The following is a 288,358-nucleotide window of genomic DNA, read 5'->3' on the forward strand; positions in this document are numbered from 1 at the left end:
TGGGCAAGTCACTTAACCCTGTTTGTCTCAGTTTCCTCATCTGTAAAATGAGCTGGAGAAGGAAATGGCAAACCACTCCATCATCTTTATCAAGAAAACCCTAAATAGGGTCACTAAGAGTTGGATACAACTGAATGATAACAAGTCTGCATGTAAGAGGGCAATAAGCACATAAGTACTTTACTATATATGACTCTGACCTGTGGTGATGATCAGTGACTGGAACAGAAACGTCACCCTCTACACTGTGACCCTGATGTTCCTGATGCCACTCTTTGCTCACAGCTTCATGTGTTGACTTCCTATGAAACGCAAAGATTTAGCATCACCCACCACATGGACCAGATTGTTAGTATCTAGAAACTGTTCCTTCTGAAGTAGGGAAGAAAAGTCTGGAACTTCTGATCTTTGTTCTCCATATTCTATCACTCTTTCAGGGGGCTAGTTGTCATTTTTGCTATCTTTCTGTGGTTTTCTTTTTTCAACTTCCAATGCTGCCCCTGCCTGGCATTTTTCATCCCAGAGGTCAGAGTTGTATGATAATAGCCCTAATAACACTTAAGTGGTGGAAGATCCTTCAGAAGACCTTAGTGGTGAGGTTCACCACTAAGAAGACATCAAATATACTGGTTCACTGAAGAAGTCATGTCCTCCAAGGTAGCCTACACCACAATTCACAGCATTCTCTTCTATAATCATAGATGTTAGCTACCAGTGCACATTTTAAAATATTCCTTCCTGCTCATAATATGCCTAATTTCCTAACAAGATGCCTAGAATGTAATAGACACATTCCAACTCCATTAGGCTTAAGTTCTGCATTTGACAGATGGACTGAGAAGAACCAAATGGGAATACAATGGCAAATGCACGTAGACACATACAGAAAGCTTATTTCATCCAAGGCATTGATTTCATTGCCAGCTTTATTAAGAATAATTTATGAAAATACAGAAACAATTGTTTGAAAGTTTCAAGTAAGGAGATAGGAGGATAGAGAAAAGTTGACAGGCCTTACAAGTAATTATAGAGAGGGATTTTAAGATATGTTGGAAGGCCTAATGTTCTTCCTTCAAAAATAACTTCTGTTTACCTAGTGACATCTAGGTGGGACAGTACCTGGGGCCAGGAAGACCTGAGTTCCAGTCTAGCCTTATCCACTTACTGTGTGACATTGGGCCCTTAACCTCTGGTTTCCTGTTTTCTAAATTGTAAGATGAGGATAATAACGGTACCTACCTCCCAAGGTTGTATAAGCATCCAATGAGCTAATATTTATAAAGTGTCTGACACATAGTAGGCATTTCATCCATCTGATTTCTGAAGTTACACTATTCCAACTTTATTCCTTAATCAGGCATTTATATCTTCATGTGAATGAGCTTTATATCCTTTCAAAAAAATCAAGTTTTCGAAGGGCTAAGCGAGACCATGAAGGCACTGGGCAGTTGAGAAAGGAGTAGGGGGAGGATATTAGGAAAGAGGAAAAATAAAAAGGCACAGATAGAACATGGTGAGGGAACCATAGGCAAGCCTCCTACTTCACAATTTTGTTCAAGTTGGGCCCTAAGAAAATGAATGTTAATATAATGTGACCAGAGACTATAACCTCTGAGAAAATAGCTTTGTGATAAATATAAACTGGAAAGGTGTTAAGAGCAAACTAGGCAAGATAAGAAATGGGACAATTTATATATATATCTATATCTGTATATATGTGTGTGTGTGTCTATGTGTCTGTATGCATGTATATACATACATACACATGCGTGTTTGTGTTTATACGTATATGTGTGTATACATACATAAAGATACATATCTCGTCATCAATATATGTATGTATGTATATATGTGTATATATAGATACATATTTTCATGACTCAAAATGCTTAGTAAATGGTATTCTTCACATCTTTCTTTAATTATCATTTGTCCTTGTTCAGTCTTTTCAGTCACGTCCAGCTCTACATGATCCTGTTTGGGGTTTTCTTGGCAAAGATACTGGAATGGTTTGCTTTTTCCTTCTCTAGCTCATTTTACAGATGAGGAAACTGAGGCAAGCAAGTGACTTGCCCAAGGTCACATAGATAGTAATTCAAGTCTTGCTGACTCTAGGCCAGGTACTCTATCCACTGCACCATCTAGTTGCCCCATAGAATACTAGAAAAAATTCTTTTGACTTGATTTTTTCTCCCTTTCTCCAGCATAAAATTTTCCTATTTACTGATATTGAAAATCTCATTAATTCCCTGAGTAGGGAACAGTGAACTGGAATGAAGTAGCTAGTACATATTTATGTATGAGGAGGACACACTGATATAGAGGATTGGTTTTGGAGTGTGAAGTCTTAAGGTGCAAGTCTCTGCTATTTATTATCTCTGTGACTTAAGTAAAACTATTTTATTTTTTTGGAGGGGGGAAGACAGGGCAATTGGGGTTAAGTGACTTGCCCAAGGTCACACATCTAGTAAATGTGTCAAGTATCTGAGGCTGAATTTGAACTCAGGTGCTCCTGACTCCAAGGCCAGTGCGCTATTCACTGCACCACCTAGCTGCCCCCTTAGGTAAAATTATTTATCCTCTTTAGGCCTCAGTTTCTTTACAGCTAAAACAGGGGAAGGGTCAACAAACTAGATGATCTCTAAGGTATTTTCCCAGCTCTCAATTCTATGAATCTCTGTGTGGTCTTAGGCAAGTCACTTAATGCTATTCATTACTATCCCAATTCATCCATATTAAAGTTTCAAGGCCACATTTAGATGCATGTGTCAGTTCTGTTTTTAATGTCTATCTCCTGTAGGCTATACAGATTATTACCACCTCTCTAAGAGTATGGCAGTAAATGAGATGTTGATAAAAGTAGTTTGTGTTGGCAGTTTTTGAAGTATCCATTGGATTTAGACATACAGGGTAATGCCATAAACAAATAAAGGGAACATGGAACAGTTTGCCTGTTAGATCCATGGATAAGAGAAGAATTTATGAACAAACAAGAGAAAGAGAGTATTGTGAAATATAAAATGAATAATTTTGATTACATTAAATTAAAAAGGGTTTGCACAAACAAAATCAATGCAGCCAAGATTAAAAAGGCAGCTGAAAACTGGGGGGGAAGGAGGGGTTTACAGTTAGTTTCTCTCAAATATACCTCATTTTTCAAATACATAGAGAACTGAGTCAAATTTATAAGAATATGAGTCAATCCCCAGTTGACAACTGGTCAAAGGATATGAGCAGGAAGTTTTCAGATGAAGAAATCAAAGCTATCTATAGTCATATGAAAATATGCTTGCAACTGATTAGAGAAATGCAAATGTTAAAATTATATGAAATAAAAAAGAAACTGAGGAAAAAGTTACTGAGTCATCTATGATTTAATTTGCAAAGCTAGCATTCACATACCAAATCAAGTCACTTGGTTCCTCAGAAGTCAGAGACAAGAGTGATTTACAGAGCTGATTTTTGCAACAGAAAAGAGGAATTAAAAAAATGACAGAAATTTGTTTTGAACATAATTCAATCGGACAAGGCAAGTCACCTGACTAGCTAACTTCTCCCAGGCCTTCTCAATCCTACCCAGAAGTTCTTTCCTTGTAGATGGTGCCTTTTGTAAATTAAAAATTGTACTGGGAAAGAGGGACTTGTGGTCAGTAGTTCATGCTTCTCCGATCCTCCCCATCCTCCTCCTCCTGTCTCCCAAATCTTCCTTGCAAGATTCTATTACTCAACTAAAACTCTAGGTCAAGAGAAAAAAGGGGAGCTTATCCACTGAGACTGGAAAGAGGAATTTAGCTTCTGGCTAACCTTTCTCCAGCTGCCAGAAAGGGAAACTTAGCCTTTGGTCATCTCCTTTTCTTCTAGAAGGGAAATCCTAGCCTTTTGAAAAAACACATATAATCATATGATTATTTTATTATGTCTTATTTTAAATGATCTGCTACTAAATGATAAAGTCTTCTCAATCTATCTATTCACTAAATCTACAGGTAACCTACATTTAAGAGACTCTCTATGTTAGTCTGGCTTAGTTGTTAGGGCTTGCTTTTCCTAAAGAAGGGAGTCTAATTCTATGAGGAAACTAAAAATAAAAATATCAGTACTAATAGATTTCCTTTTTCACAAATTAAAACAATTCTGAGGTACCACCTGTATAGGTAATTAAGGTGGGACTTTTTATTTTACTGTTTTCTCTTTTGGAGCACTTATTTAATCAAGTATCCTTTATGAGCCTGGCCTTTGTTCTTTGATTAAATCGGGAGTCCTTGAAGACCTGCTTACCTCAAGGGAAAGCCTAGTTTACACGGGTTTGAGTCACATGTTTGTGATGCCCTTTGACCCTGAACAGGGTACATAAACTCAGAGGTTGGCATTTTGCCTTTGGGGCTGTCACTCACTGGAAGAGTGTTGGTGTGGAGACTCTGGGTAGCTGCTGGAGCCCCCTGCCCCCCCCCTTTGGAAAACCCAGATGTTGATGCTTCCCTGGTAACTATGGATTGCTATAGATAGACTGGTTTGTGTTGTTTGCTCTGTTGATATTGTCTCTGTTTGTAATTTCTATTTGTATTTGCTCTGAAGTTCAGGGTGCTGGCTTTTTCCTCTTGAACTAAGTGAATGATATATGTATGTTTGATTAAAGTGAGATTGTTAACCCCTTAAAGTTGCTTTCCTTAGCTTAGTAAAGCAGATCAAAAGAACCTGTGCTGGCAGCTCTTGTTGCTGGTCTTGTGGGGTCTTACACTCCTTCAGCAGCTGCTAGGCTAATTGTTGTTACACCATCTTGCATCTATCATAGTGGCTAATGTGACAGAAAAGGAAAATGACAAATATTGGAAGAGATGTGGGAAAATTGGGACACTAATGCACTATTGGTGAAGTTGTGAATTGATCCAACCATTCTGGAGAGCAATTTGGAACTATGCTCAAAAGGCTATCAAACTGTGCATACCCTTTGACACAGCATAAATCTATGTCCCAAATAATTTATTTTAAAAAAGGAAAAGGACCTATATGTACAAAAATATTTACAGCAGCTTTTTTTTTGCAGTGGCTAAGAATTGGAAACATCATTTGGGGAATGGTTGACCAAGTTGTGGTATATGATTGTGATGGAATACTATTTGTGCTATAAGAAATGACAAGCAGGATGGTTTCAGAAAAACCTGGAAAGACTTACATGAGTTGATGCAAAGTGAAGTGAGCAGAACCAGGAGAACACTGTACACAGTATTATATTATATAATGATCAACTGTGAATGACTGTGAGTTGCTATTCCTAGCACTATAGTGATCCAAGATACTTCTGAAAGACTTATGATGAAAAATGCTATCCACCCCCAGAGAAAGGACTGAAGGAGTCTGAATTCAGATCAAAGCATATTGGTTTTTACTTTCTTTATTTTTTTAAACTTTTTTTTGGTCTTTGTTTCCTTTTACATCATGACTAATATGGAAATATATTTTGCATGACCGAACATGTATAACCTATATCAAATTGCTTGCCTTTTCAATAATGGGAGAGGGGAGGAGAATTTGAAACTCAAAAATTTTTTTTAATGAATGTCAAAAATTGCTTTTACATGTAATTTAAAAAAAACTTAATAAACAAAAATACAAAAAAAGTATCAGTTGAGAGAAATGACCTGCTATGAACTGCTTCTCTCTGTGGAGTCAGGAAAAAGGTATATTTTATGTGTGATCTATGAGAAAGTATTAGGAATCTGGAGAAAACAAAGAGGTGATATGCAATTTCTTTCTTATGAAAACTGCTATAATATGTGATAAGCTTCATGCAGATAATTCCATGAAAAGCAGGTGCTGGTCATTTTCAGGTGACAGCTGAGAAAATGACTTAAGCTAAAATATTTCTTCCTTTAGAAATAGAGGGAAGGTCTTTGTGCTTTATCTATGGCCCTTGAAGATCTATGAAGAATTTGTGGAGAAGGCATAGGAAGAAGGTCAGGAGAAACTTCTGTCTTTTGGGAACCATTTTAGTTGTGGTGTTATAAAGAAATTTTATAAAGATGGTTTTATAATGAATTTATTGAAAGAGAAGTTGAAGAAATGCTTCCTGTGAATATTGAAGTGAAGACTAATCTTGAGGAGAAATAGCAAGAAGATTCTTTAACAGATTTAAGCAAAATGCCAAATGAATTACTGTTTTATTGAGGCTTTGAGTCTACTTGAGCTGTCACCCCATTTGTTAAATGACTTAAATATGTTAATTAATTTTAATATTTATTTATAGATAAATACTATTGGGTAAAAGAAGTTACATAATTAAAATAAGATAAATAATTAATACTTACTGTCTAGGGTAGGGAACTCAATAGAAAGAGATTACAAGTTTATTAATGAGAAACAAATTTTCATAAGATATACCTAAATCTCTACAGAACTTGGTGTTTAAAATTAAATATGTAGTAATAAGTAAACTGGCAGGCTGAGACTGAGGGATAACATACAAGTGATGTTGGTTATACTCCATTACTATGTCATGGTTGTTCAGCCATTTCAGTCATGTTCTACTCTTCATGACCCCATTTAGGGTTATCTTGCCAAAGATATTGGAGTGGCTTGACATTTCCTTCTCCAGGGGATTAAGACAAACAAAGGTTAAATGCCTTGCCCAACGTCACATAACTAATAAGTGTCTGAGGCCAGATTTGAACTCAGGAAAATGAGTCTTCCTGACTCCAGGCTTGGTGCTCTTGCACTATGGCACCCCCTAGCGGCCTTCCATTGCTATACAGCTTGGCTTATGTAGCTGTATGCCTTCCTATACCTGATATACATATAAGACTTCCTTATCCCCAACATACTCAGAGGAGGGGAGAGTACAATTGCTTTAGCAACTAGTAGGTCTACGTAGTGGTTAGATGTGAGGTCAATCACCCCAGATAACATAGAAGAGGGGAGGATAGAGGTTCCTTCCTCAAGCTGAGTAGTATTGGGGGGCTAGTGCCTTCTTGGATGTGAAGCATATTTCTGTTTCTATTTCTCTCTTTTTAGTATAGTCTGCAACCTCCTAATGGTTGTTGTTCTGAATATTAGTGCTATATGGAATACAAAACCACCCATCTGGGTTTTGCTTTGATTGTTTGCTGTTATTTAGCATCCACTCATTCTCCCACTTATGTAGTCTCAGCTCCCTGAGCACGTTAGAACATTTCTGAAAATGGTATTCAACTTATGCAGCTTATGTAGGAGGTTATCTAATATTTACATTAAATTCCATAAGCATTTTGGCCTTTTGGAGGGTGTTTTTGGGGAGACACTTAGGGAACAAAATCTTGGATATTTGTTTCTTGGATACAAGTACCTAAAGCTATATAATTTGTCTTCTCTTGATGCTTGTGGAGAATTTGGGTCAACATTAAGATGAGATCTGTGTATAGTGAAAGGGAGAGCATTTAAAACCTTACTGGCATTCTAGTCCAGATTATATCATGTTGAATGTTGAACAATTCTTAACCTGAAGTGCTTAACAATGGCTGGATTTAATTTCTGTAGTTGGAAATAAAATGTCAGATGTAGTGACAATCTTCTCGTGCATCTACTTTAGAACATCATGCCTGCTGATTTTCATTAAATGCAGTTTAGAAAAATAATAGCATGACTGTGTTAGTGCTGTTATTAAAAATAAACCATTGGTTCAGTTGATAAAATAGAACACTAACAGTTTGGGGAGGAAAGTAATTATTTCCTTAAAGACATTCTATGTTGCTCGAAGGAGAAAGGTGCTGAATAGAATTCCACTTGTAATTTACCATATTCTGTAAACTCGGCTGGTGGCGCTACGTAGTTGTTCCTTTCAGAGACATCAGTCACAGATTATGACTACAAGGGGTGCCAATGTTTAATCTCATTTTTGGAGGAAGTAATATTATTAGTTTTTTATGAATTTATGGTATTAGATTCAAAAGGTTAATATTAAGGGAGACAGCATTGTGCAGTGGAAAGAACACTGAAATTGGAGTCACAGAACCAGAGTTTGAATCTAAGCTCTGGCACTGACCTCTAGTCTGTCCTTGGACAAGATATTTAACCTCTGATCCTCAGTTTCCTCATCTGAAAAATGAGGGGGTTGGACTAGTTGACCTCTAAAATGAGATACTTTTCGGTCAGGCAAGCAGTCAATAAGTATTTATTAAGCACCTACTATGTGTCAGGCACTGTGTGAAGCATATGGGATATAAAAAAATATAAAGAATACTCTCTGCTCTTGAGGAGCTCACAATCGAATGGGGGAGAGAATATGCAAACAACTACATGCAAACAAGATATATACAGCATCAATAAAAGATAATCAACAAAGGCAAGGCACTGGAATTGAGGCAGAAAGACTTCCTGTAGAAGGTGGGATTTAACTTGGGACTTGAAGGAAGTCAGGAGGCAGAGATGAGGAGGGAGAATATTCCAGGCATGAGGGACAGCCAGTGAAAATTCCTAGAGGTGGGGGATGGCCTGTCTTACGACAGGAACAACAAGGATGCCAGTGTTACTAGATCAGAATACATGGAGGTGGGGAATGCGACATAAAGGTGTAAGAAGACTGGAAGGTGGGGCTGGTTATGAAGGGCTTTGAATGTTAGAGAATTTTATAATTGATCTTAGAGGTGATGGGGAGCTACTGGATTTTGTTTGAACTTTCAGCTCTATGTCTATGATTCCCCACAAATATTTATTCTTAACTCTTTAGAAAGGGTATTTATTAAATCATTTCAATGGTTTCCTTTCCAACTCACTGGTTTCCTGAATAACTTTTTGAGAAACTTAAAAATTAAAGAGAAATCTTTGCAACTATCCTATATAAGTGAATAAACTCAGAGTTATTAGTGAGTCAAACAACTCTCTCTTCTGTTGAGGTCTGTTTTCCATACACACACACAAACACACATACATACATACACACACACACATACACACACACATTTTTCTTTGTATAATTCCTCCAACTTAGAGTGCTATTTTGGGAAAGCTCCTCCAATATGAGGAAACACTTGACATTTGCTACAGCACCAACCTTTAGACCTAAACAATCCATATGACTTATTGTACTGGTGAATAACAAGGTCTAGGTCTGATCATCCATCTCCGGGCACTTGGTCTTATTGCTTCTTTGGTTCTTGATTCTTTGGCTACTGCAAGGCCAGAGGATCGTGGAATCATAGACTTAGAGTCAGAAGAGACCATGGTGGCCACCCTTCCCCTACTCTACTTCATTTTTTTTTTTTGCCATTTTTTTCCTTTATATTTTGAGCTTAACAAATACCAAGTAAAACGAGCATTTCCTTGTACATAGTGGAACAGAAGGAGATTAATACACACAAATCTACAAATCTTTATTGTAGAGCTTGCTTTTTTTTGAGTATATGATAAATTCAACATGAAACTTTCAAAGTTTTCCTGCTTATCTGTGATTCCCTCTGGCCTTCCTTGTATTCTCTTTCCATTTCAGGGGAGGGGGAAAGACCTACCCTTCCAAATAAAAAAAAGGAAACAATACCTTTCTAACAATTTTGTACAGTGAAGAAAATTGAGTAGCCACACTGGCCATATCCAAATGTACAAAAATATACGTCTCATTCTACATCTTGAGTTTATCACCTCTGAGAAGAGGTAAGTAGTAGTCTTTGTCATTGGTATTCTGCAATCATGATTAGTCATTGCTCTAATCAGAGTTCCTAAGCCTTTCAAAAATGTCTTTACAATATGTTTGTTGTACAAATTGTTCTACTGGGTCTGGTTCACTTCACTCTTTTGGTTCATATAAATCTTCCCAGATTTCTCCAAAATTGTCCCTTTTATCGTTTCTTATAGTAATATCCCATTGCATCTATATACTAGAATTGATTCAGTCACTTTCCACCTATAAGGTTTTGTTGTTCTTTTTTTTTCTCTTAAATTGGTGATGAAAAGAAGGGACATAAAATACTTATTAAATGAAAAATAAACTAAAATGAGAAAATAAATTGGAGAGAAAAACTACTTGTACATCAAAATCCTTTGACCAATTATCTATTGAGGAATAACTCTTATACATTTGAAACAGTTAAGGTTTTTACTTTTCTTTTGGAAATGAGATCTTTATCAGAGAAACTTGTTGAAAAGATTTTTCTCCAGTTAACTATTTCTCTTCTAATTTTAACTGTATTGTGTACAGTGTTTTACTTGTACACAACCTTTTTAATTTTTTTATAATCAAAATTGTATATTTTATCTTCTGTAGTCCTCTATATATCTCTTGTTTGCTCGCAAATTCTTTCCCTATCCATAGATTTGAAAGACAATTTATTCCTTGTTTCTCTGATTTGTTTACTATGTGGCCTATTTTCTCTAAGTCATACATCCATTTGGAGTTTACCTTGGCATATGGTTTGAAATGTTGGTCTATACCTTATTTCTGCGCATTGCTTTCCAGTAGTTTTTTGTTGAATAATGGTCTTTAGATGTATTGAACACTATGCCACTGTTTGCCTGCTTCTGCATGTCGTATACTTTATCAATTCCAATTATCGACCTCTCAATTTTGTTAGCCAATACTGAATAGTTTTGAATCAGGGTGGGGAACCTGTGGCCTCAAGGCCACATGTGGCCTTCTAGGTCTTTGGGTATGGCCTTTTGACTGAGTCCAAGTTTTAGAGAACAAATCATTTTATTAAGGGATTTTGTTCTGTGAACTTTGGATTCAGTCAAAGGGCCACACTTGAGGACCTAGAGGACCACATGTGGCCTTGAGGCTGCAGGTTCCCCACCATTGGGATGATTACTGTTCTGAAGTATGTCTGAGATCTGGTATACTAGGCCCACTTCCTTCCCACTTTGAAAAATTTATATTCTTGACCTTTTGTCCATAATGATTAATTTTGTTTTCATTTTTTTCTAGCTCTATACAGTAGTTCTTTGGAAGTGTGATTAGTATGGTACCAGAAAGGTAAATTAACTATTATTTCCATTTTTATTACATTATTTCAGCCTTTGCATGAAGAAAAAACTATTTCTCTACTTATTTAGATCAGTCTTTATTTTTGTAAAGATTGTTTTTAACTGTATTCATATAGTTCTTGTCTGTGTCTTGGTAGGCAGACTTCCAAATATTTGATACATTCTACAGTAATTTTGGATGGAATTTCTCTTTCTGTTTCTTTTTGCTAGGTTTTGTTAGCAATGCACAGGAATGTTGATATAGTCCTCTCTTTTTATAGATGATGAAACTAGGGCTTAGAGAAGTTAAGTCATACAGTTATTAATGTCAAAGGCAGGATCTGAATCCAAATCTTTCTGACTTCAAGTGCAGGACACTATCTAATAGACCATGCTGCTGCTACAAACATTAGTATTTGTCATTGGTTCTCTCTCTCTCTCTCTCTCTCTCTCTCTCTCTTACTCTCTCTGTCGCTCTCTGTCTCTCTCTCTCTCTCTCCCCTTGCGCCTTCAGCTGCTGTTGTTTTATATATGATCCTCAGAAAGTTGAAGTGACTTGGTCAAGGTCACACGAATAGCGAATAGCAAGACCAGAATCCAAATCCTGATCTGCTAATACGCAACTCTCTCCATGATACCATACAGCCACATAAATCATGGATAAGATCATAATTCAATTAATGGCATTAATTAGGATTAATTCAGCTCTCTCCTTGTTTCAGGTTGCGTTTGGGGTGGTAGGAGGATGGAAGGAAAGATGAAGAATATTTAGGTCAGTAGTTTGGGCAGTACATGTGGCAGTGGCAGTAAGAGGTACTAGTGAAATTTATCATGAGGGGACAAAATGAAGAGAAGTGAGGCTTCAGAGTGGTATTGGCCAAAAAGTGGTCCAAGGCTGGCATTCAGAAAGGATGACACCATTTCACTTCTGTATTTGTGGTTACTGGGCCTTCCTGCCATAGGAAATACTTCTCCATCAGTGTATATATGTCTTGGACAGATATTGCAAATAGGTAATGAATTGGGCCTAGAATTGAACAGGATGATAGGGACTAGATGGCTTGTGGAAAATTCTATGGTTTTTATTTGATTTTAATCCATTTTATAAAGGTATTATAATTTAATCCATTTCAGTGGTTAGAAAATGCTACAAGTAGTATAGTCAATCTATCGATCAACAAACTGTTATTAAGCTATGTGCCAGGCACCGTGCTAAGTGCTAGTGTGACAAAAAAGGCAAAAATAATCCTTGCCCCTCAAGGAACTTGTCCTAATGGGGTGTGTGTGGGAAAATGCAAACAAATATTCAATTCAGTTCAATAAACGTTTCTTACATGCCTATTATGAACCAGGCACTGTGCTAAGCACATATTTGTGTATAAGTATATGCAAAGCAAGCTATCTATAGCATACATTAAAATGATGAAGTATTACTTGGAATTAAGACTATATTGAGAATTTATGCCATATGACGCGAATAAATCCTAATATCCTTACTTGTCTACCATTTTTAAATAGGTTAAAAAAAGTTTTCAAGGAAAAATATCTCTAATGGAGTAAAATGATTATAGATAAGCATTGCATTACATCAAGTTTTTTACTTAAAGTGGAAAGTAGGAAGTATAATAGAGAAGGGAAATAGAAATAGGGAAGGCAAAAAATAAAGAAAAAAATATGGTCACTTAAGAATTTTTATTTTAAAAATATACAGAAGAGACTAGAAGGAAGACTTCAAAGAATCATAGTCAAGTAAAACAGCTTTGAAAATTACATGCTGAATTTATTATCTACATAACATTTTAAAAGAAAAGCCAGCTGTACAAGAGATGAGTAGTTTCATATACAATCCTCTTTTTCTGTCCTACTATGAATCTGGAAGTGTCTACTCTATTTGCTTTTTAACAGAATTAAAAAGACTTCAAAAATAAATTTCTCACTGTTGGTGGGATATGTCTACCTGAGTCTACTCAATACCTAAAACTCAAGATGTCCTAAACAAACTTCACCTTCTCTACCCCTAAAACTTCCCCTCTATCTAACATCTCCATTTATTTTACCAGCATGACCATTTTTCCCAGTCACTCAGGCTCAAAACCTCAGTCATCTTTAATCTCTCCCTCTCTCAGTATCACATAACTAAGGTTTAGCCAAGGGCCAACAATTCTAGCCTCACAACATCTGCCACATTGGATTCATCTCCCGTAAGAGCAAGCAAAGTTGGACTTTTTTACTGTTTTTTCTTTTGGAGTGCTTCTCAGCACGTAAGTGCCTTGGAGTGAATCTTGCCTTTGTAGGAAGGCTCACACCCTTTTACTAATTAGGTCACAAGAGGTGTGAAGCCCCAGGACCCTAAACAGGGTATATATGCTCTGAGGTTAGCGTTTTGTTTGGGGCTCTCACTCACTGGAAGAGTGTCGTGTGATTTGACCAGATGAGACTGGGTAGTTGTGATGGAGCCCCCTGGCTTTGAAAACCCAGATGTTGGTGCTTCTCTCTTTGGTAACTGTTTATGTATTGCTTGGACAGACAGCTAGAAGCCTGTCTGTCGATTTGTGTTATTTTGCTCTGTTTATCTGTTTGTGTTTTCTCTGAAGTTCAGGGTGATGACTTTTTCCCCTGAACTAAGTGAATAATATCTATCTATCTATCTATCTATATGTTTAATTAAATATAGATTGTTAACTCCTTAAAGTTGCTTTCCTTAGAAAAGCAGATCAAAAAACCTGTGCTAGTAGCCCTCCTGTGTGCTAGTGTGTTGGTCTTATACAGCCACAGTAGCAGCAAGCAGCATTGTTGTTACATCTCCCTGCTCACAGAGGCCACCATCCTTGTTCAAGCCTTCATCATCCTGCTCCTAGACTATTGTCATAGTCTTCTAACTATTCTCCCTGCTGTCTCTTCTCCTTCCAAAGCCACCCTTTAGGCTGGTAAACAAGTGACCTGGGTATTCAGTAGGTCCTTATCACCACCATAATACATATAAAGCAATATATACATGCCAGTTGTTTTATGATTACTTTCTTTCATTTTAAAATATCTTGGTTTTCTTGGAATCCTCTCCACTTCTTGTACCTGTGTGTTTATACCACACTCCCTCCACAGCTACGTGGCACTAATTCCTTTTTCCATAATTAGCCCTAACTAATACTTAAGTATTTATGTTTTTAATTTCTGTTTGTTTTGCCCACACACTAAATCATGGTTGTAGCCCAACAATGACTGCTTTGATCATTTCAGCTGCTAAGATACCTACCAGTTTTGGGGTTCCTTATTTAGAAAAATAGCAAAAATTTGGCAGCTGATTGTATTATTATTGTTATGGACATATCCTATGATTTCCAGCACTACCCTCCTACACACACACATGCGCGCGCGCACACACACACACACACACACACACACACTTTCACACATACACACATTCTATCCTACTATACATATATTTAGGAATAATTGAACTTGTATGTACAAAATTGCCTTGAGCTATTCTTTAAGTTAATTATCACTTCTTTTGGTACTGTGAATGACTGTTCAATGACACTGTCAGCAAGTGGAATGAACCAAATTACTTTAATTATGGAGTAATTGCACAGAGTGATGGTAATTAAATCTTGATCAGTTTAAGTGAGTGAATTAATTGCTCTAACTTGGAATGCACACCACAGCAAACGGAGTTGTTTTGTAGTTTAATTAACACTATCCACTAAATTCTTATCATATCTAAAATGCAGACAATTAATGAGTTTGATTCTCTTCTCACCTTAGCAGGAACTAGGACAGAATGCATGCTGAGAAAGGTAGCATAGCTGGGACTATGAGAGAAAACTTAATATTCTTGTCAGTTATGTAGATATATTGGTTGAAATCTCTACTTTGCCTTCCAGTGAAATGTGCAAATAGAAATATTTCCATATAATTAGCTTCTGGCCCCATTTCATTTCAATATTCACTGATCTGCAAAATAGTATACTTTTCCAAATTGGTTAATGTTTTAAACTTTTGTGACCAAACCTCCCTTGTTGGTACCCCTCTTTATCATGTTTCCTTTCTTAACCAGTATGGAAGTTTCAGACTTTCATTTGTTGGGAGTATGATTGAATTCTTTACATGATTTTGATATTCAACCATGTATCATCTAAATTAGATGTATTTTTACTTGAAGCTTCACGCTTCTTTTATTATATGTCATAATAATGATGATTGGAAATACTTTGTATTGCTTTTTCCTCCTCTCCTCCCTGGTCTCCTAGAACTTCTCACCTATATACTGTCTCCCTTATCTTTCTGAAGAAGATAATATTATCATCAGTTTACAGATGGAGTCATGGTGACTTGGGGAGACTGGGTGACCAGCTCCATGGGGAACTAAGACCGGCATTCTTGTCACTCAACTATTCTGCCTCCCTCTTGTATAAGGAATTCTTCACAGTCGCTCTAGTGTGGGTCAAGGTTATTACCACATTGAATAAATAAGAGAACTGAAGTATAGAAAGTTAAACTGATTTATTCAGTGATCTCACACAAAATCACATTAATAGGGGAAAACATATCATCTGAACTATAGTACCATAACATGGGTACAAAACTGGTTATTATTGACTTAGATCATGGAATAAAATGTAGGCACCATATTCAGGGGTAACAAGAGGCATTAGATAACAAAAGCAATGTTAAAAGGTAAGTAGAATTTGCCTCACTAGATGTATGAGGCTGTTATTTCCTACCCAAGCCTGTCTAATGAGTCATACTAGTATACTGCAGCCCTGAAGGGCCCAGACCTTACTTAGGTGATCCTGGGAACTTAGGAGATATCTGGATCATTCTACGTATCCCCCTTTTTGGTAAGAGTTTAGTTCAGGTTACAGACCAAACTATATTTCTAAGTCTGAATTCTTAGTACCATTCAATGCCGACTCAGTGTGCCTAATGTTTTTGGAACTAGGTTTGACTGGACACTATTCCAGACTCTTCTCCTTTCTGTTTCCAAGAGTGTATTAATATTGGTCTACATCAGCATGAACCTACACCCCAAAACTTCTAACCAATCTCAGATATGTAGCACAATTTACTCTATTTCTACTATTTATGCCAAAGTTAATACTGTGCAGGATAAGGGAGGGATCTATACTTACCATGTGGGCAGCTAGGTGGTGCAGTGAATAGAGCACTGGCCCTGAAGTCAGGAGGACCTGAGTTCAAATATGACCTCAGACACTTGACACACTTGCCAGCTGTGTGACTTTGGGCAAGTCACTTAACTCCAATTGCCCTGCCTTCCCCTACCGTCCAAAAAAAATTAAAAAAAAAGAAAAAGCCCAAAATGTCTAGAAAAAATATGAAATAACATTCAGTAAAGACAAATGCATGTTAATATACTTATGAAGGGAAACTACACAAATACAAGACGGGAAATTATAGGCTTCTTGAATATCAGCCTCCTTTTCCACTCACCCCTCTTCAGTATTTGAGAACTCTCAAAATTATCCTCTCTTACCTATATCCCAAGGAATTCTGTGAAAGTGATGAACCAGAGCTCCTGGAAGGTTTCTAGAGTAACACTGGCATTTTTTCAGGCTCTTCTGTGACTTGGGATACAAGGGAAGGAGTTTTCTAGAATAGAGATAAAGACCTGGAATCTTCCAAAGATCCACTTCCCTAAAAAGAATATGAAGAGCATTTAGCTAGCTGAGTTCCAAATTAGGAACATATAGAGAGAGCTGAGTAATACTAAATGAATGTACATTTGCTCTTTTTTTCTAACTTTGCAGAGTTTGAAACATCATTGAATTTGAGACTTAGGACATTATCTTTATGGCTCACACCCTCAACTGACTCCTAGGAGAAGGATCTGGGAACTCCACTTCTATATACCATAACTGAGATGAAGGAGGTCTATCCTAATATCAGTTTAATGCATAGTGTTTATTTTTCAAAGTGTTTTGCCTGTATAGAATCCTGGAGTTTATGCTTTAATTTGTGTCTGTTTCATTATCCTTAAGTCCTTCTTAAACATCATGCTTGGGGTTACAGTTTCAGGGTATTGAAAGATCAGTGAATGGTTATTCGAAACAATACAGCAAACATTTATGATATGACTATGTCTTGCTAGGCAATGGGGGAGTTACAAACTTTAGATAAAACAGGAAGCTTGCTCACAAGGATCTGATATTGGGATGAGAAACCAACACATACTCATTACAGGATAAGTATGTTAGAGAGTAAGTAACAAAAGAAAATTCTGTTTGAATTGTGTGTGTGGGGGTCATTATCAGGAGGAGTGGGGTGGTAGGGGGAAGAGGTGGATTTGAAGTTGGTTTTTAATGGATTAAATGGATTCCAAGCACAGAGAATAGCCAGAGAAGAGTGCAGAAGCATAAGATTTATTTTTATTTTATTTTTAGCAAAGGGAGGAATTTAGAGAATAGATTAGTTTGACTGGACTAGAGCAAGGAATACTATGAGATAAAGCTGGAAAGGTAACACAGCACAAGATTGTAATATCTTGAAAGCCAAGCAAAATAATTTGAATTTCACTTCATAGGCAACTGGAAACCAGTAAAGATTTTTGAGTACGGGAGTGACACAATCAGAGGCATATGAAGGATTATTCTATTACCTTGGAAGGGAGGAGAGTAGAGAGGTAGGTAGATCTGTTAGAAAGCTATTGCAATAGTCCCAGTAGGTGGCGATGAGGTTCTGTACTATGGTGGTGGGCTTAGATGCAAGAGACTTTTCAGAGGTAAAATGACAGAATTTAATAACTGATTGGTTATGAGAGGTGAGGGAGATGTTTCATCATAAAGTCTTGCCTGCCAAGTTCCACCCTAAGCAAGTAGAGTGTTTTAATGTGACTGGCTCCTAGATTCTCTAAGTTTCTACGTTGGTTGTACCCTTACAGCAACATTTCCCCATTTTAAAAGAAAAGGGTAAGCCTTATGTTCACTCTAATAGTAGGTTTGCCAAAGGAAAGAGACAGCTGGCCTTCGCACATCCCTGGGAGAACGACCCCATCATCACCTCCATAACAAGCTCAGCCTTCTTGAACCAAGGCCTCGAATTTCAAAACATTTTCCAGGATCAGAAGTCCCAGTTAGTAACTTAAGAAACTGAAAGTGGGTCGTGTCAACTAACTCTGCCCTGGACCTTTCAGGAACCCTGTCACTTTTTGTTTCAAGGAAGAGGATGAGTAAGCTGTTTTGGTAGAACTGAGGCAAACCCCTGGCAATTAGGGAGGGGAGAAGCAGGTGTGGGAAAGCCTTTTAAGCGGTCAGGTACCAGCCTGGCAGTTGGTGAATACAAGAGAGAGGTGACCAGCTTACTTTTTAGGACTACGATGCCAATTACATTGTCTCATTGCATCTTCTGCCAAGCAATCCACATAATTAGCATTTATTGAGACAGAAACAGATGCACAATGAAAACCCGAGAGAGAGAGAGAGAGAGAGAGAGAGAGAGAGAGAGAGAGAGAACAGTGTATGTAGCACAGTATTAAATACCATCTATTTGGGAAGAAACAAGTATTAATAAACAAAAAGGTTTCTCCTTTTTCTCCTTTTCTCCCTCTCTGGGGACACTTGGGGAGCTCCCTTTATTTTAGTCTTTTACAACATATTGGCATAAAGCTGCTTTTAGCAGAATGCTTCTTAACACTTGTACCTACTCCATTTAATATGAACATTTCAAGGGGCACAGATAGTTTCTAAAAACACAAAAGTTCATAAAATCGTGTTTCCTTCTTGTTTACTCAGTACCAGCTGCCATAAAGCAAACGTTAGCCTATTGGGCAGTCTGGCTTGTACCACACTATTTAAAAACAACAGCAATAACAAACTGATACTATCGGAAAGTATATTTGACCTTATGTTTTAGGAAGAAGTGGCTTTATTGTCCACAGAACATTTTAATGCACAGAGAGACATACTTTTATCCCTCTATTTATACAAGGCCCAATCAATTGACAGGATTAAGCCCTAAATAATCTGACATTAGTATTAAAACAAACATTTAAAGCATGAGTATCCATTATCCATGCATACTGGGACAATATGGATGGAGCTTTCTTCTTGGTGTTAAAACATATGCTGAGCAAAAAAAAAAAAAATGCATTAGCAGAAGCCACACAGATCTGTAGAATGAGATTGTCAGGGAGAACAGATTACAGCTTACATCACTTTTTCAGCGAGTAGCAGAAGAAAGATTGGATAGTCATTTTAAAACTGATTACAGAGACAGAGGATTAAATAGACTAACTTGTGACAGAGACTTTGCAACATTGTCTTTGCCTCTGCCTTTGATCGGTGGAGAACTGAAGGACATCTGTTAATGATGGATGGAATTGTACGCTCTTCCAAGGTTCAGCTCCTGAGAAATACTGTGACTGGCAATAGATAAGTCATGGGAAATTCTTCTTCTGGGCCCCTGAAGACCATGCATTAGACAGTGCAGCCACCAAGTGAATTTGAATTAACCTTTAGTATTGCCCCAGCTTTGACATGGAGTTACATGTATTCAAATTAATTTTCCTTAAAAAAAGTGGTACTTAGAAAAAAATATTGCCTTTTATGGTCAAGAGTCTAAAAGTGTTTTATACAGAACTACTTGAATTTTTCTAGTGTCTGAGATATCACTTGGGCATTTATTTGTTCATATTTACACACAAAACATTTATTGTAGAACTTAGAAAATGTAGACCACAGAACAACATAGAATGCATGGTTCTTGCTCTAAAGATGTTTATAATCTAGCTTGAGAAATTGTATACACACACATAAATACACATACATGTATATATGGAATTGTTTAAGTTATAATGTATTCATATGTATGTACATGTATACATATACATAATCAATAAATATACATTTGTTAAGTGTTAGACATTAATGTCCTAAACATTGGGGATACAAAAAGAGGTAAAAGACAGTCCCTGCCCTCAAGGACTTTATACTCTAATGGGGAAGACAACATGTAAGCAAATATATACAAAGCACACATAATAAATGTTATTCACATAATGACATAAAACTGATCATAGCATTGCCCTGGTCAGAAATCTTCAGTAGTTACACATTTTCTTGTAAGCAGTATTTGCTTTTTGGTCCAAACCTACGATTTCATCCATGGAGGTTTAACTCTGGCTTTCTAGACTCCTACTTAGAGAGCATTGTTATAATGAAATCAAACTCCAGAAATGGAGAATAGACTCTGCTCAAGAGTTGGCTGGCTTGGTGTTGCCTTTTGGAACTTAGCTCTAGAAAGGGGAAAGGGAGCTGGTAAGATTCCATCTGGCTTGGAGGAACATGAGTCTGGGTCAACCTCTGGGTTCCTTCTGGATGTCTGCTGCTTTGCTGTCCTCTCCCTGTAAGACTTTGGTGGACTGTTGTTGCAAGACAGAGCGTTCACAGTTGTGGGGTGCCAGCGAAATTACCAAGAGCTTAGAGTGTCAGCTGGCAAGACAGTACATCCACTGAGGCAGGACACTTTCCATTCCTCCATCTCTGTTCTGGGTAAGGGAGCAGCCCCCCATAAACTGCTCAATTCATCTCAGTCCTGTGAGGCAAATGGTAGTACAGTAGATAAAGTAGATAAAGGCTTGGTGTCAGGAAGAACTGAGTTCAAATACCATTGCAAACATTTACCAGTTGTGTGACCCTGGGCAGCTCACTGAAAATTCTGTTTGCCTCAGTTTCCTCAATTGTCAAGTGGGGATAATAATAGCACCTACCTCACAATATTGTTGTGAGGATCAAATGGGATATTTGTAAAAAGTGCCTGGCTTATAGTAGGTGCTTAATAAGTGCTTACTCCTTTTCCTTACCTGCTCCCTTCTGTGTTCCCCTCTAACTCCCCCATCCCTAGCCCAGCAAGAGGGAGTTTCCAATAAGTAGGAGAACTTTTAAGAAGAAAGCCATGCTCTATTTACCTCTAGATATAACTCAGATAACCTCAAGAGGCTGGTCAGCACCAGCTTTCTATGGGACTTTTATACTATAATATACAACAATCCTAGTACTAGATCTATCTGCATGCTGGACCTGCCCTCCATTCACACACCCTCCTCTCCCAGTGATATCATCCATGTATAATTGATATTGCATTTTTTTTATGGTATATTTGTTCCTTCTGCTCTGCTCACCTAGAATGTGCTTCTTCTCTTACCCTTTCACCACCTGTTTTTTTTTTTTAAATTTAAATTTATTTATTTAACATATTTGGTTTTCAGCATTGATTTGCACAACAGTTTGAATTACAAATTTTCTCCCCATTTCTACCCTCCCCCCACTCCAAGATGGCTTATATTCTGGTTGCCCTGTTCCCCAGTCAGCCCTCCCTTCTGTCACCCCCCTCCCCTCTCATCCCTTTTTCCCTTCCTTTCTTGTAGGGCAAGATAAATTTCTACGCCCCATTGCCTGTGTATCTTATTTTTTAGTTGCATGCAAAAACTTTTTTTTTGAACATCTGATTTTAAAACTTTGAGTTCCAAATTCTCTTCCCTCTTCCCTTCCTACCCACCCTCCCTAAGAAGTCGAGCAATTCAACCTAGGCCACACATGTATCATTATGTATAACCCTTCCAAAATACTCATGTTGTGAAAGGCTAACTGCATTTTGCTCCTTCCCAACCCATCCCGCTTTATTGAATTTTCTCTCTTGACCCTGTCCCCTTTCCAAAGTGTTTGTTTTGATTACCTCCACCCCCATCTGCCTTCCCCTCCATCATCCCTCCCCTTTTATTTATTTTTTATCTTCCTCCCTCTTCTTTCCTGTGGGGTAAGATACCAAACTGAGTATGTATGGTATTCCCCCTCAGGCCAAATTTGATGAGAGCAAGGTTCACTCATTCCCCCCTCACCTGCCCTCTCCCCTCCTACCACAGAACTGCTTCCTCTTGCCACCTTTATGTGAGATAATCCACCCCATTCTATCTCTCCCTATCTCCCTCTCTCAGTATGTTGCTCTCTCATCCCTTAATTTCATTTTATTTCTTTTAGATATCTTCCCTTCATCTTCAACTCACCCTGTGTCTGCTCTCTCTCTTTTACATATATATATATATATAAATATAAATATATATATATATATAAAACACACATATATATATACACATAATACACATACATACATATACACATAGATATATACATATATACACATTCACTTATATATATACATAAACATATATATATCTATATATATATCTATATCTATATCTATATATACATATTCCCTTCAACTACCCTAATACTGAGGTCTCATGAATCATACACATCATCTTTCCATGTAGGAATGTAAACAAAACAGTTCAACTTTAGTAAGTACCTTGCAATTTCCGTTTCTTGATTACCTTTTCATGCTTCTCTTGATTCTTGTGTTTGAAAGTCAAATTTTCTATTCAGTTCTGGTCTTTTCACTGAGAAAGCTTGAAAGTCCTCTATTTTATTGAAAATCCATATTTTGCCTTGGAACATGATACTCAGTTTTGCTGGGTAGGTGATTCTAGGTTTTAATCCTAGCTCCATTGACCTCCGGAATATCGCATTCCAAGCCCTTGGATCTCTTAATGTAGAAGCTGCCAGATCTTGGGTTATTCTGATTGGGTTTCCACAATACTCAAATTGTTTCTTTCTGGCTGCTTGCAGTATTTTCTCCTTGATCTGGGAGTTCTGGAATTTGGCGACAATATTCCTAGGAGATTTCTTTTTGGGATCTATTTGAGGAGGCGATCGATGGATTCTTTCAATTTCTATTTTGCCCTGTGGCTCTAGAATATCAGGGCAGTTCTCCTTGATAATTTCTTGAAAGATGGTATCTAGGCTCTTTTTTTGATCATGGCTTTCAGGTAGTCCAATAATTTTTAAATTATCTCTCCTGGATCTATTTTCCAGGTCAGTGGTTTTTCCAAGGAGATATTTCACATTGTCTTCCATTTTTTCATTCCTTTGGTTCTGTTTTATAATATCCTGATTTCTCATAAAGTCACTAGCTTCCACTTGCTCCAATCTAATTTTTAAAGTAGTATTTTCTTCAGTGGTCTTTTGGACCTCCTTTTCCATTTGGCTAATTCTGCCTTTCAAGGCGTTCTTCTCCTCATTGCCTTTTTTGGAGCTCTTTTGCCATTTGAGTTAGTCTGTTTTTTAAGGTGTTGTTTTCTTCAGTGTATTTTTCAGTATTTTTTTGGGTCTCCTTTAGCAAGTCATTGACTTGTTTTTCATGGTTTTCTCGCATCCTTCTCATTTCTCTTCCCAATTTTTCCTCTACTTCTCTAACTTGCTTTTCCAAATCCTTTTTGAGTTCTTCTATGGCCTGGGGCCAGTTCATGTTTTTCTTGGAGGCTTTTGTTGTAGGCTCTATGACTTTGTTGTCTTCTTTAGGCTGTATGTTTTGGTCTTCTTTGTCACCAAAGAAAGAATCCAAAGTCTGAGACTGAATCTGGGCGCCTGGCCATATTCCCAACCCACTAACTTGACCCTTGAGTTTTTCAGTGGGGTATGACTGCTTGTAGACTAAAGAGTTCTATGTTCCACGTTTGGGGGAGAGGTGCCAGCTCTGTCAGACCGGCACTACTCCTTCCCCAAGAACCCCCAGTCCAGACTGGGCTTAGATCTTCAGCAGGGTGTCACACTCCTGCTCTGATCCGCCACTTAATTCCTCCCACCAGGTGGGCCTGGAGCCGGAAGTAACAACAGCTGTAGCTGCCCCACCTCCGCTGCCCCCGGGGCTGGAAGCCGAACCGTGAACTCCTTCCACTCCCGCAGCTTTTTCCACTAACCTTCTCAGCAGTCTTTGGTGTTTGTGGGTCGAGGGATCTGGTAACTGCCGCAGCTCACATATTCAGGGCACTAGGGCCCCCTCCGCCCAGCTTCTGGTCTGGATGGTCCACGCCGCTCAGGCTGGGCTCTGCTCCACTCCGTTCCCAGCTCCCAGCTCCCAGCTCTGTGTGGAATAGACCTCACCCAGAGACCATCCAGGCTGTCCTGGGCTGGAGCCCTGCTTCCCTCTGCTGTTCTGTGGGTTCTGCCGTTCTAGAATTGGTTCAGAGCCATTTTTTATAGGTTTTTGGAGGGACTCGGGTACGGAGCTCACTCTAGTCCCTGCTTACCAGCCGCCATCTTCGATATTGCATTTCTTACCTTCACATTGGGTGAGGCAGGGGTGAGAGGAAGAGAATTTGAAACTCAAAAAAAATTTTTTTAAAGGTCCAAATAAATAAATAATAAATTTTTAAAAGGAAGAGAAAGAGAACCCAGAGAAAGAACTCTAACATATGGGGTGGACCCTCTTTGGAGGATTTAAGGAAAGGCATGAAGAAGAATTGTGTAGGATTAGAAGGCATGAATAGATTGCAACTTGTACTGTTGGCAAAGTATCTACGTAGAAGACATTAGAAGATCATAGATCATATGATTCTAGATTTAGAGCTAGAAGGGACCTAGGAGGTCACAGGCACATTAAATGAATAATTACATATATGTATATATATATGTATATATATATATATATATATATATATATAGATATATATGTATATATACACACCCACAAACACATGCACACACACATGTATGCTATTTGGATATTCATCAGTTTACCCATCTAACAATGTGAATCTATATGTATCTCCTTACTGTGATCTTAGGCAAATCACCTAACTTCTCCAAAACTCAGTTTCCTTATCTGGAAATGAAAGAGCAACATGAAATTGATTTCTAATTGATTGATAATCCTTAACTGAGCAGGCCCTCTGTTATGTGTTGGGGATTCAAAGGCAAGAATGAAATAGTACTTGTCCTTGAGGTGCTTGCAAACTAGTCAAGTCAGGGGAGAAAACACACATATACACATGCGTATACATCCATGTACATCCATGTATATGTATGTGTGGAGAGAGAGACAGAAAGAGAGAGACAGAGAGACAGAGAGAGACAGAGAGAGAGACAGAGAGAGAGAGAGAGAGAGAGAGAGAGAGAGAGAGAGAATGAGAGACAGAGATTTACAAAAAGGACACAAGATAATATTGGGATACAAGACATTGGGCACTAGTTACTGTGGAGGAGGAATCAGAAAAGACTAGTAGAAAAACTGAGATGGGAATTGTGATTTAAAGGAAGGCAGGAATCTCTAAGTTCCCCTCACATAATCTTATACAATTATATGAATACCTTGAATTAGAACTATAAATACTTACAAAACACACTTATTATATGATTAGTCTCTCTCGATTAGACAGCTAGTCTATTAGCTAGACTAAGCATATAGACACAGTGGATAGAGTAATTCTTATCTCTTTCCTTCTTTCCTGCTTTGTTGGTTCAACTGAGGAGGGCATACTCTGGATGGGGAGTGGATTCAAGGTCTTCCTATTTGTGAATACAGGCCCTATCTTTTGCCACTTTGCATTTGTTTATTCCACTCTCTGCTGAAGGGAATATAAAATGAGGATGCAACCTTGTGAGCTTCCACAGGTTGGGAGAGGAAACCACTGGAAGTTCTTGCAGCTAGAGTCCTTGACAGATTTTTTGGACAGCTGGGTCTGGTGAGGAGCAACCTGCTCAATGTAGCTGAGCAGCAGAGAGAAAGCAAGGACATTGATTGAGATGATTTAGCAAGTGCTTTAAGGTTGAGCCCACCTTCCCTAAGGACTGAGGTAGCATAGGTGAGAGTGTGCCTTCAGGTGCCTAGCACAGAGTAAATGCTCAATTGTTAGCTTATTGACTGACCGATCACCTCATCTCTCCTCCCAATTGTAAAACAACTCTTTCCGCTTAATTATCTGTACCATAACTTTTCTTCAGGTAGCATCTATTGCCTTTCTTTGCAAATGGAATTTCAGAAAGCTTTAGAAATTTAGCCACTTCTCAGGAGGGAGGAGGCATATCTGGGCATAGAGTCCAGAAGCCCCTTTCACAGGAAATATTTCTTCTGTTTTACCAAATAGCCTTCCTGAATATGTCAAGTTGTGGTTGAAATCCCCAACAGTTTAGTGGCTGAGGTACCCTGTGGATACTTTTAATAGAACTTTTAAAAAGCTTGGGGCTTTTATATTTTCAAAGCTTCATTCTTCTTCCCAAGATTGATAACTATTCTAATGGATAAGAAGAATCTATAGGGAAGGAATAGCCAAAGATTTTTGACATTCACTGGAACATGCAATTGGGCTTCTGCTGGAATTTCTACTGGACCAACTGGCTTAGAGCAGTCATCTCCAGAATGGGTGCTCCAGCATCCTGGGGAACTGTGGCAGAACCCCAATTATGGCACAATCAACAAATGAGGAGTGGGGTAAAAGTGAGGGAGGGAAAGAGGATTACATCACAACCTTCAGTTATGGTGCATTTCTCCAACATGACCAATCCAAGAGGGCTTTGCCCATTATGGTGCAACATTAGCCCACTTTACTCCCACCTTCTCCTCTTCACTGGTTTCCCATGATTGTGCATGCTTTTCCAACCTCTCTCCTCTTTTCTACCAGGCATTGGCTCCTCCAAGTGGTTAAAACCTAACTCCTGGCCTAGCATCTGCTGCAGGCCAAATTCATCTCTCCCACTCCCAGCATACTTATACTCTTATCTCCAGCTCTCATCCTGTCTGTGGCAGGTGCTCCTCTCCTGGTCAGCCTCTGTACCCTGTTAGGATGCTTGTTAGGAAAAGTGCCATCCCTGCCCTTTTGTTTTTATCGTGATATATAGTGTAGCACAGAATGAGCAGACATGAATTGGTTACACTCTTTACATTATTTTTCCCTCCAATCTCACCCTTTTTTTGGAATTCCCTCTTACTGTTAAAGGCACCTCCTTCAGCCTCCTAGTAACCCAGGTTCAAAACCTTGATGTCATGCTCAAGTCTCCATTTTCACTCACCTAAAATATTCAATCAGTTGTGAAATCTTGTCATTTCTATCTCCACAGAAGCTCTGACATCTGTTTCCTTCTTTGTATTTACACAGCCACTACCCTAGTTCAGGTCCTCATCACTGCTTGCCTGGATTATTTATTGCAATAGGTTCCTAATTGGTCTCCCTGCCTTAAGCCTCCCACTCTAATCCATCCTGTACACAGCTGCCAAAGTGATTTTCCTAAAGCATAGGTCTGACCATGTCAACCCCTTTTCAATAAATTCCAGTGGCTCCCTATTGACTCTAGGATAGCATACTATTTCATCTTTACCTCATCTTTTAAAAATTTCTAGTTTTGTATCAGTTTTATAATGTACCTAATTATAGTAGCACATATAAAGAAGTTTATACATAAATAAATACACATATATTGGTGGTGTGTATTCAAAAGTGTTTTTTTGGTTTGGTTTGGTTTTTTTTATTGATGGGGTACACAATTGAAAGTTTGGAGACCATTGGGTTAGTGCATGATGCTAAAGAGTTGTAAAGTGTTGTGAATCTAGGTCCCACATGGGCAACTTAGCTTCACCCTGAGCAAAAGTTCCTTGATGACAGATGGAAGTTCTTAACAGGACAGTCAGCATTTGGGGAATGTTATGCCATTGGTTGTAAGGCAACAGAGTTTGTGCTTCCAGTTTTTCCCACTTCCACTCCAGTTCGTTCTACATGAAGCAGTCAGATTAGTATTCCTAAAACAGTTTTGGACATGTCATTTACTTCCTCAGAAACTCAAAATTGTTTCTCATTGCCTTAAAAAGGCCTAACATCTTTAGCCTATTATTAAATTGTTTTTTACCGCAATTTGCCTTCAATAGGCCATTCTCATGTACTTTTCTCTTTGCCTAGCATGTTCTTCCTGTTGTTCTCTGCTTCTGTATACCATACATACCAAAATATTCATAACAAGACTTTTTATGGTAGCAAAGAGCAGAAAAGTGTCTGAGGCATGGCTAGAAAGAATTATGGAATGAGAATATAGGGAATATGTTTGTGCTTTAAGCCACAAATGAAGAATTCAGAGAAACATGGAAAGATTTATCTAAACTGAGATGGAGTGAAATAAAGCAAGAACAAGAGAACAACATATACAATTACTACAATAAAATAAATAAAATCACTAAAATACAGCTGAACTCAGATAAATTGTAACAACCAATCTCAGTCCCAGAGAAAAGATAATGAAACATACTTTTGTCTTCTACATCACTATGGTGTAGAAAATTGTAGATGAGCCACAGTTGCTGCATTGGTTTGTTTTACTTAACTGTTTTGACTTACAAGGGAGGGTTCAATGTATATGGGACATGGGAAGTAAAGTGCATTAAAAAATTATGTGTAAAAAGATCATTAATAATTTTTAAAGCTTATATTCTTTTTTTAAAAAATTTATTTAATTTATTTAATATATTTAGTTTTCAGCATTGATTTTCACAAGAGTTTGAATTACAAATTTTCTCCCCATTTCTACCCTCCCCCCCCACTCCAAGATAGCATATATTCTGGTTGTCCTGTTCCCCAGTCAGCCCTCCCTTCTGTCACCCCACTCCCCTCCCATCCCCTTTTCCCTTCCTTTCTTGTAGGGCAAGATAAATTTCTACGCCCCATTGCCTGTGTATCTTATTTCCTAGTTGCATGCAAAAACATTTTTTTTTTGTTTGTGAACATCTGTTTTTAAAACTTTGAGTTCCAAATTCTCTCCCTTCTTCCCTTCCCACCCACCCTCCCTAAGAAGTCAAGCAATTCAACACAGACCACATGCGTATCATTATGTAAAACCCTTCCACAACACTCATGTTATGAAAGACTAACTATATTTTGCTCCTTCCTAACCTATCCCCCTTTATTGAATTTTCTCCCTTGACCCTGTCCCTTTTCGAAAGTGTTTGTTTTTGATTACCTCCTCCTCCTACCTGCCCTCCCTTCTATCGTCCCCCCTTTTTTATCTTCTTCCTCCTTCTTTCCTGTGGGGTAAGATACCCAATTGAGGGTGTATGGTATTCCCTCCTCAGGTCAAATCTGATGAGAGCAAGATTCACTCATTCCCCTTCACCTGCCTCCTCTTCCCTTCCTACAGAACTGCTTTTTTCTTGCCACTTTTATGTGGGATAATTTACCCCATTCTATCTCTCCCTTTCTCCCTCTCTCAATATATTCCTCTCTCATCCCTTAATTTAATTTTATTTTTTTTAGATATCATCCCTTCATATTCAACTCACTCTGTGCCCTCTGTCTATATATATATATATATATATATATACATATATATACACACACACATACATATACACACACATATAATACACACATGCACACACACATATATGTATATATACACATACATATAAACATACATACACACGCACATATATATATAATACATACACATGCACACACACACACACACACACACACACACACACACACATATATATATATATGTATATATGCATATTCCCTTCAGCTACCCTAATACTGAGAAAGGTCTCATGAATCATGCACATCATCTTTCCATGAAGGAATGTAAACAATGTAAACAGTTCAACTTTAGTAAGTCCCTTGTAATTTCTTTTTCTTGTTCTTTTTCTTGATTACCTTTTCATGCTTCTCTTGATTCTTGTGTTTGAAAGTCAAATTTTCTATTTAGCTCTGGTCTTTTCACTGAGAAAGCTTGAAAGCCCTCTATTTTACTGAAAATCCATATTTTGCTTTGGAGCATGATACTCGGTTTTGCTGGGTAGGTGATTCTTGGTTTTAATTCTAGCTCCACTGACCTCCGGAATATTGTATTCCAAGCCCTTCGATCTCTTAATGTAGAAGCTGCTAGATCTTGTATTATTCTGATTGTGTTTCCACAATACTCAAATTGTTTCTTTCTGGCTGCTTGCAGTATTTTCTCCTTGATCTGGGAGCTCTGGCATTTGGTGACAATATTCCTAGGAGTTTTCTTTTGGGGATCTATTTGAGGAGGCAATGTGTGGATTCTTTTCAATTTCTATTTTACCCTGTGGCTCTAGAATATCAGGGCAGTTCTCCTTGATAATTTCTTGGATGATATCTAGGCTCATTTTTTGATCATGGCTTTCAGGTAGTCCAATAATTTTAAAATTATCTCTCCTGGATCTATTTTCCAGGTCAGTGGTTTTTCCAATGAGATATTTTACATTGTCCTTCACTTTTTTATTCCTTTGGTTCTGTTTTACAGTATCTTGATTACTCACAAAGTCACAAGCTTCCACTTGCTCCAATCTAATTTTTAACGTAGTGTTTTCTTCAGTGGTCTTTTGGACCTCCTTTTCCATTTGGCTAATTCTGCCTTTCAAGGCAATTCTTCTCCTCACTGGCTTTTTGGAGCTCTTTTGCCATTTGAGTTAGTCTATTTTTTAAGGTGTTGTTTTCTTCAGTATATTTTTCAGTATTTTTTTGGTTCTCCTTTAGCAAGTCATTGACTTGTTTTTCATGGTTTTCTCACATCATTCTCATTTCTCTTCCCAATTTTTCCTCTACTTCTCTAATTTGCTTTTCCAAATCCTTTTTGAGCTCTTCCATGGCCTGAGACCAGTTTGTGTTTTTCCTGGAGGCTTTTGATGTAGGTTCTTTGACTTTGTTGACTTCTTCTGGCTGTATGTTTTGGTCTTGTCACCAAAGAAAGATTTCAAAGTCTGAGACTGAATCTGAGTGCATTTTTGCTGCCTGGCCATGTTCCCAGCCAAGTTACTTGACCCTTGAGTTTTTTGTCGGGGTATGACTGCTTTCAGAGTAGAGAGTATTTTGTTCCAAGCTTGAGGGATGCGCTGTTGTTTTCAGAGCTATTGCAGCCAGCTCTGCCACACCAGCACTCCTCCTTCCCCAAGAACCCCCAACCCCGGACTGGACTCAGATCTTCAGCAGGCTCTGTACTCCTGCTTTGATCGCTACTTAATTACTCCCACCAGGTGGGCCTGGGGCTGGAAGCAACTGCAGCTGTCATTCTGTAGCTGCACCACCTCCACTGCCCCCGGGGCAGTGGCTGAACCATGAACTCCTATCACTCTGTCCCCCACAGCTTTTCCCACTAACCTTCTCTGTTGTCTTTGGTGTTTGTGGGTTGAGAAGTCTGGTAACTGCCACATCTCACTGATTCAGGGCGCTAGGGCCTGTTCCGCCTAGCTCCCAGTTTGGTAGGTCCTGCCACTGCCCATGCTGTGCTCCGCTCCCCTCTACTCCCCTCCACTCCCCGCTTGGTGCCCGGGAGACCTCACCCAGCGACCATCCAGGTTGTCCTGGGCTGGAGCCCTGATTCCTTCTGCTATTTTGTGGGTTCTGCCATTCTAGAATTTGTTCAGAGTCATTTTTTATAGATTTTTGGAGGGACTTGGCAGGGAGCTCATGCAAGTCCCTGCTTTCCAGCTGCCATCTGGATTCGCCCCTCTAAAACTTATATTCTAATCAGGGAAATTAACTGTAAGCATATGAAATTACTTTGGAGTAGTAATGGGGGTAAAACTAGTGTGATTATTTCATTTTAATACTTTATTTTTTCCAACTACATGTAAAACAATTTCTAACATTTCAAAAGAAATTGAGTTCCAAATTTTCTCCCTCCTTCCCTCTTCTCCTTCCTCACTGAGACGGCAAGCAATTTAATATGGGTTATATATGTGCAGTCATGCAAAACATATTTCCATATTAGTCATGTTGTGAAAGAAAACACAGACTAAAAACCACCAAGAAAAATAAAGCTAAAAACAAGTACCCTTTAATCTGTATTCAGACACCATCTTTCTCTGGAGGTGGATAGCATTTTTCATCATAAGTCTTTCCGAATTGTCTTGGATCATTGTATTGATGAGACTAGCTAAGTCATTTGCGGTTGATCTGATCATTGTACAATATTGCTGTTATTGTGTACAATGTTCTCCTGGTTCTGCTCACTTCACTTTGCATCAGTTCACGTAAGTCTCTCTAGGTTTTTCTGAAAGCATCCTGCTCATCATTTCTTATAGAACAATAGTATTCCATCACAATCATATTCCACAACTTGTTCAGTCATTCCTTAATAGATGGGTATCCTCTCAATTTTCAATTCTTTGCCACCCCAAAAGAGTGGCTATAAAAATTTTTTAATATATAGGTTCTTTTCTTTTCTTCTTAAAATCTCTTTGGGATAGAGACCTAGTAGTGGTGGTACTGCTGGATCAAAGAGGATGCACAGTTTGGTAGCCCTTTGGCCATAGTTCACAATTGTTCCCCACAATGATTGGACTAGTTCACAATTCTGTCAAAATTTTTTCACATCCCCTCCAGCATTTGTCATTTTCCTTTTCTGTCATGTTAGCCAATCTGATAGGTATGAGGTGATACCTCAGAGTTGTTTTAACTTGCATTTCTCCAATTATTAGTGATTTAGAGCATTTTTTCATGTGACTATAAATGGCTTTGATGTATTCATCTGAAAACTCCCTTTTCATATGCTTTGACCAGTTATCAATTGGGGAATGACTCCATTCTTTATATATTTCAAAAATGAGATGTTTATTGAAGAAACTTGCTATAAACTTTTTTCACAATTATGATTACTGTGTATTTTCCTCCATCCTATTTCCCTCTTTTATATCCTTTTATCTCCCTCCTTCCACCCTGTTCCTCTTCAAAAGTGTTTTGCTTCTGACTATTGGCTCCCCAATCTGCCCTCCCTTCTATCAGTACCTCCCCTCACCCTAATTTGCCCTGCCACTTCTCTTATCCTCTTCCTGTCCTACCTCCCTGTAAGATAGATTTCTATATCCAAATGAGTATGTATGTTATTCCCTCTTTGAGGCACTTCTTATGACAGTAAGGTTCAAACATTGTCTGCCCCTCTCCCCCTCACAATCTCCCCTTCCATTGTAAAAGTTCTTTTGTTCCTCTTTTATGTGAGATAATTTACCCCACAGATATCACCTCAACATAACTCATCCCCATGATCTCCATCTATGCATACTCCTAACTGCCCTAATAATGATAAAGTTCTTAGGATTACAAGTATCATCTTCCCATGTAGGAATGTAAAATTTTAACCTTATTGAATCCCTTATGTTTTCTCTTTCATTTTTACCTTTTTATACTTCTCTTGAGTCTTGTTCTTGGAAGTCAAATTTTCTATTCAGCTCTGGTCTCTCTCTCTCAGATACATACATACATATATATATATATATATATGTATACACACACATATATGCCTTTTTATATATGTGTCTTTATTTACACACACACACACACACACACACACACACACACACACACACACGTGTGTATATATCAGCAATGCTTGAAAATCTGTTTCATTAAACATCCATTTCTCCCCTGAAGGATTACACTCAGTTTTGCTGGGTAGGTGATTCTTAGTTATAATCCTAGCTTCTTTGCTTTTCAGAATATCATATGCCAAACCCTCTGATTCTTTAATGTAGAAGCTGCTAAATCTCGCATTATCCTGAGTATGGCTCCATGATACTTGAATTGTTTCTTTCTGGCTGCTTGTGATATTTTCTCCTTGACTTGGGAACTCTGGAATTTGGATATAATATTCCTGGAAATTTTCATTTTGGGATCTTTTCAGGAAGTGATTCATAGATTATTTCAATTTCTCTTTTACCCCCCTGGTTCTAGAATATCAGGTTAGTTTTCCTTGATAATTTCTTGAACTATGATGTCTAGGCTCTTTATTTGATCGTGGCTTTCAGGTAGTCCAATAATTCTTAAATGACCTCTTCTTGATTCCAATTCAATTATTTTTTCCAATGAGATACTCCACATTTTCTTCTATTTTTTATTCTTTTGATTTTGTATTACTGTTTCTTCAAGTCTCATGGAGACATTAACTTCCATTTGCTTAATTCTAATTTTTTTTGAGGGGGGAAGGCAGGGCAATTGGGATTAAGTGACTTGACCAAGGTCACGCAGCTAGTAAGTGTGTCAAGTGTCTGAGGCTGGATTTGAACTCGGGTTCTCCTGACTCTCACTGCACCACCTAGCTGCCCCTTAATTCTAATTTTTAAGGAATTATTTTCTTCAGTGAGCTTTTGTATTTCCTTTTCCATTTGGCTAATTGTACTTTTTAAGGAGTTCTTCTCTTCAGTGAATTTTTATACATCTTTTTCCTTTTGACCAATTTTGCTTATTAAGGCATTTTTCTCTTCAGTAAATTTTTTCATGCCTCTTTTACCATTGGACCTATTCTTTTTTGTTTTAAGGTGTTATTTTCTTCAGTATTTTTTTTGTGCCTTCTTTAACCAAGATGTTGACTCTTTTTTTCATTGTTGAGAGTATCACTCTCATTTCTTTTCCCTAATTTTTGCTCTACCTCTTTTATTTGATTTTTAAAAAATCTTTTTGAGCTCTTCTAGCAATTCTTTTGGGACCTGAGACCAATTCACATTTTTGAGGCTTTAGATATAGCAGTTTTGACTTTGTTGTCTTCTTCTGAGTTTGTGTTTTGATTTTCCCCATCACCATAGTAACTTTCTATGACTAGGTTCTTGTTTTGTTGTTTGCTTATTTCCCCAGTCTATTTCTTGACTTTTAACTTTATGTTAAAGCTGGGCTCTGTTCCTGGGGTAGAAGAGCCACTGATCTAAGCTTCAGGGTTTTTTGCTTCTGTTTTCAGAGCTAATTCTGGCAGCGTGTAGGTTTTCAGTTGTTGCAAGGTAGTATGGTCTAAGGAGAAGTGTGGTTACTGCTCTCCTGGCCTGTGCTCTGGTCTGTGAGTGACCACAAGCACTCTTTTCTGCCCCAGAACTGTGACCAGGATCTCTGCTCCCCTGTGACTGAATGCCTTTGTGTGCTGGTGCTCTTCCTCACCCTGGGACTGTGACCCAGACACATACATGGGATATGCAACAGAATCCCACACCCAGTGCCAGCAAAAGGTTCCTTGTAATCCCCTTCAAAGCAGTTGTCTGCTCTCCTTACCATCTATGGCAGGGATGGGGAACCTGCAGCCTCAAGGCCACATGTAACCCTTTAGGTCCTCAAGTGTGGCCATTTAAATGAATCCAAACTTCACAAGTGTGGGCCTAGAGGGTCACATGTGGCCTCAAGGCTGCAGGTTCCCCAACCTTGGTCTATGGCCTGAGAGCTCTGTAGGTCACCCCCAAAGCCTGCTGCTTGCCAGTATAGCCTGTACTCCACTATCACCCCAGTGAGACGGACCTTTCCTACCTACCTTCTATGTTGTTTTGGGCTGGAAAATTATTTCACCCTATCCTTTTGTTGGTTCTGCCACTCTAGAATTCATTTTGAGGTATTATTTTAAAGTTGTTTGAAGAGGAATTTGGGAGAGCTCAAGTGAGTCCCTGCCTTTACTCTGCTATCTTGGGGAGTGATTATTTTAAAAGAGAATGAACAACTATTTCAAAGGATGTAGCTCTTCATTTAGTTTCCCGTGAACCTATCTGTTGTCTTTGTTAAAATGTCTTCCTTTTAGTTGGATAAACTTGGAATTCTTGCATTTCCTAACACACACACACACACACACACAACTGAGATGTGGAGAAAAGGAATCTTTTTCACAACTAAATCTTTTGTAAGATTTCCTTTCATAGCCCCAGGTGCCATAGGACAGCTGCTCATATTTAGCTGTGTTCTGCACCAGCAGTTCTAGTATTTGGGAAGCTAAATTCATTTTCCCCCATAGCTTATAAAGGCCTGAGGGTAAAGAAGGTGAAGAAAATACATGTTAGAGAACTAAGTATTGGAAGCAGCAGTTACTCAACTGTTGTCTCTAGGCTCTTGTAGTACGAAAGGTTCCGTTTAACAAGGAAATCGTATAGACCTCACATAAGAATATGATTTTCACTTACTCAAATAATATAATATATTGAATGTTTGGATTTCTGATCTCTATTTTATCTAATCTTGCTCTGTTCTTTGTTTTAGTAATGAAAGAAAAAAAAGTCTTTTTACTGTTATTTAAATAATGTCAGACAAAAAAGTAAACATGAAAATAAAAGAACAAATATATACATATGTCAGTAAATGTTCTGCAGTTAAGGATATAGTGACTTTGAGGCAAACTAGTTTGTAAAAGTTGCACAATTATTTTACATAATATTTGCATTTGTGGTAAATTAATTGTGGTTTAAAATCTTGGGTTAGGAACATAATTAGACTGATTAGTGTCATAGGATAGAAATAAAAAGCAAAGTTTGTGACAATTGCCCATGATCAGCCCAGAAAGGCTCTTGTAGGAACATTTAAAACGTAAGCTTTTGTTCGGTCAATCTGCTGCTTTCAGGTCAGGTGCAACCTGTGGTGTGGCTGAAATATTTCAAACAGTCAATCACAAATGTGTCATTTGACCTGCTGTTCTTCCAAAGAGGTATGGAAAATGTGTTTCTTGCTGAGATAACCTGAAATCAAATAAACATAATCTCTTTAATTCATTCTAAATAGTTCCATATTTTAAGCCTAAATACAATAGAACACAAAGCTTCTAGCTTTAAAAAAAAAGTTTGTGTGTGTGTGTTGTTGTTTGTTTCCAGTTTGTGTTATTTTAAGAATATAATTTACAGTTAAAACCACGTGGACCACTTTCATTCTATGTAGACACAGAGGTGGTCATATTCCTCAAATGGGCTATTTCTGAGTAAGTGCAGTTAATATGTATGTATATATGTATAAAAATATGGGTGTAAGCATATAAACAATACACATATACATATGTATATATGTATGTTTGTATATATATGCATGCATACATACATGCATGCATATATATATCCACTCTGAGCAAGTACAGGTATATGTTACATATAATACATATTATCTTTGACTAAATGTATATATATAAATATACATATATAATATTTATGTATCTGTATATACACATATTATAATACATGATAGACAAGGGGATAGCTTTAAGTAAGGCTTATAGCTTGCTGAATAGTATTTTCTCATGCAAAACTGGTTCTGATCCTTCATTTTTATTTATTTGTAATAATGGTGTTCGTTTGAGTTTCTAATAACACCAACATGAGTGAACAAAATTTGCTTTAAGTATTACATGTATTACCCTCTTCTCTTTATCATCTTTAAACAGAATCTCTCTGAAGAGGAAATCTAAACATAGGTTTGATTTAAGAAAAAAAACGCAACCAAAAAACTTTACTAAGCCCCAGCTGGGTCTGGGGTCCAGGATGTTCTAAGATAATCATTCCTGTTTGTTTGTTCTTAGCATGGAACACTGCCTTGGATAATGGAAGAAGAAAATGGAGCATGATTTCTTCTGAGAGGAGAATGGTAAGGTTTGGAATGATCGTGCAATTTCTATTAAGGTACTATGCCATTAGGAGGCAAGCATAACCTTTTGCCCAAACAAGGAATCTATTTTGTTATGCGTGTTGCCCTAGCAAACCCAGTAACCTCAAATATTTGCTGTGTTTGATGGCCACTAGAGTATGCTCTAATGCCACACGTCTCAGATATAAAAAAAAATGAAAAATCTATTCAAAGAGCACTTTGAATTATACAGAAAGGTTTTTGAATCATAATACAAATAGACCTTATAGGACTTTTTAGGATTAGGTTGTTGCAACCAACCATGTTGGGTAAAGAGGAGACAAAGACAAGTCTTATCCAACATTTGGTGATAATATTTCAGGTGAACATACTGAATTCACCTTTTCAACTACAGTGGAATAGTGAGAAATATTTGGCCCCAGACAGCAATTGTAGAAAGGAGAATCTTTCACTTCATCAATGATAGGAGTGAACATATCTGACCCTCAAACATGCGGGGCAGAATTTAGTCCTATGGCAAGTGGAAGTTGAGGCCAATAGCAGGAACCATTTCTTTTAGTTTCACACTAACTTTTTTCTCTGTCTTTTGTTGTTTCTCCAGGTAATATTGTGAAGGACTGATTTTCAGCAATTAAGACCCTTCCTAAAGATTTCTAGAGTATTATGTATAAATGTTGTGTTTCATGGAGCCTCAGAAGTCTTCAATCCAATCTATGAACATTTTTTGTGGGATTAGCAGGGCCTGTGAGTAAGGTGTATTGTACATATCCCCAACAGAAGTCCATTCTCCCCCCAAAACTGTCCCCTCTTCTGAACTTCCCCATTACTGTCAAGGGTACCACCTTGCCTTCTCACTCTCATTCACCTCCCACAAATCTTAATTTATTGCCAGATCTTGTTTCTGACTTCACAGCATCCTTCACACACGTGCCTTTCTTGGCCACTCACACAGACATGACCCCTGTTCAGGACTTCATCACCTCTTGCCAGACTATTTCAATAACCTTCTAACTGGTTTTTCTGCCTCAGTTTCTCCCCACTCTCTAAAGCTGCCAAGGCGAATTTTAAAAAATAAAGTCTTGGTCTGACCATATCACCTACTTACTCAATGAGTTTTAGTGGTCTTCTATTATGTCCAGGATTAAACTCCTTTGTTGGGAATTTAGAAGTTTTATGTTACTTGGCTCCTTCCTGCTCTTCCAGATTACTTACACCTTATACCTGCAGGCACTCTGTGAACCAACTATAGTGGTCTACTTGCAGTTCCTCAAATGTAACACTCTCCACATCTTTGTACTGATTATCTCCGATGCTTAGCTCTTTACCTCTGCCACTTGGTTTCTCTGGCTTCCTTCAAAACCCAGCTTAAATCCCATATTATACAGGGGGATTTTCTAGTGCTCCTTCTCCAGTCTACCCTGAGCATCTAGTTCCTTTTCCTATTAGATTATCTGCCATCTATCTAATTGGATTATCTGCCATCTATCTAATGTACACATGTATATGCAAATAGATGTTTTATGTGCCAAGTTTTTACATGCCATCTCCCTATTAGAATATATGTTGTTTTTCATTGTATCTAGTACAAGTTTTACAGAACAAATCCTTTTATTAAGGAGATTTGTTCTGTGAAGTTTGGATTCAGTCAAAGGGCCACACTTGAGGACTTAGAGGGCCACACGTGGCCTCAAAGCTGAAGGTTCCCCACCCCTGGGACTCTAAGCCATCAACATGGCAATTTCAACAAAACTTAGGTTAGTGATGAAATTGCAAAAACCACTAAATTTAGAGTCGGGCTAGTTTGGGGTTCAATGGTGACATATGTTATGTCATGTTATGTTATGTTATGTTATGTTATGTTATGTTATGTTATGTTATGTTATATTATATCATACTATGACTTCATACTAATCAAATGACCTTTCTGGGTCTAATGTAGGATTAAATTACTTCCAAAGTCTCTGACAGGTCTAAGTCTATGATATAATGGTGCTAGCTATTAGACTGAATAAACTGATTACTTTGATTTTGGATGAATTAATCATTTGTGCGTGTTGACATGCCAAGAGAACCTCTCTTTTTTGGTTGGCAAGCACTCCTCATAGGCATAATACTATTTTTATATTTTCTCAAATAAATTTTAATTCTAACAAGACAAAGATATGGCAGTATTTAAGAGAAAAAAATTCTCAACATCATATTGAATGTATTTCCATGTAAACTCTATAGATTAATGAAAAAAATTCATTAAGCATTTACTATGTGCCAGGCCCTGTGCTAAGCATTAGGGATATAAAAATATGGAAGAAAGATACACTCTGACATTAGCTTACATTCTAATAGGGGAAAACAACATATTTAAGAATGTGGTGAACAAGGAAGGATGTTTTGGTCAGGGAAATCATGAAGAGTCCTAGGGCAATTGAGGGTAGCTAGGTGGCATAGTGGATAGAGCACTTGGCCTGGAGTCAGGAAGATTCTGAGTTCAAATCTGGTCCCGGACTCTTAATAGCCATGGGACCTTGGGCAAGTCACTTAACCCTGTTTCCTTCAGTTTCCTCACCTGTAAAATGAGCTGGAGAGGGAAATGGCAAACTACTCTACTATCTTTACCAAGAAAACCCCAAATGGGGTCATGAAGAGTCAGATATGATGAAACAACTGAACAAAGGGCAATTGATTGACATGTCATTACCATGAATGATAGTGTTTATTTGATGACTATTCTCAGAACTTGAGCTAGAAAAGGGGGAAGGGAGAGGTAAGCACATAGCAGCACTGGAAAGAGATGGCTAGAAAATGTCATGGTAAGCTGATACCAGGAAGTCAATGTGACAGCTTAGCAATCAGGTGGTGGGGCCTTCAGTTCCAGACAAGGGGAAGCTGGAAAGCAGGTGGCATGGCATGGAGAGGGCTAGAAAGTGGTGCTCATCTTATTTGTAAACCACTGTCTATACCCTAATAAAGACAATATTATTGTCCAGACTAATGGAAAAACACCATTCATACAGTGTAGCCAAATCCCACCATAACATTGTTAATTCCACTGAGACATAAATAGGAGGCTTGTGTCCCATTAGTGGTGACTCCTTTGAGCAATTGCTTTTGGAAGTGCTAATGAGGTGCTAATGAGTGTGAAATAACTTAGAATATGCAGGAAGAAGAGGAGTTGCAGCAAACCGTAGTTCCGAATGTTAGATTTGGCATCAAAGGTCCTAGGTTTGCATTTAGTTGTGCCATGTACATGTCATCTTGGGCAAGTTACTTCATCTCTCTAGGTCTCAGTTTCCTCATTTGTAAAATGAGGGAATTCAATTCATTTCAACTCAATGAGCACTTATTAACCCCCTAGTTTGTGCCGCCACTGTGCTAGGTGCTAGGGAAATTGTTCCTGAATTCAGGGAGTTTATATTCTAATGGGGAGATTCAATACATACACAGATAAATAAATGCAAAGTAATGTGGGAGGCAGGGCAAATGGAAGAAGAGGAGCTAGGGGATATTCCCAAAATGTGGGGATTTGTGTAGGAGGTGGTACTTGACTTGAGTCTTGAAATGAATTAGGGAATCCAAGGGGAGGGTAGCAGGGAGAGCATTTAAAGCATAGGATGATAGCTTAAGCAAAGACACAGAGAAGGAAGATAGAATTTTGCAAGGGACAGCAAGAAGGGCAGTTTGATTAGGATAGAAAATGTGTGAAGGGAATAATAGGAAATAAATCTGGAAAAGATAGGCTAGCAACAGATTTTTAAGTATTTCAAAAGTCAAAGAAAGGGGTTTGAATATGATCCTAGAGGCAAGTCACTGAACATGTTTGTGTGAAGGTATTACATGGTCAGGTCTCTGCTTTAGGAAAATCAGTTTGGTAGTTATGTGGAGAATGGGTAGATTAGAGGAGGGGAAGACTAGCCCTGGAAACAAATTTGGAAGATTTTGCAATTGTCCAGATAAAGATGATGAAGGCCTGAACTAGGCCATATGAGGGGAGAGGAAGGGATAATTGTGAAAGATTTGTGAAGGCAAATTGAACATAATTTGAAAGTGATTGAACCTGGGAGTGGTGGGAAGGGAGAATGAAGAGTTAAGGACAACTCCAAGGTTGCAAACATGGGTTCTGAAAGGACAATGGTGCCTTCAATAGCAATAGGGAAGGTAGAAGGAAGGTGAGTCTTGAGGAAAAGGTACAAGTTGTGCCATCACCATCAACTTCCTTAAAATATAAGTTCCCCATGGGCAGTGACTTTTTCATTTTGTCTCGGAAGCCCTCTGTGCCTAGCACCATGCCTTGCAAGTGTGAGCTTAATAAATGCATGTTGCATTGGTTTGTATTAGAAACTACCAGATAATCTAACTAGGGTGAGTTCTTATACTCTAACTCTGTCTCTGCTTAATATACTGTGGCCTCTAGCTTCCTTTCAGCAAAAGGTGCTTTTCCTGCTTTTTGCATCAAGTACAAAAAGTCATAGTTGTGGCCCTGGTGATAAGACACATACTGAAATAAGAGAAGGGGATAGATTTAGGAGATTTTGGATATATGGAACCTAGGAGTAGAAGTCAAAAATGGTTTTCAGGATATAAACATGCATAAATCAGAGAATGTTAGTGCCATGAATAGAGATCAGGAAGTGAGAAGAAGATGTAGCTTTATGGGTAAATATGTATAAGGAGAGGATTATCTCATTCACCTGGCAGTAAGATAGCTATTTCTGTACTGGAGATTGAAGCCAGATTGTAAGCGGCTAAGGAAAGAGTGAGAGGTAATAAATGAGAGGCAGTAAGTGTAGACTATTCATTCAAGAATTTTGAAAGTGAAAGTGAAATTGAGATAGGAAAACAGCCTATAGATGATAGTAGAGTTGTGTTACAATGTTTGCTACTTCTGATTCTAAATCAAAAAGTTTCGGGTTTTGATTTTGGGGTTCATGATTTATTTATTTATTTTGGAATAGAGGTTCTTAAAAATCCAACATAATGAATGTATAATGTCACAAAAACAGAAATTATTTTATTCTGAAAATGCATATAAATAACTTTTAAACTTCTATTCTATGATGTCTATTTTTCATACTGTTCATCATTTTATTCCACTTAATTTCCTTTCCAACCCTGAGTAGACGTAGAAAAGTTTTTATTCTATCAAATTTCATTCATTTACTTAGTCAGATTTAATAATATGTCTTACAGTGTTTCTCTGTCTTAACTTGAATGCTTACTTGAAAATATGCATCAATATTTCTGTTCCATTGTCTTTTCACCAATGGGACGTGAGTGTGTCTGTAATGTGCATTGTATACAGCATGCAAAGATACTCCCTGCCTGCTTCCTGTTGTCAAAAGGAGCTTTGGAGCAGGCTTCTGGCCATGATATGATTCAAGGCTAAAAGGCTCAAAGTTTGAGTTCCCCTAATTGGCTGCTGATACAATCAGCCTTTTCACTTTCCTTTCCAGGTTCTAATGATGCAGACTATTTCTGAGCTTCATTCAAGATTCCAGTGGGAAAGGGCTTGGCTGGCTCTGTTCCCCTTCCTTGATCTCCATAAGACTATGAGCATGTTGTGGAGAGCACATGTTCTTCCTGAGTCTGGGTTAGGGCTGCCTCTTTTGTGTTTCCTTTTCTGACTAGGTAACCAAAGTACAACCTTGAGATGGACATATCCAGGAGGTGACCTTGTGAGTTCAAAGGGTTAGGAGGTCTGCGAGTTCTGCCAATGTTATTCTCAGAGGATGAAAAAGGAAGTCATCCTCCAAGGATGCATCAGAGAGGATGGCAATAAACAAGAGGACTGATACAAGCCAATGAATCAGCAGATAAGTAATGGGAATGTTTGGATAATATGGTGCTCAGGTGAAATGTAAAATACCAAATTAGCAACCTTGGAAAAACCGCTTTATATCCTGATGAGATTAAAATATTAGCCTCCCACCACATTGTAATAGTAGTTGTAAATTTACTTAATCTTGTTAATGTCTGCAGTCTTTATTGTTTCACATTTCTTTTGTGTGTATGTGTAGGAATAAATTACCTCATAGCCAATTCATATTGTGTCTTCAATACCTCTTTTATTCTCTGTTTTTGGAGAACTCCTGGACTTCTGAGTCACCATTTAGTTTACTATAATTAAAATTGTCCCTGGGGTAGCCAGGGTGAGGCACTTAATGAGCCAATGTGCAGAAAAAAAAAGTGAGCTCTTTTTCTTCAGAGAACAAGCTTCCTAGGATTGAACCTGGTCCAAACTCCAAGTCTGGATAGAGAATAGAAAATGGGCAAGTGCCTCAGCCCCTGTGGTTAGATATGCATATGCATTTATGTACATTTATTACATATGTATTTTTTGATCTAGATATTTTATTTCATTAGTGTGGGGAATTCATACCACCACTCCCTCTATCCTTCCCCTATAGATAAAGAACATACAATTTATAGTCATACACACATACATACACAAAAATATATGTACACACATACATATATGTGTATATATACTTATACATAAATACATACATATATATTGTATGTATGCATAATGGATCCCAGAATATAAAACTAGAAAGGACCCTAGAGCTCATCTAGTCCAGTTTTCTAATTTTAGTGAGGAGAAAACTGAGACTCAGAGCTTATCACTTAATCTTTATATTTTGTCCCTGAAGGTTTTGGGCTGTTTAAAAAAAATCTTTATCAAAAAGACAAAATCTCTTTCTATGTATTGTGATGAATGGTTTAGATTATATCTTGCCTGGAAGCAACAGAATGCAAAAGATGATCTCTTTAGGACCTTTCCAGGGCTATTAATCTATAGCATCATGATTTTCTATTTCTTTCTCAATCTGATAGGAAATATTTCTGTCATGTCACTCCAATATACTTTACCTTAATGAATATTAATAACTATATTCTGATACAGTTCCTGAGATTAAAATGGAAAATGGTATTGACAGGTGGATGATTTGAATTGCAAAACTTCTCTATAGTCTGGGTCAATTTTCCAGGTACAAGGTCATTATAGAAATTTTGAAAATGGTAACATGGCTTGTTTTGACACGTTTTGTTTGTTTGTTTTCCTACTGACAGCTACATATTGGAATTGTGTTTTCGAGTTTCTGTCCACTACAGATGCTGTCTTTGCTTAATCCAAGGTAATATAGTAATAATATTGGCTGTTTTTAATTCTTCATTTTATTTTAATGCTTCTTCTTGTAGGACTTCAAAGTGTGTTACAGACAATGAAATATTAACTACCCTAACATATTGTACAACTGGGAAGTAGGATCATTAGTTTAGAACACAGGAACGGAGATCATTTAGTCCAAACCTATGATTTTAGAAATGAGAAAACTGAGACCTAGATAGGTTAAGGTCCATAAGATGATGTAGTAAGTAGCAAAGTTGGGATTTGAACCAAGTCCTCTTATTCCAAATACAACTGTAGGGTTAAATGTTTGTTTGTTTATGTAAGGGCAAGCAAAGTGGGACTTTTTACTGTTTTTCTTTTGGAGTGCCTCTCAACACTAAGGCAATCAAGTGCTTTTGATTGAGTCTTGCCTTTGTTTCTAGAAAGGCCCACACCCTTTTGCTAGAGGTGTGAAGCCCTTGGGGCCATGAAAAAGGGTATGTATACTCTGAGGTTAGCATTTTGTTGGGGGCTCACTCATTGGAAGAATGTTCCTGTGATTTCACCAGATGAGACTCTGGGTAGTTACTAAGGAGCCCCCAGCTTTGAAAACCCAGATGTTGGTGCATCTCTCTCTCTAGTAACTGTGTATGTATTGCTGTGGTCAGACAGATAGAAGCCTGTCTGTTGATTTGTGTTACTTTGCTCTGTTTGTAATTTCTGCTTGTAATTTCTGTTTGTGTTTTCTCTGAAGTTCAGGGTGCTGACTTTTTCACCTGAACTAAGTGGATGATACACACACACACACACACACACACACACACACACACACATATACGTATATATGTATATATACACATATATATATATATACACATGTTTAATTAAGCTTAGATTGTAAACCCCTTAAAGTTGCTTTCCTTAGAAAAGCAGATTGAAGAACTTGTGCTAGCAGTCCTCCTGTGTGCTGGTGTTATTGGCCTTATACACCCACAGCAGCTGCTAGCAACATTGTTATTACAATTTATCAAATATTTTTGGGGCAGCTAGGTGGTGCAGTGAATAGAGCACCAGCCCTGGAGTCAGGAAGATCTGAGTTCAAATCTGGCCTCAGACGATTGACACTTACTAGCTGTGTGACCTTGGGCAAGTCACTTAAACCCAATTGCCCTTCCCCCCTCCAAAAGAAAAAATTAGAGCCATAAAAAAAATATAAAAAAAAATATTTTTTATCCCTCCCATCTCTAAAACATACCACACACACACACACACACACACACCTTGTAACATGTAAACATAGTCAAGAAAAACAAATTCCTACATTGATCATATCCAAAAATGTGTGTTTCATTCTGCATATAAATCCATCACTTCCCTGCTATGAAATCATGGTCAGTCATTGTAATGCGAAGCAGGGTGGGACTTTTCGCTGTTTTTTGAGTGCTTCTCAGCACTAAGGCAATCCAGCACCACTGATTGAGTCTTGCCTTTGTTTCAATCAAGGGTCTTTGATTGAATCAAGAGTCTTTGATGACCTGCTTAAGTCACAAGACAGCCTAAGTTGCATGAGTTTGAGTCACATGACAGTGATACCCTCTGACCCTGAAAAAGGGTACATATACTCTGAGGTTGGCATTTTGCTTGGGCCTTTCACTCACAAGAAGTGTCATGTGATTTGACTAGATGAGACTCTGGGTAGCCTTCACGGAGCCCCCCAGCTTTGAAAACCCAGATGTTGGTGCCTCTCTCTGGTAACTATATATGTAATGTCCTGGCCAGACAGCTAGAGGCCTATCTGTTGATTTCTGTGTATTATTTGCTCTGTTTATATAATTTCAGTTTGTGTTTTTCCTGAAGTTCAGGGTGGTGACTTTTTCCCCCTGAACTAAGTGAATGATATATGTATGTTTAATTAAAGTGAGATTGTAAACCCCTTAATGTTGCTTTCCTTAGAAAAGCAGATCAAAGATCCTGTGCTAGTAGCCTTCCTATGTGCTGGTATTGTTGGTGTTATATAGTCACAGTAGTGGCAAGTAGCAGCATTGTTGTTATAGTCACCTGGAAGCATCAATCAATGCATTGATCAGTGTTCTTAGGTCTTTCAGAATTGTTCATTTTTACAATATTGCTGTTATAAATTGTTCTCTTGCGTACAAATCTTCCTAGTTATGAAACTATAGCATCTCTTTCTTCATTTCATATAGCATAACAGTATGTCATTATATCCCTATATCATAATTTGTTCAATCTTTCCTTAATGGGTGGGGACTACATTAGTTTCCAGCTATTACATTAAGTTCCATTTATTTCTTTTCTATTTTTATTGTTGTTTTAAGTAGAAATTGGTGTTGTATCTTGTCAAAAGCATTTCTGTCTGTTGATCTAAACATGATTTTTATTAGTCAGTTTTGCTTATAGTTTTCCTAACACTATACCAAACATGCAACTTTGTCATAATGTTTCATTTTTGTGATATGTTGCCACAGACTCTTGATAATATTTTATTTAAAAATTTTCTTCAATGTTTATTACGTATATTGATCTATTTTGATTCTCTTTAGTTTGGGTACCAAGGCTTTATTTGTATCATAGACAGTATTTGGTAGGATCCCTTCTTTTGTTACTTTTAAAAATAGTTATAAAACATCATAATTAATTGTTCTTTGAACATCTGATAGAATTCGTGTGAATCCATTTGGCTGTGGGTTTTTTTCCTTTGAGTTCATTTATTGATTATTCAATTTCTTTTTCTGTGATTGAGGTTTTTAATTCTCAATTTCTCATTTGGTTTTATTTCATACTGTTATATTTATTCCATTTACATTGCCAGTTTTATTAATGGATAGTTGAGCAAAAGTTTTTAATATTATTGTTTTTTCATTTGCTATGAATTCTTTTATTCATTTTTGACAGTGGTAATTTAGTATTCCTCTTTCAACCAAATTTTCATTGTTGTTAGTCGTTTCAGTCATGTATGACTCTTTGCAATTGTACTTGGGGTTTTCTTGGCAAAGATGCTAGAGTGGTTTGCCATTTCCTTCTTTAGCTCATTTTACAGATGAAAAAACTGAGGGAAACAAGGTGAAGTGACTTGCCCAGGGTCACACAGTTAAGTGTCTGAAGCCAGATTTGAACTCAGGAAGAGGAGTCTTACTGATGCCAGACCTGCCTCTCTATCCACTGTATTACCTAGCTGCCATTTTTGAGGTTAGTTGAAGCATAAAGGATTTTCCTCCAACTCCTCATTGTAACTGCTTGTTGACTTTCTTGTAAATGATATGGTATTGGATCCTATTTTCTAGCGTTTTCTTTCATTTTATGGTTGAGTTCATCCCATTCACATTGTATAATTCACTTCCTCCTATTATTTTTTCTCTTTCCTCCCTGTCCTGTCTTTAACTGGATTATGCTTCCTTAAATTTTTTTTTCTCCATGGTTGCTTTTTCTATTTTTTTTCTTTGATCCAGAAACTGATTTTGACAATAACATTTCTGAGAGTTTTGATTTTGAAATTTCTTTCAGATGATTAATAGGTTCTTTTTATTTTTACTATGCTCTCTTGTTCTAATATGTTTGCATAGTTTTCTTTCATGATTTCTTAAATTTTTTTCAACTAATATATTTTTCTCCTTTCAACCCTCCCTTAATCACTGAAAAGAAATACAGTACTCATTTTGCACATTAGTTCATCATCTGTGTATTAGCAAGACAATAAACACAGCATCAATGATAATTGGAAATATGTCTATGTAATTCTGTATTGCAAAGTATGAGAGACTCTCCAAATAGAAGGTAGAAGTAAAACATTTATTCAGACAGCAGAGGACCAAATCCAATAATCAAGCAACCAGCTCCCACAACCAGTAAGTCCACTTTATCATAACAGCAGGGAACTTAAAATATTATATCACAGCAAACTACCCCCTGCTGGGGCCTTCCCACAAATACACTCACAGCCACCATATGGCACAGCACATCTGCTCTTTCCCTCAGCTCTAACTGCTCTCTGTGTCTACACATTTCCTGTGACACACTTGCCTTTTCCTCTCAGCAAGTTCCTCCCACCACATGTGACTTAGGCTTCCAGTGATATAAGCAGGTCACATGGCCTATTAATGGATGGGAAAGACCTTCAAATCTAAATTGTCATTACAATCTGTTAAGTCATGAGATGGGCAGTACTCTTCATCTGCCCTTTGGAATTAGGAGTTTTTGAAACATGCTGTTGAGGCTTTTTTTGGTGGGGGGAGAGTGATGGGGAGGGGCAGGTTTCATGAATTTTTGAGCAATTCACTGTTTAAGATATCTCTCTTTGATCTATTTTTCAAATCAGTCGTTTTATGTGTTATCTTATTTTCCCAATTTTTTTCAGTATTTTTTTTTACTTTGCTTTAGAATTTATTATCTCATGGGGTCATTAATTTCCGTTTGTTTCATTCTGATTTTCAAGAAGTCTGTCACTTGAGTCACTTTTTGTATCTCTTGAACTAAACTATGTATTCTTTTTCTACTGCTATAGAAAATATAATTTAAGGGTTAAATATTTAATGAAAACAGTGATTCTCAACTTCTGTTTTTTTTAAAACATCCCTAATTCTTGAAACACATATTTCAGACTGCCATTACTTTTTCCATCTTTGAGTTGGTTTTCTCTTCTTTTTTTTTTTGCTTGTTACTTCGTGTCAAAAGGGATGGTTCATTATAAACTAGGGAGAGAAGGCTCACTATGGGGAGTTTGTCTCAGAAACTACTATGACGTACAGACAAAATGCATCAATAAAACATTTTAAGACCAAGCATAATCTTCTTTTATAGTTTTACTTTTTTTTTTTGGTTGTACGTATTTTTTTTTCCTGTACCCAGTGTGGTATATCACAATTGTATATCAATGGTATAATGGTATATCACTTCTGAGGTCCTTCCCAGCTGCCTAGTTCTCTATGATAGTCTATCATCAACTACTGCAAATACTGAGTTATGTACTCTTCCATGAATGTAATTCTCTTTGCTCACTTCTTTTTTAGTTGGGGATATGGGAAAATGTGTTTGTTGGCAAATGACCATCATTTTAGTTTCTTTATGGATTGTGTATTTCCATAGGCATTTAACACTGATAACAGAAAATTCATGGAAGAAAAGCTTGACTGATGTAATTATTGTGAATATTCTATTATAAAATTTGAGGCCTTTGTTGTGAAATCATAAATGTTTGCAGAATAACTTGGTGAGGGTCCTGTGTACACAACTAACCAGCATGTATTTTTCCTAGTTGAAAAACCACAAACCAAAAAAGCATGTGACCAGAGGTCAGGGGTATATATACACTTTTACCTCTCTAGCAAGGGTGATGGATCCTGGTATGCATACTAGCTTCCTGATGAGGGGCATGCACTGGCACTGTAGGATAAGGAATCATATCAGACAAACCAGAAGTTCAGAACCTTGTGAGTTGCTCAGAAAATGAAGATCCAAGGTGAATGTAAAGTATTTGTTCCCCAGTCCCACACAGTTGTCTACCTCTCAGCAGAGCACAATAGGTGATGTGTTGTTTCAGAGTGAAGCACTTGTTAATGCTCACTCATGAGTCATTTGTTTTTTTAAGCACTTATTTTATGGTAGAGAAAATATATAATTTAAAATAAAATATAAACTAAGCAAATTGATATTATCTGATATCTATTTTGTGCATTAAGGACCTTTTCTAAAAGGGATCCTTTTAATCCCTTTTAGGGGAAACATTAAGATGTATGAGGGGGAAAAAAGTGTGATTGCTCTCTTTAGGGTCAGACCATTACTAGAACTGAACATCGTTCATAAGACCAGAGCTCTCTGAATATCTACTCTGCTGGTAACATTTCAAAGTATTCCACAGACAATTAACACTTTGGAGATGTGTTTCTGTTTCCCTTACGAATAAAATTATTACTGGGGCAGCTAAGTGGCACAGTGGCTACAGAGCAGGTCCTGGAGTCAGGAAGACCTGAGTTTAAATACAGCCTCAGACACTTACTTAGCTGTATGACCCTGGGCAAGTCACTTAACCCCTGTTTGCCTCAGTTCCTCATCTGTAAAATGGCAACACACTGGAGAAGGAAATGGCAAGCCACTCCAATATCTTTGCCAAGAAAACCACAAATGGGGTCATGTAGAATAGAACACAACCGGACAACAACAACAAAAAAAAACCCAACAAAAAGTTATTCCTATATCTTAGATCATTTGGAACTTTTTTTTTTGGTGGGGGACAGGGTGTACCTTGATCTCCTTCAGGTATATCCAAGAGCAGAAACAGTGACCTATCTTTAATCATTCCAAATTGTTTTTTTCTGAATGACTGATACCAGTCACAGTTCCACCAACAACTGCTATCTTCCCACAGCCATTTAAGCATTATTTGTCTTTTATCATCTTTATCAATTTGGTGGTTGTAACATGTCCGAGTTTTTATTTGTAATTTGGAAAAAATTTACACAGTTATTGATCAATTCCTTTATTTTAGAGATGAACAGTATTGCTACTGTCAACTTATAGATGAAGAAATTGAATCCTTGTGAAGTTAAAGGACTCATTCAAGGTAATATAGCTTTACCATAGAAGAGCAAGAATCAGAGCTTAGGGTTCCTCATTTCTAGAGTGCAATGCTTTTTTAAAAGTATTTTTTTTTTCTCTAAAATATGAACTTTAACACCAATAAACTATAGAATAGCTAACCCCAATAAAATATAGAAAGAAGGGGAAAAATCATTACTGCATATGAATTGAGAACTTCTACCAGGTACATATAAGCTAGGGAGGAATATGCACCTCCTCCCTTCTCCTGCCCCAAGCTCAGCTAAGTAGTTATGCCTGTTGTGGTTTTAATGTGTTAACAAAGTGTAACACCCTGTGCTCCCTTTCTGAGAAGCAAACAAGGAACTCTCTTTGAGTCAAGAAGGGAACAATGAAATTGACCCAACAAATTAGCCATGCTAATAGTTAAGCCTTGGGCAAATTTCAGTTATGTAGTTTCAAAGGGGAACTAATGGACTATTAGGAGAAACTGTATCCAGCATGGAGCAGAGACACAAATACAGAGACAATCACTTACAAGGTAGAAAGTAGCACCAATGTGACCCTGGAAGCAGAGAAGATAGTTGGTCTATGGAGAGGCTTAGTTTCTAGGAACACTGCTCAGATAGTTGGTCTATGGAGAGGCTTAGTTTCTAGGAACACTGCTCAACAGTCCACCCAGCAGAGACACTAGACCTTAGAGATACTGCATTAGGACTCTACAAAGAAAGTATGAGATGCTATACTACCAAGAGTTGTGAGTTGCCTTAATCATACACATATCCTGAGCCCACTCATCCCACGGATGCTGTGTGTGTTAATAGGAGAATTTGCTTCCAGTTTATTGAAGGAAAGTTTTTATAAGTAGTTCTTGCTATGTCATCTGAAAAAAAATGCCTTGCTAAGAGCTGAGTCTACTGGTTTATGATTAATGGGAACTACACCAGTGGGGGCTCCTAAGCTCTAATTTTTATTAGCATCCATCCACATGGCACTTTAGAATCTGAGGTAGTAGCCACACCTCTGGCAAACCAATGCCAGAGTTTGGGTGCAAGGTGGGGTATAACCCAGAGAGGTGATACTTAGTGTTTTTTAAAGTGTATATTAAATTTGAAATAACAGTGACAAAATGACCTGTTTGTTGGTATGCCCTTCTGAACTTTTGGCTGCTCTCTTCCATGAATTTTTAAAAATATTTTATTGATTCTCTTTTCTTTCCTTCCTTTCTTCCTTTCTATCTCTACTATTACTCACCAACTCATGTTCCAAAACTTGCCCTCTTAACCAATAAGTCAATCAGAACAAATCAATGTATTGGCTATGACTATAAATGCATGTCTTATTTTGCATCTTAGTCCATCACCATTCTGCCAAGAGGAAGGAGCCAAGTTTCATTATCAATCTTTGACTCCATCATATGCATCACTTACGGCAAAATATATTCCACTATATTCCTATATTTTAATTTGTTCAGTCATTCCCCAACTGATAGGTTTCTACTTTGTGCCATTTTCCTCTTTTGTCATTTTTTTGAATTTTATCATTTTTATTTAATATTTCAGTTTTCAACACTGATTTCCATAAGATTTTGAGTTACAAATTTTCTCCCCATTTCACCCTCCCCCCTTTCCAAGATGGCATATATTCTGATTACCTCATTCCCCAGTCAGCCCTCCCTTCTGTCACACACTCCCTCCTCCATCCTTTTCCCCCTTACTTTCTTGCAGGGCAGGACAGATTTCTATTCCCCATTCCCTATATCTTATTTCCCAGCTGCATGCAAAAACAACTTTTTTTTTGAGCATCTGTTTTTAAACATTTGAGTTCCAAATTTTCTCCCCTCTTCCCTTCCCACCCACCCTCCCTAGGAAGGCAAGCAATTCAACATAGGTCACACAAGCATCATTATGTCAAACACTTCCACAATACTCATGTTGCGAAAGGCTAACTGTATTTCCTTCCATCCTATCTGGTCTCCCTTTATTTGATTTTCTCCCTTGACCCTGTCCCTTTTCAAAAGTGTTTGCTTTTGATTACCTCCTCCCCCAAACTGCCCTCCCTTCTATCATCCCCCCCTTTTTTTTATCCCCTTCCCCTTACTTTCCTGTGGAGTAAGATACCCAACTGGGTGTGTATGTTATTCCCTCCTCAACTCAAATCCGATGAGAGCAAGATTCACTCATTCCTCCTCACCTGCCCCCTTTTCACTTCCAACAGAACTGCTTTTTCTTGCCACTTTTATGTGAGATAATTTACCCCATTCTATTTTTCCCTTTCTCCCTCTCTCAGTATATTCCTCTCTCACTCCTTCATTTTATTTTTTGGATATCATCCCTTCATATTTAACTTACCCTGTGCCCTCTGTCTATAGATATGTATATCCCTTCAACTCCCCTGATACTGAGAAAGGTCTCATGAATTACACACATCATCTTTCCATGTAAGAATGTAAGCAAAACAGTTCAACTTTAGTAAGTCCTTTATGAATTCTCTTTCTTTTTCACCTTTTCATGCTTCTCTTGATTCTTGTATTTGAAAATCAAATTTTCTATTCAGCTCTGGTCTTTTCATAGAGAGAGCTTGAAAGTCCTCTATTTTATTGAAAATCTGTATTTTGCCTTGGAGCATTATACTCAGTTTTGCTGGGTAGGTGATTCTTGGTTTTAATCCTAGCTCCTTTGACCTCCAGAATAGCATATTCCAAAGCCCTTTGATCCCTTAATGTAGAAGCTGCTAGATCTTGTGTTACCCTGATTATGTTTCCACGATATTCAAATAGTTTCTTTCTGGCTACCTGTAGTATTTTCTCCTTGATCTAGGGGCTCTGGAATTTGGTGACAATATTCCTAGTTTTCTTTTTGGGATCTTTTTCAAGATGTGATCGGTAGATTCTTTCAATTTCTATTTTACACTCTGGCTCTAGAATATCAGGGCAATTTTCTTTGATAATTTCTTGAAAGAGGATGTCTAGGCTCTTTTTTTGATCATGGCTTTCAGGTAGTCCAATAATTTTTAAATTATCTCTCCTGGACCTATTCTCCAGGTCAGTGGTTTTTCCAATGAGATATTTCACATTGTCTTCCATTTTTTCATTCCTTTGGTTCTGTTTTATAATATCTTGATTTCTCACAAAGTCACTAGCTTCCACTTGCTCCAGTCTAATTTTTAAGGTGGTATTTTCTTCAGTGGTCTTTTGGACCTCCTTTTCCATTTGGCTAATTCTGCTTTTCAAGGTATTCTTCTCCTCATTGGCATTTTTGAAGCTCTTTTGACATTTGGGTTAGTCTATTCTTTAAGGTATTATTTTCTTCAGGATTTTCTTGGGTCTCCTTTAGCAAGTTGTTGACTTGTTTTTCATGGTTTTCTTGCATCACTCTCATTTCTCTTCCCAATTTTTCCTCTATTTCTCTTACTTGCTTTTCCAAATCCTTTTTGAACTCTTCCATGGCCTGAGATCAATTCATATTTTTCTTGGAGGCTTTTGATGTAGGCTCTTTGGCTTTGTTGACATCTTCTGGCTGTATGTTTTGGTCTTCTTTGTCACCAAAAAAGGAATCTAGAGTTTGAGTTTGAGTCTGAGTCTGAGTTTGAGTCTGAGTTCGTTTTCCCTGCCTGTTCATGTTCCCAGCCAACTACTTGACCCTTGAGTTTTTTTGTCAGGGTATGACTGCTTGTAGAGAGTACTTTGTCCCAAGCTGTAGGGTCCAAGCACTGCTGTTTTCAGAGCTACTTCTACTCCACTGTCACAGCAGCATTCCTCTTCCCCCAAGAACTGCCAACTAGGACCACAACGCAGATCCAAGCAGGGCACAGAAAGAGAAACTGCCTTTGTGACCACAAAGCGCTCCTTGCACTCCTGCTCTGATCTGTTGCTAGATTCCTCCCACTGTGTGAGCCAGGGACTCAGGAAGCAGCTGATGGTGGAGCTCTGGGCGCAGCCTCAGGAGCTTCATGCTGCTGCCACTGCCACCACTGCACTACCTCTGCCACCCCCAGGGATGGGGCCGGATGGCTCTAAACTCGATCCCGCAGTTTCCCACTAAACTGCTCTTTGGTGTTTGTGGGTTGAGAAGTCTGGTAACTGCCACAGCTCAATGATTCATGGCCCTAAAGCCTGTTCCAGTAGGCTGACTCCAGGTCTGGTCTGTCCTGGCGTGGCCCACGCTGGGCTGTGCTCCATTCCCAGCACCGTGCAACAGACCCTTCCCAGTGACCATCCAGGCTCTCCTGGGCTGAAGACCTGTTTCCTTCTGCTATTTTGTGGGTTCCGCAGCTCTAGAATTTGTTCAGAGCCATTTTTTACAGGTGTTTGGAGGGATCTGGGGGAGAGCTTAAGCCAAGTCCCTGCTTTCCAGCTTCCATCTTGCCTCTGCCCCCCCCTTTTGTCATTTTTGCTAATCTGATGGTTATGAAGTGAAATTTTGGGGCTATATGAATTTGAATTTCTCTCATAGAGATGTGGAGCATTTTTTTCATCCAGTTGTAGATAGCTGACATTTCTTTCTTTCCTTTATTATTTTAGAAAAATGCATCATTAATATTCTTCCATTACTTACCCATTAGGAAATGGCACTTATTTTTAATGTCTGCACCAGTTACCTAAGTATCTTGGACATCAGACATTTCAAAAATTATTTATTTATTTTTAGTTTTCAACATTCACTTCCACAAGATTTTGAGTTCCAAATTTTTTCTCCCCATCCCTCCCCTCGCCCCACCCCAGGGCTGTGTGCATTCTGATTATACCTTCCCCCAATCTGCCTTCCTTTCTATTCCCCTGTTCCCTACCCCCTTCTCTTATCTCCTTCCCCTTTGTTTTTCTCTAGGGTAAGCTAGATTTCTATAACATATTGCCTGTGTATCTTATTTCCCAGTTGCATGTAAAAACAATTTTTAACATTGTTTTTTAAAACTTTGAGTTCCAAATTCGCTCACTTCTTCCTTCCCCATCCACCTAGATTGAGAAGGCAAGCAATTTGATATAGGTTATATATCTACAGTCGTGCAAAATACTTGTATTGTGAAAGACTAACCATATTTCCCTCCATCCTATTGCACTTGTTTATTTTGTTCTCTCCTTTTACCCTGTCCCTCTTCAAAAGTGTTTGCTTCTGATTACCCCTCCCCCATTCTGCCCTCCCTTCTATCACCCTCCCTCCCCCTTATCCCTTTCCCTCTACTTTCCTGTAGGGTAAGACAAATATCTATACCTAATTGAGTGTGTATGTTATTCCCTCCTTAAGCCAAATCTGATGAGAATAAGGTTCATTCCCTCTTACCTCCTCCCTCTTCTCCTCCACCATAAGTTTTTTCTTGCCTCGTTGATGCGAGATAATTTACCCCATTCTAACTCTCCCTTTCTCCTTCTCCCAGTGCATTCCTCTCTCACCCTTTAATTTTATTTTTTAGATATCATTCCTTTATATTCAACTCACCCTGTGTCCTCTGTCTATACAAATTCCCTCCAACTACCCTAATAATGAGAATGGTCTCATGAGTTATAAATACCATCTTTCCAAGTAGAAATGTAAACAGTTCTAATATGGCCCTTATGATTTTTTTCTGCTTACCTTTTCATGCTTCTCTTGAGTCTTGTATTTGAAAGTCAACTTTCCTCTTTAGCTCTCTTTTCTTCCCAAGAATGAATTAAGTTCATCTATGTCATTGAATGTCAATTTCCACCCCTTCAGGGATGACACTCTGTTTTTCCGGGTAGTTGATTCTTGGTTTTAATCCTAGCTCCTTTGACCTCTGGAATATCATATTACAAACTGTCCAGTCCCTTAATGTAGAAGGTGCTAAATCCTGTGTTATCCTAATTGTGTTTCCACGACACTTGAATTCTTTCTTTCTGGCTGCTTGCAGTATTTTCTTCTTCACCTGGAAACTCTGGAATTTGGTTATGATATTCCTGGCACTTTTCCTTTTGGGATCTCATTCAGGAGGTGATCAGTGGATGCTTTCAATTTCTATTTTACCCCCTGGTTCTAGAATATCAGGGCAGTTTTCCTTGATAATTTCTTGAAAGATGATGTCTTGCCCCTTTTGATCATGGTCTTCGGACAGTACAATAATTTTGAAATTATCTCTCTTAGATCTATTTTCCAGGTCAGTTGTTTGTCCAATGAAATATTTCATATTATCTTCTATTTTTTCATTCTTTTGGTTTTGTTTTATAATTTCTTGATTTCTCATAGTCATTAGTTTTCATTTGCTCCATTCTACTTTTTAAGGAATTATTTTCTTCAGTGAGCTTTTGGACTTCCTTTTCTATTTGACCAATTCTCCTGTTCAAGGCATTCTTCTCCTCATTGGCTTTTTGGACCTCTTTTGCTATTTGGTCTGGTCCATTTTTTAAGGTGTTATTTTCTTCAGCATTCTTTTGGGTCTCCTTTAGCAAGCTGTTGACTCATTTTTCCTGATTTTTTTTGGAGGGGGAAGGCAGGGCAGTTGGAGTTAAGTGATTTGCCAAAGGTCACATAGCTAGTGTGTCATGTCTGAGGCCAGATTTGTACTCAGGTCCTCCTGACTCCAGGGGCGGTACTATACTCTCTTTGCTACCTAGCTGCCCCTTTCATGATTTTCTTGCAGCTCTCATTTCTCTTCCCATTTTGCCTCTACTTCTCTTACTTGATTTTCAAAATCCTTTTTGAGCTCTTCCATGGCCTGAGACCAATTCATATTTTTTTTTGGAGGCTCTAGATGTAGGAGCTTTGAGTTACCAAAGAAAGTTCCTATAGTCTGAGTCTTTTTCTGCTACTTGTTTATTTTCCCAGCCAATTATTTGACTTTTTAACTCTTTGTTAAGGTATGGCTCTGCTTCCAGTGTAGAGGGTGTACTGTCCCAAGCCTCATTTTGTGCAGCTATTTTCAGAGATATTTCTAGGGACATGTAAGTTTTCAGTTCTTCCAAGGTGGTATGATCTAAGGAGATGTGTTTACTCCTCTCCTGGCCTGTGCTCTGGCTTGTGAGCAACCACAAGACTCTTTTCTGCCCTAGAACTGTGAGGAGGGTTCCCTCTCCACTGCTGCCACAAGCTCTGTTATGCCAGTGCTCCTTCTTGCCCCAGGACTACCACCCAGGACTGTGGCCCACATCCAAGTATGGGCAAAGCAACAGAATCCTGCCTTGGTGCCAGCAAAAAGATCCCTGTAATCTTCTGATCAGTTTGATCTCCTTACAGTTTGTGGGCTGAGAGCTCCAGAAGCAGATACTGCCTCCACTACTGACATGCCACTGTGTTGGGGCTGTGTGTTGGGGCTGGAGTTGGACTGTGTTCTTCTCTCACCCAGGACAGACCTTTACTACTGACCTTCTAAGTTGTCTTTGGTGTTTGTGGGTTGAGAAAGTCTGGAAACTTCCACAGCTCCCTGAGATTCAGTCCCCTGAGGCTTGCTGGGGCCCAGTCTGTGCTGGTGTGGCTTGTGCTGGACTGCACTCCTCTTCCCAGCCAGGTGGAAGACCTGTTGACCTTCCACATTGTCTTGGGCTAGAAATTTGTTTCATTTTGTCTTTTTGTTGGTTCTGCTACTCTAGAATTTGTTTAGTCATTTTTTACAGGTATTTGGAGGGGTTGGGGGAGAGCTCAAGAGAGCCTCTGTTTTTACTCCAAAATCTTGGCTCTGCCCTGAATATTAGACCTTTGTATCAGAAATATTTACTACAGTTTTTTTCCTTGTTAATTTTTCCTTTCAACTGCATTGACATTTTGTGAGCAAAAGATTCAATTTTATGTAATAAAATTGTTCATTTTATCTTTTAGTAACATCTCTCTTCCTTGTTAAGAATTTTCCCTCATCATAGTGTTAAAGGTATCACCCTCTCTTCCAATATTTAAAAAAAAATTTTTTTTTATTTGCTGGGGTAAGGCAGGGCAATTGGGGTTAAGTGACTTGCCCAAGGTCACACAGCTAGTAAGTGTGTCAAGTGTCTGAGGCCAGATTTGAACTCAGGTCCTCCTGACTCCAGGGCTGGTACTCTACTCACTGTGCCACCTAATGCCCCTCTTCTCCAATATTTTTAATAACCACCTTTAATATTGAAGACATTATTTATTTGTCATTTGTTATAGTATATGGTGTGAAGTTTGATCTAAACCCAATTTCTGCCATATTATTTTCTAGTTTTCTTAACAGATTTGTCAAACAGAGAGTCAAATATTGGGGTATGCCCCAATCATTGGTGTTCTTGGGTTTTTCAAACATTATGCTACTATGCTGAATTTTTTCTGCATCTAGTTATTTTTAATATATTCCATTAATCAACTTTTCTATCTTTAACCAGTACAAAATAGCTTTGGCAATTTCTGCTTTATAGTGTAGTTTGAAATCTGATTGTGTTAATGTACCATTATTTCCACTACCCTTTCATAATACTTTTTTTTTTTGCATTTTTTCTTGAAATTCCTCCTGCTCCTTGTTAAGTTTGTCCCTGGTAATTTGACTGACAGCAAGAGGCCTCAGGATCCTTATTCCTGAAAACATTACAACTGTTTTAACTGCTATGACCACACCCCTAAATTGTATATGCAAAACTCTGTTCATATAACTGCTAATTTTCTAGGTGTAGCCCAAGGCCCCGGTGGCTCTGGGACCACTCATTACTTCCTAGATTTGGAGTGCTATTCAAATTCACAGCTCATAAATCCCCACACAAAAGTTACTCTTATTAGTAAGGTATATTCCAGACATATAAATCCGATACAATATTTACTTGAAACACGAAGCAAGGTAAATAACAAAGGAAGTTAATTAGATTAACTAATGTGTTGGACACCCATACTCAGGTGGCTGCCACCTCTCCAGAACCTTCCTAAGGTATCTAGTGATCACAGGTAATGCAATCCCCAGGTGTCCCAACTCTGTAAGAGGAAGACTCACTAAGTTTAAACTCATGACCTGGTGACTGAACACTAGAGAGTAATATCCACAAAGTTTTTGCTCAATCACATACTTCTCTGCCTCAGAGCATTGAGCAGACATAACCAGTGAGGACCCAGATATCAGGCCCTTGCCACCTAGTCACCCTAACTCAACTCAGGACCACAACCCAGAGGTACACCTACAGCATGAGGGAGGCAAGACTTTGTCCTAGACCCTAAATTTTAGAGGGCACTGACAGCATTTGTATTCCTCTTTAGTAAGAAGCATCTAGTTAGTAAGAAAGGATAGTTAAAATAGGAAGCAAGTTGAACTAAAATAGGAAGCAACACTACTGGGAATGGTTTTACCAGCAGTGTCCCAGGGTTTCTGTCTTCCCACCATAGGGCTAAGTGGTGTAATGGGCAAGATTACTGGACATGGAGTCAGGAAGACCTCAGTTCAAATACTGCCTCAGACACTGCAGTGAGGTCATGTATAAAATGGGGATAATAATGGCACCTACCTTTCAGGGCTGTTGTGAGGATCAAACGAAATGATATCTATACAGTGCATTGCAAATCAATCAACATTTATTAAGCATCTATTAGATACCAGGCATGTGCTAAGTGCTGGGGTTACAAAAGTAGGCAAAAAAGTCCTTGCCTTCAAGTAGTTTATAATCTAATCTAAGGGGGAGACAACAAACAAATATATACAAAGCAAGTTATACACAGAATAGGAAATAATTAATAGAGGGAAGGAACTAAAATTAAGAGGGGTTGTAAAAAATAGGATTTTAGGTGGGACTTAAAGGAAGCCAGAGAAATCAGTAATCAGAGTGGAGGGAGAGCATTCCAGGTATGGGGAACAGTCAGAGAAAATGCTAGGAGATGGAGATCTTGTTCATGAAAAGCCAAGTGGCCAGTGTCACTGGATTGAGGAGTAAGAAGAGTACATGCTGGGGAGTAAGGTGTAGTAAGGTGTGAGAAGACTCGAAAGGTAGAAGGGGGCTAGATTATAAAGGGCTTTGAATGCCAAACAGAAGCATTTTGTATTTGATCCTGGTGGGAGCCTCTGGAGTTTAGTGAGTGAGTGAGTGAGTGAGTGTGTGTGTGTGTGTGTGTGTGTGTATGGTGGGTGGGATTATCACATAGCATTAGACCTATGCTGAAAGAAGGATGGAATGGAGTGGGGAGTGACTTGAGGCAGGCTGACCCACTTTTTGGCTATTGAAAATAGACAAATCTTAAAGTGCTATAAACGCATGTGGTTATTATAGGGCCTTGTGTCTTGAGGTCCAAGGTCTCTTCTTGCACACTCCCACCCCTGTGCCACTCAAATGAATTTGTATTAAAAAGGTGACTGGAGAGTTGCCCTGGTACATTTTATTGCTTGTTCCTGGTGTTAGAATTGCTAATTATAGCTCCAAGCCTCACCCACCCAGGAGAGAAAATCAAATCAGCTTCTTAGCTGAGAGCTTGGTATAGTGCTATTTTTGCTTATTGGGAAAGATGTGATATTACTATGGCTTAGAAATTCTCTCATTTCTGTAAGAGTTGAATGCTCCCATCTCTTGTTAACCCATTCCCATCTACCTCAAGGGCTCCCATTCCCTCCTCCCCCATCTTTAAGTCCTTCTCTTTTTTCAATGTCTAACCCTAAAGCTATTTCCTACAAGAAACTTTCCCCATGTGACAGTTATCTCCCCCGTTAAGGATTTCTCCTTGCCCTTTGTGTACTTACCCATCTCCCCATATAATCCCCCTTCTGCACCTACCCCAACCCTCCCCAACCCCCCTTCCCCAGAGTCCTACGAGACCGTAAGCTCCTTAGGAGCTAGAACCATGTCACATCTTTGTATTCCAAGCACAGTACCTGGATTTTCTGAGTATTAAAGTGATACAAATAGCTCTACACATCAGGATTTTACAAATAGTAAATGGCCAATATTCAATAAAAGCATAATCGGTCAACATGATACTACAATTCTACCTCATATTTGAATAGAGAGGACATTGCATAACTCCTTTTCTTAGGCTAACTTTTCCAGCTATGCCTTTTAAAAGTAACTTGCAATTTCCTTAAATAAGATAATAACAAGCATTTACATTGCCCTTTAAGGTTTGCAAAGTGCTTTACATATTTTATCTCATTTGATCCTCACAACAACCTTATGAGATGGATTATTATTATCCTCATCTTACAGATGAAGAAGCTGGGGCTGAGAGAAATTAAAGGACTTCCTCAGGGTCACAATGCTAATAAGCATCGAAGTAGGATTCAAACTCAGATCCTCTTGACTCCACTCCCACAGTCTATCCACTGGGTCCCCTATATACAATAAAATTATTGAACCTTTCCTCTAATTATAGGGCAGGCTTTCTTTAAGAGTTAGAGAACCTTACTCTCCTCCGTTTCCTAGAAAAGCAAAGATGGATTTGGTTCAGTATGAATTAGTGCTTAAGTAATTTACATAATCTATGTGCTAGTATAAAGAAATGCATGGATAACACCTATATTTTTAATGATTAGCAGAGCTAAGCTGCTGCCTAAATAAGACTGGGACTATGGTAGTCTATGGCAGATGTATCTAAGTGAATGCAGAATTCCAGAGAACATCAAGGAGAGAAAAGAAGATTTTTCTTAAATAAGCAATGCAAAGAAATAGAAGAAAACAATAGAATGAGAAAGATGAGATATTGTCAAGAAAATAGAGGTGTCAAGGGAAAGTTTCATGCAAAAATGGGCATGAAAAAAACAAAAATGGGAGAGATTTAACAGAAGTGGAAGAAATTAAGAAGAGGTATCAAGAACGCACAAAAGAACTGCACAAGAAAAATCTTAACATCCCCTATAACTATGCGGGTGTAGTCACAGGTCTAGAGCCAGACATCCTGGAGAATGAAGTGAAGTGGGCCTTAGGCAGCACTGCTAACAGTAAGGCTAAAGGAGGTGACAGAATTCCAGGTGAGCTGTTTAAAACCTTAAAAGATGATGCTGTTAAAGTATTGTATTCAACATGACTGCAAATTTGGAAAATACAACAATGGCCACTGGATTAGAAAAGATGAGTTTACCTCTAATTCTAAAGAAGGGCAATGCCAAGGAATATTCAAATTACCAAACAATTGCACTCATTTTACATGCCAGCACGATTATACTTAAGATTCTGCAAGCCAGGCTTCGGCAGTAGGTGAACCGAGAATTACCAGAAGATCAGGCTGGTTTTCAAAGTGGCAAAGGGACAAGAGATCAAATTACCAACATTTGTTGGCATTATGGATTGGATTATGGGGAAGCAAGAAAGTTCTAGGAAAAAAAAAGCACCTACTTCTGTTTCATTGACTGCACTAAAGCCTTTGTCTATGTGTATCACAACAAAATCTGGAAAGTCCTCAAAGAGATGGGAGTACCAGATCATTTTGCCTCCCAAGGAACCTGCATGAAGGCCAAGAAGCAACAGTTAGACTGAACAAGGGACAACTGATTGGTATAATATTGGTTTAATAGGAGTAGGACAAAGCTGTGTTTACCTTATTTACTTAACTTATATGTAGAGTACATCATGCAAAATGCCACGCTGGATGAATCAAAAGTTGTAATTAAGGTTGAAAGAAGAAATAGCAACAATTTCAGATATGCAGATGATAACACTCTGATGGTAGAAAATGAGGAGGAATTAAGAAGCCTCTTGATGAGGGTGAAAGAGGAGAGTATAAAAGCTGGCTTGAAACTTAACATCTAAAACTAAGATCTTGGCAACTGGTCCTATCACTTCTGGGCAAATAGAGGGAGAAAAAATGGAAGCAGTATCAGATTTCATATTCTTGGACTTAAAGATCACTGCCATGAAATTAAAAGATGCTTCCTCCTTGGAAGGAAAGCTATGGTAAAGCTGGATAGAACTAAAAGGTCCATATAGTCAAAGCTTTGGTTTTTCAAGTAGCAATGTATGGCTGTGAGAGTTGGACTATATGGAAAGTACCACATGAGCACCACAAAACCAACACTTTTGGATTGTGGTGTGGGAGAACACTTTTAAGAGTCCTTTGGACAGCAAGGAGATCAAATTAGTCAAGGCTTAAAGAAATTAATTCAGGTTATTCACTGGAAGGTCAAACACTGAAGCTGAAACTTCAATACTTTGGCCACATAATGAGAAGACTGGGCTCACTGGAAAAGACACTGACGTTGGGAAAGATTGAAGGCAAAAGGAAAAGGGGATGGCAGAGGATGATATGGATAGATAGCATCATGGGAACAATGGATGTGAATTTGGATAGACTTTGAGAGATAGAAGGGCCTGGTGTGCATGGGATCCTGACGAGATGGACATAACTGAACAATTGAACAACACCGGCAGTCTGAGAAATCTCAGGTTTAAGGGTCATCTTTTAGGTCCCCAGGGCTAGTATGCAATGGACTTTCTGTGGAGGCATTTCCATGGCATCTCTGCTCTGCCCCCTTTCTTAAGCCCTCCATATCTGATGATATTCATGATGATAAGGCAATGAGATTCCTGCTGGCCAATCCCTGGTGTCTCCCTGCCTGAAACATTAGAGATAGGCAACCAACAGCAAATTCTTAAGTGAGATCTCATAATCTATAAAACTCCTGAATCTAACCCACAGCACTGAACTACCCTTAGGGAGGAGTAGAATGAAAGTATTCCCTTACTAAACTAGCAAGAGTGATGACAGTTCTGTGTAACTTGGGTATTGGGTATGGAGGATAGCCTTTGCAAAGTCATCAATATTTTTTTTTGTCCTATTTGGCGCTAATATCATCACACAAGCCTCAAGCTAACTTAGAATGTCTTTCTGCTGAAACATGGTTGTATCCGTCTCTCAGATTACTGAGATCCACGTGTATCTTCTGTCTTGAATCCTCGTTCCCTTGATGCACCCCCATCTTCCTACCCTCCCCATCCAGTACCAGCAGTGTCTCAAGTTAGTCCTTATGCCTATGCTTATTTAAAATGAATCTGTAATAATAAAAGCTAATAATCTTAAGCATTACTGACTAGGCTGCTTTGTTTGTGAATGAATGAAAAGACATTTTTTAAGTGCTTACTATATACAAAGCACTCAAAACAGTGGAACAGTGATCACAATGGAATTTTTGTCTCCTTCGAAGTAGTCTGAAGGGGCTCAAAACTACCCTTATCTTGGACACATCTACGTGAGCTTGAAATTTCTCAAGGAAATTGTTGGTGTCAACAGGATAGTGAATTGGAATCAATTTAAGGTAGTTCTAAGGATAATGCAAACAAGAAGGTAAGACCTATTGGGTGCATGCTTTGACCATCTAGGCAAGCCTATCCAGAAGTCTACAGAAGAACAGAGACAGTTGATGACAGCAAACATAACAAAAGTACTAGCCCTTCAATCTCAAAAGTGATTCTCCAAAACTTGACTTCGGTAATTCTATGCTACCTTAAGAATGGAATAAATGGATGAGACAGAAGCTTAGCAAAAGAAGAGGTATGTTCTTATAGCATGAATGGGATTGTGAGATGTACCTGAGGAGCAACCCACATACATGATTCTGGAAATGATATAGGAAAATCCCTTTGCCTATGATGGATAATGTCAGAGGCCAACTCAAAAAACATGCTGGTCAATGGCACGATCATAGAGTCCACCAGCAATATCCATCACCTATAGTGGTGTCACCAAGGAAGAGTGGAAAAAGATACAATTATGCATACGATACTGGACCTTGGGCAAAAGAACCAAAGTAGGATAGTACAGCATGCTTAGAGTTGGATATTCTGAACTGGCAGCCAGCAGTTCTCAGTATTGCACTTGTCCAGCGCCAGTGTAACAGATCAGGACTGATGTAGCCTGGTATAGTAGTTCAGGTTTGAGACTAGGAAGAAATCAGACACTCCTGAGACATTTAGCAGTTAACATGATGAGGTTTATTTAGCCATAGCACAGAAAGGACACTCAGAGAATAGAGGACCTGGTTAAGGCAAATGTGAACCCTCCTCATCTTCATTTAGAAACCCATCTGATAAGAAAGGCAAGGTGCTGTGACTAAAGCAGCTGCAGGGCACTCATTAAGTCTGTAGGGCACTGGTTTCACACGGACTGTTTTGTTTTCTGTCCCTAGGAAGCTGTATGAATGTCATTGTGCCTTGGAGTCCCAGCCCTCTGCACCAATAAAATCTCAGGGATGGTTTCATTGCCTTTTGGGGAAAGAATACTCCTCCCCCAAGGGGGACCATGGTAGATAATGCTTCTACCAAAGTTTACTACTACATGATTCCTGCAGTAGAAGATGAGCAAAAGATGGCTTACATCTACCCGGCTGGATTTCACCAGTTTGAGTACATACCCCAAGGCACCTTGGGGACACATATCACTTTCCAAAGATCGATAAAAGTAGCTGGAAACATGAACTACCTGCAAGTGCACCGTGATGACATCACTGTCTTTGGGAAAACCAGAGATAAGCATAAGGAAAGACTGATGAAAGTTAGATCAGCTAGCAAAATGACCTAAAATTTCCAATTAACAATTTCTAGTTTGCAAAGCAATAGGAATAGTGGCAAAAACAGTAACAGACAAGGTCCCAGGAGAAACAGCACCAATAGTCTTAGCTCCTTTCAGGCAAAACAGTCAGGCTGAAGATGAGGCTATATCCCAAGTCCCAAACAGGACAAAGCCCAGCATCTTAGGTCCTTTCAGGTATAGCCTCTGATAGTCCAGTTTAGATTGGGGAGCAACAGCAGTGTCAAGAGCAGCAGGGCAGAAAGTGGTGCAGGTAAAGATGAAGACACAGGATTCTAGAAAGTGCAGAGCAGAATAGATTAGCTCCCCCAGGAATGGACTCTGGTGGTCCAGTTTGGAGGCTGGAGCAAGAGTAGCAATAGGAACAGCCATGAGAGGAAAGGGCCAGGGTGAAGGTGAGAATGCATGGTCTCAGGGATAGCAGAACCAAATAACTTAGCTCCTCCTAGGCATGCTCTGAGGAGTTCCAGAGCTACGAACACATAGGGTAGTTGCAAACGTGGACGGGCAACAATCTTCTGATTTATATCTTGACAGGTGCCAAATTAACTGCTGCTCCCAGGGATAGGTAGCAACATAAGCCAACTATGAACTCAGCATACACTACTGACCAAAGAAGGCTTTGAAGACTCTGTCTGCCAGGCCACGTGACACTGAAGCTATGACGATACTTAAGAAGGGAATGCTGTAGGCAACACCTATGGAGTTGGACCTCAAGCAAATGTAGTACGGTTCAAAGTCTGGGACTTCCATTAGACAGCATGTCAGCAGCATATGTGACTTCACTTGTTTCGTCCAACTTTCTTTGCCTCAGTTGTCTGTATATGACTGGGGGCAAGAGCAGATGGTGGATAAGGGGCTGCAAGAAGTGATACAAGCCAAGAAGTTAAGCAGTAATGCCAGAGATCTCAAGTTCCAATCCTTCAAAGGGACTTTACTACTGAAAAATGGCAGAAGTTGGCACTGAACAACAGAGGATTGTATTGGACTGTGACAGATCCCCCACGTTACCCAGGAAACAGTGGGTGCCATCTACCACATATTGCTTTATGGTAGCAAAACCTTTACATGATATCTTTGGACATATGGATCAAGAGAGGAGTCTAGAGCTAAAAAGAAACAGATTTTACTGGCCCAAGATGGTTATAAATATCACCAAGTGTGACTTGTACTTTCTGTGTGCAAAGTACTATCAACTTTACAACATATTTGGAGCATATAAGCAGCATAAGGACCATGGATTCTGTGCTGGAAGGGACCTTAGAAACCATCTAGTTTGTCTTACACATTTGGAAGATGAGAAAACTGAGGTCCAGAGAGAGGAAGTGACTTGTCCAAGGTCACACAGGTCCCAAGGGGCAGAGCTGGGATTTAAAATCCAGGTCTTCCAATTACAAGTCCAGGACTCATCCCCATGCCATGATGATTCTGCAATTTGTCTAAATTAGGGATTTTTGTCTATGAAAAGACTCAGTAGGAACATAAAGCCATATTTTGGTGGTGATTGACCATTTCACAAGGTGTTCAGTGGCGTGCCCATCTAGGAACCAGAAAGCTTTGTTAGTATGTGCACTTCCTGCTAGGATCCATGGGGATCAAGGGAGATATTTTAAAAGCACACTATTCAAGGAGGTATTAGTTTTGCCTAGAAATAAAAAGATTAGAATTATACCCTACCACCTCAGGTTGATCCACAGCTTGAATATTTCAACCACCCCATGCTGAACATGTTAGGAGACTGAGATTGGAACACACATCTCAGTGGAATCACCAGGTGGCATTCCTAATACACACTGACAACTCCTCTGGGAATGAAGCTACAGGATTTATATTCTACCTACTGAGGTTTAGATAAGAACCACATCTAGCTTGGACTTGTGTTTTGGAGTTCTTGAAGCCCGAGAGACTGCAGACAATCACAATTAATATATTTCCTAGCAGAGAAGAAAGCTGGGAGAAGCTTATCATCTAGCTAACTTCAGACTAGAAGACCACTGACAGTAATACAGCAGGATGCTCAAGTTTGTTGTCAAGACTTTCAACAAAGACAGAGTTTTGCTAAGAAACTCAGTGTGTGTCATGGGACGTACAAGTTAGCAGAATAATAGGAAGCTACTTGCCTTATGGCTTGAGTTAAAAGAAATACCTGAGTTTAGGATTTCTAGAAAATTGGTACTCAGGAAAATGACCCAATCGTGAGCTTTATTGTTATGCAACACAGCAAGCTGGGAGGCAAAGCATATACCCACAACAGCAATATAAACACCCTCCTCCCTGTCATCCAGGCCCACAACCTAGGTGTCGTGTTTGAATCATCCTCTCTCACCTCCCATTTGTGGCCAGATCCTGTCAAATTTGCATCCATAACATTTCTTGTATAGGCCCTTATTTCTTCATGCATGGATTATTGTAATAGCCTGCTAGTTTACCTTCTTGTCTCAAGTATCTCCCCTTCTAGTCCACTTTCTACTCAGCTGTCAAATGAATTTTCCTACAGCATAGATAGGACCTGTATCACCTTTCCCCCATCCCTATACAATAAACTCTAGTGGCTCCCTATCACCTGCAGGATCAAATATATAACCCCTGTTTGGCACTCAAAGACCTTCAAAACCTAGCCTCCTCCTATCTTTCCAGTCTTCTTACACCTTGTTCTCCTCCATATACTCCTCCTTATACTCCCCCACTGTGATCCAGTGACCTGACCTTCTTGCTGTTCCTCTCAGAAGACCCTTCTTTTCCAGTCCAGGCATTTCCACTTTTTCCTATGCTTGAAATACCTTTCTTCTCATCTCTGCCTCCCTCAAGTCCCAGCTTAAATCCTACCATTTGTGAGAGGCTTTTCCTTATCCTCCTTAAAGCTAGTGCATGCTCCCTTACTGATTATCTCCAATTGATACTGCACATATCTTGTTTGTACATAGTTGTTTTCATGTTGTCTCCTCCATTAGACTATAAGCTCCTTGACAGCAAGAACTGGGTTTTTTTTTTTTTTGCCTTTCTTTGTTTTCTAGCACTTAGCAGAATGCCTGGCACATAGCAGGTGCTGAATAAATGCTTATTGACAGACTCACTGAAAATGGTCCACAGAATTCAAGTTCAGATTTAGGAATTTGAGACTACATTCTGATGACAACTATTATTAAATATATCATCAAACCAACTCAAGGAAAGGGGCAAAAAGTCAGCAAGTCAGAGGAGCACTAGTGTTAAGACTAACTTATAATGTTACAAAGGAATCTGGAAAAGGAGATACACACGTAGCCAGATGATAATGCTAATGTTTACCTATGTAATTTCTGCTCTGCCAGGCAATTTCACACGTTCATTGATTGATGTATTAATTACTCCATGTTTTAAGTACTCCTCTGTCTTATTATTTGGCTTATTGTATTTATTTGCTTCTGATAGTATGTATCATCTGTAGATATTTTGAGTATCAGCTATGCATAACTTTGGTGCTTATTTGAATATGTTACACATTTTGCATATATTGCTGTTTTGTAGGCCCATGAGTAGGCCTGTTCGGTTATTATGCCCATGTGCTTCTATTCTATGGATATACATTACTGCTGTGATGTGCAATGTCTAGTGCATGTATTATTGATGTATATTTGCTGTAAATGTACTCTGAGATCATACCCTGGGATGCTGAGTTAATCACTCCTAGTTTCTTAAGTGCTAATTTTATTCTGATGTAATTCCAGATGTGATGTGATTTGGCTGATTTTGCAAAGGACTACAAAATTTTTGAATCTAAGGGGAAATATAGCAGTCCACTGGAGACCATTGTTCAGTTTATCTACTGAGCCTCAAAAGCACTTAGCCCCTCCTATTCTTAAGAGGGTGAAGAGGAAGAGAATCTTTGTGGGAGGTGATGACATCAGAAAGCATCACTGCTTCTGCACCTGCTGTCATGACCATAAGTCCAGATGGAGAGAATGTGAAATTTTATGACAAAGACTATATCAAAGACTTATAGCCAAGCTATGTGGAAGCCAAGTGGAACTAATGCTGAATAGCTGTCTCCATCCCTGATGCAGAGAGCAAGGAGAGATGATAGAGAACTTTTCTGTCCCATCTGTTTCCTTTCTATTTTACTTTCTACTTCAAAGAAACTTGTTTCTCTAAACTAATGGGTTTGCTTAATGTATGACTTGTTTGTATGTGTCCTTGGAGGCAAAAGCTGCTAAATGGTGAGGTATCCAAAGGGAGAGATAGACAAAGCTGGAAGGTATCCTGGAAAAATATAGGGGATTCAAGTTAAACCGAAGGGAGATTTTATTGATTAAATTTTAATAGCTTTCTAAAGTAAAGAAAGACTAATTCAATCTGCACCAAAAGTAACCTTTGCATGAATAAGCCTGAATCTACAGCAAGCCAGGCAGGGAAAGGAAGACATAGCATCCCTTCCCACTGAAGGATGGCCTCAGGCACCTTTAATCCTCCCTCCCCTGGTTTAAGGAAATCCCTCCCCTACAGGGAATAACAGGACTAGAGAGAAAGTCAAGTTTGAAGAGTGAAGTTGGGAATGTGGGGCACTAGTCCACAAGAGGGTGGGGGCCAGAAATATTGCAATGGGATCTCCTCAGCCAACCTATCTGACCTGTTAGGCAGAGGGGAACTCTAATGATTGCCAGACTAGTAAAGTGCCTCAAGTTGCTTAAAAGTTAAAATACTCACTCCCATTTTAGATTACAATCTCCCTTGGATAGTGACCACTGTATATGATATCTAAACTTTTTATCTCCTTCCACATTTGGCATATATTACCTCTGTTAATTTTTTTTTTTTTTTTACTAAATCTATGGTTTCCTAAGTGTAGGGAGCTCTGGGTAAAAACTCTCTTACTTTTGCAGATTGCCAGCTGCTCTAAAATTTACGTTCTTAAAAGAGGTGCACGGGGCACTAAGAGGTTAAGTGATATTCTAGTTTGCACAGCTTGTAGGTCTTACAGGTAGGACTCAAATTAGATCTGCATGACTGAGATCATCTCTATCCACTACGCCACACTGACTTAATGTTTAATGAATAAAAATTCCTATAAAATGTAATTTTTTTATTTTGTTAAAAAAGTTGAGTACTAATTCCAGTCATAAACAGATGATCTGGAAACTCTTATAGTTCACCAAGTTGGTTCTATATTTTATGTTACTTTTATACTTTAAACTTAAGTGAAAAAAAATTGCTCACAAAGAGCAATTTCTAGCACAGCTCTATTTGCAAAAATAATGGCACTCATTTCCTTTACTAATTTTTCATGGTGCACAAGTAAATTCAAAATTGACAAATGGCTTTTCCTTATGTCTACTTCGAAATCTGACATATATATAAAGTATTTTACACCTTGAATTTTCCAGTGGATGGTGTTGGGCCTGGAGTCAGGAAGACCCGACTAAAATTCACACTTATTAGCTGCATGACCCTGTGCAAGACACTTAACTCAGTGTTTCCTCATCCGTAAACTAGGGATAACAATATCACCTACCTCGCACGGTTATTGTGAAGATCAAATGTCATCATAATTATAAAACACTTAGCACTGAGCCTGACACATAGTAAGATCTATATGCTATTTGTTTTATTATAAGCAACACATTATCACTAGTATTAGTAGGATATAAGCTCCTTGAGGGCAGAGACTGATTTTGCCTTTACAGCCCCAACTCAGGTTACAGGGCTGTGTGTTGTTTTTACACATAGGAGGCTCTTTACAAGTGTTTCTTAAATTGAACTGGATTATATATTGATCATTTGACCTTCACTTCCCGCCTCTAGGCCTCAGTTCCTTCATCTGTAAAATGAGCTACTTGGCACACCTGACCGTCTCTTTCCTGCTTTGAATTCTGGACTCTTAACGATAAACACTTCCTAAGGGCAGTTTCCCTTGGCGCGGGGGTGGGGTGGGGTGCGTCTTCTGGGTGTAATACCACCCCACACCACAGGGGGCGATGCGATCCTCCGCCTGTCTCCAGGCTCTGCAGCCTCCTCTTCCTCTCAAGAACTTACCATACCAGGGCACGGAAGAGGGGGGAGAGGATAGAGAAAGAAGCCGTAGAGGGGGCTGGCTCTATTCCTGCCAGAATATTTCCTTCCACGAGTTAATTCAGCCTTCTCTCCCGCCAGACTCTCCGCTTGTCCGCCCTTTACAGAGAAAGCGGGGGTAGCGTGTGAACGCGCCGTCGTGGCGATTGTCCTCTCTCTCCCTCCGTAGACAGGGAAAAGGATCTGGTCCTCTTAAGGGGAGGCCTCCACCTGGAAGCAGCCTCGGCAGCCGCTGCTCCGCCGGGTGGCCGGGTGTCGGGAGCGCGCTTTGGGACCCGGTCGCCGCGCCCCGCTCCGCCCCCGGCCGCTGCTCGCGCCGTCTACTTCGGCCGGCCTGCCCATGGGTCTCCATGGCGACGCCGGGCGGGGGGGCCGCCGCGCCGCCGTCGCCGTATTCGCCGCTGTGTTAGTCGTGTTCGTGCTCACGCTGCCCCCCTCATTGCCGGGAGGAGACTCGGGTAAAGTAAAAATCGGGCCATCCTTCCCAGTCCACCTCTCAGCCACTGCCCTTCCTTCTCTCCCCCTTCTCCCGAGGTGGGGTCATGGGGGCCACACCCCCGTGCCCAGCTTCCTCCCGGCGGCGCACGTGGAGTCCCAACTCGGGGCTGTCTGTAGAGGGGGGGAGGAGTGTCGTTCCCCTCCCCCTCGTTCTCCCCGCCCCTTTGTGGCCAGCCTCTTTCTGGAGAGAGGATAGAGCCACAGCCCTGAGGATTGGTTAGCTCTCTCCTCCTTGTTGCTCGGGGTCCCGCCCCCTTGTGGCCAGCCTCTTTCTAGAGAGCGGGTGGGGCTCCCATTCTGAGGATTGGAATCTCCCGGCTTACCCGCCTACCTCCCCACCCCCACCGGCTAGACGCCTAAAGACCATAAGGGCTTTTATCCCGGCAGCCACCATCTCTGTAGCCCTTTTCCCCAGCCCTGCTAGGCACGCAGAAAGCGCTTAATGAATTCTTGTTGACTGACTGTGTTCCTAGACAAGGGCTGCCATTTGACAAGCCCCTTCTCTATATCTTGGAACCTCTGTCTAAACGCTTGTCCTTTTCAGCCTCCAATTTCAAGAATGTTTAGCTCTTAGCTATTAAATTTCATTAAAGAAGACTTGGAATTTTTTAAGAACAAACATTTTCCCTTTTGTTGTAAAGAGCTTACTTCTTTAGAATCTTAATAAATCATCTTATGGATGATCCAGGTCAATTGCCCTATTTTTATAGATGAGGAAACTGAGAGAGGTAAGTGACTTGGCCAAGGTCACACAGTTAAAGTGTAGAGTCAGATTCATAGGCTCACAGATTTAGAGCAGGACAGGATCTCAGAGGCCATCTGTTGGCCCCTCCTGCTCTTTTTACAGATGAGGAAATCAGGCCCTTGGAGGTTAAGTGACTTGTCCCAGGTTACACAACCAGGAAGCGTTGCAAGTAGAACTGGAAACTAGGTCCTTTGAATCCAGGGTCAGGGAGTGTTCTCTCAAACACTGGACTAAGAGCTAACGGTTTTTCTCCCATCCACAAGTTACAATGTATCTTTAGCTTGCAGTCGTGTTAGGTGAAGATTTGATGATTGGGTGTAATAGCTCTAATAAAGCCCCAGTGGGGCAGTTCACAGCAAATATGTCTGCTTGATTAAATGTGTCCATATACAGCAACTTCATTCATCAAACTTATGCTAGGGTAATGCTGTCAGTTTGGGCAAGTTGAATAAACAGTACTTAATAATGGAGGGGGGGAAGGAAGGCAAGGCAATTGAGGTTAAGTGACTTGCCCAAGGTCACACAGCTAGTGTCTAGTGTCTAAGGCTGGATTTGAACTCGGGTCCTTCTGAGTACAGGGCTCTGTTCACTGCCCCACCTGGCTGCTCCTAGCATTGTTTCATTTTAAGGTACAGCATTATTACTTGTCTGTGAGTTTGCTTCAAGCAATTTTACATGAAAAGCTGGAATAATGTAATATTCAAGGAAGAGTGAATAGAATTGCAAAAGATAGTTTATCTTATTTAGAAATGAATTTTCTTGGCCTACTTTGCATCCTCACAGTTCTTGCAAAAAGAATTTATAGTTTTCTTATCTGAGCATCCCTCTCTTCTTCCCCTCCTCCTCATAGACATGTGAGGCGACATCTCTTTTAGGTGAGGGAAGTGTAATTCTTCCCAGAGGTAGTGTAAGTCTTTAGAAGGAAGACCTTATATGTTTTCCTTCCTTATGATGCTGTAATTTAAAGGCATTGTCAAATCATTGATTATATTGTACATAGATCTTGCTAATAGTGTTTTAAGGTAAGTATTTTGGCCATGCAAATACGTTGCCTTTCAGATGGGTGTCACTTTAAAACTTTTCTCATTTGAAATTAAGTTCATACTTTCATTAATTTTTTTTAATCTGGTAATGATAAAAACAATTTCTATTATATGTCAATATAGACTTTTATTTGATAACTTTTCCTCTTTTGCCTGTGTAGAATGGAATATTGTACTTCTTTTAGTGGAATGTGTGTATTTGTCTGCAAGTAATGTTCTTTCAAATAAATTTCACATCATAAAACCAATATAAAATACTAATTATCTTCCTTGGAGCGCCCTACAGATTGTCTTTTGTGTGCCGGCCAGAGACATCACATTATCATGTTTCTCATCTTCCAGTTGTTATGTAAAGCTGACTTTTAAAAAGTTCCAGGACTGGAATGGCACAAGTATTTGAAGTCTTCTGATCAAATTGTTGTGAAAAAAAAAAAAGGCTTCACTGCAGTCCAGTATTGTGGGGGACTAATGAATTTTTATAACTTTGTTAGTTAAGGGCAAGTGAACCTACTAAGATTTACATTAAAAGTATCTTCTGAGATTTTACTCCAACTTCCTATTCATTTGGGCTTGACTCCATAGGTTGGGAGAAAGTAGAGATTCTCTTAAGGAAGAGTACATCATATTTTATTACTACTTTCTCTCCTTCAGCACTAAATATAGATACTGCTTGTTGTCAAATGTGTAGTTTAATGCTTTGTACCTGAAGCAATTTATCCTTTTTCTCCACTCTAAGTTGTAGTTTAAAGGTCCTTAGTAGTTGGCAATGGAAATTTCATACATCCCAGATTCCTTGCTAATTTGAAGCACTCAAGTGAAGTAAAAGATAATATTGACTTTTTGGCAGGGAAAATAAAGAAAGGAGAAATTTAAAAAATTTTAAAAATTGCATTTTAAGTCACTTAGGAGCTACCATGCTGTCTTACACATTCACTTTTAAGTATTGACTTTAATTGTGAGTTTTTATGGCGTGTATGGTAATTTTAAAATATCGATCTGTAAGATCCTTTCCTCTATAATCCAGGGGATTTAGGTGAATATGTATTTCTATTATGACCTACAAAATTACTCAATTCAACAATTACAGAAATAAACAGATTAATGCTATCATTAAAAAAAATCACTACCTCCTGGAATGACATCTTGCATATACAGTGTTCTTACTTAATATTGAATCAAATGATAACAATGTATTAAATAATCTTGACCTTGCCATGAAATGTAACATCCACTTTTGTGCTAATTGCCTGATATTCCACTTCACTTTGAATTGTGTCAACTTAGTCCATTAAGAAAATTTTAGATTTCATTGTCTTTTTCCTTAAAGTTGTTATTAACATTAAGAAAATATTTGTGGTACACAAATAGTATCTGATTAGTCTTTAAGTTTTCTAAGTTGCTTTTAGGGATCTTGATGAGAAAAATTCAAAGACAAGCAATTGACCCATGTAGACCAACTTTGTCTCAAGAGCTTCAGAATGCCTCAGAGGTTATGGGTATTAAATAATTACTAATTGATTTTTGGATTTTGGATTGGATCTATGATATCATTGGCATAGAAAACTTCCAGTGAGTAATCTCTCCCTCCTAGTGTGGATCAGTGCCTGCTCTGCAAATTATAGTCTTAAAGAGTTGCCTGGGGCATTGAGAGGTTAAGTGACCTGCCCAGGGTCATTCAGTCGATATGTGTTAGTCACAAGACTTGAACCCAGATTTTCCCAACTGCAAGGCTAGCTTTCAACCTATTATGCCACTGTGCCTCAGTTACTAGTTTATGATAGACAAAAATCTAGTTATAGTTTTACCATCATTTTCTAGCCCTTTCTTAGCAGCAAGGTCAACCTTACATGCTTTTTCAGATCTTGAAATAACAATATGATAAGCATCCTTAGTCCTCTTAAAGTACAGAGTATTGAAATTGATGTAAATTTCCCAATGGTTTTATTTTACAAGAAATGATCAGAAATGCTGTTTAAAGTGATTGGATTCTTAAGAGTTGCATTTTTTCAATTTTTAAGGAGCAGTTACTTAGAAAGTAGGACTATGCCAACGATAGCCAATATAAAATAAATCATCTGTAGTAAAGGCTTATTCCCTTACCTCATCATGGCATGAAGATGACTCTGGATTCTTGATGGTGTCTGGCATAGACTGAACTGGGGTCAGAGAGGTTCATCACCAAGTTGGCTTCGAGGTGATGAACTTTTTGCCCACAGTGACTCTGAAAGATCATCTATTATAGAAGGTTTATGATCTTTAGATGGAGGGAGTGTTTACAATGTATTAACAAAAACACAGATCCTTGAAATGTCAAAGTAGTCTAAAAGTCAAAAGTAATCCAGTCCCCAAATATCTCAATTACTTGATTGCCTAATATTCCACTTAACTTTGAATTGTGTTAACTTGGTTTGGTGAAGACAAGATAGATATCAAAATTGAAGCTTACAGCAAGCATTGAATATGTTTTACAAATAATAAAATTATTTAAAGCACATCATATATGCTGTTGAGTATATAATTGCAGGCATATTTTACTTAGTATAGTCATATACATTTAAAGAACCAATGTAGGCAGTTCTGTACTAAATTCTTGAAGACTAATGCAGTGTTTGATAACAGTTTTGATACTATTCAGCAGTTCCTTAGATCAAAGCATTTGTATGTTTCAGGTTTTTAAAAAATAAAATCAAATAATTTAAGCATATTTAATAAAACTCACCTGTACTTTCACTGACCAATTAAAAAGTACCAAAGATATTTTGTGCAACAAGATCAGAGGGAGAAAATATTCTTAGAAAAATTTCATGCCGTTAAATCTCTACAGATTTATAGTTTTATCCAGTCAAATTAATGCAAAACCCCAATGCAAGCATTTGGATTTTGAAAACTTTGGAGGAGTGTCATTTTCTAATAGTAATTATTGGTTTTACATTATTTTTTCACAGGGGAGCTGATCACAGCCGCATATGAGCTTGGAGTAAGTATTAGTTTTATTGTTTAATCAATGCTCTCATTAACAGTTTTAGGAATTAAGAAAGTTTAATTAAGCATGGAGCAAAGTAGATTAATTTATTTTCAAACCACATTTTTTACTAACTTATAAGTACAGTATGTGACAATTTACTTTAAATTTGCAATCCAATTATACTAAATTATAAAGCAAAGGCTTTACTGTATATATAGTAGCTGTCTTATTATCAACCCAAATTTTGTATAAGCTGTGGAGAATAAAATAAATCGGGTTAACAGTTTTAATAAGTTTTATTATTTAATAAACTTTATTATGGTGCATGATCCCTTTAGGCAAGACCTTAGGACTGTCAGCATGGTGGTAATCCAGTATGAGTGTGGTCTTTCAACTTTCTAAGCAATAAAATATTTGGGAATCTCTTTTTTAATATAGCCTTTTGAGTGACCCTAATTTACTCTGAACCTAAGAAGCAAACTATTTAAGGATTGATAATGAAATATATCACCCTTCCTAAGTGATATACACTCTGCCTAACCAATTAAAGAAAATACTTGTTTATATTGGCATGAGAAGATGGTTACTGGGAAACTATTCAAAGATATGCCTTTTGGATTCTTATCTTGATAATTTAGTTGAGAAAGAAGTGGTTTTTAAGTTAATATCAGTGTAAATGTTTTGACTCAATGAAAACTTTGTGATTTGCTATTTTGTCCATAGGTTGCTCATCCTCCTGGTTACCCTTTGTTCACACTGTTGGCCAAACTGGCAATTGGTCTATTCCCTTTTGGTTCCATTGCCTACCGAGTAAATCTTCTCTGTGGCTTATTTGGAGCAGCTGCAGCATCATTACTTTTTTTCACAGTTTTCAGGTAAAGTAATTGATAAGTCAAAAGAATTAATTTTGAGTAATTGGAAAGGTACTTAAAGGCAGCATTTTTTTTTCATGAGATCTGAGTTACATGAACTAAAATATTTTATTCCCAAATGGTTTTTCTAACAAGTGATTTCATTTTGATAATTTCATCTTAGTGTCAGATAACTCCCTTTCAAACAGCTGCCCATTTGGGTTTGTTGCCTACAAAGAAGTGATAGTGTTATTCTGTCTCATTATCACATATCTCTTTTTAGGCAGAACTAATGATGTTTGTCATTTCTGAAAATGCAGATGGTCCTGTTGACAATATGAATTTCACCTTTTGTAAATGGTAAACATAATTTCATTACATACATTGTTGCTAGTAGGCAGCTGCTTTTCTATTACCAGAAAAGATCTCCAGTTAGATTATATTTCAGGTATTATAATGTCCCATTTATTTTTTTTTCAAAGAATAGAAAAATTATTGTCAATGTATGTTTAGGCATTTTTTACTGTTTCAAAGTAAATCAGAACCTTATTAGTTTTGCCCTTATGTTTGAAAGGCTATCTTATTTATAAAATGAAGCAGTTGGTTATTGATTTGTTATTTTTTTTCTTCAATTATCTTTGATATTGATGGACTTGAAACTCATAATCTTATTGTGATCTGAACTTCAGAGGATTATGGTGAAAAATAAATTTCAAATTCTTCTTGAAAAAGAAAATAATTTCTAAAAACACTGGTATGTTTCATGTTAAATAGCTTTTTAAAATATTTTTGTCTCTAGATAAAGGCGCATTCTTAAAATACAGAATATACACCTATTTGAAACTGATTTTTTTACATTGTCATTTTTGCTAAAGTCATAATTTGTTTCTGTGGTAAAGTTTTTAGCAAAATTTTGTTGTCTCCTTATTTTTTAAATGAATAATCTAGCTAACTCTGAAATCAGAAGGTAGGTGACCACTTGTCAGGTATGTGATTGTAGAAATTCTTTTCATGTATGGCTTGGATTAGAAGACTACAGAGGTCCCTGCAAATTCTATGAACTTACAACTTTTATTTTTTTATATTACCCCATTCATCTTCATATTTTTGTACTTTGTCATATAGTAAATTGTTATTTATGTTTTATATAATACCCTTGCATTTTATCCTTACATATATTAAAAGTTATTTCTAAATCTTAAAGGTCACATTAAAAAAAAAATTCTATTTGGATTGATTAGTGTTAAGAATCCTTTTCCACTCTTCCCTAAGTTGGTCAGAATAATCTTTATTATAACTGTTCCTACTGGGACTGCTATAATTAAGAATCTGTCAGTCTTTTCATTGAGAGGGACGCTGAATTTTCAGGATTTTAAAAAACCTGACGTAATCTCTCCTAGGTTAAAATTTAGAAATGCACATTTTTATATGTATACATTTTAAAATTACATTCTATGAAGAAAAATATGTTTAAAATTTGTTTATATTTCTTTTGGCACTTAATTGATATCTTAGAAAGCCATACAAATATTGATGTAAATATTGTCCATGCCAATATTGCATATTATCTACTAACATATGAATTACTAATGTCATTCAATATGAGCTCCATGACAACGGAACACCATATATAAAAGACAGCACTTTAAAATGTCTAAAATAGACTTAGAACATAGTTTTCTTTTGAAACAACATTCTTTTTAGAAAATGATCTGCATTATTATACTTGACAGTAAAGGTCATTATTCATGTTGTATTTTTCATGATGTATTTTTTTAAAGATCATCTTTAATTTGATATTGCTGTGTACATATTTGCACTTATTATTGTCTTTCATTTTAAATCTATGTTTTGAAGAGCTTTATCAGTACTCTCCTACAGTCTCTTAAAACATTTATTCATACTATAGTTCTACATATTTTAATATGAAAATGCCTCATTATTTTGAATACAAATAATTGACAAAGTCGTACACATCCTTTGGGAACAACACAGTTCAGTTGACAAATCTGTTTTGTCAAACAATAGACACCCTTCAGAAGGGAGCAAGCCATCTCTATGGTAATGGGACTAACAGTACCCTATTGATTGAGTGGAAGAAGACATTATACAATGTCAGTTGGGTTGTTACAATTTCATTTGTCGTGTGACCTGAACTTAACCTTTAAAACCTTTCTTCTGTGAACATAAACCCAACAGCAGGGCATAGTTTTTGTATAGCCATTACAGTGGAGGCTTTTTTGCAACCTGAGTATATAGTACACGTATTCCTTTAACAGATTTGCACTTCTGTTAAGCATTTGTTTGAGATATATTTCACTACTTTATTCATTTACATGTCAAATTGTCATTACATTTTGCTGTCAAATTCACTTTTGTGTCCCTTAATTTACAAAAAAATTATTTATGAGAACATTGCTGTACATGTAGGCTTAGTGCTAACTGGTGTGCAGTAAATTAATTCTTTTAACAGGTTTATGTTTTTCCCAGGTAATTGTTCACATGTCGTTCACTATATTTAACTCTTGGGGTGCATATAAAGACCTTTAGTTCCTTTTTAAACAAAGATTGTATTTTAAAAGCAAATTTCTATTTAAGTATATTGATGCAAAGAGCTCCAATTTTCAGTAAACAAGACTTTGAAAGAACAATTTACTCTATGTTTGATTACTATGTAATTTTTTGCTTTTTTTGCATCTCTTAAAAAACTCAAGCAACGTCATTAACAATGTATTTTAGTCAATTCTTAGAAACAGTTAGCAACATCAATTTAATATTAGCTGTGCTCTTATGTTGCATATGCATCAGGAAAATAGGATTGAATATTATGTTTTAGAAAATATTCTCAAGAAGTAACAACATTGTAATGTTCAATTATGTACATTTCTTATAATTGCCAATGTGTTACTCATGAATAGGAATACATTTGAGAATATTATAGGCATTCATAAGATTGTAAGTCTAGAGTTAGAAGGGATCTCAGAGGTTGTCTAGTTCAGTATTCTCATTTTACAAAAAAAAGGAAACTGAGGCCCAGTGAGGTTAGGTAATTTGCTCAAGGTCATGCCAGTAATAAGTCTCAGAAACAGGATAATAGACTTCATTAGTTTTAAATAACATACTCATTTGAGGTAATGCCTAATAGTGCTGCATATCATGTGGCGATATCTAGTAAAATCTTTATTGTTTTATTGTAGCTTCAAGGTTAAAGTAGCCATTGTGTTCAGTGACTGAAATTTGGTAGAATGATTCTTGAAGTATATGCTTTGAAATTCACAAAACCTGCTAACTTAAAGGAAAAAGTTCTCGTAATAATACAAACTAACGTGAACTTGATAAAAACATTATTATTGGTTATTTGAATTTTAAAATTATTTCCCTAGAAGTTATGAATTAGAGAAATTAAACAAAAAGTTTGGGTACCCATGAAGAATGAAAGATTTGTGGGTATCCACATACAACAATGGTTACCTTTCTTTTTTAGTGGAAATAGTTGGGTATATTTACAATCACTGTCAGTTAAACCTCCATACATCGTTAAGTTTCATAAGTATTATTACAGTACTCTGGTATAAGAGTGAGGTGTGTGACTATCAATGTGTATGTAAAAAAACATCATTCTTTATATTGGGCTTAAATCGCTTTTGGTCCTGGAGTCAGTCAGATTTTTGTTAGGACTTTTTGCTTCTTTTTCTGTGTTGTTAGTAAATACAAGATAGAGGAATGAGAAAGACATTGTCACTGGGCATCAGGATAGATAGAGACAACATCTCTTTTGAGAAATTAAAGCTGAGTTTATTTAAAATTATATTAAAGAGGATTCATTCAACACATTTATTGAGCATCTACTATAAAACTGAAAATGAGGTTCACCTTTCAATAGAAAAATCTATGCTAATTTTAAAAAATGTCAGAGATTTAATCATACCTACCATTATATTGTTAACCTGTAGGTATGGTCGCAAGACAAGATATTATGTGAAAGCGGATGGTTTGAAATGGTGAAACTGAAAAGATGATAAATACTAAATGGTATGCGCTTGCTGCATTCTAATTAGAACAAATGTATGAGCATTAAGCTTAGTGCAAGGTATGTCACACCTGTGTACTGTAACTGTGCTGGAACTGATAATATACTCAGCTTAAGATTGTTTACATCTAGCAAATTGTTCTGTGTCAGTGTTATTATTTATGGAAACCAGAGAAATTATTTTAAACATTTCATTGCTGTCAAATGATAATTTGATGAAACTTTTGTACATTGATCCAAATTATTATCATTACAGCTTTGACCATGATTCCACTCAGTAATGAATAGAAAATGTAAATTCCATACCTTAAAGAAAGTAGAATCTCCTGATTAAGGAATATTAGGATTTTCCATTTCAAATATTATTTTAGATTATTGCCATTGAGACTAATGTAGAGGTTTTCCTTATTTCACAAGTAGCTATGCATAAGTGACAAATAGTTACCAAGTTTTAGTAGTTGAAGAATGGAAAGTCCTGAAGCATTAATTTCCTTTTAGAAGAATATCTGCTGTGATCCCTAGCTAATTGATCATATATTTTTCTCATACTTGTAATAACATTGCATTGAATCAAACTGTTTAAGTACGTTAAAAGCTTGGTTCATTTGCATTTTTTTATAAAGCAGACATATTAGGCTCAAGTAGCAGTGCTTCATTGTTGAAGGAAAAAAGCAGGGCAAAAACTCTTTTTTTTTTTTAAGACTGTGGAGTCTATTCTGACAGCTAGTCAGAGTTAGAATTAGTTCAAGGAAATGTTAATAATGCACTGCCTAGCCTAATCCCTTTGATATCACCAGGTATCCTCCTGTTCATGGGTTAATTGCTTTAAAAGCGAAGGCAGTATTCTGAGCGGTGGGCCGCTTCACCTTTTCACAGCTGTTACCATTGAGTGACAACTAAATCCCATGTGTAAGATGAGGAAGAGCTCAATCTCCAATTGGGAGAAAATTTATGTAAACCGCAATCCCTTCAGAATGTTCGGAAGTCATAGACTTTCTTGATTTACTCTGCTTTTCCCAGAAAGCTCTATTGTTCACTTTCCTAAGTCCCATCAACCCTTTGTAGCAGAATATCACAGCAGCAGCAGATAGCTTGAAATATATAAATGCTATCATAGCTCTGATTAATAGCAGTGCTTATGAGTCAAGTCTGATAACAGTGCAGCTCTCCACTCAATTTCAGATACTGCTAATGGAATCTGTCTTCTTCAATTGTAATATGAGAAGGCCTAATTTGCTATGGAGCTTGGAGCTGTCACCAGTAGGGGATTGTGGGGTCAGATGGGAGCTGCCAGGTTTTTGCCCTGCAGCTTGTATCTCTCACTTTGAATAGAGCAGCCCCCTGCCTGCCAGTTAGCTGATAGGCCGCTATGGGGTTTATGCCACTATATACAATAGGAAAGGACTACATAGGCTGACTTTATAATTGTGAAGTGAGCTCATATTTCCACAGCTACTGTGCTGCATAATTTCTAATAAGTGGTTTTAACAAATGTCAGATTATGAAAAGTTTCCTCAATTACAAAAACTTATAAAACACTTAAATTGCTAAATCTGTTTCCTGCCGAGATTTTGCTACTGGAACTAGTCATCACTTATTATGGTTGCAATATTAAAGGCACATATTTCCTTAAAATTATAAATAAAATAGTAAGTTGGAATTAATATAACTTTTTTGCTCTTTAATGACAGTGAGTGAAACCATTTTAATGAATTGAAATAAATATGCTGATTACAACTTGAGTAATAAAGGTATTAACATTAAAGTATATGTAATTTAAAATCTATATTAATCCAAATGAAATTGCTTAATATTGCTAATGAAAAATACTTCACATCTTTCATTCTTTTTATTTTAATTTATCATTTTTGATTTTTGTTGAAATTATCTTGGTGTATTAATTTCTTAAAAATACGCATTTTGAAATTTTGGAACATATCCTTAGATTTTTAGCTTGCAAGTTACAAGGCTTTAGCTGTGATGATATGCCTTATTTTGTGCCTCTGGGAATAGTATGTTGGTGTGTACTTTTATCCAATTTTAGTGGTTGTTGTTGAATGCAAAATACACTGTCGAGTGAAAAATAGTCTAGACAGAAAAATGTGACAGCATTTTTTAGTCTTGGAATTTGTGTGTGTATACATACATACGTGTGTGTATGTGTGTGTGTGTATATATTTAAATTCCCAAAATGTGGGCCAATCTTGAATTGAAGAGTACAAAAAAGTCATTTGTAATTTGGGAAGTTGTTTTGGATTAGACTTTCATTACTGGTTTTGGATTTTTTGGTCATTGTTTCCTACTATGCTTCATGATTGGCATAAACTAAATAATTGTAAAATTGAACTTTTTTCCCTTAAATAGCATCTTTCAGGAAGAATATAGCAGGAGAAAACAATATTTTTGAGTTTTTGTTAAACTTGAATACAATCAATTCTATCTCCACAATAGCTGTGACATCTCTCCACTGTTTCCACTCATGTGGCCACCAGCCTACTTCAGACTCTATCATCTCTCACCTGGACTACTACAGTAACTTCCTAATTGATTTCTGGATCTTGAGTTTCTCAAATTTCTGATCTATGCTTTTTCACACAATCACCAAACTAATATTACTAATGCACAAATCTGCTTGGATCACTCGTATTCCAGGGCTCCCTATGTTTGTTGTTTTGTCGTTTTTCAGTGCTATCTGTCTTTTCATGACCCATTTTTGGGTTTTCTCTGCAAAGATACTAGAGTAGTTTTGCCATTGCCTTCTCCAGTTCATTTTACAGATTAGGAAACTGAAGCAAATAGTAGTAAGCGACTTGCCCAGAGTCACCCAGCTAGTAAGTATCCAAGGCCAGATTTGAACTCGTGAAGATGAATCTTCCTGATTCAAGCTCAGTCCTCTCTCCATTGTGCCACCTAGCTGCCCAGTTCCTTCTTACGAATAATACATAGACTCCTCAATGTAGCAGTTTAAAGCCTTTGCCATCTAGCTCCAACCTACTTTTCCAGGCTAATTAAATGTTACTTCCCTTGACAAGTTCTGTAGTCCATTAAAAGTGGCCTTCTTGCTGACCCTCAAACAGTGTTTCATCTGCTGTCACCCTGCCCTTGTACAGTTTGTGTGCTGTAACTACAATGCATTTCTTCCTCCCCAAGTGCTACCTCGACTAAGCTGTTGCTTCCAACATGAAGCCTTTCCTGTGCCTCCCTGCACTGAGATTACATTGTATTTATTTTATATATTTATTTTATTTGTTAACATGTTGTCTGTATGATAGAATGTTACACTCTTTTAGGGTAAGACTTATTTTTGTCTTTAAATTCCCAATACATAGTATAGAGACTGTCACAGAGGTTCTTAATAAGTGCTTGTTGAATAACTGATTAAATAGCTTTATGTTCATATTTAACCTTCACTTATACTGGACATTGTGTGATTAAATAATATGCTTATAGAAGTTCTTATTGGTTTCATTTTTCTGATTTTTTTCATTTTAACTTTTTATCTGATATTTAAAATAAAGAATAAGTTATTATATATATATTTTAAATATATAAGTTATATGTATTTTTTTTCTTTTAGTACTAGTAAATAAATCACTGGAGAGTTTTTTTTTTTGGGGGGGAGACCTTTCTTTTGTTTAACTCTAAGAGTTCCAAGCTGTTGAACGAAGTTTCTTTGGCAAGTAGATGTAACTGATAGGATTTGATTTCAAGAGATAGTAGAAGTCATTAGATACTTGTTGAATGAATGGATCAACCTCTGATGTAATCAGAAACTATTTGGTTTACTTGTAGTTTTAGCAATGCTGCATTCATTGCTTATTTAAAACTTTTTTAGACCTCATATTTAGCTGTAGACTCCACATTTGTATATACATATATATTTCAGAAATTTGAGAAACATTTATATATACATACATACATATATATATATATATATATATATATAGTTGGCTTTTATATAATTGGCATGTAATATTTTAGGGACAACAAGCCTTAAGACAGCTAGAAGTTGAAATAATTTTTGCCTTATCTCATAAAAAGATAGTGATTTGTATGAACCAATTATGAACATGACAAAAAAGAAAGATCTTTTTGATGCAGGGTAATTCTGTGCTGTAAATGGCTCCCAAGATTGAATGAAAAAAATTGTTTCCACAATTCAGCTATTAAGGAGATAGCTTGAAATTAGGTAGCAATTATGCATATAAGTTGGAAGGGTCCTAGATAGTATTGTTTGGTGAACAAGACCCAGAAATATAAGATTCATGATAGAATTACCAATTTATTGTTAATCATGTCCTAGTTTAGAGCATGATTTAGAAAGTTCCTTTCACTGCATGTTTTTTTTTTTTAAAGCTTAGCTTTAACAGAGCTTATTTATTTATTTGGTTTTTGGAGGGGGGGAGGCAGGGCAATTGAGGTTAAGTGACTTGCCCAAGGTCACACAGCTAGTAAGTGTGTCAAGTGTGTAAAGCCGGATTTGAACTCGGGTCCTCCTGACTCCAGGGCCGGTGCGCCATCTAGCTGCCCCCACTGCATGTTCTTAACCAGTACCAGTTTATGCCAGAGTTACCCTCTTTCCTCTCCTATCTCATATCTCGGACATCACCCCCGCTTTCTCTATGCTTGCTAAGGCCAACTCTTGATCCCATTCGCTGTTGTCTGCTCCAGCAGATTGGCCACCTCTACCAATATCCACCATCCATCATCTCTTCTCTCTCCCACAACCCTTTCTCTGTCTCTCACCCCCAACACCTTTCATCTCTTCTTATCTACTGATTCTTTCCCTGCTACCTACAAACTTGCTCACATCTTCTCCGTTTTTAAGAGATCTTACTATACCTGCCAGCTGGTGTCTCTTTTTACCTTCTTGGCTAAATTTGAATAAACCATTTACAATTAATACCTCCATATCTTCTCTCATTTTTCTAAACCCTCTGCAATTTGGCTTCTTCATTCAACTGAAACTGCTGTCTCCAAAGTTACTGCTGATCTCTCTTAATTGCCAGATTTAATGGCCTTTTTTCAATCTTCATCCTTTTGACCTTTTTGCAACATTTGGCATTGTTGAACACGTCCTCCTGATACATGTTTTCTTCTCTCTGCATTTTCTTGACTGCTCTTTCTTGATTCTGTTCCTACTTGTCTGACTATTTAACCTCTTTTGCTCGATTTTCATGCCACAGTGGATGTTCCCCAGGGCTCTGTCCTGCATTCTCTTCACTTTTCTCTCTATACTTTGTTTTGTGATCTCATCAGCTTTCCTGGGGTGCAGTGATCATATCAAAACATGTGATTCCAAGATCATTTTATCCAGCTCTATTCTCTCCTGAGCTCCAGTCCCATATTGGACATTTCCAACTGGTATCCCATAGGCATCCCAGACTCAAAATGTTCAATACAGCACTCATTATCTTTCCCCCTCCCCAACCCTCTCCTCTTCTTAACTTCTCTATTACTTTTAAGGGTACCACTATCCTTCTAGTTACTCAGGCCCACAACATTGGTATCGTTCTTGACTCCTTCATTCTCACTTACCTCACAAGTTCATTCAGTTGCCAACTCTTGTAATGGGCTTTGATCAAGTATAAACTCCTGTGTTTGGCCCCTATCTTTCTAGTTTTTTAACATATTACTCCCTTCTCCACACCATATGACCCAAATCCTACCGCCATACCTTTGCATTGCTTTGAATGAATTCCTCCCCTCTGCCTCTTAGATTCCCTAGCTTCCTTTAAGACTCAGTTCAAGCACTACTTCTTCCAGGAGACCTTTCCAGATCCTTATAACCATTAGTGCCTTCCCCTCTAAGGCTCCCTTCTTTCTATTCTGTATTTATCTTGCGTATACTGACTTATCTGTGTTGTGTCCTCCATTAGAATGAGAGCAAGGACCATATTGGGTTTTTCTTTGTATTCCCAGCCCTTAGTGCAGTTGTCGTCCAGTCATTCAGTCATGTCCAACTCTTCACGACCCCACATGGGGTTTTCTTGGCAAAGATGTTAGAGTGGTTTGCCATTTCCTTCCCCAGTGGATTAGGTAGACAGAGGTTAAGTGACCTGCCTAGGGTCACACAGAGAGGTTGAAACTGGATTTGAATTCAGGTCTTCCTGTCACCAGGTCCAGAATTTTATCCACTGAACCACACTGAGTACTAGTAATTCTTGCTAATTGACTAGTTAGAAGGTGATGGACTATTCACTACACAAGTACATTGTAGATTCCATTCACATTAGGTAGCAGTGCTGTTGGGAGTGGAGCCACATCTTTCCTTTTCCCTGGCACAGCAGTGAATAGAAATACTTTAATGAATTTTATGGGGAATGTCAGATATGTATTTAGAAAGACCTGTCAGATTTCTGTTATTTGCCTTCTGATTGACATCCTAACATGTGGCTATGGATGAAAAGAAAATACCTTGTAGTAGAAAGAAAAAGTCACATTATCAGTAGGAAGCCTTTGTTACTGGCATAAATTATAATGCCTTGATTTACCCATGTCAATACATGGACATTATTGGTAAAAAACCAAACTTGTCACCATCAGTATTCTTTTTAGAAATTTCATTCAAGGCCTTAAGGATTAAAGAGTCAGTCTCTCAATCCTAAAAAAACTAGTTCTTCCCAAGCTTTTCTTATCAAAGTAAGGATTTTCTGCTTTGTGGATAATCTTGGGAGAATTTTTAATACTGCAAGGCTACCTTTATAATACTTAGCATACTCCTGAAAATCTCCTTCACTGTCCAATCAGTGTATGTTCAGGAATTATAAATTTAAGCAATTTTATGTTAATTCAAGTAAATGATAATTATAAGATAAATAATCTACAAAAAACTTTTTCTACTAAAAATATGAAATTTAAATAAAAATAATTTCATCCTGTTACATCAAGCAGATAATTAAGATTAAAAATAGAAATCAACATATTACCATAATATATATAGCTCCATGAACTACTCTTAAGATAGGATAGAAAATTACGTGTTGTATCTGTTTTGCAGCATGTCAGTTGGCTAGTTTCCAAAAGCCAGGAAATATTTCTCATGAAAATAAAGCTCCCTCTTTTTAACAGATGACCACATTTTAATTACTGTGATAGTTCTGCAATTATTGTTTGGCAGTTGAAGTATTACTTGCTTGAAATTTTTCAAAAGTTTATTTAATGTTCAAATTATTCCTTTAATTTTAAGTAGCCACTTTAGTGGAATATATGTAGTTAAAGTAAATAACCTCTTATTTACTTATACTTTTAAAGTAATTGGTAACTAATGGACAATAAGAAAGAAATGACAGTTTTAAGTTGATTTGGCTTGATTGCTGAATGAAAACAATACATAGTAACAATACATAAATCTTGATACCACTTTTAATTATACGATTTTCATCTGGAAAAAAATATGATTTTTTTTTTCTAGAAAATACTGACCAGGTTCTAGTTCTCGTTTTTTAATAAAACTATTTAAACTTATCTGTACAGTGGGCTTTTATTTATTTAATAATTCTGGCTGCAAACAAGGCAATTTCATTTAAAACTCTTGCTTAGATAATGTTACTCAGTATATTTCTTTACAAAGAAAGATTATTTATAGAGTACAGAATCAGGCCAAGTACATAATTCATTTAACAAAATTGAAAGTACTAAGATTTATGAACATTGATTCATTCTTGCTATAATTTTACTGTTGTAGATAATATTTCTATTTTGTCTGTATTCAGCTTTGTATGCTGAATTATCTGGTTGCCTTTTAAAAATATAAAATAATAAAATAATTTGTCTTCCAACTTTTGAAACAAATATCTTGCAAGGTGAATTTATGTTCTAGAGCCATTTGCAAGGAGATCTTTTTGGTGCTGGTTATGAGGAACCTTGCATTAAGTGGGGATCCTGACTGGACTGGTCTACAGAATGTCAAGATCTCCTATGACTGATTTGAAAAGAAGGAAACAGGTGTTTATTAAGTGCTTACTGTGTGCCAGGCACTATGATAAGTGTAGAGGATAAAAAAAAAAACAAGCTGAAAAGAAATCCCATTTCTTCCCTCAACGATCTTACATTCAAATAAGGGAATACAACACACAAAAGGAAGCTGAACAGTGGTAGTGGCAGTGGTGCTGTGTGATGAAACCTTGCAGGAGGTCATCATTTTAAAGTCCAGAAGAGCAGGAACAGGGCCAGGAGAGAAATGAACAGAGACTGGTCTGGGTTCCTTCACAAAATGGAGGCTTCACAAGGAACTCCTGAATGGGGGAAGGGTGTATTTCATGGTGAGTAGGTGGCAGCTGCAGTGGTGGAATAATCTAGGATAAAGAGGCTTTAGGATTAGATTGCAGCGAGGCTGATTTGGAAGTCTGGAAAAAGTCAGGAACATGGTCAGAGGAAACTTAAGAGGGAGATTCCAAAAGTTACTGGCTATTCTATAGATTTAAAAGGAAATTCCCTCAATCTTCCCTTTAAAAAACACTTCTCAACAACCTTGCCTCATTCCATTTTTTATTACTACCCTTCATTTACTCTGTGATCCAGTCAAACTGGCATTCTTGCTCTTCCTCACACAGAGCACTTCACCTTCTGTCTCTGTGCCTTTGCAGTGGCTGTCCCTTATACCTACAATGCAATTCCTCCACGCTTTTCTCTTGGAATTTTGTGTCTTTTTAATGTACCTATATATATGCCCATGTTGTCTCTGTTAGAACGTAAGCTCCTTGAGTATTGTTCACTTTTGTGTTAGTATGTCCTGTGTTTTGCACTGGACCTGACATTGTTGGCGTATAATGTTTGTTGATCGATTGTTTAGATTAGCATTTAAAGCCTTCTCTATCCTTTCTGCTCATATTTAGTGACTGCTTTCATGAGCTCTATGTTACAGTCAGATTGGACAGTTCAATGAATTTGACTCCTTACCTTGGCACCTACCTTTGTACATTTGAGTACGATATCCCTTGTACCTTGAATGTACTCCTTCGTCATCTCTGCCACTTCAAGGCTTTGCTTAGGTGTCACTTCTTTTGTGAAGCCATCCCTTGTCCACTCCTTTTGTTGGTGTTCTCCTTATTGTTTTTTCTTATAATATGTTTATTCGTATATCCTTTATTCCCTATAGAATGTAACATCCTAGAGAGCAAGATTGTTCTTTGCCACCACAAAAAGAGCTGTTATGAATATTTTTGTATGTACAGATCGTTTCCCCTTTAATTTGATCTCTTTGGGATATAGACCTAGTGGAAGTTTTTGAGTCAAAAGCTACACACAGTTTGATAGCCCTTTGGGCATAATTCCAAATTGTTCTCCAGAATAGTGAACTAGTTTGCAACTCAACCAACAGTATACTAGTATCCCAGTTTTTCCGTATCTTCTCTAGCATTTATTGTTTTTCTTTTCTGTTATGTTAAGCCAGTCTGATAGATGTGAGGTTTTAATTTGAGTTGTTTTAATTTGTACTTCTCTAATCGATAATGCTTTAGAGCATTTTTTCGTGTGACTATTGATAGTTTTGATTTCATCTTCTGAAAATTGCCTTGTCACATCCTTTGACCATTTATCAACTGAGGAATGACTCTTTTTTTAAAAATCAGTTTGTCTCAGTTCCATGTATATTTGAGAAATGAGGCCTTTATCAGAGAAACTTATTGCAAAATTTTTCCGAGTTTCCTTTCTAATTTTGGCTGCATTTGTTTTGTTTGTGCAAAAGTTTTTTTTTTTTAAATTTCATGTAATCAAAATGATCTATTTTACTTCCTCTAATCTCTTCTATCTATTGTTTGGTCATAAACTCTTCTCTTATCCATATATCTGATAGGTACATTTTCCCATGCTCCCCAAATTTACTTATGATATCACCCTTCACATCTAAATCATTTATCCATTTTGACCTTATCTTAGTATATAGTGTGAGATGTTGCTCTACAGATGCCTAGTTTCTGCCAAACTGCTTTCTAGTTTTCTCAGTAGTTTTTGTCAGATGTTGAGTTCTTACCCCCAAAGCTTGGATCTTTTAGTTTATCAAATACTAGATTGCTGTGGTCATTTACTACTTCATATTGTGTACCTAATCTATTCCACTGATCCATCACTCTATTTCTTAGCCAGTACCAGATTGTTTTAATGATTACTACTTTGTAATATAGTTTGAAATCTGAAACTGCTAGGCTGCCTTCCTTCACATTTTTTCCCATTAATTCCCTTGATATTCTTGTCTTTTGTTCTTCCAGATGAATTTTGTTACAATTTTTTTCTAGGTCTACAAAATAATTCTTTGGTAGCTTGATTGGGATGGCACCAAATAAGTAAATTAACTTAGGTAGAATGCTAATTTTTATTTAGCTCAGCCTACCCATGAGCAATTGATATTTCTAGATTATTATTATTATTTAGATCTGTCTTTATTGTTGTTATTTAGATCTATCTTTATTTGTGTGAAAAGTGTTTTATAATTATGTTCATATGGTCTTTGACTTTGTCTTGGCAGGTAGATCCCCAAGTATTATAATGTCTAGTTACTTTAAATGGGATTTCTTTTTTTCTCTCTTCCTGCTGGTTTTGTTGGTAGTATATTGAAATGCTGATGATTTATGTGGGTTTATTTTATATCCTGCAACTTTTGTAGTGGGCCCAGTTAGTCTTTTAGTTGATTCTCTAGGGTTCTCTAAGTATACCATCAAAATATCTGCAAAGAGTGATAGTTTTGTTCTTTCATTGACTATTTTTATTCTTTCAATTTATTTTCCTTTTCTTATTGCTATAGCTAGCATTTGTAATATGATATTGAATAATGATGGTATTAATGGACATCCTTGCTTCACTCCCAGTCTTATTGGGAAGACTTCTAGGTTATTCCTGTTATAGATAATGCTTGTTGCTGGTTTTAGATAGGTACTGCTTTTTAGAAAAGCTCTATCGATTCCTATGATTTTAGTGTTTTTAAAAGGAGTAGGCATTGTATTTTGTTGAACACTTTTCCTGCATCTTTTGATATAATCATTTTTTTTTGTTATTGTTATGGTCATTTATGCTCAGAGTTTTCCTGATGCTGAACAGCCATGCATTCCTGGTATAAATCCCACCTGGTCATAATGTGTTGCTGTAATTTCTTTGCTAGTATTTTAAAATTTTTATATCTATATTCATTAAGGAAATTGGTCTATAGTTTTCTTTCTCTGTTTTTGCTCCCCCTGGTTTAGGAATCTAAACAAGATTTGTGGCAGAAAAGGAATTTACCTGTTTTTAAAAATAATTTACATACTATTGGAATTACTTGTTTCTTAAATGCTGAATAGAATTCAATTGTAAATCCATTTAGTCCTGGGGATTTTTTCGTAGGGACCTTGTTGATGGCTTGCTCAATTTTTTCCTCCTAAGATAGTGTTATTTAACTATTCTATTTCTTCTTCTGTTAATCTGGGCAGTTTATGTTTTTGTAAATATTGATACATTTCACTTAGATTGTCAGTTTTACTGGCATATAATTAGGCAAAAATAACTCCTAATAATTGCTTTAATTCCATTTTTGTGCTGCATTCTCCCATTTTGTTTTTGATGTTGGTAATTTGGTTTTTTTCTTTTTTTAAATCAAATTAACTAATGGTTAGCTATTTTATTGGGTTTTTCATAAAAGTAACTCCTAATTTATTCCTTCAGTGTTTTTACTTTGAATTTTATTAATCTCTCCTTTGTTTTTTTTAGAATTTTTATTTTGATATTTAATTGGGAATTTATAATTAGCTTTTTTTAGTTGCATGCCCAATTCATTGATCTCCTCTTTCTCCCTTTTATTGATCTCCCTTTCTGCCATTTAGAGATATAAAATTTCCCCTAAGTACTGCTTTGGCTGCATCCCACAGATTTTGGAATGTTGTCTCATTGTTGTCATTCTCTTTTATGAAATTATTGTTTCTATGATTTGTTCTGTGACCCATTTATTCTTTAGGATTAGATTATTTAGTTTCCAATTAGCTTTTAATCTATGTTTCCATGGCCTTATATTAAACATAATTTTTATTGTATCATGGTCTGAAAAGGATCCATTTAATATTTATACTTTTTAGTGTTTGATTGTGAAATTTTTAGCATGAACTTTTAAATAACACTTTTCGTTATTACCCCCAATTTCTAGTACCCTTCTTCCCAAATTATGTTGTAGTTTATGGCTTTTTATTCATTATCTATTTAAATTCTATATCCCTGTATGTATTTATCATCACTCTACATATATCATGCATACACATATGTATGTATGTGTGTGTATATGTATATATATATATACATATATATATATATATATATATATATATATATGTATACATACATACATACGCACGCACACGCACACCCACACATTTGTCTTTCCTGTTGGAATTTAAGTCCCTTGTGAATAGAGATTCTTTCATTCTTTGTATTTGTATACTTAGTGCCTATCATGGTGCCTGGGACCTAGCTGAACCTTAATAAATGCTTGGTTAATTGATTTCCCACCCTCCTCTTTTGTTTGAATCTTTCCTTGTGACAAAGAACAAAAAACTTCAAACACCCAATATGGAAACCTTGCCTGATGTGTGTGTATACATACATACATATATACACACACATAGATACACACATACACATATGTATAGATATAGATATATGTATATACATACCTAGTAGGGTTTCATTCTCTTGACACCAAGCAGTTATTTGTTTTTTTCATTACACATTTCAGTTTTCTTTTAATAATCTTTTTGTTTTCTTGGTTCTACTCACTTTATTTTTTGAATAAGTTTTTATTTATATTTTCTCTTTCTTATATCACTGTAGTATCTCATGTATCCTTCCCCCTTTCCTTCCCAGAGAGCCACCTTATGTGAAAAATAAGTATGTTTTAGAGGGGAAAAGGAAAAAAAATCAGCACAAGTGATCAGGACATTGAAAATTTTAAAAAATGTGTGCACCTCCATAAAGGTGTATGTTGGAAGTGTTTTGTCATATCTCCACATTTGAGTCTAACTTGATCTTTATAATTCACTTCTGATTTTGGGTGTGTGGTTGTTCTTTCTATTTACATTATTGTAATTACTGTGTTTTTTGTTTTCTTGTCTCTGCCTACTTCACTCTGCCTCAATCCATATAGATCTTTTCATGCTTCTGTATATTCATCACACACGTCATTTCTTACAGCACAGCAATATCCCATTACATTCATGTACCACAATTTGTTTAGCCATTCCCCAGTTTATGGGCTTCTACTTTGTTTCCAGTACTTAGCTATTACAAAAAAGTGCTACTATAAATATTCTGAAGTATATGGGGACTTTTCTTTTTATCAGTGGTTTCCTTGGGGTATAAGTTTAGTAGTGGAGGCTCTTACTCAAAGAGTATGGATGTTTTTGGTCACTTTATTTGCCGAAGTCCAAATTGCGTTCCAAGCCATTTCATAGCTTCACCAACAAAGTATTAGTGTGCCTATATTTCCAGAAACACTTTAACAATGACTTTTGCCATTTTTGCCCATTTTCAGGGAGTGAGGTGATACCTCAGTCTGGTTTTGATCTACATTTCTCTTATTAATAGTAACTTGGAACCTTTTTTACATGATTGTGAATACTTTGCAGTTCTTTTGGAAACTGTTCATATCCTTTGACCATTTATTTATTGGGGAATGGCTATTAGTCATATATATACACACATATATACATACATATGTGTATTTATGTCTTTATTAATCAGATACCAATTCTATATCAGAGAACTTTGATACAAATTTCTTTTCCCATATGACCTCTTCTAATCTTAGATACATTAATGTTGTCTTTGCAAAAGCTTTTCAGTTTCAAGTTCTCTCATCTTTTCTAAACATAGTATCATGTTCCTTCAGTTATTTTAATAATTTTTTAAAACAGTTCTGTTTCTACTGGCTGTCTTCCTCTCAACCCAATCCCTTCTTTTCATTTGATATTCCCCCTTCCTGTCCTCTCCTAGTCCTGTTCCTTAGTTTTAAAATTTTATTTTCATTTTCCATAAAGGATTTCTCTCACTGTCTTTATTCATCTTTTCTGTTTACTGTAGACTCTCAGACTCTGATTTATGACCCCTATAATTATCTGGTCTCTCTCTTTTCTCTGTATTCTTCATGTAATCAAGGCTTCCAGTGTACATTCTAGACTCTCCTATCAAGGCATTTTTTGCTGCTGCCCTGTAAGGCTTGCCCCATGGTTTTTCCTTTTCCATTGTATCTCATTGTATTAGGAGGGCAGAGTTTATAATCTCAAAGAGGATCATAAACATGTCTGAAAGGTTCGGAACCACCGGATATAAGAAACTCTCAAAGTAGAAGGCAGAAGAATCAAAACATATATTTAGGCTCCACAGTAACCAACCCATGAACCAGCAACCCCATTTTGATATATTGATCAAAAGCTTCCAGGCCCAATAAGTACGCCTTGAAAGAGTAACCAGGAGGCTACAGAAAAGCATGATTGCGTAAAGCAAAATCATGCTTCCCCCTCTATGGTAAAAGATTACCCACTGGCCTGAAGTCCTTGTTCAGCTTCCTCCCGTAGGTCAGCTCTGCTACTGGCAGCTCCTGCTTCAGCTGTGGCTGTGGCTATAGCTGTAGCTGTGGCTGTGGCTGTGGCTGTGGCTGCGGCTGTGGCTGTAGCAGCCTCTGGCTCCAATGGGAGCTGCTTTTAACCATCCAGCTTCTGCGGGGGTGTACACGGGGAAAGCACAGGTTCTTTCAATCTGCTTAAGCAAGGTGAAGGGGTTGACCAGGAAAGCACAGGTTCTTTCCATCAGCTTAAGCAAGGGAAGCAAGGTGAAGGGGCCGACAAGCTTACTCCAGTCCAACATACAAACAGCATTCAGTTCAGGGGAAAAAGCCAAACTAGTCAAGGGCACTTGTTGACTAAGTGCTAAGGAGCCCAGTTTTGGTTGCCAATACACTCCACCCCTTGTTATAGGATACATAATCTAATCAGCCATGTATCCTAGAACATACATTGTGATCCAATTACAAAGGAAACTAAAACATATCATTCATTATAAAGCAAAACATATCATTTGGTGACATTCCTAAATATTGGTTTACGATTCAAATGTGATCCACCCCTAGGTCCCAGCAAGATAATCTCTTCAATCAATCATCCCCAAAATAATTATTAATAATTCAAATGTCCACCCCTAGATCCTTGTATCCATTACATAGGATCAATAATATCATAACAATAAAACAACATAGCAAGGATAACACAAAATAAGTAAACAGAACACTCATCATTCCCACCCCCCTTGAACGATTGGGGCTCAAAATCTTGGGGTAAGGGGTGAAGGTCTCATTTTCCATAGCTTCTTCATGCTGAAATTGGATGTAGAGATGGCCCTGCCCCAAAATGTCCCATTCCAGAGGTCAGTTCTTTAACGAGCTGGCAGGAATTCCAAGAATGCTATGTGCTTAGGCAGTCACCAGAAAGTGCAGGGTGCTTAAGCCTAAAGGAAACAGAACTAGCAACAACGTTAGCCAAAACAAAGGACAAAAAGAGTAGACAAGTATGGACTATTATTCTTCAAATAAAATCATCTCAAGTTTGGTTGAGATTTCAGTTATGCAAAGATCCAACATCAGAGCCAAACTCAGGTGGGAAATGTTTCTTTTCAAAAGGAACATAATGAGGAAGCCAAGAGGATCCCACCCTAGATAGAGACTAAGATTGTCCTCTCAGCCTTTCCCCAGATGTACAAGGAAACACAATGGGAAAATTAAGAGGATCCCATCCTAGATAGAGACTAGGATTGTCCTCCCAGCCTTTCCCCAGATGTACAAGTTTTCATCCGTTAATCACACAAGGTCACCTTCACTCTGAGTGGGTTGTGGGCTTGCAGGAGCAGTTCTTATTTCCCTATTTCTCCTGTTATCAAGTCCTTTATCTCTATACATTCTATATAATTCATTGGTTGGAATGCCATCTATCATTTCAAAACCTACCCCTGCTCTCAATAGAGCAGTAAACATTTCTTTCCTTGTTACTCTCCTTTGGCGCCAAGTTTGCTGGTTATTCACCCTTCTCTCTCGAGGAGATCTATCCCTTCCCCAGTCACCTAAGTCATGTAACTGTAAAATCTTATTTATCACTGTTGTAAGACGGCTCCCTACTTCCCCAAGTAATAAATTCAAAATTAGTTGTTTATAAGCGGGGGGAGCTGTCCTAATTATTAAATTCCTATGAGGCAGTCCCATTGGATCATTGTAATATTTGTCTGCGGTTCCTATCATAATGGCAGTCTTCATCACCTCCTCCTTTAGTCTCATGATACAATCTCTAAGTGAATACCAGGGTCTGTGCTCAGTGGGCCACATAGAATCAGTAGCATATCTCTTATTGCATCCCACAGCGGCTAACGCCAACAGAGTAGTCCTGCTATCACCATCTCCTTGCTGATGATGTTCCCTAAAAGCTTGTTGAACTAGAGGATCATGGCTGATACCTATGAATCTCATACAGTCTGTCCTATCTACTGATATTCCACTGGCCCCTTGATCACTGAGTCTTACCATCCAAGATATCAATGGTTCTCCTATTCTTTGGCTGAATCTGCTCAAAATATCTGTGACCTCTTGCGGTGAGAAATCTTCCTGAATTTCCCTTGTAACTGAATCTTCACCTCGGGTTTCTGTCTTCCTCCTTTGTATGGGTCGAGCCCTTGTCTGATCATTTAACCATCTCCTGTTCTCTGTGTGAGGGACATCCTGAACCCCAGTAGTGTTTTGTGCCTCAGCCCCTAACGTTGTCTCATTTTCCCCCCACTCACTTCCTCTGCCACCATGGCTAGGACGAAGCAGGCAGTCAGGCTCTTTCTGGGCTGGGTTGGAATGCACTCTGGGCTTTTTTGGTCTCCTGTTGCTCTTAGCCACATTAATAGAAAAGTTCTCATTTGAGTCAGTTTGGTCTCCTGCTATCTGAGATTCCCCTTCTTCCTGTGGGGTAGGAGTGCCCCCATGTCTTTCACTTAATCTCAATCTTTCGTATACTAGCCGGTAGGCTGATAACACTATCCAGCTTTGCCTAGATAGTGATGCCCCTGACTGAATCCCAACTTCTTGTAAACACTTTTCCAAATCCCTAGGATCTCCTCTCCGTAGCCTTGGTTCCCAGTTTTCACAGGGTCCAGCTTTTTTAGCCAATTCTTTTGCTAGGGAGGAATAAAATGGATCCTCCCATCCTGGGATATTCATCTCTTCCTCTGAAATTGTTCTGCTTCTAAATAGAGATCTTATACCTAGCGATCCCATCCTCGTCGCCAAATGTATTAGGAGGGCAGAGTTTATAATCTCAAAGAGGATCATAAACATGTCTGAAAGGTTCGGAACCGCCGGATATAAGAAACTCTCAAAGTAGAAGGCAGAAGAATCAAAACATATATTTAGGCTCCACAGTAACCAACCCATGAACCAGCAACCCCATTTTGATATATTGATCAAAAGCTTCCAGGCCCAATAAGTACGCCTTGAAAGAGTAACCAGGAGGCTACAGAAAAGCATGATTGCGTAAAGCAAAATCATGCTTCCCCCTCTATGGTAAAAGATTACCCACTGGCCTGAAGTCCTTGTTCAGCTTCCTCCCGTAGGTCAGCTCTGCTACTGGCAGCTCCTGCTTCAGCTGTGGCTGTGGCTATGGCTATAGCTGTAGCTGTGGCTGTGGCTGTGGCTGTAGCTGCGGCTTTGGCTGTAGCTGCGGCTGTGGCTGCAGCTGTGGCTGTGGCTGCGGCTGTGGCTGTAGCAGCCTCTGGCTCCAACGGGAGCTGCTTTTAACCATCCAGCTTCTGCGGGGGTATAAGGTACGCGGGGAAAGCACAGGTTCTTTCAGTCTGCTTAAGCAAGGTGAAGGGGTTGACCAGGAAAGCACAGGTTCTTTCCATCAGCTTAAGCAAGGGAAGCAAGGTGAAGGGGCCGACAAGCTTACTCCAGTCCAACATACAAACAGCATTCAGTTCAGGGGAAAAAGCCAAACTAGTCAAGGGCACTTGTTGACTAAGTGCTAAGGAGCCCATTTTTGGTTGCCAATACACTCATTTCTAGAACAATGTCAATTATTGTGGATATCAGAGAGGACATTGCCCCATGGTAGGACCCTTCCCCCCCAACCATACTCTTGAGTGTGCAGCCTACCACTGATCTGTACCTTCTCTTGTTGGCCTTTTTCTACATTTTCCTGGAAATGTCCCTGTATCCATGTTTTCCCACTCCCAGTTTCCTACAAGTATTTGTGTTGGTAAGCAAAATGGCCCCTTAGCACTCAGTTCAACCAAGTGCCCTTGAAGAGTTTGGCTTTTGTTTCCTTTGAGTAATTCAGCGTATTTCATTGAATCTTACTAGGTGCTAAGCCCTACGCCCAAACCCCTATTAGGTGCTAAGCCTATGTGGTGTGAAGCTCCCAAGGTACTAAGGGGAGGTGCTAACTCAAGAGCCAATCATAGGAGCCTAAGTTCTGGTCATTCTGATGACATTTGATGACGCCAGAAACGGTATAACAAGAGAAGATGGAGCTTTTTGCTCAGGGCTGTCACTCTTGGTGGCGCGCTGATGCAGAGACTCCGGGGCCGCTGTAGCTAAGAGCCTTCCAGCTCATAAACCCGAATGCTGGGACTTTGTTAAACTCTAGTAACTATGTATTAGGATTTGAATCAGACAAGGTCAGTCTGTCGATGTTTGTACTTTGTTTGTATTTTGCTGTGAAGTTCGGGGTGCTGGTTTTTTCCCCTGAACTAAGTGAATGGTATTTGTATGCCAGATTAAAGTAAGCTTGTCAACCTGTTAACATTGCTTTCCTTAGTAAAGCAGATCAAAAGAACCTGGGCTTTTGCAGCATGCTGGTAGCGTGCTTGTTATTGGGCTTGTGTTGATCTTTCACTCCCACAACAGCTGCTGGCCGGATTGTTGAAACACTATTCCAGCTCAGCCCCCTCTGAGGACAAATCGACTTTTCAAGCACCAAATCCACCAGGCCTCATCCAGTTTAAGGTCCTCATATCCTTTCTCTGACCATATTTCTTCACCCATTGGAACATTCATCAGTGAAACCCCCTCCCACCTCCAAAGAAAGGCCTCCTTTCTTCCTCCTACCTTTTCAGACTTTCCTCTCTTTCTCTCCTCCATTCCCCTCTAGGCTCTTGTCTTTCAGAGTCAACTATCTCTCATTGCTAGAGCTTGATTTGACCTCAGTGCATTATTCATTCCTCTCTATCTGTTCCCTATCCCGTATTATGCACCCTTCTATGTTGTAATGTGATCTCACAAATAAAAAAGCATTTATTTGTCTTTAGGCCCGCTGTTACCAAGTCCTGTTTATCAAACCCCATGTCTACCTCTCCATGGTTACCTCTGCCTCCTTCACCTTTGTTTCCTTGTGTACATTTAGAAACAAGTCTCTTACTGGTTTTTCTTTTGTTACTCTTGCTGATAACTGTGCTTGCCTGCTGCATTTATTCACTCTTCTTTCATTTCTCTTCTTTGGGATGTTTGAGAGGCAAATAACCTCTTCATTTGTGGTTTTCTTTCTTAAATATTTCAAATTCTTCTTTATTATTGAATATCCATCTTTGCCTTGTATGATTAAGCTCAGATTTGCGGGATAGGTCACCCTAGGCTGCATCCTGAGTTCCACTGTTCTTGGGAAAACAAATTATTCCATTCCCTCCTCCTTTTTCTGGTGGGTACACAGTAATCTTATGTTATTCAAATGTTCTTTCTGTTGCATTCTGAGGTCTTTCTCCTGGTGATTTAAAGAACTCATTTCAGAATTTAGTTGTTAAATTTAACTACTACGTGTCTTGGAGTTTCCAGCCTTGATTTTGATTTTGGTTTTTGTTTTTTTTCTGGAAGCAATCTGTGAATTATTTCAATTGGAATTTCATTTTCTATGCTCAGAATTTCTGGGCAGTTGTCTTCTATTATATTTTTCATTATGGTGTTAAGGGTTTTTGTCTTATTGTGTTTTTCTGGGAGACCTAGGTTATCTTTGCTCATTCTGTCTTTGAGTTCAGTATGTTTTACTTGCATAGTGAGCATATTTTCTTTTAGTGCTTTTGCTTTTTGCTTCTCTTTTTCTAAGTTATCCTTCATATTTGCTTTCCCATTCTATTGTTCTCTCTTTTGTTTTTTTGGTGATGCTTGCCGTTACAGATTCAAATTTTTCTATTCTGTTCATTATTTTTGCTGTGCAGGGCAGAAATTCCACTTTCTTAATTCTTATTTCTTTTTAAACCACTCAGAAATAGCATGTTGTGGTTCCATGTTCTCTTTAAATGCCATAGAATCCTCAGCTCTTTAAATGTTGGATCACTTTTCCTTTTTTTCAGTATTTATTCATAGATGCCTGAATTTATTGACTAGATCTGGAGTCCATATTTCCTTCTGTTGTTACTATTTTTCCTGTTTATATTTAAGGTCTTTGAGGTTTTTCCTTCCTGAAATCTTTGGTACTTGCAGTTTTTTTTTCTCCTTATTTTCGTTATCTCTCACTTCCTGGCTTCCTCCCTTCTGATTCTGATTTCCTTGCGTCTGGATCTGAAAGTGTCTCAACCTCCTCCCACACTGGGCAGTTCATATATAGATCACCTTCCTAGGTCTCTCCCTCAACTGACTTTTGCGTGCTCAGAACTGGCCCCAGCTGAATGCTATATTTCTTGCCTCAGGCTTAGTGGAGTGCTGCAGAGCCTTCCACATGCACAGTGTCCTGTTCTGGTAGCCTATCTCACTTTCTCTGTATCTTAATTCTCTCATCTGACACCAGCAGTTTAGAGACCATTTTCCTTGCAGTGTTGGTACTTCTGGGTTGCTGTACCTGGTAGGCTTTTGCTCTTGAAAGGCTGTGGTCAAGCTGGGTGTTGAGACCCTAGCAAACTTCCACATCCTAGAGCCAGAGTCTCCATGATACTGGAAAGAGAGAGTGGGGACAGGGGTGGATTTTTATGTAAGTCTTTGTCTTGTCCTTGGGTCTTTTGTACTACCTCTCCTATGGTATTGTGTGATGTGGTGGAGGGGCACTCCTCCCCAGCTCTTGCTGATTCTTCTTTATATTTCGTATAGGTCTTAAGGGTTGGACAGGGTTACCGTTTCCCTTAGAGAGTGAAGGTGGCCAGTAAGGACATTGCTACGGTGAGATTCCTAGTGACCACTTCAGTGGGACCTATTTTCTATTTTGGTTAATCCCATTTTTTTTTAACTTTTGATTCTTTCACTGCAGTGTGGAACTATGAATGTGGAATATTGCACATAATGTCAGATGAAATCAGTGCATCACTTTTACTGAACTGTTTTGTATTAATCTGTGTCATAAGAGAAAGCTCACTGGATAATGGAGGGATACATTCGGAAATGAATGTGATGTAAAACTGAAAGTATCATCAAACTAAAAAATAAGTGGATCTCAGTGAGGTCTGCTTGCATTAAGGTGGCTTTTAGGCCTCCCTTGCTTTAAAATCGATTCCCTCATCACTGAACAGGTCTGGCAGAACTTGTAATGTAGAAGGTGTGGTGTTGGTAAGGTAAGGTATGGTCAGAGCTTTCCAGGCCTAAATCCTAGCAAGTAGAAACTTGCTTAGGAGTTAAAGTAGAACAAAAGTAGTATATGTGGCTTTTTTGTTTTTTGAGTGAAAAAAGTACATTTCACTAAGCCTTCAGGAGTTCATCAGTTTTCTCCCTGGAGGTGGATAGCATAATTTTTTTCTTTTAATTTAAAAAAAAATTTCTTTATTTTTAACATTCATTTTAAAAAATTATAAGTTCCAGATTCTCTCTCTCCTTGCCTTTCTCTCACTGACTGAGAAGGCAATAAATCACACAAAACATGTTATCGTATTGGCCATGTTGTGAAAAAAAGCAAAAAAAAAAAAAAAGAAAGTGAAAAAATTACGCTTCAGTCTGCACTCAGAGTTCATCAGTTCTCTCTGGAGGTAGATAGCATTTTTCATCATAAGTCATTTGCAATTGTCTTGTATCATTGTGTTGATCAGAATAGCCAAGTCATTCACAGTTAGTTGATCATTGTGTACAATACACCGTGTACAGTGTTCTCCTGATTCTGCTCATTGCACTTTGCATCAGTTCATGTAAGTCTTTGCCATTTTTTTTCTGAAAGTATCCTTTTGGTCATTTCTTTTTATTAATTGGTCTTATCTGATTGATTGTTATTAATGTATAAAAATTTTTCTCCTATTTTTGGGGTCCAGGGCCAAAGCTGAGGAAGGCAACTGGTCCCAATTTGTCACACAATTGGCATGCATTGCTTAATAAATCAGTATGCGTAGGAGTGCAAACCTTTGTTTCCTCAGTCATTTCATCTTTCACTTGCCACAGGAGGGGGCATAGAAAAATTGGGATACTAATGTACGGTTGGTGGAGTTCCAAACTAGTCCATTTATTCTGGAGAGCAATTTGGAACTATGCCCGAAGGACTATCAAACTGTGCATACCCTTTGACCAGCAATAACACTACTAGGTCTATATCCCAAAGAGATCAAAGAAAAGAGAAAAGGACCTATATACACAAAAATATTCATAGTAGCTCATTTTTTTGTGGTGGTAATGCATTGGAAATTGAGGGGATGCCCATCAGTTGGGGAATGGCTGAACAAGTTGTGGCATATGATTGTGATGGAATACTACTGTGCTGTAAGGAAACAATTAACCAGGATACAAAATTAGGTAATCTGAATTCTAACTGGAGGAAAAATTAGGAACTTTACAAGTTGGGAGGGTGAGAGTAAACAGGTACAACTCCCTGAAATCAGAAAAAAAAAAGTGTCCCACTCCCCCTAAATATCTATTTTCAATCCAAGAAACACGGAAACAATAACTGATTCATCAGTAAGGAGCCAGTTTTCAGATAAGACATATTGGTTGCTTGAGATATATAATTGTGAGAAAACTCCTTCCATCAGTCTTCAGATATAACTGGGTTTCTGGTTAGCATAACCTAGGTCCTTAGAAAGGGAACTGAGCTAGTACCGGAATTGAGTCTCAAGGTAGAATTGTTGTGGTTCACTCAATTCCCATAATTAAACATTTGCTGTCCTAATCCCCTCAGTTCATTGTGTCACCTCCTCACTACAACCCTCTGAGCTGGGTAATAAAGGTATTTTTTACTCCATTTTCTACTTAAATTGGTTCGGATGCATTAAGTTACTTAACCGGAGGTCAGGTTGTTAAGTAGCAGAGTCTCGATTTAAATCTAGGTCCTTTGACTTCAAACTGGACACTCTCTCCAATATGCCACAGCAGTCTCTCTGCTTTTACGGTTCTTATAGCCCTGATAGGGGCCCAAGACATAAATACCTCTGTTAAACAAATAATTATATTAAATATGGAAAGCAATAAATGACCTGAGAAGAACAAACTACTTTGAGAGTGCAGAGGAGGGAGAGATCACTTGTCTTTGGGGAGGTCAGGGAAGCCTTCAATTGTGTAGGTAAAATTTGAAGTGGGCCTTAAAGGATAGGTAGGTGTCCCAGATAGAGGGAACAGGGGGGAGAAAAAGAAGCATGAAGATGGAAACTGCATGGGATCTTTGAGAAATTATGGATGAAGTCAGTTTGTACCAGTTAAGGATGTGCAGATTTGCAATTGTATGGAGACTCTGTGGTACATTGATAAGAACTCTGTATTTGGAATCAGAAGACCTGGGTTCGAATCTTGCCTTTCCTACTCACCACTTTGTGACCCCAGATAAGAAAGTTAACAACCTCTCTTGGCCCATTTCCTTCTCTGAAAAATTGGAATTTGAATTAAAATGGGTCCTGAGGCTCTAGATTTGTGCTTATATTTACCCTTCCAATTTAAAGCTACTATTCTTACTGATACTCACTTTGGAACACATTGCATTTACATGGTTCCTTTCTTAACAAACCTGTTATTAGACCAGTTGGTTTTCCTTTGTTTAATTTAAGTACAAGATGCTAACTTTGGAATATTTTGGCCAACATTTCACAAAACATTAAAGAAAATCTGAAAAACTTTAAACCCACTGTGAAAAGCAACAATGACTAATTTTATTGGAAACCCTAACAAAACTCTCATCCTAATTTACATATTGATTAGGATGACATTAAAATTTCTTTGCCCTTCCTGAACACACTCAATTTCTTATCCTAAGGCATTTCAGAAAGATTAGGTACCATTCAGCTTTTTTCCTAATATGTGAATGAGACCATTGAAAAAAATATCTTGTAGACTTTTAACTAAGTCTAAAACAGTCTAACAGTGATCCAAAAAACTGCAATTGTTACAGGTTAGAAACCAAGAGAAGGAGAACTGGTGGAGCATATCAGGCATGATCTGTTTTTCTTTTTTTCTTCTTTCTTTGCTGTAATCTCCATTGCCCAAGGATTGCTTTTGTTAAACAAGGCTCCAGGACCCTGTGTGCAGGAATATTACGAAAGGGATAAACACACCAACTAATGATATGGAAGAAATAGCTGGGTCTCAGAAGTCAGCTGTGGGGGTGTGTGCAGGTGTGGTCGAAAGAATGTATGTTTAAAGTTAGGGGAGACCTAGATTCAAATCCCACTTGAGACTTTTACAGTCTATTATGACCATGGGCAAGTCATTTAACTGTAACTCCCAACTGTAAAGAGGGGTAATTTTATTTGTAATAACTACCTCACAACATTCTGTCAAATGAGATAAGATTTGGGAGAACAAATAAAATAATAATTCCCATTTATATAAGATTTTATTTACAGAAAATTTTCCTCACAATAACTATGTGAAGTAGGTAGTGCAGGGTTCAAACTCAGCAGTGGCTCTGGAGCTTGCTTTCATAAAGAAGTTTCTGACATTAGCTTATTTTTTAGTTATTTGCCGCTTATAAAACTGCATACCCCCTTGAGCATACAAAATGGCTGCAAAATTAATCTCCTAATCAAAGGCTCAAACAACCTTTCTCAAGTTGTTTTCTCTCCTTCCAGAAAATCGTCTTATTCTTTACTGTTGATATCCATGTCTTTTGACATATTAGCACTACCGAATATATAAACTTTCATTTCTACTTCAGTATCATGCTGGACCATGTTTCCTTAGCATGATGAGCCCATGCTTCTATCACACTTGTACTACGTTAGTTCACAGTATGTGAAGAAGAAATATCCCTAACCACATCAACAATCTGTCCTAGGGTATTTGGGGGAAAACTTATTCCAGAGCCTACAAATTTATCATCATAGAAGAAGACATTTCTGCTGACATGAAACCAGTCTGCAATTTTCTCCAAGCTTTCCTTAATATTTGACTTTGAACAGAACTCCAGCCACAAGCAACATTTAAAAATGTATCTTTAATGTTACAAGATTGAAAGTCTTGCATAGTATCTTCCTGATGGAGCAACTTTCTCATGAAATTCACTCTTTTAATAACATTCCATATTTTGAATGACATTGGTTAAATCAGGTAATATTGGGGGGACAGGAAGATGACAAAAAAATTCTCAAACTAATCCTACCTCCTCAGAATTTGTTCCACAGTTGTCTAGGCATATATTAACTTCACCATCCTATGGTGATAGAACTAGTCAGAAAATAGCTTGTCCATCCACACAAAGCAACAGGTAGATGTCCTCCTGGACATTGTTGAAAACTTTAGAATGATGATATGTCCCAAGTACCAAAGGTTAGATTTTATGGACTCTGTAGTATTAGTATATACAGGTATGGTAAATCCATTCTTATTCTATTTAAATTCCAGGGAAATTTGATTGGCAAGTGTCAGCATAGTAGTTTGCTTTCATTTGTATGGTAAAACTATTCAAGAAGTTCATGGTGTTCAGAAATGAATTTTCTGAAAAGGCTGGAAGATTTTCCTTTGGCATTATATTTGCTTTGTTCATTTTTCCACCAAGTACATCTAATAATACTGCTAGTCACATGAGATGCAGTGTGATGTAATGGAGAGAGAGCCATCTTCAGAACCAGGAAGGCTCACATTCAAATACTACCTCTGACACTGCCTTCGAGTCCCTGGGAAATTCATTTAACCCCTCACTGCAGAAAAGGTGCCAACTGCCATTGAAAGGGTGAGTTTCCTAACCTGGGGTCTAGTCTCAATTCTTATTTGATGCCTTATATAATTTGAAATACCAAAGCCACTTTTCCCAAATTTTATACAGTTCGGTCTATAATTATTTGTAAAATATTGTAATTGTTTTAAAAATACTTTACCATTTTTAGTAAACATTTGGCAATAGAAGGTCACTCTTTTCTCAGTCTTTCTATTGGGAACAACCCACAGAACATGATTGGATACAGTGTGTGCTATTGTAACATAGCTTTAGATTTCTCAGAATTTGCAAATAATGTTAATAGTTACCTACTCTGAGTCTTGATGGACTACAAGGTAGCTGGAAGGATTGTAGATACTATCTAGTACACCTCTCTTATTTTACCAGTGAGGAAACTGAGACTTAGAGAAGTCAACTGACTTGCGCATGGTAGCATTAATAGTAAGTAGTGGAGCTGGTATTTAAACACAAGTCCTCTGACTCCAAAACCAGCATTATTTTTATTGTATCAGCCCAACAAAATATTCCTTTTCTTGACCTTTTCAAATAGTGTAAAGGTTTCCATTTTCTCTCTTAAGGTTGAAAAAGTTTCTTATACCCATTTCTACTCTTTGCTATTCACTGGAAGATTAGAATATGTATCACAGGATGGATTCTACAATATACTTAGTATATACTTTGCTCTGTTATGCTCCATCAGTATACATTGTTGTATGAGGTATAGTACTCTGTTTTACTTTGTGGTGTTAGCAAACTGTATGCTTACTGCCACTCTGACTGCTAAATTTTGCTGTCTGTAGTTTCAGTAAGTATACTGATGCTTTTTAGATATTGTGCAGGTGTTTGAGTTTCCCACAACTACCAACCATTACAACTCTTCTGTCACTTCTCTGGCTTTCTGCTCTTATGCTGACATTCTTCTGGTTTCTGTCACCTACCACTGTCTTTAAATTCCGTTGACTGCTGCAACCACCATGGGCAATTCTAGTCACGGATAACTGTTACATAAGGTATAATTTTATTTAGTTATTTATCAGAATCAGTAATTTTATTAGTGAGAAACTCTTGATGTGGAAGCTCTAGTGATACAGATTGGCAGCTCATCTATAGCATATAGTCATAAAAAGTTGCCTGGGGTACTAATAAGTTAAATGATTTACTCAGGTCCAGAGATAAGACCTGAACCTGGGGCCCTCATAGTTTTTCGTAACCATAATAATTTTGAAAAAAAATCCTAGCTACTTGGGATTTACAAAAAGTTTTCCTTACAGCATTCCTAACACGAGGGTAGTATATTATCCCCTTTTTACAGATAAGAAAATGAAGGCTCCGAGAGTCTGTGACTTGCCATGAAGTATCTGCTAAGTGTGTAAATTAAAGCCACTTTTTATATGTGTTAAAATTATTTTTAGTAAACAATATGCTTAAGCATAAATCATAGCAATGTGTCATTTACTTCTACCTTTCCTTCTGATCTCATTGAGTAGGCAAGAGTATATTTTTAAAATGTGTAGCTATTGATGTATATACACTGTTCTGTTTCTGATTTTTCTTTTGTTTTCCATTTTATATATGCTTTCAATATTTATAGTCCTTTGGTACTTAGTGGTGATATAATACTTTTCTTAGTATTTTAAGGCAGCCCCTGAGAGATTACCAGATTATAATGTAATTGGGAAATATTTAACAAAATAAATAAAAAATACAGTAGAACACAGATAATGTTACTATATGGTTTTCTAAATCAGTATATGGTCCTCAGGGATCCTTATGTATGCTTTAGTGGCCCCATTTCTGTTTGAGTTTGATATCACTGCTTTAAGGAATCTGATCTCTGTTGGCACAGGTCATAACCCATCCATATAAATTTATGTTACATAACCTCAACTGGGCCCTCACTGCTACAAGACAATCCTACTATACCTCTGTTATAAACTCACTATCCCACTCTCCACAGCAGCTCTTCCAAACCATTTCATCCCTCCTCAGGCCTCCACTGTCTCTGTTGAGAGGACAGATTTATAATATGCTGATCATTCTTAAATTTACCTTCCCTACCCCAGTCTCTCTGCTGACTTCTGGTCTTGCATCTCTAATCATCTTTCAGACATCTCGAATTGGATGTCCAGTAGGCATTTTAAACACAATATCTCCAAAATAGATCTCGTTATCTTTCCCCCTAAATCCTCCCTCTTTCCTACATTCCTTGTTATTGTAGAGGGCAACACAATTCCCTCAGTCCCTCAGGCTTGCAACCTAGGAGTCATCCCTGATTCTTCACTGTCTCTCTCTCTCACTTCCCATATCCAAGGTGTTGCCAAGGCCTGCTAATTTCACCTTTGCAATATCTCCTTTTTTTATAAATTTATTTTTAGTTTTCAATGTTCACTCCCATAAGTTTTAAATTTTCTCCGCTTCCCTCCTCTTCCCGCTCCCCAAGATGGCATGCAATCAGATATAGGCTCTACATACACATTCTCGTTAAACATATTTTCACATTAGTCATGTGCAACATTTCTTGAATAAGCCCCTTTCTGTTCTCTGACACTGCCACCACTCTAGTGCAGGCCCTCATTACCCCATGCCTTCATTACTGCAATAGCCTGCTGGTGGGTCTGCCTGCTTCAGATCTCTTCCACTTCAATCCATCCTCCATTTAGCCACTAAAGTGATTTTCCTATAGTACAGGCCCAGTCATATCACCCTGCTACTCAACAAGCTCCAGTAGCTTCCTATTGCTCCTAAGAGCAAATACAAAATGCCTTGTTTGGTATTCAATGCCCTTCATAACCCAGCAGCCTCCTACCTTTTCTGTCTTCTTACACTTTACTTGAACTGGACATTTTCTCTTGGCTCCAGGCATTTTCTTGGGTTCTCCCCCATACCTGGATCATTATTTCTCATCTGCTCTGACTACTGACCTCCCTAGCTTCCTTTAAGGTCCAGCTAAGGGAGTGGAGCCAAGATGGCAGAGACTTGCCTGAGCTCTCCCTAAAACTCCTCCAGACACCTTTAAATAATTCCATAAAACAATTCTTGGCGCAGCAGAACCCACAAAAGGATGATGTGAAATAATTTTCCAGCCAGAGACAACTTAGGTCAGCAGGAAAAGTCTGTTGCCCCTGGATGAGAGTGGAGCACAGTATAGTGCAGGCCACACCAGCGCAGACCCAGCCTCAGCAAACCAGGGGTAGGTCTGGAGAGCCACTGAATCAGCTGGGGTAGTAGCTGCTTCCAGAGCTCTCAGCCCACAGACTATAAGGGGCTCAAACAACTGGTCAGAAGGAGATTACAGGGGTCTCTTTGCTAGCACTGAGGCAGGACTTTGTTGCTTTACCCATACTCAGATCTGGGTGGCAGTCCCAGGATGGGAAGAAGCACTAGCACACCAGAGCTTGCAGCTACAGTAGAGCAGGGACCCTCCTGACAATTCCAAACAAAGAATGTTTGTGGTCACTCACAGACCAGAGAACAGTCCAGGAGAATACTAAACACACCTCTCCTAAGATCATACCACCTTGGAAGAACTGAAAACCTACAAGTCCTTAGAAGTATCTCTGAAAACAGCTGCACAAAACCCCTGAAGCTGGGACAATGCAGCCTTCTGCCCTGGAATCAGAACCTTAATTTAACAAGAATTAAAAGTCAAGAAATAGGCTAGGAAAATGAGCAAACAACAGAAAAAATTCTGACCATAGAAAGTTACTGTGGTGACAAGGAAGAACGAAGCACACACTCAGAAGAAGATAACAAAGTCAAAGCTCCTACATTCAAAGCCTCCAAACACTAATTCATTGTTGGTGGAGCTGTGAGTTGATCTAACAGTTCTGGGGAGCAATTTGGGACTATCCCCAAAGGGCTATAAAAATGTGCATACCCTTTGACCCAGCAATACTACTTCTAGGTCTGTCCCAAGGAGATCATAAAAATGGGAAAAGACCCACATATAGAAAAAATATATATAGCAGCTCTTTTTGTGGTGGCCAAGAACTGGAAATCAAGGGGATGCGCATAAATTGGGGAATGGCTGAACAAGTTCTGGTATATAAATGTAATTGAATATTATTGTGATGTAAGAAATGATGAGCAGGCAGACTTCAGAAAAACCTGGAAAGACTTATATGAACTAATGCTGAGTGAAGTGAGCAGAACCAGGAGAACATTGTACACAGTAACAACCACAGTGTGCGAGGACTGATTTTGATACAGACTTGGTCCTCCTCAGCAATGCAGGGACCTAAAACATTTCGAAAGGACTCATGTTGGAAAATGCCATCCACAGAATGCACGGAGAAGCAGACTCTTTTCTCTTTTTTTTTTTCTCATGGTTTCTCAATTTGTTATAATTGTTCTATGCAACATGACTAAAGTGAAAATGTGTTTAATAGGAATGTATGTGTGGAGCCCATACAGGATTGCATGCTGTCTTGGGGAGGGAGTTGGAGGGAGGAGGAGAAAATTTAAAACTTATGGAAATGAATGTTGAAAACTGAAAATAAATAAAATATATTTTTTAAAAACCTTCAAGAAAAATATGAATTGGTCTCAGGTCACAGAAGAGCTCAAAAAGGATTTTGAAAATCAAGAGAGGTAGAGGAAAGATTGGAAAGAGAGATGAGAGTAATAACACCTTAAAAAAACAGACTAGGCCAAATGGTAAAAGGAGTCCAAAAAGCCAATGAGGAGAACAATGCCTTAAAAAGCAGAATTGGCCAGATGGAAAAAGAGGAACAAAAATTCACTGGAAGAAAGAAAATTCTTTAAAATGTAGAATTGGCCAAATGGAAAAGTAGGTACAAAGGCTCACTGAAGAAAATAATCCCTTAAAAGTTAGAATTGAGCAAATGGAAGCTAATGACTTTATGAGAAATCAAGAAACAACAAAACAAAACCAAAAGAATGAAAAAGTAGAAGACCATGTAAAATAACTCGGAAAAACAACAGACCTGGAAAAGGGGTCCAAGAGAGATAATGTGAAAATTATTGGACTACCTGAAAGCCATGACCGAAAAAAGAGCCTAGACATCATCTTTCAAGAAATTATCAAGGAAAACTGCCTTGGTATTCTAGAACCAGGGGGGTAAAGTGGAAATAGAAAGAATCCACCGATTACCTCCTGAAAGAGATCCCAAGATGAAAACTGCCAGGAATATTATAGCCAAATTTCAGAGCTCCTAGGTCAAAGAGAAAATAATCCAAGGAGCCAGAAAGAAACAATTCAAGTACCATGGAACCACAGTCAAGATAACACAAGATTTATCAGATTCTACATTAAAGCATTAGAGGGCCTGGAATGTGATAATCTGGAGGGCAGAGGAGCAAGTATTACAACGAAGAATCACCTACCCAAGGAAACTGAGTATAATCTTTCAAGGGAAAAAATGGATCTTCAGTGAAATAGAGGACTTTCAGGCAGTCTTCATGAAAAGACTGGAGCTGAATAGAAAGTTTGACTTTCAAATACAAGACTCAAGAGAAGCATAAAAAAGGTAAACAGGAAAGGGAAATGATAAGGTACAGTTAAAGTGCTTTTCTGCGTGAGAAGATATATTATGAAGGCAGAATTTATGATTTCAAAGAGAATCATATATATGTCTGAATGGTTCAGAACCGCAGGATATAAGGAATTCTCTAAGTAGAAGACAGAAGAATTAAAGCATTTATTCAAGCTCTAAAGTAGCAGACCCATGAACCAGTGTCCCCATTTTGATATACTGGTCAAAAGCTTCCAGGCCCAATAAGTCTGTCTCACAAGAGTAACCATGAGGTTACAGAAAAACATGATGGCATTAAACCAAATCATATTTGTGCTTCCCCCCTCTGGTAAGAAGATTACCCACTGGCCTCAAGCCCTTGCTCAGCACTCCCCGGTCCACACGCAGGTCAACCCTGCTACCAGCAGCTCCTGCTTCTTCAGCCCCTTTGGCTTTGGCTTCATCTTCAGCTTCGGCTGTAGCTGTTGCTGTCACTGACCATCTGTTTCAACAATCTGGCTATAGCAGCTGTTGTGGGGGGTGAAAGACCCACAACAACCAGTACCTAGAAAGCTGCCAACATGCTGCAAAAGCACAGGTTCTTTTGATCTGCTTTAGTAAGGAAAGCAATGTTAAGGGGTTGACAAGCTTACTTTAATTCAGCATACAAATACCATTCTCTTAGTTCAGGGGAAAAAACCAGCACCATGAACTTCAGAGCAAAATACAAAGTACAAACATCGACAGACAGACCTTGTCTGATTCAAAGCCCAATACATAGTTACCAGAGTCTAACAAAGTCTCAGCATCCAGGTTACAAGGTGGAGGGCTTCTTAGCTACAGCTGCCCGGAGTCTCTGCATCAACACCATCGCGAGTGAGAGCCCTTAAGAACTTTTTCATTATTTTACCATTAGGCCTAGTCTGTTTTTTTGTAAGGTGTCATCACTCTCATTTCTCTTTCCAATCTTTCCTCTACGTCTCTTACTTGAAAGAGGGCACATGTGAATATGAAAGGGTGATATCTAAAAAAGTAAAATGAAGGTGTGATAGAGCAATGTACTAGGAGAAAGGGAAAGGGAGGAGTAAAATGGGGTAAATTAAAAGTGAATGACTTAGCTATTCTTAGCAATATAATCATCCAAGACTACTCTGAAGGACTTAGAGTGAAAAATAAAGCATAAATTCAAACTCTTCCACAAAAAACACCCAACAGAAATTCCACCTTCTACCTTCCCCAATTCCTCTTAATTCCATTGCCTTTCCTCTGTTGATTATTTTCTATTTATCCTGTATATAGCTTGCTTTGTATATATTTGTTTGCATGTTGACTCCCTTATTAGATTTTGAGCTCCTTGAGGGAAAGGACTGTCTTCTGCCTTTTTTTTTTTTGGTATCCTCAGCAATTAGCGCAGTGATAGGCATATAATAGGCACTTAATAAATGTTTATTGAATGAACTTTACATGTATCACTTTGTTTTGTTCTCACAACAACACTGCGAGGTAGGCGTTACTATCCCCATTTTACACGTGAGGAAACTGAGGCAAACAGTGGTAATAAGTAACTTGGCCAGAGTCCCATAGCTGATGTGTCTGAAGCAGAATTGGAACCCTACTGCCCCACCAAGCTGCTCAAATTACTAAGTTATCCCAATGTTTGCATTTAGCAAAGAATCTTGTGTAATATTGCCAGGTATGTGTGAGACTGTTTGTTGAAAAAGAGCCTATAAGCTTGTCTTTTTCCCAACTGAGCCAAATGCGTATTCGTAAACAAACCATAAGTTGTAGAATCTTGTATTCTTTGTGCTCTTCAGTCAATTCTGTGACTGTAAAGATTTTGTCTGCTGCAGTCATTTGCAAGAGTTTTTTGCTAATTTTTGAAAAAAGTTTTCCTTTCTCATATTCTCATTGATACTTTTGATATACATTATGGATTATTTTCATAAAGATTTCATAAAGTTGCAAAAGTGTCAATAAGAGTTAACAGTTGTTGATGTCTTCTCAATTGCCTTTTTAGGTACCAACTTTATATTCTGATGCTTCATTTTGTTGCCCTGGGCTCTCAAAGTCTGTACCAGTAGAGCACAAGCCCTGGCAGTTTCTACGAGCCAGAAAAGCTTTGATCCCATTGGCAGATTTTATCTACTGCCCAAGGTGGCTCAAATAGGGAGAAATTCATCACCATCAGACTGGTTAGTAGGTGATGAAACTTTTTAATTGTGGCAATCCATGAAACTAAATATGAAATGGTTCCAAATCATGTAATCATAGCCTACTTCTGACTCTCAGGCGACAGTGGCAGAAAAGGAAACGATGTGAAGAAGAATGCAGTTTTTAGACAGTCTGCAAATATTAATATTACTGTTGGTCCTCTAAAGGTGATGCCATTTTCCAGTGATCAGAGAGTAGTCATACTTCAGGAGGAACTTAATCATAACAATTTTGACATTCTTGCTGTAAATGAAGCCAAAAAAGCAAAAGAAAGTTACAGCTGAGTGGAAGGATGACTCACAGGTGTTCCTGAAGGAGGCAAATAAAGGAGTTGGCAGAGATAGTTTTTTGTGTGAACAAAGTCACCAAGAAACAGTTTATATAATGCATACTCATCTAGCCATTTTATATTCATGTAAGTATTTATAAAAAACAAAATTCTGGCTCATGCTTCCAAAATCTGTTACAGAAAATGAGGCAGGAGAAAAATTCTAAAAGAACTCACTAGAACCCTCTAAATTAAATTAACTTATATTTTGATATGGAAGACAGCATGGTATGAACACTTGAATTGGAGTCAGGAAGACCTCAGTTCAAATATTGACTCTTAGTATGATCATAGACAAAATACTTAACCTCACTGGTTCTCAATTTTCTTATTTATAAAATAGATATATTAATGCATGCAACACCTATCTCATAGCATGGTCATGGGGATCGAATCAAATTATCTAAAAAGTACTGCATGAATTTTAAAGAACTATGTAAATATGAACTGTTGTCATTATAATGATTATAATTATTGATAATTATTTTTACCTCAGTGAAAAAATTGGTCTAGAGTATTGGTGGCAAATAGAAATAAGGGCCACTAATTTGAATACTTATGCTGCATATTAATTTAGTTTAAAAATACAATGTTATCCGTGTTCATTGCATTTTTATTTATTTTATAAATATTTCTCAATTACATTTTAGTCTGGTTTGGACCTACTCAAGAATATTGTAGGCTAGGCCACATGCTTGACATCTCTGGCCTAGAGAATAGCCAAAGGGGGAAAAATATGGTAGAAAATATGGTTTAGGAATGATAAAAGAGAAAGTGCTTTTAATCCACACAGAAGTCTTACTTTTATACTGGTATACTTCCTTGAATAAGCATCAGGAAGTGCTAGACATGATGAGTACCAAAAGACTCAATAAAAATGAAATGGTTTTTATTCTAATATATAGGAAATGATTGACTTTGCCACTGTGGGAGTCATTTTCAAATCAGCTCTATCATGTACAATCAGAACATCAACTTGTTAGAGCAAAACCCAACATGGATGCCAAATTAAACATGGCTTAAAAATGATGTAACATGCAACTAAAACAACTATTAGCTGCCCTGTTTTTAACAAACTGTTAATAATGAGAATTTGAAAAAAATTATTAAAAAAGAACAGGCATTAACTCATGTTGCCACTGTTTTCTAAGAAAATATAACTTAGGAAATTTAAATTAGTCATTACAATGAGGAAATCAAAGAGCATGCAAACCACCTGAGCCAGTAAATATGTCATCATTTTACAAAGAAGTGAGATATAGCAACCCCAATTTATAATATTTTTTTTTGTAAAAATGTTACTGAGGAAAATGGTAGAAGATTGAGTAATATTGCTTCACAAAACAACATGAAGCTATGGAGGAGAAAACAGATTTGCAGAAAAGCTATATGAGAAACCAAGTCAGATCATCCAAAGAACATTTAAAGTGAAACTGGAAGAAGGACAAGAAATAGATGAAAATGGAAAAGATATGTCAAGATTTTTAAAATGAATGACTTGTCCATTGACAGTGGAGCCACCACATTCAGACTCTTAAATCACACCCCTCCATGTGTCATTGCAATTGAAATTATACCCCCAGAAATAAATAAATAGAGGAGAAGGGAAGAGCATCAGGGAACACCAAATCTACAAGAAAATGCCATGTAATGGAGGGGATGTAGTTTTGAAGTGTTGAAAGATTAAATCTTAAGATATCTGAAAGGAGAATATTAAACTAGGGTAGGGAATTACAAAAATCTTGTTACTTCTGAAAAAAACCATTATAAAATTATCAGTAGCTGTCAGTTCATATGTCTGCTTATTTTCACATCTCTGTGAAACTTTTAATGAGAATAATTATGCACGTAAAGAGTTCATTCTTTTTAAAAATATGTTTGATTTCCCCCAATTTATTTTTTTTAATTTTTTTATTTAGTTTTAAGCATTGATTTTCACAAGAGTTTGAATTACAAATTTTCTCCCCATTTCTACCCTCCCCCACTCTCCAAGATGGCGTATATTCTGGTTGCCCTGTTCCCCAGTCAGCCCTCCCTTCTGTCCCCTTCTGTCCCTTCCTTTCTTGTAGGACAAGATAAATTTCTATGCCCCATTGCCTGGGTATCTTATTTTCTAGTTGCATGCAAAAACATTTCTATGTTAGTCATTATATACCAGAAGACTCAAAAGAAAAAGAATGAAAGAAAGTGAAAAATAGCATGCTTCAATCTGTATTCAGAAAATATCAGTTCCTTCTTTGGAGGTGGATAGCACGTTTCGCAATGAGTCCCTTGGGATTGTCTTGGATCATTGTATTGCTGAGAATAGCCACAGTTCTTCATTGTATGATATCGCTGTTACGGTGTACAACATTCTCCTCATTCTGTTCACTTCACTTTGCATTAGTTCATGTAAGTCTTTCCAGGTTTTTCAAAAGTCATCCTGCCTGTCATTTCTTATAACACAATAATATTCCATCACAGTCATATAACACAACTTGTTTGACCACTCCCCAGTTGATGGGCATCTGCTCGATTTCCAATTATTAGCCACTACAAAGAGGTGCTATAAATATTTTTGTACAAATAATTTTCCTTTGTTTTTAATATTTTGGGGATATACACCTAGCAGTGGTGTTGCTGGATCAAAGGGTATGCACAGTTTTATAGCCTTTTGGGCATAGTTTCTAATTGCTCTCCAGAATGGCTGGATCAGTTCCCAGCAAAGAGGCCATTCTTAATGAATGTATGAAAAAGGGTCAGGTAATCTTTAACCAATAATACTTGAGAGCAGACTACCTCTTTACAATTCCACAATTAACTGAAAGGTATAAAGAATGTAACCTATCATCTTTATTGATATTTGTTGAATATTCAAAAGCTCCCAGAAGATTCAAAGATATCTAACAACATGTTTTCATTGAATATTCAAATCATACAAGATTCCTGGAAAAATTACAACAGAAATAACCTTGCCGAATGACCATATGACCGCAATCATGTTCACCAAAGTTTGCTTCTTTCCTAAAGGATATCCAAATGCAAATGGAAGAGAAAGGGGGTTTGTGGTTGCTCCTTTTTGTGAATGACATTATGCTAATTGCATTAAACCTTAAAATATTTCAAAGGTTCCTAAATGAGAACAATAAATTCTCAACTGTTGAATCTCATTATCCACATGGATAAGTTGCTAAAGAATATCTCACATCTCTACCAGGACATGTAATAAAGTGTACGACCCATAGAACTGGTCCATTGGCACATCTATTTTGGATAGACATTGAACTCTTCCCAGAATAGAATAGAGTAGGATGTATTGCAATCATGAAGTTGTGTAGTACTTTTAGGAGCAGCTAGGTGGTGCAATAGATTGCCTGGCATGGAGTCAGAAACTCAAATCTGGCCTCAGATATTTAGTATTTGTGTGACCCTGAGTAAGTCACTGAACTTTGCCTCATTTCTGCATCTGTAAAATGAGCTGAAGAAGGATATGGCAAAGCGCTCTAGTATCTTTGCCAAGAAAACTCCAAGTGGGATCACAAAGAGTCAGACATGACTGAAACGACTGGACAACAATAAATGATGCTTTTCCTAACCCATAGCATCTCCCTGAATCAAAGGCCCATGTTTTATTTTATTTAAATTTTTTTTTTAGTTTGCAACACTTAGTTCCACAAGTTTTTGAGTTTCAAATTTTCTCTCTCTCCCTCTCCTCTCCCCTCCCCGCCAAGACAGCATGTAATCCCATCTAGGTTCTACATATACCTTCACGTTAAACTTATTTACACAATAGTCAAGTCATAAAGAAGAATTATAACCAATGGAACCATGAAATCATGAATCATGAAAAAGAAGTAACAAAACCAAAAAAAAGGGGGAAAAAAAGGAGAGCAAATAGTTTGCCTCAATCTGCATTCAGTCTCTGTAATTCTTTCTCTGGATGTGCATAACTTTTTCCATCATGAGTCTCTTGGAGCTTTCTATGAACCTTGTATTGATGAGAAAAGCCAAGTCCTTACAGATGCCATGTGTCTATAATCGTGTATAATGTTTTCCTGGTTCTGCTCCCCTCACTCAGCATCAGTTCATACAAGTCTTTCCAGGTTATAATGAAGTCTTTCTGTTCCTCATTTCTTATAGCACAATAGTATTCCATTACATTCATGTACCACAACTTGTTTAGCCATTCCCTAAGTGATGGGCATTCCCTTCATTTCCAATTCTTTGCTACCACAGAAAGAGCTGCTATAAATATTTTTGCACCTACAGGTCTCTTTCCCACTTGTGTGATCTCTTTGGGAAACAGCCCTAGAAGTGGTATTGCTGGGTCAAAGGGTATGCACATTTTTATAGCCCTTTGGGCATAGTTCCAAATTGCTCTCTAGAATGGCTGGATAAGTTCTACAACACCAGCAACAATGTTACAGTGTTCCTGTTTTCCCACATCTGCTCTGGCATTTATGATCATCCTGTTTTGTTATGTTAATGAATCTAACAGGAGAGATGTGGTGCCTAAGAGTTGTTTTGATTTGCATTTCTCTAATCAGTAGTGATTTAGAGCATTTTTTTCATATGACTGTAGATATCTTTAATTTCTTCCTCTGAAAACTACCTGTCTATGTCCTTTGGCCATTTATCAATTGCGGAATGACTTGTATTCCTATAAATTTGACTCAGTTTCCTGTATATTTTAGAGTTGAGGAAAGGCCCATATTTTAAATACCAATATTCTTTCAATGAAGTTTTATGGCTGCAAAGTATACCACAGTCTCTAGAGCATCAGTTTTTAACCTGAGGTCTGTGAAGTTTTTTTTTTAATGTTTTGATAGCTATTTCAATATAATTTGTTTCCTTTGCAATCCTCTGTATTTTATTCCATCAGAAAGTAGTATTCTGAGAAGGGGTCCTTAGGTTTCATCAGAGTGCCAGAGGTCTGTGACACAAAATGGTTAAGAGAGAATTAAAAATAGCAGGTTACCCAAAGAGCAATCACCAGTTACCCAAATGAGTAGCCTACAGCATATTGACAATGAAGAACTACTTCTTCAGAAAAAGAGTTAAAAAAAATCTGAGGAATAGAAGAATAGAAAGGTGAAATGTAATCACGTAGCAAAAGCAAGTGTAACAATTGGGTAGTCCTTGGGCTCCATTGGTACGCATATAACATCCAGAGACGTAGAGGAAAACCCACCAGCATATTGGATGGACTTTCCTGTAGAGGGTTTATAGACATGGCAGCCAAAAGCAGCCCAGGATGTGAAATCACAGCAGGTGGTGATCTGTATCCTTAGAGGGAGTATCCAGATTGATAAGATCACATATCCATTGTAGTATAGAAGCAAAACCTTGTCCCATTTTTTTTTTACCCTTGATGTAATGGAGTAGGTGGTGTTTATCCTTCCTTAAGCCACCTTGTAAAGCCATTACTGCTTTCAGAAATGGATTTCCTTAGCATATACTTTGTCTGGTTCAGTTGTGCTTCCCAACTTTGCTGCTTAAGCATATTTTTTAATAATTTATTTTTAATTTTCAACATTCACTTCAATAAGGTTTAAATTTTCTCTGCCTACCTCCTCTCCCCCTCCCCAAGATGGCATGCAATCTGATATTGGCTATACATATGTAATCTTATTAAACATATTTTCACATTAGTCATGGTGTATAGAAGAATTAGAACTAATGGGAGGAACCATGAGAAAGAAACAAAACAAAACAAAAAAGAGCTAATAGTATGCTTCAATCTGCATTCAGATCCATATTTCTTTCTCTGGATGTGGATGGCATTTTCCAACATGAGTCTTTTGGGAATGTTTTAGGTCCTTGCATTGCTGAGAAGAGCTAAGTCTATCAAAGTCAGTCATCGCACAATGTGGCTATTACTGTGTATAATGTTCTCCTGGTTCTGCTCACTTCACTCAGCATCGGTTCATATAAATCTTTACAGGTTTTTCTGTAGTCTGTGTGCTCATCATTTCTTATAGCCCGATAGTATTCCATTACATTCATATACCAGAACTTGTTCAGCCATTCCCCAGTTTATGGGCATCCACTTGATTTCCAGGTCTTGGCCACTACAAGAAGAGCTGCTATACATATTTTTGTACATGTGGATCATTTTCCCATTTTTATGATCTCTTTGGGATACAGACCTAGAAGTAGTATTGTTGGGTCAAAGGGTATGTACATTTTATAGTGCTTTGGGCATAGTTCTAAATTGCTCTCTGGAATGATTGGATCAGTTCACAACTCTATCAACAATGAATTAGTGTTTCTATTTTCCCACATCTTCTCCAGCATTTGTAATTTTCTTATTTTGTCATGTTAGTCTGATAGGTATGATGTGCTACCTTTGATTTGCATTTCTCTAATAAATAGTAGTTTAGAACATTTTTTATATGACCATAGATTTAATTTCCTCTGAAAACTGCCTGTTCATATCCTTTGACAATCAGTCAGTTGGGGAATGACTTGTATTCTTATAAATTTGACTCAGTTGCCTGTATATTTTAGAAATGAGGCTTTTATCAGAGACACTGGTTGCAAAAATTCTTTCCCAGTTTTCTGCTTCCCTCCTAAACTGAGTTGCATTGGCTTTGTTTGTGCAAAAACTTTTGCAAATTGATGTAACCAAATTATCCATTTTGCATTTCATAATGTTTTCTGTCTCTTGTTTAGTCATAAATTCCTCCATTCTCCATAGATCTGACAGGGAAACTATTCCTTGCTTTCCTAATTTGTTTGTAGTATCAGCCTTTATATCTAAATTGTGTACCCATTTTGGCTTTATTTTGGTATATGGTGTAAGATGCTGCTCTGTGGGGCAGAGCAAAGATAGCGGCTGGAAAGCAGGGCTTGCTTAAGCTCTCCCCCAGGTCCCCCCAAACACCTGTAAAAAATGGCTCTGAGAAAATTCTAGAGCTGTGGAACCCATGAAATAGCAGAGGGAAGCAGCACTGCAGCCCAGGACAGCCTGGATAGTCACTGGAAGGGTCTGTCACATGGAGCTGGGAGTGGAGAAGAGTACAGACCAGCATGGACTGCACCAGGACCAACCAGACCGGGAGCCGGGCAGAACAGGCTATAGCACCCTGAATCAGTGAGCTGTGGCAGTTACCAGACTTCTCAACCCACAAATGCCAAAAGACAACAGAGCAGGTTAGTGGAAAACTGCTAGATTGGGGTGAGAGGAGTGCACAATCGGCCTCAATCCAGGGGCAGCGGAGGTGAGGCAGCTCTGAGGCTGCTTCCAAAGCTCCAGCTGTTGTTGCTTCCGGCCTCAGGACCACCCTGTGGGAAGAATTAAGAGCAGGAGTGCAGAGCCTCCTTGGATCTGGGTCGCGGTACTGGTTGGTGGTTCTTGGGGCAGGAGGAGCACTGGTGTGGCAGAACTTGCTTTGTAGAAGTAGCTCTGAAAACAGCAGCACAGCCCCTAAAGCCTAGGACAAAGCACTCTCTACTCTACAAGCAGTCATACCCTGACAAAAAGCTCAATGGTCAAGTAGTTGGCTGGGAACATGAACAGGCAGCAAAAATGGGCTCAGATCCAGACTCAGACTTTAGAATCATTTTTTGGTGACAAAGAAGATCAAAACATACACCCAGAAGAAGTCAACAAAGTTAAAGAGCTTACATCAAAAGTCTCCAAGAAAAATATGAATTGGTCTCAGGCCATGGAAGAGCTCAAAAAGGATTTGGAAAAGCAGGTAAGAGAAGTAGAGGAAAAATTGGGAAGAGAAATGAGAGTGATGCAAGAAAATCATGAAAAATAAGTCAATGACTTGCTAAAGGAGACCCAAAAAATACTGAAGAAAATAACACCTTAAAAATAGACTAACTCAAATGGCAAAAGAGCTCTAAAAAGCCAATGAGGAGAAGAATGCTTTGAAAGGCAGAATTAGCCAAATGGAAAAGGAGGTCCAAAAGACCATTGAAGAAAATACCACCTTAAAAATTATACTGGTGCAAGTAGAAGCTAGTGACTTTATGAGAAATCAAGATATTATAAAACAGAACCAAAGGAATGAAAAAGTGGAAGACAGTGTGAAATATTTCATTGGAAAAACCACTGACCTGGAGGATAGGTCCAGGAGAGAGAATTTAAAAATTATTGGACTACCTGAAAGCCATGATCAAAAAAGCCTAGACATCATCTTTCAAGAAATTATCAAGGAGAACTGTGCTGATATTCTAGAGCCAGAGTGTAAAATAGAAATTGAAAGAATCCATTGATAGCCTCCTGAAAAAAATCCTCAAAAATCTCCTAGAAATGTTGTCTCCAAATTTCAGAGCCCCCAGATCAAGGAGAAAATACTGTAAGCAGCCAGAAAGAAACAATTTGAGTATCGCGGAAACACAATCAGGATAATACAAAATCTAGCAGTTTCTACATTAAGGGATGGAAGAGCTTGGAATATGATATTCTGGAGGTCAATGGAGCTAGGATTAAAACCAAGAATCACCTACCCAGCAAAACTGAGTATCATGCTCCAAGGCAAAATATGGATTTTCAATAAACTAGAGGACTTTCAAGCTTTCTCAGTGAAAAGACCAGAACTGAATAGAAAATTTGACTTTCAAATACAAGAATCAAGAGAAGCATGGAAGGTAAACAAGAAAGAGAAATCATAACGGACTTACTAAAGTTGAACTGTTTTGTTTACATTCGTAGTTGGAAAAATGATGTGTGTAATTCATGAGACCTTTCTCAGTATTAGGGTAGTTGAAGGGAACATACATATATACAGACAGAGGGCACAGGGTGAGTTGAATATGAAGGGATGATATCTAAAAAGATAAAATCAAATTAAGGGATGAGAGAGGAATATATTAAAAGAGGGAGAAAGGGAGAGATAGAATGGGGTAAAGTATGTCACATAAAAGTGGCAAGAAAAAGCAGTTCTATTGGAAGGGAGGAGGGGGCAGGTAAGAGGTAAGGAGGGAATCTTGTTCTCATCGGATTTGACTTGAGGAGGGAATAACATACACACTCAATTGGGTATCTTATCCCACAGGAAAGTAGGGGGAAGAGGATAAAAAGGGGGACAATAGAAGAGAGGGGAGATCTGGGGAGAAGGTAATCAGAAGCAAACACTTTTGAAAAGGGACAGGGTCAAGGGAGAAAATTGAATAACGGGACAGGAGAGAATGGAGTGAAATATAGTTAGTTTTTCACAACATGAGTATTGTGGAAGTGTTTTACATAATGACACATGTGTGGCCTATGTTGAATAGCTTGCCTTCTTAGGGAGGGTGGGTGGGGAGGGAAGAAGGGAGAGAATTTGGACCTCTAAAGTTTTAAAAGCAGATGCTCAAAAAAAAGTTGTTTTTGCATGCAACTGGGAAATAAGATGTGCGGGCAATGGGGCATAGAAATCTATCTTGGCTTACAAGAAAGCAATGGGAAAGGGGATGGGGGGAGTGGGGTGACCGGAGGGAGGGCTGACTGGGGAACGGTGCAATTAGAATATATGCCATCTTGAAGTGGGGGGGGAGGGTAGAAATGGGGAGAAATTTTGTAGCTCAAAATCTTGTGGAAATCAATGCCGAAAACTAAAAAATATTAAATAATAAAATATGGAATTAAAAGAAAAAACGACGTTTGTCCACGCCCAGTTTCTGCTGTACTGTTTTCCAGTTTTTCCAGTATTTTTTGTCAAAGCGTAAGTTCTTACCGCAGAAGCTGGGGTCTTTGGGTTTATCAAACAGTAGATTACTATCATCATTGACTACTGTGTATTTTTGGTACCTAAGCTGTTCTGCTGATCCACCACTCTATTTCTTAGCCAGTACCAAGTAGTTTTGATGATTGCTGTTAAGCATCTTTTCTTCATCCTAATCAGGAACTGATGTTTTGCAGTCCAAATTTGGTGATTCCATTCTAAATTGTCAGAGATATAATGATAAATATGCTCTGTTTTCTAACTTATTGTTGTTCCTTGTCAGATTTGTGTATTAATTTTCTTGGGATGATATGGCTTAATTTGAATCTCTTGCCCTGATTTCTGTACTTATTTGTTATACTTGTACTATTTTTTTTTTGGTGGCTGCATAAAGAAAATCTGTAATCTGACATTGATGGTAATTTTTACAAATAGGTTTGTATTCTAAACCAGTATTGCCTTTGGTTGTCATATTTTTCTTCTTGGCATGGAGATCTAGGCTCTTTAAATCTTTTTTTTTGGTAGGGAATTGTGATAATCAAAATTAATGTAGTTAGTTATCTTTTTCCATTTCCCTTTCTTCAGCAGTGATGATTTAGTTGAATGGATTTGGTTGAAGCTATTAACACTGTGTGCTTTGTCTCCTTGTCTCTGTCTATTTTTTTTTTCTGATTTGATATTGATTTTAACCTTTACCATAACTGGCCAACAGCCTTATTGTACAGAGCTGTTTTGGAAAGGACTACTGCTTCAGTCACTAGTCATTTTCTAACTAATATATAGTCATTTCATTTTTTGATATTTGCTATTTGTTGATTTGGTTTGTAGGGCCTTGCCAAATTCTTCATAGGACTTTCTACCTCTTTGTTCTCTATAGTAGATGTTATTGTGTAAGTTGAAGTTATCTTTATGGAAATCTCTTCGGTTATACTTATCATGAGCACTAAAAGATTCTCCCATTAAAATATAAGCCTTTCGTGAGTAGGGGTAGCTTCATTCTTAATTTTTTCAAGTAACAGTATTTTTTTAAATTAAGATTTTTTATTTTTAGTTTACAACGCTCAGTTGTGCATGTTTTTGAATTCCATATTTTCTTCCCCTTCCTCCCCTTCCCCTTCCCCCCCAATTCGGCCTGGAATGCAATATATCTTCTACATATACCTTCACATTAAACTTGTTTACACAGTAGTCAAGTTGTAAAGAAGAATTATAACTAATGGAAGGAATCATGAGAAAGAAGAAACAAAAGCAAAAAAAAAATAAAAAAGAGAGACCAAATACTTTCCCTTCATCTGCATTCAGAATCCATAGTTCTTTCTCTGGATGTAGATAGCTCTTCCCATCATGAGTGCTTTGGAGTTGTATTTGAACCTTGTATCGCTGAGAAGAGCCAAGTCTATCAAAGTTAGTCATCACAGAATCAATAAATCTGTGGTTGTATAAAATGTTCTCCTGGTTCTGCTCCTCTCATTCAGCATCATATGATATAGGTCTTTCCAGGTTATTATGAAGTCAGTATTTCCCCTTTTCTTATAGCACAATAGTAGTCCATTATATTCATGTACCACAACTTGTTTAGCCATTCCCCAAGTGATGGGCATTCCCTTCATCTCCAATTCTTTACTACCACAAAAAGAGCTGCTATGAATATTTTTGTACCTACAGGTCCCTTTCCCACTTTGTGTGATCTCTTTGGGATACAGCCCTAGAAGTGATATTGCTGGGTCAAAGGGTATGCACATTTTTATAGCCCTTTGGGCATAGTTCCAAATTGCTGTCCAGAATGGCTGGATCAGTTCCACAACTCCACCATCAGTGTAACAGTGTTCCTATTTTCCCACATCCTCTCCAGCATTTATGATTTTCCTGTTTTGTTATTTTAGCCAATCGGACAGGAGAGATGTGGTACCTAAGAGTTGTTTTCATTTGCATTTCTCTAATCAATAGTGATTTAGAGCGTTTTTTCTTATGACTATACATATCTTTAATTTCTTCCTCTGAAAATTGCCTGTTCATATCCTTTGACCATTTATCAATTGGGGAATGACTTGTATTCCTATAAATTTGACTCAATTGAGGATCTTATATTTTGTACTAGTGGCAATAGGTTGCCACCGAAGATTTTTGAGTAGGGAAACAATGTGGTTAGATCACCAGTTTAGGAAAATTTTTTGGTAGCTTTGTGTAGGATAGAGTGAAAAATGGAGAAACTGGAAGCAGAGACGCCAATTAGGTTTATAGTCCCCACAATGGGGACCATGGTTCAAGGTAGGGGTAGGGGAAGAGAGAACAGCATGACCTCAAAAGGGCTATGGAATGACCCTCATATGGTGTGTGATCAGAGGGTCAAAAGATGGTTCATATCCCATTCTGCCGTAATAGCTAATCATGAGGTTGTCTCCTGTACTTATATTACATACCTGTTACCCACTACACTACCAACATTCTCCTGCGCCACCATGAGCAGCTATCTGAGCTGCTGGGTGTTCACCCTATAGTATGCTTATGCTCAAACCTCAACCTAGGCATCTATAGCAGCAACTACATGGATATCATTGAAAAAATGTTTTCTCCTAATATACTCACCCCCTGTCCCCAAGATCACACTATCTGCCCTACATTATAGGGTTGGGTGGGACAGAACAAATTGTGTAGAATGGTTTGCAATCTGTATCATAGATCTCATTAAATTATTTCCCCCTTCAAACCCATCCTTCTTCCAAACTTCCTTATTTCTATTGAAAACATCATCATTTTTAAAGTTCCCCAAGTTCACAATCCTATTATCATACTCAATCCTCACTTTCATTTTCCCTACAGTCAAGCAGTTTGCCAAATATTGTCATGTTCCCACCTACATCTTTTTCATTTGTCCACTTCTTTCTACTCATACAACCATGATTGCAGTTCAGACTCTCATTCTCTGGTCTATTAAAATAATTTCTTAATTGGTTTTCCTGCCTGAAGTCTCTCCCCACTTCAATTCATTTTTCACATACCTACCAAAGTGGTTTTCTTAGGGCGGATCTGACTATGTTATTCTTCTACTCAGTGAAACTCCAATGGCTTGCTATTGACTCTACGATCAAAATATAAAATTTCCTGTTTGACGTTTAAAGCTCTTGACAACCTGAACCCAACCTACATTTCCGACTTTATTAGTATCCTTCTGTATAGTTCTGTAGTCCAGCCAAACTGGCCTGCTTGTTCTTCCTCACACATACAAAAACACAACTAAAATATTGAGATATGAATAAGAAATTTAGGCATGGTACTATCCATTAAGCAGAATCATATAAAGAAGGAATGGATTTATTTATATTGAAAACTTATTGAGTTGAAATCAGATAATAAAAATCTTTAAAACCGAAATTCACACATTTCACTAGCTACATTGGTCAAATTAATTGCATAATTAATTACTAACAAACAATTATTATTTACAAATCTATTCTGTCCCCCATGATATACATGGAAAATTTTCTAAAGTACTGAAACATTTTATGACATTGCTTTCAAGAGCAAAATTGTTTTTGTAATGTAAGTAAATAAAAATATTTTTAAGAATATTGTTTATTTCATCTAATCCTCTTAATGTCCATTTTACACAGTTTATAATGTATGTAATATAACAATAGTACATGTATATAATTTACTAATAAATTTATTTTTGTTGGATGTGCTAAGACTTTTGTATTGATAAAGGTGTTTGAACAAAAAAATTTGGAGACCATTGAAGTATACCTTTGTTCAGCCAAGAATTCGATAGTTCAAATATAAACTAGGGTAGGTCTCATATGAGATATATTCTAGAGGAAGAATTGTTAGGATTAAGCCACATATATAAGGATATTGAGGGTAAAGGCGATGACAAAGATTTGGGGAAGACTTCAAGGTGGTGAAACTTTTATAATTGGTTAGATATTGGTGTCCTTAGTAGAAATAGAGAATTTGGAGGAGATAAAGGTTTTTGGGGAGAATATAATAAATTCTATTTTGAACATATTGAGATTGATTTGGGCACTCTATACCAAATCATTTTGTGACAATTATTTTTGAGGGTAAGAGCCTTATCATTTTTTCATTTTTGTATCCTTGACACAAGGCCTCCATGTAATAGATGCTAGTTCATGATTAATTGATGGTTGAAAGTATGAACACCTTTCTCAGAAGGAATTCAAAGTAACAGTCCTGTGATTTCATGGCAGTTACAGAATCAAGTCAAAATCAGCTGTGGACCCCGCAGTGGAGGAAGAATACGGCTCCTGAAAAGGAATAGCTTTTGGTGGAGGAGGAAGGAATTTCTTTTGCCTTTTCTCCCCACTATCTCCATCATGTCATCCAGCACCAGAGTTACTTAGCCAGGAGACACCTCATCCAGTAATTGGATTGTCAATTCCAGAGAGATTAAGATCATTTGAAGGTATAGAAACACATGCTTTATGTGCTCAGATATGAATATGCTCAGATACAGAGATGCAGTCATTCAAGGCTAGATTATGCTTCAAGTAATATGACCTCTGGCATCAGAGAAGAAATCTGGCTATTAACTTTCAAGAGACACCGTACCTTGTGAAGAAGACTCTGGGATCCCAGCTGAACAATCCACTCAGTACAGATGCTACACCTAGGGGGAAATCTTTGAGGACTCCATGGGAAAGAAAGGACTCAGCAGTAGCAGAGTTGTGAGTTGCCTTGGCGAAATGTGTTCTTTATATGTGTGCCTCATGACATGATACTCTTAAGTTTGTGCCTACTCTTCCCATGGATACTGTGTGTATTTGTGGCAGAGTATATTTCAGTTTTATGGGAAAATGTTTTGTAGTCACTGTAGTTACTGTACCACTTTAATAAATGCCTTTTATGAGGTAACGTGTCTACTGGGTGATTATTAATAGAAAACACACTAATGGGTGTTTGGGAACTATAGTTTTATAAGTAGCTAATCAAAGGATACCCTGGAACCTGGGAGTAGCATCCACCTCTGCAAACCCAACTCATAAGTGTGGGTGCAGGTTAGGGGAATATCACAGAAGTATTACATTAGTATTTGAAAGGACCTCATTTGCCATTTAGACCAACATAAACATGAAAAATAATCCGCTTTACAATATAACCAAAAAGTGATTACCCAGCCATTGCTTGACAACCTCCAATGAAGTCCCAAGGCAGCCCATTTAATTTTTAGATAGCTCTGTTAGAAAGTTTTTCTTCCATCAAGCCTAAATTTGTCTCTTGGCAGCTTATACCCTTAACTCCTAGTTCTGCCCTCTGGGGCTAAATAGAGCAAGTCTAATCCCTCTTCCACATGACAACCTTTCAAATGCTTGAAGACAGCTATCATGTCCCCCTGGAGTCTTTTCCAGGCTAAATATCCATATTTCCTTGAACCAGTCTTCACATAGTGGGCTGTTTCATGTCATAAATCAGAATAATGATCTCATTTCATATACGTCTATTAGTATTCCCAAAATTATTCACTACAATCCAGATTTGTTCTTGGATTGAAGCATATAGATCCTCTTTAACACTTGGGAATCTTCTTTTTGCGGCCAAGAGCAAAATTTGATTCTTTTTGTTTTTTAAAATTCACAGTTCTTTCCTTTTCTTAACATTATAGTTTACTTTCAAGTAGACAAGTCTTATCTTGAGAAAGAACATTCATGGATTAAAATCTTTGTCCCCAAGTTTTCTATCTCGAAATGGCATTAGCCATACTTCCCATCTAGATTTAAATATTTATCTGGAAACTAGAGTTAATGTTCGTAATTTTGTTTTGCCATTTTCATCACATTTTCCATTTAACACATTTCACCCTCATTCCTCTTGTTAAACAAAGCAAGAAAGATGATAGGTTTGTTTCCTACATCTCTATCCATTATCTTATCAGGGTTTCTAAAATGACTCAAGCACCAGAGATTTCTAGTCTGTTTGATAAATAAAGCCCATTCTCTCCATCATATACTTAGCCATATGTCTTCCCTTTGCTACACAGTAGACTAATATATGACTGTTCTAATTAAAATCTGGTGGAAGAAAATGATTACAAGAAGTAATGTATTAACCATATAATGTTTTGGAATGGTAGTGGGTGACTGTCATAATTTCTGCTTCTACAGTATATGAAAATGGCAAATAAAGTAGGGTTTTTTTGTTGGGAAAGAAGATTTCATGTTATCTGTGTTTGCAGGCTTTCTGGCTCATATGCTGGAGGAATCCTTGCTGCGGGGGTGTTTTCATTTTCTCGCCTAACATGGCAGTGGTCCATTGCAGCAGAGGTTTTTAGCCTAAACAATTTGTTTGTGGGGCTGCTTATGGCTCTTGCTGCACATTTTGAGAAGGCAACAACTGCAGAAGACAGATCAAAGGTAACCTATTTTGATCAAAGTAAAATTATTTTTGTTTTAATTTTTGAATAAATGCTGTATTTTAAAAAAGAACTTCAGTTTAAATACTGAACTTGTATGTTCCACTTACTATCACAGCAATCTAGATAATATTGGTTGAATAAGTATATTCAGTTATTTTACTGTACACCACTACACTACCCTTCATAAACCCTTCTCAAATGAGAAAGTCAGTTTCCTATGTAGCGGACTCTTTGCATGCATGTAATGGAAAAAATAGTTTTGCTTTAATTAAATGTCTTAATAGCTTTAAGCTAATTTTAGATGCCAGTACCATATCCCACACTCTTCTAACACTGTTCTGTTACAAAATAGTGGTTCTTAAGGAGTATGCCATAAATTTTGCTAAATGTATCCTGAATGGGGTAAATTTATTCATTCATATGTTTATTTGTTTATTCATTCATGTTTAGTGGAGGCCATAGATCAGCACCTTTTCTGAAGCTTGTAGTCTTAAGAGACGTGTCTGGGGAATTTGGGAGGTTTAACTTTTTACCTATGTGACTTTAACCTCTCTGGGCCTCAGTTACTTTATCTGTAAAGCAAGGGGGGCAGGGGTTAGATTAATTCATATCTAAAATCTTTTCTAACTTTAAAGTCGGTATCAGAATGACATATTAGTAGTATTAATTCACATGTTCATAGTGCTTTTAACCTTCTTCACAGTAATCTGAAGTATAAGTGTAACCCCCATTTTACAGAAGAAGAAACTGAGTTTCCCAGCTGATAAGTGACTTGACCACAGATACACAATTACAAAGTGTCAGAGTTTGCTTCCACAAGGACATTCTTTGGGGGGGACAGTTTACCCCTCTAGCAACACAGCTACCCATGACCCACTACTCAAGGAGAAATTTCAGTCAGATTATAAGCTATAACTAAAATATGGAGAACTATCACTTCTAAAGTTTTGAATGTTGGTGAAGGTTTAGCCATAAGTACTTTGTTCTCCATTTCAACTACCTACCTGGACAAACTGGGGTTTGGGACACTAAATGGGATTTTTTTTCCACTAGAGTTGTTTCTTGGTTGAATAGAAAATATGAGTGGATTTATTATTTATTCCCCCATGATTAGGACTTTTATATAATAAATAACAAGGTAGAGTTTCTCCTTAATTGCTCATCTTTGATTTTAAGCCACTTAGTTTAAACCAGCAAAAATGAATATAAAATGCTGAACCATTTTCTCTTTTATTTCCCAATTGGTGGGTGCCACTGGGATGTTTGCCTAGTAGTGAAGCATATTTCCTCCAAACCTGCCTGAGTAATGGGAGACAGTATGGCATGGTGAGTGGAGAGCTGTATACACACTGGCTGTGTGACCACGAACAAGTCACTTAACCTCAGTAACCCAGGCAACTATGTAAGACTTGAAGCAGCAGAGAACACAATTACTCCTGTAGAGAAAGAGTGTTCTTATCTTGGGATTCTCTGTGCCAGTGAAATCACAGGTCTTAACCTTATGCTAAATAGTCATCCCTGTAGTATCACTAAAAATAAGGTCTTCAAACTCCCAGGTTCCTAACCATGGAGAACCATTAGAAATGGCAGACGATTATTTTGTGAATACTGTGCTTATCACTTAATTACACAAAATATATACAAATGCTTTACTTGCAACAATTCAGTAAAATAGGGAGTAAGATTGTATTGTTGTCGCATTTTGCAGATTATACAGCTGGAGTTCAGAGAGGTGAAGTGATGCCTATCTAATAAATTGAATTCTGTATTAACTATCACCACCCCTGCATCTCTTGCCCGTAAGGCAATGTGGAGTGGTGGCCATAGAACTGGCCTTGAGACTCAGAGAGACATAGGTATAAGTCCCACCTCTGACATATTTTTGCTGTGTGACCCCCAGCAAATAACCTGTCCAGGGAACTCTCTAAGACTCAAAGTTTGAGAGAAGATTAAAGATCTGCATCATTAGAGGAAGTGCCTTACCATGAGCCCCGTGCATTGAAGAAATCACAGACTGGATCTCTAGACGATAGAATGTGTTACAGTTCCTTCTCTCGAATATTTTTCCACGACTGGAAAAAAAGTTTAAAAACAAAGGTTGTAAACCATTATGACCTTAGTTACGTGTTCACTGACTTTTTAGTATGATTGCAGAAAATACTGTTTGTCCTGCAAAACGAAAGCAAATGAAATAGTGTTGCAGTTTTCAAATGTAACATCCCAGAGATATGAACAGTGAATTTTAGTGAAGCTGTTGTCATCAAATAAAACCGTTTCTTGAGCATCTTTGGCAAACAGGGTTGTTTTTAATGTGCTATAAGCACTTAGAACTATGAGTACCCACAGCCTCAAAAGGAAGACAAAAACAATTGTGGGTTTGATAGGCATCCTGGAAGTGTAACTAAAGAACAATATAAATGTTTTAGTCTATTTGTAGTTCATGTAATAATATAATAATAAATTCAGTGCCACCGGAGTACCTATATGTTACATTGAAATAAGTGATTCACTTAAAATGAGGAATACAATTCACTATTACTGTTGATAAATTTATTTCTGAAACCACTCTGCCCTTCTATAAATTCATTCCTATTGAACCTGTTCTTCATCTTTATTACCTGTGGCCCTCTCTATTCTTCCATATTCTAGTTTCCTCTTTAACCTCCCATTCTGATTTCATTTGCTTATCTATTGTAGAACCTATGGTCAGCCATTTTGTTGATGCACTGATCACAACCCTGGTATCGTGTGCTCACTTGACCTCCTAGTGTTTCAGATTTGTTAATTCCCCACCCTGGGTAATCCTCCTTACCTATTTTTTTTTTTTGAACTTATGCTTCAGAGTTAGCAAACATGTCTGGTGAAAATCACAAAACCATATTAATGGAGTCCACCACAAATTGATGGTATTGGACTTCAGCTGGATGCTCTTTATATAGACTAACTGGAACTAACTGGGCTAGCTTTTTATTGAATTCTAGCTTATTCTATTCTTTGTAGCAGTTGTTCTAAGCATTTTTCTCAAATCCCCAAATATACTACTGCCCATTCTCAGTAGATCATTTCTACTAACCGAAATAGGGGCTCAAGATCTCTTAGCTTCTGTCCTTCCTCCCTAAAAGTATTTTTTGTATTACTATTACTTTTCTTTAGTTCTGTCTCTGAAGTATCCACTTTTCTTGCCAAGGCTAACCCTATCTCTTTTTTAAAAAATTACTTTTCTTTGGTTACCTTTTAAGTTTGGAACTGTCAGTCTTCCTTCCTCCCCAACCTGCATTAGAGAAGTTTCCCTTATTTTTAAGAAGAAAACCAAAACTATTCTCATACCCTTATTCTTCCTTCTATCTCTCTCATTCTAAGCACTTGACTTCTTAAAGCAATAGTATATACTAGTGCTGCTTCTCTAAGCTCTCCACTCACTCATCAGTGCCTTGTACTCTGTATATCCCTATGACTTAGCTCAGGGCTGTCCAAAATGCAGCCACGTGTGTTGCCTGCCTACAAGCATAGAAATTTACATAAATGCTTTAGTAAAGGAAGCTGAGCTACTGCAGAGCTCTCACTAAAATGGCAAACCAAAATATGTTGTCTGTTGTTTCAATAAAAACCTAAGGTTGGACAGCCTGACTTAGCTGAAACTACTTTCCCAAAGATCATCGTTGACCTCCTCATTGTTAGCTCCAGACTTTTCTGTTTCCATTTTTCTCAGCCTTTCTGTAGCATTGACACTCTTTGAAATTCTCTTCCTTGGCTTCCTTGGTACAATACTGTTCTGTTTTTTCCTTTGCCTATCTGACTAGTCATTCTCAGCCTCCTCTCACTTCTCTCTTTTTCCCCAGTTCTGCAAACATAGGCATTCTCTAAAGTTCTAGATTTGTTCCTCTTTTTTTTTCTTTCAATACTGTTATTCTTTGATCAAATGAGATAATTTTTAAATGTGCTTTGTAAATCTTAGGTTTTATTAAAATGTCTGCTACTCCACATTTTTTTGTAGTAGCAAAGAACTAGAATCAAAATAGATACCTGTCGACTGAAAAACGGTTAAACAAGTTGTGGTGCATGAACATAGTGAAGTGTTAAAGTGCTATAAAAAAAAAGAATATAACTACATAGTGAAACATGGGAAGACTTTAGTGAAGTAAAATAGGAATCTGTAAATATATATATATATATATATGTGTGTTTGTGTGTGTGCATATATATAATATATGTACATATATAATATGTGTATTATATATACATATGTAATGACTGGAATAATTTAATGGGAAACATAAAAACAACATAACAGTTGAAACTAAATGCCGTAAAATTATAATTACCAAAATTGGCACCCAAAAAGATATGAGAATGTACCTCCTTCCCTTCTTTGAAGAGATGGGTTATTTGGGATATGGAATTCTGAATATGATGTCATATTTGGTTAATATAGTGATTATTTTTATTGAACTGTTCATGTTTTTATTTTTTTTAATGAGGGGATAGTTTAATGGTGGAGTAGGGGAGAAGCTAAGAATATACTAGCAAAAATGTAAATGATGTATAAGGAAAAGATATAAATAGAGATGAAAAATAACCCCCCCCCCCCAAGTCGGCTATTATCTTTATCTCCTCCATTTTTATTTATATTAAAACCACCACCATTCTTGCCATCATAGAAAACATTGGTGTCATTTTAAGTTTTGCCCTCTCCCTTCATTCCCATATCCACATAGTTGCCAGTCGTTTGCTTTTACCTCCTTCTTGCTTCCCCCACTTCTCAGCCTGGCATTCCAAAGTCTTTGGCAATGTGACTCACATCTTTACAACCTATCACCCATTCATTACTCCCCTATGTTTTGTACATTATGCACATACTTTACATTTCAGCCAAACTATACTACTCACTATTTTTGCACCCTTTCAGACCTTTTCTGTTTACCCGCCTTTGATCATGTCCTTTGCCCAAAATGTCTTGCTACTACAGTACATGCCTTCCTTTTGAACTCTCACTCTTCTTTTATGACACAGCTCACAATGTATCTTCTGGAAGCCTTTTTGGATTTCTTATAATCATGTATAACACACACAGCCCCAAACTCGACCCTTATTTAGCTTTGTGTTTCCTCTAGTTCATAGCACAGCATCTGAAGCCCAGTAGATATAGATATTCTTTGTTGAATTATTGAGTTACATACTCATCTGTTTAACAAAAAGCAATATTTGATGACAGGTAATAGTGGTGGTAGTAGGGATGGCAAAAGAAACCATTTGTAGCAGAGGCAGGTAGACTCAGATGCTCTTCACTGTACAGGATCTTTTTAAAGTAGCGCGCTAGGTAGAAATGCTTTTAAATATGGCTGTTCACACCTGGCTTTTTATTCAGTGTTACATGCATTTCACTCTCAATGAATTCTTAGCTTTTATTTATTGATTGTGTCAGTGTTTTTAATTTTTTTTCAGATATCCAAGATTGGTGCCTTCTGCTGTGGCCTTAGCTTATGCAATCAGCATACAATCATACTGTATGTGTTGTGCATTGCATTGTGGGTTCTCTTCCGCCTTTTTAAAGAAACGGTAGGTGTTTTAACCTTCTAAAATGGTGCAGATAATTTTGGGGCAGCTGGGTGGTATAATGTATAGAGCACCAGGTCTGGAGTCAGGAAGAGTCATCTTCCTGAGTTCAAATGTGGCTTCAGAAACTTACTAACTGGGTGACCCTGGGTAAATAACTTAACCTTATTTGCCTCTGTCTCCTCATCTGTCAAATGAGCTGGAGAAGGAAATGACAAACCACTCCAGTATCTTTACCAAGAAAACCCCAAATGGGGTCATGAAGCATTGGACACAACTAAAAAATGAATGACAACAAAAACGTAATTATTTTTAAGAAATCAGAGAATGTAGGTCCATAATCTTTCCCATGAGAACAATAGTGTTGCTCATTTGTGCAAAATATAAATAACCATAATCTCTGGATATGGCAAATTTTTAAAAAAAGGATTTATAAAAATTATATAACATTGGACATGCCCCCCAAATAGGGCAAAGACAGGAAAAGGGGATCTATCAATATGCATAGAAATATTTATAATAGCATTTTTTGTTGTACCAAAGAACTGGAAACAAAATGGTGCCCATCAGTTGGGAAATAGCTAAAATAAATTATGATATATGAATATAATTGGATTTTTTGTGCCATAGGAGATGATAAAAATGATGGCTTCAGAGAAACCTAGGAAGAATTGTGTGAACTGATGCATAGTGAAGTGAGTAGAACCAAGAATACAGTTTAAACAACAGTTACATCAATGTAAAGGAAAATGACTTGAAATATTTAAGAATGCTGATTAATGCAACAACCAGTCATGACTTCAAAAGACTGATGATGAGGCATGCCTCTTTCTTCTTGGTAGACGGCAGTGGACTAGAGATGCAGAATGAGACATACACTTTCAGACACAGTTAGTCTGTAGATTTGTTTTGCTTGACTCTACTTATTTGTTACAAGGGAGGGCTGATGGGCAGGGTGGGGAAAGGGGAGGTAGGAAAGGCAGAGTTAGTGGGTAGTGATTATTGTCAATCCATCAAGTACTTATTAAGCACTTGCTATTTGCCATGTTCTGTGCTGGGCTCTGGAGGTATAAATACAAAGACTGAAACAGTCTCTCCTCTCAAAGAGCTTACATTTTAACAGGGGAGAAAACAAAATACACAATTATACAAAAGATAGATATAAAGAGAATATATACAAATACAGAGTAGTTTAATACAAAATATTTTTTGGAAAGAGAGTTCCTATTGGGACAATCAGGAAAGGCTTCATATAAAAGGTTGTGCCTGAACTATATCTTGAAAGAGAGGGATTCTTTGAGGCAGAGGTAAAGAGGAAGGGCATTCCAGGTGTGGGAGATGGCCAGTGAAAAGGAACAAAGGCTAGAAATAATTGATTATTTTCCTAATTTTAAAGCACTCCTACATTCCTGTTACAAACCCTTGGTCAAAATGGAAGTTTTGAGGGAGGGGCATATATAGCTTTATTCATGTTTGTAGTTAACATCTTTATAGCCAGCATTTATGGGGTGCTTTTGGGTTTGCAAAGTGCTTTACAAATATTAACTTATTTTATTCTCATAACATCCCCATTTTACATATATTACTATTATCCCCATTGTACAGATGAGGAATCTGAGACAGAGGTTAAGTGATTTATCCAGTCACACAGCTAGCAAGCATCTGAGTCTACATTTGAACTCAGGACTTTCTCACTCCAGATCCAGCAGCCTGTGAACTACACCACAATATTATGTATTAGTATTCATTAATGATATTTTCTTTTTCTGCTTTAATGTAGTCTATTTTTTTAAAATAAGTTTGTATACTTGTTCTTTCAGTTTTCTTCTGATACTTTTTAATATAGCGCCTTAATTATAAATATTAAATATTCTTATTAAATTGGTCTGTTATCTATTTACTTTGGGGGGTTTTTGGGGCAGTGTGGCTTTTTCCTTTGGAGGAGGGAGTGCTATAGAAGGCTCTAGGACTGTGGCTGTAGTAGTGATGGAGCTACTAATTCATATCAGCAATTGTACCACAACTTATAATTTTTGAATAGCCTGAAACAGTGAGAGGTTAAGTGACTTCCCCGTGGCCACAAAGCCATAATTTGTCAAAAGCAGGATTTGAACCCAGGTATTTCTGATCTGTGATAAGTTTCTGGGATGAGTGAAGAGTATACAGGCAGAGAGGCAGAGTGAGAGATACTCAGTTATGTAAATATTGTTGATCTCATTCCCTTCCTTTCCCCCTTTCCTTTGTAATTGGGGTGAGGTGGGCAAGAGAGAGAAAAATATAAGGGAATATGAGGAGAAAAAACATAAATAACAATTGTAACTGTGAATGAGATGTCTCCCCTTTTAAACAGATGAGGATAGCAGAATGGACTAGAAATCAGAATCCAAAAATATGTTGTTTACAAGAGACACACTTCAAACAAAAATATGCACACAGAGTTGAAATGAGGACCTGAAACAGAATTTGTGCTTTAAGCAGATTTCGAAAACCAGGCATACCAATCATCTCAGGCAAAACAACAGGAAAATTAGACATGGGAGATAAACATAAAAACTACATTATGCTCAAAAGCACTATAAATAGTGAAATAATATCAATACTTCTATATAAACGTACCAAGTGACATGGCATCCAAGCACTTAAAGGAAAAGCTTATCAAACTACAGGGGAAAAGAGGCAACAAAACTAGAATAGTTGGGGACTTCAGTATGACCTTTTCACACCTAGACAAATCTAACAGATAAGAATGAAGTGAATGACCTAAATAAAATTTTAGAAAAGTTAGGTCTGATAGACTTCTAGCAGTTAATAAAAAATCAAAAGGATTGTGTATATATGCATACTCACACAAATGTGTATATATATATGTATATTTGTGATAAATATATATATACATATATATATATATATACATATAAATATATCAGCTTTGCATTTCACATTTACAAAAATTGACTATATGCTATGGCATAAAAAGCTCCTAAAATATAGAAGAGCAGAAAAGTTAAACACATTCTTTCCTGACTGCAGCTTAATAAGACTTATATTCAGTAAGGGTCATTTGAAGAAAAGATTCAAATTTTGATGGAGACTAAAAAATATAATCCTAAAGAAATTTTTGTGCATCAAACAAAAAACAAAATAGAAACAGTAAGCAACTATACCAAAGAAAATGGCCACAAATAGAGCAGTGTGCCAAAACTTTTTGGATGTAACAAAAGTAGTCCTAAAGAGAAAATGTGTATAACTAAACACTTTTATCAGTTGGGCATGCAGCTAAAATCAGGGGAAAAAGAGCATCAACAAAATATTTTGTTTGATTGATTTGTGGTGTTTAATAGAGTTATTAGCTTCTACTTGCCCAATTCTAATTTTTAAACAATTACTTTCTTCATTTAGTGTTTGTATTTACTTTTCCATTTGACTAATCTTATTTTTTAAGTTGTTCAGTAAATTTTTGTACATTTTTTTCCATTTGGCCAATTCTGCTTGGTTTTCTTCTCTTCATTGGATTTTTGTGCCTCTTTCGCCATTTGGCCTATTCTGGTTTTTTAGGTGTTATTTTCAGTATTTTTTTGTGCCTCTTTTACCAAGATGTTCTCTTTTGTCATGATATTCTTGCATCACTGTCATTTCTTTTTCCAATTTTCCCTCTACCTCTTTTATTTGATTTTTAAAATCCTTTTTGAGGTCTTCCAAGACCTGAGACCAATTCAGATTGTTCTTTGAGGCTTTGGATGTAGCAGTTTTGACTTTGTTGTTTTCTGAGTTTGTGTTTTGCTCATCCCTGTCACCATAGTAACTTTTTATGGTCAGGATCTTTTTGTTGTTTGCTTATTTTTCCAGCCTGTTATTGACTTTTGGCTTATATTAAAGTTAAACTCTACTCCTGGGCTGGAGGCGGCACTGTCCTAAGCTTCACATTTTTGGTACAGCTATTTTCAGAGCTACTGCTGGGCATCTGTAAGCTTTCAGTTCTTCCAGGGTGGTATGGTCTAAGGAGATGTGCTTTTACCACTCTCTTGGCCTGTGCTCTGGTGTGTGAGTGACCACAAGCAATCTTTTTCACTCTGGAACTGTGACCAGGGTCCTCATTCCTGGGCGGCCACAAGTTTAGGTGGGCTAGTGCTCCTTGTCACCTGGGACTGTAATACAGGATTGTGATGTGCATCTGAATATGGGTAATGCTACAGAGTCCTGCACCCAGGGTCAGCAAAGGAACCATTGTAATCTTTGGACAAGTTGTCCCTCCCCTTGCTGTCTGTGGCCTGAGAGCTCTAGAATTAGCTGCTGCCCACTGATGATTCAGTCACACCCAATGCCTGCTGCTGGTTTCCTGTGGTGGGCCTATACTGGTACAGCCTACTCTGGAGTATGCTCTACTCTCACTGCTCAGTGACAGGGCTTTCCTGCCAACCTTCTAAGTTGTCTCGGGATGGAAATTTGTTTCACCCCATCCTTTGAGTTTTCTCCATCCCAAAATTTGTTTTGAGTTATTATTTAAAGTTGTTTGGAGGGGAATTTGGGAGAGCTCAGGTAAGTCCCTACCTTTTCTCTGCCATCTTGGCTCTACCATCTTGGCTCCATCTCCTTTGTCTCTTAAATAACAGAGGTTAGAAGTAGAAAGAGATCAGTGAATCCACCATCCTAGGTAGAATTAACATTCCACCAGCAGGGTTATTTCAAGCTTTGTCGGACTGTCTATAGTTTTCTAGATTATTGCCCAATTTATTTGTTTCCTTATGCACTTCCTGCTTCAGAGGGAAACTATATATTCTGATTGCTAAGTAACTGTTTTTAAAAACTGGCAGACATTTTGGTAAAGTTGTACTTACACTCCCCATTTAACATTTTATGTGTCTCATTATTGCTATACTAAGTGCTTTATTTTCTGACAGAATATTCATTTGATGATGCTAATGCAATTGTAATTACTTATTCTACTCAGGGATTGTAAGCTCCTCCATACTAAGGATTGTCTTTTTCTTTTTTTTTTTCTTTTTGTATCTCCAGTGCTTAGCATAGGGATGACTAGGTGGTGTAGTAGATAGAGTGCTGCATCTGGAGTTAGGAAGATCTGAGTTCAAATCTGGCCTCAGACACTTACTAGCTGTGTGATCCAGGGCAAGTCACCTAACCCTGTTTGCCTCAATTTCCTCATCTGTAAAATGAGTTGAAGAAGAAAATGGCAAACCATTTCAGTAGCTTTGCCAAGAAAACTCTTAAATGGGGTCACAAAGATTTGGCCACAACTGAAACAAGTGAACAACAACATCAAAGTACTTAGCACAGTGCTTGGTACATATTTGGTGCTTAATAAATACTTATTGACTGAATTTGAGTCTTGAGTCCATCTCTCCTTTAAAGTAAGACCTGACATTTTCCAAAAGAGTTATTATAATTTTTAAAAATATCCAGTGTTTGACCTTTCCAAATTCACTACAAATTCGCCTCAAACTCTGAGGTCATCTTCTTTGTAAAATCTCGTGGATTTTTTTCCTTTACTTTAGAATATACTTAGATGAGAAAAAATATTCTCTAAATTAAATACAGAAAGTCTTCCATATTAGAGGGGATGACTGTTACCAGGAAAAGGCCAATTAGAATAAATCTATTTAAAATTTAGATGATTGTTTCATAGAAAGTACTTTTAAAAATATTTGTTTGGGGCTTTATCTTAAAAATGAATATTAATTATTAAAATAGCTTATTTTAGCAAACTTGTGTTTTTAAAAAAATGAAGGTTATAATTGTAGTTATGCTCTAATTCTTACAGTACACCTTTTTTGATGGTTGTGGTAGTGGTGTTTGGTGTGATTTGGGGGCAAAGTTGTATGATATGATGTCCTTCAAGTCTTATTTGACTTTCTGAACAAGAACATATAGTCATGATGGAAAGATATTTTCAGGCTTCACCAGTTATCCCAAGGGCTCCTTTTAATTCTTTGATAGTCAAATCAATTTTTTTTAAGTCAGAACCTAAAAACATTTGGTGAGATAGGTTAGGCACTAGTATTAAGCAGGAATAGGTGTTTGAATACAGTCATTCCCTTGGAACCTTGTCTTCTCCCCTTTTCATGTCTCACCATCCCTTCTCCTCCTTTACTCCAGTCTCTGATGAAGAGGTAAGAGATCCTGCTTCTCACCAAGACCAACTCCTGTTTAAATACAGTGGATCTCATGTCTTCCCATTCATTATTCTACTAATCATCATCCTACATTTCTCTTCAGCTCTCCCTGTCTTACAGGTTCCTTTCTTGGTGCTTACAAAAAAGCCCAAATTTCCCCATTAAAAAAAAAATCTTCACTAAATCCTACCATTCCCTCCTGCATTTCATCTTATATCTGTCTTCCCTGTTTCAGTCAAACCTCTTGAAAAGTCTGTATATACTTTTTTCTATTCCTGTTCTCATATTTCTCCATAATTATCAATAATCTCTTATTTGCCAAATCTAATGTCTTTTTCTCAGTTCTTTTCCTTCTTGACCTCTCTGTAACATATGCCACAGTGACTACCCTCTCTTTCTTCTCTCTGGGTTTTCTCCATACTTTTCCTTCCTAGTTTTTCCTATCACTTGACTGGACCATTAGCCATAACATGCTCCCTAACTGGGTGTATCTCAGGGCTCTATTCTGACCCTTCTAATTTCTTTCTACTCTTGTTTAGTGAGCTCATCATTTCTATGCAGATGATGCCTAGATCTATAATATCTAGTCATAGTCTCTCTCTGAGATACTGTCCTGAACCACCAACCTTCTATTGGATATTTCAAACTGGGTATCCGATAGGCATCTCAAACTTAAAATTTACAAATCAGAATTCACTATCTTTTCTCAAACCCACTTGTTTTCCATACTTCCCTGTTGAGGGAGCCACCATTCTTTCTGTCACTCAGGTTCACAACTTCTATGTTATTAACCTCTCACCTTCACTCCCCTCACATATTCAATAAGTTTCTAAATCTTTTTTTCTTCCTTAATAATATCTCATCCATTAAGCATCACCCTCTTTGAGGCCCTCATTTCCTCCTGCCTAGGTTATCATCGGTAGCTTCGTAAGTTGTCTCCCTGCCTTAAGTCTCTTTCCTCTCCAATCTGTCTCCACATAACTGCCAAAGCGATTTTTCTTAAAATAGTCCTATGTCATACACATGCTTAAGAAACTCTGGTGGTTCCTTGTAAACTTTAGAATCAAATATCCTTGGCATTTAAGGCTCTTCATGACTTGCCCTCTTATTCATTCTTCCCTCTTTGTTCTCTATAGTGCAGAATTTCATACTAGTCCTCACCCATGACATTCCATCTCTTTTCTCCATGTCTTTGCACTCGTTATTTCCCATGCCAGAAATGTACTCTCCTCGCTTCAGATCCTTGGAATCTCTGGTTTTCTTCAAGACTTAACTGAAATGCCATCTTCCACAAGAGGCCTTTCTTAACCCCTTCAGCTTCTAGTGTCTTCTCCACCAAGGTTTCTTTTTATTTGTTTTGTATGTATTTAATAATACCTAGGTATATTCATATTATCTTCTTTAGAATATAAGTTCCTTGAGAACAGGGACTGTTATGCTTTTGTCCTTGTAAATGTGACTGGCATGTAGCTTTAAACTTTTAATAAATGAGTGTGCATTATTTACAAGTTTTCTACGTGGTTCATTAGTATGATTTCTGCTTCACAATGTGACTTCAAACAGAGGCATCATGGTATATAGTTAAATAGTTAGCCAGCGCCAGAATCAGGAAGACTCTTGACTCCAGCCCTGACACTAATGCACTGGGCAAAGTTCCAGGCAACTCTCTTAGACATGGAGTTACAGAATGGTTATTGATCTGCATTGGTAGAGAGATTTTTACCACTGTGTAGTTCCCTACAGAGGTCATTGAAGTCACAGGCCTGAAACAAAAGACTTGTCTCTAGAGACCCAGATAATGAATAGTGAGATAATGAGAACCATGTATGTGTGTGTGTGTGTGTGTGTGTATAAATATGTGTATGTGTGTATGTATATATATGTGTATATATACATATATATAAATATATCAAGAAAATGCTTAAAAATTTACTTTTAGTACCCTGTAGTGCATAGTCTACATTATATATTGTGGTGAAGAAGAGTTATTTTTAAATATTAAAGGCCATTTCAAGACAATAATATAATGTAAAGACTGTTTCCCACTGTGTCATTTTAATGAAACATTAAAATAGCTACCCAAGAAATATTTGTAGTGATATTCCATAAGTTGTATATGTTATATAATCATGATAGAGACAATGAATCAACCCTGCTGCTGCTGAAGCCAGGGAAGTATACCAACGTTGGAGGGATATTTTCTGGTACATGCAATACAAGCCAACAACACTTAATCACTTCAAAGTGGGTTATCTCAGCTTTGCAGGGCTTCAGCTATCTATATATGTCATGACATGATTTAAATGTAAAAAATGAAATGAATATGATACTCATGAGTCTTTCCTAATGTCATTTGCTTCACTCAAATTTCACCCGGCCATGCAAAGAAGATCAGGTTGATGAAATTTTCTTAGTAATCCATAGTAATCAGAAGGTTTAACAAAGTATTTTGGTGGTGACTTAACTATAAATTGAGAGATCAGCTCTGTAAATATATTTCATGTTTTTCTTGGTGTGTTTTTAAAGTTCCAAATAATTAAACTAAAGTGAACATTGTAATACAATCTTATGTGTTTTAACACAGGAGCTCTCCCTAGGTCATTTGCTAAAGCTGAGTCTATTCTTCTCTGCTGGTTTTCTGCCTTATCTCTACCTGCCTATCTCATCCTACCTCAATCAAGCCCGTTGGACCTGGGGAGACCAGACAACATTTTCCGGATTTCTGACCCATTTTCTTAGGGAAGAATATGGAACATTCAACCTGGTAAATTTATTTTAAAAATCCTTTTTAAATGATATTTATAAGAAATCTTCCTTCAGTTTTCTCCCTGGGCAATTATTGGAAACATTACATTAGTTAGATTTTTCATCTTAGTTATTTGTATGACAAACTTTTCCTTGGGAAGTGCCTTTGAGGATGCCTTAGAAAATGTTGGAATCATTTAATCTGCATTTTTTTTGCTATTGAGGTAGAATAATAATCTATTCATATAACAGGCATTAAAAAGACTTTGCTGCCTATAGTGGAAACAACATTTCAATAATTTTAGCAGTAGGTGTCACTGTGAGCATTGGATTTATGAATAAAAACTATTAGAGGAAAGTTGAAGAATAAATCCAATATTTTTGGTTGCCTTGGTTGAATTATGACCATTCACAAATTTGTTGTGTTCTGTGAGTGGTTAATATTCAGTCTAAGACTAGATAAATTTTTTGGAAAAAAAGTTAGGTGTTTTTATGTTTGTGTGTGTGTAGTCACTATTTGGAGAAAATGTAAACTCAGTAATGAGTTTAAAGGTCTTAGTTTCAGGAAGATAACTATTAACATGCACCATATATAAATCAGAGAGTGAGGAAAAACCCAATCTATTACAGTACTTTTGGTATATGAAAAATGGAAGAGCAATCAATAGTCTCATTGAGAGAATATTTTGATTAGGATGGGTAGAATAATCATTTGTTAATTCCTTATGCCATGGTCAATGTATGGAAATGTCCTTGTAGACAGAAGTGCTTGTTATATGAAAATGTTAATTGACATACAAGAGGAACTTGGAAATTGAGAATGAAATTCACTTGTTGCTTGTGAAATTAGTAACTATGCATCAAAAGGCATGATGGCACCAAAGATAGTAGAAGGATTTACATACAGATGTTTGGAATTATCTATAAAACTATAGATGGCTAACTAATGAAATTGTTAACGAACTCTTCCTCCTGGAAACATTATTTCAGTTGGTATTTAGCTTATGATCTAAATCATAGAAACATAGATTTACAGCTGAAAGTACCTTAAAGGTCATTTAGTCCAACCCTCTTATTTTAAAGATGTGGATTTGCCCAAGGTCACACAAATAATAATGCCAGACTGGTATTCAAAGCCTTGTGCTTTGACCATTATGTTTTTGGAGTTCTTTTTAAAACATTATAGCGGCTTATACTCCCATATATATTTTCTTTAAAAAAGTACTTTCTGAAATAATGATTTTGAAAGATAAAATGTATTATATATCCTAAATGTATTATTCTTAAATTTAAAAAAAAACTGAAATATGCTATGATTTAATTCTTGTATGCTTCATTGAATATAACTATTTCTCTTCCATGACCAGGCCAAATCTGAGATAGGATCCAGTATGTCTGAAATATTGCTGTGAGTAAAAATACCTGGAACAACTTTTAAATGTGTTTTCTGTTACTAGAGTTTATTTCCCAGGACTTGTCAGGATTGTTGGTTTTCCTCTGAGGAAGCAGCATCCAATTCTGATACGGGTTTCTTCCTTTGCTTCTTTTTTTCATATACTGATACTTGTTCTTGAATAGAAAACAAAACGTAGAGTGCAGGCACATATTAGTCTGAGAGTTGTATACTAAAACATGACATTTCTATTTGCTATGACACAAAACCAAATTTTTAGAAATAACTTATTCTTTGCCCTAGATTTTTGATGATGACCTTTCTTTAGAAATTATTATTCAAACATAATATCTACCAAAATTTGAACAAATATTTTTACATAATTCATATAATGAACTGAGATTTTTAAATTCTTCAGAGATTCATTTATTCAGGATTTCAAAAAAAAATTTTAAGCTGTCATTTTAGTACATGTGCAAGTAGGAAAAATTCTTCTAGACTTCTGTATTGATTAATATCACCCTTTAGAGGCAGCATGTTGTAGAGCAGAGGCATCAAACACAAGGCCAGCACGTATCTGCAACACTCCTGATTGTGGCCACACCAGAATAAAATGCCATTAGTGAATATTTAACAAAATAAATAAATATAGATTAAAACATAGATAAGATTAATTTGTGGTTTTCTAAGTCACTGTGTGGTCACCAGGGATCCTTATGTAAGGTTTAGTGGTGTAGCAACAATTTGGCTAGCAGCTGCTGTGGCTGTGTAAAACCAACAACAACCAGTATATGGAAGCGCTGCTAACACAGGTTCTTTTGATCTGCTTTACTATGGAAAGTAGCTGTAAGGGGTTAACAATCTTACTTTAATCCAACATACAAATATAATTCACTTAGTTCAGGAGGAAAAGCCAGCAACCTAACTTCAGAGCAAATACAAACAAGTTACAAACATACACAATATGAACAGACCAAATCATAATTCATAGTTACCAGGAAAGCATCAACATCTGAGTTCACAAGCTGGGAACCTCTTAACAACGGCTTGCCCAGAGTCAAGTGCCACTTTTCCAGTGACTGAGCGCCCCAAGGGAAGATGCCAGCCTCTTGAGTTTATATATTCTGTTCAGGATCAAAGGGCATCACACAGGTGACTCACCCACGTGACCTAAAAGCGTCTCAAACATTCATCTTAAACCCATGTGGCCTAGGCTTTCCCTTGAGGCAAGGAGGTCTCAAAGACTCCTGATTTAATCAAAGAAACAAAGGCCAGACTCTTCAAAGGCACTTGATTAAATAAGTGCTAAAAGAGAAAACAGTAAAAAAATACCACCTTAATGAGCAATACAAGTGGCCTGCATTTTCCTTTCAGTTTGACTGGTGTAGTGGATAGGGAGCTAGTCAGTTGAGTTCATGTGCCACCATGGACTCATACTGGCTTTGTGACTGGGCAAGTTACTTAACTTCTCAGTGACCCAGGCAGAACTCTGAGACTATAAATTGTAGATCAGTTGCTGATCTACAATGGTAGAGGGAATTTCCTCATCTTTAGTTCCATATATCAGTGAAATCAAAGGTCCAGTCAAAAATCACCCTAATTAGAACCAAATTCCAATTGAAACACTTGCAGTTTCTTTTTTCAACAAGTAATAATAACTTGCTAAATCTCAGGTAAAGGTGCTTGAAAAGGGGATTTGCTGAAGAATAGGCAGATTGGGACTACTTGAAATCTATCTTGCCCTACCAGAAAGTAGGAAAGGAAGAGGGTGGGAAGACTGATAGAAGGGACAATAGATTGGGTGAGGCAGTTGTTGGAAGCAAAACACTTTTGAGAAGAAACAGGGTGAAAGGAGAGAAAGAGAAGGATAAATGGGAAAAATAGGATAGAGGGAAATACACAGTAATTCTGATAATGGCCTTATTTCTTATATAGAGAACTGAGTCAAATTTAAGAATACAAGTCATTCCCCAATTGATAAATGGTAAAGGGATAAGAACAGGCAGTTTTCTGAAAAAATCAAAAGTATCTATAGCTCTAAATCACTATTGATTAAAAATAATTCAGAGGTACCACCTCACACCTATCAGACAGGCAAATATAACAGAAAAGAAAAATGACAAATGTTGAGAGGGATATGGGAAAATTGGGACACTTATGCACTGCTGGTGGAGTTGTGAACTGATCTAACAATTCTGGAGAGCAATTTAGCACTATGCCCAAGGGGCCATAAAATTGTGAATACCCTTTGACCCAGCAATATCACTACTACATCTGTATCCCAAAGAGATTTTAAAAAAGGCAAAGGCAAAGGACCTATATGTACAGAAATAGTTATAGACCTCTTATTTATGGTGGCAAAAAGTTGGAAATTGATGAGTTGCCCATCAGTTGAGGAATGGCTGAAGGTATGGTATATGATCGTGATGGAATACTAATGTGATATGAGAAATGACAAACAAGAAAGTTACAGGAAAACCTGGGAAGACATATATGACATGAAGTGATGTGAGCAGAACCAGAACATTGTACACAAAAACAGCAATATTAATGATTAACAATGATTAACTGTGAATGACTTAGTTATTCTCAGTAATACAATGATCCAAGACATTTGCAAAGGACTAATGAAGAAAAATGCTATCCATCTCCAGAGAAAGAACTGATGGAGTCTGAATGCAGATTGAAGCATACTTTTTTTTAACTTTATTTTTCCTTTTTTTTTTTGGTCTGTATTTTCTTTAACAACACAACTAATATGGAAATATATTGTGCATGACTGAACATATATAGCCTATATCAAATTGCTTGCCTTCTCAAAGAGGAAGAGAGAAGGGAGGAAGGGAGAGAAGATCAAATTAAAAATTTTTTTAAATGAATGTTAGAGGGGCGGAGCCAAGATGGCCACATGAAAACAGCATCCTACCAGAGCTCTCTCACAAGTTCTGTCAGATTCCTATAAAAAAGTGAATCTGAGCAGATTTGAGAGAGTTAGAAACCACGAGCAGTCTGAGGGAGGCAAATTTCCAAGCCAGGAGAGACCGAAAGGCTGAGGGGACGAATCTGTAGGCTGGGAGAGCGCTCGGCGTGCGGAGCTGCTCCAGACAGCACCAAAGTGGAAGCGGCTGCAGAAACCGATGTGTGAGACAGGCTGGGAGAAAGCTGGGCGCCCGAAACCAGGGGAGATCCCCAGGCCTCCCAACACAGGACCGTAGTCTGTGAAAGCCACAAGAGGCAGCAGGGCAAGGCCACCCGCTGTGAGACATCAACTCCTGAGGCTTGCAGCCCAAAGGTGTGAAATGTGTCTTCTTGACCTTCTGGGAGACATAATGGCCAGGTAAATGGCTCTAATCCCTCCCTCCCAACCCAGAGAATTCCTGGGGAAAAACTGGTGGAATGGAGGAGACAGAAGTGGGGCTTCAGTGGCTGAGCAGTGGGAGTTCCTGAGTCCCAGAGGGGCACAGACAGCAGGGGACAACACCAGGAGCCAAGACGTACCCTTGCACCCCCAGGGGAAGTGCCAGACACCAGCACAAACAACAAATAGCTGAGACCATTGCTGAAGAGCAACAGTGCTGGAGAGCAACCCCAGGGGAAGAGGAGACTTCAAGCAGCCAGACCCCCTCCCCCACACCTCAGGAAACTGAAGGCTATAATTCACAAAGCCAGTAACTAGATTCACAATCCCCAGAATAAGAAACATGGAACAGAGAGCCCTGAGCCCCAAAGCAGAAATTCGTTGTAAAGCTAAGAAAAGGCTAACCAACATGAAGAAGAACACAAAAAAACCGAGGACCATCGATTCTTTTTATGGAGACAGACATGCTCAAAATACCAATTTGGAAGAGGATAGCAATGACACTATACCCACATCTGATACCTCAAAAGGTAATGTGAACTGGTCTTAAGCCCAAAAAGCATTACTGGAAGAGCTAAAGGAGAATTTTAAAAACCAAAGTAGGGAGGTAAAAGAAAAAATGGAAAAAAAAAACACTGATGAAATGAAGTCCTTAAAAAATAAGATTGAAGACAGCAACTCATTAAAAATTAGAATTGAGCAAGTGGAAGCTAATGACTCTATGAGGCATCAACAAGTAGTTAAACAAAATGTAAAGAATGAAAAAATAGAAAAAAATGTTAAATATCTGATTGGAAAAACAACTGACCTGGAAAATAGATCCAGGAGAGACAATTTAAGAATTAGTAGTCTACCAGAAATCCACAATGAAAAAAAGAGCCTTGACAGTGTCTTCGAAGAAATTATCAAAGATAACTGCCCAGAGGTCCTAGAACCAGAGGGCAAATTAGTCATTGAAAGAATCCACCCATCATCCCCTGAAAGAGATCCCAAATTGAAAACACCAAGAAATATTATAGTCAAATTTCAGAATTACAAAGTCAAGGAGAAAATACTGCAAGCAGCCAAAAAGAAACAATTCAAATATTGTGCAACTAAAGTCAGGGTCATGCAGGACCTCTCAGGTTCTACATTAAATGACAGGAGAAACTGGAATATGATATTCCAAAGGGCAAAGGAGCTGGGACTACAACCAAGGATCAACTACCTAGCAAAATTAAGTATAACTTTTCAGGCAAGGAGATGGACATTCAATGAATAAGGGAATTCCAGACCTTCCTGATGAAAAGGCCGGAACTCAATGGAAAATTTGATCTTCAAATACAAAACTCAAGAGAGACATAAAAAGGTAAATGGGGAAAACCCCCACAAACCCTATTAATCAATGAGGGCAAATTATTAACATCTTTATATAGGATTATATCATCTTATTTATGTTTTATATATATACATATATAGCAATCTTGAGAATAGTACAGCTATTATGACAATTGAAAGGGATACACATAGACTGTGAATGTCTGTATAAAATAACTGATATAAGGATAAAAACATAATTAAGAGATGTAAAAGGACGGTTATGGGAGAAGAGGTAAGGAGGTAGTAGAAAAGGGTAAATTACATCAAGTGAAGAGGCACAAAAACACATAGTAGAGGGAAAGAAGGGAGGGAGAAGAGCAGTATTTGAGCTTTACTGTCATCGGATCTGGCTCAAGAAGGGAATAACATACCCTGATAAGTATAGAAATCTAACTTGCCCTACAGGTAGTAGGAGGGCAAAGGGGGAAAAAGGGAGGGGGGTGGTCAGAAGGGAGTGAAGAAGTAGCAAGTAGAAAACGGTAAGATAAGGGAGGGGAATCAAGAGGATGGGTAAATTGAAGAAGGCAGTGGTCAAAACAAAACTTTGTTGAGTGGAAGGGGAAAGGGAGAAATAAAAGCATAAATGGGGGAAATAGGATGGAGAAAAAGACACAGATAGAAATCATAACTGTGAATGTGAATGGGATGAACTCTCCCATAAAACAGAAGCAGATAGCAGAATGGATTAAAAACCATAATCCTACAATATGCTGTTTACAAGAAACACATTTGAAACGGGATATGCACAGGGTAAAGGTAAAAGGCTGGAGTAAAATATATTGTGCTTCAGCTAAAGTAAAAAAAGCAGGTGTAGCAATCCTAATCTCAGACAAAGCAAAAGTAAAGATAGATTTAATTAAAAGAGATAAGGAAGGGCACTACATCCTGCTAAAAGGCACCATAAACAATGAAGCAGTATCATTGTTTAACATATATGCACCAAGTGGTATGGCATGCAAATTCTTAGAGGAGAGGTTAAGGGAGTTTCAGGAAGAAATAGACAGCAAAACTATAATAATGGGAAACCTCAACCTCCCCCTGTCTGAACTTGATAAATCTGACATCAAAATAAATAAGAAAGAAGTTAGGGAGGTGAACAGAATTTTAGAAAAGGCAGATATGATAGACCTCTGGAGAAAATTGAATGGGGATAAAAAGGAATATACTTTCTTCTCAGTGGTACATGGTACATACTCAAAAATTGAATGTACTAGGGCATAAAAACCTCACAATCCAGTGCGGAAAGGCAGAAGTAGTCAAAGCATCCTTTTCAGATCATGAAGCAATAAAAATTATTTGTAATACAGAACCATGGAAAAATAAGCTAAAAATTAATTGGAAACTAAATAATCTAATTCTAAAGAATGAGTGGACCAAAGAACAAATCAGAGAAACAATAACTTCATTCAAGAGAATGACAATAATGAGCCAACATACCAAAACTTATGGGTGCAACAAAAGCAGTTCCTAGGGGAAGTTTTATATATCTAAATGCTTACATGAATAAAATAGAGAAAAAGGAGATCAATGAATTGGGCATGCAACTGAAAAAGCTAGAAAAAGAACAAATTGAAAATCCCCAGTTAAATACCAAATTAGAAATACTGAAAGTCAAAGGAGAGATTGATAAAATTGAAATCAAGAAAACTATTGAATTAATAAATAAAACAAAGAGCTGGTTTTATGAATAAAACAATAAAATTGATAAACCTTTGGTCAATTTGATTAAAAAAAAGAAAGAAGAAAATCAAATTACCAGTATCAAAAATGAAAAGGGTGAGTTCCCCTTTAATGAAGAGGAAATCAAAACAATAATTAGGAATTATTTTGCCCAATTGCCCATAAATTTGACAACCTTAGGGATATGGATGAGTATCTACAAAAACATAAATTGCCCAGGATAACAGAAGAGGAAGTAAAATTTCTAAATAACCCCATCTCAGAAAAAGAAATTGAGCAAGCTGTCAATGAACTCCCCAGGAAAAAATCCCCAGGGCCAGGTGGTTTTACATGTGAATTCTATCAAACATTTAAAGAACAATTAATTCCTATATTTTGTATACTGTTTGGGAATATAGGTGAAGGAGTCCACCAAATTCCTTTTTATGACACAAATATGGTACTAATACCCAAACCAGGTAGAGTCAAAACAGAAAGAAAATTATAGACCAATTTCCCTAATGAATATTGATGCAAAAATTTTAAATAAAATATTAGCAAAAAGATTGCAGCAACTCATCACGAGAATAATACACTATGAACAGGTAGGATTTATTCCAGGAATGCAAGGCTGGTTCAGTATTAGGAAAATGATTAGCATAATTAACAATATCAACAACAAAACTAGCGGAAAGCATATGATCATCTCAATAGATGCAGAAAAAGCCTTTGACAAAATACAACACCCATTCCTATTAAAAACACTAGAAAGCATAGGAATAAATGGAGCCTTCCTTAAAATTATAAATAGCATCTACCTAAAACCATCAACAAGCATTATTTGTAATGGGGATAAGCTAGATGCATTCCCAATAAGATTAGGGATGAAACAAGGATGTTTATCACCCCTACTATTCAATTTGGTACTAAAAGCATTAGCTGTAGCAATAAAAGGAGAAAAAGAAATTGAAGGAATTAGAATAGGCAAAGAAGAAACTAAATTATCACTTTTTGCAGATGATACGATGATTTACTTAGAGAATCCTAGAGAATCAAGTAAAATATATACTTGAAATAATAAACAATTTTAGCAGAGTTGCAGGATATAAAATAAACCCACATAAATCCTTGGCATTCCTATACATTACTAGCAAAGCCCAACAGCAAGAGATAGAGAAATTCCATTAAAAGTTACTGTAGACATTATAAAGTATTTGGGAGTCTATCTGCCAAGACAAACCCAGGGACTATATGAACATAATTATGAAACAGTTTTCACGCGAATAAAGTCAGATCTAAATAAATGGAAAAATATCAGTTGCTCATGGTTAGGCCGAGCTAATATAATAAAAATTAACAGTTTTATCTAAATTTGTCTATTCAGTGCCATACCAATTGAACTACCAAAAAATTATTTTACAGAGCTGGATAAAATAATAACAAAATTCATCTGGAAGAACAAGAGGTCTAGAATATCTAGGGTATTAATGAAAAGAAGTGCTAGGGAAGGTAGCCTAGCCATACCGGATATTAAACTGTACTATAAAGCAGCAGTCATCAAAACCACCTGGTACTGGCTAAGAAACAGAGTCCAGGATCAGTGGAATAGGATAGGTACACAAGATGGAGAAGTCAACGACTATAGCAATCTACTCTTTGATAAACCCAAAGAGGCCAGCTTCTGGGCTAAGAATTCACTATTTCACAAAAGCTGCTGGGAAAATTGGAAAATGGTAGGGCAGAAACTGGGCATAGACCAATATCTTCTACATATACCAAAATAAAGTCAAAATGGGTTCATGATTTAGGAATAAAGGCTGATACTATAAGCAATTTGGGAGAGCAAGGAATAGTTTACCTATCACATTTCTGGAAAAGAAAAGATTTCATGACGCAGCAAGAGATAGAGAGCATTTTAAAATGCAAAATGGATAATTTTGATTATGTTAAATTGAAATATTTTTGTATAAAAAGCCAATGCAGCAAAGATTAGGAGGGAAGCAGAAAATTGGGAGAAAATTTTTACAACCAGTGTCTCTGATAAAGGCCTTATTTCTAAAATATACAGGGAACTGAGCCAAATATATAGGAATACAAGTCAGTCCCCAATTGAGAAATGGTCAAAGGATATGAACAGGCAGTTTTCAGAGGAAGAAATTAAAGATATGTATAGCCATATGAAAAAAATGCTCGAAATCACTACTGATTAGAGAAATGGAAATCAAAACAACTCTTAGCTACCACATCTCTCCTGTCAGATTGGCTAAAATGACAAAAGAGGAAAATGATAAATGCTGGAGAGGATGTGGGAAAATTGGAAAATTGTTACATTGCTGGTGGAGTTGTGAACTGATCCAGCCATTCTGTAGAGCAATTTGGCACTATGCCCAAAGGGCTATAAAAATATTCATACCTTTTGACCCAGCAATACCACTTCTACAGTTGTATCCCAAAGAAATCACGCAAGTGGGAACAGGACCTATATGTACAAAAATATTTATAGCAGCTCTTTTTGTAGTAGCTAAGAATTTGAAATGAAGAGGATGCCCATCAATTGGAGAATGGCTGAACAAGTTGTGGTATATGAAGGTAATGGAATACTATTGTGCTATAAGAAATGGGGATGATACAGAGTTCATAACAACCTGGAAAAACCTACACAATATAATGCTGTGTGAGCGGAGCAGAGCCAGGAGAACATTATACACAACCACAGATATATGGATTCTGTGAGGACTAACCCTGATAGACTTTGCTCTTCTCAGCAACACAAGGTGCAAAGACAACTGCAAAGGACTCAATGATGGAGAATACTGTCTACAGCCAGAGAAAGAACTATGAAGTATGAATGCAGAATGAGGCACACTTTATGCTTGCGTTTTTCCCCTTTTTTCTCCCTTTTGTTTTTGTTTTTGAGGTTTGTTTGGGTTCTGTTTCTTCTTTCTCATGGTTCATTCCATTGGTCATAATTCTTCTCCACAACTTGACTAGTATGTAAATAAGTTCAGTGCAAAGTTATACGTAGAAGATATATCAGATTCCATGCCGTCTTGGGGAGGGAGGAGGAGAAGGAGGGAAGAAAATCTGGAACTCAAAATTATGTACAACTGAGTGTTGTAAACTAAAAATAAAAAAAACTATTTAAAAAATGAAAACATAAAAATAAATAAACAAATGCATAGATAAAAAGAAAAAAAATAAAATGTTAAATTTTTTACATGTAAGTGGAAAAAATAGTGATTAAAAATATAAAAAAGAAAAATGTTATCACTTTTGCTTGACTGAAGTATGAATCTCCTAATAGTATCTTTAATTAAAAATATAAGGAAATATGTCTTTAATGAAAGAGAAGAAGAAAAAATAGTAGCTCATCATTACTAGTAGTAATTTCTGTATATTGTTTATTTAGAGGCAAGGGACTTTAGAATTGGAAGGGACTTTAGATATCTTTTGTAGTCCCTTCATTTCCCTAATAAGGAATCCTTATGACCCAGAGCGATTAAGTGACTTCACTTAGTTGTGCTCTTCTGCTAAGGAAGTAAACATCCAAACCATCTATTTGCTTTTGATCTGTTATTTGTTCATTCTTCTTTCACTCAATAAATACTAGTACCTATTAAACACAAAGCACTATCCTAGGTGTGAAGGTTGATGCAAAGATACATCTTGTGTAATCCCTGCACTAAGAGAGTTTACAGTTTTGTGGACTAAATGACGCTATTCTACCTTGGGTCCCAGTTTCTTCTAACTCCTTTTCCCTTTTTTTCTTGTTTACCCTTTAATTTTACTATATTATGTCTTTAGTCTCCTAGTGACTGTTACTTTACTTTTCATTCTTTGTTAGTCTGTCTCAAAAAAAAATTAACACTCTTCGTGCCCTTCCACTTTTTTTCTTCACCTTAGTTATATGATATTTGGAAATAAAAACATATATTGGCTTGGAGGATCATTATACGAATGACAGAAGATACAGCATAACATTGGATAGTAAAATTAGCTCTTAGGTCCACGGTATGATAATATATTAGGAGTGTGAGTACTTAAATTCTTCTTAGTAGAAAGAAAAATAAATAAATCTTATACCTAGAAAGAAACCTCAAGAAGATGACCAGTTATATCAAAATGGTTACCTGAAATAAAAGAAAGATAAAAGATAATGAAAGTCTAGTGCATTCATTGATTGGTTGAGTAAAGGATACTAATGTTTCATATGAACAGGAGTATTCAGGGGGAGCCTTCTAATAACATAAGAGAAAAATCCTTCATTATGATAGAATTTAATCATTCGTCCTCTAAGTCAAGCAAATTATATTCCTTCCCAATTCGTATCTCTAAATTGCAATCCTTGACAAGGAAATTACTGAACATAACCTTAGGCAATGACCATCTTTCAGAACTTACATTTAAGCAACAGTTTTTCAGAAATTTATTTTGAAAGCTTGACCCCATTCTCTTTGAAGGATAGTTTGAAATGAGACTCATGATGGAACCAGAATAATCATATCTTCTTATAGTAGATGAGTGTCCTTAAGTAAAGCATGTAGTGTGTGGATGCCATAATTATTTCATGCTTTTTTTTCTCTTGTGAAATTGGTGCCAGACATATCACTTTAAGTTGAAAAATATTAAGTACTGTTTTAACTGTAAGAAAATAACTACAGATGTCACCTGGAATAGATAGTAGCTATGTGTTTTTTAGTCGGTAAAATAATTTAAGCCTAAAAGAATCATCCTATTTAAGATTTACTAAATATGTGCACAAGAGGAATTTGACATAAAAGAAAGCATCTTTTGAGAGAAATGACTGAGAAGTGGGGGAAGGGGTAAGATAAATGGAGATTTCCATTTTTGCTACGTTTCTGTTAAGCCTGGCAAGTGGATGTTCCCTAGAAGGACCTCCAGAAATTATTATTACTTTCAACATTTTAATTCATTGAGGCAGTGTCTATATCTGTATTAACATGAAGTTCCAAGAACTATTTTAACCATAACTTTTTGTCAAGCCAGTTAGCATGATCTGAATGAACTACAGAGGTACAGTCAACAGAGACCTGCTACAACCTTTGATATGATTTCACTCCGTGGTAGACAAACTGTGATAATTGACCAATAGTCAATTTTTGGGACTCTTTTGGAAGTGTGTGTGTGTGTGTATGTGTATGTAGACATAACCTGAGTTTAACTTTCTGTCATGTTCTTATATGTGGTCTTTTTTGTCTACTAAAATTCAGTTTTTCAAATTTTAAAAATAACATGTCCTAGTATTATTCTGACTGTAGTATATGTTCTAGATTTCATCAGACATATGAAAAAATGCTCGATTTAGAGCTTGAAATCATTTAAAATTTAAAAATTGTTTGCTTTCTGACTAATGAAAGTGATAAATTAGGTGTTTATTTTTTAGTTTTCAGATGGCAAATATGAAAGTTGAATTATCAATTAATATTCAAGCCCTTGCAATTGTTGCTTGTTTATGCTTAGCAAAACAGTAAGTAATATCTCTACTTTCACTGTGTTTTTTTTATCAAGTGAATGAATTTTCAGTGCGTTGGTATATAATTACATTCTGAAAAACCTAATGTCACTATTTCTGCTTGTCAAATTTGCATGCTTTGTGAATACTATATGATTTCCAGATTACAAAAGAATGTTGAAAAATTGAATTGAATAAATATTCCCTTTTCAGGATAAGCAAATGAATCTCTTGATAGTCTTAAACTTTTAAAGCACTTGTACCACTCGTAGTGTAAAATTTAGATACCAGTTGAAGTTGAGTACAGTCAGTCCACAGTTTACATTCACCTGACTTATTATGTGTATATCTCTTACACATGACTAGCCAGTCAGCTGAAGGAATTCCCTTAGCTTTTTAGTACTACTGGAGATTTTATTTCTTCTCCTCTGATACTGTATTTCTTCTTACCCCTATGCCATTTGCTGCCTGGGAGTGTCTGCCAAATCAGGACTAATGGTGGGAAGTGAGGAGAGTAAAACCCAGTTGAGAAATCTCCTTCAGTAGGTCTACTCTGTAACTAAATGCTTCCATTTCATCTATTTAAAAGTAATGCCATTTGTTGTTCCCTAAGAGCTCTGCCTCAGCTCTAAATGAGGAAATAATTATTACTTTCCTTTGAAATGTAGACAAATCTTTCTTGAGTCTGATTTTTAGAAAGATAAACCATCTATTGGCATTTTTAAAAGTTCCCTTAGATTTTTGTAATGTTTACTTTTTATTTTAATTCCATAATAAAATATTGGTGTATTATATCTTTCAGGGACAAACAAAACCCACCACTGGTGTGGCTTTTTGTGGGAATGCTTTGTGTTTATTCATTGTTCTTTGCTTGGAGAGCAAATTTAGATATTTCAAAACCTCTTTTCATGGGTGTGGTAAGTTTCACACATTTATTGCCCTTCATCTAGACTTGTAAGACTTCATGAGCTTATTTATAAGCATTTTAGAAGTAATTATAATTCTGAGAATGCAAGATTAGAGTTATGACCTTTTAAAAAATGCATCAGTTCATTAACAGCAGGTAAATAGTAAAAATAAATTCAAAGTGATTTTCATTTAGTCAACTACTGCTATCTTTCCTGCTTTGTTCCTGTTTAAAATACAATTATTTCCAGGATATGAAATTTATTTGTGTCAGGTTGCACCTTCTGAATGCATTGTTCACTCTAGAGATAGAACTGGAGATTGGAATTATATGTAATCCCTACTTCATTTCTCTTCTATCTGTGTGAACAGAACATTTTGAGCTTCTCTTTATGCTTCTCTTTCTTCTCCTCATACTCTCTCATTTGGTAACTTCATCAGCTCCCATGGGTTTAATTATCATCTCAATACAAATAACTTCCAGATCTATGCCTCTAATCCAGACTCTCCTGAACCCCACTTCTACACCACCAGCTGTGTAGTATAGAACTACTGAACTGGACATCCCACATATAGACATTTTAAACTCAATAGATCCAAAGCAAGAACTCATCATCTTTCCTCTCAAAACCATCCCTCTCTTGAACTTACCTGTTTCTGTCAAGGGCACTACCATCCTTAGAGTCATCCAAGTCTGCAACCTTGATATTATCTTTGACTCTTCACTTTCCCTTCCTTCATGGGTCTATTTGATTTCCATATCTTCTCATTTCTACCTCTACCTCTTCTCTCACATCTGACCTCTTCTCACTCACATATCCAATTTCAGTCAATTAATCAGTCATTAAAGTTAAGTGCCCATTATGTGCTGGGCACTGTGCAAAGCTCTAGGAATACAGTTTTTTTTTTAATTTGGATGGGAAAGTTATAGAGGTAGTGAGGAATGGGTCAGAGTAATTAGTTTAAAGATTTGTATGTTAGCAAACTAATTGTGGCAATAGGTAATTAGTTCTCAAGGAAAAACATTTAAAGGTATTTGTATGTATGGTATAAGTACATATGCTAGTTTGCTGAACACATCTTGTTCATTTAATGCTTCACAGGTAGAACGGTTTTGGATGCAGAGCAATGCGGTGGTGACTGTTCTAGCTGGCCTTGGCTTGGCCTCATTTTCTTCTCTGAGTAGGAGGATGCTGAGCAGCAGCTCTGTATTTCAGTTTCTGGAATGGCTTTCAGCGGCCATTTTTGTACTCTACCAAATTTATTCTAATTATAGGTAATAAATTAAGAGGAATTTTTAGAAAAAGTAACTGATGTTTCATTCATTATTCGCAGATTTATGAAGAACCCATGTGATATAGCATGATCTATATCATATAGCATGATATAGCATGATAGTATTTCAGGTTTCTGAGATTATCTAATTACTTTGTACTGTTTGTCATCCTTAATAACCCCCATTTCTTGTAATTATGACATAGAGATATAAATTGTGTGCTATTGGCACAATTTCTTTCAAAGAACCCCAAAGGAAGACCATGGTTTTGGTAGAAACTGTGAAAAGCATGGGTGAGACATAAAGGATTTTAAATATTTTGAGTTCTGTTCTCCATTTGTCCATTACATGTTATGTGCCCAGAATACCATGTGCTTCCGCCTGCTTGTCTCATACACACACACACACACACACACACACACACACACACAGAGTAATGCTTTTCCTTCTCTTATTCTGTAGTAGTATCTTAATTATTTAACCAATAATGTTTCTAAAGTGTCTTCATAGGCTTATAGTATCATAAATTTACAATTGGAAAAGATCTAAAAGGTCAATAAGTCCAACCCCCTCTGTTAACAGACAAGGAAACTGAACTCCACAGAATTAAAAAGTGATTTGCTCCAGTATCGCACAGGTTGTGTATGGGAGAGCCAGCATCCCAAGCCAGGTCCAGTGACCTTTTCACTGAACCATGTTACCTCTCTTCAGCCAAACTGTGCAAATATTAGGATTTTAGCTATTGTATTTTATATCTTTGGTCAATCAACAAGTATTTATTTATAAAGCTCTTATATGTGCTAGGCATCGTGCTTAGTGCTGGGTGTATAAAGACGGGCAAAAATATGGTCTCTGCCTCTTTGAGGGCAGAGGCTGTCTTTTGCTTCTTTTTATATCTCTAGTGCTTAGTACAGTGCATGGCCTATAGGAGGCTCTTAATAAATGTTCATTGATTGCTTGATTGTACAGTCTCATGGCAGAGACAACATATAATAATTAGATACATATAAGATACATACAATGTGGCATAAAGGTAATCTGAAAGAGGAAGCCAGCAGCTTGGAGCAGACAGGAGCCTGGAGAAAACCAGGAACAACTTCTTGCAGAAACATTAGGATTTGAGCTGAATCTTGAAGGAAGTTAGAAGGTAGAGGTGAGGAAGGAGAGCATTCCAGACAGCCAGGAGAAAGGTATGACAATGAGAAACGAGTATTGTGTTTGAGGAGTTGGAAGTAGGCCAATGTGGCAGGATCATAAAGTATATGGAAGGGAATAAAATTTAAGAAAGCTGAAAGGTAGGAAAGAGCCAGGTTACAAAGAACTTTAAAGGCCAGGACGTTTAGATAGGGCAGCTGGAAAGATGTGATATCTACAGATAGGGCATTCATTTACAGTTCTTGAAATTTGCTTTGGGGTAAGGGATAGGTCAGCCTTTGCATAAAGTATCAAAAACATGTGGGGATTTAAAATGGAAATCGTAGATGCTTTATCAAAACAGCAATTAATTAGAAATAAGGTTTTGTTTACAGATGGGTTTGTTTGCTTTATAGCACTACACTGGTTACTCTCTAGTAATTTTAAAGGACAAAAATTAAATGCTGTGTTTCTTATTATTAAGTATAATGAAACTAATATTAATTACAAGTAAGGATTCATTTGCTCTATTTTTTGGCAGTGTTTCAACTCATCTTTTTTGTTGTTGTTTTCATGGAAAGCTTTCAGAATTCATGCCAGTTTTTCAAGTTCTAAGAAAGTCGACTTCATGATTAAAGAGTCATAGTGCTGTTATGTGCAACTGCACATATTCACTATATTAATAAAGCAAAATAAAGTCTATGCTCATTACTTCTTATCTTTCTCTTTATTAGACTCTATTCCCTTTGGTTTCTTCCTGAACAGTCTAGAGAGGGGAATGAAGGGAGCTTATGGTTCAAGAAACTGTTCAGATTTGCCATTTGGGGGAAGAGTTCATAAGGATATTGAATTTTTAATTAAAAAAATAAAGAAATTTCATTATGTAGTGTGAAATAAATGGGAATTATATGGAACTATCCAAAATTCCAACTGAAATTGGAAGCCTTATTTTAATCAATGTTACCATCCCTGTTCTCTTGCTTTTGGAGAGTTAATATACCTTCAGAGATGAAGTAGCAGACTCTTTTCTTCCTGTCCATCTTTTCAAGTGGTATTCTAGATTTGGGTATCATCTCCACCTTGGATGATTAATGTTAGAATACTTCACATGGATTATATAGAGAAAGGGGAAGGGATTGTCATGTTATAACTGTAGTAAAAATGTTTTAAAAAATATTTTGTCCTTTTCATTTAGCATTTGTGACCAAAGCACTAACTACGTCATTGATAAATTTGCAAAGAACCTTCTGTTCTCTATGCCTAATGATGCAATCATCTTACTCAGAGGAGATTTGCCAGGAAATTCTCTTCGTTATTTGCATTATTGTGAGGGTCTGAGGCCTGATATTTCATTGGTGGATCAGGAAGTGAGTATACTAAAAATATACTAAAAGTATATTAAACTAAAAGTATGTTGAAATATACCAAAAATAAGTATATTATAATTTTAATTTTTAAAAATTCATACAGGCTTTATTTTTGTGAAGTAGATTTTGTTTTTGTGAAGATAAAATTTTCATGACAGTCGTAATAATCAGAATGTGACTTCATATTCCTCTGGGTTTTTTGACCATTCAGACAGGTTAATAAGAATTCCTTTCTACTTATCCTGAAAGTATTGAGAATTGATGAGCTTAATTTTAGATTTATAATAAAATCCTAATGTGACATAGTGTAAACTATAAAAAAATTTTCAACGTATAGCAAGTTTATTTTTAAAACATTTATTGTAAGTAATGATATTTGAGCCATGCAAACAAACATTGCCCACAAGCTTAGGGATTAAAAGAAATTATGATGATCCTAAAAGAAATAACTTTGTAAGCAAATAAAAATTTCATTAAAAATTAAAATTTTGTTACTGCATAATTTCTTTATGAGTTTGTCACTCCTTTATCTTAGGGAAGACTAGTGAAAATTTCTTATTAAAATAATTTTGTGAACCTGAAAATGTCTTTTAACTAGTAGGTACAATGATAAGAATGATTAACCCTTCTATCAATTCATCAACAAGCATTTATTAAGCTCCTATTATGTGCCAGGCACTGTGCTAAGCACTGGTGACACAAAGATGAAGTGAATGCCCTAGAGGAGCTTATTGCAAGAAACAATGTGCATGTAAAGAAGTAGATATTAATGTTATGAGAAGCACTGTTAGGATTGGAAAGAAGAAATTGTTCTTATTCTTAAGATGCCTTGTTGAGAGTTGAGCACATTTTAGAGTAGAACAAGTACTTGGTGAATGAATGAAGATTCATGAACATTTTTAGAAGATATTGTGCTTTCATATGATTTAGGAAAGATATGTACATTTAAAAATTTTTGCCACCTCTCTTGTTTGGTTTCAGGCCAACCTTAGTTCCATTCTGTGGTTTTATCCTGGGAATATGAACCTCCCAGATTATTCTTTAGGAATATACTGGATAGTATGATCATCATCAGTATTAGTGAAGACATAAAATTAAGAACTTAGGTCAGTAGAAAAATGGAGACTATTATATGCTTACTTGTGTGTAGCTAGACCTTTCAGTGTAAATAAATTAATTTTATGCAGTTCCATTTTTATAGTCTATTAATTGTATTTGTTCATTTGATTTCTTTTTAAAAATCTGAAATTAAGTATGAAGTTATTTGTGATTTTTTCTGGCAGATGTTGACTTATGAGTGGTATTTACCTAAGATGGCTAAGCATTTACCAGGTATCTACTTTCCTGGGAACCGGTGGAATCCTGTGGAAGGCATATTACCTAGTGGAATGGTCATGTTTAATCTTTATCATTTCCTCAAAGTAAATAAACAGTAAGCATTCTTTTCATGTAATAGCTTTTCTAAAATCTTTAAGCTTTTCAAAAATTGTTTATGTAGCAGCTGTGCCTCATCCAAAAGAACAATTTTCTACACCGATTTCCCTGTCACTGGTGAGATTATCTTTGTAATTAAATTGAATATCTATGCAGAAATAAGGCTAGGCAGAAATAAATGTTATTTTTCTGAGTGAAGTCAAAATAAAGACAGATTAGCAAGAATGGCATATGAGATCTTAGCACAATTCAGGGAAATTAGAGATGTGCCTGCCTACTTGAAATCTTTGCGGGTGGATAGCAAACAATTAGTTTCCCATTGATGAACACCATGGACACCTTTTTAATGTAAAGCAAATGTTTTCCAGGAATAATCACTGCACAAAAATAGCCCAAGATTTTAAAAAATAAGATGAAGCATTTTTATGACTAAGAAATACCTCTAGTTCTAATAGCTTAGAGAAATTATGAGAGTTGTCAATTCCCGTACTTCTGGGCTTAGTTTTTGCTAAGGTCAATGGTATTCTATGTTTATACTTTTTTTTAAAAGACTGAATTTTGTCTGGACCTGGAGGTAGGAACTTAAGTGGACTGTTCATTTGTTTAAACATGTCTTTTCTGTAAAGGAATCTCTTGTGGTTTTCAGAGTAAAGTAGATGAAAGCAGAGTGATGCTGTGTTTTAAATGCCTTAATAAAACCTTTTAGCAATTAGTATCAATAATAGCTTATTAGTAATATTGATGAGAACAAAAAGTATTAAATGAACATCTGCTAGGAGTAAATGTTCTGTAAGAGCAGTGTTTAATATTTTCTAGTTTAATAGATGAGGAATCATGACAGTATCAAATTTAATCAATAGTTACTATCTTTTGTTCTTAGATTACTAGGAACTGCAAAAATATATTGCTATTATATCTTTGAATGATTTTATATCAAAAATTTTGCTATAAAATCTTGGTTCAATAAATATTGGATTAAGCTAACACTTTTAAAAGCTTTTTCTATAGAACCTAGCTTAAAAACAGCTATGGTCAACCTCTAAAAATTGGGACAAAAAAAGTTTGGCCAAACCAAGCTACATGCCCCATAATTATTTAAGAAGCACTAAATAATAAGGATTTTAGAATTAAGTTTTTTAACTTACTAGAAATTTCACATGTTCTGTCTCCCAGTTTGATTTTTGCCAGCCTAATCTGGCATTATATTCCTGTCTATGAAATGAAAATTTAATATCAAGAAATACATGTGAAGGGATAGGTACCATAAAGATTTTTTTTAGAAAGTCTAAATGAAACTGAATTACTTGCAAATGTTATGGGTAATAATGCGCTCTGCTATGAGTAGTATAAATTTAACATTTAGATCTTGGAGCTGAACTTAAAAATAAATGTCATTTGTTTTGTTTTCAATAGCAAAGAAACATTTGTTTGCATAGGACTTCATGAAGGTGACCCAACTTGGAAAGAGAACTATTCTCTTTGGCCATGGGGTTCTTGTGACAAATTGGTTTCTTCAGAGATTATATTCAACCCTGAGGAATGGATTAAGCTTACTAGAAATATATATAACTGGACTGAAGAATATGGAAGGTATGAACAATTGACATTTTGTTTAGATGGTTGTTTTACATGCCTGAAACAACCTTAAGTGTTGGTATTATCTTGTATTTTCCGTTTAACCAACATAAGACTTGGGTCTATGTCATATAGGGGCAAAAGAGCCCTGTTAATGGCAACCAAAGGAGGACTTTTTGTTGTCCTCTGTTTTGGAGTGCTTCTCAGCATTAAGGCAATCAATCAAGTACCTTTGATTGAGTCTTGCCTTTTTTTGTAGGAAGGCCCACACCCTTTTGCTAGTTAGGTCACAAGAGGTGTGAAACTCTTAAGAGGGGTGAAGCTCTCAAGAGGTGTGAAACCCTTGAGAGGTGTGAAGCGCTCTGACCCTGAAGAAGTGTGTATATACTCTGAGGTTAGAATTTTGTTTGGGGCTCACTCATTGGAAATGTTGGTATGGAGACATTCTCCTGTTAAGGAGCCCCCCAGCTTTGAAAACCCAGATGTTGGTGCTTCTCTTTCTGGTAACTATGTATGTATAGCTTTAGTCACAAAGCTAGAACTCTGTCTGTTGATTTGTGTTATTTGCTCTGTTTATATTTTCTCTAGTTGTAATTTCTGTTTGTATTTGCTCTAAAGTTCAGGGTGCTGGCTTTTCCCCCTGAACTAAGTGAATGGTATATGTATGTTTAATTAAAGTGAGATTGTTAACCCCTTAAAGTTGTTTTCTTTAAAAACGCTGACCAAAGGACCTATGTTAGCAGCCCTCCTATATGCTTTCACCTCCACAGCAGCTGCTAACAACATTGTTGTTACAAAATGGCATAGTTGGCAGAATCTGCAAATAAAATGAAAGCATGGGGCCTGGGATACTTGTTCATGGTTTCCCAGTTGTGGTAACTATGATTCTGTGGGGCCTGGAGCAGGAGCAGAGAGCTGCCTGTGTACAGAGCTTTGCTTTCCCAGAAACAGAAACTTCCCACAGGAGCCCCTGGAGTCTACTGTCAGGCAAGAGCAGGAAGAACTTGAAGTGGAGCAGTCCCCATGAACTGAGACAAGGAGCTTGAGCAAAGAGCTGCCTGTGTGTGAATCCAGGCAAGAGCTGGGAGCGGTCAGGGACTTAAAAGTTGACCTCGGGTCAAGATGAAAAGAGTACTTTACTTGGATGCTTCATATTGACTGAGGAGATTGTAACTTGCTGTGACCTAGGGGTGGATAGTGTTTGTATTTTCTGCCACCCATTAAGGATGATATGTTATGCTAGGGAAGACTCTGGCCTGGGACCCCCTGCTTCTATAAACAAGTATTTTGGTGAATGCTCCTGAATGATGTTTTGCTTAAGGGTATTGCTATGAATGTTATGGTTTAGTTTATTGAACAATGATATATGTTGTGTGGGTATTCTGAGAAATGCTGTAAGATATACTGAATGATATGTTTTATTTAAGACTATGTGGCCACCTTACCAATAAGTTATTATGTGAAGGGATTGCAAAGTATAGTCCCTCTATTTGCTCCACAATCCATGGCCATTTAGATTGTAATGCCAAGGATCCTAGAGGGGTGGAATGTAATGGCAAGCAAAGTGGGACTTTTTGTTGTCTTTTGTTTTGGAGTGCTTCTCAGCACTTAGGCGATCAAGTCCCTTTGAGCTTTGGTCAGACAGCTAGAAGCCTGTCTGTTTATTTGTGTTATTTGCTCTGTTTATATTTTCTCTGTTTGTAATTTCTGTTTGTATTTGCTTTAAAGTTCAGGATGCTGACTTTTTCCCCTGAACTAAGTGAATGATAGATGTATGTTTGATTAAAATGAGATTGTAAACCCCTTTAAGTTGCTTTCCTTAGAAAAGCAGATCACAGAACTTGTGCTAGCAGCTCTTCTGTGTGCTGGTGTTATTGGCCTTACATGATCACAGTAGCAGCAAATGGCCTTGTTGTTACAGACCCATTCAATCAATCTTTACCTTCAGACTTCAGCATTTCCAGTTCAATTTGAAATGAAATATCCAGGTTGGCCTCTGTTATTAAAAAAACAAAGCCAATTTAGAAGCTTTTACTTGGAGACCTAAAAACTCCATTTTTTTTAATATGATTTTTTTTTATTTATTTAACATATTTAGTTTTCAGCATTGATTTTCACAAGAGTTTGAATTACAAATTTTCTCCCCATTTCTACCCTCCCCCTGACTCCAAGATGGTGTATATTCTGGTTGCCCTGTTCCCCAGTCAGCCCTCCCCTCTGTCACCCCACTCCCCTCCCATCCCCTTTTCCCTTCCTTTCTTGTAGGGCAAGATAAATTTCTACGCCCCATTGCTTGTGTATCTTATTTTCTAGTTGCATGTAAAAACATTTTTGTTTGTTTTTGAACATCTGTTTTTAAAACTTTGAGTTCCAAATTCTCTCCCTTCTTCCCTTCCTACCCACCCTCCCTAAGAAGTCAAGAATTCAACATAGGCCACATGTGTATCATTATGTATAACTCTTCCACAATACTCATGTTGTGAAAGACTTAGTATATTTTGCTCCTTCCCAACCCATCCCCCTTTATTAAATTTTCTCCCTTGACCCTGTCCCCTTTCTAAAGTATTTGTTTTTGACTACTTCCACCCCCATCTGCCCTCCCCTCCATCATCCCCCCCATTTTTTTATCTTCTTCCCTCTTCTTTCCTGTGGGGTAAGATTCCCAATTGGGTATGTATGGTATTCCCTCCTTAGGCCAAATCTGATGAGAGCAAGGTTCACTCATTCACCCCTCACCTGCCCTCTCCCCTCCTCCCACAGAACTGCTTCCTCTTACCACTAAAAACTCCATTTTTCCCATTAGCCTTTGTATGATGACTGTTCTGTCTTAATTAGGACTGTCAGTGATCTAGAAGATACCCCAAAAACTGATGTGGCTAGCTGCAGCAAGAATTAAACAGAAAGCAGGATAAAGATGTGGGTTCTTGTCACAGGGAGTACAGATCTGAGGGCTACTCCTATGCATTGTCTCTGGCTTTTCACTTTGAAGGGCAGAGCAATAGTAGTAGTAGGAATATCAGGGCAAAAAATGATTGGGATGAAAGTGATGACACATGGTCCCAAAAGAGTGTAGAGCCAAGTGGCTAGGGTCCTCTCTCTAGTGCTACAGCTTAGAGGATGGAGCAATAGCAGCAGCAGGAGCATATATTTATGTATGGAAACTTTCTTTCTGTCTTTGACAGAAAGATATATTCCTAGCGGTGGGAACTATGGATCAAAGGGCATGGACATTTTAATCAGTTTATTAGTGTAATTCCAAGTTGTTTTTCAAAATGGTAGACCAATTTACAGCTTTTCTTTTCCCAAAACTCCTCTTACATTGACTATTTCCATCCTTTGTCACCTTAGCCAATTTTCTGAGTATGAGGTGATACCTTAGGATTGTTTTTGCATTTCTCTAGGAGCAGCCTTTCAGATGGTTGTTAATAGTTTGCTATTTTTCTTTTGAAAACTATATGTTCCTATTGTTTGACCATTTACCCATTGGGAAAGGTCTCTTGGTTTTGTATATTTGTCTTAACTCTCTCTATATCTTGAATATAAGACCCTTATCAGAGCTATTTGATGCAAAGATTACTTCCCAATTAATAATTTCTCTCATCTTTGCTGCTTTGATTTTTGTTTTCAAAAAAGTTTTCAATTTCATATGATTGTTCTGTTCTTTTATTGGTTAAAAACTTCCTCCTGGCCATAAGTGTGTAAAGCACCTGATCCTCTACATCTACCTTTTAATATATTATCTGTTTTGTTGTATTAGGGCACTGTGTTATAGAGACAATACACCATTAACCTTTTATGTAACTGCCGAAACAAATTACTTTATTCTAATTATAGGTTTGACCCATCTTCTTGGGAAGCTATAGCTAATGAAGAGATGTGGCAAGCAAGGTAATCCTGTATTTGTATGTACTAATGATTTTCGTGTGTTTTGAATAATATAGAGAAATGGCTGATGGTACTTTTCTTCCTGGATGGTAATAGTGGGTGGTGAGACTTTGTTTAATTAATAGAGCACATAACTACCTTTCAGGCATATTGTATAGCTTTGAATTCTATTTAGTCTCTTTGTATTTCAATTTTCCCTGCATGTCAGTAGGAAGTTTTGTATTGCTCAATACATTATCCTCTCAGTCTAATATACTTGAATCCTGAGAGTTATCTTTGACTCAGTTCTCTTCCTTATCCCATACATCCAGTCATTTGCCAAGCCCTGACAATTGCAGCTTTTCTCTCGTTTTCCTTTGTTTTTACTCACTTAATAATTTTTTTTCTGAATTGAATATCTTTACAAGTTATCTTGTAGGGGCACAAGGGGTCGAAGGTATATCATATGTTTAATTACTTAGTCCTACTTTGTAACTTAATGCATTAAACTTCAGGGAGAGCTAAGCCAAATAAATATGCAGACCATTATTTGTATTGATTTGTGTGCTGTATGTGATTTGGAGGATTTAATGTATAAAAAGTGTATGCCCTGCCTTGGAGAACTAAGTTTAATATTTGAAGAACTAGGTACCAGTTATGATGAATGCTTCTGAAACATGTTGATTAACTGACAAGTATTCCTTCTCATACTACATCTTGTATGGAGTACAATTTTTCTGGAGGACGAAATTGTTTCTAATAGCCAATTTGATTACTTAGCAGGCATTTTAGCTTAAGCTTCCATAATGATGAAATCATTAATATTAGTACGCAGAAAACATGGTTTGTGCATTCATTGCCTGTAGGATACTTTTCAGATTTATCTTTGAATGTGAAATGGACTATGTTTAGTTAAGTAATTAATACCATGATTTTATTTACACATATTTTCTTTTCTAGGATGAAAACAGCATTCTTTATCTTTAACCTTGCAGAAACTGCTAATGTGCCAACAAATACGAAAGCACAACTTTATGCTCATGCATATAATGTATGTTATTTTATAAAACATATTTTTGGTTTGGGAATGGTAGTATTGGGGGACTTATAAAGAATCATTTATTCTTTTCCCTTCCTCCTCTCTGGCCTTTGTCAAGTGGTAAGTGTAACAGATATATGGATATTCAAATATATTATTTTATAAATCTATTTATAAGTATCAAGTGAATTTGTAAAGAACAGGTCCTACCAAACAAATGTTAATTTCCTCCTTGTCTTGTTTATCTTGACTTATATACTATTGACTGTGAGTGTAAAATTAATTGGTATTTTTTTAAGATGCAAAACAGTGTGTAATAGATTTATTTCTAACTTTGCTCTTGGGGTTGGGCTAAGTGATGCCCCATGAGATGTGACCATACTTACTCTAGGCCAAGCTCTTTGTGATTGGAGTAGGGAGGAAAGAGGAGAAGCTTCCTGTAGCTATGGTATTATTTAAAGGCCTTTCTGCTGAACCATAAAAATCTAGATCTAGATTCTTCTAGCTTAAGTTGTCTAGGGACCTGCTGTATAGGGGGAAAAAAGATACCTTAACAATAGGGATTCCCAGAACTAGATTTGTGGAAAGTTGAGGTATTACCTATTTCCTATAGGAACAACTGTGAAGCTACTCAGCTAAGATATATGGTCAGGTATTGAGATCAAGAGGATTATTTGCCCTTTTGATTTCTTACCACCAATTGAAGGATTACACTGCACAGTTGTAAGCAATGATTTATTATCAAGCTCACATCCAATTATATGATATAACATGAAGCAGAGGAAAGTACAGTGGCCTGAAAGTCCACAGATGTCATAGAATAGTTGGGTTTTTTTCCCTAGGTGATATATTCAAAGGTCATTAGTCTTTTAATTTTAGGTCCTTTTTTCCCCAACAGCCACACTGTGTTCTAGTTTCATTTTTGCCAGATCACAAACTACTTGAGGATAGAGATTTTGTTTAATTTTTGTCTTTGTGTCCCCAGTGCCCAGCCTAGACACTTAATAAATCCTTGTTGAGGGAGTGTATTACTAATTAGTTGTTAGATAAGCCATTTAATCCCTCTGAACTTTAATCTATAAAAAGAATAGGTGATTTATAAGCTCTCCTTCATCTCGAATTTTATGTTTCTGTGAAAAACAAGTGTCAGGACTATCTTAGGCCCAGCACCACGTATCGTGTCAGGAATCTGACCCAGGGCCCCGTAACTTGCTTGGGTAAAGTATTATTGAAACTCTGATCATATGATTGAGACCTCCTTGGACCAGTCAGATTTGCTGTTTTATGTCTCTAAGTCTATTCCTGTCCATCTGTTCTCAGATGTATTGTCATACTACTAGACAAAATAATGTGAATGTTTCAGTGCACACCACACCCATCACCACTACTGGGAGGATTGTTTGGAACAAATGGCTTGTTGATGATGGATCAGTAGAGCAACATTGTATATAAAGGATAGCATAATTATTTACAGTGACTCAGATGAAAAGGTGATAAGCTCTAGAAGTTATGTTTGTTAAGTTCAAACTGTGGTAGGGAATAGAAGTAGAAATGATCGGCATTTAGAAACTTGGATTTAAATTCAGAGTACTTTGCTACATTGAAAATGTCAGAAATAGCAGAATATATAATAACACACTTAGAAAAAAATAAACTCTCCAGATACAAGATGAGAAATGACTGGTGTCACATGATATGGAAGATAAATTTCACTGAATCTCAGAAGAAAAGCAAATTATGAATTAGCAACAAAACATAGTTTGAAAGAATAGTATGGCATGAGGGCGCAGCAGAGATCATGACATGCAGAGCTTGAGTTCTTCATTCTCTTGAGCAGTTGGTGATTTTTTTTTAACTTGGAGAAAGTTCATGAAAGAGGAGCAAAGGTAACTAAATGTTTAGAGAAAAAAGGCCTGTAATAAAAAGATAGAGGAGCTTTGATTGTGTCACCTAGAAAAGAGAAGCTAAAAGTTTACTAAGCAATAGTCCTCATGTAAAGGAATGTACATAGTGACTATCTTCTCTTCCCCTGCCTGAAAACTAGAAGAAATTAGCTTAAGCTGTAGAACTAAGTAAGGGTTTAAGTTAGCTGTGAGAAACAATCTTCAATCAAGCTTCAGTTCTAATGTTAAAAATTAGAATAACTTATCAAAAGTAGATTATAGAAATTCTTTTTCTGGAATTAGAAGGTCCCTGGTTGGTCCGGTATGGCTTAGGGTGAGTAAAAGGTAATAATCTGTTAGGTTCCCTTTCATCCCAGTAATTCTGTGAATGTTGCCCAATGCTAAAATAACACCTTCCCCCTGGCAAAAATTTTTTGCTCTATATTTTAGCCTGTCTAATGATAAGTTCAGACTCTTGGTAAATCTAAATATTAACATCGAGGCCCTATCGAGGCCATGAAATCACTAGGCAAGTAAGCATTTGTTTTTTGCAGATTTCTGTCTGATATTTTTTTGTTTGTTAGATTTTGGTTGTGCCTTTCTTCTGTTTCCTCTGGAAAACCCAATTATATGAAATCTGTTTTACCTCCCAGTAGACATAATATCTCTGGTGCTCAAAATCTGAATGCTTGAAGGGAAAATAACTCACTTGAAGAGTTAGAAGATAGTGTGAACCTGAAGTTTAAAAAAATGTAAACTTATCACTCTAAAAAAGACACATAGTTGAATGTTGTACCCAAAAACAGTGTTAAAATTGTGATTTTGTTGAAAGCTAATATGGGAATATGCTTCTTTTAAAAATACACTTTTAAAAAATAAACCAACTGTAAAGGGTATTTTTTCCTCTCGACAGCTAAATTTAGAGTTTCCAACCTTTCTGCCTGTTGAGTAAATAGCTTTCCATGAATTACAGCTAAATCCCTTTCCCAGAACATCTTTCTGGAGGAAGAGCATTCTGTTCTAACACAGTGTGCCTTAGATTTCCCCCAGCAGTATCCTAAAAAGCCCAGAAACAGTTTTATATGAAACATATTTGCCACCTGTTACTGTGACAATTACAGTAACATCTTCAGATTTTCTGCGTCATGCAGCAAGTATTAGATTTTATTGGTGTCTTGGCTTTGTTGATATGTATGCTATCTATACTTTATGTTTTTTTAAAGTTTAAGAATTTTCATAAAATAAGATATTAAATATGCATTTTTTCAGCTATATAAGGAAATTGTGTATCTACAAAAGAAACATCCAGCAAATTGGCACAAGAACTATGCCATTGCGTGTGAAAGAATGCTTCGTTTTCATGAAATTGATGTGAATCCTGAAGTCCTGTTGTCTGAGACTATCAAACATTTCTACCTCTATGTGGAGAAAGTGCAGGATGATCCACAGCGGGCTGACATTTTAGAGGCTCTTAGGCACCTCAGAAGGGAACTGCGGGGGCTAAGAAAAACCAAAAGAGTCTGAAGCAGCAACATTTGAAAGAGTGTGCCTGTCATCTCGCTTTATGTTGCTAAGGCCTGAGAATTGTCCAACTTTTCTTTCCTTCCTAAAAAGATATTATTAAGGAAGCAGAACTGCCAATGATAGTTTCTAGAAATAATGAAAGCAGTAATGTGGTAACCTGCTTTAAGACACAGAAATGTTCCCTGTATCTTTTAGTGATGAGGGTGAAACCACGTGGAAAATTGTTCTGTATTATCAAAAATGAGAATTTCAGAGAAAATTGCTGGAAAATCTTGTTAAAATAATCATGCAGAAAATTATTCTATGTTTTATAGAAATCTAAGATAGAATTAATGTTCTCCCTATTTTCATATCCTTAAACTTACCAATTTAGGACTCAGGAATCTTGTTTCCTATGGCCAACTTGACAAGTTTACATCTTTAAAAAGAAATCCTAAGACTTTTCCACTTCTTGTCAGCGTGCAACATTTTTTCCCTTCTTTTTATCTCAAATCATCTCAAATCTGGGCTAAATCCCAGTTTGATGATATGCTGATAAAAAGTACAGTCTCATCTTAGGTGGTGCTTTCAGATTATCAAACAAGGAAAGCTGATTTGATGTTCACTTGTCTCAGTTGCATGAATTGCTTGGCAAGTAAATACTTTCCCATTTTCCTGATTATTTTAATATTTATGTTTTATCTCTATTTGTACTTTCAGACATACCAGATAGTCCTAATAATTTGTAAACTTATGCTGCCAAAAATGCAAAAAAAGATTATATAAATTTTGTTACAAGCGTCTTCTATAGATATTACTAAAGAGAACATACTAAGAAATGCAAATAATGGTTCTTTATTTTATTATGACAGTTAATTAATAGCAACCTGTTTTAATGAATAAAGTCACTTAGAGTCCTTCAGCACTTCCTAAGTAGAGGCCAGAATCGGTAGGGATTCTTTCCCCCCCAATTGTATAGCTCTTAGACTCCAAGCACTATATAGGCCCCTGTATAGAAATGCTCACTAATGAAGAGGGAGGGCTAGAAGCTTGTCTGCATTCAAAGATCACTGGTGAGTCATTCAGCAAGAAAAGGCCCCTTACTAGGAATAGTCACAGTTCCGTGGCATTGTACTAGCAAAAGGGTCTGATCAAAGGTCTCCTGTGGAGCTTGCATGGTTCCCTTTCATACTACGACCATAATTAAAACCACTAATTCTCTTTTAAAATGCTGCAGGATGCCATGTAGGCATCTGTCTGGAGTGTCCTTTGTGATGTCATAAGCTGTTAAGGACCAGTGCCGAGGGCTTTTGAGTGAAATGCCAGTCATGAAGGTGCTTCAAGACAAGGGTGCCTCTAAAGGCTTGACAGGGCCTTGACTGCACAATTCGAGCTGAATTTGCCCCCTTGTCAGCTGCCAGTAAATAAATCTCAAAGGGGGAAAAGCTGAAGTTTCATTACCTGATCCATGGGGCTTTGTTGGTTTTGGCATCACACAGGGGAAGCTCTTGCCCCTCCATTCTGTGGATTTGAAGATGTCCATTGGAGCCTGCAGAGCCTGGATAGGGTTCAGAGCAGAACCTTTTGAAGAGTGTCAATAGTTGTAACAGTTCAGCTGTTAGGAAGACAAATAAATGGAGGAGCTCATTAATCCGCTTTTGGCTCTCAGTGCCTTTTGCCCTTTTATCACAGCCCTATTAGGCTCCTACTCATCTTGAACCAGAAAAAAATGAATTGAAGTTGTTGAGTACTAATTGGCAAAGACTTTTAATCATGGGCCAAGAACTTTCACTGACTTGAAAGTAACTTCTCCACAGGGAGGAACCCAAAATCTGGTTTACCCTAAAACAAAAACCAGCTGGAGTTCAGTGTAGTATAAAAATTTAAGGAAGCATTGATAAATTGTCTAAATTTATCCACTTGAAAGAAATTATGTACATGATTATAATTTACACTTTTTTAAGAAGCGGAAATAAATACAATTTTAAAACTTATTTTCCAGGAACTCATTGTTATTATTGGCTTGAATGTGAAGGTGTGTACATTTGATGCATGTATATAAAGGAATGTTTCCTGTTTACACTGTAAGGAATGGTAAACGAAGGCCATATTTTTGGATGTCTTGCTATTTTTTTGGTATATTTCCATATGCCTTTGATGTTTCATCTTATAATTGCACTTATATCTATCTATAACATCTGATGAGTAGATATATAGCAAAGGGAAAGGACTTTTATAAAATGAGATGATAAAAAGTAGATGTACTTCAATGATTTAACACCATTGGCATATGAAATTAAAAGGTGACTGGGTAGATGGATATGATTTAGGAATTCTAGGCTTCATTCCCAGTTCTAGTACTTGGAAGAGTTCCATACCATCTTGTAAAGTTGGGCAAATTGTCTTTGTTTTCCCTGATTCAGCTTTTCTCTCCCAATATATCTTTTAACACTATGAAATCTGACAAAGGAGACCTTCTTGTAGTGTACTACCCTGTGCATCGCAGGAAAGTGAGGGAAGGTGACTTCCTTTTGGGGGATTTTGGCCAGCATTTTCTGAGCAGCATCCTGGGAGCAGAATGGGTTGGCAAGGCTATAGAAACCCCACAATGCCAACTTCTGCCTGCACTTTGGCCTTGGGAGCAAGGGAAAGCCAGACATACTGTCAGTATGCTCCACTGTCCTGCTGCCCTCATAGTGAGGCTGTCATGATAAGACTGTGTGGCAGACAGAGGAGGGGGCTGCAGATTTCCATATTATCTCCCCAATCACTGGGGCAACAGTCCAACCTGCTGTGTACTGACTACTCTGCCCCTCCATTACTACTCTGCGGCATGAAACTCTTGGTTCCAAGTATCAGCTGCCGTTAAGTCTTGGTAGTTGTTGACAGTGCCTGTGAATTCTTGCAATATTGCTTGCTTAGCCTTCCTTTCTTTTTAAAGTATCCGTTTAAGCCAGGGAGCCCTTGTGCCCTTTTAAACAAAACACTACATTATCAATGGTATTTTTAGTTGAAAAACAGAGAATGTCGATGCTCATATTAATTTATTCCTGGTAAGGCAAATATTATACTTAGTAGTTGATCTGTTGAGTGTGAACCTCCACTTTGTGTTAGATTTTTTTTTAAATACTAAAATAGACAAGAAACAATATGAGTTTTCAGCCATAGTTCCCAACAATGATGCTTAAACAGAGCATGCTACTAACAGGCCCACGAAGAATGAGGGGTTTGTATTAAAGCATGTAATATAAGGATCTTGTGGAATTATATCCACTTAGCATTATTATTTATTTTATTATGTATGTATGTTTGGAAACATGCATCTCTTTTGTTAGGGTCACCTATACTGATTTTCCAGACTGATACCAAGGCATCTGGTTTTTTATAGAAGATGCTTAAATTTCATACGGTAGACAGTTTACATTGATCATCTTCATCCTTGTTATAGAGTCAAAAAGATGCTAACATTTCCAGGAAATTCTGAGAACATTTATTAAAAGACAAGATTTTGGCATAGCATCACAGAGCAAACATGGAGCTAAGGCTTCTGCCATGATTCTGATATTAAATAAAGATATCATTGTCAGTACCATCTAAAGGTCTGTTTGAATATGGATCAGCATTGGAAGTCTGAATCAAGCACCCAAAACTACAGTTTTTTTTCCCCTAGATAACAGAGAGCAAACACAGGAGGAAAATACCCCAAGGCCTGTGGTGTTCTTTGGAACACTATCTTTCTGATCACTTTTCAGTCTATCAGCCTACATTTAATCTTTAAAATGCAGTTAGGTGCGATGAAAATTGCTAATTTATCTTGAATTGAAGTAACAATATCATAGATTTGCAAGATGGAGACAGATGATTCTAGATAGCCCACTAATAATTGCTAGCTTGGAGCTCCTTGTATGGAAATTTCCTGGGTCTTTTCTGCATCATTTACTAAGATTTATTTTCATTAACATTACGATATTCTCGGAGTTGAAGTAGGGAGGTTGAAGGAAGTTCAGATAGCATGGAGGGCACAGTTGGACCTCGTTCCTATCCCCATGATTCATCATCACAAAATATTCCTTAAATGTCTCTGCTGGTATGGAGAATCCACTATATACACTGTTTTTAAAACAGCTCTGTTTTGTTTAATAGTGTTTTTCATATAGATATGTAGAAAAAAACCACAATATTTGACATTTAGTAACTTTATTTAGATTTTGTTATTAATAAAAATTTTGAAATGGGGGTTGTAAGAAAGTCCATTTTATCAAATCTTAATTTGTAATATGATACAATCTTCAAAATTTAAGAAAGCTTTAATAGTGTGATGCTTTGGTACTTAATTGGTTCTGTGATCTCATTGATACAGGACTCAATAGAAGGCAGATTACAGTTCAATCATATCTTCTTTTTCTGTGTGACTCTTGTCCACATCATTGCATAAGTTGTCCACAAAGGATCAACCTACACAACATGCTGAGAGCCTACAAATGGGTTTCTGTATTATGAGGGCACGAGTGCCACAGATAGTTGTTATTTCTTGCAATAGCTACATGTCCAGTCCTCCTTTTCTAGTCATACTCCTCTTTAATGTTAGTTTCGATTATTCCAAATGGGATCATAAATTTAGAGCTGGAAGGGACCTTAGAAGTCACTAAATCCAACCTCGCATTTTATAGATTCAGAAACCAAGGCCGAGCTCAGGGATTTGCTCAGGGTCACACAGTCCATGTCTGAGGCACTGTTTCAACCCAGGTCTGCCTGACAAGTCTTACCCTCTATCCACTACATCCCACTGTGCTGGTAAGTGCTAGATGCAACCTACATATGCCCATCAAGCAGTTCCCTATTGTCCTTTGAAGGACCTGAAGTTTTGATTCTCCAGAAATGTATGGTATTCTGTGATTCATAGCCATAGAGCATCTTTGGAAGAATATTAGCATTTTAAAGCTAGGATTTTGTTTTAGGGAAAAACTAGATATAATACAAAATGTTGCATAATTTCTCAAATCTAATATGTCCTCTCTTCTTCTTACTCAATTCTGGAACTATGGAATTCATTATCCATCTGCAGTGTCTCTCCAAAATACATTTGTCAAACCAAACTCTTTTGAATGATTATAGATCCCATTAAGGAGTTTCTGCAATGTTCTGAGACTAGAGTATCTCTGAAAGATATTATCATCTATATGAAATCCCTTTTCCACCTGGGCTCTGTGCTGGCTGTATTCCATGACAGTGACAAGCACCTTTGGTGAACATTTGTCACTGTTTTATAGTTTCATATTAATAATGAGATTTTTCAGACAAAATTGTCTCTGCTGTCTCTCATTAAGAAGCTTCTGCTGTAGGGAAAAGAGGATTGGAAGAGACCTAGTAAATCTTGCCTCAGACATTTACTAGCTGTGTGAGAATGTAGACTCTAAGTCTAAGATTGTTCACTTGCAGCCGCATATAGATAGGAATACCTATTGAACTTATCTCATAAAGTTATTGTAAGATACTCTGTATAATTAAGGCTAAATGAGATAAGCTGCAAATAGCATTTCACAAACCTTACCATGTGATATAAATGTCGAGTAGTATTGTTGCATTTTTCAAGGAATTTTGTATGTTTTCAACATATACATGGGAAACACACTTTTGGAGGGGAATCTTTGAGTTGTCATTTTGCTCTAGTCAGTCTAAAAGCATTTTTTTTTCAATTTCAGGGCATTTATTAAGCAGCAATCATGTTCAGGGCATTGTTTTTTTTATAAAATATATTTATTATATTATTAATATATAATATTATAATACATATTTTATGTCATTTATAATAATAAATACTTATTTGCTCAAAGTCATTCTTAAGACAATATTGTTGTTACTATGTACAATGTTCTCTTGGTTCTGCTCATTCACTATTCATCCTGGCATAAATCTCATTTAATCATGAACTGGTCAATATCTCTTAGGATTTTTTTTGGTTGGGCCACTGGACTAAAAATTCAGTTCAACAAGAAACAGAGAAGATGGGGTTAAGAAAAGGTATAGTCCATGTATATCAACATAGAGGAATTCCTTAAGACTGAAAATTCTTTTTTTTTTTTTGATTTAAATTTAAATTTATTTGTTTAACATATTTAGTTTTCAGCATTGATTTTCACAAGAGTTTGAATTACAAATTTTCTCCCCATTTCTACCCTCCCCCTGACTCCAAGATGGTGTATATTCTGGTTGTCCTGTTCCCCAGTCAGCCCTCCCCTCTGTCACCCCACTCCCCTCCCATCCCCTTTCCCTTCCTTTCTTGTAGGGCAAGATAAATTTCTACGCCCCATTGCCTGTGTATCTTACTTTCTAGTTGCATGCAAAAACTTTTTGTTTGTTTTTGAACATCTGTTTTTAAAACTTTGAGTTCCAAATTCTCTCCCCTCTTCCCTTCCCACCCACCTTCCCTAAGAAGTCAAGCAATTCATCATAGGCCACATGTGTATCATTATGTATAACCCTTCCACAATACTCATGTTGTGAAAGACTAACTATATTTTTCTCCTTCCCAACCCATTCCCCTTTATCCAATTTTCTCCCTTGACCCTGTCCCCTTTCGATAGTGTTTGTATTTGATTACCTCCACCCCCATCTGCCCTCCCCTCCATCATCCCCCCCTTTTTTTATCTTCTTCCCTCTTCTTTCCTGTGGGGTAAGATACCCAATTGGGTATGTATGATATTCCCTCCTTAGGCCAAATCTGATGAGAGCAAGGTTCACTCATTCCCCCGTCACCTGCCCTCTCCCCTCCTCCCCCAGAACTGCTTCCTCTTGCCACCTTTATGCGAAATAATCCACCCCATTCTATCTCTCCCTATCTCCCTCTCTCAGTATGTTCCTCTCTCATCCCTTAATTTGATTTTATTTCTTTTAGATATCTTCCCTTCATCTTCAACTCACCCTGTGTCCTCTCTCTCTCTCTCTCTCTCTCTCTCTCTCTCTCTCTCTCTCTCTCTCTATATATATATATATATATATATATATATATATATATATATATTTATATATATATACACACACATAGATATATACATACATACACATTCACTTATACATATACATAAACATATATATATGCATATTCCCTTCAGCTACCCTAATACTGAGGTCTCATGAATCATACATGTCATCTTTCCATGTAGGAATGTAAACAAAACAGTTCAACTTTAGTAAGTCCCTTGCAATTTTCTTTTTCTTGTTCTTTTTCTTGATTACCTTTTCATGCTTCTCTTGATTCTTGTGTTTGAAAGTCAAATTTTCTATTCAGTTCTGGTCTTTTCACTGAGAAAGCTTGAAAGTCCTCTATTTTATTGAAAGTCCATATTTTGCCTTGGAGCATGATACTCAGTTTTGCTGGGTAGGTGATTCTAGGTTTTAATCCTAGCTCCATTGACCTCCGTATTCCAAGCCCTTCGATCTCTTAATGTAGAAGCTGCCAGATCTTGGGTTATTCTAATTGGGTTTCCACAGTACTCAAATTGTTTCTTTCTGGCTGCTTGTAGTATTTTCTCCTTGATCTGGGAGCTCTGGAATTTGGCGACAATATTCCTAGGAGATTTCTTTTGGGGATCTATTTGAGGAGGCGATTGATGGATTCTTTCAATTTCTATTTTACACTCTAGTTCTAGAATATCAGCGCAGTTCTCCTTGATAATTTCTTGAAAGATGATATCTAGGCTCTTTTTTTGATCATGGCTTTCAGGTAGTCCAATGATTTTTAAATTATCTCTCCTGGATCTATTTTCTAGGTCAGTGGTTTTTCCAAGGAGATATTTCACATTGTCTTCCATTTTTTCATTCCTTTGGTTCTGTTTTATAATATCTTGATTTCTCATAAAGTCACTAGCTTCCACTTGCTCCAATCTAATTTTTAAAGTGGTATTTTCTTCAGTGGTCTTTTGGACCTGCTTTTGCATTTGGCTAATTCTGCCTTTCAAGGCATTCTTCTCCTCATTGGCTTTTTGGAGCTCTTTTGCCATTTGAGTTAGTCTGTTTTTTAAGGTGTTGTTTTCTTCAGTGTATTTTTCAGTATTTTTTTGGGTCTCCTTTAGCAAGTCATTGACTTGTTTTTCATGGTTTTCTTGCATCCTTCTCATTTCTCTTCCCAATTTTTCCTCTACTTCTCTAACTTGCTTTTCCAAATCCTTTCTGAGCTCTTCCATGGCCTGAGACCAGTTCATGTTTTTCTTGGAGGTTTCTGTTGTAGGCTCTGTGACTTTGTTGTCTTCTTTAGGCTGTATGTTTTGGTCTTCTTTGTCACCAAAGAAAGAATCCAAAGTCTGAGACTGAATCTGGGTGCGTTTTCACTGCCTGGGCATATTCCCAACCAACTAACTTGACCCTTGAATTTTTCAGTGGGGTATGACTGCTTGTAGACTGGAGAGTTCTTTGTTCCACGTTTGTGGGGGAGGTGCCAGCTCTGCCACACCAGCACTGCTCCTTCCTCAAGAACCCCCAACCCGGACTGGGCTTAAATCTTCAGCAGGCTGTGCACTCCTGCTCTGATCCACCACTTAATTCCTCCCACCAGGTGGGCCTGGGGCCAGAAGCAAGAGCAGCTATAGCTGCCCCACCTCTGCTGCCCCCGGAGCTGGTAGCCGAACCGAGAACTTCTTCCACTCCTGCAGCTTTTCCCACTAACCTTCTCCACTGTCTTTGGTGTTTGTGGGTTGAGAAGTCTGGTAACTTGCGGCAGCTCACTGATTCAGGGCGCTAGGGCCCACTCTGCCCGGCTCCTGGTCTGGTTGGTCCACCCTCTCAGGCTGGGCTCTGCTCCGCTCCGCTCCCAACTCCCAGCTCCCAGCTCTGTGTGGGATAGACCTCACCCAGTGACCATCCAGGCTGTCCTGGGCTGGAGCCCTGCTTCCCTCTGCTGTTTTGTGGGTTCTGCCATTCTAGAATTGGTTCAGAGCCATTTTTTTATAGGTTTTTGGAGGGACTCGGCAGGGAGCTCATGGTAGTCCCTGCTTTCCAGCCGCCATCTTGGCTCCACCCCCCTAAAAGCATTTTTAAGAGCTTACTGAATTCCAGACACTGTACTAAGCACAGCCTGCCCTCAAGGAGCTCATATTTCAGTGGAAAAGAAAACATGTAAATAACCAAAGAAGCTAAGAGATGAAGGTGAGGAGGTAGAACATCACAGACATAGAGATTGCCAGTGCAAAGGCATGTTTAAATGCTTTAAAAAAATAAATATTCAAACAATAAAACAGTGAGATCTTTTGTTCTCCATACCTTTCAATTGTGTTACTGAAAAAATATGGTCTGTTTTAAATTATAATTTGCCAAAGTTTACCTGTTTTCTCATCTTTTCAACAAGGGTGCCCCTTTATACATGTGTAGATTATTTTCTTAAAGACTTTGCTGAGGTGGTAGAATAGGCGTCAATGAATCAAGCATTTATTACATGCCTAGTATGTGTTAGGTACTAGGTAACCTAGTATATGTTAGGGATACAGATAATCAAACAATCCCTACTGAAGAGGAACTAGTATTCTAGACAAGTACACATATAAGGATATACAGAATGAACATAAAGAGAATAGAGTAGTCAAATTTAGGTAATTTGGGAAGGAGGGAACTAGCAGTTGAAGGAATCAAGAAATGCTTCATTTTGAAGATGGTGCTTGAGTAGTATCTGGAACAGAGGAGGAAAACAGGAATTTGCAGAAAATGAGTTTTGGGAACCATTTGTGGAGAACAGTAATTAGGATAAAAAGAAGGTGCATTCCAGGCATGGGGGATAGTCAATGCAAAAGTATGTGAATGAGTAGTTAGATCACCTTTGGGTTTTTTGTTTTGTTGTTTTGGTAGTAATTAGGTCCATTTATTCACTATCCTCCCCTTTTTTAGAAATTTCAGAATCACTCTCCAACCCTTCCTCCCTCAAAATTGCATTACCTCCAACATGACCTTCTGCTGTATATACTTGGTCTAGTTCATCTGCTTTTTCCTCTTCCTTTTATTTCCCTATTAGTACTGTTTTTAGTCCCTTGTATCAGTATCAGGGACTGTGATGTTAGCTTCAAAATATGATGGCTCTACCGTTATCAATGCAGAAAATAGTTCCTTCTAGAAATAGAAACAAATTTTCCATTTTTTTATTTGTTCTCCTGTTTTTATCGTTAAATGTTCTTGGAATGATTTGGCTTCATTGAGTATATTGGCTTAGTGGATAAGTTAGTCAATGAAGATTTATTACTGGAATGAACAGGAATGGGTGTCAACCAGGAGCCCCATCAACTCTGAGCTCTATTCAATGCAGGCCTGGACGAAGAATTTACATATTACCATGGCAATCAAGTACCCACTCCAAGTGCTAGGTGACTCAAAACTTTCTGAGACAGAGACCATTTAGGCTTCTAGAACTACATAGGAAAGTATTATGCAGCTATGTTTTTTCCACTGAGGCTAGTTTCTGTAGGATTAAAAGAATGTAGTTGGCTAATGGCCCTAAGCTGGAACTTTGTCACTGTTTCAAAATGAAAGCCATTCTAGCTTGGCTTTGTGTAAGGAAAGCATCTATACAAAGAGGGAAGTAGCAGCTGCTTCCTGGCAAACAGAAATATAAGCAAAAAAAAAAAAAAAAGCAAAGACATGACCCTACTTTGGGCAAAGATTGGGAGCAATGGGGAGAGGAAACCAGGAGCATAGGCTCACATGCTGCCCCTGTGATTGTGGAGATAAGCTTATTGAAATTATTTAAGACCAAGTAATTCAGCTGATGTCCTTCACACCTGGGTCATACACCATGCTTTCTGCAAATTCCCACTTTCCTTGACTATTTCTTGCTATTTTGCAAAATAAAACTTCATAATTTTCCATTATCTTTCCCTCCCACACCCATAAGATTTTGCAAATGAGTATCAGGCAGTAAGTGAACAAGTCTTTATTAAATATTTTTATATGCCAAGCATTAAACTAAGCATTAGGAATATAAAGACAAAACCAGTACTTGCCCTGAAGTAGCTCATATTCTAATGGTGGAGACAGAATACAAATAACTATGTATAGACAAGATATATGCAGTGTAAATGAAAGGTAATTTCAAAGGAACTTGGACAGGCCTCCTGAAAAAGCAAAGATAATTTTCTACTCCGGTGGTGCCTTTGGATGCTGTAACTTTTCACTTGGCCACTTGACTGAGGTAATTTTTTTCCTCATCTGGTCTCCTTGTAGCATTTGCTTTATATCAGTTAAACTTCCATAGAAATAGTGACAGTCCACATAGAAATGTGTTCCATTATTCCCTCTCCCCCATCCTTTTTTTATTTTGCTTTTGGTTTTACATTAATAGATTGGAGTTATTTTAATCATATGCCATATCCTTTCATTTTAATTTTTCTAATTTGGTATTGGTCTTGATCTCTTCTCCAACAAGTCAGTGGTCTTACCACTTAGATAATTAATGCAAAAAATGACAAATATTGGTAACCAGTTGTTTCCTGTCACAATATAGTCAATTTCATTTTGTGTGTGTGTGTGATGTTATTTAGTGCTCACCATGTCCAAAGTCTTTTAATTTTTTTGAAGAAAAAATATTATATGTAATTATACATTATGTTATATAATTAAATCATATATATGTAACATAATATGATATATGTGTTCTAAAAGCCTTTGGCCTCACATTTCTTACTCTTGGACCATGTCTTCCAGTATCTTTATGCCCATTTTTTCTTTGAAGCCGCCATGTTTTAAAGTACATGTTAATTTAATTTGGAGGGGCTTATCAAGTTCTTTCAAGTGAGATAGACATGGAGATTTGGTTCTGTTTGTTTTAATGTTAATACAATCTTCTTTTATCCAGATGTCTTACCTCTGGAAAAAAGTACTCTTGTAATGCTAATGTATTTTAAATATTATCTAAATAGGGATTTCAGTTATTTAAGATATATTCATTGAATGGCTAGATTATTGGAAATTCATAGAGTAAGCTATGCCTTGCATACATGGAAGCAAATGTGTTAGTGGTTTACTTGAAAAAGTTCTGTTAAAGAGGAAAACTAAAATATTCCTTGAAGATTCACACTCACCTCTGAGTTACTAGAGCAGTGACTAAGATGATGAACTCCGGAACCCACTGCCAAAGAAAGGGATTTGGGAAGATTCCGGATTGCAGTGAATCCGAAGATCTTCCTGATCTGGCTTCCACATTGTGGTAACAGAATAGAGAATCTTCTCTTTCTTTGCAGTACAGGCTTCATCGTTGTGAAGGGTGCTGAGAGCTCTTAGAACATCCCCCAAATTGGGAGGAATTCTTGTAATTTTGAAAATCCTGACAGGCTGAGACCAGAGACACCCAGGACTGACTGCAGAAGCTACAAATTGAGGTGGAGGGATTCCTACAGCTCCTTGTGGGAGAGGGTAGCAGGTAGTGCTAAGACTGGAATTTTCCCATAGTTTACTCCTTTGAGGTGAGTTTTGGGGGTATAAAAAGACCCCTGCAAAACACTGTTTTGAAATTGCCTTGTCTGTCAAAAAGTTGTAGAGGCTTAATAGGAACCAGGTTATAAAATGGCTCTGTCTTTTATCAGGAAGGTAAATGATATAGTAGATGAGGCATTAAAAGTGTTCCTAAAAGGAGAAAGGAAAGCCGAGTTTCAGGTGAGATGTTTAATAGTAATTGTGTTTAATGACAGCTGCTTTATATGAACTAAGGTGTTTGAATTTATATCTTACTCTGTTATGTCATCTATTGGCAGAAATTAAAGTTGCTCAGAATATTACCTAGTTTTAGATATAACTATATTTTTTCTTTGTGAAAAACACTGATTAGTTTTTCTTCGATAAACAGTAACTGCCTATTGGCCCCACAATAGCAGTTAGCCAAAGTGCAAAGTGACTCCTATCAGTGACTAATAGAAATTTATCAGCCGTTTTAAGACTTATTTTTCAATACCAAGGGATATTGAACATTACGGGGAAAATTTGGCCAAAATTTTTGAGGGAACCTTAGTTACATGTAAAAGAACTCTGGAATGAGGCCACAGCCAATCTTTCAAGCATTCATTAAGTGTCTACTGTATGTCAGGCTGTGTGCAAGGTGTTGAGGAATACAAAAAGAAAAGTGAAACATCGTCTCCGAAGAGCTCGTGGTCCATATGGGGAAGCAATATACAGAATAGATTTTTAAAAAATGAATACAAAGTAGTTTGAGTGGGGTAGAAAATAGAACAGGGGAGAGGGGGGACCAAGATCAGGAAAGGCATCGTTTAGAAGTGGCTCTTGAGCTTTGAAGTAAATTAGGGATTCTATGAATTGAGGATTCTATGAAGTAGAGGCAGAGAGATTCCATAGGGAGAGGAAGGAGGTGGCAGACAACCTATGCCAAAGCACAGAACAGGAGACAGAGGGCCATGTGTGAGGGATGCCAAGTAGGCCAGTTTTCCTAGACCATAGGGTACTTAAAAGGGAGGAATGCATAATAAGCCAAGAAAGGTAGGTTTTGAAAGACTTTTAATGCAAAGCTGGAATTTGTACTTAATCTTGGAGGTCATAGGAAGCCATGGGAGTCTCTTGAGTATAGAAATAATATGTGCTTTAGAAGTATCACTTTGACAACTATATGGAGGATCGATTGGAGAGGAGATAGACGAGGCAGGGAGGCTATTGAAGGCTACTGCAGTAGTGCAGTTGAAAGGTAATGAAGGCCGGAACAAAAGATATCTTAAAGGCAGAGTCAGCAATTCTTGGCAGCCGATTAGATAGGTGTAGTGCAAGAGTAAAGAGTTGAGAATGACTGCAATGCAGCTTATGACAACCCCTGGTTAGAAAGCTGGACCTGCAGTCAGGAAGACCTGAGTTCAAATCCAGCCTTAGACACTAACCCTGGATGAGTCACTTAACCTCTGTTTGCCTCAGTTTCTTCAACTGTGAAGCGGAGATAATAACAACGGCACCTACTGTTGGGATTGTGAGAATCAAATGATATAATATTTGTAAAAAAAAAAAACGTGATTAGCATAGTACCTGGCAAATAATAGGTGCTTCATATATGTTTATTTTATAATGATATGTATTTCCTTCTCCTTCCTCAAGGTTATGAGCTAAGGTAACTGAAAAGATAGTGCTATCCTTGACAAAAATAAAGAAGTTTGGAAGAGATGTGGGCTTGGGAAGGGAATATAATCACTTCTGTTTTGGACATGTTCAGTTTGAGATGTTCAAAGGGCATTTACCTGGAAATGTCCAATAGACAGTTGGTGATGAAGCTTAGAAAGGGTAGAGCTGTATATGCAGATCTGGGAGTCATCTGCATAGACATAATAATTGAACCCATGAGAGCTGCTTGAGTCATGAAAAGAATATAGAGGGATAAGACTCAGGACAGAGCCTTGAGGTATACTCTTATTGGAGGGAGGCGGGATATGGAGGGTGATCCAGCTAAGGAGGCTAAGAATGAATGATTAGGCAGGAATAGAACCAAAAAAGGAATTATAAAAACCCAGAGAGGAGAAAGCAGGAAAGGTTGGGGGTCAATAGCAGCAAATGGTATAGAGAGTTCAAGAAGGATGAGGATTGAGAAAAGACCATAAGCTTTGAAAATTGAGAGATCATTGGTAACCTTGCAGTGAGCAATTTCAGTTGAATGATGAGGTTAGAAGCCAGACTCCTGTGGGTTGAGAAGTGAGTGAGAGCGAAGGAAATGGAAGCAACAAGCATAGATAGCTTTTCCTACAGGTTTGACTTTGAAGGGGAGGAGACACATAACAGCTTGAGAGGGTTACAGGGTCTTGTGAGGCCTTTTTAAGGATAGGAGAGGCCTGTGCAGATTTTTAGACAGCAGGGAAGGAACCAATAACTAAAGAGAGACTGAACATTAGAGGTGATAGGATGGGAGAGAATGATTGTTATCATCAATCCACCAGACAGGATAGTTTCAAGAGTACGCATAGCGGGACTGGCCTGGACAAAGGAGAAAGGCCATCTTTTTTTAGAAACTGGAGAAAAGGAGAAGATGGCGATAATGGCGAGAGGTTTTTGAAATGTGAATAAGGGAGGGAACTCATGGCCGATAACTTCTTTTTTCTCACTAAAGCATAAAAGAAAGTTCCTGTACTGAGACGACAGGTAGATCTGGTGTGAGAGGCTTGAGAAGAAGAGGGGTTTAGAACAGTGCTGTGGGGAGTGGAATTTTTGTGGACCAGGCCTAGTTTCAAGCCAATCTGATAGTTCACATCTGGCATTAGAGAGAAATGAGACATTTGTTCACCAGCTGACATTTAACCAAAAAAGAAAGAGAAGGAAGAGAAGAAGGAGGAAGAAGAGGAGGAAGAGGAGGAGAAATTGTTGTAGAAATAGTAGTTTATTTAGCAGTAGACTACAGTAGCCCTGGTGCCACCCCACCTCCACCTCGTCTCCATACAGAACCTTGTCTGGTCATAACATAATGTTGTGTTGACACATGGCAATAGTATATCAGTAAAGCTACGGGAGGATGGTCACCTAGGCTGGGGTTTTCTCTTGGGGGTGGCCCAGAAGCTGTCAATAGCTCAAGAGAAGGTGCAACCTATATTGGAGAGGATGGCTGGGGATGTCGTATCTTTTGTGGTGAGGATAGGGGGTGGGAGGGAGCCAAGTTTACTTGAGTGCCAGAAAATGAGAAGAGCTTGAGAGGAAGAAGTCTAAGATGAAAGGATAGGAATTCCAGGGGGCATGATGGAAGGGGCAGCAAAACTGAATTGGGACATGAAAAGGGGTGAGGATGAAGTAAAGGGGATAAGAGAACTGGAAATGGGGGGAGGGGAAGGAGGATGGTTTTTGTTTAGGGAACCTCTGTCACTGGAATTGGGAGAGTAAAAGGTGGGAGTTTCCTAGCCTTTTGTTTGAGGCTGTCTTATGGACAGCCATCAGTGTTCTTTCAAGTGTTAAGGAAATAGGGAGAATGAGTTCACCTGCACCTTGCTGCTGATCAGGCCTCAAGGTGTCACAAAACCTACATCATCACATTATGCAACTAGGGTTTAACTGGTAAGATGGCAGAATGATAAGATGCAGGAGGAGTCAGTTCTGTCTCAGTCCCCTCAATTTCGAAATATTGCTCAGCCCACTACCCATCCCATTCTATTTGTTCCTAAAAAAGGGGGGGGGGGTAAAATTAGCTAAAAGGGAATAAACATTTACGTAGTCCCTGCTGTATGCCGGGCACAGGTACTTTTTACAATTATTATCGCATTTGATCCTCACAACAACCTGGGAGGTAGGTGCTATTTTTACATCCATTTTAAGTTGAAGTAACTGAGGGAAACAACTAGACCTTAAGGAATCTGCAGATCTACTGTCACCATTGAGCCTTATCAAAGCCTCCCACTTAATGTACAACCCTGCATTAGAGCTCCGGTGTATGCGGCCTTGCTATGTCTATCCCCTCTAACATTCCCATCCCTGAACAGAAAAATGATTAACATGTTAAAATATTATAACCATTATAACATGTTAAATATATAACATGTTAAAAATATTATAACTGAGTTAAGAAATTCTATCATGTAAGGGAGAATATTCTTTAAGAAATGCAAATTTAAGCATCAATGAATGAGATGGAAGAGATGACAAATTTTTAATTAAATTAGAATTTAATTTAATTAGAAATAATTATGTTTCTAACTTAATGGAACAACTGATAGCAATACAAGGGCCAGGGAATCCTCCCTTTCCTGATGAGTACCTGCACGTGCAGTCCTTAAATGGGTTCGTTACTGGGGGAACCTACCTCTGTTAGAGGAATTAGGCTCCCCTTTCTCACACATTTGTCTTATTAGATCCTTACCTCAATGTCCTGGGACAATTTTATAGTTTTTTTTTCTAGGGTTTTCCCCCGAAGGGGAACATAACAAAGAATATTCAGGGTACAATATGAATCAGGTAAAGGACAGGTCATTTACTCTCCTACACAGAAAGCAATCATAACTATAACAAAGAATGATGTTCTGTATTATAGAACAATTAGAACAAATTTCATTAACTACTTCTAACTACCGTTGCATTCTGCAAAGAGGCTGATTTATGTCATCATGACATAAAATAATTGCACACTACAGTTAATTATCCATTTTACATTTCACTTCTCAAACTGCTTTCTCCTAAGTTATAAATGATTTTTTTTAATTTAAATTTATTTATTTAACATATTTGGTTTTCAGCATTGATTTTCACAACAGTTTGAATTACAAATTTTCTCCCCATTTCTACCCTCCCCCCCACTCCAAGATGGCTTATATTCTGGTTGCCCTGTTCCCCAGTCAGCCCTCCCCTCTATCACCCCCCTCCCCTCTCATCCCCTTTTCCCTTCCTTTCTTGTAGGGCAAGATAAATTTCTACGCCCCATTGCCTGTGTATCTTATTTTTTAGTTGCATGCAAAAACTTTTTTTTTGAACATCTGATTTTAAAACTTTGAGTTCCAAATTCTCTCCCCTCTTTCCTTCCTACCCACCCTCCCTAAGAAGTCAAGCAATTCAACCTAGGCCACACATGTATCATTATGTATAACCCTTCCACAATACTCATGTTGTGAAAGGCTAACTACATTTTGCTCCTTTTCAACCCATCCCGCTTTATTGAATTTTCTCCCTTGACCCTGTCCCCTTTCCAAAGTGTTTGTTTTGATTACCTCCACCCCCATCTGCCCTCCCCTCCATCATCCCCCCCCCTTTTATTTTTATTTTTTTTTATGTTCCTCCCTCTTCTTTCCTGTGGGGTAAGATACCCAACTGAGTATGTATGGTATTCCCCCTCAGGCCAAATCTGATGAGAGCAAGGTTCACTCATTCCCCCCTCACCTGCCCTCTCCCCTCCTCCCACAGAACTGCTTCCTCTTGCCACCTTTACGTGAGATAATCCACCCCATTCTATCTCTCCCTATCTCCCTCTCTCAGTATGTTGCTGTCTCATACCTTAATTTCATTTCATTTCTTTTAGATATCTTCCCTTCATCTTCAACTCACCCTGTGTCTGCTCTCTCTCTTTTACATATATATATATATATATATATATGTGTGTGTGTGTGTGTGTATATACAGACATATATATACACATACATACATATACACATAGATATATACATACATACACATTCTCTTATATATATATATACATAAACATATACGTATATATATATGCATATTCCCTTCAACTACTCTAATACTGAGGTCTCATGAATCATACACATCATCTTTCCATGTAGGAATGTAAACAAAACAGTTCAACTTTAGTAAGTCCCTTGCAATTTCCATTTCTTGATTACCTTTTCATGCTTCTCTTGATTCTTGTGTTTGAAAGTCAAATTTTCTATTCAGTTCTGGTCTTTTCATTGAGAAAGCTTGAAAGTCCTCTATTTTATTGAAAGTCCATATTTTGCCTTGGAACATGATACTCAGTTTTGCTGGGTAGGTGATTCTAGGTTTTAATCCTAGCTCCGTTGACCTTTGGAATATCGCATTCCAAGCCCTTCGAAGCTGCCAGGTCTTGGGTTATTCTGATTGGGTTTCCACAATACTCAAATCGTTTCTTTCTGGCTGCTTGCAGTGTTTCCTCCTTGATCTGGGAGCTCTGGAATTTGGCGACAATATTCCTAGGAGATTTCTTTTTGGGATCTATTGGAGGAGGCGATCGATGGATTCTTTCAATTTCTATTTTGCCCTGTGGCTCTAGAATATCAGGGCAGTTCTCCTTGATAATTTCTTGAAAGATGGTATCTAGGCTCTTTTTTTGATCATGGCTTTCAGGTAGTTCAATAATTTTTAAATTATCTCTCCTGGATCTATTTTCCAGGTCAGTGGTTTTTCCAAGGAGATATTTCACATTGTCTTCCATTTTTTCATTCCTTTGGTTCTGTTTTATAATATCCTGATTCCTCATAAAGTCACTAGCTTCCACTTGCTCCAATCTAATTTTTAAAGTGGTATTTTCTTCAGTGGTCTTTTGGACCTGCTTTTGCATTTGGCTAATTCTGCCTTTCAAGGCATTCTTCTCCTCATTGGCTTTTTGGAGCTCTTTTGCCATTTGAGTTAGTCTGTTTTTTAAGGTGTTGTTTTCTTCAGTGTATTTTTCAGTATTTTTTTGGGTCTCCTTTAGCAAGTCATTGACTTGTTTTTCATGGTTTTCTCGCATCCTTCTCATTTCTCTTCCCAATTTTTCCTCTACTTCTCTAACTTGCTTTTCCAAATCCTTTCTGAGCTCTTCCATGGCCTGAGACCAGTTCATGTTTTTCTTGGAGGCTTTTGTTGTAGGCTCTATGACTTTGTTGTCTTCTTTAGGCTGTATGTTTTGGTCTTCTTTGTCACCAAAGAAAGAATCCAAAGTCTGAGACTGAATCTGGGTGCGTTTTCGCTGCCTGGCCATATTCCCAACCCACTAACTTGACCCTTGAGTTTTTCAGTGGGGTATGACTGCTTGTAGACTAACGAGTTCTATGTTCTACGTTTGGGGGGGAGGTGCCAGCTCTGTCAGAGCCGCACTCCTCCTTCCCCAAGAACCCCCAGTCCAGACTGGGCTTAGATCTTCAGCAGGCTGTTGCACTCCTGCTCTGATCCACCACTTAATTCCTCCCACCAGGTGGGCCTGGAGCCGGAAGTAACAACAGCTGTAGCTGCCCCACCTCTGCTGCACCCGGGGCTGGAAGCCGAACCGAGAACTTCTTCCACTCCTGCAGCTTTTCCCACTAACCTTCTCCACAGTCTTTGGTGTTTGTGGGTTGAGAAGTCTCGTAACTGCCGCAGCTCACTGAATCAGGGTGCTAGGGCCCCCTCCGCCCGGCTTCTGGTCTGGATGATCCACGCCGCTCAGGCTGGGCTCTGCTCCACTCCGTTCCCAGCTCCCAGCTCCCAGCTCCGTGTGGAATAGACCTCACCCAGAGACCATCCAGGCTGTCCTGGGCTGGAGCCCTGCTTCCCTCTGCTGTTCTGTGGGTTCTGCCATTCTAGAATTGGTTCAGAGCCTTTTTTTATAGGTTTTTGGAGGTACTTGGTAACGGAGCTCACTCTAGTTCCTGCTTACCAGCCGCCATCTTGGCTCCGCCCCCCTATAAATGATTTTTAATCGCCAAATCTAATAACCTTTTCTCAGACCTTATCTACAGCCTTCGACACTGTCAAACACTCTTTTCTAAATATTCTTTTCTCTCTAGGATTTCATGATACTGCTCTATTATGTTCTCCTACCTACCTGACCATTTTTTCTGTCATCTTTAGTGGATCTTTATTAAGGTCATGTGAGTGTCCCTGCAAGGCTGTCTTGGCCCCTCTTTTATTTTTTCTGTATTCTGTTTAATTTGGTGATCTCATCAGCTCCCATTGATTCAACATCACCTCTGTGCAGATGATTCCCAGATTTATTTGTCCAGCCCTGACCTCTCTTGTCCTCCAGTCTGGCATCTCCAACTGTCTATTTGACATCTCAAACTGGATACCTTGTAGATACCTGAAACTCAGTATATCAAAAACTGAACTCATCTTTCTCCTCAAACTCTCCTCTCTTCCTAAATTCTTTAATACTACCATGCTACCATTCTTCTAGTTGACCAGACTCAAAATCTAGGTGTCATTCTTGATTCCTCATTCTGTCTCACAGGTGTCCCCCCTTCCATATCCAGTCAGTTGTCAAGTCCTGTCTTTTCTACCTTCTCAACATTTCCTTTATATGGCCACTCTCTCCTCTGACATAGCCACCACCCAAGTCCAGGCCTCATCACCTTACACCTGGACTACTGCAATAGCCTGGTGGTTGGCTTCCCTCCCTCAAGTCTCTTCCTACTCCAATCTATCTTCTGCTCAGCTCAAATTGATGTTTCTAAAGCACAGGTATGACTGTGTGCCTCTTCTATTCAATACATACTGGCTTCCTATCACCTCTAACAACTTAAAACTTTATAAAATCCTCTGGCTCTTAAAAGCCCACCATTACTTGACCCTTCCTACCTTTCCAGGCTTCTTACACCTTAGCTTCTACTTCCACAAACTTTGTAATTCAATGACGCTGGACTCCTTGCTGTGCTTCTAACAAGACGATACACCTCTTGACTCCAAGCATGTTTACTGTCTGGCTGCCATGCCTGGAATTCTCTCAGTAATCTCTACCTTTAAGTTTTTTTGTCTTTCTTCAAATCTCAGCTAAAGTTCTACCTTCTATAATAGCCCTTTCCCAACTACCCTTAATGCTGGGACCTTCCTTCTATTGATTATCTCTAATTTATCCTGTATATATCTTGTTTGTACATAGTTGTTTCCCCCATGTTGTCTCCTCCATTAAACTATAAGCTCCTTGAGTATAGGTACTGTCTTCTGCCTTTCTTTCTATCTACAATGCCTGTCACATGAGAGGCTGACTGACTGACTAATGGACATTGTCTCATTAGTGCTTTTGCATTGGCTGCCCCTCATGGCTGGAATACTCTTTTTCCTCATCTCCACATCCTAGCTTCTCTGGTTTTCTTGAACATTCTGCTCATATCCTGCCTTCTTCAAGAGGCTTTTCTTGTCCTCCCACCCAGTTTCCCACCAGCACCTTCCTCTGTGTTTGCCTTCTATTCACACTGGATATATTGTGAATGTACACAGTAATTTGCATGTTGTTTTCTCTATTAGATTATGAATTCTTTGAGGGCAGGGAAATGTTTTTGCCTTTCTTTGTATCTTTAGCTTTTAGGACAATACTTGGTGGATGAATATTAAAGGCTTAATAAATGCTAATTGACCTAAAAGGGCCAGGATTGGACCTCCTGACACTGGCAAAACTCCTTTATAAAATGAGATAGTATTTGCAAAGTGCTTTCCAAACCTTAAAGCACTATATAACTGCTAGCTAGCAGCATCAGCATCAGTGTCATCGTCATCACCATCATCATTATCATTATCATTTTATAGAAACTTTGCTGCCATTAGCCACTTCCACTTTGGTGGATGCCAGTGCTGATGCCGTGCCTGTGGATATTGCTACCATCATCATTCCAGGTGATAATATCACCACAACAGCTGAAGACCTGCAGACTAAGACTTAAGAGCAAGAAAGAACAACTACAGAGACACAGAGGTAACATGAACTAATGGCTGTGTGGAGGCCTGGTGGAGCTGCCCTTCTTCAATATGGCTCTCAAGAAACAACTCAAAGTAGTCTTCACACTTCAAAGGTCTAAGACAGAGTGGGTCACATATTTTGTTTCTCCATTGAATTCTGTCCCAATATCCATTTTGGGAATTCTTCATAATTTCCCATTGCAGATCCCTGAGTCATCAGCTCTTCTGGCTTAGTAGCTGAAGGTAATCATCATCACTTCCATGGCTAAAGTTAGTCTTACTTCAAGCTGCCAGGTGGTCACCAGGAATGGCAATTGAGCATGTTGCAAGGTAGAAGTAGGGTGGGAGAGAAGGCATTTGTTACATATTAAAGAAAATGAAAATGAACTCTATGTTGCAATACACACGTGTAAGAAGAGATGAATGTCCAATTTGGGGTCACATGAGCAGTAACTTTTCCCAATCCCACTCTTTATAAAAAGGAATTATCTGCTAAATGTAGAACAATTCAAGCTGAAACCACAGGAGAGAAAGAAGAAAATGTTGATGAGGCAAAAATCCTTACAGATTCACACTAGAGAACACTGATCTTTTAAGCACTCACTAAGCACTTCTCCACTAACCTCCAGAATCCCTACAAGGTTGCACAAAATGGCACAGACCTATCTTTGAGATTGTGCTTAAAACCCACATTGGGATTCCTCCCTGTTGCAGAATCTTTGCTGGCACATCTCATCCCCCTGGTTTTCCTCTACTTCACAATAATTGGAATACACTAAGTCTGCCAAGCTGAATGAGACAGAGTTTGAGAAGTATAACCTTCTGTTTGGAGAAGTCTTTGGTTGGGGACCCCCAAGGCTGTATGGTCTCTGGAATGCCTTCCCACCCCTTGCCCAATGCTGTAAAAAGAAGTAAGTCCTGATTCAGCTCAGCCAGAGAAAGAAAGGAAGAGAATTAGGGCTAGTTTGATAACATATCTGTCTGTGTCAAGACTGAAGGAAAAATTAGTGAAATCCAACAGACAACTAGAAAAGCTAAGTCCTGCAACATGGAAGGAAACTGAGACAATTTTATGATTGCACAGTTGTATTTGCAAGTCTGAAAGTAACCAAAGGGGGAACTATAAGGGATAAAATTAAAAAAAAAAACAACAAAAACTGAGAGCATAAGTAGATAAATCAAAATGGAGGATTCTAAAACTAGGAAGATGAGTACTAAACCATCAAAGTTATTACAAAGTTCTCTAAATATTACAAGAAAAGCAGGTGATGGATGAAACACAGAATCTTGTGAAATGCAATCAATCAATCAACAAAAATATATTAAATACCTTCTATGTAAAAGGTACGATGCTAGGTGATTGGAGCAGTACAATAAATGAAACAATCCTTATTTTATAGGAACTTACATTTTAATGATGATACAAGAACATATATAAAAATATACAAAGCCCATGTGAAGAGAATAAATACAAGGTATGAGGGGAAGGTCTCTAGCAACTGAGGGAATTGCAAAAGACTTTTTGAAGAAGGTGGTGTTTGACCTGCATCTTGGAGAAAGAGAGGGATCCTATGAAATGGAAGTGAGGAGGGAGGCAGTCCAGGCATGGAGGAAAGCCACTGCAAAGCAAAGTGAGGGAGGGAGTGTTGTGTGTGAAGAAGAGAGCTGGCTGGATCACCGAGTGCAGAAAGGAAAATAATATCTAATGATGCTGCAAAGATAGGTTGGGTTAAGGTTGTGAAAGACTTTAGAAATTAAACAGAGGAGTTTGTTTTTGACTCTTAGAAACAAGAAACCTCTGGAGTTCACTGAATTGGAAAGTCACATGGTCAGAGCTGTGCTTATGGAAAACCACTTAGTCAACAAGCATTTATTAAGCTCCTACTTTCTACTGGCCACTCTCTAAGAGCTGGAAATACAAAGAAAGGCAAAAAACCAGTCTCTGTTCTCAAGGAGCTGACAGTCTAATGGCATCTGTCTGGAAGAAGGTCTGAAGCAGGAAGATATTTGAGGCAGAGGGACCAATGAGAAGTCTGTTACAATAATCTGGGTGAGGGGTGAAGTGGGTCTGACCTAAGGTGTTAACTGAGTGAGTAGAGAGAAGTCAGATGGGAAAGATGTCTTTGAGGTAGAAATCAAAAGATCTGTCATTTGTTTGGATGTGTAGGGTGAGGAAGGGTGAGGAATCAAGGATAACACCAAAATTATGAGCCTGGAAAATTGGAAGAATGGTAGTCCTTTTGACATAAATGAAGTCTGGAAGAGGTCTGCATTTTTGTGGAAAGATTATAAGTCATACTTTGGAAATAAATTTGTGATATCTCCAGGACATTCAGTTTGAAATGTCCAATAAGTGCTATCAAGAGTGACATTTGATGCTATGAAAAATTTTTTAAAAAATTCTTAATTGGAGGGATTAATTTCTGATGATTGTGTAGTGCCATAATAAATAAAAATGAAGGTATTCCCTCAATAAATGCACTTATTCAATGTCATAGAAATCAAACTACCAAAGGTTTAAGAAGCTAGAAAAATAAATAATAAAATTTATCTGGAAGAGAAAAAATATCAAGATTTTAAGGGAAAGAATGAAAAAAAATGGTAAGGAAGATAGCCTAGTAATACCACAACTCAAAAACTGCATACAAAGCAGTAAACATCAAAACCAGTACTGTTTAAACCACGGAAAAATCAACCAGGGCAACAGATTAGATAAATAATTTACAGGGAAAAAATGAACACAGTGGCACAGTGTTTGATAAATTCAAAAACCCCTACTACTAGGTAAGGGGTAAAGATGCACTATTTGTCAAAAGCTAGGAAAACTATAAAGAAGTGGGGCTGAAATTAGGTTTGGATCTTATGTGATATGTCCGTATATGCTCCAAATGGATAGACATCCTAGATAAAATTGGTCAAAACATAAAAAAGTTAGAAGGGAAAGGAAGGAAATATATTTTGCAACTATGAATAGGGGAAGAATTAATGACTAAACTAGGAAGAGAGAAGATCACAAAAGGTAAAATGGACAATTTTTATTACTTAAAATTTAAAACTTTAAACAAAATTCAGCTAAAATTACAAGGGATATAGTTAACTAGGAAAAACTGTAGCAAATTCCTCTGATTAAGGTCAGATAATGTGTGTATACATATATATGTACATACATACTAATTCAAATATACAAGAACACAAACCATTCCTCGGATATGAAAGGAAGCACTGAAAGCAAGGAATCCAAACCATCTAGCCAGATGAAAAAAGACTCCAAATCACTCATAATTAGAGAAACACAAATGGAATCAACTCTGAGATTTCACCTCACAACCATCAGTTTGGCAAAGACAATCAAAAAATGAAAATGAGAGTAGTTGGGAGTACAGGCCTGTGAGAAGATGTTGATGGAGCACTGTTGGTGGAACTCTAAGTTAGTAGAGCCATTTTGGAAAGTAATTTGGAACTATTTCCAAAGAATTACTAAACCATGTATACCCTTTTCCAGGTGAGATCTCTATTTAGACTATACCCCAGAGAAATTTTTTAAAGAAGAAAAGTGCGTGTGTATACACACACATACACACACATATGATGTATGTGTACATGTAATACATACAGGGTGTCCCTAAAGTCTAGACATACAGGAAAATTGACAGCAATATGGAGTTATTGCATCGAGTTCACATGAATCTTGCAAAGTGCATCAACTTTTGCATCACAAATGATGGAAATCATATTAAAGATGTTATTTGTTAACATTCCAATTAAATAAGATGTTGAAAATTTCATTCATTTCTTGAGAATATGCATTTTTGCCTATGTGTGCAGACTTTAGGAATATCCTGTATATATCACATATCACACAGCTCTTTTTGTTGTAGCAAAGAACTGGGGAGAAAGAATATGCCCAGTAATTGGGGAATTGCTGGACAAATTACGTCATAATTGTAATGGAATGTTGTTGCATCATAAGAAATGGTGCAATAATATAATTGACCTCTCTGGGTTTCAGATTCTTCATCTAGATGTAAATTAAAGAAACTTGGACTTTGTCAGATTATAAACTGTTACAGTAAATAAATCCTTGGAAGAAAATAAAGAAATGGTGCAATAAGAAATAATGAAAAGATGAAATTATGAAAAGGAAGGTTTCAGAGAAACTTAAGTAGACTTAAATGAACTGATGCAGAGTGAAGTGAGCAGAACTAGTAAAACAATTTATATAAGAATAATAACATTGTAAACAAAAACAATTAATTCAGTAACCAACATGACTCCAAAGAACCCATGGCAAAACAAGTTACTACCTACTGACAGAGAGATGAAGTAATCAACATTTAGAATGTGACATATATTTTAAGACAAGACCAGTTTATGAATCTGTTTTGCTTGACCATTTTTATTAGTTGCAAGGGCTTTTTTTTTCAGATCAGCTTTTCAGTTGAGGTGGAGGGAGAAATTTGGGGGAAAGAAAGGAGGGTCATTGAAACAGTTAAAAGAAAACATCCAAAAGAGAACAGAAGGAAATGCAGAAGAAAGGACAAGCAGACAGCACTGTTTTGAAAGTGCCAAGCTGAATTTTTAAAATATTTCTTCAAAAAGCTATACCTAATAGAGATTCATGGTTTCATATGTACATAATTTTTTTCTGTTCTCTTTTGTATATGGAAATGCCCATTTTGAAGGATAGTTATGTGTTGAATAAAAATAATTTAAAATAAAGGCAATAAAATAGAAATTTGTTAGAAGAGGGAACACAAACTTGGTGTTTTGGAAGATTTCATTCCAGGGGGAATACAAAAATATTGAAGAAGGAATTAAAAAGAATGTAGGCTATGAATCAGGCAATAAAACTAAGTAGACAGAAAGAATTAAGGAAGAGGACAAAGCAAAGAAATCTTTTAGAAAAAGGTCCAGAAAGGTTCACAAACAAAAGAAGTTGGAGAGGAGGAAAATAGGGGAAAATATTTAATTACTATTTAACTCAAAGAAAAAAAAAGGAAAAAGAGGGCAAAAAACTAAGTAAATGATAGAAAAATAAATCAATAAGTAAACCTCCAAAACTAGGGAAATGTTTGAGAAATGTGATGGGGGAGATGAAGGTAAAATGAGATTTGTTCAATAGGGTCACATTAAAGTGGTTTAATTATAACTAATAATTGGGAGAAAGTACTGACTTAAAAAAGATGGAGGAGATTTTAAAAAATATTTCTAAAGGCAATATTAGAGACACGAATAGAGGAAAATAGAAACCTGACTTTCCTAATTTTAAATGTGAAGGTAATAACCTAACTAATAAAATGAAAGAGTGGCAGAACAGCTAAATAACCAAAACTCTATAATTTGTTGTTTGTAGAAATCACATACAAAAAGCAAAGATACATCCAGAATCAAAAATGAAAAACTAGAACAAAATTTACAATGCAAACAATGAATAGTAACAACAAAAAGCAGAAGTTACAATCATGTTACCAAGGAGAGCAAAAAGTAGGACTTCATAGTATCAATGGAGATAAAAATAAAATTTCATTATGCTTAAAGGAACCATAAAGAACCAATACAAATATAAAATTACATGTTCCAAAAGACATAGCCTCTGAATGCATAAAGAAAAAATTGAATTTCAAAAAAAATTACCAAAACGATAAGAGACTTCAATAGCCCTCTCTCATAGCTGTACAAATCTAACAAAGTGACAAACAAAAGGAAAAAATATAGAACCAAACTAAGTTTTGGAAAATCTAGAGCTAAAAGATTAATATTGCTTTCTGAATAAGACCACTAAATTTTACATATATATGTATATACACACACATGTATATATACATACATACCTACGTACACACATACATACATTTATATATTTCTCAGGACCATGTGTTACTTTTACAAAAATAGACAATAAACAGAGAGGTTGCAAATAAATATAAAATTTCCAAATACTAAAAGTACTTCATAGGTTATAATGCAATAAAAATACTAATAATTTCAGAGAGCACAAGCAAAAGAAACAAACCTAAACAAAAATAGGAGTGTAATCAGATATGATGAATAGGTAAAGAAAAAATCAGGTAAACAGTAACTGTGAAAGGCAATGATAAGATGACAACAAACTAACCTTTCTGAGATATAGCTAAAACAGTCCTTAGAGGGAAAAAACGTCCTCATACACATGCATTGAGGAAGAGAGGATGAATGGATTTAATACATTTATTAAAATTAGAAAACGAACAAATAAATTCAATATAAATACAAAAGAGAAAATCCTGAAAATTAGAGGAGAAACAGACAATTGGAGAGCAAAAAAGACTATATAACTGATAAAAAGAAAATCTAGTCCTATGAAAAGAAACCAGAAAAATTGATGAATCTCTAGCTGATGTGATTAAAAAGAGGAAAATCAAACTGATAAAAAAGATGAAATTATGACAAACCCAAAAGAAATTAAAAGAATGATCAAAATCTACATATAGTTACGAAGCTGAGAATCCAAAAGAAATAGAGCATTATTTTTGCTTTACATTCTGTTTAGAAAATATTTCATGATAAAGAGTTGATATATTAGCTGAGTTGTTTAAATGTGAAGCACACTGGTGGGGGCTCAGGAGATGTGAGAATATGTGAGAGGTAGATATATAATTTTTCCAATTCAAAGTTATTCCTAGAATCCTGAGAATGAGCTGTAGCAATATAGCCATTTATCTCTGGGGGGATACCCCCAACCTGTCAGTGTGAGCATAGGTCGAGTGAGGGAGATAGCCCAGAAAGAAAAGAGAGAAAAAGGGGTTCCTGGGCAGTATGCCACACCCATACGATATCTAGCATGAAATAACACATTAAGGGAAAAGACCTTCCTCCATCCCAACCCCCAAAGAAAACTCAGATTTACTTATGCCACATACATTTTCTAAATTAAGATGGCAATATGAAAGATTGTTGGGGAGTATAGATCTTTTACATTCACTCTAGCAAATATCTAAATTAGCACCAAAAAGAACAAAGGTCAAGAAAATAAAATTAACACTAAACTCCTCTATTCACTCCAGGACTGCATAAGAATATGGCTATAAGACTGTGGGAACTGGTAGAGGAGTAACAGCAAGGTAGGTGGAATCTAACATATATTCTGGCAAAATGAAGCTTTCAGACTGAGCAGAGACTCCCCAAGGGCCCTGAAACCATTATTATGTCAAAGGTCCTAAAACCTGTGGGTACCCTGAGCAGGAATATATTATGGGAAATGGAAGCCAATGTAAACTCTAGTAATTGAGACCTGAAGCTTGTGGGATCCCAGGCCTTGCCTGTACAAAAAGTAGTAAGGGATAGAACCAGCCCCCAGAAATCATTGTGCAGGGAGCCAGAGTGGGTTATCATACATCTTGAAGAACTTGGAGACACAAATGAAATAAGGACAAATCAACAACTGGGCTTACCTGTCCAGAAACCTTCTAGGAGGACCGGGAATAGTGTGCTATATAATATCTGATTGAAGCCTATCAGAGCCATAGCAGGTTATGGAGCCAGCTCCCAATTGAGGATTGTACAAGCTGAAGGAGACAGAGGTGGGCCAAGACCAACACCTACACTGGGTCTCAAGGAGAGGAGACAGCAGGCAGATCCTGGATTCAGGATGACATGAGTTCAAACCTGGCCTCAGACATTTACTATCTGTGTGACCCTGAGCAAGTCACTTTACCACTCTCAGACACAGTTTACTCTATATAAATGCTAGCTATTATTATTATTGTATTAATAATAATAGTTAATAATACTATCCTAGTCTCATTTCCCTCATCCAAAACTATGATGACTGCATTCTGACTACACAGGAAACAGAATCAAACAAGGCCTACTCACCCCATCAAAGAGGTGCTTGGTTCTAGTATGTACAGATACTAAAGCTTGAGATAGAAGAAAACAAAACACTGATCACAATGAATAAATTCTGTAGGTGAAGGCATTAACCCAGGAGAACAGAGTAACTCTACAATCACAAACAGAGCCTCTGAGAAATGCATGGTTTGTACACAAGGACTCTAGAAGTGACTGGAAGAAATGAAGCAAAACATTTTTAAATTGATTTTCAAATAGACCTTTTAAGGAAGGAAAAAGATGGAGAATAAATAGGTTGGATTAGATGGTAGAAAATCTTGCCCAAGAAAATTATTCTCTCAAAAACAGAAGAGATGAAATAGAACTTAATGATTCCACAAGATGAGAAAAGTAAGGAGACCAGAAAGTTATTTTTAAAAAACATATAAAGCAAATACCATCAGAAAACAACTCACCTGCAAAGCAAGTTAAGGAAAAAATCATTTAAGAATCATTATACTTCCTGAAAAAACATTACCAGACAAATAACATGGTTGCAGACCTATATGGATGATACATTTCAAGGTGTTTTAAAAGAAAATTGCCCAGATGTGTTACAACCAGAAGCTAAAATGAAAATAGAAAGGATTATCAGCTTTTTATTTCCTGAAAAGGAAAATGCCTAGGAATGCAATAACCAAAGTGCAAAACTTTCAGGCCGAATGAAAAATACTCTATGTGTCTAGAAAGAAAGAGTTCCAGTACCAAGGAACCACAGTCAAGATCACATAAGGCTATAACTAAAATAGAGAAAAACTTGCAATACAATACCCCAAAAGGCCAAAGATAAAAGCTTACAACCAAGAATAACTTACCCTGCAAAACTGAGTATGATCCTACAAGGGAAAATAGTATTTTTAATAGAATAGATAAGACTCATAATCTACTGGATCATCATTTCCCTGGGAGTGAACCTTACATGGTTCATGCACTTGGTCTCCAAGTTGTGTAAATGGCCAGAGTAGCTATGCATGGAAATCTAGTTATTTTCTTTGCTGATAGTTGCTGGTGCTGCCACAGGCCTGGGTATTACCTTGACTGACCCCGTTACACTCAGGTGAGGTGGGCATGGCTGGGAACCCTACAGCAAGCTACTTGTCTAGTGTTAATCTTAGAGCCTTTAGGACTTCCGAGCTGGCTAGGCAGTACCTTCCCATCCCTAGCCCCCACCCTCAGCTTCTTCTACATCTTTAACTTTCTCTAGTTTGTTCTTTGACCCTTCCTGGTCACTGCCTTGGTGCTTTAGATAGTCCACTCATTCAGTGCCCCTGAAGCCCTGCCTACCAAATCCAAGTGACTTCACATTCCTTTCTCCAACCAACACTCCTATGACTTGTAGTACCCCCTCACCAAAGAGGCCTCAACTCATCACTTCAAGAGATCTCTCCCATTCCCTGATTCCTCATTTGCCAGTGTAATCAACTGCTCTTTGACCCTGCCAAGGCTTCTTTACTCTCGACTCCTCTAGAGATTCTTTTATATAACTACCATGCCTGTCTAAGCTCCAACCACCAGAACTTAACCTCAGAGAGTGGACATGTGTACCTGGGAGAGAAATGGCCTTATCATTCCTTCCCTTTTTTCTCATTTGTCAAAATCCTGCCCTTCCCCCCTCCACGAAAACCTTGGATTCCTGAAGATCACTTGAAATAGAAGGAACAGAGGACTTCAAATACTGTGAAGGGTAAACTCACAAAGGTCCTAGTAAATTCTAGTGGTGAATATTAAAAAAATTGTAAAGATATTGAAGGATCAGCATGGAAGGTATCTGAAAGAAAGGAAAATATGAAAGACATGGAAAAAAATCTCAGATCTCAATATCCATCCCTTCAAGAAGAAAAACTCAAGAAACAAAAAATCACAACCCATTTGTCACTCCCATCTATACAAAACATTTGAGTTATCAATTACAGAGTATTTCTTACTTTGTGCCACACACCATACTAAGAATTGAAGATACAAAGAAAAAAGCATTCCCCCATGCTCCACAGAACACTAAGGAAGGTTCATAATCATTCATAGGAGGAATCTTATTGTTATTCTAAGAAGAAAGAGGCATATTGTGGTGGTTGGTAATACTGTACTGAGTAGTACAGAAATGACTTACTACTAATGTGAAAAGCTAGGTCTGCTGTCTTTCTGGGGCATATGTCTGTTCTGGGACAGAGTATCTTCCAAGACTCATTAATCCCATTACATACTCAACTTCTGCTGATTCATAAAAATAATTGGATGGAGATTTTTTGCCAAGATGGCTGACTGAATTGGAGGCAGGCTGCCTGGATCTCACATACACACTTCAGTTAAAATCTTGAAATTTATTCCAGACTGAAGAATGATCAGGAAATCTAATGAGAAACTACATTAAGTGACTTACTTCACTGCAGAATTGTACAACAACCCCCATCTAGAAAAAGCCAGTGCCAATATGACTAATAGCCAAGGAAACATGTAACTTGCAATGTTCTGTGTCCAGAAGCAAGAATGAAGGACTACCCTGAAAAAGCCCCAGGTTAGTCATAAAGTGCCAGGATGAGAAACCTGCAAGCCCTAAGCAATGGGAAGCAGCCAGCATGGTGCCCACTGTACTAGCATGGTACCATAATACTCGGACTAGGATAGCTAAGGCCCAGGGGTTCTGAGGTCTCTAACAACAGATAGGTCTCTGATGAACCAGTCCTCTGAACCTCAAAGATCCAAGAGTTGAGATCAGTACAAGGATGCAGAGTAACCAGGGGGAGACCAAGCAGTGATGACTGTTCCATCAAATAACACAGCAGGGACAGATCTTGGTCCCTAGTACAAAGTACCAATTCAGGAACTAACGCTGAGATAAGACCACCATCACACAGTTAATGCCCTCATAATGCCCTCTATAAGGGCATTATGAGTAACCCCCACCCCTGCCCCACATTCACCATGTTAGCTTTTGAGTCCCCACCAGTGTATTTTAATTTATACAAAAGCCATTCACAATGATGGCAATATTTTATCATAAACAATCATTTGGCTAGAGGGGTAGGAGTTGCTTAATGAGTACACTAGAGAATGGCCTCCTTCTTGCACATCATAAGGCAAAAGAAATAATGATATATCTTAAAATCATATCATATCTTAAAATAAATACAGCAAAAAAAAATAAAATCATCACAATCCATTATAAGCCTGGTTCAAACTCTTCTACCATGGCATTCAGTATCTGTTGGGGAGATTGCACTTACTAAAAAACCTAGCAGGGAAATACATGAGGAAGGAGAATCCATACACTCAGGTCAACTCAAAGCTCTAGATGGAAGACTGAATTGGCCCACTCAAGAATATCTGTATCACATGAAGCCAATTCTCTGCTTACTGCTCCATTTACGTGTTTCATCCCTTCTCTGGTAGGGCAGCCTCTCATCTACTCTTGAACTGATGGAGCATTTGCATGCCCTTTCAAATCACAATCATCCTTAAAAAGAGCACTAAGGAAGTGTTTCACTGTAAAATGACCTAGAAATTCCCTCTAAGCAAGACAGTTGTAAAACCAAGGAGGCTCACTCTCTCTGGGTAATACAATCAAGCCAAACCAGATCTTCACTCACCAGGATTCTGCATAGTCCAATAAGCTTATAACAAACAGCTTATACAAACAGCTCAGACAGACTCCCTGGACAAGGCAGACAAACCCAGACAACTGCTCACTCTTCAAAATGCTTCACTGACCAATCCACTTATAGCAAATAGAACTTTTAACAAGGCAGTTGTAAAGGCTTTACCTTTTCTTTTCAAACCAGAAAGTAGAAGCAAAGAACAATATATACTTCGGAGAGGCTTTACTTCTCAGAGTCTAGGTGGTGGTAAAGGACAATAGCTAACACTGAAATTCTTGTCCAATGAGCTCTAATCTCTCTCCAGCCAGTAAGAACTAGTAGCTGAAGCCTTTAAAGTCAGTTAATGGCTCAGTGTCCCTTCATCACATAACTATAAGACAGATGTTTTTTTTTTCACATGTTGTACTCTGCAATTAAGTTAAATAGATAAAGCAACAATATACAGCCTTGTTGTACTCCTTTTCAATCTTAAACTGATCACTTATTCCAGTTTGTTTCTAACTATTACTTTTTAGCCTTCTTACAGGCTTCTCAAGAGACAAGTGAGATGATCTGGTACTCCCATTTCTCTGAGGACTTTCCAGATTTTGTTGTGATCCACACAGTCAAAGGGTTTAGTATAGTCAATGAAATGGAAGATTTTTTTTTCTGGAACTTCCTTGCTTTCTCCATAATCCAGTGAATGTTGGCAATTTGGTCTCTAGTTCCTCTGCCTCTTCAAAAACAAGCTTGCTCTTCTGTTAATTCTTAGTTCACATATTGTGGAAGCCTGGCTTGCAGAATCTTAAGCATAAGCTTTCTGACTTGTGAAATGAGCACAATAATTCAGTAATTTGAACATTCCTTGGCATTGCCCTTCTTTAGGATTGGGACATAAATTGATCTTTTCCAATCCACTAGCCACTGTTGTGTTTTCCAAATTTGCTGGTATATTGAGTGTAGCAATTTAAAAATAAAACCAGGAAAAATAAAGAAAGTGAAAAAAGTTTGCTTCAGTCTGCACTCATTGTTCAGTTCTGTCTCTAGAGGTGAATAGCACTTTTCATTATCTTTTAGAATTTTTAATAGCTCAGCTGGAATTCCATCACCTCCATTAGTCTTGTTTTTAGCAATGCTTTGTAAGGCCCACTTGACTTCATTCTCCAGAATATCTGATGCTAGACCAGTGACTGCACCATCATGGTTATTAGTGATGTTAAGCTATTCCTTGGATAGTTCTTTTGTGTATTCTTGCCACCTCTTCATACTTTCTTCTGTTAAATCTCTACCATTTTGTCTTTTATCATGCTCATTTTTGCATGAAATATTTCCTTGGTATTTCTAATTTTCTTAAAGAGATTTCTCATTTTTCCCACTCTATTGTTTTTCTTCTACTTCACTGTGTTTAAGAAAACCTTTTATCCCTCCTTGCTATTCTCTGGAATTCTGCATTCAGTTGGGTTTATCTTTCCCTTTTTCCTTTTTTTAACCTTTCACTTTCCTTCTTTCCTCAGCTATTTGTAAAACCTCATCAGACAGCCATTTTGCTTTCTTGCTCTTCTTTTTCTTTGGAATGTTTTCTCTTTCTGCCTCCTGTACAATATTTTGAACTTCTATCCACAGATTTTTGGGTATTCTATTTACCAAATCTAATCCTTTAAATCTATAAATCACTTCCACTTCATAAGGGATATCAGTTGGGTCATACCTATATAGTCTAATGTTTTTCCTTGTTTTCTTCAATTTAAGTCTGAATTTAAGCCAGAATTAAGATCAACAATCTTAGGTATGCACACGATACAACTCTGATGGCAAAAAGTGAAGAGGAATTAAGAAGCCTCTTGATGAGGGTGAAAGAGGAGAGTGTAAAAGCTGATTTGAAGCTTAACATAGAAAAAAGATCTTGGCACCTGGCCCCATCACTTCCTGGCAAAGAGAAGGAGAAGAAATGGAATCCATGTAAGATTTCATATTCTTGGGCTCAAAGATTGCTGTGGATAGTGACTGCAGGCATGATATTAAAAGATATTTGCTCCTTGAAAAGAAAGCTATGGCAAATATGGACACCAAGTTAAAAAACAGAGATATCACCTTGCCAACAAAGGTCCACATAGCCAAAGCGATGGTTTTTTTTAGTAGCAATGTATGGCTGTGAGAGTCGGACAATGAGGAAAGCTGAGTGCTACAGAATTGACACTTTTGAATTGTGGTGCTGGAGAAGACTTCTGAGAGTCCCTTGGAGAGCAAGGAGATAAAATCAAAGGAATTAATTCAGGCTATTCACTGGAAAGTCAAATACTGAGGCTGAAACTTAAATACTTTGGCCACATAATGAGAAGATGGGGTTCATTGAAAAAGATCCTAATGTTGGGAAAGATTGAAGTCAAAAGGAAAAGGGGATGGCAGAGGACAAAATGGACAGATAGTTTTGTGGAAACAGTGAACATGAATTTGAACAGACTTTTAGGGGTAGTAGAGGACAGAAGGAACTGGCATGCTGTGGTTCATAGGGTCACAAAGAGTTGGACTTGACTGAATGACTGAACAACAACAAAACTTGACCTTTTCACTCTTTCGCTACTTCTTTAGTCTTCACTTGCCAGGTTCTGCAATTTTCACCCAACACTTTCTTCTTTTAAAAAGATATTTTTTCATTTCATTAAATATTTCCCAATTACATGAAAAATTTTTTAATACTTTGTAAAATTTTGAATTCCAAATTATCTCTCTCCCATCCTTTGAGAAGGCAAGCAATATGATGTTAATTATGTATGTGAAGTCATGCCAAACATATTTTTCATATTAGCCATGTTGCAAAATAAAACATACACAATAAAATCAGGAAAAATAAAGAAAGTGAAAAAAGTATGCTTCAAATTTCACTTGTTCAATGGAGGTAGATAGCACTTTTCATCATAGGTCCTTTGGAGTTGTCTTGGATCACTGTTGTGATCAGAGTAGCTTAGTCTTTCACAGTTGATCCATCATTACAATATTGCTGTTACTGTGTACAGTGTTCTCCTGGTCCTGCTCACCTCACTTTGGATCAGTTTATATAAGACTTCCCAGGTTTTTCTGAAACCATCTTGCTCATTATTCCATCACAGTCATATATCACAACTTGTTAGCCATTCTTTTCCCAATTGATGGATATCCCCTCAATTTCCAATTCTTTGCCACCACAAAAAACCTATTATAAATATTTTTTGTACAAATTTGACATCTTTGGGATATAGAACTAGTAATGGTATTGCTAGCTCAAAGGGTATGCACAGTTTTATAGACTGTTGGGCATAGTTCCAAATTGTTCTCTTGAATAGTTGGACCAGTTCACAATTCCACCAACAATGCATTAGTATCTGAATCTTTCAACATTCTCTCCAGTGTTTGTCATCTTCCTTTTCTGTCATGCTAGCCAATCTGGTGAGTGTGAAGTGGTACTTCAGATCTGTTTTTTTAAGCTGGAAAACTTTTTTATTGTAGGTGGAGTGAGATAGCTGGACACAGTTTTGATGATTCCAATTTTGTTGGCAACATCTAAAGCATCATAGTCTGGAGCAAGCTGGACATGGGCCTTCTCTCTATCAGGCCGGATCAATGTGTTGACCTTGGTCATGTTGATGTCTTACAGCTTCTTTACTGCCTGCTTGATCTTATGCTTGTTGGTCTTGACATCCACAATGAAGACTAGGGTGTTGTTGTCCTCAATCTTTTTCATAGCAGACTCAATGGTCAAGGGGAACTTAATGATGGCATAGTGATCAAGTTTGTTTCTCTGAGGGGCACTTTTCTAAGGGTATTTGGGCTGCCTTCAAAGTCTTAGTGTCTTGAGTCACTGAAAGATGGGGGGCATTTGGATCTTCTTTTTGTGACTATGGACACTCTTCAAGGCCTTGGACTTGGCTACTGTCTTGGGGGGAGGGGAGAATGGCTTCCTTCTTCACCTTTGGTACCGTCTTGGGGGAAAGGGCTTAGATCTGTTTTAATTTGCATTTCTCTAATCAGTAGCATTTAGAACACTTTTTTCATGTGACTATTGATAGTTTTGATTTCTTTTTTTTTAAACTGCCTGTTCATATCCTTTGACCATTTATCAAGTGGAGAATGGCTCTTTATTTTTATAAATTTGGCTCAGTTCCCAATGTATTTGAGAAATGAAGCCTTTATCAGAGAAACTTGCTGTAAATTTTTTCCACTGGTTTCTTGCTTTCTTTCGAATTTTGGCTGCACTAGTTTTGTTTGTGCAAAACCTTTAACATTTCATATAATCAAAATTATCCATTTTACCTCATGTGATCCTCTTTATTTCTTATTTGGTCATAAGCTCTTATAAATTTTTCCATGTTCCTCTAATTTACATATGACATCACCTTTCATGTCTAAATCATTTATCTGTTTTGACCTTGTTTTGCTATATAGCATGATGTACAGGTGGTTTATGCCTATTTTCTGCCAAACCACTTTCCAGGTTTCCTAGAGATTTTTATAAAATGTTGAGTTCTTGCTTTAAAAGCTTGGATCTTTGGGTTCATCAAACACTGGATTATTATGGTCATTTACTACTGTCTATTGTGAACCTAATCTATTCTACTGATCCACCACTATATTTTGTAGTCAGTACCAGAGTATTTTCATGATTACAACTTTGTACTTTAGTTTGGAATCTGTTATTGCCAAGGGATCTTCCTTGACTTTTTTGTTCTTAATTCCCTTGATATCCTTGACCTTTTTTTCTTACAGAGAAATTTTGTTACTATTTTTTCTAGATCTGTAAAACAATTCTTGGGTAGTTTAATTGGTATGGCACTGAATAAGTCAATTAATAGGTAGAATTGTCATTTTTCTTATATTGGCTCGACCTATCCATGAGTAATTAATAGTTCTCCAGTTGTTTAGATCTATCTTTATTTGTTTGAAAAGTATTTTTTAATTGTGTTCATACAGTCTTTGGATTTTTCTGGGCAGGTAGACTCCCAAATATTTTATATCGTCTGCAGTTATTTTAAGTGGAATTTCTCTTTCTGTCTCTTCCTAGTGGGTTTTGTTCCTAATACATATAAATTTTGATGATTTATTTTATGTCCTGCAACTTTGCTGAAGTTGTTAATTGGCTTAGCTAATTTTTAGTTGATTCTCTAGGGTTCTCTAAGTATAATACCAAAATATCTGCAAATAATGATAGTTTTGTTTCCTCATTGCCTATTTTTATTCTTTCAATTATTTTTCTTGTCTTATTGCTATAATACAGTTTATGGTAATAGTGGTGATAATGGACATCTTTGCTTCACCTCAGTTTGTTGGGAAGGCTTCTAGTTTGTCCCTGACATAGATAATGCTTGCTTTTGGTTTTATATAGATGCTACCTATCATTTTAAGAAAGGATCCATTTTTTTCTTATGCTTTCTAGTGTTTTAAATAGGAATAGGTGTTGTCTTTTGTCAAGATTTTTGCTCACCTGTTAGTATAATAATGATTTTCGTTGTTTTTGTTTTTGATATGCTCATTTATGTTTATAATTTTCCTAATATTAGACCAGCCTTGCATTTTTGGTATTAATTTCACTTGGTCATAGTGTATAATCTTTGTGATTTATTTCTGTAATCTCCTTGCTAGTATTTTATTTAGAATTTTGCATAGATGTTAATTAGGGAAATTAGTCTATAATTTTCTTTCTCCGTTTTTGCTCTCCCTGGCTGAGGTATCAAAATTATATTTGTGTCATAAAAGGAATTTGGTAAGACTCCTTCCTTACTCCCCCCCCAAATAGTGTAGATAGCATTGGGATTAATCGTTCCTTAAATGTTTGGTAGAATTCACTTGTAAAGTCATCTGGTCCTGGGGATTTTTTTCCTCAGGAGCTCATTTATGGCTTGCTCAATTCCTTTTTCTAAGATAGTTATTTACATATGCAATTTTTTTTCTGTTAATCTAGACAATTTATATTTTTGTAAATATTTATCCATTTCACTTAGATTGTAGTTTTACTGGCATATAACTGGGGAAAATGACCTCTAATAATTGTTTTAATTTCATTTTCATTGGTGGTACATTCATTTCTTTCATTTTCAATATTGGTAATTCGGTATTCTTTTTTTAAATCAAATCAATGGTTTGTCTATTTTATTAGGTTGTTGTTTTTACAAAACCAGCTCCTAGTTTTATTTCTTAGTTCAATGGTTTTTTTTATATTTTCAATTTTATTAACCTCTCCTTTGATTTTTAAGATTCACCTAACACTTTCAATGGCTTAATTTAGAACCTCCTAGCACTCAATAACTTACCTTTCACTTATGAGGTATAAACTCACAAAATTTCCCCTATGAAGTCAACAGTTGTTATTTAATCATCTCATAGTATATAATCATTAGGTTTTTTTTTCATTTTTAAAAGTTTTATCCTTTCAAGTGTTAAAACAGTTATATGAAAATGAGCTTAGTGACCCCAGTGCCTTGTAGTTCCTGCCATTCTATGGTCTTCAAAGAGGAGCAGTTCTAATAGTCCATGTTTTTCTTTATGCTGGAATTTTATCAGTTTTTTCAAAATAAAAATTATTTCTCTTATGCTTTAAACCATAAAACTATTCACATATGAAAAAGAAGTGACCGTATATCCTTTGCAAGGTGATTTAAAGATTGACACTTCAGTGGCAGGAAGGGAATTGTTGATGGATCCCTGAATGCAAGCATGTGGGTAGATTCTGTTGTGCAGCCCTGGCCAGACTTGGGGGCTGATGGAAGAGGAGGTGCTGAGTGAACAAATTAGAGATTAGACATAGATCTTTTCTACTTATTCTTCTGGTTGTCATTTTGTTAGAATTCTTGGTGTCTTGGCTTCTGGGGACAATTGCAATAGCTTTACATGTGGCACATAATTTTGGGGGAGGGGTGAGAGTTTTGAGAAGTTCTAAGAGTCAGAGAAAATGTTTAGTCCTTCATTGTGTGGATCAAATTATCGAGATGTTGGTTATGTTATTCTTTTTTGACTTTTAAAATCCTTCTTGATCTCTTCCAAGAAGGCTTTTTGGGCTTGAGGCCAGTTCATATTCCCCTTTGAGGCTTCAGATGTGGGTATATTGACCAAGTTGTCTTCTCCTGAATTTGAGTTTTGATCTTCCCTGTCACCAAGGTATTTCTCTGTGGTCATTGTTTTCCTTTGATTCTTCTTGCTCATGTTTTTTGCCTTTTTTCCTGGCTTTTAAATTTGATCTCTGCTTCTGGGGTCCAGGGGACACTGTCCCATGCTTCTTGTGCTGAGGGCTAGGGGCCTGGTTACTGGTTTTCTGTGCTGGGGCCTAAGGCGAAGGCAGCTGGATGTTATAGTGGTCTGGTAGTTTACTTGGTGCTGAGCTGGAACTGCTGGTGGTGGCTAGTGTGTGCCTGTTCTTGGTGCTTTTCTGCTTCTTCACCCCGGAGCTCAGGATCTCCCTCTGGTCCACTGAGGTGGGGCTTGCTGCTAGCTTGCTGGCATGGCTTCCATCCTGTACCGGTCCCCTTCAGCCACAACAAGAGGGACCTTTGCTGTTAAAGCCCCTAGCCTCCTGAGCTAAAAGACTGCCATACCCTGTCTTTCTGCTGGCTCCAATATTCCAAGATTTTTCCTGGGGCAATATTCTCTGGGTTTTTCAAAGTCTATAAGGGAGGATGAGAGCCACTCACTGTTTATTCTGCCATCTTGGCTCCCAGAAGTTTAAATAGGATGTTATTCTTTTTTAAAAGCTCTTCACAAACTAGCCCTTTCCTGTCTTTGCAGTCTTACATATTCCTTCCCACCATACTCTGTGGGTTAGACAGACTGGACTCCTTGTTGTGATGCATACACAACCCTGCCTCCTGTCTCCAGGCCTTTGTGGTAGCTGTCCCTATGTATGCCTGGAATGAATTTGTTCCTCATCTCTCCCTTTTTGAATCCATGGTTTCTTTTAAGATTCAGCTCAAAAGCAACATGTTTACAGGAAATCTTTCCTGATCTCCCAGCTGTTATCTCCATTCCTACACAAATCATTTTATGTTCATTCTGTTTAAATTCTGCATATACTCAAGAGGCAGCAACTCACTTTGAAGTCAGGAAGACCTGACTTCAAATTCTGCCTCTGGAAAGAGGAGCAGGGCAGTGTTAGTCTGGAGAGGAATTTACCTAAGAGTTCACCAGAGAGATGAAGCCCGGGCAACTGGTGGCTTCCTTTAATGAATTATTCCTGCTAAGTATGTGCTAAATTTGGTTGTTTCTATGTTGCTGGAGTGTAAGGTCTAGAAGCCCTACCCTACTTATGCTGTACTATCATTGTACAAAAGAAATTTTCTACAATTCCAGGTGATCCAGGGAAATATAGTTTTCTCAACATCTAACAACTTGGCTCATTCACTTTGCAGTGGAATTGAACAAATTAATAAATAATAACAAAAGATGAGAAGACAAAAGGAGCTATTTCAGAGGAATATGGGAAGACATATGAACTGATGCCAAATGAAGTGAGCAGAACAGGTAAAGTAGGCCTAAGTGCAAGGACTAAAACAATGTGAAGGAAAACATCTTTGAAAGATATATGAACTTTGATCAATTCAATGACCGATCATGACTTCTGAAGACTGATGATGAATCATGCTCTTTGTAAAAACAAATAAACCAAAAAACCAGACTCAAGATGAAGGATGAAATTTTCATTTTCAGACCCACAATGTGTGGATTCATTTTGCTTGGTTATACTTATTTGTTACAAGGAAAGGGTCTTTTTGGAGGGGGAAGAGATTTGGGGCCAAGAAGTCATAGTGAAGATTAAAAGAAGAAAAGAAAGAAAAGAGCCTCAATAAAACACCAAAAAACCTGTATAGATATGAACAAAAAGAAGTTTAGAAGGGAACATCAATAAACACGATGTGTTAAATCCAATATATAGTTTTTAAAAAAGTATCAAGCTGTTTGTGATAGATGTTCAGTCTCATGTACGATCATTTTTTCTCTTCTTTGAAAAAGTTAATGTTTGTTGATGTTTGTGTAAGTTCATAATAAAAAAAACCCACGGACACATAAGATGAGAAAAAGTCTTATTGACCTATACTTCAGTCAGGTGAAAGATGTCAAATGTTTGGCATTGGACATGGCTATTTGAAATTTAAAGCCTCTTACAACCTGGCTCCAACCTTCTTTTCCAGCATCTTATGCATTACTTTTCCCACATACTACCAGCTAGCCCAGCTAGCTAACCTGCTTCTTTTTCTGCAGAATTCCATTTCCAATGTCTGTCTTTGAATTGGTTGGAATTCCTTCTCTTCTAACCTGTCTGTTAGAATGCCACATTTCCTTCAAGGCTCCGCTCAAGCTCAAGCACCACCTTTCTGACGAAGCCTTTCCTTATCTCCACAGGGATATGGGGGAGCTAACTCCTATGGGCTTACGAGAACTGATTATTAAAGTTTCAGTGTCTGCTTTTACACTGAGGAAATTGGCAAACACTACAAATTAGGGTTTGATTGTTGTTTTGTGGAGTCTAGACTTAAATTGATGGAGAAAATGTTAAAAATGCAGATTAAAATTAAAAGTATATCAAGCCTATATCTTCTCCTGGGTGAGCCTGTTTTACCAGCCTACCTCTCCATACCTCTCCCTCTCCATGCCCTCCGCCATTACTTTGTTGTATCTATTGTGTATCTATTTTGTGTATAGCTGTATATGTAAATGTAGTTTCATACACCTCCTCTACCCCACACCCCCTTATTATAGATTATTCAAGAGAAGAGATTGTTCCACTTTTGTCTTTGTATCTCCAGCACGGATGACAGGGTACTTAATGCTTGTTCATTGACTGATTCCTTATCCCTTCCATTATCCCAAATAATATACAAAGGATAAGTCAGTTTCTTTAATGGTATTTGCCTTTTTTAAATTACCCTCTCCACTGACTAGTTCTATGACCCTTATTTTCCCTGTGAGGATCACTATATGTGAAATGAGGGGAGTGTTTGATGACCTTTGATGTTCTTTCTACCTTCAACATCATCTGATTGTCTGATCTAGTACCAAGACATCGAACAATTAGACGTATATGTAATTTCTTTATAAAGCCCCAAAAGGGAGTGGGGTGTGACAAAAAGAGTGGATGAGTCATAGGAATAGTCTTTCATTCCTTTCAGAAAGCACAATAAATTGCACAGACCAGATCATCAGATTAGGTTTCTTGAGGTATATAAAATAGCCAAATCATGGGAATTCTCCCAAAAGAATAATATAATACATTTATATAGGAGATAAGGGACAGGCCTCATTGATAGGGATAGGGATGGATGGAGCCTGTGATTTCATTAAGGGCAACTAGGTGGTACACAAGATGGAGTGCCAGACCTGGAGTCAGGAAGACTCCTTTTCCTGAGTTCAAATCTGGCCTCAGAGACTTACTAGTTATGTGACTTTTGGGCAAGTTACTTAGCCCTGTTTGCCTCAGTTTCCTCATTTGTAAAATGAACTGGAGAAGGAAATGGCAAACCACTCCGGTTATCTTTGCCAAGAAAACCCCAAATGGAGTCACAAAGAGTCAGACATAACTGAAAACGACTGAACAACTGTGATTTCCTTAATATAGGGAACTTGCTGCAATTTACAATCTTAGACAGTTGCTAGAACTCAAGGTATAGAATGACATCTATACCTTTGAACAAACTCAATGCAGGAATTTGTTTTGCTTAACTGTCCATATTGTAATGATGGTTTTACCCCCATTGGTGGGGACTGCAGGGAGAAAAATTAAATGCTGGTTAATTGAAAAAAATAAAATTTAAAAAAAGTTACCTAGAGCATTGAGAGGTTTGGTGGCAATATTTAAAGCTAGATTTTCCTAGCCCTGAGGCCAGCTCTCTATTGATCATGCTGTGCTTCCCCTCAATGATATGGATAGTTTAATCAAAGTGGAGAGTTTTTTGGTTCAAATTATCCAAACATTTCAGATATTCCCATCCCTACTCCTCAGTTGTTCTGCACATGTGTCTTCCTTGGCTCCAATTACCAAAATCATTCAGACTAAATTAGTTTTTTCTAGTCTCAGTTACGGGACTCATTCACAAGTGTCACTGATGTCTCCTGCCCTTCTGGCCTTTGTGACTTTTCCGTCCAATGTATTTGAAGGATAGGATGTTGTAGTGGGAAGAGTGCAGGACCAGGAATCAGGAGACTCAGGTCTGAGCTACAGTTTAACCACTTTGCTAGCTGTGTAAACCAAACAAATAAAAAACCTCTCTCATCCTCAGTTTTCTTATTTGTAAAATGGAGGGAAAATACTTTTTCCACGAGCTATTTGCCAGGATTGTGACAATAGTACTAATAAGCTATGATTAGCTAGTACTAATATGGAACTTTAAGAATTGCAGAGTGCTTGATAATATCATCCCATGTTATCCTCACAACAGCCCTTGAGAGTAGGTGCTGCTATTTATCCATTTTACAGATAAGGAAACTGAGCTTAAGTGATTTTCTCCCCAAGGTCCCACAGCTTTAATAAGTGTCTGAGGCAGGATTTGAACTGATCTTTCCTCTCTCCAGGTCCTTCACTCTATTCACTTGTACCGCCTAGGTGCTTGTATGATGGACCAAATGAAATGTATAATGTATAGAAAGTAGGTGATATGTTCAAAATGTTTCATAAAATGTGAACTATGACCTATCAAGGTACTCTTAAGATCTATATAGATAAAACTACAAAACACTCTTTAAAGAATGACAAATAATTGGAGAGATATTTATGCTCATGACTTGGCTTCGCCAATTTAATAAATGTGATGATATTACTTAAATTATATTACCAATTTATTACTTAAATTATATTACCAATTTAATAAATATGATGATATTACTTAAATTATATAGTGTAGCCAATTTCTTTGAAAGGTAAACACTTTTTGAAATCTGGTTTTTGATTTCCCAAATCTTTTCTGTGAGTTAGCTTGCACTACATTTACTTATCCCACCATCCCGCTACTTATTAATATTAATGTTTCCTAATTGTTCTGAACTGATAAAATTCTTTGGTCATTTGGTGGTTTTTGGTTTGTTTTGTAACTGATTGAATATTAGTATGATGGATCATTATCATGAATTTTTGATAATGGTGTTTAGAATACACTATCACTTTGCAAATGCTAATATTCGCAAGGTATTACTGATCCTGGGAATAAACCTCCAAGTATAATAATGGAGATTTTATAAATTTTGTTAAGCATAATGCCAAAGAGTTGGAAGACATTCAGATAACCCATGAAGGGATGCCAGCAGATCTAGACACGAGGATATGCTTTGTGTACTGGCAGACCCAATGAAATACCCCAGCTCCCCACACAAGCTATAGATAGAGGACAATACCTAGGTATTTAATCTATAATCCTCTGTTAGGGGTGGTCAGTCAGTGAGAAAAGATTTATTAAGTGCCTACTATATTCCAGTCGCTGTGTTAAGCATTGGGGATACAAAGAAAGGCAAAAGACAATCCTTGCCCTAGAGGAGTCCACAGTATAATGGCGGTAGACAACATGCAAACAATTATGTACAAACAAGCTCTACAGGATAAGTAGGCAATGGTCCACAGAGGTAAGTACTAGAATTAAGGGGGATTTGGGAAGGCTCCCTGTAGAAGGTGAGGTTTTACCTGGACTTAAAGGAAGCCGGGGAATCCGGGTGGTAAAATGATACAGCAAATTTTTTGCAATAATGAAGATGATGACATGGAATAGCATGCAAAGTCCAGATTTGAAATTACATTTGAGTTGTTACTTGTTCAAAAATCTAAGCCAAGATTTTTGCCATTAGATGGTGACTGTGTAACTGATGCAGAGTCTATATCCCCTTTGTCATTGATCAAAACTCTACCTCCTACACCCAGAAGCAAAGCTGGGGCAAGTTGCTTTAAGTCAGATGACTTTGTTGTGTTGGTGGGAAGTGGGGATTAATACTCAAAGGTTTCAAATAGTCAGGGATTGTTCACTTGAATTTCAAGTGTAGTTAGGTCTCTTGTGAATGCACCCACATCAAGATAATGTGGTAAAGACAGCAAAAAAAAAAGAGGCCCAGAATTAGGGATTATCATGACAATGGACCCTGACTTCTTAGGGAAGACTTGGTAGAGATCTGGATGAAGCAATAGAACTTCTCATAGGGTACCAGGCATCAGACTTGGATAAGTTGAATTATTTGATAGAAAATGCCAAGTGCCCTGCATCTGAAGTATAAAAACCCTGGAATCATATATCTAAAATTTAAAAGATTTTGAGACATTCTGTGGCTCTGAAGTATCAGTGGAAATAGTGTTGTCAGAGTTTGGAAGTATCAACAAGCAGAAAAGAGAGTTGTCATCCCAATTTAAAGGACATAGACACCCAATGGGAGTAGTGTAGAAAGGAATAGTTTCTCGATATAGAAGATATGAGCAAGCTGAGCCAAGTGGGCAAAGGACCAGTAGACCAGAATGACTTGAGGGCAGATCTCAGCAGTTCTATAGAAAGTTGGGAATATGTACCATGTAATGAATTGAATGACTATATCACAATGCATGAGCTAGTAAACACACACACACACACACACACACACACACAGGAAAAAGTCCATTCCTAAGGACAATCAACCTTGTTCACCCCAAGAATATCTGCTTACTCCTGGTCCAAGGAAACTAAGCAAGTGACTATCCCTGCAGGTGCAGAGTCAACTGAAAAAACTCAAAGAAAATCTGATGATAGTTGGGCCCAGGGTCAAATCCATTGCAACTGGAAAGCTCATAGAATGGAGGGGAAACCATCACCACTAAAAGAAAATGAGAAAGTTAGAACTTATGTATGTTACAACTGTGGAGAAGGTGGCCATGCATGGGCCATATACCCTTAAGAATACATTGTAGTTTTAGTGGTACAGAAGCTGAGAACCACAGGACCAAATTTGGGGGAAAGGAAATGGGGACAAGGAAAGAAGTCACCATGGTCCCTGCAAGCTGTAAAAATGACCTCATCTGCAATTTCTAATGGAGCTTTTCTACCTGGACTTAAGGGCCTCATATAGAAATGAATGTGAAAATAGAGGATATGCATTAGTGTGCTGTCTGGACCATAGGGCCAGTCATTCTGTGAGAGACATTTGAGTCATCACATTCTGTGAGAGACATTCCAATCATTCTGTGAGAGACATTTGAAGAAAATAATATATAGACTCTGTAATGTCTTGGTTTTGGAAAAATGAGTGACAAAAACTACCCGTATTTGGAATACACTGAAGTGACTTGAAATTTCCTAAAGATTTCATAGGTATCAACTAGGCAATGAATATTCTGGCCCTTGTTTGTCCAGACTCAATATGTATCAATGAAGTGTCAGCCCTAATTGCAACCAATCATAGTTTACTCCTTATTAGTAAAATGCTGAAAATGACAAGCTAGAACTCAATACCTCCATACATTGACCATCCCATGCAGCTTGGAGGCATGGTAGAGAAATAGAGTCTGGAGAACAGCATCTTCCTTAAAATCTGGTTCTGGGAGGAACCAGTCAATCAGAGGGAGAGGATAAAGGGATGGAGAGTATTTCCAATTGGTTAGTCCAACTGTGGAGTGAGATCCCAGGATGATGAGGTTTCTATGACATGATAAAGAACATTTGGAGAATTAGGAGTGCAGCTTGGAAAGGAATGAAGACATAGCTGGCCTGGGCATCCTCCTTAAAACAAAGATTCTTTTTGACACTAAGATCAAAACAAATTCCTCAGTGGCACCATTGTGTGGATTACCTTGTACTTGTGTACAATTCTACCGTAATTGCATTTCTACTTTACTTACTGATATTTGGGTATGGACCACTCCTACCTATTGGTTTATGTTTTCGAATCTTAAGAATGGATACTCTTCATGCACTCATAACCAATATATCTTTCAGTTGAAAGAGAAGTAATAAAAAGCTTGCCATTCAGCTTTATCTTCAGCTCTGATGGGTGCTGAAAGAAATAAAGAATAGTTTGAAGCCCATATTTGTTTTTAAAAAATGGCAGAGTTCTCCTGAGAAATCATGAGACCCAAGACAAATGAAAAGCTACTCCATCTCTACCTGTGGAGAGACTGGTAACTTACCTACATACAAAATAGTCCCAGAGACAGATGGAGTCCATGTAAAGACAGCTTGCTGCCACTGCTTGTTGACAATTGGTGGGTTAGTTGGACTCCCTAATGGGTAGTTTAGGCTGATGGACACTAACTTCAGTAGAGTCCAAACGAAAGAGACTAACTTCCAATCATGGGTAAATTACCTGACTCCCAAACCAGATATTTTAAATGAAGGCTCTTTATTTTAAACTCCATAAATGTATTCATATGATGAAAGTGATTCCATCAAATACAGGGAGAAGAACTGGAAAGAGTGTCAGATTTTATATTCTTGGGGTCAAAAATCATTGTAGATGGAGGCTGCAGCCACAAAATTAAAATATGCTTGCTCCTTGGAAGAAAAGCTATGGTAAATCTGGACAGTATACTAAAAAGCAGAGACATCACCTTGCCAACAAAAGTCCATATAGTAAAGGCTATGTTTTCTCCAATATCAAATGTATGGCTGTGAGAGTTGACTATAAGGAAAGCTGAGCACTGCCGAACTGACATTTTTGAATTGTGGTCCTGGAGAAGTCCCTTGGACATCAAGGTGATCAAATCAGTCAATACTTACAGAAATTAATTCAGGCTCTTCACTGGGAGGCCAAATATTGAAGCTTAAATATTTTGGCCACATAATGAGAAAATGGCGCTCATTGGAAAAGACCCTGATGGTGGGAAAGGTTGAAGTCAAAAGAAAAAGGGCGTGGCAGATGATGACATAGATAATATCATGGAGACCATGACCATGAACTTGGACAGACTTCAAGAGATAGTGGAGAATAGAAGGGTCTGGCATGCTAAGGTTCATGGGCACACAAAGAGTCGGACACTACTGAATGACTGAACAACAAATGATGAAAGAAGACTGAACCCTGAGGGAACTCTATCTTTTTTTATTAGTATTTATTAGTATTTCAGAAGAGTCTCCTAAGATACCTGCACATCCCTCAGAGTATAGTAATATTTTAGCCAGCCTGGATCCTCTACAAATTTAGTCAAGATTACACTTTTGATGAGGATTATGATTGATCCATCTCCTCAGCTCACACAGATAAGTATAGGGGCAGGTAGGTCAGCAGGTTGTAGGAGAGCTAGAATGGTCTGACTAATAAAAAGATTGACTTTCTGTTATCCCACGTATAACCAGGGAGCTGTTGCACAAGGTATCCAGATGTTTACCCACGTAAAGTGATCTAGGTATGTATGTATATATATATATATATACACACACACACACGTATGTATTTATTATTGCATGTTTAAGTATTCTATTTATTATCATTTTTGCTATGTTAACTTGCTTATTGGTATCATGCTTGTAACTACATTGGTCTGTTAACTATACTACAACTTTGCTGGTATGCATATTTGCTTTGCTATATAGATACTTATATACTCTTATAATGTGAAATATATCATGTCTGGCATATAATTTAGACCTGTGTTCTTCGAAGTTGCTTGGGAAGTGATGCTTTATACTGTGCTATATCTGTTGCATGCATTATTACTGTATGCTTGCTATGTATGGCAACTTAAGATAATTATTTGGGATACAAGGCTGTTCTTCCTCCTGGTAAGTACTGATGTGCAATTTAATGCTATGTTAGATAATTCAGGTATGCCAGAGCAGATTTTGCAAGGGACTACAAAATTCTAATCTGCAGGAAGGAATGTAGCCTCCTATTAGTCATAGGAACTGCTGGGAGGTATATTTTTCTAAGCTTGAAGGAAAGGCTGAAGGATTATAAAAGGCAGAAACATTGGGGGTCTGTGGAGAGGGAGTTTCAGGTGTGGCTATGTTGCAGAATTGGAAGCTAATTCCAAGTGAAGGATCCAGGCTTGATTATAATCGTAAGCAGTTGGAGCCTTGCCTGGCTCGCTGGTCCAGTTACACAGAAATCTGACTGAATTGAACTTACTATTTGTTTGAAATGGCCTGACTGCCTTGTGGTTCTGTTGGAATCTGGTGAATTAACAATAGGATAGCATTTAAATAACACTTTAAGGTTTGAAAAGTGGTTTACAGATGTCTCATTTTAAACTCAAAACAACCCTGAATATAGATATTGTTGTTATTGTTAATTATTCCCATTTTATAGATGAGGAAACTGAGGCAGGTAGCAGTTAAGTGACTTGCCCAGGGTCACACAACTAGTAAGGGTCTGAGGCCGAATTTATACTCAACTCCTTCTCACTTCCAGTCTAGTACTCTATCTACTATGTCACCTAGAAGTCTCAATATACTGTCGACCTTCCTCCCCATTGCTTCCTGGAATCCCTTACCCTTTTGGAGTTTCCTACTAGTTAAAGTCCTGTTTATTTGGTACAAATACCATTGTGTTGGGGGGTGGAGCCAAAATGGCATCTGGAAAGCAGGGACTTGCATGAGCTCCCCGCCAGGTCCCTCCAAAAACCTATAAAAATAGCTCTGAAAAAATTCTAGAACTGCAGAACCCACAAAATAGCAGAGGGAACCAGGGCTCCAGCCCAGGACAGCCTGGATGGTCTCTGGGTAAGGTCTATTGAGCATGGAGCTGGGAGTGGAGCAGAGAAGAGCCCAGCATGGGTGGCGGCAGGACCAACCAGACCAGGAGCCAGGTGGAGCAGGCCCTAGTGCCCTGAATCAGTGAAATGTGGCAGTTACCAGACTTCTCAACCCACAAAAACCAAAGACAACAGAGAAGGTAGTGGGAAAAGCTGCGGGGGACAGAGTGATAGAGTTCCCAGTTTGGCCACTGCCCCAGGGACAGCGGGGGTGGTGCAGCTACAGAACTACAGCTGCAGTTGCTTCTGGCCCAAGGCCCACCTGGTGGGAGGAATTAAGTGGTGGATCAGGGCAGGAGTGCAGAGCCTGCTGAAGATCTGAGTCAGGTCCAGGTTGGTCATTCTTGGGGAAGGAGGAGTGCTGGTGTGGCAGAGCTGGCTGTATAGAAATAGCACTGAAAATGACAGTACTCTTTATTCTACAAGCAGTCATACCCCCGACAAAAAAGTCAAGTAAGTTGGCTGGGAACATGGCCAGGCAGTGAAAATGCACCCAGATTCACTCTCAGACTTTGGAATCTTTCTTTGGTGACAAAGAAGACCAAAACATACAACCAAAAGAAGTCAACAAAGTCAAAGAGCCTACAACAAAAGCCTCCAAGAAAAACATGAACTGGTCTCAGGCCATGGAAGAGCTCAAAAGGGATTTGGAAAAGCAAGTTAGAGAAGTAGAGGAAAAATTGGGAAGAGAAATGAGAATGATGTGAGAAAACCATGAAAAACAAGTCAATGATTTGCTAACGGAGACCCAAAAAAATATGGAAAAAAATACTGAAGAAAACAACACCTTAAAAAATAGACTAAGTCAAATGGCAAAAGAGTGAGGAGAAGAATGCCTTGAAAGGCAGAATTAGCCAAATGGAAAAGGAGGTCCAAAAGACCACTGAAGAAGACACAACATTAAAAATTAGATTGGAGCAAGTGGAAGCTCGTGACTTTATGAGAAATCAAGATATTATAAAACAGAACCAAAGGAATGAAAAAGTGGAAGACAATGTGAAATGTCTCATTGGAAAAACCACTGACCTGGAAAATAGATCCAGGAGAGATAATTTAAAAATTATTGGACTACCTGAAAGCCATGATCAAAAAAGGAGCCTAGATATCATCTTTCAAGAAATTATCAAGGAGAACTGCCCTGATATTCTAGAGCCAAAGGGTAAAATAGAAATTGAAAGAATCCACAGATTGTCTCCTCAAATAGATCCCAAAAAGAAAACTCCTAGGAATATTGTCGCCAAGTTCCAGAGCTCCCAGGTCAAGGAGAAAATACTTCAAGCAGGCAGAAAGAAACAATTTGAATATTGTGGAAACACAATCAGAATAACACAAGATGTAGCAGCTTCTGCATTAAGGGATCAAAGGGCTTGGAATACAATATTCTGGAGGTCAGTGGAGCTAGGATTAAAACCAAGAATCACCTACCTAGCAAAACTGAGTATCATCCTCCAAGGCAAAATATGCATTTTCAGTAAAATAGAGGACTTTAAAGCCTTCTCAGTGAAAAGACCAGAACTGAATAGAAAATTTGACCTTCAAACACAGGAATCAAGAGAAGCATGAAAAGGTAAACAAGAAAGAGAAATCACAAGGGACTTACTAAAGTTGAACTGTTTTGTTTGCATTCCTACATGGAAAGATGATGTGTATAATTATGAGACCTCAGTATTAGGGTAGCTGAAGGGAACATGCATATATATATATATATATATGTGTGTGTGTGTGTGTGTGTGTGTATGTATATATATATACATATGTATGTGTGTGTGTGTATGTATATATATATAGATAGATAGATAGGGCACAGGGTGAGTTGAATATGAAGGGATGATATATAAAAAAAATCAAAATAAGGGATGAGAGAGGAATATATTGAGAGAGGGAGAAAGGGAGAGATAGAATGGGGTAAATTATCTCACATAAAAGTGCCAAGATAAAGCAGTTCTGTAGGAAGGGAAGAGGGTGCTGCCGAGGGGGAATGAGTGAATCTTGCTGTCATCGGATTTGACTTCAGGAGGGAATATCATACACACTCAATTGGGTATCTTACCCCACAGGAAAGAAGGAGGAAGAAGATAAAAAAGGGGAAATGATAGAAGGGAGGGCAGAGAGGAGGAGGAGGTAATCAAAAACAAACACTTTTGAAAAGGGACAGGGTCAAGGGAGAAAATTGGATAAAGGGGGATAGGTTAGGAAGGAGCAAAATATAGTTAGTCTTTCACAACATGAGTATTGTGGAAGGGTTTTACATAATGATATGCATGTGGCCTATGTTGAATTACTTGCTTTCTTAGGGAGGGTGGGTGGGGAGGGAAGAGGGAAGAGAATTTGGAACTCAAAGTTTTAAAAACAGTTGTTCAAAAACAAAAAATAAAAGTTTTTGCATGCAACTAGAAAATAAGATACACAAGCAATGGGGCATAGAAATTTATCTTGCCCTACAAGAAAGGAAGGGAAAAGGGGATGGGAGGGAAGTGGGGTGACAGAAGCGAGGGCTGACTGGGGAATGGGGCAACGAGAATATACGCCATCTTGGAGTGGGGGGGAGGGTAGAAATGGGGAGAAAATTTGTAATTCAAACTCTTGTGAAAATCAATGCTGAAAACTAAATATATTAAATAAATTAAATAAATAATAAAATATATGTTAGGAAAAAAAATACCATTGTGTTTGTATCCTGATAAGATATATGATTTTTATTCCACTCTGAGTGAGTGTCTGAGGAAGGAGTAAAAGAGGCCAATGCAGTGGCTAGCAGAGACTTTTTTCAGAATGTGCTATGTAACAGATAGACCAGTTTTTGCTCAGTGGTTAGAGAACTCTTTAGTTTGGGGGTTCCAAGCTCACTGAATTCCAAGGACAAATGGAACTTGGGAGACCAATTGTCCGGACTTTAAGGGAAAAAACAATATATGAGTATCACTATCAGACATAGTTGATGTGTTGGTTAGTTTTGGTAAATGTTTTTTTTTTCTCTTAAAAAAACTATTTGTTACAAGTTATGGCTCTCAAGGGAAGGGAGGAATATATTGAGAAATGAAGGTTATATAAAAACAAAAAAAATGATATATTATTTAGAATATGAACTGTGTGAGTATAAGAGATGAATGACTATAATGAAGAAATACTAGTCTCAGTTTCCCAGCCATACATACTAGTCAAGTATCTTTGTATGGGGACTGTAATACTATTTTATAGCTCTAGATTTCAGTTCTAGGCAGCTACTGAAAAAGAAGAGGAAGCTGAGGTAAGACTGGTCATACGGCTTAGTCTTTCAAAAGGTTTTTTACAGCTTCATTAGCATTTGCAGATAGAAATACATTTTCAGTGGCATTATGCTAAGTAATTATTCTTACAGGATGTGAGATTAAACACATTTTTCTCAGCATGAAATTCTTCTTGCCACATACCGAGTTTGATGACAGCTTTTTATTTCGGTTAGGACAATGCATACACATATACACACACACACATATATATATATATAATATGTAGACATACCTATTGATATATACATTCATAGAAATATTATATGTATACATAACATAATTTCTTTTAAAAAAAAGCTAGCTGGAATGCCTTAACCAAAAGTAGTCCTCACAGCAAAATATTTTTTGGCTAGGTTGAATATTAAACCTGTTACTCCACATTTCACGCTTTGAATTCCTAAAGCAGATGCAGGGTAGTGATGCCAAAAAATTAAATGGAAATAATGTGGCTTGTCATGTGTACTCTGTCCAGTAGAGTGCGCACCAGATAAATGATGTGTGTGTGTTTGTGACTTTGCCGCTGATGAGACTCGTTTGTAATTGCTTCTGTAAAAATATGTAGCAGCATGCTTGGCCACCTTATTTACATTTTGGAATGTGGTTCAGAATAGGGGGTTTAGATTTAGAACTTTGTTTTTGTTCTATCAATACATGGGAGACTTTTAGTTGTTGCGAGCATTATGTTTACAAATGTGCACTGTTAAATTTGCTGGATTTAATTGTTACAGTACAGTGAATTATTGTATTATTTCTGACTTTTTTTTCCTGAGGAATAGTCAAACTTTATAGGCCTCAGGGTAGGATAAAGTGGCTTTGAGCATATCAACCTCACAAGAACACATTTTTTTTATTGGATTGTATTCACTTTACTGATGAAAATTTGGAAAATTTGAAAGCTTAAGGATGGGAAACTCTAGGAAAGAAACGATGATGTCTTTCAGTTTATTGAAGTGTAAATTGGGAAGTCTTTCTCAAGGTTACCCTGTATTTTCAAAGGTCTCACCAGAAATACTCCACGATCCAAATTCAGCGTCTGATCACCACCAGGATATCTATGGGGCAAATGTTCTTTCTTTTTTTGTTTATTATGAGCCCCCTTGGCAGTCTGGTGAAGTCTATGGACCCCTTCTCTGAATATTTTTAAATGTATAAAATAAAATATATAATAATGGCTGTCATATTTGTTGCTTTCTCAATGGGTTGGGAAGAGGTGAGGGGAGGGAGAGAATTGGGAAACTGAAAATAAAAATAAAAAATATACATAAGAACACAAATCTATAACCAAGTTAAGAACCCTTCCTCTCTAATGATGGGTATTTCTGCCACAACAGCTCTTGTAAGGCCTGCCTTGATAAAGGAAGTAACAACAGTGATGAAATCATGGATCTTTGAAACATTGAAGTAACTGGTAGGCAATTCTGGAAACTAGTGGTGTTGCTTCCCATATCATATGATATGAGAAATACCAGAGTTTAAAGGAAAGAGGGTTTTCTTCAGGCAAATAGACATTCTTATGTCACACTGAGGATTGTAAAAGGGTTGCATAGCTTTGTTTTTGACTTGTCGCTGTAGGCTCAGTTTTCCCAGTGTCAACTCTTCCTTAATGGAGCAACTTTCCACAGCCTGTGCAGAACAGGTTGGCTGTTCTGCTTAGCTGATTCAAACAAACAAACAAAAAGCGATTTCTGCTCCAGGAAAAGATTGCTTGGAGCCCCAGGATAGCAATACAACCTCTATAAACAAACACATACAAAAACACACTCTCATTTTATAAGCAAAGGGATATGAAAGGTGAAAAATAGAGCCAATGATGGCAAAGACAAGAAGGAGTTTGGTGTAGAAGACGGAGGGAAACAGCATTAGGGTCAAGAAGATTTGGGTTCAGGTCCTGTCTCTGACATATATCAGTTGTGTGACCCCAGGCAAGTGACTTAACCTCTCAGTGTCCCACATTAATGATTTCCCTCTCAGACCTCAGTGTTTTCTTTTGCAATCTCATCCACTTGACATATAATAGTATCTGTTATAGTTATCAGTGCTTGTGTTTTATCTCCCTAGGCCTGTCTCATTTAAATTCTGTGCCAGGGCTAACACCTAGAACAATGTTCTGCCCACAGTGTTTAATAAATCTTTGTTGAATTGTTGAATACAAGCCTCCGGTCTCTTCCAAGTCAGAGCCATCTTACATATCTCCCGAAGGTTAATCTTCCAATATCACTACTACTACTACTACTGAAGATGATGGTGATAATAATCGCTAGCATTTATATGGGGCTTTAAGGTTTGGAAAATACTTTATACATATCATCTTATTTGATCCCCACAAAAACACTTAGAGGATGGCGTTGTTATTATCCGCATTTTGTAGATGAAAAAGCTGACATTTAGATAGCACTTGAATGGATCCGTGTTTTGAAGTCTCACAAAGATCCTACAAAGGAAGTAGTATGGACATTAATTTCCCCATTTTACAGATGAGGAAACTGAGTCTCAGGGAAGTAAAATGATTTGCCCACGATCACATAGCTAAAAAAAATCAGAAGACATGAATCCAAGTATTCCTGACTCTAAGTCCAGGACTTCTAATCTAATCAAATTGAATTTAATCTAATCTACTACATTTTACTTGCCTCCTCAGTGCTCCCCATAATCTAGCCTCAACTGACCTTTTCTTTTGTTACTCTCTGACACAAACTGGCTGATAAGTGAGGCTGATCAACTCCCTATCCTCTGAATACACCTTGTACATTCCTACCTCTGTTCCATATAGAATGTCGCCATGTTGGAGAGATACATTCAGGCAGAATTCACTACAGCTCCTTCCAGGTTTCATTCAGCACTCAGGTCTGACAACATGTTGGTACTTCAACCCAATTTGTGACTGTGTGGGGGTTGATCACAAAGGGGGAAAGGGAAGCTAACTACTCCCCCTTTGATGGCCTCCACCCTTGGAACACAAGTGTCCTGGCTTTTCCAGTTGCTCCTTTTTAATCTCTCATTGGACAAGATTTGTTTTTTTAGTCATTGCCCTCAGCTCTACCTCCACAGAGAGATTTCTCTAAGCGTATGGGAGTGGGTAAACAATGAAGAAAGGCTATATGACTAATGTGGCTCAGCCCTACCTTCATATAGCAATGATATCAGCTTTCTTTTCACCCAAGGAGAGAAAATAAAAACACAGGATGCAATTATTGTTTTGCTTTAGGGAGATTAATAAAATATAATAATCTCAAAATTTTTTATCATTTATATCAGAACTTGAGCTAAGTAAAACTCAGTCCTAGAAACCTAGACAGAAATGTTTAGTCCTCTCTTTCTCTATCTCTCTCTGTATGTGACAAACAGCTACTGTGAATTCCTGTTTTTCAATTCCTGGTACACAGAGAGCAAAGCACTTACATCACGGCAATTAGAATTGATTACTTGATATAGCTGCCGAATTAGAAACTAATTAAGCATAAGGGTAAACAAACTTAAATGATAAATTTTGAATCTTTTATATATATTCTCTCATATGGAGAAAGTGAATGAAAAGAGGAAAAGAATATCACTCTCTGCATGAATTCTCTTGAAGTGGCAGGAGAGATTCCTCCTCAGACTTGCCTCTACTCTCAGGCCCAGACACGTCTCCTCTGTTTGTAGCCAATAGAGGCAACTTCAGTCCCTACCAGTATTATGCCCTGATGATGTATCCTCACCATCATCTCCACTCCTCTATCTCACCAAACTGTAAGCAAACCTTTCCTTGAACTCCACTTTTTGTCTATTTTTATTCCTTTCATTTCGTTCAAACCTCTCAGCGTAGAAGAGCTACTATCCAACTCCTCAAGGCCATGTACATCCTCTTGAGATATCTTATCCTATAATTCCCAGAGTTCCATTCCTAGAAAACATTCTGGGAACACACCACCACTTGAGTTGCAGTGAAGCCACATTATCTCCACATCAGTCTTTGGTCAATCTGTCTTGGTTTATTAAATGCTTACTGTATGGTAAGCATCATGCAAAGAGGTAGGGATGCAAAAAGAGACAAAAGACATTCTCTCCCCTCAAGGAGCTCATATCTAATGGAGGAGTCAACAAATATATACAAACAAGCTATATACAATATAAATAGGAATACTTACGAGAGGGAAGGAATTAGAATACTAGAATTAAGATGGGGTTGGAAAAAGCTTCCTACAGAAGATGGGATTTCAGTTGGGACTTAAAGGAAGCCAGTGAAGCCGGTGAGCAGAGATGAGGAGGGAGAGCATTCCATGCACGTGGGACAACCAGTGAAAATGCCTGGAGCAGAGATGGAGTGTCTTGTTTGTGGAATAGCAAGGAGGTCAGTGTCACTGGTTTGAAGAGTTCTTAATGGGGAATAAGAGTTAAGAAGCTTGGAAAGATAAAATAACCTAGTAGGTTATGAAGAGCTTGGAACACCAAACAGAGAATTTTGTATTTGATCCTGGAGTCAATAGGTACCCCCTGGAATAGAGAGAGAGAGAGAGAGAGAGAGAGAGAGAGAGAGAGAGAGAGAGAGAGAGAGAGAGAGTAGGGGGTGATAGTAACATGATCTGACCTATGCTTTTAGAAAATCATTTTGGTAGGTGAATGGAGGAAGAGTTAGAGTTGAGAGAGATTTGAGGCAGGCACACCCAACAGGAAGCTATTGCAATAATGAGGTGATGAGGGCCTGCATAAGAGTAGTGGAAGTGTCAGAGGAGAGAAGCAGGCATAATTGAGAGATGTTGCAAAGGTGAAATCAACAAAGCTTGACAACAGCTTGGATATGGGCGGGGGGTGGCAGGAGGTGAGAGATAGTGAGGAGTTGAGAATAACATTTAGATGATGAACCTGAGAGACTGGGGTGATGTGGTGTTGCTCTCTACAGAAATAGGGAAGTTAGGAGCTAAGGAGGCTTTAGAGGGAAAGATAATAAATTCAGTCTTAGAGATGTTGGGTTTGGACTTTAGTTTAAAATGTTTGAAAGCTAATTGGAGATGCAGATTGGAGATTGCAGAAAGGTTAGGGCAGGACAGGTAGAGATGGAGAACCATCAGTCTGGAGATGGAAGCTAAATCTCTGGGAGCTAATGAGATCATTAAGTGAAGTAATATAGGAGAAGAAAAGAGGGCCCAGGACAGAACCTTGTGAGACACTTATGGTGAGAGGATGTGATCCAGATAACGATCCAGCAAAGGAGAGTGAGAAGTGCTCAAATGGCTAGGAAGAGAACCAGAAGAGAGTGGTGTTCTGAAGTCCTAGGAGAGAGGAGAGCATCGAGAAGGAGAGGGATCAAGTGTCACAGGCTGCAGAGAAGTCAAAAAGAATGAAGATTGAGAAAAGATCATTGGCTTTGGCCACTAAGAGATCATTGTTAACTTTGGAGAGGGCAATTTTGGTGAGATGATGGATATAAGGTGATGAGCCTCACCAGAGTGGCAGTGTTGTGAATGAAGAGAAGGGGACACATATAAAAAGTATCATGAAGGTAGAAATGACAAGATTTAGCAACAGATGGGATGTGTTGGGTGAGTGTGAGTGAAAAATCATGGATGACACTAAGGTTGTGAGCCTGAGTGACTGGGAGGTTAGTGCCTTCAACAATAACAGAAAAGTTGGGAAGAGGGGAGGGCTTGAGGGGGAAAAGATAATGAGTTTGTTTTAGACATGTTGAGTTTGAGATGTCCAAGGGGTCTTTCAGTTCCAGTTGTGTAATAGGCAGTTGGTGATATGAGATGGAGGCAAGGAGAGAGGTTAGCTCTGGATAAATAGATCTGAGAATATAGAGCCCCTCTTTAAGCCATGATCTCCCAAGCATTGGAAGGGCTAGGTTCCTCTACATCAACAGAAGTCCAGAACTGTGTGAAACAAACTCTTGGTGCCAGTTATCATGTCCCAGAGAGGGAGCCCAGAACCAGTGGGACCATGAAGAGCAACAATGTCTACCTAAGGCCATTTTGAGACCCCTAATCTTTCTCTATTTCTCTATATCCTTAAATAAAACCCATGCATCCAAAAACAATCTTAAATTTGCTTTGTTTATCAAATTATAGAACGTGTTGCAGCCAGTATGTCAGATCCCAAATACACACACACACACACACACACACACACACACACACACCTTATCTAAATTCTGCTCATTCCTTAAGGTTCATCTTCCCCATGAAGCCTCCTTGTACTACTCAAGCCCATAACGATCTCTTACTTCTCTAAATTTATAGAATATTTTTATCTGTACCACTGAGTTGACATTGATTCAAATGTTGCCTTATATAAATATTTAGCATTTCATGTCGCCTTCATTTGTTTCATCAAATATTCATCAAGTATCTCTAGATATAAGGCACTGTTACATGCTAGAGATATGAAAAGTAAACCCAGAAAGGATATTATCAGGTAGTGATAATAATAAAAGCTAGTATTTTAATAATAATAATGCCTTAATAATAGCAAAGCACTTTACAGATATTTTCTCACTGATCTCCACAAAAACCCTGTGAGGTAGGTGCTGGTGTTACTCCTATTCTACCAATGAGGAAACCGAGGTTGTGTCCTTCCCAGAGTCACAGAGTTAATAAGTATCTGAGGCATAATTTGAATTCAGGTTTGTTTGTTTTTTCATTCCAAATATAGCACTCGATCTACATGTACCTGTGCTGGGGATAAGGGATATATAGAGACAGATATAGATATATAGACATACATATATGCAAATAGCTATGAAAGTATAGGTTAAGTACAGAAGAATAAGGCAATAGGTGGGAAAGGAGTCAAGCCTTGGGTATGGAATGTAGGGGTCTCCCTTCCCCACAATAATGAGTAACAGTTATCAGAATTTATATTGAGCCTGATTATAGCCTCCAAATTGATAATATTAAGGGGAGAAGATAGATATAATTCTAATAATTCTAACCCTGTACCTCCTGTCTCTGAGGAGAGCAGAGTAGTGGCCTCTGTCCCCAACTTCCTGCTCCTCTTGGCACCAATTAAAAGTCTTCTTTGGAGAAGGGTGGGGGGAGAAGAAGCTAGAGATGTCTATTTTGCCTCCTTTTGAGCCATACAATGACATCTCCATGTTAAAGATGGGGGGGCAGCCCTTGCTATGCATGGGGACTGACCATACGTGGTCTCTCCTCTACACATAAAACTAATTATTTAAATAGTAACAGAATCCCAAATAATGTCTTCAAAAGTTACCAATTCTGTGACTCCCAACAAAGACGGAGAGATAGACCAAAGGCAAGATATTTGTGACATTTGTGTGTAGTCATCTGACTAGGCCATAAATTCCACAGGAACAACAACCTTATCTTACTTTTCTTTTTATCTCTAAGGTAAAATAAATTTAATTGAATAGATTCAAGTTGAATTGAGGGGATCCCAGAGTGGCCAAGACTACAAACAAATCCAGTAGGAATCCACTGGATCCTGTTCCAGGGGACAATGGGGGACAACTTCTGGAACTCTATGGTGGAGCTAGCTCACACCAGCACCCCTCCATCCCTCCGCATGTTCTGCCCCCTCACTTGACCCATTCCCCCCAAAAGTCTCAATATCAACAATTCTGTAAGGTAGCAATTTACTATAGCAGGTGGGTATTGATAGGCACATACAAAAAATGATAAAAATTCCCATACTGGGTGTGATCTATGATTCATCCAGTTCAGTGTTCTCTCTGTGAACCATGGACAATCTGCTGGATTTGGAGTAAGAAGATCTAGAATAGAATCTTACAAAAACCTTTTGGTCCTTTGTCCCTTAGCTTTAAAATGAATTACGTGGCATCCAAGGTTCCTTTCAACTCTACATCTACCATCCTGTGAGCCATCTGTGATTGTGTATGTGAGACTTAGTAGACACCTGAGTCTTCTTCTTCCCCCCACTCCCTTATGAAGGGCAGGACAGAGGATGGAGGAAAGGTACATGGGGGGTATTCTATAGCCAGCATATCGTAAATAAGAAAAGATTCCATTTCCCAGAATGCTACGGGCAGAAGATATTTTCTTTGAAAGGATCAATCAAGATAAGCAACAACTGGAAGATGGAGGCAGTAGCTATGTCTCAGCAAGCTGGAGGGGCTCCTTTGTTGTTCAGTCATTTCAGTCACGTCTGACTCTTCATGACCCTGTTTGGGATTTTTTTGGCAAAGATACTGAAATGATTTTTCATTCCCTTCTCCAGCCCATTTTACAGATGAGGAAACTGAGGAAACAGGGTTAAGTGACTTGTCCGGGGTCTGGACTAATAAGTGTCTGAGGCTGGATTTGAGCTCAGATCTTCTTGACTCCAGGTTTGGCCCTCTGCCCTCTGAGCCTGCCTAGAAGAGGTTCAAGTAGCTTAGCTTGGTATGTTATTCCCAAAAAGTTTCTGGTAAACTGGGTATGGAGTTACCAGAAAGGAGAAAGGAGGGAGATAAGTGGTCACAGTGTAACCCACAGCTCAGAGCTCATGTGTGTAAGACTCTCCTCATTGGTGGGGATTGAACTTGTGTCTTCTCTCAAAAATGGAAGCCAAAAGCCCAGGATCTTTCCTTCCTACAAACTGTCATCACCTCTAACTGTGGCACTGACTTATCAGTCTCCACCAGTGAGGAGAGTCTTAGGCAAATGGACTTTGAGCCATTTGGATAAGAAAATTAAAGTCGTTTTAAAAGGATAGTACTTCTCTTTTTCCTTTCTTCAACTTGCCCCACATCCTGTAGCCCCACAGGATGGCTACTCAAGAGAAGATAAGCTCGTCCTACCTCCAGTGAGCTAGCAAAAAGAGGGGTGGATGTGAAATTAGAATCTGAGACCTATCTTTGCTAAAAGTTGTATGATCATTTAGTCTCTCTAGGACATGTTTTCCTTATTTGCATGAAGGGAGACACCATCAAGTGCAACAGAGATGTGAATTATTATTTTTAGAGTAGGGAGCAATCTCGTGTCACTTTGGGGAGAACTATTTTCAAGTTACATCTTGAAAGCCTTCTTTTCCATCTAGTTTTTAGGTTATTTTGAAATCACAGACTAAAGCTATAAAGTATCCAAGAGATTATCCAACCCAATCCCCTTTGTTTTAGAGTTGAGGAGAGTCTGGTTAAATGATTTGCCCAAGGTCACATGGCTAATTAGAACTTGGGTCACCTGACTTTTAGTCCAATATTTTGGTCCCTTTCAGATGTTGGCATTTGGTGGGGATGGAACTGTGCCAGTGCTGGATAGGATGTGATTTTAAAAAAAGCTGCACATAGTTAGCACATAGAATTAAAGGTAAACAGACATTATCCAGCAGAATTCTCCCCATGAGGCCTTCATTTTTCTCCTATAGGGTGTGCTATTGAACTGAACCCAGTGGGCCACAGAGGTACCAGACAGAAGAACAGAGCCTGGCTGGAGGAGGTGAGGTGGTGTGAGGGGCTGGGCTTATAGGTTTGGAATGTAGCTCAAGGGGCTTTAGAAGGGAAACAGGTTCATTAAAGAGCTACTGATCAGATAAACACAATAGCTGTTGCAAAAATAGAGGGCATATTATCAAATGGGAGATGTAAGACAAAATAGATTTTGCTACCTAGGTGCAGGAAGCTTCACTTGCCTCTGTACAGTACTCATTCATTGTTGTACCTTTCCTTTCCTAATTTCTGAATGCCCTGGCAAAGACAAATATATTTATAGGGTGCATTATCTCCCATTTTCTGTGGTGCCTAAACGTGGGTCAGAGGATTGTCTTCCTTTATTGTCCAACCCATTGCTAATGAGATTTGTGACGCCTTAAGAGAGATCCAGCTCCAAACTTGAGCCTTCTATATTTTATTTCCTCAAATTCATATGCCCTTGCATTGCAAAAGGAGTAGAGAGGAGATTTTATTTTTTAATTTTTATTTATTTTATATTTATTTTAATTTTATCTTTTCATTTCCATACATTTCCATATCCTATTCCATACAGAGGTTGATCACAGTTCCTCTGTCAATCCTGTATGCCACTGAGGTGGTATCTAATAGTCAATATCATCCAGCAGTCCAGCCCTGGGGATCCATTCAGGGGCTGACATGACACCACCTGTTGCTGGCCTGCATTGGTAGAGGGACTTAGCCTTTGCCAAAGAAACCTTGTGTCCAGCCCCAATCCCCCTAGCTGTTTGATGTTTTATTTCTGTATACACATGTCAAAAGGGCAGCAGAACCCCTTAGAGAACGCTAAGAGACAAGGTCCATCAATCATTATTCATTGCAGATATTAGTAAGTACATGGAGTACCATATAGGAGGTTCTTTATAACTGGATTATTTCATGGGGAGAACTAGAATAGTCAGTACTATGGAAACCAGGGTAGTCTGGACAGTCTTGGCTATTATTTCAAATGTGTTTTCTGCTTGGGTTGTGGCATTTTAAAAATATATGTTTGTGTGATATGTAATTATATACACATGTATATATACATATATGCACATAAATGTATACACTGACACACACACACATATATATATTTATTGTTGTTCGGTCATTTTAGTAATTTCTGATTCTTTGTGACCCCATTTGGGTGTTTTCTTGGCAAAGATACTGGCATGGTTTGCCATTTCCTTCTCCAGCTCATCTTACAGATGAAGAAACTGAGGCAAACAGGGTTAAGTGACTTGCCCAGGGTCACACAGCTAGTAAGCATCTGAGGCCAGATTCACACGCACATATAATATAATCTTTTCACCCCAAACTAAAAATGTATATATAACCTTGCTCCTGACACAGCTCTCATCTCATCTGTCTTTTGTAAGCAACTTACCTAACCTTTACTCTGATGGGGGTGCCGGCACATCTGACCAACCCTTCTTGCCAACTGGCAGAGGGTGCTCTTGCATAGCATATCTGCCTCCCTCCCCATAATCAGTGTGAATGAGTTACAGCTTCAGTCACCCCTGCCTCCACCTGCTTGGAGCTCTGAAGCCATGCAGGAGCACGAAATGCTGCAGCTTTTTCAAAGGCTTGGCCCAGCCCCTGAGCATGACCACAACAAGGCCCTTTTAATTCATAGCAGGGTTTAAGGGCTTCCCTGCTCTCCTTACCTTTTCCTACAGGCGAACCCCGCCTTATATTCCTTCTAGGCCCAAGGGAAAGCATCAGGGTCTCAGTATGTCCCTACATAGAACAGGCTCTGTTTATGTTGCATGTGGTATTTGGATGGGGGGGTGAGAGGTGGGGAAGAAAGGGCATAGAAAAAAGGGGGGCAGACCAAGGAGGGGAGCCCATTTAATGCTCAGCAATAATAGATTTCCAGATTTAATTGGAAATTCAGTAAATCTGCTAAAACATTTAGTGGTTTAAATTTTTCCTTTTCTGTAAGAAACAAAGGGTTCTGGTTTATCATGTGTCTTTCAACAACTTTAATTTCATTTGTAGATTATGGATGGAAGTAGCATTTCCACTCGATTGCATCCTGGGCCTTACGAAGACAAAAACCTTCATTGTTTGCCACACTCAGAATTTTTTTTTCTTCTCCAGACATTAAGCTGTAGGTGGCATTCTTTATACCTGACATCAGAGCACTTCTGTCAGGCGTTTAGTTGACAGGATTTAGTGCAAAGCCATCTTAGGTGTGCGGAGCTGGGCAAACAACAAAATGCTTCCGTAGTCGGGTGGGCAGTGAGGAGAGGCAAGGCTGATCAGCACCCAATCGGGAGCTACTGCTTTTCAAACTGAGTAATTAAAGATCTTTAGAGTGCTTCGAAGGGAATTAATTAGCAACGAAAGGCTGTTTTGTTTACAGTCTTTATCATCAACATAATCAAAAGCTGGCCTTGATATTGGTAACAAATTGGACTGAATTTTCCCAAAGCCAAGAAAGCTTCGTGCAGAGCTTTTCTTGTTCCCTTGATGCTCTCTGGGGACTGGATGGGGGCAGGAAGGGGGGGGGGGCGGGAATAATTAGCCCTGTCCTAAGGGCATTGTCAGCATCAAACAGGGCTCGCTCACTCACTAAGCACCCACTTATGCCCCATCCAGTCTGTGCTCTGGACCAGCGATGGTTTAATGTTTTTTCACCCTTCTGGTATGATTGCTTCTGTCCATGCAGGTCTGTCTTGCATTAGGGTATGTAGATCTGTCTGCATCAGTGTATTCAGGCCTGGAATAAAAAAAAAAAAAAAACTAGGGCTAGAGCAGGCATTCTTAACCTGGGTCCACAGACAGATTTTAGGGGGCTCATGAACTTGCATGGGAAAAGAATATCTAGCTTTATTTTCACTAGCCTCTAACCGAAGTTTAGCATTTCCTCTGACTACAAATGTAGGCAACAGATATTATTCTGAGCAGGAGGTCCATAGCTTTCCTTGATCGGTCAGAGGGATCTTGTTGTCGCTGTTGGTCTTTCATTCTCAAGAGGACCGATGACATCAGGAAGATGATGTTTTGACTTGCAAGTGAATTGGATTTAAGTGAAGCAGGACTGTGCAAAGTCACCAGCCTCACTGTCTCCCCCAGAGCCATCTGGGTCCAGTGAAAAGACATAGATCAGGACAACTAGAGATGGCCCAGACTGCAGTGGGAGACCTTGGCCTTTTGCTAAGGTCTTTCCCAGGTCTCAGTTTGTCTGAGGCAACACCCATTCAGCGATTAAGGCTATGTCTGTCCTAAAAGAGGCTAAGAAACCAGTCTGAGGCAGGGGTGTGCTGGTAAATATTTAACAATCAGACTTGGGGATTGGTAGGAAGAATGTATGTATAAGCTCTTTTGAGTTTAATCTCTGTTACTAACACTTTCTTAGGTCTAGACACAACAAAACAACATATCAAGCCCAGATTTTTAATAATTGCCAATTTCTGAAGCATAAACGTTTACACTGAAAATCTACTGTTAAAGCCAGCTCTAGCACACCCCCTGCTATGAGCTAGAGGGAACTTGAGGAGCTCGACCAGCCTTGCTTCTTGTTCCCAAGCAGGTAGAGGTCGGAATATTGGCCATATATTCTCCAGAGACAGAGATGCTCTAATCATCCAATTAAGTCATTCGTTTTTTCGCATGGTTGAAAGATCTTTTATTTCATATTATGCACTTCTAGAGGGAACTCAGAAATGTATAGCCTGATGGGATCGGAGCAATTAACTAGGTGGTAAAGTGAATAGAGCTCTGGAGTCAGGAAGACCTGAGTTCAAATCCAGACTCAGACACTTGCCCAGTTGTGTGACCCTGGGCAAGTCATTTCCCTTCTGTCTGCCACAGTTTCCTCACCCATAAAATGAAGATCATAATAGCAACTACCTCCGAGGGTTATTACCAGGATCAAAGGAGATAATATTTGCAATGCCCTTTGTAAGCCTTAAAGTGCTATATATTTAGGAAGCTAGATGGCTCAGCGGACAGAGTGCTGGGTCTAGAGTCAGGAAGACCTGAGTTCAAACCTGCCCTCAGACACTTAGTTAGCCGTGTGACCCTGGGCCGGTCGCTTAACCCTGTTTGCTTCAGTTTCCTCATCTGTAAAATGAGGTGGAGAAGGAAGTGGCAAAGAGACTAGAAAATCCCACGGGCACAAAGAGTCAGACATCAGTGACTGAACAGCAACAACAGTTCTGAACAGAGAAGGGACTTGCCCAAAGTCACAGAGCTCATTAGTGGCCATTTTCCGACTCTTTCCTCCAAAGATATGACCACAGAGTTGTCTCAGTGCCTCATGCAGAGGATTTCACCCTTGGAAGCAGCGCAGTACAATGGAAAGAACGCTAAAGCTGGGGTCGTGGGAGCGGAGTTTGAATTCTGGCCCTGCCACAGCACGCATGTGTGAAGTTGCTGAGCTTCTCTGGGCCTCGGTTTTCTTGTCTGTAAAATGGCTGTCGTAGGACTCTTCATGACCCCATTTGAGGTTTTCTTGGCAAAGATACTGGAGTGGTTTGCCATTTCCTTCTCCAGTTCATTTTACAGATGAGGAAACTGAGGCAAATAGAGTTAAGTGACTTGCTCAGGGTCACACAGCTAGTAAGTGTCTGAGGCCAAATGTGAACTCAGGAAGAAGAGTCTTCCTGACTCCATGCCCGGTGCTCTACCCACTGCACCACCTAGCTGCCCTAAAATGAGAGTGTTGGATTAAATGGCCTCTAATATCCCTTTTAGCAACTAGATCAATGTCTAACGTGATACCATATACAATTAGAGATTTTCATAATGATTTGTCATGATAATGATTAATTAAGCATGGTCCTCCTTGTTGCTGAGAGACAGCCTGATATAATGGATAGAAAGCAAGCCTTGTAGTCAAGAAAGTCCATGGTTTTAGTCCCCATTCTGACACATCTCAGCTGTGTAAAACTGGGCAAATCTCTCAGTGCCCTACACCAGAAGTATCAAACGTGGCCAGAAACGCTCTGGATTTCAGTCAGATCCAGATTAAAATTGGGAAATATTTAACAACATAAATAAAAATACAACAGGATGTAGATAATGTTAATATGTGGTTTTCTAAAGCCAATACGAGGCCTTCAGGGATTCTCCCTCCTTCCCTTTTGAATTTGACATCACTGCTTGACACAACATGCTATAAATTGCATAAAACAAGCCAACCTTCATCGGTAGGGGTAGTTTCCTCATCCCTATACTAAGGAAATTGCAGGCCCAGTGTCTATCTCTTATTCCAACACATTTAGCTAATGAGATTTCCTGGGTGAGTGGAATCAAAGCCTTTGTGTCTCTCAGGATCTCAAATATAGGAGGGATTTTTAAATTCTTTTACTTGCTTTTTTTTTACCCTGCTAATTTCTAATTACTGTGCAGCCTCCCTTTTAAAACAAAACTACTCAGATACTGAAGTAACTCCATGCTGGAAGCAGAGCTGAGCAAACTGTTAACAGAAGGGAAGAACACACAATGTCATGCATTGCAAGAAAAGGAGCCATCTTGGAGAATGGTGGGTTTTGAAGGGGAAGATGCAGTGGGGTTCAAAGATATTTTGCGTATTAAGGGCCAGGTCCACACAGTTCATGTACCATGTATTCTTTTCCTTTATTTGGGGTGTTCCTAAAGTCTGGACACATAGGCAAAAATGCATATTTTCAAGAAATGAGATGAATGAAATTTTCAACAACATTTTATTTAATTGGAATATTAACAAATGACATCTTCAATGTGATTTCCATCATTTGTGATGCAAAGGTTGATGTGCTTTGCAAGATTCACCTGAAGCTGATGCAATAACTCCACATTGCCATCAATTTTAGCATATTCACTCTTTATGCGTTCAATCAAGTGTGTTACATCTGTGATTTTTATTGAGTACCCCTTCTCCTTTAGCATAGCCCAGAAAAAGAAGTCAAGGGGGACTAAGGTCTGTTAATATTCCAAATATTTCAAAATATGCATTTTTCCTATGTGTCCAGACTTTAGGGATACCCTGTATAGTACCTAAGCTGTTGCATATCCACTTCTTTTAATACTTCCACACCTTTTCAAAATATTCCTGGGAACCTGAAGCAGCCAGTGGCCATAGCAACTCCAGGGACCATGAAGGAAAGGGAACCACGCCACGCTCATAAGTATTGGGTGAATCCAGACAACCTTTCTAGTTATGGGTATGATTGGGAAAAGTGAAATTTCTTCCACTTATTCCCTTTTCGAAATTGGGGTTTTCTATTTCAGACAAGGTTTTGTTATGCTAATAGGGCTCACTCAAATGAAGATTAATAGAAGGTATACCCCACTCAAGTTTATAATACATTTTTCTTTAGTCTGTGTTGGGTGGTCAACCAAATCAATGGAAAAGAAATAGCTAGAAGCATGGTTGTGAATACAGGCCTAAAACCAAGTGCCCATTAGCCCAATTAAGGTACTAAAGCAAAGGTCAAATTCTAAGGTCTGAGTTCCTGAATCTTCCCAAAAGCATTGCATCCCAAGTTCCTAGAGAACCTGTCTTCATGTCCTAATTGCACAGGGACATGGACTTGACTTCTTCTTCATCCTAACCTAAAACTTTTAGTCAGAGAACTGACCCACCCAAGTTACCTGGAGCAAGGAGTCGGTGAGTCTGCTTGGCTGGTTTATTTATTTAATGTTTAATCCTTTCTCCCTTAGAAAAATGATCTCCACCTCTTTTGAAATCCCTTGCTATAATTCTGTTGACTGCAGTAATGTATACTTACCACAGCAACTGATAAAGAAATAAAGGCTTCTGTCAGGATGAGGAATATAGGAAGAGGGAGTAGGTGCTAATTGGAGGGGGAAGGGGAAAGAACATATCCTGGGGTGGGGAGGAGGTAGAAGCCATATCACCTGTTCTGAAGTAAGGTTATTTTCAGGCTGGACAGGTACTTGTCCCTAATTAGGAGGTGGGGGTGGGGATTTCTATCAACAGCACTCTGGGGCTACCATTTGTTTTCAAGACTTCTTTTGTTGCATGTACTCCTTTATTGGCTAGCCCCTGACTAGACCATATTACAGACTCACATTTTAATTATTTTTCTATTTGGATAGCTTCTCCCCCTTTTCACCCCCACCCAATAGTGGTTTAGTATCTGTTAATCCCAGCTGGAAACCTTAGCAGATAAAAGTCCTATACTATGTAGGTCGTTTCCAGAACAAATAAATGGCAATAGATAATTTAGTGTTAAGTTTCAAGAGAAGTAAGGGTCAAGGCTGGGAAAGGAGGGAGACCAGAACCTTTACTTCATAAGGCATCAGCAAATGCAAAAAGCAAAGTAATTCATGAGCTTAGGAGTGCATGTAGATCAGGTTCATTTCCAGAACTGCAACTGCCTGCATTTAGGTGATATTAGAAGCCACCATGACAGTAAAGTCTTTCATGCATGGCAGCTTAGCTCACACTTTGAGAACTAGTTTACTGGTGCTATCAGGTTGGAAAATACCAAGTCACACAGTTTTAATGAAACTAAGTGTGGATCAGTGTATCATAAAGAGCATCCGGAACTATTTAAAAGATCCTTGAGTGGAAACTAGAATGGATCTTTAGGATTAATTCAGCAAAGCCTGTCTATTTTGACCTTTTTCAGTCTCATATTAAGGCTGCTGAAAAGTACATCTTGTTTGGCTAATGCTGGGCGACTGCCTCAGTTCTTGGGCCTATTAAACTGAGGCTGCCACTAAAGTTTAGCATGCATTAATTGACTGATAAGGACTCCGGTGGGCATCAAATGGCAGCCAGAAGGGCCATCTTAGATTTTCTTGCTTTATTTCTCTTTCCACTTCATTTACATCTTAAGCCATTTTGGTGATCCAGATTTGAATAAAGCCACAGCTTAAGCAGTGAATAGATCTCAATAGCTTGGATTTTCAGTGGAATTGCTGCATTTTTACCAGATATATTTATAAGTCGTAGTGAAAATTGACACCTTGGGTAACTTTATCATTGAAAATAGAGCTTCAGGGGCATTAAAAAAAACCCTGCTGAAATGAGCATATTGGTCTATAGGCCTTTGGCTCAGTCAGTGTCAGGGGTTAGAATCAGACAAAGGCCAAGGCTCTTTGAGGCTGAGGTAGGAATGAAAGCAGATAAGTCAGCCTACCACCTCATCTCTCTCAGGTTGGTGCTTGAGAGCACATTCTCCCCAAAGATGTTCATCAGAGCCGAGATTCCAAAACCTGGAGAATGGGGAGCAAACCAAAAAGAACAGATAATGCGGGAAGGGACCTTTCTTAAAAAAATCACGAAGCAATATTTTTAACTCTAAAGTTAACCTGCTAATCCCTAAACTGGTGATATGACGGTGTCAAATGTGATGGGATTTTGTGACTCTCATTATTGTTATGTATTGTTCTTTCCCTGGTATTCCATATTAATATTTATAAATGTCCTTTTTATAGTACCAAGAGAACCAAAACCCATTATTAAGTTTTTTAAATGGAAAAACCCCAGCATCCAATATAGTTGATTACAATTTAGAACAAAAAGGATTTCAGTAGTAATCCACTTGGAGCTCCTGGTTGTTGTTGATTTGCATAGAAATGCTTCTGACATTGTTTTCTCTGCCCGTTTGCACAAAATAACATCCAAATGACAGAGAATAAGGGGATATTGATTGTACTCCCTCCATGAGGAGGTGAAAGCCACATATGAGACCATAAATGAAAGAGGGTGTATATTTTAAATTCTGTTCAAAAAGGAAAAGCAAAATGAAAGGAGCTAGAAAAAGTGAATTTATTCATTTAGTTGTTTTTCTAAGCATCATTTTACTAGTTAAGGATTTCTAAGTTGCCTCTCTTTTAAGGAAAATTTTTTTTCCGGAAAAGGAATGCTGGTCATATAGTTGTCACACGCAAGTGTCCAATGAATCCTACATCACCAAAAAAACATATAGAGAACCCAAATTTAGAGCAATAATCTGCCTGGTTGGCTTCCTGTTTGGCCCCATGAGTTGCGACTGAGCTGCCCCCTCCAGCACCACAGCCATCCTCTGTGGTAGCCAAGTAAAGACTGATTTTTCAGCACATAGCAGTCTGCTCCAGGTAGAGAAAAGGAGAGGGAACAGAAAAATGAGTCGGGGGAGGTACAGAACAAGGCACCTTAACAGTCTCTGCAAGCTTTACTGGTAACAGGCACTCCAAGCAGGCATGTTATTACTAGTGCTAAGAGCCCCATGAGCTTAGCTAGTAGAAGGGGAATACAAATACTCTTTACTTTCTCTGCCCTCTGTGTAAGGCACCTTCTTTATCCCCACCAGGGTAGAGTTTCAGGATTTATGCAACCAGTCAGTCAGTCAGTGAACAACGACTTCCTGTTTTGTTAAACCAACAATCAGGGTTAATTATTTAAAATGACCCAAACTGGAAACACGAAAACAAACAAACAAACATAAAAACCAACAAAAAAGATTTTCTCTTAAAGGCAACAGAGGAAGGAGGTTTCCTATTACCTGTGAATATTACTATTTTTCTTATCGCATTATTTACTATGCCTTTGGAAGCTTGAAAATGAAATCTATTTCCTTAGCATTTGAGTTGCCTTGTTGAGTGGTGGAACCATAGGGTGGAGGGGAGGGAAATGGCTGTTCAAGATATCACTGGCTATGCTGGGTTCTGTGGGAGGTTTTTTTTTTTTTTAACATCTAAACTACAACTACAGATAAGGAAAAAGGAGTCAAATTTGATGCCTACCAATCCTGACAGCTTCCCCATTATGATGCTTATTTAGGCCCATAGAAATGGAGTCTTAGTTACCAGCTGAGGAGTATTGTATATTCAAAGCAGCACCAGTGTAACCCAATTCCTGTGAAACTCCAGTTTGGAGAAGGATATTCATCATTACAGTACAAATCTTTTTCGAAACTGGCCTCCTTATATGGGGAAATGTGTCTTATATTTCACTTGTGGGTAAAGGTCAGCGTTTGCAATGCAGCTTCAGTTCAAGAAACATTCCTAAGTATCTATGCTTCTTTGAATCATCAGAAACTTTTCGTCTTCCAACCCACCTGATTATTTCCTAACACTGGGTCCCCAGCTCCTCACCTTTCCGAGCATCTTCAGTTAGTTTTTATTCAGAGGCTTTAAGAAAGGCCAAAGAGTTTAGGGATTTCCCCCCCCCCCCCACCTTTTTTCTTCCTGAGAATTCTGTGAGTTCTTGGGACCAGAGCCAGCCCTCAGCAAAAATGTGATGTTGGCAAAGTTTGTCTGAAGCGACCTCCCCTGCTTTCCTCCTCTCTCTCCTTTCAGTGCTTTCCCACCAACAAGGTATCCAGTGTCCTTATGTTGTCCCCTACCAACCTACCTACTTACCGGGGTTTATTCTTTCAGGGTACATTCCTTCCTCTAAAACTACCCTCACTCTCTCTCCCAGGAAAACTTACCTGTCCTGTCTCTCTTTCTCTGTGTCCTGCTAGGTCACTGAAGCAGATGATAATGGCTTAATGTGTCCCTCCCTCTTTTTCTCTCTCCCAGATAACATTCATGTTTTAATAAGGCACTAACTCAGAGTAAATAGAAATGTATTCCTCATGCTTAAAAACAGACTCTCTGAAAAACAGCACACACTTTTAAAATTAATCAGCGTTACTATATCCTTCACTTTTTAAAAGTCTAGACAACCAATAAAACAATATATACAGCATTTGCCGTTTCTGAAGTATAAATGTTTATGTTGAAAATTTGACAATCAGCTCTAGAACACTCCTGCCTGTAATCCAAAGTAATGAATCACTAATTGTGAAATTATACATAGTGCTATAATACATATATATTATATATAATACATAGGCCAGTAGGGAAAGTTTTGGGGAGAGAGGGTACGAATTTTCCTCAAATTATGGGCTGGGGTGGGGTATTCTACCTAAGCCACACCATGAAATAGTTCCCTGTCTTTGGCAATGTAAGCTATTCATTGATTTCCCAAGAGGTCCACTGCAAAGTGAGAACTTATATATTTCCTTCTAACATTAATTTATGGAGAGCTAGGTGGTACAGAGCACCTGACCTGGAGTCGGGAAGACTCATCTCTGAGTTCAAATCTGGCCTCAGACACTTACTAACTGTGTGACCCTGGGCAAGTCACTTAACCCTGTTTGCCTCAGTTTCTTCATCTGTAAAATGAGCTGGAGAAGGACATAGCAAACTATTCCTGTATCTTTGCCAAGGAAACTCCACAAGGAGTCATGGAGAGTCAGAAACGATTGAACGTTGACAAACATGGATTTCCTTGGAGTGTCTCCAAGCAATTAATAAAATAATTACAATTTATATTAATATATTACCTGCGTTACTAGCTGCTCCTCAAACTTATATCTCCATCTCCTGACTCTGTACATTTGCCTTGAAAACTCATCTTCCCAATCCCTGCCTTTCAGAATCCTTGTCTTCTATCAAGGCTCAGCTTAGATGCCGCCTCCCACAGGAAGCCTCCAGCCTCTCCTCAGCTTCTAGTACTCTCGCCCTCCTCTACTTTCCTGGTATTATACTTACCCACATGTTGTACCCCTCCATGAAAGTAATAGCTCCTTGAAACTGTTTTGATTCTGTCTGTAATGCCGGCGCTCAGCACAGCACCTTTCTCTTACACATTTGCAGAACTAAATATATCTTTAAGTTGTGAAAAGCAATTTAATACCTGACTTTTAAGTATCAATAGCTTAAATCTGCCCTGAGACTTTTGGGACACCTTGTCTAAGACTTTAATGTTTGCAAAGTGATTTACCGGCATTACTTCATTTCAGCCCCCGCAACAGCCCAGTGAAGTGAGTACAATGGGTATGATCTGAAGCTCAGAGGGAAACTTGCCACAGTCATATAGCTGGTAGAGTCAGAAGCAAGATTTGAAGCCCTGTCATACTGATGCCAAGGTGAGCACTCAAGACACTATGCCAAGTTGACTTTCCATCACTTTCCTCACAATGGTGTGATCAGGTTGTATAGATGGGTAAGGTGTGCATTGTCATGCCTAATAGACAAATGGAGAAAAGGAAACACTGAGAGGAGAAATGATTGTGGCCACATAACATAGCTACTAAGAAATATGTGGCCACATAACCTAGCTATTAAGTATTAAAGTCCAGACTGGAACTCATGTATCCTAACACCAAGTCCAGTACTCTTTCCACTACATAATGTTCTTATAACAATAACTATTCAGTGTACAGCCTTTTTCTCACAACAGTGCTGTAAGATGGGTCTGATGTCTCTTGTGAAGCTTTTTACCTTCTAAAGGTAAAGTATATAATAAAAGTGAGGATATAAGTGGTCACTCCTACCATACTTTGAGAAGGCTGGTTCCCAAATGAAGGAAAAAGCCAGACAGGGAGGAGATGCTAAAATGAGTCACAATGGAAGTAGGAGAGGAAATGCTTCCTTGGCTTTTGCCTGGCAGAACCATGGGACAGACAACGCAGCCTTTTGGGCAGCCTTCATGTTCCATTACCAGAGACTGAGCCAACTGGACTGCGAGGCACGTGCCAGGTTCTAATTCTATCAATATTATTGAATCTCCCAGCATTTCCTGGTGAGGTTTAGTGCCTCTGCCGGTCTCCGCCACTGTAGGATGAATCCTCTCACTGACTGAAGTGGAGTCCTTTTTAAATAGTTAATGACTGTAAAGCATTTGGAACAGATCCAAGTCCATGCATCATTTGATTTTATATTTAGTTTCTTGTTTAATTAAAAGACCAATGGAGCTCTTAGGAATACCTCTACCATAGGAGTAATAATATTAAAGAAGTGAAGATTTATTTTGCTTTACTAATAGTCATGATTCAAAAATTAATGACAAAGCACATTTTAAACTTTTAGTTCCTTGGGAAATGACCTCAAAATGCAAATCCAAAGTCATCATGAGCCTCAGCTTCCTTATCTGTAAAATGGGGATAATAGCAATTCCTCTGCTTAACTTTCAGGTCTGTGAGGTAGGCAGAGGGCAGGTATTTTTCTTCACTTAGTTATAAGGATCAAAGAAGAAAATATATGTGAAATGTGTTGCAAAACTATGAGGTACATTTATTGGGTCCTATAGTTGACAAATCTATATATGAATACAATTCAATCAGATGTTAAATGGTAATTTTAATTAAATTTGCACTGTCCAAAGAGATGTGTCTGCTGCAGTGCTAAATGAATCTGGGTGAGTGGAACTGCCCCCCTCAGAGATACTCATTCTTTTCCCTAGCTTCAAGTCTTCTGAGAGGCAAAAGCCAGGTATTAATTGTGCCTTCGTGGTGTTGAAACCAGGAATTGCTTATAATCAAAATCTACCCTTGTAATCAAAAGCACTTAGTGCTGACTGCAGTATTTCCAACGGACTGAATTGACCAGAATTTCCCAGTTCTTTCCCTCTCCAATACTTCCTATGTGTTCCATCTTTGATACTAGATACCCCAACACCAGGTAAAAGAACTTAGCATGCTATACTTTGTTGTATCATTATTTGAGACTAATAGGGTTTGGGTTAGAATAATTGTAGAATAAAAGTTATGGAGTCATCCAGCCAGCACTGGGATGGAAAGTGACTGAAAAATGATTTCTTCTCCCTGGGGAAGTTCCTTCCTGGTAGTCTTTCCCAGTGGCCTTTAGCCAGCCAAAAGTGATGAACTAAGAGAAATAAAAGCAGAGAAATTTTTGTCTGAGCTATTGTTCCTGTGGACTATATGTGTGTGTATATGTGTGTATACATACACATATATATATGTACACACACACACACTCACACACACATATATATGTATATACATGTATACATATATAGTATGTATATACATGTATACATACATATATGTGTGTGTGTTTATGTATGTATGTATGTTTTGGTGAGCCCAAAAGCCAAGAAAGAGAGAGGGATAGAGGAGAGAGAGTGTGTCATGGTCAGTTTTCCTGGGTTTCTCTACCCCTTAGCCTTTGCTAAATATGGCACCTACAAACTGGTAGTGTGTTCAGAATGAGTATATAACAAAATAAATATTCCTAAAAATTCAGGAACAGTGTCAGGGGAAGCTTGTGATAAACCTCATGAAATAAAAAATGAAAATATTATGCTGGGCAGGAGTAGTACCAGGAACATCAGGTCCCCCAAACAGAAGATCTCATTGGTCTAGTGACTAGCTTTGGATTATCTGAATTATAATAGCGAAGAGTTTATTGTCTTTTTGTATTCCTGTCCCATAATAGGATTCATTCTGTGCTGCCACCCATTTAGTGTTCCCTGACCCACAGGCCAAAGCCTGTCCCTTCCTAGGGACTCCATCATGGGGATGAAATAAAATTTTATCCCCTTCATATGGGCTAAGGGTTCTCTAGTGAGGTCCTGCTCTCTCTTTGTATCGTAGTTGGATAAAGACTGCTCCCTTAACCTTCATCCAAGGTCTCAAAATTGCTCCCAAAGGATCCCAAACCTGCCAAAATTTGCCTTCTTCTGGACTAGGAAGATAGGGTCCTCTTCCATGCCCTGATGATACTCTGAATCAGTTCATACAAATCTTCCTAGGTTTCTCTGAAACCGCCTTTTTTATCTATTGTGGCACGATGTGTTCCATTTTAGTAATCCATTATTTTCATGTACCATAATTTGTTCTTTGTTTCTAGTTCTTTCCATCACAGAGTGACTACACATACTTTTGTACATATTGATTCATTTTTTCTTTCTTTGATCTCACTGGGGGTATGTTTCCTGACTTGGTGACGATGTCAGTGGCTCCTCACCTTCTCTGCATCACTCAGTCCATCTTATTTAATCACACATTTCCCTGGTGACAGGGAACTTATAAAATAAAAATAAGTATCTGTGAAATCAACCAAACCTTAGGAAGAAAAGAGAGGCATTAACATGCACAGAATATCCTACATTACTGATCTATGTATGGCTAAACTTGGCTTTGACCTATGGAAATAAGCTCCATACTGAAATCTTACTTCATAGTCTCATCAGTGCATGGAAGAGGACCCTGTCTTCTTGAAGGCTCTGCCAGAAGAAGGCAAGTTTTGGCAGGTTTGGGATCCTTTGGTAGCAATTTTGAGGCCTTGGAATCCTGCCACACCAAACGAATCACAGACCCCTCTATGATTCCTGTGTTCAGTTTTTATAGAGTAGATCTTCATCTAGTAAGCCTCACCTTTATAGTAATGGCTTTCTTCTATCTTTATAAACAAAAATGTTACTACTTCCTTACTGAGTACACTCAGTGACCCTCAAGACTCAAATGATTATGTTAGCTACCTGAACCCAAATTTCCAAAGGATGGCAATGAGTTTTCTCTCCTGAATTCTTTGAGTCCAATTCAAGTTCTATCTTATTTTTTCATGCAGCCTGTGAGCAAAACTCATGTTCTTTCTTTTCCTGTTACTTGCTCACTTGCCCTTCATATGTGGACATATGATTTTCCCTTGAAAATCATGCTAGAAATTTGGTGTGTAAATATTACAAGTAGTTTCTCTTTTTATTCAGAATAAGGAGAGGGGTTAGAGGCCTTTTAAAGAATTTTAAAAATCTGGCTAAGGGAATTCAGGTTAAGATGGTGAAAAGTTATAGAGAAACTCAGCTCTTCCACACAAAACCAAGGACATATTTGAAAACAACCCTGTATAGAGCTGTGCTAAAGAAAATTGAAAAACAAAATAAAACAAGAGTAAAAGCTCCACCAGGCAATGTAGAAGTGAAAAAAAGTAGATGGCTAAAAGCTAGTGGTAGCTGGTACAGATGAGTAGGAATTGACGGAAGTTAGGAGAAAGAGGCTCAAATTCTAGAACATGGGTCAACTGACAAAGACTGAGAGAAGGACCATGCCATGGAGGCCATTGGAAACTCCAATAATAAATGTTGAAGCTAGATGGTGCTCTGAACAGGGGAGTCACAAACCAATATGGGTGCCAATTATTGGGGTCCTAAAGCCAGATCCTGATCCTAGTTTGTTAGGACAGACAGAAAAAGCTATCTTGGACAGGTCAATCTATAAGGAAATGGGGCCCAAATTTTAAGGTGATAAATCTAACTCAGCATCAAAGAGCCTGTCCCAGGAGCTTTGCAAGAGATCTGTGATCAGCATAATATCTATTATCTGAGAAGGGGTTATAAGGGCCACTGCACAGGATGAAACTAACTCCCAGTGGGGGACTGTGCAAAGGGAAGTAGAGAAATCAACCAAAGATAGCCAGGGATTGAGGTAGAGGGTGAGGCCCAGCGTTAGCTACAGCGTCCAGAATAGCATCTGACTTCAGACTACAGAGGAGACAAGATCAGAAAGGGCCTATGGAACCCATCCAAGAGTTCTAGACGAGACTGGCTCTAGAGGCCACTGAAGCAGCTATGTGCAGTGGAGAGAGTACTAGACTTGCAGTCAGGAAGATCTAAGTTCAAATCTAGCATTAGAAAATTAATAGCTATGTGACTTTGGGTAAGTCATTTAACCTCTATATGCCCTCAATTTCCACAATTGTAAAATTGGAATCATAATCATACCTCCTTCCCAGGGTTGTTGTGAGAATCAAATAAGATAAAATTTTCAAAGCACTTAGCACAGTGCCTGGCACATAGTAGCTACTATATAAATGCTGGTTATTAGTAGCAGTAATTGTTGTTGTCATTATAGTACAAAGTCTTAGTTGAAGAATTGTGACATGAGCTACCTTAAACATAAAAACAATTAAGAAAGACTTTGGGTTAAAAGAAACACAAGCAAAAGAAAGCATCTCCACAAGCAGAAGGTCAGAAGAAAAATGGCTTGGCCATAAGGACTCCAAGAATGACTGGAGGAAATTAAGTAGGATGTGAAAATGAAATTATAGATGAAATTAGAATTCTGCAGGGGGAAAAGGAAGGAAAATAGATTGCATAGTTCAATTTGACCAAAGTAGTGGACTAAAAAAAAAAAAAGAAAGAATAGAGCAAACAGAAATCAAAGACTTCAGGAGACAAGAAATATTAGAACAAAGTCAAAATTATGAAAAATAGAATAAAATTTAAGCTATCTACTCAAGAATAGTGCACAGAAGAGAAATCAAGGAGAAATCATTTAAGAATCATTGGACTTTACTAAGTGTGGTCTCACACACTTGTAATTCAAGCCACTAGGGTGCCTAAAGCTGGCAGATCTCTTGAGCTCAGGAGATCTGAATGTCTACTCTAAATTCAACATCAATGTGGTAAGCCCCAGGGAGTGGGAATAAGGAGGCAGGACCAGATTGTCTAAGGAGGGATGAATTCATCCAGGCAAGAAACAGAACAGGTCCAAGACCCCATGCCTATCAGTAGTGGGACTGGACCCATATGTAGCTTCTGTACTTCTAGACTGTGAGAGATAGCGAGACCTAGCCCTTTAAAAAAAATTAAATAATCATTGGAGTTCTTGAAAACCACAAATAAAACTATTTCAGGAAATAACAAAATTAAATTGTCCATAGCTATTAGAATCAGAGGACAAAGTAAAAATAGAAAAATAAACCACTCACTTTCTTAAAACAAAACAAAACAAAACACTAGACTGAAAACACCTGGGAAGGTTATAGCCAAAATCCATAGCTATCAAGTTAAAAAAATACACTTAGTCAAAAAGAAAGAGTTCAAATGACTAGGAATGAAAGTTAGGATCAAGTAAGACTATGCTATAAATATGTAAAGATGAGAAAATATTAGAATATGATATTCTACTTAGCCTGGAAAAGTAAGTATATGAGGAAAAATAGGCTTTTACTAGAATAGATGACTTTGAAGCATTTCTAATGAAAAGACCACAATTGAGTAGAAACTTGTAAATAAAAACACGAGTCAACAGAAACTTAGAAAGGTAAATTTCTTTGGGCAATTAGAAGGGACTAAGTAATTTTGAAGTGCTTACCTTCTACTGGGGGGAAAGAGAAAAGCTTTCTTTTAGAATCCTACAGTCTCGGTGTCACAGAAGTATTTTAGCAAGACGATAACAAAGCTCTGCATGTGATTTTGTTGTTGTGGTTGTTATATTCATTTTGGGAGGAGAAAGAAAATATACTAGTGAAGAAATGAGGAAAGAGTAAGAATTTGCCATTTTTTCACGAGCATATTGAAATAGAGTTTATACATATGGAAGAAGGAGTCAGTGGAACAGGCATCTCACGGGTCCTACTCTCGTTTGTGCCACACAAATGCAGGTTGAACACACATATACACATGACACCCAGGGAAACAGATAGAATGGGGAAAGGGGAGAGGAGAGTATAAGAGGGAGGGAATAATTACAAATAAATAAACTTCAGTTTTGTAGAGTGTATCATAAAGGATGGGATTGAAAAGAGAGACTGTAAGAACTAAAAAACCCAAGTTTAGTGAAGAATGAGAGCAGAGGGGTAAGAACAGACCACTTCAGTTATGTTTAATTAATGTTAATCTAATGTTGCTTAGATTTTTTCTTCAACTCCTTTTTTTCTTTGTAAAGAGGAGGTGAGAGGAAAAATTATAAGGGGTATTGGAAGCATAGAATAGAAATGAGACACACTATTCCCCAAATTAATGTGGGGAGCAGAATGGACTGGAAAGCAGAATTCAACAAGATGTTGTTTACAAGAAACACATAGAGTTAAAATAAGGGATTGGGGTAGAATTTATCATGGTTCAGATGAGTATGAAGAGTAGGGACAGCAATCATAATTAGAAAAGTCAACACTAAAAATAGATGTAGTTCAAAGAGATAAACAGTAAAACACATTAGGCTTGAAGTCATAAAAGAGTTAGTTAAATTACTATTATCACTATACACACATACACACACTTAATAGTATGGCATTCAAGTACTTTAAAGAAAAGTTAAGTTGATTACAGGGAAAAATAAATAATAAAATTGTAATAGCTGGAAATCTCAATGTTCTTTGGTCAGACATAGATAAATCTAATGAAAAGCTAAGCAAGAAAAAACTTAGGGACATGAAAATTTTGGATGTTATATATGATGGCTCTGGTAATTTTTGAATATCAAATAGAAAAGAATATATATGTATAGCAGAGCTGTGGTCTAGGGAACACTGCTATTCTCAAGGCTCTTGGGTTTGGAGTCCTGGGCTATCTCCATTGAGGTCTGAAGAGAGGTGGTGATTAGGGGTGCATGTATAACCTTGCACAGCCCTCCCTTACTCAAATCAATATCAAGTGCAAGTCATGTCAGCATTTCCCCCATGCCATGGTCCTCTTCAAAAATGAAGGACAAATACAACTATATATACATTATATATGTGCGTATATAATATATATACACACATATATATGCATGTATATATACATATACACGCACATACTATATATGTGTGTATATATAATTTCTAAGCTATATATGGCATCTTTACAAACACCGACCATGTGCTACTCTAAGAACCCTAGACGTGGCAGTGCCAACCCAGACCAAATGTCCTGCTTTGAATCTAGTCTCCACAGCCATCATTTAGGGAAGCAACTCCTGTTGAGAAAGGGCCAGCTGTCCCCACTAACCAATGACCAATTTCCATCTATGGGCCAGGCAAGCCAGCCTCGCTGAAGCAACAGGGCAATCTGAGGGAGAGATAGGCTGTGGCATGTGCCAGGCAGGCCTGCATAATCAACCACTGTCACCCCAACGACCACCTCTCTTCAGACCTCAGTGGAGGTACCCAGGACTCTGAACCCAAAAGAGAATAGCAATGCTCCCTAGACCACAGCTCTGCTTCTGAGCTGGGTGCAGTAACTATCATTGAGAGGATAAATCACTGTGGAGAAGGGGCTTACCTTCCCCACCATCACCTCCACTAACTACTCATTAATGACTGTTGATGGACGTACTTCCAGCCCAGTCTCTAAAGTCATCATCCTGGAAAGCAACCCCCCTTGGAGATGCAGCCTGGCAACTACTTATATGATTCCTGTGACCGTTGTTACTGAAAAGAAAGTTCTTGCCATCAAAATCCTTAGAATGGACAAATGGCTCAATATTAGAAACTGATATGATTTTATCAATAGAAATGACATTAAAGAAGAAGCATTTCTATCTGCTTTGTCACTGCACTCCAAGGACTGTGATATCTTTCCATCTGATTTGTAAGTTAAGTAGTTTGTATGAATTGTCTTCTCCATTAAAATGTGAATTCCTTAAGAGTATGAATTGTCTTACTTTTCTATTTGTATCCATAGCACTTCAGTGTGGTGTTTTGAACATGGTAAGCACTTAAAGTCTTTTTTTGTCCATCCATTCACTCATTTATTCATGAATGCATGTTTGCATAAAAACCTAAATGCTGAAAAATTAAGTACATTCTTTACTGAAAATGCAATAAAGTTGTAATCAATAAAGTATGCCTGAAGGAAAGATTTAAAGCTAAATGAAGGCTAAATAAATTACTTCTAAAGGATTGATGGATCATAGAACAAATCATAGAAAAAATAGATAATTTCAATAAAGAAAATTACAGCATTTAGACAATATGCCAAAACCTTTGGCATGTAACCAAAATTGTCATTAGTTAAAATTGTATGTCTCTAAACATTCTCATTAACGTTATAAAAAATAACAAATCAATGAATAGGACATACAGCTAAAAAAAAAAAAAACCCAGAAATGTAAAAAAGAAATCCAAACACAAATATAGAAATTCTGAAAATCGGAGATTAAATTTTGAAACAAAACCCCATTGAATTTATGAGTAAAATGAAGGCTTTATTTTCAACAAACTATTAAAATAGATGAATTTTAGCTCATCTGTTCCCAAAGTGAGGGAAACCAAATTGTCAATATAAAAAATGAAAAGAGCACATGATGAGAAAAATAGAAATTTTACAAAATATTTTACCCAAATATATGCCATCAAATATTTCTTAAGTAAACTGGATGAATATTTACAAAGGTATAAAATACCCAGATGAACAGAATGAAAAATAAAGAACTTAACTCTATCTTAGAAACATAAAGTGTACAGGCTATTAAAAAAAAACTACCAAGGTAGGGGTATCAGGGTAGGAAGGATCCTCAAGAACACATACATTTACAAGTGGATTCTATCATACATTCAAAGACTAGTTAATTACCAAATTACATTGTTTGCAAAAATCAATAAAGGGATATTGTTAAATTCCTATGAGACAAATATGCTTTTGATATCCAAACCAGAGAGAGAGAAAGTAGACAAAGAAAACAAAAATCAGATGTCTCTAATCAACACCAGTGCAAATTATTGAATAAAATATTAACAAAAGTATTTAATAAACACATTAAGAGGATTATATACTGTTACCAGATTGGTTCTATTGTAACACAACAGAGCATCTTAATAACAAAAATGATTTAAAAAACCAGATGATTACATTAATTGTTGCAGAATTGTTACACAAAAAATATTTCAACAAAATACAATACCCATTTCTTTTTACAAAAATTAAAAAGCATAGGAATAAATGAGGTGTTCCTTAATGGGGTAAATATTATCTATCAGAATCTAAGAACTATCATATAAAAGAGAAAAGCTTTTCCAATAAAGGAGAGGTAAAGCATAACATTATTGCTACTATTATTCGATATTATTCTAAAAATGCTAACTATAGCATTAATATAAGAAAGAAAAATTAGGGAAATAATCATAGGCAAAGAGAAAAATAATCACTTGCAGATGATAAGATAGTTTACTTGGACATTTCTAGAGATTCAACTAAAAGATTAATTGAAACACAACTTTAGCAAGGTGGTAGGCTACTAAACAGAATTACAAAAATAATAAGTTTTTCTTAATGTTACCAATAAAATTTAGAAAGACTGATTATTTTTATGATTTTATTTAATAGAGAAAGATAGAAATTCCATTCAAATAAATTAAGGAATGTATAAAATATCACAGAATGCACCTATAAAAACACCCCGAAAGGACCAAGGGCCAGGCCAGGTGTCTCCCATCTGCCTGAGACTACTTCCCCCTACTCAGGGAGTCTACCACTCCCTCCTGCTGCCTCATAGCCAGCCTCCTCAGATGAGAAGACCCCAGATTATGGGAGCCCCTTGTGCCTCCCATATCCTGTTGAGGTGTCCCCTGAGGAAAAGTTGCAAGGGGCAGAGTTTCTTCTATCTACCCCAAAGCAACGACTTCCATCTGCACCAGCACGAGGCAACCCTTATTGACAGAACAGTCTCCCAGCTGGGAAGTGGAGACCCTCTGGTGCAGACAAGTAAGCTACCATCTAACTCTATGCCTTCCATCTCCTGATGCACTTGTCCTTTGAGGGAAACAGAAGAGGAAGCCGGTGAGGAATGGGACTTCTTTCTCCTTCTGTGCAGATTCAACTTCCATCTGAAGCTGTGCCCTATTTCTGCCTAATCTCCAGCCTTTGGAAGGAAGAGGACATCTTATCTGTTGCCAAGACCTTTCACCTTTGCAACATCTCCCCAATATTCCCCCTTCTCTCCTCTGACACTGCTACCACTCTAGTTCGAGTTCTCATAGCCTCATGCCTCAACTGTTTAGGTTTCTGGCAAGTCTTCCTGCCTTAAGTCTCTCTTGGCTCCAATTCATCCTCCGTTGAGTCACTAAAGTGATTTTCCTAAAGGGCAGATCAGACCAGGTCATTTCCCCACTCAATAAACTCCAGCGGCTCCTATTATCTCCTGAATAAAATACAAAAGACTTTTTTTTTCATTCAAAGCCCTTCATAATCTAGCCCCACCCCCCCACCTTTCCAGTCTTTTTACACCTTACTATCCACCATGTACTCTTCAATCCCATGACACTGGTCTCCTGGTTGTCCCACGAACGAGACACACCATCTCTTGGCTCTGAGCATTCTCTCCGGCTGTTCCCTGTGGTTTGAATATTCCTTCCTCTGCTCTGACTACTGACCTCCCTTGCTCCCTTTAAGTCCCAACTAAAATCTCACCTTCTATTGGAAGCCTTCCCGAACCTCTCTTAATTCTAGTGCCTTCCGTCTCTTAATTATTTCCTATTCATTTTGTATATAGCCTGCTTTGTATATATTTGTTTGCTCCTTGTACACATATTTTTATAACTATATAGTGGAGAGTCAGTTTAATTTATGCTCCTATTTCATTTTTTAAAAAATGATGAAATATTCATATTTGTTGCTAAGTTCCTAATAATAAATAAAAATATAAAATTAGACCCAAGAGAATGCATTCTTATCACTGGACACAAGGTGTAATTGATTTTATAAACAACAGCTCACAGGTGCTGCAGCTTAACACCCTGTTGCAAAGGGAATTGAAATGTTTCCCAAGGTGCATTCTATTGCATTTTAAACATGTGCAGTTAATATCTCACAGAAGCCTGATTTGGAGGGCTGACTTGTGGCATAAACTAGTTAAGGCAAATCAATGGTTACTGGAAATCCTCTGTTCATTCCTGAATGAGGCATCCTTGTTTGCATGCTTCTGAATAAGGTGTCCAATTTCTCATTTCCGGTGGTTGTAAATCAAGAGCACATATTTAGCTATCCAGTTCACAAGGTTAGGAAACAAAAGAGGGCAGACCCAGCAAGAAGTGCATATTAGTATTTTGACAACCCTTTCAAAATTCACTGTTGCTATGTCAACAGAGCTGCCTGGAAGATGGGGCATTTTAGAAATAGGGACATAAGCATCTCTTTGGTCAAATAGTAAATATCTTCCCCCATCAGGAGAATTAATCCTTGATACTAGTCAACTTTCTTTTCTTGCTTGTCATTTCTTGCCAAATCACATGAACTGGAAATAAGCAAAACAGAGGACTTTGTGTTTGCTAGATGGATGCAATTAGTTCTGTCAAATTGGATGGGAGTTTCTGATTGAGGAAGGGGGGTGGAAATATGAGTGACAAGCTTCTCATCCTTGCCTCAACCAATCTGCACCTGCCTATATTGCTTTTCTCATATCCTGGTGCCCTTCATCTGCTCTCTTCACTCTACCCCAGCTTATGTCTTGACTGTACCTTTTGTTTCTCTGCATTCTCGTGACTATGTCTCTGTGCACAATATACCTTCTACCTGTACAGATATCTTTCTGAACACTAAGTTCATTTTCATGTTCCTCCTCCTACCTACTTCTTTGGGGAAGCCTTCACATACAGATATATTTTGTTTTAGTGAATAAAATGTGTTGCTTAAACATGCCAAAATTGAATTTTTAAAAATGAGACCACATTTTTATGAAGAAAAGCCATGCAAAACAATAGTAATGTGAATCTCTTTATAAGATCAAGAGTTCTTTTGTAAGAAGGAAAAATCGCTACCTCTCTCCTCAACAACTTTGCTGTCCTGAAAATCTGAATTTCCACAACTGTGAAAGACAAGAACTCTGATCAATGCAATGATGAGCTATGACTCCAAAGGAGCAACGATGAAGCATGCTGCTTGCCTCCTGACAGAGACATGGTGAATTCAAGTTGCAGAATGAAATATATGGTTTTGGACATGGTCAATATGGGAATATGCATTGTTTGACTATGTCTATTTATTGAAAAGGTTTTGTTTTATTTTCTCTCAATAGCAGTGGAGAGAGGGGAGAGAGTAGGTAGGAAGAGGGTTGCAAAGAAAGAAGGAAGGAAGGGAAAGAAACAAAGGAAGGAAGAATAGGAAGGAAAAGAAAGAAAGAAAGAAAAAGAAAGAAAGAAAGAGAGAGAGAGAAAGAGAGAGGGAGGGAGGGAGGGGAGGAGAGAGGGGGGGGGGAGGGAAGGAAGTTAGAAAGGAAGGAAGGAAAGTAAATCATTTAAACATTTTTGAAATGCACAGAGAAAAGAGAAAAGGCCAAGAAGAATTGCAGATAAACAAGACAGCTTTGAAAGTAACATGTTGACTTTGTTATATATTTAAAAAAAAGAAAAGCAAGTTATTCATAATAGAGGTTTGCAGGTTCATGAACAAACTTCTTTCTGTTCTATTTGTATGCTATGAGTCTATAATGCATTCCCAGGAACATCTTTCTAAGAAGCAGGACATCTATATATGTCTCATGGACCAGAGATCAATTGATTGCCTTGGGCTCTTTTGGGTTAGAGTCACCTCTTTGTGCTGTGTCCATTAAAAATTAAAAGTTACAGAGTTGAGCCTTTTCAGAACTGAGAGATCAGAGCATAGACCAGAGAATAGCAATAGAAGTAAGAGTGACCCTAGAGGGAAGTCTATGCATTCAAACAGCCCCATTCTCCCACCTGGGTGGAATGGTGGCAGGGGGGCAGATTGCAGTTGTATGTTGGCCCAAAAGAAGAGAATGGAGCAACATGACCCAGCCTCTTGGATAGAAAAGAGATTTCCTGGATCTAGTTTTGGAGAGGTGATAGCGTCACCTCTTAGCCCAAGAGAGAGGGACAATGAAAAGAATTACATGGCCAAATAACCAAGAGTACCTGAGTATCAAATGGTTGAGCTAAGATGGGAGAAACAAAAATTTAGACTATCTCTGAATAGTGAAAGTGTGATGGGAAAGGGAGAAGCAGCTCCAAATTAATTTTCTTCTTGGAGGAATGCAAGTCCTTAAGATAGTGGTTGTTGTCCTTCATTCTTGAGGCGGACCAAAATGACATCATTTATGTTGGGGTAAAGTTACAGTGTGTCCAACTGTGGCTGATCAGACCAATATGAGCTTGGAAGGCTCTACCACAGGTTGGGCACAAATAGTCCATATGAACATTTGTACTGGAGATGTCTCTAAATTTGTGCATCTCATATGTCTTCTGTGCTTCTACAATTTAGCATAAATCTGAAGACCTACATGGGATCCCTGGATGAAGCTAGAACTCACTGTAGTGTTCAAGGAGTTGCCTCTTTAGAAACTACAACTTCCCAGGGAATCAAAACCACAGGGTGGTGCTTTGTGTCCAGAAGATACTGTAGGTCCCTAGAAGGAAGATAAGACTCATCAGTCAAAGAAGATGATTGTTGATTGTTTATGAGCTACAAGTCCTTTATGTTTTCCTCTTCTTGTATGTAGAAGGAAATAAAACTTATATGCAGTGTGTATTATCACTTTGAGTGTTTACATGGGAATTGGTAACTCTTTTAGCAATATCTGTGGAGTCCTAGACATGAGCTGTAATTGAGTTATATTCTGAAGTTTTTTTGGGGGGGGGAGGGCAATTGGGGTTAAGTGACTTGCCCAAGGTCACACAACTAGTACATGCGTCAAGTGTCTGAGGCCGGATTTGAACTCAGGTCCTCCTGACTCCGGGGCCAGTGCTCTACTCACTGTGCCACCTAGCTGCCCCATATATTCTGAAGTTTAAAGAAGAAAATTCTGGGTGGGCAAAATGAGTCAAAGACAAATTATTTTTGAGAGTTGCATGAAATTGAACTTGATCTATATAAAATCTGAGTGTGGGATTCAGGGCCAATGAATTATATATGAAAATGATGAAATCCAGAAATAAAATGGAGAAACATAGAAGAGAACAATCGGATGGAGATCAATGTAGGCAGAAACAGAAGTGATATTATCTCTGGATTCTACTGTAGACTACCTGGACAGGAGGAAGAAATAGATGAAGAGTTTAGGAAACATAATATAATAAAAATAATTAATTTACTCATTTAGTGCCATACCAATCAAACTACCAAAAATTATTGTATAGAGCTAGATAAAATAGTAACAAAATTCATCTGAAAGAATTAAAGATCCAGAATATCAAGAAAATTAATGAAAAGAAATGCTAGGGAAGGTGGCCTAGCCATACTAGATATTAAACCGTACTATGAAGCAGCAATCATCAAAACTACTTTGTACTGGGTAAGAAATAGAGTTGTGGATCAGTGGAATAGGTTAGGTACACAAGACACAGTAGTCAGTGACTATAGTAATCTACTCTTTGATAAACCCAAAGACTCCAGCTTCTGAGATAAGAACTCACTATTTCACAAAAACTGCTGGGGAAAGTGGAAAACAGTGTGGCAGAAACTGGGCATAGACCAATATCTTACACCGTATAGCAAAATAAAGTCAAAATGGGTTCACGATTTAGATATAAAGGCTGACACTATAACAATTTGAGAGAGCAAGGAATAGTTTACCTGTCAGATTTATGGAGAAGGGAAGAATTTATGACCAAACAAGAAATACCATTATGAAATACAAAATGGTTAATTTTGACTATCTTAAATTGAAAAAGTTTTTGTATAAACAAAGCCAATGCAACAAAGATTAGGAGGGAAGCAGAAAATTGGGAAAGAATTTTTGCAACCAGTGTCTCTGATAAAGGCCTCATCTCTAAAATATACAGGGAACTGAGTCAAATTTGTAGGAATACAAGTCATTCTCCAATTGATAAATGGTCAAAGGATACAAACAGGCAATTTTCAGAGGAAGAAATTAAAGATATCTATAGTCATATGAAAAAATGCTCTAAATCAATATCGATTAAAGAAATGCAAATCAAAACAACTCTTAGGTACCACATCTCTCCTGTCAGATTTGTTAACATGACAAAACAGGAAAATCATAAATGCTGGAGAAGATGTGGGAAAATAGGAACACTGTTACATTGTTGGTGGAATTGTGAACAGATACAGCCATTCTGGAGAGCAATTTAGAGCTATGCCCAAAGGGCTATAAAAATGTGTGTACCCTTTGACCCAGCAACACTACTTCTAGGGCTGTATCCCAAAGAGATCGTACAAATGGGAAAGGACCCATGCACGCAAAAATATTTATAGCAGCTCTTTTTTGCGGTTTCAAAGAATTGGAAATGAAGAGGATGCCCATCAATTGGGGAATGGTTAAACAAGTTATGGTATATGAATGTAATGGAATACTATTGTGCTATAAGAAATGAGGAGCAGACAAACTTCATAATAACCTGGAAAGACTTATGTGATCTGATGCTGAGTGAGGGGAGCAGAACTAGGAGAACATTATACACAATTACAGATACACGGTATTTGTGATGACTAACTTTAATAGATTTGGCTTTTCTTAGCAAAACAAAGTTCAAAGATAGCTCCAAAAGACTCATGATGGAAAAAGCTATCCACATCCAGAGGAAGAATTATGGAGTCTGAACGCGGATTGAAGCAAACTATTTGCTCTCTGTTTTTTTTTCTTCTTTTTTGGTTTTGTTTCTTCTTTCTCATGGTTCATTCCATTGGCTATAATTCTTCTTTACATCTTGACTATTGTGTAAATAAGTTTAATGTAAAGGTATATACAGAAACTATATCAGATTACATGCCATCTTGGTGGGGGAGGGGGAAGGAAAGGGCAGGGGAGAAAATTTGGAAATCAAAAACTTGTGGAACTGAGTGCTGCAAACTAAAAATAAAAAAATGAATTTTAAAAAAACCTTAGCTAGGAAAAAAAGAGTTTAGAAAACAGTTTGCAAACCTTCATGGGACATGCTACAAGACTTGAGAGAGGACGTCAATCATCTGGACTAGGTATGGCTAGAATTATCTCCGTCTAAAACAAAGTGGCTAATAATTTCTAGACTTACCTTGGTAACAATTTTATCCTTGAGCTCATAGAATCAAACATTTAGAGCTGGAAGGGGGACCTTAAAGGGCATCAAGTCCAACCCCATCATTTTACAGATAAGGAAACTGGGACTGAATGATGTTAAATGACTTGATTAGGGTCACACAGCTCATAAGTATCTGAGGCAAGAGTAAAATTCAGTCTTCCTGACTCCAAGCCCAGAGTAAAGGCAAAGAAGCCAACAAAAGAAGTGTCTATGCTGAAACTGATGCTCACCAAGGAGGAACTTGTTGCTAGGGTGGAAATAATTAGACCTCGTGGAAAGAGACTACTTCATTTTAGATAGATACTTATGATAGAAAAGAAGAAAAATAAACACAGTTTGATATATACCTTAGGTTTTAGAGAGTAAGATTTCAAAGGGTTTAGAATAGTTAGGATTCCACAAAGTAAAATCTTACAGGGGAATTGACCAAGAAGGAGAAGGATAGGAAGCTCTTGGGAATAAAAATCCGAAGACATGAATAGACGCAAGTCAGGTGAAGATGGAAAGGAGGGGAAGTCACAGCCTCATTGACCAAAGGAGAGTCTTAAAAGACTTATTCAGAAATATAAGGCCAGGTCATAAGGAATGAATAAAAAATTATGTCATGGTACTTTAATCTCTCAACCCAGTCAATCCAAACAGTTGCCAACTTTCTTTTCTACCTCCAATGCACTCTTTGCATCTCTCACACACAGTCTCCACCCTAGTTCATATACTCATCACTTCTCACCTAGACTATTGCAATGGCCTCCTAACCTGCCTCTAGTCTCTTCATGCCTTTGCTGTGATCATCCACTATGTCAAGGATGCATTCCCTTCTCATCTGTGCCTTGGATTTTTTCATTTCCTTCAGGATTCAGTACAAGCACCATCTTCTGCCAAAGCCTTTCCTGAACTCCCAGTTGCCAGCTCCCTCCCTCTCCAGCTGCTTTGTTTTTAGCTACCTTGTACTTATTTTGTTAATAGTTGTATGTGTACGTGTTGTCCCCTCACCTTCACAAAAGAATGTAAGCTCCTGGAGGACAGTGATTGTTTCTTTTTCTTTTTTCCTCTTTGTATCCCAAGCACCTAGTATAGTGTCTTAATAAATGTTTTCTTGATAGACTGATTCAGAATAATGTCAAGGGTGATAAAGGTCAGAACAAATTGAATCAAGCAAGACCATGTGACTTGCTTGTGTCCAGCATTATGTCCAGTGCAGGAGCCATATTTAAAGGAAGACATTTTTAAGCTCTAGAGCATCCTTTGGAATGGAGGATCCATTAGGATGAAATCAAGGGTTTTGAGTTCAAGTGTATGAGAATGGATCAAAAGGCAGATCTTGGCTCAACTTACAAAAACAGGAAGAGAACAGAATCAACAAACTATAAATCAATGAGCTTGACTTTGATTTTTGGAAACATTCTCAAATGGTACATAAAATAAATGGTTAAGAAACATCTGTAAAGTGAAGGTGTGATGACAAAGAGACAGCTTGGCTACATCAAGAACACTTCATATCAACTTAATCTCATTTTATTTTTTGACAGGGTTACTAAAGTAGTAGGTCAGGAGAATGACTTGTGGGATGATAAGCATTTATTGAGCACCTACTATGTGCCAGGCACTGTGCTAAGTGCTTTACAAATATTATATCATTGGATCCTCACAAAAGCCCTGAAAGATGGGTACCATCATGTGTTATATATGCTAACATATCTTGTGTCTTACAACTGAGGGAACTGAGGAAACTGAGGCAGAAAGACGAAGGTCAAATAACTTGCCCAGGATCACACAGCCAGTCAGTGTCTGAGGCATGATTCAAACTCAGGTCTTCTTGATGCCAAATTCAGCACTCTATCCATTGTGCCACCTAGCATAGAATACTGTAGCTATCATTTACCTAGAACAGGGGTGGGGAACCTGTGGCCTCGAGGCTGCATGTGGTCCCCTAGGTCCTCAAGTGTGGCCCTTTGATGGATTCCAAACTTCAGCGAAGGTATACTTGAGGACCTAGAGGACCACATGAGGCCTTGAGGACACAGGTTCCCCACCCCTGACCTAGACTTTTAGCAAAGCATTTGATAAAGGATTTCAGGGAAGGGAAAGAAACACACTTGAAGTTCCTACTATGTGCTAGGCACTGTGCTAAACACTTTACAAATATTATCTCATTTGATCCTTAAAACAACTCTATGAGGTAGGTACTATTATTATCCCCATTTTAAAGTTGAGGAAACTGAGGCAGATAGAAATTAAGTGACTTGCCAAGGATCACACAACCACTAAGTGTCCGAGGACTGATTTGAACTCAGGTCTTCCTGACTCTGCGTCCAGCACTCTATATGCCTCTAATATCTAATATGCCACCAAGCTACTTTTCACATCCTTGCAGAAAAGATTGAGAGATGTGTATTAGTACTTCAGATAATCAAATGTTTTTGGAAGCGATGGAATGGCTTGATTCAAAAGGTAACCAGTCATTAATGGTTCGATGACAGCTTAGCTTTAACAGGAAGTCTGTAGTAGTGTGCCTCAGGGATCTTTGCTTAGCCCTACACTGCTTAATATATTTTTTCTAGGGACTTGGATAAAGATCTAGGTGGCATATTCATCAAATTTGTATATTAAACAAAACTGAGAAGGACTGTTAATGTAACTTATAGTAGAATTGGGATCCAGAAAGATCTCTACACACTAGAGTATTAGGTGGAATAGGAGATGATATTTAACAGGGATAAACGTAAAGTCTTTCATCTCAGTTTAGAATTTCGGTATACTCACCATTGAAGCAAGCATTACATTGGAGTTTAAAAAAATCAACATCACAGGTGTAGGATAAGAGAGATACACTTGGACAGCAATTTGTCTGAAAATGTTCTGGGGGTTTTAGTGGACTGCAGGCTCGATATGAATCAGTTGTGTGATGCAGCAGTGGGAAAAAAAAAACAAATGTGGTAAAATGAGAGTATTAAAATAGATGGCTTCTAAGTTCTCCTCCAACATATATGGTTCATGATCTATGATTTTGGGTTGCATCAAAAGAAGAATAACTTCCAAGAATACTCTGTGACTTTGCTTTGGTTAGACCTCATCTGTAGTATTATGTTCATTTCTGGGCACCATAGGTTAGGAAGGACAGTGATAAGCTGGGAAGTATCTAGAGGATAATTAACCAGGATGGTGAAGGGCCCTTAGTCTATATCAAGGGTCAGCAAACATTTTCTGCAAAGGGTCAAATAATAAATATTTTAGGCTTTGCTGGCCAAGAGGCAAAATCAAGGATATTATGTAAATATTTATGTAACAAGTGAGAAAAGAAATTTCCACAAACTTTTGTTGATGAAATTCACAATATATCAATAACCGAGTGCATTTGTTTTGTGATAGAGGTCTACTAATGGGAAGAATGAAATTCTTTTGGGGGATGACATTTCGCTTAGTTGGGTTTATAAATAGCATAAATAAATGAGTTTGAGTATATTCCAATAAAATATATTTAAAAATGTAAAAAACATTCTTAGGTCATGGGCCATACAAAAATAGGCAACAGCATAGTTTGGCCTCTCTAGGTTGCAGTTTGCCAATTCCTGGTCTATATCCAGTGGTGGGAATCAAATAAATTAATGACCGGTTCTTCACAGCACCGAGCCAAGGCACTGCTGCTGCCACTAAGGTAGTGGGTGAAGGCCCCGCCCCCACTAACAACCGGTTCGCAGAACTCAACCTAAAATTAGGTACTGGTTCTGCCAAACCAGTGTGAACTGGCTGAATCCCACCACTGTCTATATTTATGATCCTCAGTTGAAGGATCAAGCCATGCTTAGCCTGGAGAAGAGGGGCTGCAGGAGACATGGAGGCCAAGTTATTGTGTTCAACTATTTGAAAGGCTCTCACCTGGAAGAAGGATTCTACTTGTCTGTAACAACAATGTGGCTTGCTGCTACTGTGGCTGTATAAGGCCAATAACACCAGCACACAGGAAGGCTGCTATAACAGGTTCTTTGATCTGCTTTTCTAAGGAAAGCAACTTTAAGGGGTTTACAATCTCACTTTAATCAAACATCCATCTATCATTCATTTAGTTCAGGGGAAAAAGTCAGCACCCTGAACTTCAGAGCAAATACAAATAGAAATTACAAACAGAGAAAATATAAGCAGAGCAAGTAACACAAGTCAACAGACAGGCTTCTACGTGTCTGACCAAAGCTATACATAACATAGTTACCAGAGAGAGAAGCACCAACATCTGGGTTTTCAAAGCTGGGGGACTCCTTAACAGTTACCCAGAGTCTCCACACTAACACTCTTCTAATGAGTGAGTCCCAAGCAAAATACTAACCTCAGAGTATTTATACACTTCTTCAGGGTCCAAGCGCTTCACACCTCTCACACCTCTCCAGGGTTTCACACCTCTCCTAACGTAACTAGCAAAAGGATATGAGCCTTCCTACAAACAAAGGCAAAACTCAATCAAAGATACTTGATTGCCTTAGTGCTGAGAAGCACTCCAGAACAAAAGACAACAAAAAGTCCCACTTTTCTTGCCATTACATTGTCCTATTTGGTCCCAGTAGTCAGAAAGAACCAGGAGGAATGGGTGAAAATTGAAACGCAACAAATTTAGGCTTGTTGTCAGGAAAGACCTCCTAGTAACTTGAGCTGTTCAGTAGTGGAATGGGCTGTCTCAAGAGGTAGTGGCTTCCTCCTTCCTGGAAATCTTCAAGCCATGACTGGATGACCCCTTATATGGTATGATCTGGATTCTTTGGGTGGATTCCTTTTTCAGCCAGGGGTTGAACTAGTTTGAACTATAGGCCGCTAGGTGGCAGAGCAGAGAGAGTGCTAAACTCGGATCTGAGTTCAAATCTTACCTCAGACTCTTACTAGCTAGCTATATTGATTCTGGACAAGTCATTTTATTTCTGTTGGCCTCAGTTTTCTCATCTGCAAAATGAGGATAATAACAGTACCTAGCTTGCAGTATTATTGTGTGGATTAAATGAGTTAATATATGCAAAAGCACTGTGTAATTTTTAAAGTGCTATATAAATACTAGTGATTACTCCTCCTCCTCTTCCTCCTCCTCTTCCTCCTCCTCCTCCTATTACTAATAACTGCTAAGGTGCTTCTCCTTTCAACTCTAAAATTCCATGATTCTATTGTAAATTATGGTACAGTGCCTCCAAGGCTCTAGGTTCACACAGACTAAGTCCAATCATGGAGGCTGACCTAGTTTCACCAGGTAATTTTCTCTCTTTGGCTTACTGCTACCATCCGTAGCTGCTTCAGAAAAATATCCTAGTATATTCATACTGTAGCTCATGTCTAGGTTTCCCCAAAGCCACCAGTTCACATTTATAGACCATAGGGAGGGGCAGCTGATTTGCAGTCAGGAAGCATTTCCAGTCTCTAAAACCCAGTATGTTCTTGTGAATGTAAAACAAAATGTTCTTGTGAACAGCCTATGAAGAGATTCCTCTGATCATCCTTATATATTGTGATTCTGTTACTATGAGTCAGGAATGTTTCATCTGAAGAAGGCTTTAATGGTGACTTGATAGGTATACCGAAATATTTGCAAAAATACCACCTTAACTATAAGAAATGACAATTAAGATGATTTCAGAAAAACCTGGAAAGACTTATGTGATTGGTTGCAAAGTGAAGTGAGTGGAACCAGGACAATGTTGTACACAGTAACAGTGATATTGATGAAGGATTGTGAATGACTTAGCTATCCTCAGCAATCAATGATCCAAGACAATCCTAAAGGACTCATGGTGAAGCATGCTATCTGCATCCAGAGAAAGAACTGATACTATCTGAATACAGACTAAAGCATTGCTTTTTTTCACTTTCTTCTTTCTTTCCTTCCTCCCTTCTTTCCTTCCTTCCTCCTTTCTTTATCTTTCTGTTTCTTCCTTCCTTTCTTTCTCTTCCTTCCTTCCTTTCTCTTTCTTTCTTTGTTTCTTTCTTTCTTTCTAATTCAAGTCTTCTTGTACAAAATGACTAATAGGGACTGTATCAAATTGCTTACCATCTCAGGAAGCAGGGAGGGAAAAGAGGGAAGGAGGGCTAGAATTCGGAACTCAAAACTTTTTTTTAAAATGTCAAAAAATTGTTTTAACATGTAAAATATTATTTAAAAAAGGAAAATCACCTAAAGAATGATTAGACTTATTTTGTTTGACCTCAGAGGGTAGAAGTAGCAATGGGTGGATTTTTCAAGGAGGAACATTTAGGCTTGATATAAGGAAAAAATTCCTAGCAGCTTAAACTATTCAAAAGTGGGATGGACTATTGTAGGAAGTAATGGGGCCCCCTTCATTGGAGTCTTTCATGTAAAAACTAGATGACCCCTTGTCATGCTTGCTATGGAGGGCATTATTATTCAATATGGGTTGGAATAGATGGCTTCTGAAATCCCTCCCAGCTCTGAGATGTTGTAATTCTGTGTAGCTTAAACGTGTCTCTCTGGAACTTCTATGCATTGCTCCTCATTCCTGGCACAGGCTCAAAGCATGATTACAAGTGGCTCATAATGAACTCAGTATCTGTAGATGAAGCAAAACATAAGCTTCATGTTAAAACACTTCATTCCTATCTCTTCCAGCCTTAGGCTTCTCCTCTATCAGGAAGCCTCATCTTTCACTCACTGGTTTTAGCTCATGATTATGTCTTTGCTGAAGATGGGTACTAAGGCTGCCATACTCATTCCCTTTGACTTACAACCAATCTAGAGGCGAGCCTGCCAAATGCATTTTCACCTCCCTTCACCTGCCCTTCCCCCAAACAGACACCGTGAAGCCTTTCTATGTGAGAGATTTAAAAAAAAGCTCTAATAGACAAACTGTTTTCAATTTTTAAGGAGAATTAAGTAGAAAGGTTGGGGTGTGGGGGAGCTCAGAGTAGGGCAGTGATGTTCTCTGTTTCAGGATGCAGTGTTTAAAAGTGATATCTGCACATAACAAATTAAAATTCACACCTTTTAACCTTCAGAACCATCTGAGATCCATATCATTAAGGATGATTCAACAAGATGCCTTGATATTCTAAATTATTTGTAGGCCTGGCATTACAAATAAATATTTGTGAAATTCATTTCAAGAGATGTTAACGCTGGTGAAACCAATGTGCCCCCAGAGGGATTATACAAATTTCCATGTCAAATATTTGAAGCAAAGCACTTGTACAGAAACACTGTTTTTGTATGTGTGTGTGTGTGTGTTTTGATGCCTTTCATTTTCATAAACTAGATTAGTTTCTGAAATTACTTTCACACAGAGAACAGTTTCTATTGAATTCCAGTCAGTGAGCTCCTCAGAGTGTGATGTGAATAAAATACCAATGGGTTGTGGGCTTTTTTTAAAATACATATTCATCCCTGTTGTTTAAGGAGGGCAAACCAAGTTTAGATGTTATCTTTAGAGGGTTCACATGCCTAGATTTGCTGTCTTAGAGTAATTGCTAAACAACAAATTCATTTATAGCCTAACAAGGAAGTTCTCTGGCTTTCTCTCCTCCATCTCTCCTACCTGGCTAACAATGACTTGGGCTCTGTTGTTAAGTGGAAATTTGCTGGCAGGCAGCTGTTTGTGACTGTGAGAGGCTCTCCAACAGTAAAGTTTTATCTGCTTTTTGCAAACACCGATTCTGCCAAAAAATCCACAAAAAAAATTTGATCTGAGCAAACATTGTCCTATTGTCCTAGGTCTCTCAACCTCATAAAATTAAAATAGACTTAGTTTTCTTAAGGGGAAAAAACATGTCAAAAGGGGGTAAGTTTGAGAAAGCTGCTAAGTTAAATATAACTTAAAACAAATGTTATTTCCTATTCACAAGGTCATGGAAACAGATTCTGAATTCCTCTGGGAGAAAGAAGAGAGAGAAGACCCACTTAATGTAGCTTCTCAAATAAACCTAAAACATGTCTGAGCTTTTGTTGCTAAAACAGGCAAGTGTCTCCTAATCTGAAAAGGAGATTCCTCAGCAAATCTGAACTTGACTAGTTTTAAAGTTGCTTCTCCTTTACTGCAGGGGTATCATAGCATCACCTATATGATGTGAGGTGCTGAAAATCCATGGAAATACCCAGATAAGAGGGAGAGGAAGAGGGATAACACTTGGGATCCTCCTGGAGGTTGCATCTAAGTGGGGTAGAGGTTCAGTGAAACAAGTGAATTCTAGCTTGACATTCTCTTCTCTGCAAATTCCTCCCTTATTTTTTATGCTCTTTCCCTCTAGGGCTATCTTTTAAAAACTAGCAAACAAAAAGCCAAACCAAACCATGAATACAACACACATTGACTGCTATGTGCAAACCCCTCTGCTAGATACTGAGGAGATAGAAATGTTGCTGGTCATAGGAGGGACATCTCTGGTAGACAAAAGTTCCTCGAAGCTTACCTTTTAGAGCTCTGGGCTCCATTAGACTGTGGTCTATGAGATGGACCCTCTTCTATTCCTGTGGAAGAATTGAAATCTTGCCTCTCAAAGTGTGTGATCTCAAAGAGGATGATCTGGATGAACATTTAACAAACGAAACTGAGAAGGAATGGGTAAACAGGTAGGAAGAGAGCTAGGAGAGATCAGGGTCATGAGAACCTAGAGAGGAAGGAGTATTCAGGAGAGGGTGATTGATAGTGTCAAAGATTGTGGAATTATAAATGTTTTTATTGATGTCTTTTTTTTAACATCACCATAACATTCCATAGTATATTCCCTTTTCCCTTCCCAGAAAGCCAATCTTTATAATAAGTAGTATTGTTTAAAGATAAAAAAAGAAGTGGAGAAAATACAGATAACTGATTATAGCAAAAATATAGCAAACGTAAATTTATTTGCACAGCAAAAATAAATCTGAAAATATATACCATATACAAACCCTTCAGTCAGTCAATAAACATTACTAAATACCTACTATGTGCCTAGCACTGTACTAAGTGCTAGAGATGTAAAAAGAAACAAAAGACAATCCTTGTCATCGAAGATTTTTAAAGTCTGGCAGGGGAGAAAAGGAGCAAACATGTACAAATAAGCTATATACAGCGTAAGTAAGAAGGATTTAAAAAATAGAAGGTTTTAGAATTAAAAGGGGCTGGGAAAGCCTTCCTGTAGAAGATGAAATTTTAATTGAACTTGAAAGAAACCAGGAAAGCCAGTAGTGGAGACGAGGAGCGAGAACATGGGAGACAGCCAGTGAAAAAGCTTGGAGTCAAGTGTTGCGTTCAAGGAATAAGTAAGGTGTGGGAAGACTGGAAAGGGGAGGGGGGAAGCAAGTTATAAAGGAATTTGAATGCCAAATGGAAGATTTTGTGTTTGATCCTGAAAGAGAGAGGGAGCCAATGGAATTTACTGAGTGTGGGGAAGTGATATAGCTGGACCTGTGCTTTAGGAAAATCACTTTAGTGGATGAATGGAAGATGGATTGAAATGGTGAGAGACCCCAGGCAGCACACCCCCATCAGGCTAATGCAACAGTCTAGACTTGAGGGCTTGCACTAGAGTGGTGGCAGTATCAGAAGACAGAATAGATGTTGCAAAGGTGAAACGTACAGCCTTGGCAACAGGTTGGATGTGAGAGGTGAGAGATAGTGAGGATGACACCTAGGCTGCAATCCTGAGGGACTAGGAGGACCATGTTGCCTTCTACAGTAATCGGGACGTTAAGAGAGTTTAGAGAGAAAGATGATGAATTCAGTTTTGGATATGTTGAGTTTAATATGTTTACTGGACACCCAGTAACTGCTAGGTGGTACATGGCAGCTAGGTGGTGCAGTGAATAGAGCACCAGGCCTGGAGTCAGAAAGAACTGGGTTCAAATCTGGTCTCAGACATTTGCTAGCTGTGTGATCCTGAGCAAGTCACTTCACTCTGCCTCAATTTCCTCAGCTGTAAAATGAACCAGAGAAGGAAATGAAAAACCAGTCCAGCATCTTTGCTGATAAGACCTGAAAAGGAGTCATGAAGAGTCAGACATAACTGAAAAATTATTGAACAACAACTGGACGCCCAGTTTGAGAATTCTGAAAGGCAATTAGAGATGTAAGATTAGAAGTCAGCAGAGAAGTTAAAGTGGACTATGTAGATATGAGAGTCAACACAATAGAGACGGCCATTAAATCTTTGGGAGCAGATGAGATCACAGGGACTAGGCAGAACCGTGTGGAACACCTATAGTTAGAGGGCATGATCTAGAGTAGGATCTGCAAAAAGAGACTGAGGAGGGGTATGATAGGTAGGAGGAGAACCAGGAGAGAATTATGACCCAAAAATCTAGAGAGAGACCACCATTAAAAGTATCAAGGAGAAGAATCTCCCATCTCTGCAAAGGAGTGGAATGAGGGGGTGGGGAGGTATGTCTGCATATCTCTTCTTTTAAGCCATTCTTGTTCTTCATAATTTGGGGGATGAGTTATTCTTAGTTGCAAAGCTTCATCTTTTGGAATGTATTATTCTACAATTTCCCCCCTTTATTTTAGTTCCTGCCAACTCTCTTTTGATCCTTACTACTGTTCTTGCTACCTGTAGTCTTTCATTGTGGCTCCTTAAAGGATATTTTTCCTTGACCAGGAAGCTTTGAATTTTGGCTATGACATTCCTGGGAGTTTTCATTTGGAGTTTATATCAGGAAGTAAGCAATTCCATCCTTTGGTTCTAATAGATCTGGTCAACTTTCTTTTATGGTTTCTTGAACTGGTCAGATTTTTTGTTTGATCATAGTTTTCAGGGAGTACAACAATTCTTTAGTGATCCCTCCTTGACCTGTTTTCCAGGTGACTTGTTTTTTATACAAGTAGACAAATTATACTTCATTTTGTTGTTCAGTCTTTTGATTTTGTTCTACTTTCTTTTTGTCTCATGGAATCATTTAGTTTTGTTTGCTTCATTCCAATTTTCTGTTTTCTGGGGAACTATTACTTGGATAAGCTTTATATATTCTGTTCTAAGCTTCTGATTCCTTCAGTTGTTTTTCCTCCAGAGAGTGTGTGCGTGTGCGTGTGTGTGTATATGTGTGTGTGCGTGTATACAGAGAGAGAGAGAGAGAGAGAGACAGAGAGAGAGAAGAACAAGAAGAAGAAGAAGAAGAAGACAACAAAGAGAGAGGAAGAGATAGAAATAGAGATAGATATAAATATATAGATATGGATATATAGATATAGATAGATAGATATAGATATTCTTTTTTTTCAGGTTCTTTTGTATCCTTATGGCCAAGCCACATTTTTTCCTCTGATATTCTGCTTGTAGCTGTGGAGCTACTCTCTTTTACTGGGTTTACCTCTTGGGCATTTATTGATGCAGAATATCTATTTATAGTATTTAATGTCTTCTTTTGTTTACTCATATCTTTAGCCTAAGTTTATGATCTGGGGCTTTGTGCCAAGACTGGGCTCTGCCCCCTGCCATACATGAGGTGTTCAGGGTTTATTTGGCTCTGACCTTGGTTACTCGCATTCTGGGATTTCAGTTCTCATATTGTATATGTTCTCACAGTGTTGGAAGGTTTCATCTTCCTTTCCCTTTATGTTATATGGGGGGTCAATGTTCTATGCTTTTCTAGGCCCTTTGGAGCATCTCTGATCTGTTTTAGACTTTCAGCCTCCCTTAGATGTCCTGGTATAAACAATGCCAGTTCCTGTCCCATTTTACCTAATTAGAGCAATGAGGCATTTGGACTCTCCTAAAGTTTCCCCATTTATGAACTCTAGGCTCACTGCCCCCTAGGAACATAGTGCTGGAGGCTTCAGGTTCCCATGAAACACCTTTAGTCAGAGCACTGTCTGGCTTCTGGCTTTTTTATAGTATATTAAGTGTTGGTTTCTCTGGTAGAGTCCCTTCCCCAGTACCCACAGGCTTCTCTATCTTTTTATGCAGAAGCAGGATAAATGAACGTGCTTAATTTCTTGATAATTATTCCATTTGGTGTTTTTTTTGGAGGGAGGGTTCACTGGAATATATATGGCAGAGCTGTGATTGTCCATGACTTATTATACCAGCATAGTAACAAAAAGTCTCCTGTTCCTGCTTTTTAAGACCACCAAACATTTGCAGATCCTTTAGCCAACTGATGACTATCTTTTCTATAACTGTATCAAGTTGATTATGGAAGTTCTTCACACTTCCTGCCCCATCAAATTCTGAAAGGGGCAAAATTGTAATACTTCATTGTTTCCATTATTTGCATCTATATCCTATAACTTCATCTGGTGATTGGGAGGAATACATGTATCAGAAGTTTCTTGATCTACCCACCATAAATGGTAGACTAATTTGTTTCCCAGATTAGTTAGCAATTCAATAAGCAGGGCCTTAATAGAATAAAACACAGATACATTTTGATTTCAGAGTAGAGAAGAAGGCAATGAAAAGTTCTAGAGGTATGGACACTGTCTAAGATACTATTCTGTTCAGCTGTGAGTACATGAAAGGTGAGTGGAGAATTAGGAAACTGGAAGCTTAGTGTGAGCTCCTCAAAGGAAGGAGCTTTTGTTCTTGTATCCATAGTGCTTAGTGCAGTATCTGGAACCTAGTAGGCATTTAATAAATGCTTATTGATTCACTGACTATAGCCTAAGTGGAGAATGGGATCACAGAAAGGCAAAATGAGGATGCCAAAAATTAACTCTACAATGTCAACAAGAGTCGGCCTTCCCTCTCTCCCCCTCCACAACAAACATGTCACCTACCCTAGCACCTGTCCCTTCTGTCACCCCAGAGAGAATTCACTCCCAATTTCAGTGGTATCAGGGACCCGATACAGTTTTTAGGAACAAATACCTCATTTGAAGGGCCTCTTTCTGTGTCATAAAGTCTTGGCACGGCACTCAAACTATCTGAAATCTCATCTTGGTTCTGCCATTGTTTTGTGATCAAAAGCAAATCTCTTAGGAGGTTCTCAGGGTTTTATCTGCCTCCATTGGGAAAGTTTTTATGTTCCTGAAAATGAGTTTTGATGATGACTAAAAGCCTTTAGAAAATATCTGGCAAATATACAATAGTGATGTTTAGAGGAGAGCCTCTCAGAAATCAAGTCCTATATAAATAAAAACACTCAATTAGGTATAATGAGATTAATGGGAATTTATCCCTAAAAGTAAACCTTTAATTATCACAAGATTTCATTCTACTCACAGCACCTTGAATCTGTTCTTTTTCAAAATCTCTCATTTTTGTTAGAGGGAGTTCTTTTACTTGGATGCAAGATGCTCTAATTTGTGTCAGAGTGATGTACTGGTAGATAGAGCTTGCCTTGAAGTTAGGAAGACCTGGGTTCAAATCCTGTCTCGATACAGGTGAATGATATAACATCTCAGTGTTATGTCACTCACCTGTAAGAGTATAAGTTTTAGTATATTAGTGTATTAGTGGAAGGGATTTCTACATAAAGAGTTCCCTACACAGATTAAATACAAGATTCTTCCCCTCCTCCCTGAAGAAAAACTAAAACACACACAAAATTTACCTCACTAGACTCATGTGAAACACTTTGTAAAAAAATTTTAAAGGGCCATATAAATGTCAATCATTATTCTATATCTGTAATGAAAGATTTTTTGAATAAAATTGTTCTTTGAGTATAATTGTTTTATTAATATTTCCCATTAAGCCATTGATTTATTATTTATGTCATGAAGTTTACAAATTCCACAAACCATCTTACTCCCATCTACTTTTTCCACCTATGTTATTCCTATTGATCCCCAGGGAAATCTTGGGTACAGGATAATGTTGACATTATTAAAAAGGTTTGACATTTTTCTACAGCAAAAGAATGATAATGGGAACTAGAGAAGAAGACAACTGTAGGTCTTTGAATGCTTCCATAGGAAAGGGTCCAAGAATGGAGATGTAAGGCAACATTTCTAAAAGAAAAATCATAGACAATTGTTAGAGGCATTGGGACACCCAGAAGGTTCTGATTACTTCTGTTTTGGGATATTTTTTTTAAATTGAAATTGACCAAATGGCACTTATTCAAATTTTATCAAAGGAATAAAAGTTCTCTTTCTGGCTCAAGTTGCCCTCTGCCAGATTTCTGCCTAGAGCAAATTTTCATGGCAAAGGCAGAAGACAGAGAACATAAGGCTACGCTATTGAAAATGGCAGTCTGTGGAAGACAAAGGCAATTCTTACTCAGTGCTGGTGCGGGCTCCATCCAGCAGAATATCTGCCCCAATAGCTTCCTGGGCTCAAAGCCAGATGTCAGCCTCGCACTGTTTTACAGTGTCTCTAGGAAAAAGAAAACAAAAAAATAAAAACCTACCTGGGCTAGGAGAGGGTCTGAGGCTGGAGGCAGTATCTCAAGCATCTCACTTGGATCGTGAAGTGGTGTTGAAACAGAAGGTTCCGTGAAAGGCGGGCAAGTTCTACAAGAGACTCTAACTGCATAATCATGATACTGAGTTCCATCATTACAAGAAAAGTCATAGCGAGGCAGAAAAGATTCCCTGGCAAACTATAAGCTGAAAACGAAGGCATTTCCATTGATTGCGCAGAGGAATATGAGTAATGGAGGAGTTCATCCTCATGGAAAATACATTGCATCCAGGCTCTGCCACTGAGTGTCAAAACTCAAGTGTTAGTGGAGCCTTCCATCTTCTGCTGGGTGCAGTTAGGGGACATTAACCGATAATTAATTTGTGAAATTATGAAATGGGGCAGACATGCCCTATTTAGGGGGTATAAAGACCACAATGGCAATCATACTTTAATAAGACAGAAAGGATGTCAGGACAAACAGCACAGAAAGTATGGAGACAAGTAGTAAAAAGGGCTACAGAGGTGGGGATAGGAGATAGAGTGGGTAAGGAAGGCAGGCTGCATGAGGAAGAGTATGGGGAAGGGGAGAGGCAGAGAGTATCACTCATGTAGCCATGGATAAGAGTTGGGGGCATTCAGCAGCAAGGACCCAATGGAGATGGAAGAATGATCAGGGACAGGAGTTTGAGGTCTCATTTTTATAGGGTTTTTGAGGGGAGCCACCTTAGGCTTAGTTCATTAATACGTCCAAATCATCTCAAAGTTGTCAGTAAAAGTTTGAAGTTAACATGTCCACCATCAGCACTGTTTTGTGTTCTGTTGGTCTTACTGAGGATGTCTGGAATTTGTCTGAGATTTATAAGCATAAGACCAAAAGGCCCTGACAGCAAAGCCTAGTGGCTTCCCCTGTTTCAGCACATATTACAAGAACATGATATTTGGTTAATATATGATACGATTTGTAAATTATGCTCCTTTGATGCTTGGGACAGTTTGTATGTGACTTCCAGATTCCCCTTTACACTCTAACTTCCTACTATTGCCACTTTATATTGGTTACTTATAAACTTATTTCCTATATGGATTAGAAAGGGTAGGTTGGTGGTCAGGGAGACCAAAACAAGATGCAGTTTTAACACAGGCAGGCCCCAAGTCATTCATCTGGGCAGAATCTACTACTTCCTGCTGCAACCTCTTAGCCAGCTTCCTCAGGCGAGACCTACTCACCCTACCTTCCATAAGCTAACCACACCCCAGCCACACATACTCTATGTTCAAGAATTCTGAAATCTCTTCATCCAATCATAATCTATTGATTTTTCGCCTCCCCACTGCCTTCTCTTATAAAACCTTACTCTTCATCTGTACCATGACCTTCAATTTCTTGACCTCTAAGTTCTCTTTCAGGACATCTCTCCTGCACTAGCCACTCTCTCCTCTTCTCCCCATCTTGACTCCTCAGTGAACCAATTAAACTCTATACTGCCCTCCTCTCTTGAATCTGTAGCCCTCTTATTATATTGCCAATTACATCCAGCCAAGCCTCAGTCTCATATTATTCCCATCATTTGTCACCTTCATTCCTGCTGAATAAAGGTAGAGAAAAATCACAGAACTGTCTTGACTGAGTTCACTACAAATTTATGTTGCATTGCCTCAACTGGGCCCTCACTGCTGCAAGGCAACCCTACTACACCTCCCTTATCAACACACTGTTCCACTCTCCACAGCAGCTCTTTCAAAACTATTCATTTCTCCTCAAACCTCCCATGGCTCCTTGTCTTCTCTCAACAGAGAATCTTGACTAATGGTTTACAGAAAAAATGGAGGCCATTTGCTGTGAACTCCCTCTTCTTCCCTCTTCTTTATCTCCTATCACTCAGGTGCCTTCTACCACTCTCTCCATCCCTGTCTCACGTGATGAAGTGGCCTTACTCCTTACCAGGGCTAACCATATCACCTCTCAATTTAATAAACTTTCAGGAGCTCCCTATCACCTTCGGGATCAAAATACAAAATGCTTTGTTTTGCATTCAAATCCCTTCATAACCCAGGCCCCTCCTGTCTTTCCAGTCTTCTTATAAGTTACTCCTTGACGCTACTCTTTGATCCAGTGACGTTAACCTCTTTGCTGTTCCATGAATGAGACATTCCATCTCTTGGCTCCAGACATTCTTTCTGATCCATTCATCCTCTAACAATCTCTTCTCCTTGTATTCTACTTCACTTGATGATCTCAGTTCTGCTGATAATTCTCAAATCTGTGTATCTACCCCAATCTCTCTGCTGACTTTCAGTAACCACCTGCTGGATTTTCCCCCTGAACTAAGTGAATGATATATGTATGTTTAATTAAAGTAAGATTGTTAATACCTTAAAGTTGCTTTCCTTAGAAAAGCAGATCAAAGAATCTGTGCTAGCAGCCCTCCTGTGTGCTCCTGTTGTTGGTCTTGTGTTGGTCTCTCACCTCCACAGCAACTGCTAGCAACATTGTTGTTACATGGGCTCATTTCTTACTGCTTACATGCATGCCTATGTTTCCTCTATCCTGAAAAAAACTCCACCAAAACAAAACCTCATTTGATCCTTTCATCTCCTCCAACTATTATCCTATGTTTCTTCTGCTCTTTGTAGCTAAACTCCTCAAAAAGGCCACCTATGATAGGTACCTCCACTTTCTCTCCTCTCCTTTCTTACAATCTGACTGGATAAGGATAAAGGTGGGACCTTATCCCTTATCATTCCACTGAAACTGCTTTCTCCAAAATTACTAATGATCTCTTGGTTGCCAAATACAATGGCCTTTTCTCAATCCTCTTTTTCCTTGACCCCTCAGTAGCCTTTTACGCTGTTGATCACTCTCTCCTCCTTGATACTCTTTTCTCTCTAGGTTTTCAGGACACCACTCTCTCCTGGTTCTCTTCCTATGTATCTGATAAATCCTTTTCTCTCTCTTCGGCTGTCTCTTTATCCTCTCACAATCTCTTCTCCTGCTATTCTACTTCACTTGATGATCTCAGGTCCCATGGATTTAATTTCTATCTCTATGCTGATAATTTTCAAATCTGTGTATCTGCGCCAATCTCTCTGCTGACCTCCAACAACCACCTTTCATACATCTCAAACTGAATGTCCAATAGACATCTTAAACTCAAAATGTACAAATCAGAATTCATTTTCTTCCCCTCCCCCCACCAAATTCTTCCCCTCTCCTACCTTCCCTATTACTGTAGAAGGCAACAGCACCTTCTCAGTCCCTCAGGCTCAAAATCTAGGTATCATCCTCAGCCCCTCACTACCTCTCACCACCCATATCTGTATCAGTAAGGCAATAATAACAATGTAGACGATAATTGTCAAAATGCCTATGTGGTTCTGTATCACCAAGTATACGAGGCTCTCCACTAAGAACCATTTATTCAGACACGCGAGAACCATATCTCACAAGCCATTTATCCAATCTATCAGAGCAGTAAAACATTCAATATACAATATCACAACATGGAACCTCGCCATCCCAAAACCTCTCTGACCCCCTGCTGGGGTCTTCCCATAAACAACCCCACAGTACTGCTAGGTCAGCCTGTTTGGCGGCCATTAGCAGCCATAACTGCTCTCTCTCTCTCTCTCTATTTCCTGTGACAGAACTTCCTTTTCCTGTCAGGAAGCTCCTCCCACCACATGTGACTTAGGCTTCCTATGACATAAGCAGGTCACATGGCCTATTAATGGGTGGGAAAGATCTTCAAATCTAAATTGCTAATACAACATCCAATCTCTTGCCAAGACCTGTCAATTTCACCTTTGCCACATCTCTTGAACATTCCCTTCTCTCTCCTCTGATGCTGTCACCACTCTCCTGCAGGCTCTCTTCATTCCACGTCTTGATGACCGCGATAGCCTGCTGATGGATCTGCTTGCTTCCAGTCTCTCCTCCAAATCATCTTCCATTCAGCCACTGAAGTGATTTTCCTAAAGTACAGATCTAACCATGTAGCTCCTCAGTTTAATAAACTTCCAGGAGCTCCCTATAACCTCCATGATCAAAATACAAAATGCTTTATTTTGCATTTAAAGCCCTTCACAACCCAGCCCCCCTCCTGTCTTTCCAGGCTTCTTACAAGTTACTCCCTGACACTATTCTTTGATCCAGTGACGTTAACCTCCTTGCTGTTCCATGAATGAGACCTTCCACCTCTTAGCTCCAGGCATTCTCTCTAATTGTTTCCCATGCTTAGGAATACTCCTCTACTCTGACCATTGACCTCCCCGGCTTCCTTTAAGTCCCAACTAAAATCTTACCTTGGATGTGAAGCCTCCCTGACCCTTCTTAATTCAATGGCTGCTATGTGGTATATGTGGGTGAGCACTGAGACTGGAGTCAGGAAGGTCTGAGTTCAGATATGACCTCAGATACTTATTTGTTGCCTGACCCTATGTAAGCAACTTAACCTCTGTTTGCCTCAATTTTCTCATCTGTAAAGAAGGTATGATAACAGTGCCTGGAACATATTGCTGTATAAATGTTAGCTAGTATCATAATTAATGCCTTTCCTTATTGTTGTGCAGTCATTCAGTCATGTCCAACTATTCATGACCCTGTGGGCCATAGCATACCAGTACTGTCCATGGGGTTTTCTTGGCAAAGATACTGAAATGGTTTCCCATTTCCTTCTCCAGTGTATTAAGTCAAACAGAAGTTACATGACTTGCTCAGGTCTTCCTGACTCCAAGCCCGGAGCTCTACCCACTGAGCCACCTAACTGCCCTGCCTTTCCTCATTAGCTATTTATCCTGTATACAGCTTGCTTTGTATGTATTTGTTTGCATGTTGTCTCCCCATTAGATCTCAAGCTTCTTGGGGATAGGGACTGTCTTTTGCCTATTTTTGGCCCAGGGCTGTTTTTTTCTTCACTGTGTCTGGTTTCTAGTAGGTGCTTATAAATGTTTATTGTTTGATTGAGTTAAGTGGTGGAGGGAGGGTGATGAGTCAAAAATCACAGGCTTGCCACAGGTTCAGGAATGGCTTGAAGTAGGAAGATATAGAAGAAAATTACCTACATTTGAGGCAGGAGAACCCTGAGTTCATATCTAGTTACGAATTAACTAACTACTAACACGGACAGTTAACTTCTATGAACTTCAGTTTCTGGGGACAATGGTATCTGTGGTATTATTACACCTCAGTGGTGTATGGGGGTTCAAGGAGCAGTAGCATCTCTGGTATGAGGGCTTGCTGAGCCCTTTTTAGGGCTGCTCATCTACCTTTGATGCCTACTTAGCACTCAACTCTAAGCTCCAAGAAGCTGTAGGATACCCGGTGGCACACCCTGACAAACCATCTTGGCAGAGGGCTAAACCAGGTTGAGGGTAACCAACAAGGCTCAAACCTATAATGAGTGAACCCATCCATGTAAAGACTCCCCCCTCCACAGAATGAGAGGATGAAAACAGCTTGTTCCAATGCCCATAAAGATAGCTGAAACAGGCACTGTGGAGCACTTAAGAGTGGATGTTTCCAAACTTATTTGTCCTTTTCAAAAAAAAAATACTCAGTGACCCCTTGCAAATCTACTTTCTTTAGCCCTTTAATGGTTTTTTTTTTGAAATTTGTTTCATCTTAAATTTTTTTTAGTGGTGCATCTTAAATTTAATAATTTATTGTAAATTTATGGTCTTTTTCCTCCTTTGAAATTGCATCAGTGTAGTATCGTAAACAAGTCATTACACACACATATTCCTGCCAGCGCATGCTGGACTTCCTGACAATGTGCAACATGCTTACCTATCAACACTTGCTTCTTAAGACCTGTCAGTGGACTTGACCACTGATTGATTATAACTTGCATTTTGTAAGTTTATTTGGAAAATAATTAATCACTATGACTTTAACTCTGTTCCATACCAGATGAAACATGTACAAATGGTTTTTCAAAATTTTCTTCTCTTCTTTCCTTGTGCTTCCACTGCCCCCTTG

The 288,358-nt window shown here is 37.9% G+C and overlaps 1 protein-coding gene across 1 annotated transcript; it reads left to right on the forward strand.

The window, feature by feature from the left end:
* Window positions 1-72,393: 72,393 nt before the first annotated feature.
* On the forward strand, window positions 72,394-177,955 carry TMEM260 (transmembrane protein 260). The gene is made up of 16 exons (XM_036737181.1): window positions 72,394-72,615; window positions 77,389-77,420; window positions 78,132-78,283; window positions 132,146-132,323; window positions 137,768-137,881; window positions 146,591-146,770; window positions 148,119-148,159; window positions 159,925-160,008; window positions 160,796-160,910; window positions 162,003-162,175; window positions 164,505-164,676; window positions 165,960-166,108; window positions 167,524-167,700; window positions 171,520-171,573; window positions 172,510-172,600; window positions 175,741-177,955. The coding sequence occupies exons 1-16, from the start codon at window positions 72,498-72,500 to the stop codon at window positions 175,993-175,995; spliced, it is 2,085 nt and encodes a 694-aa protein (XP_036593076.1). The 5' UTR covers window positions 72,394-72,497; the 3' UTR covers window positions 175,996-177,955.
* The last annotated feature ends 110,403 nt before the right edge of the window (window positions 177,956-288,358 follow it).

The sequence above is a fragment of the Trichosurus vulpecula genome, chromosome 8, assembly GCF_011100635.1.
Source record: "Trichosurus vulpecula isolate mTriVul1 chromosome 8, mTriVul1.pri, whole genome shotgun sequence".
Lineage (NCBI taxonomy): Eukaryota > Metazoa > Chordata > Mammalia > Diprotodontia > Phalangeridae > Trichosurus > Trichosurus vulpecula.

What these genes read in the sequence shown, in the direction of transcription:
- TMEM260 (XM_036737181.1), top strand. Translation starts at nt 72,498, where the DNA reads ATGGGTCTCCATGGCGACGCCGGGCGGGGGGGCCGCCGCGCCGCCGTC. An exon ending in ATTGCCGGGAGGAGACTCGG is followed by an intron (nt 72,616 to 77,388) that starts GTAAAGTAAAAA and finishes ATTTTTTCACAG; the next exon opens with GGGAGCTGATCACAGCCGCA. An exon ending in TTTATGCTCATGCATATAAT is followed by an intron (nt 172,601 to 175,740) that starts GTATGTTATTTT and finishes GCATTTTTTCAG; the next exon opens with CTATATAAGGAAATTGTGTA.